Below are 288,358 nucleotides of genomic sequence, written 5' to 3' on the forward strand. Positions count from 1 at the left end.
ACATCCCATTAATTTGCTGTTTAGCGATATCATTTTCCCCACTTCAACAATCTTGCTTATTTCTTATGCATTACATCCTGCCTCTCCCCGCATCTATTACGGACCTGTCATTAATTCAAGGTGTTGTTCTTCTAACTGGTTTCTGGCATCATCGGCCCATCGCAGCCCTTTCGCTGGCAAGCTCCGAGGAAATAAGGCGGATTGCATCGGGGATGGTGCAGCAGCATAAGAAAGGAAGAAGTTGCACGTTCGCTCCATGGCTCTAGGCATGAAATATAACATCGTCTCTAAGCCACTGATCTGCCAAATGTAATTTGCCCGGGACATGGAACATAAGAAGGGTCTCCCCAGGGCTGCCAAAGCTTCTTTTTGGTTTGTAGGCAGCTATGATTCCTAATAAAGAGCCTCTTGTGGCGCAGAGTGGTAAGCGGCAGAAATGCTGTCTGAAGCTGTCTGCCCATGAGGTTGGGAGTTCGATCCCAGCAGCCGGCTCAAGGTTGACTCAGCCTTCCATCCCTCCGAGGTCGGTAAAATGAGGACCCAGCTTGCTGGGGGGTAAACGGTCATGACTGGGGAAGGCACTGGCAAACCACCCCGTATTGAGTCTGCCATGAAAACGCTAGAGGGCGTCACCCCAAGGGTCAGACATGACTCGGTGCTTGCACAGGGGACACCTTTACCTTTAAGTTTATGATTTCTAAACAACGGGGAACAGTCCAGAGGGAGAGATGGTTGCTCAGTGAAAATGCATATGCTTTGGATAGTTGGGTCTTCCATTCAGTTCCAGGCATCCCCATGTAAAGTAGAAGGATCTCCAATTAAAGGGACAGGAATGGATTTTGCTAGATAACAGGGAGGTTCTGCCAGAGTATTCAGTCCTAGGCTACTGATCCACTGCTGTTATTTGCCTCCAAGGAATTTAAGGTGGCATGCATGGCTCTCCCTATTTCATCCTCAAAGCCATCCTGTGAAAAGGGTCAGAAAGAAGAAAGGGAGGAGAGAGAGAGAGAGAAGGCTTGAATCTGCATCTTCCAATTCTAGCCTGACCATCTAAATCAGTGGGAGTCAAATTGCGGCCCTCAAGATGTCCATGGACTGCAATTCCCATGAGCCCCTGCCAGCAAATGCTGGCAGGGTCTCCTGGGAATTGTAGTCCATGGACATCTGGAAGGCCGCAGTTTGACTACCCCTTATCTAAATACTGAACCATGCTGGCTGTTTGTATTCAGCATGACTTGGTCAATGCATAGAATCATAGAATCACAGAATCATAGAGTTGGAAGGGGCCACACAGGCCATCTAGTCCAACCCCCTGCTCAACACAGGATCAGCCCAAAGCAACCTAAAGCATCCAAGAAAAGTGTGTATCCAACCTTTGCTTGAAGACTGCCAGTGACTGCATGTTACCAATGCAATTAATTGTACTCTATGGAGCTTGCCATTTTGTTTGTTCCATCTCTCAGGCCTTCCAAGCTGAGCCATTCGCGGGCTGGAGTGTTTCATCAGCATCGGAGAAGCCATCGATTGTTCTCTCGGACCAAACAATGGCTGCTTCTCTTGATTTCTCATCAGTCGCCTAAAATGAGTTTCTCCTACTTCCCACCCTTGTGATCGCTCTAATCTTTTAAAAGGCAGTCAGTTCCACGGACTATCTCTTAGAGAGTTTCTCGTTTTAATCAGTAGAGATTGATGGCAAAGGGCCCCATTTTGCAACACCATCCCCTGTAAAATGCCTTTTTAAAAAAAATGGCATTCTCCATTAAGAAATCCTCAATTCATGGAAAGTTAGCAGTCTTTATAGGGGAAGTTTCTATCAAGACAAGATCTGACATCTTAATCTTTTGAAAACTATGTGAATACGTTTTTTTTAAATGTACCATACGTGCTCTCTTTGATCCTTAGCAGGTTACAATGAAAAATAGATTTCTCCATTCTCTGCTTTGCTTAAATGAAAGCATTCCACTGCAGGAAAGGTCCCTAAAACTTGTCCTGTCAAATGAATAGTATTCTCTTGGAAATGGGAGAGAAGAGCCCTGAACTGATGACTGGTTGTATAGAGAGGGGTCCACAGGAGAGGGTGGGACCAGAACCAATGGGATGAAATTGATTCAAAAGAATTTTCGGCTAAACATCCAGAAGTTCCTGACAATTACAGCGGTTCTTCAGTGGAACAGGCTTCCTTGGGAGGTGATGGGTTCTCCTTCTTTGGAAGTTTTTATGCAGAGGATAGATAGCTATGATGGTTCTGTTAACTTAGGCAGATTGTGAGTGGGCAGAAGGGATTGTGTCCATGCTTGGCTCTTGTGGCTCTTTCTTGCGTTCCCAGGGGAATGCCAATCACAGCTTTGGGGTTGGGAGGCAAATTTCCTCCAGGCCAGACTGGCATGGGATTCTGGTTTTTTTGGTGGGTGCGTAGGGGCATGGAATCATCTGGGCATGGAATTGGGGTCCCTGTGGGTGGACAGTTAGTTGTGAATTTCCTGCATTATGCAGGAAGTTAGGCTAGATGATCCTGGAGGTCCCTTCCAAAGCTATGGCTCTATGATCCCACCCTGTACTTCTACTCAATGGCCGAGTGATTTGCATGATGCAAATACATGGATGATGTGATAGAATGTAACCTGCCTCCTTGAGATCTGCTTTCCTAACATTGCTGATCACAATATTGCAGGGAGGGAGGGTACAGGTGCACCTTTCCTCCACATGTTCACACCATGCAGACCATTCAACAATCAAAGGTGGTGGTTGGGTGAGCATCCTCATGCCAGCTGTCATACCCCACACAGGCCCACAATCACCAATAAGTTTCAAGGATAGAATGGGAATTCAGACCTGGGTCTCCCAGCCTCCAATATAACAGCCCAGCTATAAGAGAAGGAAGCAGAAATGCAGAATAAGAAGGTAAGAACCTACAAGAAAGCCAGATGAATCACACCAGTGGTCCATCTAGTCCAGCATGTTGTTTCACACACTGGCCAACTAGTTCCCCTGGAGGATTTGTAATAAACGGTTAGATTTAGATCCCCGGATTACTTGGTTGAGGGGTTGGAATCCATGCCTTACAAGGAGAGGCTGAGGGAGTTGGGCATGTCTAGCTTGGAGAAGGAGAGGGTAATAGGATAGCTGGGTTTACTATGTGAAAGGTAGACATGTTGAAGAGGGAGCCAACTTGTTTACTGTGGCTTTAGAGATCAGGCCTAGGAGCAATGGGCTCAAATTACAGGAAAGGATGTTCTACTTCAATCTTAGAAAGCAGTTTATGATGGAAAGGGCTGTTTGTAGATGGAATACAGTGCCTCTGAGGGTGGTGGAGTCACCTTCACTGGAAAAATTTAGGAGGAAATTGATTGAGCACCTGTCAGGAGTACGTGGTTTTTAAGTCCCTGAGAAGGTGGAGGGCTGGACTGGATGTTTGTGGCTGTTTGTGGTCTCTTCCAGCTCTGTGTGGTTCTGAATGTCATCTTGTCATGAGTTTTGCCTCTGTCTAAATATGAATACTAAAGTGCATCTAGTCAAGATTATAGTCTTCCCAGTTGCAATGTATGGCTGCGAAAGTTGGACCATAAGGAAGGCTGAGCGTCAAAGAGGCTTTTGAACTCTAGTGCTGGAGAAGACTCTTGTGCTGGAGAAGACCCTTGGACTGCAAGGCGAACAAACTGGTCAGTCCTAGAGGAGATCAGCCCTGACTGCTTCTTAGAAGGCCAGATTCTGAAGATGAACTCAAATACTTTGGTCACCTCATGAAAAGGAAGAAGAGCCCAATGCTGGGAGCGATTGAGGGAGTGATTGAGGGCAAAAGAAGAAGGGGACGACAGAGAATGAGGTGGCTGGATGGAGTCACTGAAGCAGTCGGTGCAAACTTAAATGGACTCCGGGGAATGGTAGAGGACAGGAAGGTCTGGAGGATCATTGTCCATGGGGTCGCGATGGGTCGGACACGACTTTGCACCTAACAACAACAAATATGAATGTGGATCAAGGAGGAAGAGGCAGATAAGTAGGACTGCCTCAACCTTAAGATTTAGTTCTCGCTGAAATGCTGCCTATATTTCCACTCTGAATTGGCTCCTGTCGTTGTGATAGAAAAGGGAGAATATTGGCATTCATGCAGCAGTCTCAAGTTAAAGGTAGCCCATAAATGCCAGTGTAATCAAGGGTGAATCATAAGAACACTTTTACGACCCCCTTTACGAGCCTGAGTCTCCCTCCCCCTTCCCATTCTTGGCATCCCAGCCCACCAGTTCCCCTGCATGTAACCAACGTGTCACAGCTTACCACCCCCTGAAGCAAGAGCTGCAGAGATCCCTTGTTAATAAACATTGCTTTCCTGACAAAAAGATGTAACATAATCGGAAGGAATGTGAAGAATTACAGCTCCCGGCCACTATGTTGCTTGGCATGATTTAGCCTCTTGACAAAAGGTGGAGATCGCAGGCCAATTGTCTCCTCTAAAAGCTGATTCATAGAATCATAGAATCATAGAGTTGGAAGGGGTCATACAGGCCATCTAGTCCAACCCCCTGCTCAACGCAGGATCAGCCCAAAGCATCCTAAAGCATCCAAGAAAAGTGTGTATCCAACCTTTGCTTGAAGACTGCCAGTGAGGGGGAGCTCACCACCTCCTTAGGCAGCCTATTCCACTGCTGAACTACTCTGACTGCGATTCCCCCCCTGATATCTAGCCTATATTGTTGTACTTGAAGTTTAAACCCATTACTGCGTGTCCTCTCCTCTGCAGCCAACAGAAACAGCATCCTGCCCTCCTCCAAGTGACAACCTTTCAAATACTTAAAGAGGGCTATCATGTCCCCTCTCAACCTCCTTTTCTCCAGGCTGAACATTCCCAAGTCCCTCAACCTATCTTCGTAGGGCTTGGTCCCTTGGCCCCAGATCATCTTCGTCGCTCTCCTCTGTACCCTTTCAATTTTATGTTCTACCTTCTCCACAGTCCTGTGTGCCTGAGAATCTGTCCCGGCTACCTTCATGGCAGGATCTGGTCGTGATGCATAGTATGGTGGATGCCATGCCCTCCCCCCCCACACACTTTGTATCTGTGCTTCTTTACATATGTGAATGAGCTTCTGCAAATAAATCACCTCACCTCCCAGAATCCAACCTTAGGCCGAGGCATTAAATCCGTGAGTTCAGTAAAGACACGGACGCTTCAGTTCCAAAACAACCAACACTTTACTGGAACCAGAAAAGACTGAACAAAGACAACTTCTAGACAGGGAACTTTATACATACTTGAGACTGCCACCAAGACATGTGATTGGTCCTTAATAGCGGCCCGTGATAGGTTCATAAGTCTGTTTGCTCATTGGTTTTAGAACTTAGGAACCGGCAAATCCCTAACAAGAGTTCAGTCTTTGCTCTGAGCTCAAGGCTTCAGAATGTTCACAGACACAACACTAGGAATCATCTACTCTGATCGAACCAGATCTCCAGGGAACCAGGTAGACATCTTTGCCTGTCTTGTGGGTATTATGGGTTCAGCTGGGCATCTTCTACTTGCAAGACGTGTCCCTGGCTCTAACCCAGCCTTACTTGGGAGGGGGAGCAATGGAAACCCACTAGCTTGTGAGCAAGTCTATTAAAGAAGGAGGGGAAATGCCACGGAGCCCTTCCAGAGCTGGGGTTCTGTGGACCACTGTCTGGAAATCCCTGCTCTAGCCCTTCAAAGGTAGAACCTCCCTTTGCCTCCGTTGCAGTACCTTTGGGCAGTGTCAGTTCTCACGTGCAGCATAAAGAGCAAAATGAGGGCGGAAAGTGAAATTTTTGTCCTTCATTTAATGTGATTGTGTTCTAAGTACTGTGAAATAAAATCTATACAGTAGGCAGTCGATGCTAGTGATAAACCCATCAACTTGTAAGACACAGAAGCTACAAAACTGCCCATGAACATTAATTATATTGCTGATTAATATATTTTTAAAAGCAAGAACATACACACACTCACCCCATTCAATGCCCAGAGTGTTCAAAGTGAGTCAGAAGGTCTGAAGCATGTAAGGAAATGCCCTGACCTGCATAGTGCCAGGTTAGCATGATATATCATCAGATCTTAGAAGCTAAACAGGATCAGCCTTGTTGTTGTTGTTGTTGTTGGTGGTGGTGTTCAATTTATTAACCAACACTCCTGAACCAGCTCGTGGCAGGTTACAGAACATCCAATTAAAAATCCATTAAACCCCCATTAAAATGGACACAAAATACATTAAAACAGACAACATGGCAGAACCCTCCCATCCCCTCCCCACCTTTAGAGGGAAGAGGGAGGAGGGACCAGATTGCTGCTTGACACTGGGGGGGGGGGGAGTATCGATCTTCCTCACTGCCCCAGCCTCAACCACAGACCTGGCAGAAGAGCTCCGTTTTTCAGGCCCTGCGGAATGCCAAAATGTCCCGCAGGGCTCGCAGTTCACCTGGGAGCTTATTCCACCAGATCAGTTAGGGCAGGACTGAGAAAGCCCTGGCCCTGGTTGAGGTTAGGCATGCTTCCCTGGGGCCGGGAACGACCAATAAATTGTCACCCACATAGTGTAGGGCCCTGAACGGGAGGTAGCACTTGAATGGGAGACCACTAAGAAAGTTCTGGGTTGCAGGCAATGGCCAATCATCCCTGAGCATCTCTTGCCTTCAAAACTTTACGGAGTCACTATAACTGAGACTTCCACCTCCCAAATAAGGGAACAAATAATACTTATATCGCCTTAAAACAAGTCTCATGAAACAGGTCTCAAAGCAGACTCTAGAAACAAATCTATAATACCAGTCCCTTAATTAAAAAAAGAAAAAGAAATGTGGTTTGTGCCAGGAGATAGTAAGTTGGTTGGCCAAGGTGAAGGGAATTCCAACTGTCCCATGTCACCACTGGGAAAGCCCTGTCTCTGGCAGCCATTGGCTTCATTCTGAAGGTGGGGGGCACAAAGATTCATGTAGACCATTCAGACCATGAATCTCAAGGTGGCATACTGGATTTCCAGTCCAAAGATTGACAGGTTAATAGCTGCTGAGCTTCAGCAATATTACTCTTGCATCATGAACCTTCCCACTGTATCCCGAAAGCCAGACAAATACTGTTTGAGCTTTTATTTTGGCTACCCAGTGGGCCAAAGAAACGTTATGCCTCCATGTCTGCATGAAGGAGGAGGTGGTCAGAATGCTGTCTCCATGCCCCATTTCCACAGGGGCTTTTAAGTGCATCAGCTGTGCTCCAGCCATCTGTATTAGATGTTGGGTAAAATCATGTCTTCTCAAGAGTCTTCACAAGAGTCTTCTCCAGCCCCAGAGTTCAAAAACGTGCTGGTGCTGGAGAAGACTCTTGCAAGTCCCTTGGACTGCAAGGTGAACAAACCAGTCCGTCCTAGAGGAGATCAGCCCTGACTGCTCATTAGAAGGCCAGATCCTGAAGATGAAACTCAAATACTTTGGCCACCTCATGAGAAGGAAGGACTCCCTGGAGAAGAGCCTATTGCTGGGAGCGACTGAGGGCAAAAGAAGAAGGGGACGACAGAGAATGAGGTGGCTGGATGGAGTCACTGAAGCAGTAGGAGCAAACTTGAATGGACTCTGGGGAATGGTAGACGACAGGAAGGATCATTGTCCATGGGGTCACGATGGGTCGGACACGACTTCGCATCTAACAACAACAAGAAGCATGTCTAAAAGCCTCCAATGTAATTCCTTTTTCTTCTTCCCCCCACCTCCCTCTAGTATCCCAAACCACCAACCGTATTTCTAAAGTACTATATTGCAAGATAATTTAATATTTGAGAATCCGAGTCCGAATTTCCTCTGTGCAAATTTGTCCCTTTCCGCCTGTACATTTAGTACTTGGCTCTGTTCTCCTGTGGGTCATTTTTATTTCTCACTCTGAACTTTGACTCTTTCATATTATGCCCTTTTCCTCGCTTGAAAAGGCTTGATCTTTTCAATAATGTAAGCAATGGATTTACAAGAGGAGTCATTAATCTTTCCCTTCTCTTCTTAGAGCCATGCTTTTCCCCGAAGGACTTCCCCCCTAGAACATTTGCCAGATGTTTGGAAGCAGTGTCTGGATGGCTCAGGCAGAGTCACCTGAAACTCAACCCCTCCAGGAAGGAGGTCCCGTGGCTGGGTAGAAGGGGGCAGGATCAAGAAGCGCACCTCCCCTCCCTGGATGGGGGGCAGCTTGTAGCTGTGCCTGCAGCCAGGAACTTGGGGGTGATCTTTGATGCCTCCTTGTCTATGGAGGCTCAGATCATGAAGGTAGCCTGTATGGCATTTTACCATCTGTGCCAAGCTAGGCTATTAGCGCCCTACATATCCCCAGAACACTAGGCCACAGGGATCCATGCAATGGTCACTTCCAGATTAGACTTCTGTAACTTGCTCTATGCAAGCCTTCCCTTTTCTCTGACCCGGAAATTACAGTTGGTGCAGAATGCGGCTGCTACGGTCCTCATATGATCATCTTGTAGGGTCTATGTCCAGCCTCTGCTGAGGTAACTGCACTGTTTACCAGTTAGCTTCTGGATCAGGTTAAAGGTTTTGGTTCTTACCTTCAAGGCCATCCATAGCCTGGGCCCTGCATATCTGAGGGACCGCTTGTCTCCTTATGCCCCCCACAGGGCTCTTCGGTCTGTGGGTATGAATCTGTTGGTTATCCCCAGGCCCCAGGAGGCACACCTGACCTTGACCAGGGCTAGGGCTTGTTCAGTCCTGGCCCTGACCTGGTGGAATGAGCTCCCGGAAGAGCTGCAGCCCCTATCTCAGTTCTGCCCGGCCTGTAAGATGGAGCTCTTCCACCAGGCTTTTGGCTGAGGCTGGGCCAGGAAGATGGGGTCCCTCCCTATATATCAGCTCCAGTAGAGCCCTGTCAACTGGTCAGTGGCACCTCTCCCAAGGATGATGCTGGATATTGGGGACCGGTGTGCCCTGGCCTTACAAGCTGCGGCTGGGGTAGGTGGAGGGATATAGATTATTTAATTTGCCATTGAGGACTTTTGTTGTTTTTATAGGGTTTTATTCTTTTATTGTAAACCGCCACGAGTCGGACTGGTTTCGGGAGTGGCGGTGAATAAATCGAATAAACAAGTAAGTAAATAAGTAAATATCCAGACACGTAATAGTAAGAAATATGGATATTTCATTTCCTGGGTTTTCAATCATGAACCTTCATCCCCTTGGAGGTGCAGCAACAGGTCTAGAGGATCCCTGGTGGTTTGTGCTGAAGCAGTTTGCCTCTTTGCAATCCTCGCTTTAGGAAGTGCGAAACAGGAAGTGCTATTTCAAGTATGCTTGAGTCTCTCTCTGGACGACGGGGGCCCTTTCCTATCACAAACAAAAACAGCCTTATTTAAACATCAGAATGAGACCAAAATCAATGCGGGGCTAAGAGCTGAAAAGCCCAGGGAGATTAGCTTTTGTTGGAGAGAACTCTGTGTCTGTTTCCCTGAAATAAAAAATCTCTTCTTCGGCCACGGGCATCTGAGAGCTTCTATTAGAGATCTATATCGGTTTATCAGAAAGCTCCCTTAAAGTCAGCCTCGCTTTGTTGTAGAGGAGAGCTGAGAGACAAAGTGAAAAGAAGATGATGCCTGGATATTAACAGCCAACTGCAGTAAACAAATACTGTTCAGATTTCACGTGGGATTGTTCTCAGAGCTGCTAAGAATGGAGTGGAGGTTAAAGGTAAAGGTAAAGGTATCCCCTGTGCAAGGACCAGGTCCTGTCTGACCCTTGGGGTGACGCCCTCTAGCGTTTTCTTGGCAGACTCAATACGGGGTGGTTTGCCATTCCCTTCCCCAGTCATTACGGTTTTACCCCCCAGCAAGCTGGGTACTCATTTTACCGACCTCGGAAGGATGGAAGGCTGAGTCAACCTTGAGCCGGCTGCGGGGATTGAACTCCCAGCCTCATGGGCAGACAGCTTCAGACAGCATTTCTACTGCCTTAACAACTTGCGCCACAAGAGGCTCTTGGAATGGAGGTTAGGGGAATAAAATTCCCCATCTTGTAGAAGCTTAGGGAATCTTTAGAGGGGGCCCTACGTGTTATGCCATTACATAAATGGGCCTGTTATGTTGAAGTGACATAGGTATGGCAGGGGTGTCAGAGGATGATGCTCTGGTCTCTGTGCAAAACTTTATGGTATAATCTGCTTCTGCCATAGAGTTTTTGCCCTAAAACCAGAGAGTTGCTCCTGATGTGCCTACGTCACTTCCGGGTCATGTAGACAAACCAGTTTACTTTCTCATGTTCCTTTCTTTTGGGAGGTGGGGGTAATTCCCAGGCTGGCAGCAGAGAGGTGGGGTCTGGCAATGGGAGACACCCCCCAGCTCCCCCCCCCCGTCTGTGTTAGAGATGCCTTTTACCCTCTTGGGGCGGGAGATTTTTCACCCGCAGCTTTCATTGGCTGCTACCATTCCTGCAGCCAGTAGGAGAAAAAAGAAAAAAAATGCTGTTGACAGAACAGCCAATAGCATTCTATTTTAGGGATCTCTGGAAACTCTGTTTAATCACAAAGTTTCTATGGTTTTACTATAAAGTTCCCAGTGATTCCTAGAGTGGCATAATACCACTTCCAGGCTTTCCCCAGAAGTGATGTAACACCATTTGCCAACTGTGCCTCCCATGTCTCCACCCCCCAGACTCCTGCTGGTTTCTAGCTGCTGGATGGCAACACTGTCCCATGTCCTAAACCCTATATTTAGGGTGTGTTGACAGCAGTATACTGGGCCATTTGCTTGTCATCTGGGTAGCATGGCCACCTCTGGGTGGAGCCAGAAGTGGGTGGGATTTGGGGCAGGGAAAGACTTCAGTGTGATATAATGCTATGGCATCCCCTCCAAAGCGTCCATTGTCTCCAGGGGAACTGATCTCTGTAGTCTGGAGAGGAGTTATAATCCCAGGGGTTCCTCAGGGCCCACCTGGAGACTGACATCCCTACATTCATAGAGTCCATCCATCCTGGGAGCTTTGCGGGTAGATTTGAGGCAGGGAGGGACCTTAATATTGTATAATGCTATGAAGTCCACCTTCCAAAGCAGCCATTTTTGGTTGCACTGTGATGGCTCCAAGCCGGTCTCCAGGGGCTATGAGGGTTGCCAGCACTGCCTCAGCAAATGCTGTGAGATTTCGAAGGGAAGAGGGTGAATGTGGCGTTAATTCCAGGTGATGCTCTAGGAATTTCCCCCAACCTCGGCAGTAGAGACAGCCAAAGAGTAACCACCAAAGTAACTGTTCCCATCAGGTGAACAGATATCTGTAATCTGGAGATGAGCTGTAAGTATTGGGGGATCTGCAGGTCCCACATAGAGACTGGCATCCCTAATGCTGAAGCTTCTCCAAAACAGCGAGGACTCTCCTGAGTTTTTTCCAGAGTAAACTCTGCTTGTGCTTTCTGGGGGAAAAAGGTGACATTCAAATGTATGTTTCTGCAGTGCCAAGTAGGGGGTAGCAGCAACCAATTTTTAAACAGAGAGATGTGTACATTTCTGAGGCTGATCTAGCAAAGAATTTTCCCCTGCCTTTGAGAGAGAGAGAGAGAGAGAGAGAGTCACTGCTTCTCCTGCAGTTGGTCCTTTGTTTCAGGCACAGTCCAGCCTCAGGCTTTGTTTGTTTGCTTGCTTCTTTGTTTTTCCTGTTTCCCTTTCACAGAGAAGCCTCTTATGCAAACCAGTCACCAAGCAGAAGAGCTGTTCTATTGCATCCTTCGAAAGACCCAGGAAGCAAGCTCAGGTTCCCAGGTCCCCCCTGTCTACTGGCGGGGGTTGAGGGGTGGGGTTGCCAGATCCAGGTTGGGAATCTCTGCTAGATTGGGGTTTGGAACCTGGGAAGGACAGGGAGGTCAGTGGGGTACAATACATGTAGTTTACCTTCCAAAGTATCCGTTTTCTCCAGGGGAACTGAAATCTGTAGCCAGGAGATAAGCTATAATTCCGGGGGATTCCCCAGATCCCACCTGGATGCGGAGATTTCTAAAGCTAGCTAAAATTTCTCGCTTTCTGTGCAGAGACCAGTCAAGGTGGCTTCTCAAGATCAGAAGATGAATTAGCGATCCTTCAATGTGGCTATGATGTTCTCTGTGCCTTGCACAGCTGGACTTTTGCACAGACTAAAACAAACCGCACTTCAGGTCCTCAAATTACGAGGAGCCGGGAGAGACAACCTTCCCTGAATTTAACTTCTTCTTTTTTGGAGTAATGCTATGGGCCCTCTTAAACTTGACACAATTTAGGGCTTTAGTGTGCTTGTGTCAAAACTGTATGTGATGCTTTCGCCGGGGGTTGCCCGTATCGCTTGACCTGCCTGGCCATGGACTGCTTGGATGTCATAGCCATCTTTTACACTTTTGCCTTGTATTGTTTGTATCTCTTGACCCACCTTGCTGTGGGCCGCTTCCTGTCCGATCTGCAATTTCACTTAGTCTTTGATCCTGTATGAGCATTGGGTCCATTGTTGATTGCTTAGCATAGGTGTATCTGGGAGCTCAGTAGGATTGGTCCTGGGTTGTTATGCAGAGGCAGGCAGTGGTGAACTTATCTGGATGTCTCTGACCTTGAAAAACCTACTGGGGTCACCCTAAGTAGGCTACCTCTTGAAAGCACTTTCCATCCCCATCACCATGGGTGGACCAGTGGGACTTCTGTGCCTCCAGCACGGTGCCAGCCTTAATACCTACATCAACCTCTCTTTGAGAATCTCATACGTCTAAATTTTACAGTGGATTTTAATTACCTTTCCAGTTGCCACTATTACAGGTCTGAATCCCACCACGTTGCTTCTCTCCTTACCTTTTGTTATATAGCTAAGCTATCTGAATTTGCAAAGGCTTGCGTACCCTGCCTAAGCATGCTTTTCTTAACAGGGCTACAGTGGCATTTACTCCTGTGTAAGTGTCCATAGAACTGCCACCTAAACATTATTTACAGTGGTTGATTTCCCCCTTGCCCTGCTGCTACTTATGTATTCTTTACAGGTTCTTGTTTGCTGTTGTTAAATTTTTATTTGACGCCACTGTTTCCCTTGCAGATGTTGAGGCTAGTTTGTGCCCACCTTGGGCAATGTTCCTGAAAAGGCAGGGTATGAATAATGTAAACCAAGGCGCATGCCTCCCCAACCAGTACCAGAGGGCATCCTGTGTTCCTCTGTACTTTCAGATCGGCCATAATGTGGCATTATTTTGGAAGCAGATAAGCACAAAGGAAGCAGGAGGATGTTGTTGGTATGGGCGGAATGAGGGCCAAGGCCCACTTCATTATTTTACCTACTGTCATTTTTCATCTGGACAGGAGAAAATAACTCTCTTCTGTTTTATCTGCAGCAGGTTTAAAAAACAAAACAAAACAAACCCTGCAGTCCAGAATTCAGATATTTTATCACTGCTGTTCTAGTCCAGTAAGTGCAAGGAAGTTCAGGGCAACCTTTGTGGAGTAAGTTTCTGTAGAGAAGGAATGACACACAGTGTGGTGGCCTAGGGATGGCAGTCCCCAGGTGGGACCTGGGGATCTCCTGGAATTACTTCTCATCTCCAGACTGCAGAGAATCAGTTCCCCTGCAGACAAGGGATGCTTTGGAGGGGGGACTCTAAGGCTAGGGATGCACCTGGAGATTCCCTGGAATTACAGCTCAACTCCAGACTAAAGAGGTCAGACCCCCTGGAGAAAATGGCTGCTTTGGAGGGTGGATTGCATCTTAGAACAGTAAATTCCCTCCCCATCCCACATTCTGCCCACTTCTGGCCCCGCCCCCAATATCTACAGGTATTTCCCAACCCTGAGCTCACAACCCCATCTATGGCATTGTACCCCGCTGAGATCCCTGCCCTCCTCAGGCTTCATCCCCCAATCCCCAGGAGTTTTCCCACCTGGATCTGACTGTTCTATCCCCAACCGCCTCTTGGTAGCTAAGGGGGAACCTGGAAACCCCATAATGGCCCCTCTGTGCTGGGCCTGTACAGAGGACCAAGATTCATTATTTTACTGGCTCACCAGGAAACGTACTGTCTGGTGAGGTAAATACTTAGAATCATAGAATCATAGAATCATAGAGTTGGAAGGGGCCATACAGGCCATCTAGTCCAACCCCCTGCTCAGCGCAGGATCAGCCCAAAGCATCCTAAAGCATCCAAGAAAAGTGTGTATCCAACCTTTGCTTGAAGACTGCCAGTGAGGGGGAGCTCACCACCTCCTTAGGCAGCCGATTCCACTGCTGAACTACTCTGACTGTGAAAAATGTTTTCCTGATATCTAGCCTATATCGTTGTACTTGCAGTTTAAACTTGTATATTTATTTATTATTATATTTATATTCCACCCTCCCTGAAGGCTCAGGGCGGTTGCAAATCCCTAACAAGGCAAAAAAAAGAAAGAAAGAAAGAAAGAAAGAAAGAAAGAAAGAAAGAAAGAAAGAAAGAAAGAAAGAAAGAAAGAAAGAAAGAAAGAAAGAAAGAAAGAAAGAAAGAAAGAAAGAAAGAAAGAGCCCCTTTTAGACACATTCTGTCTTGGCAGAGGCCCCTCCTCCTGCTCCATGGCCCAGATTCAAATCTGGCTCTTGCGATATATCTAAATGGAGTCGCCAACAGGATTTCTCCTATGTGGGATGCTCGCAAACTTGTGTGAACAGTGATATGACTTAGGCCTTATTTCCTTGGCAACAGAAGATGCATTTTGCCATCCTCTGCATTTCCTCATCGATTGCTAAATTAGGGAAACGGTGCCTGCTTCTTCCTTTCTAAAACGTCGGCCGTGCAATCCCTTCTTTTAAAAACAAGAGCTCGTTTTATCGCTTCTGCTAGGGCTAATCCTTCGGTTCTCCAGACCCCAACCTCCGATTGGCATCATGCCGCTTACAAATTGGGAACAAGCAAGTGTCTCAGAGATTGACAGCTGCTGCTGAGTTCAAGGAAGGAGCTACAAGGTTTCTGCTGGTCCGCCAACAGCACAAATCTCATTATCAGCATGTGTCTTGTATTCACTTACGTTGGGCTTCAGTGGGACGGGCCTGAATCAAAAAGAGGTTAGCTTAAAGACATTGTCTTATTGGTGGGGTAGGATTATTTGGCTGTTTGCCACCAGTTCAGGTTCAAAGCCTAGAAATCATTACAGGAAGCCCTATGGATTTCAGGGGACATAGGCTTTAAATTCTCTCTTAATGGACCTCCTAAAGGCTGGTTCACATAGGCTTGGTCATCACCTGGTGCCTCCAGAATCCATTGGTGATCTGCAAACATGAATGAGCAACAGTGGTAGCTGACTTTCAGGGACCACACGTGACTCAGATGTAGAGAAGTTGGATTGTTTTGGTACCCCACTGTTTTCCACCTGACGAATCTCAAAGCGGCTTACGAACGCCTTCCTTTCCTCGACTCACAACAGACACCCTGTGAAGAAGGTGGGGCTGGGAGAAGCACTCTGAGACTCCTTCAGGTAGTGAAAAGCAGGGTATAAAAAACCCAGCTCTTCTTTGCCGGGTTCGATTCCCCGCTCCCCCACATGCAAGCAGCTGGGTGACTTTGGGCTCGCCACGGCGCTGGTAAAACTGTTCTGACCGAGCAGTGTTATCAGGGCTCTCTCAGCCTCACCCACCCCACAGGGTGTCTGTTGTGGGGAGAGGAAAGGGAAGGTGACTGTAAGCCGCTTTGAGCCTCCTTCGGGTAGGGAAAAGCGGCATATAAGAACCAACTCTTCTTCTTCTTCTTCTTCTTCTTCTTCTTCTTCTTCTTCTTCTTCTTCTTCTTCTTCTTAACAGCCAACAAAATTTGTGGCAGAGTATGACCTTTCGGGAGTCACTGCTTACTTCTTCGGATGCAGCTGTTGCTTGGAGTTGAATTATATAGCTGGATATTTAGGCCATTAAAGGTGATCTATATCTATAGCTGGCTGCATGCAACAGCTCTCAGAGTGGTGTAATTATGGAAGAAGGTGAGGTGAGTATTAGTGGAGCCATGTGAGAAGTTGCCTAGCAACCAACCTAGAATCCCCCTGATGCTTATATAAGAAGACTGGAAGGACTGCCCACACGCAGCTCCTCCCATTCTCCCTCTTTTCTTAAGCCTCCTGGATTCTGTAAGCATACAGGTGGATCTAAAGGTCAGATGAGTTATTTCTCTAAGGCCACCATCTGTTCTCCTGGCACAGTTCTGTAGAAAAAAAGTATTTAAAAAACCCAAACAACTAAATAAGGAAGAAGGAGAAGGAGAAGGAGAAGGAGAAGGAGAAGGAGAAGGAGGAGGAGGAGGAGGAGGAGGAGGAGGAGGAGGAGGAGGAGGAGGAGGTTCTTATATGCTGCTTTTCTCTACCCAAAAGAGTCTCACAGCGGCTTACAATCGCTTCCCTGCTCCCCACAACAGACATCCTGTGAGGTGGGTGAGGCTGAGAGAGCCCTGATATTACTGAAGTAGAAGAAGAGTTGGTTCTTCTATGCCGCTTTTCTCTACCTGAAAGAGTGTCAAAGTGGCTTCCAATTGCCTTCCCTTTCCTCTCCCCACAACAGACACCCTGTGAAGTGGGTGAGGCTGAGAGAGCCCTGATATCACTGCTCGGTCAGAACAGTTCTATCAGTGCCGTGGCAAGTCCAAGGTCACCCTGCTGGTTCCATGTGGGGGAGCCTGGAATCAAACCCAGCTCGCCAGATTAGAAGTCTGCACTTCTGACCACTACACCAAGCTGGCTTGGTGCAAACACACAGCTACAGCATCGCACCAAAGCATGATGTCACTTCTGGCTCAAAACCAGAAGAGATTGTCATCACTTTGGTGCAATGCTCTAGGCTTCACCCAAAGCTCTATGGCTTAACCACCCCTATGTGACACTATTACTTTTTGTTCTGTGGTGTAGCCCTCTGGCACGATGCTGAATCTCTTGTCCCATCCCCCTGATCTCTCCTGCTGGGCTACCAGCTAGTCTCCCTGTCACGCTGAGGACATTTGTCTTGAAGAAGTTGCCCAGTCCTCATGATGAACTAATGCCCGCAGAGCCTTGAATACTTTATGCATCACTACTACTTAAGGCCGAAATCCAGTAATGTTGGTATGGATCGTTACCTTATTTATGAGGATCCACTATAAACTGCACAGGGCTGGGCCCTCTTGATTTTGAGGTAGGAGGTACTGTAAGGATGGAATTACATTCTTTGCATTAGAGATTCAAAATATTATGTGCATTCAGTGAAGACATAAAATTGCCTTATGCTATCAACAGTGATGGACCCTCCGTCAGAGACAGTAAATTTCTGAATACTTGTGCCCGGAGCTGCTATACATTCTCATTGGCCCTCCAGTCGTTTTCTTATGTTTTTATTGTCTTTGGTCTTTCAGGATCAGTACTTTCTGCTGTGATGGGCAGCTCTCCTTCGGGGTCTAAGGTCTTTAACATCACCACTTACTGTCATGACCCTTTTCACATGTTCTCATGTTCATGCCAGGTATTTACTGGTTACCTGTTTGTTTTCATGCAATGTTCCCATGTTCTTTTGACCTGTTTTCTTCTTGCTGTGTGATGCAACTTTCATGATTTGGCCATATACCATGGTTCTCATGATGTTGACGAGGATGATCTGGGGCCAAGGGACCAAGCCCTATGAAGATAGATTGAGGGACTTGGGAATGTTCAGCCTGGAGAAAAGGAGGTTGAGAGGGGACATGATTGCCCTCTTTAAGTATTTGAAAGGTTGTCATTTGGAGGAGGGCAGGATGCTGTTTCTGTTGGCTGCAGAGGAGAGGACACGCAGTAATGGGTTTAAACCACAAGTACAACGATATAGGCTAGATATCAGGAAAAGATTTTTCACAGTCAGAGTAGTTCAGCAGTGGAATAGGCTGCCTAAGGAGGTGGTGAGCTCCCCCTCACTGGCAGTCTTCAAGCAAAGGTTGGATACACACTTTTCTTGGATGCTTTAGGATGCTTTGGGCTGATCCTGCGACGAACAAGGGGTAGGACTAGATGGCCTGTGTGGCCCCTTCCAACTCTATGATTCTATGATTCTATGATTAAGCCTGTTATGAGATATGTTCTTGCCTTGTTTAATTATGCAGTAGTTGTTACAGACTCCTGAGAATGCTTTATTGTTTTGACCTTCCGATTCTGATGTAGCTTTTTAAGAATACTTGTAGTACCTGGGGGCGATTACGCACCTTTTGCTGATCCAGGAACATTTTTGTTCCGAGCAATTTAGATAGCACACCAAGGTTTGAATTGGGAGACATAAAGGTGTGCTAGTTTGCTTGCTAGCTAGTTTTAGCAAGGGAAAGCCTTGCTTTCTGTTCATTTACCTTTTTCAATAAAGATTTTATTTTTTCTACACTGCGTCTGCTGATCGGGGCCTTGACAGGAATCTGAAACCTACCTGATCTTTTTAACTGGTGGTTCCAGGGATTGAATCTGGGACCTTTGTGTAATGCAAATGTTCTACTACTGAGCTTCCCTCCCGCCCCTAAGTAAAGCTTTGAAAGAAGCTTATGCCACTGTAGTACAAAGGGTGGTGTGGATAACTACTCCAAACAAACTTGGTAATATAGAAGTATATCAGGGGAAACCACTTCCAGCGCCTTCGGTATTTATTTTCTGTCCCCTCCAAAGACAGAGTCCATTATTGGCTTTGTACCACTATTCATTTCTCTTTTCAACCTGGTTAATTGGATTGGACTGCAAAGCAGAAAACACAGATGACACCTGCGATTTGAGGGGCTCCTCTCTGGAATGAAGAGGCTCAGGTATTGTATCTCCTGGGATTTGAAAGATAGGAGTCGTGATGATGTATAAGCCCTGCATTGTGATGAACGGTTATAGAGGGACAGTTAATCCACCAAGCTAAAGTAGCCCCTGTTACAAAGCAGCTCACCTCGTGCTGAAAGAAAGAAAGAAAGAAAGAAAGAAAGAAAGAAAGAAAGAAAGAAAGAAAGAAAGAAAGAAAGAAAGAAAGAAAGAAAGAAAGAAAGAAAGAAAGAAAGAAAGAAAGAAAGAAAGAAAGAAAGAAAGAAAGAAAAGTTCAAAACCTTCCCTGGCCATGAACCTTACAGGCAATTTCTGCTCTAATTCCTGTTTGGAGCCTGTCTAAAATTTCTGGAGGCAAAAGGACTTTCTTTTATAGAAGCACAACTTCCATAGACTTTCCATACTGCTGCAGCCTGCTCCCTCCCCAAATCTAGCATCAGCAAGGTGAGACTTCAATGTGGTATTAGGTTTTTAATTAATTAATTTTTTTTGGCAATTTGATCTTATGCACAATTCTGTGCAACACTTACCAGGAAGTAAGTATGAACCTGTATCCTCGATTCTACCGATTAAATCCAGCATAAATCCCTGTGAAAAGTTTAAGTGAAATCAGCAGAGCAGTCATATCGGAAAGAAGAGCAACATTAGCAATTTCTCCCGAGGTTCTGGAAAGCAAATTTCTCACTCACCTCCTAAGCTCCACAGTGTTATTGCTTCATACAACCCCCCCTCTTCTTCACTGCCTGGATTCCAAAGGCCAGGCACAATCTCTTGTACCCACAAGGGTTTTTCGCTTCTCTCTGTGCCTGTGTAAACCAAATGTTGGAGAATCCCTCTGGAGTAGCAGTCGAGGCAGACAGAAAAATTGCAGCCCTCACATGTGTACATAGGAGAGCATGAAACACATGCATGGTTTTGAAGGGCAGTCCACCCTTGAATGTGTGACCCATGATTCACTCCATAGTAGAGTGACTCTGGGGGCACAATCATCAGCCTCCTACTGAGCTTTACTTGTTGTTGTTGTTAGTTGCGAGGAAGTCGTGACTGACCCATCGCGACCCCATGGATAATGATCCTCCGGGCCTTCCTGTCCTCTACCATTCCCCGGAGTCCATTTAAGCTCACACCTACTGCTTCAGTGACTCCATCCAGCCACCTCATTCTCTGTCATCCCCTTCTTCTTTTGCCCTCGATCGCTCCCAGCATTAGGCTCTTCTCCAGGGAGTCCTTCCTTCTCATGAGGTGGCCAAAGTATTTGAGTTTCATCTTCAGGACCTGGCCTTCTAAGGAGCAGGCAGGGCTGATCTCCTCTAGGACTGACCAGTTTGTTCGCCTTGCAGTCCAAGGGACTCACAAGAGTCTTCTCCAGCACCAGAGTTCAAAAGCTTCAATTCTTTGACACTTGGCCTTCCTTATGGTCCAGCTTTCACCCATAGGTCAATTACAAAAAATAGCATGCATTTTTAAAAATCATAACTGCAAAGAATAGCAATGGGTAATTACATTCTTTAGATTCTCTGTGGCAACCGTCTCGATCATTTGAATAAACAAAGTAATATGACATTTAGGTTTGATCTGAGAAGCTGGGGGGGGGGGGAAGGGAACATACCACATGTTCTTAGTTTGATTTAAAATTGTGTCCCTGCCTCTGGTAAAAGAGCCCAGCCCTCTGTTTTCAGAGAAACTCAAAAAGTTACCATTCGGCATAAATTTTAATCAGCCCGTTCTCAAGAGCAAAAACGATACTCTAATTAATGGGCGAAATAATTATGCCCTGTGTGTTATCTGGCTGACAGCCCCTTTGTTAACTGTCTGAACGCTGTTTCCCCTTCTCTATAGAGAAGCCGAGCTATCGCTTTTTGCGGATAATCAGCATTTGCTATTAATGCCTGACAGGTAGCAGCATGGCGCTCTTTACACACTGGAGCAGGCTTGTGTGTGACGTGGTGCATTGCAGCAAATGGGATAAAAAACTCAGTCAAGCAAAACACATTTGCAGCTAGAGTAAGGTAACCGGCGTGGAGGCAAGGACCCTGTCGCATCGTAATTGTTACACACAGATGGTTAGACAGTCGAAGGGGATGTTGCTGAGGATTTAAGCATGCTTCGTGAACAAAGGCTCACAAAAACTTGTTCTCTGTTTTAGGAATACTCTTTTGTACATTCTGCTGCTTACTACTAGACGTTTGAAGAATGAGCCTAACCACCTAAAATTTGGGGCACTGATTGGTCCAGATATAGGACCGATATACTCAGTACGAATTCCACGTGTTGAGACACAGGGATCCCTGACCTGGCTCATAATTGTACATTCCAGCAGAGACTTGCCTTTCAAAAGCTCTCTGTTTCGCCATTTGGCATCCAAAAGGGATGTCATGTTCCATGACAAATCTCCCCAAAAACGCAAACTCAGACTTCTGGCTGGAAGCTCAGTAGTTTATTTAGAAGAGTACAAATGACACTACAAGACTTCTGTGCTAGCAAAGCCCAAGGCAAAAGGAAGCGTAACACAATCATAGAGGCAAATTCCCGCCCTCTTCTGTACACAATTCAGTTTCACACAAAACATTCCTTATCATCAAAGGATCGTACAGTTTACAATTGACACCTCCAGATGAGAAGAAAACATCTGTAATGACTAGCGATAGGGAACATGGAAACAGAAGACCCTGGAAACAGAAGGGCAAGGGAACTTCAGGGCAAGTCTCTGAGGGAGACTTTGGTCAAGCAAATCATGGCAGGAGCCAGTGGCTACCTGATAAGGGACTTCAGACTTCCCTCCCAGGGCATTTTTGGCACCACCAACAGCACTCTGGAGGGCCTGATTTGCCCCTCCCTCTGGCTTCATGTGCCCTGAGGTAGTCACTTGGTGCCAGAGGGAGGAGCACCCTTTCCAGTGGGAAAAGGGCAAGAGGAGAGAAGGCCAAAGGCTTTCATTTACCCCATTGGCCATCCACAATGGAAATGGAAAGTTTTTAAATGATGAATCCCCACTTGAGTATCATAGAATCATAGAATCATAGAATCATAGAATCATAGAATCATAGAATCATAGAATCATAGAATCATAGAATCATAGAATTGGAAGGGGCCACACAGGCCATCTAGTCCAACCCCCTGCTCAACGCAGGATCAGCCCAAAGCATCCTAAAGCATCCAAGACAAGTGTGTATCCAACCTTTGCTTGAAGACTGCCAATGAATATATTCACATGAGTCAGGTTGGTGAACTGTGTGGTGACATGTAGATTCCATAGCATGTATTTCAGCCCTCACAAATATATGATCCTCAGAACCCAGAAATATCTGGTGGAGCTCCAATGGAAAGCACCTGTACCTGCAGATGTCCTTACATGCTGCTGTAGTCATCGGAGCTGTGGTTCTTTACCAGACTACCTCTCAACCTCCTGTTTTCCAGGCTGAACATTCCCAAGGCCCTGAGGACCAGAAGCATCCTTGCATAGTTCACTTGCAGGATGAGTCCTCAGAGAGAGGGAGAGAGAGGCTCTTTCTTACCTAATAGAATTTGGAAGTACATTTTATTGCGTGTAAGTATATTTTCTGCAGATAAGGTTCTCTGTCTTCTATATTATATCATGCAATTTTATTTTGTAAAAGACTAATTATGTTTATCTACATTGTGTGTGTTGATAGTTAGAGACCGTGAAGGCACTTTAAAGAGCTCAAGAAGTTAACCGAGACTGGGGCTTTGGCTTGTCCTCTGTAAATTGTAAATGGCAAGCTCTTTATTTGTATACTACTTTATACACACTAGGTATATGTAATCCTCCTATCCGTTTATTAGTATTACCTAACAGTCCTAGCCACTGAGGAAAAATCCTGGAAAATGTAATAAATCCAGAGATCTTTCGGGTTGGACTCCAAAGTAGAGAAAAAGTTTTAGAGTTTTTTGTTAAAATTAACTCGGCCTCCTCTCACAAACATTCAACACTGGCCAGTTCCTTAGTGCTAGATTTGCAAAACTAACCATTCTTCCACTTCTAATGAGTTAAGGCCATTGGAAACATTCGAGAACAGTCAGGAGCATTCAAGAGCACCAGCCAGCCCCTTCTACAAATACAGAAGAGCCACCTATCTAATAAAGATCCCCTTCTGTTAAAAGCTCGGGCTTATTTCTCCTGTCTTCCCTGCAAAACACTCAGCTTGGCATCAGGAATCAGGGAGGATCCATTGGTTTCCTCCCACAATAGGCCTAAGGGGGAGCCTGTTTCCGCACTATCAATATTGTTTGTATTTGCATTTCGAAAGGGTCGACTTTTTCGTCTGTTTCCGCACTGAAATCCACTTCTTCAGGCACAGACCCAAATTGTCCCCTCACTTGCTCCACAGTGAAAGAATCCCCAGAAAACCCGATCCCATCTTTTCAAATGAGGTCTGATTTGGAGCTGTTCAGTGCAGAAATGTGCGCACTCAGTTTTTTTTTTTTTTTTTTTTTGCTATGCCTGCCATTTTGAGTCACTTGGGCTCACCCCTTTCCTCATCATTGTCCTGTTTATTAGATAGTTAGCTTCATCAGAGGCCTTTAAATGTCACTATGAACTAGCTCTGCTATGTAACAGCTACTGGAAATGCAAGCAACATTGCACAGAGTGGGAAAAGGATGCTCGGCTTGACACGCAGCGTTTGGTAGCTCATCCTTTAAACATTCTTGCAAATGGCATTATAAAAGAAGCTGAAAAGGGAAGGGGAGTTTTTTAAAGGTTACTTTATGTCTTTCAGAGCAATCAAAATGCCCCTCGTTAAGTTAGACTGTCAGAATGCTTTCCTGATCCAGCAGTGCTAGAAATATATTCCTTTATTTTATACGCAAGATATGTTTCTCGGAATTGATTCCTTTTCAGACTCTTGAAAACTTGAACACACTTTCTCACCTGCTTCTTGAATAGGGATGCCAGTCCCCAACAGGGACCTAGGGATCCCCACTTTTACAGCTCATCTCGAGGCAACAGAGATCAGTTCCCCTGGAGAATATGGCTGCTTTGGAAGATGGACTCCATTGAGTTAGACTCCATTGAGGTCCCTCCCTGCCCCAAATCCTGCCCATCACTTGGAAATTAATTTCAAACAATCAAGCCAACAATAACAACAACTTCTGGTTTAAAACAGGGATCTTCAATCTTTGGTCCTCCAGATGTTCATGGACTACAATTCCCACGAGCCCCTGCTGGCAGGGGCTCGTGGGAATTGTAGTCCATGAACATCTGGAGGACCACAGGTTGAGAATCCCTGGTTTAAAATATTCAGCAGGCTGGTGTCTTAAACCTTCTGCCATTTGAATCAAGTCAGACAGTGGTCTGGATCTCCCGCAGTCAGTGGTAGATGATAAACATGTGGAGCCCAATAGAAGCTGTAAGGCCCCTTCCAACTCTGTGATTCTAAACCCGCAAGACTCCCTGGCACCCCATGCCTAGTCTACACATTCAGTGACAGTGAGGTCTGGTGCAGGGAGCCATTTGAAGGAGAAAGAATCTCGGATGAGAATTGGCATATTTTGCTTTTGGTTCTTCCTGTTTTTCTATTATTTGCTACTGTTACTAAGTTCTGCATGGGGTGACCCAAGCCAGCAACCATTACCATAGACAATGAACTGGAGAATACAGAGGCCATGCTTTCACGTTGCTGGGCCAGAACCACCTGCCACAAAAGTGGACTACAGCAGGAAGTTAAAAAAGCAAGCATTAATAAGTACCAATGAATAAAGGTAAAGGTATCCCCTGTGCAAGCACCGAGTCATGCCTGACCCTTGGGGTAACGCCCTCTAGCATTTTCTTGGCAGACTCAATACGGGGTGGTTTGCCAGTGCCTTCCCCAGTCATTACCGTTTACCCCCCAGCAAGCTGGGTACTCATTTTACTGACCTCGGAAGGATGGAAGGCCGGTCAACCTTGAGCCGGCTGCTGGGGTTGAACTCCCAACCTCATGAACAGAGCTTCAGAGTGCATGTCTGCTGCCTTACCACTCTGCACCACAAGAGGCTCTAGTACCAATGAATATGCAGAGACAAAAAAATGGATCTGCTCCTGTAAAGGTTGTGAATACATGTTCATGCACACATGTTCACACTGCTGCTCATATCGCCAGACTTTGAAGGCAACAGGACTTCACACAGTTAAATGTGGAAAATCAATCCTGTTGCCCGAGTGCCACCCTTAAAAACTTCAAAGTAGGCACATAGACTGTTTCTGATAGACATCATTAGGGAGAAATGCAAAGGCCAGATCTTGTACTTCAAGGGTTCAAGGACATCTGTTTGTGTTTCAAATGCAATATTTTATGTGTGGGAAGTATGTCTGATAGAGTCCCCGGTTTCTCTTTGTGCACAATTTGTCTACACTGCTCCATGCCTTTGATTTCTCTGTTAGTGCCTCAGGGAACAGTTCATAACTTTGTCTAATAGGTGAGTTTGGAATGTTTTCCCATTTAATCATAGAGACCTTCTCCGATTGAAGAGCGAACTCATCTTCCCACTTATCTCTTTCTAGGCCACCTTTTCTCTGAAGGTTTATGCTTTCAGCTCCTTTGCTCTCCTCGAAAACCTCTTTGTTTTAATGAGGAACTCACTTATTGTTGCTTGTCACTTTGGCCTATAATCATGCATCACAGCAAATACACAAAACACATTGTTTTCTTTATTTAGGACATCTGTATTCCTAATATTGAATAGTGGGTTCAATAAGGCATGGGGCCACTCGTGGAGTGGAACATCAGCTATTTATTCAAGATCACACCAGAGAAATAACTCAATAGCCTACCATCTGAACTTATATACAGCCAAAACTTGTGATTGACTCTACGCAAGTTCCCAGGATTAAACTAATTGGACCATTCAAATGACCCGGTAGCTTGGCAGATTGGGAGAGACTTTAGAAGGCCTTAGAAAGAGGGTAAAAGAGTCCAATCATTATTTTAAAGTTCACATTGTAAGTTGTGGTGTCTATGTCTGAGTTGGTATATCTGTGCCTTGCTTTTCCTTCCCCATCCCTCATTGTTGGATTTTACCCTACTTCTGTTTTAAGTTCTACTTCTATGTGTTAATAGGTGATTGGAGGTCTAGGAGTTGTGAGGTTTTTCCTTCTAGACTTGATTGCTGGCTGTCCTGTTAGAAGAAGGAAACGAGTTTTAGATACTCCGCTTTTCACTGTGTGAAGAAGTCTCAAAGTGGTTTACAATCGCCTTCCCTTCCTCACCCCACAACAGACATCCTGTGAGGTAGGTAGGACTAAGAAAGCCCTGATATTATGGAAGAACAGTTGTTTCTTATATGCCACTTTTCTCTACCTGAAGGAGTCTCAAAGCAGCTTACATTCGCCTTCCCTTTCCCATCCCCACAACAGACACCCTGTGAGGGAGATGAGGCTGACAGAGCCCTGAGATTACTGCTTGGTCAGAACAGCTCTATCAGTGCTGTGACTGGCCCACTGTCATTCAGATGGCTGCATGGGGAGGAGCAGGGAATCAAACCCAGTTTGCCAGATTAGAAACTGTTGCTCTTAACCACTACACCTATTTGGCTTTCCAAAAAGTGGCAGTAAGTAGGCTGGAGACACCACTGTTTTCTTGTTACTTGTCAGGCCCTGCTGGAATTAAAATTAACTAATCAATCATGCAGACGTGTGCATAGCTTCTATAAAAAGAGTTTACTAAAAGAATTAGAAAGTGTACACAGAGAAGAAGAAGAAGAAGAAGAAGAAGAAGAAGAAGAAGAAGAAGAAGAGTTGGTTCTTATATGCCGCTTTTCTCTACCCGAAGGAGTCTCAAAGCAGCTAAGTCACCTTCCCCTTCCTCTCCCCACAACAGACACCCTGTGAGGTGGGTGAGGTTGAGGGAGCCCTGATAGTACTGAAGAAGAAGAAGAGTTGGTTCTTCTGTGCTGCTTTTCCCTACCTGAAGGAGGCTCAAAGTGGCTTACATTTGCCTTCCCTTTCCTCTCCCCACAACAGACACCCTGTGGGGTAGGTGAGGCTGAGAGAGCCCTGATATTACTGCTCGGTCAGAACAGCTTTATCAGTACTGTGGCGAGCCCAAGGTCACCCAGCTGGTTGCATGTGGGGGAGCGCAGAATCGAACTCGGCTCACCAGATTAGAAATCCACACTCCTAACCACTACACCAAACTGGAATATAAAATAACAAGTGCAACAGCAGCCTATCTGCTTCTAACCTATTCCACCTTTGCTTCTTTGAACTCCGAAGAAGACACAGGAAACGACACCTTTTCATGTAGGAATGTAGTTTCCTCCTTCCTTGCACTATTTAATTACTTGACCCAACCTTCATGACCCTGGAGGGAAACTGATTCCACCTGCTGTGTCAATGCAGAGTTGTCCGCAAGGCAGAAGGAAAGGAAACTCCACCACCGCAGCTACAGCACAGTCCTCAAAAGTTCCATTGTTGGCAAGCTGAGGAGATCCGCACCTCAGCTCATTCCTTCGTTACCACAAATGTCAAAGGCGATTTGTTCCTCTACCAAAGATGCTTGTGGTCAAGTTCACTGCATCCCAGTTGAGAGGTGTCTAGTTTCGCTGAGCTTATCATAAATCGTAAACTCTGGGTTGTTCCCCCACATCCCCCCACACCACAAGGCCAGGGTGATGCCTTCAGCAGACTTGCTGGCTGCTACCTCTCCCTACCCGATGGAAGGAAAACATACATATGTCTAAGGAAGACATAGATATGTCTACAAACAGAGGAGGGCAACCAAGAGGTTGGAATCGCTTCCCTATGAGGTAAGGCTGAAGAGTCTGGGACTTTTCAGATTAGAAAAGAGATGACTAAGAGAGGGGAGAACATGATGAAGGCTTATAAAACATCTGCATTGGCCCCCTCATGTGACAAGTTCCCCTTGGAAACAAGAATACTGATTGGCAACAGGATTTTAAAGAAACGTTTAACTGGTTTTAATGTTAATTAACTACATTAACTGTTTTATAGTTTCAACTTTATGTAATTTATCATTATGTTGTTAACTACCCGGATCCAGCTTCCGCGAGGGATGGAATACATACATATTTAATAAATAAATACAATTGTGCATAGAGTGGAAAAAGGTGACTCAAAATATGAGCAGTAGATTCAGGATGGACAAAAGAAAACACTTCTTTACACAGAGAGTGATTAAAATGTAAGCCGCTTTGAGACTCCTTCGGTTAGAGAAAATTGAGGTATATAAAAAACAACGCTTCTTCATTTCCCCTCCATGGCTGTCAAATCCTCCCCAGGCTTCGGCCTAGTCCCTGTGGGTTCTGGGGCAGAGCCTTTGCCAGTCTTGGAAACTTATCCACTCAAGAGGCACACCCTTGCCCAAATAAATGGATCCAGTTTCTTCCCAGCTGGTGCCCTTCCAGTCATACCTGGGCGGGGTTACCAGCTCATGGTTCTCAACTGAGCTCTTCCATGCAACCTTTAAAGGCACCATCTTGGATTCCAGCACCATGTCCTCTTTCAATACCCCAGCACCACACAAATACTCAGAAAGTGGGGGAATTCCTCCTCTCCATTTTCTCTTCATGCCAAAACCCTTATGAGGCATGTTAGGCTGAGAGAGGGACTGGCCCAAGGCTGCCCAATGAGCTTCCACTGACTCCCACACTGTCTCCTGGATCGGTTTAGATCACCAGAACCCAATGTCCTGTTTTCCAAACTCTGATTCCAACAATAGCAGCTAATCCCCACCACCACGGAGGTGGAAATATCCTTTCCCAGCCTGGATTTGGGGATAGCTAGCCTGAACCCGAGAACAACTCAAGAGATGAGGGAATAGAATCATAGAATCATAGAGTTGGAAGGGGCCATACAGGCCATCTAGTCCAGCCCCCTGCTCAACGCAGGATCAGCCCAAAGCATCCTAAAGCATCCAAGAAAAGTGTGTATCCAACCTTTGCTTGAAGACTGCCAGTGAGGGGGAGCTCACCACCTCCTTAGGCAGCCTATTCCACTGCTGAACTACTCTGTAGCCAATGGAAACAGCCTCCTGCCCTCCTCCAAGTGAATGGCTCTGAATATCTTGGCTTGCTGTTTCCATAGAAGGGAATCTAATCATTACCATCCCAATAGCCTGATGGAGTCTACCGAGATGCAGATCATGTTTGTTCGGAATACATTATGTAGACATTAGCGTCTGTCTGTGGCAGGACTGATTCGGAACACTTCTGCGGTTCAACATGACTGATCGGCAGATATGTGTTTTCAGCTTTAGGTTCTCTCCATAATATTTGCATTTCTCATAATACCACCGCACCCAATCGAGAGCAATTGCGCCATTGATTTTAATGGAATTTAGCTTAGTGCACACTGCAGAAAGCGGGCTTCACAGGAGAGAGTAATGTGGTTGCTGATGCATAAAATAACCCAGCCCAATGTTCTTAGTAATATTCATTTCCTCCGAAACCTTGCTACTTTCCTCGGTATTATTCCTAGATATTCTTCATGACATTAAGGGAGATACATCTTAGTTTAAGTAATTTGTTTTCACAATAATGGCATGGGAGAGGAAATAAGGCGTGCATCTCTTTCACAGATGCCACCAGGTGCCTACAGCTGCGGCTGTCTTTGAATGCGGGGAATGTCGGCGAACTGGTGGATGGATTTGGGATACACTCTTCATTTATTCAACCCATAAACTCAGCAAGATATTTACTGACCATTAGCTACACAGCTATTTCGGTGAATCAGGATCATCACACACAGAACTGGAAGAGACTCCTTTGGGCAGGGTACAGAGGAGAGCGACAAGGATGATCTGGGGACAAGCCCTATGAAGATAGGTTGAGGGACTTGGGAATGTTCAGCCTGGAGAAAAGGAGGTTGAGAGGGGACATGATAGTCCTCTTTAAGTATTTGAAAGGTTGTCACTTGGAGGAGGGCAGGATGCTGTTTCCGTTGGCTGCAGAGGAAAGAACGCGCAGTACTTGGTTTAAACTACCAGTACAACAATATAGGCTAGATATCAGGAAAAAAAATTGCACGGTCAGAGTAGTTCAGCAGTGGAATAGGCTGACTAAGGAGGTGGTGAGCTCCCCCTCACTGGCAGTCTTCAAGCAAAGGTTGGATACACACTTTTCTTGGATGTTTTAGGATGCTTTGGGCTGATCCTGTGTTGAGCAGGGGGTAGGACTAGATGGCCTGCGTGACCCCTTCCAACTCTATGATTCTATGAGACCCCCAAAGGGCCATCCATTCCAGCCCTCGAGCTTCTGGGGAACTTAAAAATCATACGCTCATGACAGGGGCTCATCCCATCTCCTCCTTAGAACTTCCAGTGAAGGAGATATCATCACCCTCCAAGGCAGCCTCTTCCATCTATGAACAGCCTTCATCATCAGAAAATGCTTATTAATATTTAAGTGGAACCTCCTTTCCTGTAATTTGAACCCATTGCTCAGGGTCCTCGTCTCTAGAAACACGGTAAACAGGTTGGCCCCCTCATCAACATGTCTACCTTTTATGTAGTTCAACACAGCTTTCATCATGAAGTCTGAGACTGCTCCATCACCGATTCTGTCTACCTGTGCATTCTGATCGGATTCATTCCGTGTTCCAGCATCCAGAATATTTCACTCTCCCAGGCCTATTTTCTTAGCGTATGGAAACATTTCCCCTCTTGGCTTCTCCGGAAATGCTGTCTGTCACAAGTCGATGCCTAAGTTTTATTTTACTGATACTATGGAAATTTTTTATAACTGTTGCATTTTTCAAAAGCCAATTTGTACTCGCTGCCAGAGCAATATTGGCCTTTTGCTCACATTTCGGAGGGTTTCCCCCCCTCTTTGTGATGCACTTTTCATTGGCATCTGTTCCACTTGAATGGACTGTATCTGATTCCAGGGTAGCGGCTCTAAGCAAGGTCAGTCCAATGACACGGAGGCGTTATCTAAGACTGGAATCTGCCCTGTTCAGTGGTTGAATGTCAGCCTGCTCAAAGTTCTCCCATGACGGCCTGCTCAGAATTCCCCCATCCAACGTTTCACTGCTGAAAGTAAGGGCTCTCCAGCACATTTGTAACACCTCTCCTATTCACAATAAAGCTCACCTCCTGAGCTCTTCCGCCCATGTTAGATACTGATAGCTTTTCTTTGCACCTTGCTTCCCTTTACTGTTTAAAAGTCTGTTCAGGACTGTCTGCAGAAACAAGGCTTTTTATAGAATGACTATAACAAGGCTCATGTTATGTGTATTATTTATTTCATTTATACGCCACCCTTCCTTATGGCTCAGGGTGGCTTACTGCACACGAAGAGATCAAATGCATTTGGACCCTACTGGGTCTTCCTCAGTGGTCAATAATATTGGTGCACTTTAATAAATAATTGTTAAAATTTTATATTAGTTTATAGTTCAACTTTTGAGTTCCTGACTTTATTAACATTGGGTTTTTGTTCCCTTTTTGGTTTTGCACTGCTCAGGGTGGCTTACAACATTAGAACACACAACAAACAGCATACATGCTACAAAACCTAGTAAAATTCAATTACATTTATTCAAAATAAGTGATGTATGTTCTGTTGAAGGCATCTCCTATGTCTAAGAGGTGGGGCACTGCAATGTAGATGTTAATAGGCATGTTGTTGTTTTTTTGGGGGGGAGGGGGGAGGTTTACAGATGTTCCAGTAATCCTTGGCCTCAAACATCGGTTGTGTTGTTGTTAAGTTTAAAGGTAAAGGTAAAGGTATCCCCTGTGCAAGCACCGGGTCATGTCTGACCCTTGGGGTGACGCCCTCTAGCGTTTTCATGGCAGACTCAATACGGGGTGGTTTGCCAGTGCCTTCCCCAGATTGTTAAGTTTAAGGAAGTTTAAATAAATGCCTAATCACAGGGTGGACGTTGTCATGCTGACTATAAAATATTTGCAATTTAGAAGCAGCCAACAATATTTGCTTTTTGTCTGGACGGTTAGGGAGGGTTTCGCCCCCTGGCTTTGTCAAGGGACATATGGTTGTTAGATGGACTCAGGACTCTGAGCCATCTGTAACTTTGTCCCTTGACAAAGCCAGTGGGCGAAACGAGTTGGGACTGCTTTGTGTATTAAAGAATAAAGAAATAACAGAAGATTCAAGACCCTACAGGAGTCTATTTTGGATATTGTGCTTGCCACTTGGTATCCCAGTGCCTCTATACTTGATTTGTCTTTGATCCTTCACTGGGCCCTACCCCTCTTAATTTATCATTTTTGTAGTCAAACTGCGGCCCTCCAGATGTCCATGGACTACAATTCCCAAGAGCAAATGCTGACAGGGGGCTCATGGGAATTGTAGTCCATGGACATCTGGAGGGCCCCTGATGTAAGGCAAATGTTCTGCCATGGAGCCATCCCCACACCCCCAGGAATTTCAGGTTTCTGTACGTCTCTAGTGAGGAGGACCCATAGGAAATATTAACGAGGATCAATAGTCACCCTATGCTGTGCTTGGCCCCTGCTTCTCACCAGCTGCAGAGGCCTTGAAAGATATTCAGGATGGCTGATGAATTTCTGCACTGGAGGCTAAGTCAATAAGATATGGCTCTAGAATTGGCACAGAATTTCATCTCCGGCAAGAGCTTGCATGATATCACAGAACACACGCTTATCTCTTCTCTCTCCTCTCCCCCTCCTCATCCGTAAGGAAATGTTCGGTTCTTGTTACCAAGTGAAATACATTCTGTGCTGTTCAATCCTCTCCGGTCTTCCCAGCTCAAAATTTAGTGCCCACCCAGGAAACGGATGTTTCCTGCAGCCCCTCCGTCCCTTTTGTTCTCGAGCACCCTGCCTCCCACTTGTCACAAACAACTAGACAAGGGTGCTGCTTGCTAATCCATTTGGGACCGGGCTGACTTGCGTTATCATGGCTTTCTGATTTGCTTTTTTGGGGAGATTCATCATGCCTATTGTCTGAAGACAAGTGAGAAAATACTATTATGGAGGGAAGCGAACAGCTGCTGTCTTGGGCGGTTTATTGCAGCTGGCTATTCCATTGCTCTAGGGTTCTGTGTGTGTGTGTGTGTGTGTATGTTAAGGAAAATGGTTTCTTAAGTCCTGAGCGTAATTAGTTGTTTGCGGGGTAATTTATTCAGTGAAAAAGGAGGTAATCCAATTTACAAGGACAAATGAAACATTTCGATCAGGAAGAAGGCTCCAAATTTCACACACATCCCTCCCCATTGAAACTTTGGAGCTCTGCCGATAGTAAAGTCAATAAGGCTGAGCTTGATAGGTCAAAGGTCTGAGTCTGTCTAAAGCAGCCACATGACAGGCACGTTGACGGGCACCACACTGTACTCACCAAAAGAGATGGGCATGAACGAGGAAAATGTGGTTCATGGCATGCCTGGTTCGTAAACACTGCATTGTTACAGACATTTTGGTGCCAAGTGAACTGGTTTGATTCATGAGGTCCATGAGGTGGTATCATGGCCCCCTGGCATGCTACAGACCCAAAGTTCATAGGAAATCTCTGGATGGCTTTCCTCTACCAACTCTCCAAGTTTAGTGAGGATTGGATTTATGGGATTCAATTCACAGCCCTCCAACCCATGAAAGTGCCCCAAAGAAAGTGCTTTCTGGGGAAGACAGCACAGGTTCAGGACATTTAGGATTGTATGGAATGGACACTGTGTAAGCTAGAAATGTCAGACTTGCCAGGGACCTCCTTCTGATGGTCCTCTCTACAGAAATCCTCTTGCAAATGAAGCAAGTGACAGCTTCCTGGGTTCTCCTTATAGCCCTTTTCAATATCAGTGTTGGCACGGGGGAAATGGCCTCTTAAGTAACATTAAAAAAAACCCTACCCCATAAAACACTAAATAGCAATAAGAAGGGGAAGAAATGGAGATAGTGACAGATTTTATTTTCCTGGGCTCCAAGATCACTGCAGATGGGGACTGCAGCAAAGAAATTAAAAGACGCTTGCTCCTGGGGAGGAAAGCTATGGCAAATCTAGACAGCATCCTAAAAAGCAGAGACATCACCCTGCCAACAAAAGTGCGTTTAGTCAAGGCTATGGTCTTCCCAGTTGCAATGTATGGCTGCGAAAGTTGGACCATAAGGAAGGCCGAGCGTCAAAGAATTGAGGCTTTTGAACTCTGGTGCTGGAGAAGACTCTTGCGAGTCCCTTGGACTGCAAGGCGAACAAACCAGTCAGTCCTAGAGGAGATCAGCCCTGACTGCTCTTTAGAAGGCCAGATCCTGAAGATGAAACTCAAATATTTTGGCCACCTCATGAGAAGGAAGGACTCCCTGGAGAAGAGCCTAATGCTGGGAGAGATCGAGGGCAAAAGAAGAAGGGGACGACAGAGAATGAGATGGATGGATGGAGTCACTGAAGCAGTAGGTGCAAACTTAAATGGACTCCGGGGAATGGTAGAGGACAGGAAGGCCTGGAGGATCATTGTCCATGGGGTCGCGATGGGTCGGACACGACTTCGCACATAACAACAATAACAACAAGCAATAAGATGGCTAAAAACTGTCCCTCTACCCATAACCAGTTCCTGAGGGAGGTTGCAAGATGGTACAGCAGAGCCTGAGGGCAAGCCCTAGACAGTCCTGGCCTCAACCCAAGACCTGGTGGAAGAGCTCTATTTTGCAGGCCCTGCAGAACTTTGACAGCTCCGCCAGGGCCCTCAGCTCTCCCAGGAGCTCATTCCACCAGGTCGGGGCTTGCACCAAAAAGGCCTTGACCTGGGTCAAGATCAGGTATATTTCTCTGGGGCTAGGGACCTCTAACAGATTAGCTCCCACAGAGTGAAGTACCCTGTGGGGGGCATAAACAGATAAGGCAGGGCCCAAGCCATGAATGGCCTTAAGGTCAAAACCAAGACCTTGGACCTGATATGGGCTACCGCCAGCAACCAATGCATTCTGCACCAGCTGGAGTCTCCAGGTCAAGGACAAGGGTAGGCCAATGTAGAGTGAGTTACAGATGGCTCAGAGCTCTGAGTCCACCTAACAACCAAAACCCACTAGGGGAGAAGTGTTCATAATCAGAAATAAATGAATGTGCTCTGCTTTTAATGAGTTCCCCACCTCTCTGTCTAACTGCCAACACCAAACAGATGAGAAAGTACAGAGTTGAGCTGAGAATATACATAGTATTCTGATCCCATAGGGCAGAATGGGAACTCTATTATTGGCAGCCAGAAGTGAAGCACTGGAAGACCGCCAAGGCTGGAGAATTCCACCTCTCCCTATTGCTTTGAAGTTTGGTAAACATCTTTATTGAAGGGAAACCGTCTGTCTGGAAATGTATCCATTCACAACCTGCCACAAACCACTTCAAAATTTGTGGAACATTCATGTTGGTTGACCTGCCATGAACAACCGTTCGCAAATCACAAACTGCCCATAATTGGTCATGAACTTTTGTTCCTGAGCTAGTTCATGCCCATCCCTATGGACCCCAAAAGGCATTCTCAGTAAATGTTCTTCAGTCCTACTATAGTTGCCAACTATGACTTTGGAAATTTCTGGAGGTTTGAGGCTGGCAGCTGGGGAGGGAGGAAGATAGGGGAGCGGAGATGGGATGCCATAGAATATACCCTTCAAAGCTGCCATTTCCTTCAGAGGCACAGATCATTGTGATCTGCAGAGCAGTTGTAATCCCAGGAGACCTCTAAATCCTGCTTGATGGGTGACTGCTCTAGTCCTAGCTGCAGAGCCCTCTTCTGTTGTGGATCAGGTCATCATCTCTGGCCTCCTGCTTGGTCTTTCATTCTGGGTATATCTTTATGTTGAGCAGAAGTCACAACCATCTTCAAAGTGGAATACACCTAACTGGTCATTGTCATGGATGGAACACAGGTAGGCATGCCAGATCCAAGTTAAATAATTCCTGGAGACTTAGGGGAGGAGCCTGGGGAGCATGGTTTTTGGAAAGTGGAGGGAGCTCTGGGAATGTGATGCCATACAGCTCATTCACCAAAGCAGCCATTTTTTCCAAGGGAACTGTAGACTGGAAATCAGTTGCAGTTTAGGAGAACTCCAGATCCACCTGGAAATTGGCCTGCAGGGCTTATTAAAATGGTTGTTTTGTTTTGTCTGGATTAGTCTGGGAGGTTGCTTAGGAAATCAACATGCAGTTAACACATACCTGGGGGCAGGCAAGTGAAGTTTTTAGTCCTGGACATGCACCAAACATGATGAATGTTGAAGACTGCATGGGTACAAAATCAGCACAAACCCTCAAAATTCAGGTGGTTTACATCAGGGGTAGTCAACCTGTGGTCTTCCAGATGTCCATGGACTACAATTCCCATGACCGCCTGCCAGTGAATGCTGGCAGGGGCTCATAGGAATTGTAGTCCATGAACATCTGGAGGACCACAAGTTGACTACCCCTGGTTTACATGATTCCTTCTAGCTAGGTTTGCCAACCTCCAAGTAAGACCTGGAGACCTCCTGGAATTACCACTGATCTCGACTACAGAGACCAGCTCTCCTGGAGAAAATGACTGCTTTGGAGGATGGACTCTATGGTGTGGTACCTTACTGACATCCCTCCCCTCCTCAATGTGTGCCCCCAAAGCTCCAGGAGTTTCCCAACTCAAACCTGGCAGTCCTACTGCTTGCTACCCAAACACCAAGAAATGATGATTGCTCATTTCAACCATGTGTTTTGGGGAGGAGGGGTGAAGACAATGTGTGCTTTGCTTACTGAGTTCTAAGATAAAGCCAGCGAATTTATCGGAGATAAATTCCATGCGTGTGAACTAGTGGGGTATTCGGCCCGACTATAATCTGAATAGTGGTAAATTGAATTTTTCAACACATTTGTTCTGAATAGAGGCATCCCTAGGTTTGATTCCTTCTGACTTTTGGCATAGCGGTCATTTCACCTGCTGGTAATTAATAGTCATGATATCACCAACATTTTAGAGCCTCTTGTGGGGCAGAGTGGTAAGGCAGCAGTCTGGAAGCTCTGACCATGAGGCTGGGAGTTCAATCCCAGCAGCCGGCTCAAGGCTGACTCAGCCTTCCATCCTTCCAAGGTCGGTAAAATGAGTACCCAGCTTGCTGGGGGGTAAACAGTAATGACTGGGGAAGGCACTGGCAAACCACCCCGTATTGAGTCTGCCATGAAAACGCTAGAGGGTGTCACCCCAAGGGTCAGACATGACCCAGTGCTTGCACAGGGGATACCTTTACACCAACATTTTATCTAAATCTGGAAATTCCTTTCCCAAGGCAAAACATTGAAGAAACTTAAGGAAAAGGCAAAAGTAGCTTGATGAGACAACAAACATTTTGTCTTAGGTTGTTGTAGGGATGACAAGACTTCAGGTGGAGCTTGAGAATCCCTGTAATTATAGCTCATCTCCAGACTAGGTAGATCAGTTCTCCTGGAGAACATGGATATGTTGGCCCACATAATTTCATTATCTATAAGGTAGACTCAATGGCAGGCTTTCTCAACCTGGTTTCGTGAAACTCGAGTTTCGTGACAGCCCAGCAGGGTTTTGTAGATTGGGTGCGAGTTAATTATTTATATATTTTCTAATTTTTAAAACGAATCAAATTAATTAAAGATAAAGGGTGGTGAGCCTCAGGGGAGGACAGTATACAAATATAAATCAATAAAATAAAATAATATCGGGTGATATGACCATATATCCCTTGGACTGCAAGGCGAACAAACCGGTCAGCCCAAGAGGCGATCTGCCCGGACCCCTCTTCAGAAGGCCAGATCCTGAAGGTGAAAGTCAAATACTTTGGCCCCCTCATGAGAAGGAAGGACCCCCTGGAGAAGAGCCTAATGCTGGGAGCGATTGAGGGCAAAAGAAGAAGGGGACGTCAGAGAATGAGGTGGCTGGATGGAGTCGCTGAAGCAGCTGGTATGAGCTTAAATGGACTCTGGGGAATGGTAGAGGGCAGGAAGGCCTGGAGGATCATTGTCCATAGGGTCGCGATTGTTCAAACACGACTTCGCACCTAACAACAACATAACCATATATTTCTGTGATGTGACTTCTGGTGACATGACTTCCGGGGGCATGGCAGGAAGTTGTGGCCTGCTGACATCACTTTCGGGGTTTCTTGAAGTGTGAAGAATGTTTCAGGGGTTTCTCAGCAGTAAAAAGGTTGAGAAAGGCTACCTTTTTAAAGTCCCTGCCCTCCCCAGACTCAAGATATAGTCAGTTGGATGACCTTGGGCGAGGCACAGTTCTTTTAGCCTTGTTATGGGGAGCTGAAGGGAAAGGTGTTTGTAAGTCACTTCAGGATTCCATTGGATAGTATAATGCAGGGTATTTAAAAAAAACAGCACTTCCTCTCCCATCCTTATTATGATAGCAATGATTTACTAGCAGTATGCCAAACTTCATTTCCACTTATGCTTTCAATTAGCATCATGCTAGAGGGGAAAAATGTACAAGGGGGGTTTTTAATTAACCAAATCTTCGAATTTCAAAGATTTCAGGTGCATGCAAAACACCGTTCTTAGGGAAAGCTAATTTGCTTACCTTTTCTTGTCAAAGATTTAAATTGGGCCCAAGTGCCTTAATTAAAATCGAAGGGGAAAAATTAATAATCAATCCTATACACAACCCAGTAACATTTATCTTGATTGAGTGACTGAAAGTGTAGCTGTTGTTCAGATGTTGGCTAATTGGGGAATAAAAACAGCTTGCCTTTGGATTATTGAGCAGTGAGAATGCAGCTTCTTGGCCACGGAAAGCATTTATTTCCTGAGAACATGAAAATCCTTGCTCAGTCTTTGGAAAGAAATTACTGTAGCTGTAGAGATGAGACCTTTCTGAAAAGCAGATATAAAGGTTACCATGAATGTCATGTGTGACCTTCAAAGAGTGGTCTAAATTAGCGATCCCCAACCTGTGGGCCGTAGACCACATGTGGTCCGTTCACTAATTGGAGGTGGGCCCCGAAGGACGCCTTCTCCCTCCCCTCCAGCCCTTTACAACACACTTCGGGTGTCATTGTCTTCCATCACTCCCAGATGGGACTATCTCGTTGCAGAGAAACAAGCTCAGGGTTCCCATTGACTTGTCATTGTCATGAGTTAAAATTTCCATAAAAATAAAATGTTCCTTATGTTCATTGTTGTGGTGTGTCTGCATCTTATTTGAAGGGATGTTTAAACATTACCATAGCGACCAGAGAGCGTTAGGGCAGTGGTTGAGAGTAGAAGAGTAAACTACCCCCCCACCGGGCCTCAGTAAAATTGTCAAGAGTTGAGTGGTCCCTGGTGATAAAAAGGTTGGGGACCACTGGTCTAAATCCATCCTATTTGTTATCTTTTTAAGGGTCTAGCCTTATTTACTGTGTTGATATTTTGTTTTTGTTTTATTTATTGTATTAGATTAGATTTTTATACTGCCCTTCCTCCAAACTAGGCCTCAGAAGGTTAACAACATAGCAATGGAATCAAAAAATAATTTCAATAAACCCAACACTTTAGGCATTAAAACCAGCAGCATTGAAGGTAAGGTCCATCAACATTACATTAATGGAATTCCTGGTGAAATAACTGTGTCTTACATGCCCTGCAGAATGTGGACTAGTTCCACAGGATACAAATCTTCTCAGACAAAACATTCCATGAGGCTGGGGCAACAACTGAAAAGGCCTTTATCTTGGTTGATCTCAAATGGGGGGAATTGAAAGCCAGGCACCCCCAAAAGCCCACACATGGCAGAACGAAAACAATGGTTTTCATTATCTAAATCAGGGTAGTCAACCTGTGGTCCTCCAGATGTCCATGGTCTACAATTCCTATTTGCATTTGCTGGCAGGGGCTCATGGGAATTGTAGTTCATAAACATCTGGAGGACCCCAGGTTGACTACCCCCGATCTAAACGCAGAATGTCACGGATAAGGCCAGGAATACAGGGGAACAGCTGCTGATTTTGACTGAAAAGATCATGGAGGATGTTTCTGCAGGCCAAAAGTTGGGTTTACAAACAATGAGACAAAACCCTGTGTAAGGCAATTAAAGAATATTCAAAAACAACCCTAGATGACTGACATTGTAACCCAGACTGGAAATATGAAGCTCTTTGTCGGAGTGAAAACTCTTCTTCAAATGTTCCCTGTGACCAGTGACTGAACCTTATTAACTTTTGATGTATCTAGTGAATCAAAATGATTTACTGAAGTGATGAAAGTCTTGTAGGTTGAAGTGTTTTCTTCCATATGCCCTTAGAAACTTCAAGCGACTTTCACGAAACAAAGAATTCAGCTGTTGTTTAATCATATTCTTTCATTACTTTACTCGGGGTTTTTTTTTCTCGTTTGTGACTTGACATCTTGTAAACCCATCTCTTGTTCAGAAAAACAGGGTTAGCTTAGTCTTGCAGCTAAACCATCCAAATAGAGTCCAGAGACCAAGAATGGAAGAGCATTGTAGAGGGATAAGAAACAAACGAGTAATATGATGATATAGTTTTTAATAGACTGAAAACCACCTAACCTCCATCAGTGGATAATGCAAGTTTGGCCCACAGGAAAGCAGTGCCTGAAAATGGCAAGAATGTCCAACTGAATACAGTTCAAATACTGGGTGTACTTATTGAGGTCCAAATGTCAGTATGTCTCTAATTCTCCCAGTTTATATTATGACAGAGGAGAGCGACGAAGATGATCTGGGGCCAAGGGACCAAGCCCTATGAAGATAGGTTGAGGGACTTGGGAATGTTCAGCCTGGAGAAAAGGAGGTTGAGAGGGGACATGATAGCCCTTTTTAAATATTTGAAAGGGTGTCACTTGGAGGAGGGCAGGATGCTGTTTCCGTTGGCTGCAGAGGAAAGGATGCGTGATAATGGGTTTAAACTACAAGTACAGCGATATAGGCTAGATATCAGGAATTTTTTTTTCACAGAGTAGTTCAGCAGTGGAATAGGCTGCCTAAGGAGGTGGTGAGCTCCCCCTCACTGGCAGTCTTCAAGCAAAGGTTGGAGACACACTTTTCTTGGTTGCTTTAGGATGCTTAGGGCTGATCCTGCGTTGAGCAGGGGGTTGGACTAGATGGCCCCTTGGTATGGCCCCTTCCTACTCTATGATTCTATGATTAAAACCAGAGAGAAGAAGTTGACACAGCATTTGTACATTTCAAAAAGACATGGTAGATGATTTTGTATGTTCTGTGAAGCTATAAGAGAGACAGGGTGATATAGTGGTTAAGAGTGGTAGCTTCTAATCTGGTGAGCTGGGTTTGATTTCCCGCTCCTCCACCTGCAGCCAGCTGAGTGACCTTGGGCTCATCACAGCCCTGTCAGAGCTCTCTCAGCTTCACCTGCCTCACAGGGTGTCTGTAGTGGGGAGAGGAAGGGAAGGCGATTGTAAGCTACTTTGAGACTCCTTTGGACAGTGGAAAGCAGGGTCCTTTGGGCTCCCCTCCCGCTCGGTGGAACATCTTACCACTGAAAATAACAGCAAAGTGGAAATGGTGTAGTCATCAAAAATTTTGTACAATGTTTTATCATGTTTTTATTGTAATTGTTTCAGTATGTAAACTCCTGTTGTAAACTGTACCAAACCTGCTTGTGAGGAGGGGGTGGTCTAGAAATTAAATTATAATTAAATAATTCATTTCTGGAATGTAGATAGGCATACCTATGTTCATCTACGTTCATTCTGGCCTTGCTTACAGAGGTAAAGTTTTACAGTTTTCTAAACATTTTTCTTTTCAACTTAATTTGTTTGTACCGTCTGAATCAATTAAAAATAGATATTTGGACCAGGAACAACCATAATCTGAAAAATGAATTTTTGATGGACCTAATTTATTCCAATAATGAAGTATGACTTTATCTAGTTAATGCATTGGTCCTACTTCTTGTAAATGTGAGTAAGATAGATTAATAATTAGGGAAATTACATATTTTAAAGTTTATAAATGACTTATACCATCATTAATTTCAGTAATCCTTTTCTTCTTCTCCTCATTTCTTCTTTTTCAGGTTTTAACACTTAGGAAAGAAATGTTGTTATTTGAATAATTTTCTTTTATGAAGTGTATTTTAACAATTTGTACCTTCGAGGAAGGCCTTGTGGCTGAAGCTCATTTGGTTTTTATGGATTTTTTTTTACTATTGGTTATGCATTAAAGTGTTGTTGATTTGACATATATAACCCTTGCCATTTATCCTGCTACTAGGCCTTTTGTCAACTTAATGGCTATCTTGATATTAAGTGGGACAGGTAGGTGTTGTTGAAAGATTTTGGCAACCTATAAAGATGGGAAAGTGAGTTGATTTGGATAGCTTCTTTGATGATGCCTCTCGCTCGTGACCCATTTACTTTTGGTAACAAAACAATGTACTCAAGTAATCACTCTCCCTTAATTATCTGTGTAAAATCAATGGATGGTACTTTCTTAGTCTTTTAGCTTCCTGCAAAACAGTTCATTCTGCAAGTAAGAAGCTGAAGTTCATTACAATTTGTCAGTAAGAAAATTAAGTTAACTGATGTCAAAATTTTAATTTGTTTCAATAAAAACATAACAGAGAAGCAAAGATGTATTGTTAATAATTGCTATTTGTGTAGTATATTCCCAATCCACCCAAAACATTGAGTGAACTTGGTCTTCCTTGATGATTTCCCATCTAAATACTGACCAAGCTGGACCCAGCATAGCTTCCAAGATGTGGCTGCCAGGTTAAGGTTACCAGTTCCTTCCTGGCAGCCAGTGGCTGATGGAGAGTGGGCTTAATGAGAGCAGGCTGTTTCAGCTGACATTTCAGCGACATGTTTTCCAATGTGACCTGGAAGTGAGGTAGGCACACTGGGGATGCCAGGGTGATGCTCTGGTTTGGGGCAAAAACTCTATGGTATAATTAATTTCTACCATAGAGCTTTTGCCCCAAACCAGAGCATTGCCCCAATGTTCCCACGTAACTTCTGGGCCACAGTAAATTCATATGGGCATCTTGCTAAAACATCAGGTGTTCCTCCATTTTTCACAGTAAGTCTCCTCTGCTGGCCAGCTTATCAGTGGCAGAGAAGTGGGACCTGGGAGTGAGGACCCCTGCCCCCATCAGGGGTGTCTGGCATTCCTAAGCCTGGTCTACCAAGGCCACAGTGACTGGAAACCTAAGACATTAAACTGTATGGCTATATCTGATTCAGGTCTGCCCAGAGTCATTCAGAAAAAGTGTCAGGATTCCAATACTTTTGTGAATGTGTATAAAACAGAGCACATGAAAGGACCCCTTGAAGCTTTTTGTGTTGTTCATATTTTGGACTTTGTTGAACAATCACTCATTTCAATTTTAGGATTGAACCTGGAACTTTCAGGTGAAGGGAAGACTCTGAGACAAACTATTTAGAGTTATGCATATATTTACCTTGTCTTTAATGCTTTGGTACTGATGCTGCCTTCCTGAAATAGCCAAATTACATAGACTGTTTATGCACTGGAGGTTTCATGCCAGGCTGCAGGCTGGAGTTTTAGTTGTGGCAGGTTGTCCCCGCATCTTTCTGCACCTACATGGGGGAGCATTTGGCCTGGTGAGCTTCATCTGCCCCCGATCTGTGCTCCTGCACGGGAGCTGAGGCAGTGAAGTTCCCAGTGCATAAACGGTCATAGTGAACAAAATCATATTAAGATGCTGAATTTGGTGGGATGTCATCCTCGGAGGCGGAAAATGAAATAGTGTGGGGCAATGCAACCAATAAAATGTGGTTCTATAGTGCCATGGGGGTCAAATCAGGGCAACAGAGAATGTTGAGATGCGGACAATATGATATGAGGCAAGAGCCAAAAATCACAGGGAAAGAAAGGTATTTCTCTGCAGTACTTGAAAAACGGTGACTCATTTCAGCTTAGTTCTATTTGTGTTCCACATACATCACAGATTTTGATTAAAAAGAACCAAATATGGTTCTGGAGGTAAAACTTAAGGATGAAGGTACAGTTTCTGAGAAGTGTTTTGATTGAGGTTTTGGGTTTTTTTTTCTGGATCAATTGAACCTACTCACACATCTCCACCTTATACATACTTACAGTGAACTTCACTTGTCTGACAGTTGTCCCAGTTTTGAAATATTCATTTGCAAGCTGGTTTGAGTTATCTTGGTGCAAATGTGGATGTCCTCTATACCAGTGGTCCCCAACCCCCGGTCTGGAGACTGGTATCGGTCCGTAAGCCAGTTGGTACCGGGCCGCGGCTTGTCCTCCTCCCTAGCTGCTGCCTTAGGGGCTGCCCTGCCACTCTGCTGCCGGCTCAACTTTGGTGCTCTCCAGCAGCTTCCATGGCTGGGGCTCCCCCTTGGCATGGCACTGTGCAGTTGCTGCTGGCAGTGCCCTCCAGCAGGCAGCAGGAAGTCAGGGGCGCTGGCAGGAAAGCAAGTGGAGCAGGGGCTCAGGAGGCGGTGACATCCCTCGGCAAAAGGCTACCCCCCCGGGGTAGTTATGCGTTGACAGGTCCCCAGTGATAAATAGGTTGGGGACCACTGCTCTACACATTTGGCTACCTCAGTACTACACTGATACCCTCTCTTGTATGGACAAATTAAACACCAACAAATTCCAGTAAAGATCTTTTCCAGGTGAGGACCGATCAGGAGGGAAACAGGACCCTTGTAGGCCCTTCAGAGGGTGGTGACCCTCCTGAGGAGTGGTTAAGAGTGGTTAAGAGTGGTGGCTTCTAATCTGGAGAACTGGGTTTGATTCCCTACTCTTCCACATGCAGCCTGCTGGGTGACCTTGGGCCACAGTGCTCTGAGAGCTTCCACAGCCTCACCTACCTCACGGAGTGTCTGTTGTGGGGAGAGGAAGGGAAGGCGATTGTAAGCTGCTTTGAGGCTTCTTCAGGTAGTAAAAAGTGGGGTCCAAAAATCAGCTTTTCTTCTTTTCTCTATCACTTTAAATACTGTATCTTCCATCAGCCCTCAGGGCCCTTATTAAATTTAAACCTCTTTGGTTCAGTTGAATTAATCAAAGCCAATTCATTCAAAAGCTATAGTTTATTTTTTTTTAATTGACCATAAAGAGGCAAATATTATGTGCTGTACTGTCAAAATGTCAGATTACAAAAGGCAGCATTTTAGGGATATAACAACAACAAACAATACATATATCAAGTGGACAAGATAAAGAATGCCATGTTTTTGGTGTTTTTAAAGCAATCTTCTCAAGCAGCAGAGCCCCTTTGAAATTATAGATCTATTCCAGTGTTCTTTGAAAATGGTATTTGTACAATGGCCTTGAAATTTGTTGAATCAAACCGGGGGAGAATGAGAGAATTGAGAAATAGTGTCTATAGAAATGGCAAAGGGGAGTACGCTCTTTTGTAGCAGTTCTCATTCATTACGAAGGGTCTGGGAGTCTGGCGGATTGTGTCCAGACCAGAAGGCAGGAGGTGGAGGATGCTGCACTTTGCCTGATCAGGGAATCAAGATTGTTTTGCATGCATGTTCCCATCTATGTACCAGTTTGCAAGCCAGCCCACTTTGGCATGGCCAAGGAGCGAGTTGAGGGCTTGTATGAACTTTTCTGTTGTGGGGAGAGGAAGGGAAGGTGATTGTAAGCCACTTGGGGACTCCTTCGTGTAGTGAAAAGTGGAGTATAAAAAACAACTCTTCTTCTTCTACATGCCCCATGGCTAAGCTCACCTGCATGATCATCCACATCCCTTCACATCCCACCAATGGGACCAATGGGGATGGGCTATGATGGCAAACCTTTGCCACTTGCTCCCTATACATTTCTACAAATGCTTCCCCAGTTGATGAATTTGTTACAACCCACTTCCCTCACCCCTGTGACGTCTGAGCTTCTGTGCTGACTCAGCAGTGTCCTGCCAGGGCATCAAGCTCAGGTGCATCACACTGATGTGGACATTCGTCAACTTCCCCCAACTTCTGCCAGCAGCATACGTCTCAAATTGACTGGCTGCTCTGAATCTCCCAAGGGCAGGGGAGGGGTGAATGACAGCCGTTAGTGCTGAGTCCAGATAGTAGTTGGCATTCAGTGTAAGATTTCCATGGGTGGAAGAATTTTGAGATAAAGAGGGCGGCTTCCCTACTGTCAAAATCCCCAGGTTTTCAGCCGTTTTCTTCTTTTCCATTGTGTCATTTCTGTTGTCTGCTTAGGTGTTGCTTTGACCTGTCTTGCCCTGATGTAACACAGATGATGTGGTTTGACACCCCAAGGTCATTTCCTGCTGCAATGTTTGATGACTCCCTATGCTCCCTCCACATTCCTCCCCCTCCCTTTTGTTAGTACCCCATAATTTCCCAGACCTGTTGACCAAATGGCCAAATGGTTATCTCTCTTTTGACTCCTTTGAACTGTGCCAGGTTCGAATGGGAGGGGGGACACAAACCCCTACAGTGCTTGCTCTATGCTTCGTATCTCAGTCCTGACTATGCCTTTGTTGTATGTTTTCTTAAATAAAGAATTTTTTCAGTGAGATTACTTATTTAGAAATCAAAGTTTCTCTCACCTTCCTCCCCCTCCATCTACAGCCCCAAATGTAGAGGAAGAAAAGGTTTTTATACCCTGCCTTCCCCTACCTTAAGGAGTCTCAGAGTGGCTTACAAGCACATTCCCTTCCTCTCCCCACAACAGACACCTTGTGAGGGAGGCACCTCCAGTGCTGCGTCCATTGGACAGGGAGCCCTAGAAATAGCTTGGGAGTTGGAGATCTACCGTGGAAAGAGTGAAAATTGCTCCCCTTTGTACGTGTAGAAATTTCAGGTATGCTCCAGTTAAAAATGTGTGAGTTTGGCCATGGAGAAACTGGCCAAGTCAAAGGGGGCCTTCAGAATTCCTTAGAGACAAGGCTGCCAGCAGACTGAAAATTGGAATTAGATCAGGCTATCCTGTCCCACTGAGCCAATGTGCCGTGGTGGTTGGAATGCTGTACTTTGGTTGTTGTGAGGATAAAAATGGAGAAGAAGAAGCCATTTTGGTCCCCATGGGGGTGGAGTGGGGAGAAAACAGGGCTATAAATAAAGTAAATAAATAAATGATCAACTCAGGCCAATTTGTTTATCTACAAAGGTCACAGTTAGATAGTAGCAGAAAAAAGGACAGGTTTGTTGTAAAGCTCCTGGCATTCCCTGCATCTGATTTATCCCACATTTTAGCGTTCTACAGCCTTGCTTGGTCTTACTTCCTTTTTCATTCCTGAATATTTTACTGAGTCTCCCCACTCCTCACGTTCTGTTGTGCTTGTATGCATTGATAAAACAGTTTGCAAGAACATATGATTGCACAAATGGCCAGATCAAAATGCTTTCCCTACGGTGTTCATCAGTGGGGAGGAAATCCTCATGCTATCATATACAGGATCTCAGAATGTGCATTCCCCCATAGTTTTATCAATACGCATCCGCATATCAGTAATTTGAGGGAGGAAGAGAAGCTGCAAATGAGCAGGAGAAATGGAAAGCTGCAGCCCATTGGCCATGCACAAGTTTTGGAACTAGTTTTCAGAAATCTAGTGACGCCAGAATGAAAGAGGAATGGGATGCAAGGCAGACGGAACTTATCAGCCAGTAAAGGAACACAAGGCGTAAAATGTCCTCATCGGTAAAAGGTGATCACTCCGATCCCTTACCAACCGATTTACCAACTTCCGGTGTGTTTACTGAATAGTAATGGGACAAAATTGTTTCTGGGATGTCCCATGTGTGGAGCCAAAAGGCAACGCTCAATGTAGTCAAGCTACATGAAACTAATTATCTAGTTCAGGGGTAGTCAACCTGTGGTCCTCCAGATGTCCATGGACTACAATTCCCATGAGCCCCTGCCAGCAAATGCTGGCAGGGGCTCATGGGAATTGTAGTCCATGGACATCTGGAGGACCACAGGTTGACAACCCCTGATCTAGTTAAATAAACATGCAAGGATGCTCACTGGGCCACAGTTCAGCTTTTTAACAATGTCCACTAAGGATTATAAACCCATCAATGATTTCCCAGCGTCAGCTTGAATATTGGGAGGCAGGCTGGCCCCGGGAAGGCAGGTGAGGATATGTGCAGGACCTTTCAAAGACATTCAATTTAAGTAATGAAGCTAAGAATCTTTGGTTTCTCATTAAAGACAGCAATGGGATGAATAAAGCATCTTAAAGAGGCATCAGGGAAAGAGACAAGTTCCAGTCGATACAAATAAGGGAAAGCCGAGAAATCAGATGAGCCATTTGTAGGTTTGCCAGGATTCGGCTGGAATAGTAAGAGGCGACTTGTTCAATATTTAAAACTGTATTACGGGAAGGGTTTGATAGAGTTATATAAACGGGGAGTAGATAACAGATTCAACTCGATAAAGGAAGAAGCCCGGGCTGGAGCGGGGAGGTAATTTTAAGACCTTCTCTCCCTGATAGGATCGCTAGAACGGGGAAGCTTTTAAAAGTCCGCAGTATTACCTGATAAGAAGGACCGTTTCGGTTTAATGTGCAAAACGGCTATTGTAGAACGATTTCTTCTTTTCTTAAAGACGGGAAACCAAAAAAAAGCAACACGCAAAATGTGCTGCAGCTTCAGACTTCTATTAAATAGAGACCCTCAATGATGGTGGCTTTTCATCCTATTGCCTTCATTATATTCACAATCAGGATGTTCAGTTCTTTTTCTGCCGGAAGCCAGCTTACATTTTCTCGCGGAAAAGCTTGCAGAATTCTTCTTCTTCTTTTTTTTTTTTAAAGAAAACCCTAACTGAAAGGGATTCTCTTCCTTAGGTTAATCAAAGAACTTTGCCATTATAGGGTCAAAGCACAGGAAGCTGGCGATGCTATAGCTTTTAAGGTACTCTCTTTTATCTTTATCAAAAGGCAGACGGCAAATGACTAATAACTAGAGTCCATGAGAATAATAAATGCTTAGGTGCTTTTTGTTGTTGTTGTTGTTGTTGCAAGAGGCAAGCAATGAGCAAGGAGTTAATGGGCCACCACGAAACGCAGCCCAAAGAGATTGGCCTTTTAATGCCAATATAAACGTTGCCCACCGAAGTTAACTAGCGTTATTGTATATAATGAGACGAGAGAAGTATTCCTTACGTTGCTAAGGGCATACTCATGTTTAAATCTGCCATCTAAAAGCTGGGACTCTCTTTGCTTTCTGCTTAGATATATGCGCAAAAAGAGTCATTTTAAGGTGCTCCAGTTTAAATACATGTGCAGACCGGGCATGGGGCTGTCGACATTCTGCACATCCCAATTTGGGTTTAATGGGATATCCAACCTGACAAGGTAAATTCCCCTAAACCCTTAGGGGTTTATTTGGATCCATGGTTTCTTTGTGCCAGAACTCATCCCTGGCTATTTAGAGGCCTCTGTTCAAATACCACAAGTATATTTGTTTTATTGCATGGAGGTAGGGCTGGCCTGCTGAGCCTGGCAACCAATAGGGAGGTGGGGGCTATAGCAGGGAGGTGTGGCTAGAGCAAACTGATGACATCATTTCCAGGTCCAACCCAGGAGCGACAATGGATAGCTCAAGGGATCACTAGAAATCCTTTGGCCTTACCATAGAGTTCCTGGTTATTCCTAGAGCTACTGGAAGTGACATCATGATGCCAGTGAAGGTTTTTTTTTAACGGAAAGATTTTAATTTTTTCAATCTAAATTTTGAATTCATCCCTTTCTACCACTCCAAGCAGTAGTGGGCAATAGGAACTGGGGCAGGGACTCCCTCACGCCAACTAGGGCCTTGAAAACCCTATATGAAGCATATACCTTGCATTGAGGCCTCTGTCCAGCTCTGGAGATGGCTGTGTATGTTGGGGGTGGAGGGGATGCTGGAGGCAGCTTCTAGAACCAGCTGAAGATTTCAGTGCATTCTCCTGAAAATCAACCGTGGCCTCATCCTCATGAAAAAGAATACAGTGGCATCTAGATCACTGTTCGGAGAACAGAGTATTGAGAGCTGAATTGATGAACAAGTTCAGGAAACTAGAGTTTTGAGCCTCATGATGGGACTCGAAATCCATTTTCTTAACTAAAAAGTCCTCAATTACTCCCTTTTTGGGGGGTGATGCTCTAGAGCCTCTTAAACTTGACATTGTTTGGAGACTCAGCACCTGCTATTCTGGTCCAGGGTGTTCAGGATGGATGCCGGCCTTAGGGGGCCTTGTTTGCAGCTGGTATTTCAAATGGACAATTCTGCCCCGCATAATTTTCATAACTGTTTCATGCATTTTGAGGTCACGAGGGCCAGCTCTTTGGGGAAGCTCCTTGCCTCGACCTAGAAAATTGTACAAAGGAACAGAATATTTATGGGCATGTTCTAGCATTCCTGGCTGTTTGATGTGCAATGCTAGGCACAGGTTTGCATAGGACCGTTTGTGTCTTCTAAGGCATGCACCTGCTTATGGCTGGATGTGGTCTCTCCCTCCCTATGCAAAACCTGGATTTGGCATACCCAGTTATCAGTCCCACTGATTCCACCCAATTATTATATTTTCTGGATCCTGAATTGGGCTGTCACTTACGAATAAACTGTTTGCAAAATATGCTGTTAGGGACTCTCCCCCTTGCATACGTGGACGTGTGCTTGAAGGTTCACCCGGTGGAAGAGTTGTGCATGACAATATGTGAAACATGCATGTGTGCCCTCTGCTATCATTAGGAATGCACTATTCTGAAAACGAAATTCAACTGGAAGAGTAATGGCCAACATGCAGGTAGTTCCCACGGCTGATGCTAATGTTTTCGGCACTAGGGTTTCCCTTTCTGGGTTTAAATGTCCAATCCCACGTTGGGATTAGATACGCAAATCTGTGTTATGCTTGGTTAACGGTCGCGGCGCTTGGTTCTCGGGGATGGAACGCTGCGGATGCCTCTCCCTCTACCAGTGACCGAGCCAGCTCTCGGCAAAGTTTAATGGTTGCTGGGAGAAGCTCCTCCGACTGGCCTTTCCTGAAGCGAAAGAGGTCCTTTCGGTGGCAGATATGGATGGCGAAAGCCTGTCTTTATCGGGGTGGCCTTGAGCTGCAGACACAATCGCAGCGCTCGTGGTGCTCCAACTGAATATCTATCAGCGCCATGTTGTTCTTGGTTCTGCCCCTTCTTCTGATATGACCAGCTTCAGGGATGAACCTCAGCACCTAGGAACAGAAAAGAAGGGTGAGTCCCAAAGCTGTCAGAAAGGAGGGCCTTCCATACAGGTTACCTGCCTCAAGTTCAATGCTCTGGGGAAGTGGTCCCCTTCCCCACACTGCTCCCCCACAGTGTAATTGTACATTTGGGTACCAGGGATTTCTCCAGTTTCTGTCCAGTCTTGCTCAAATTTACTTTGCACAGAAATTTTGGGAAAGATTGCAATAACGGCTGGATGGCTGCTGGTGGTGTAAACTCAGATATTCTGGTCCACATGGCAGCCATTTTGTCTGATCCTGCCCCCCACAACAGCCATTTCTTCCCGCTGCCACAGGAGAGCAGGAGGGGGGGGGAGAGAAGCTTGCCGGGCTGCAAGCTAATTGGCCGCTTCGGTGGCCGATTTGCTGGTGGCCTGGAAGGGCGGGGAGAGGGAGCCACGGCTGGCGGCGCAAATGCGCACACATGGACTGCCGTGCGTGCGTGTTTGCGTCCAGTGGGACCGCAAACGCACACCAGTTCTGCACATGCACACATGCGTAGCACTGCCGTGTGTGCACATTTGTGCCCCCGCCGTGTTTGCGCCCCCACATGCCCCCCCATGCGTGTTTGCGCTGAGGCTGCCACGCGTGCGCGGGGCCCTGGACCGCCCTCTCCCCTTACTCAGCAGCGGCGGGCCGCAGCAGCCGGAAGGTTGCCGACCGCTGATATAGAGGATGGAGCAGAGTTGTTCTCTCTTGCCCTGGAGGGATGGACCAGAACCAATGGAATGAAATTAATGCAAAAGAAATTCCGTCTAAACATCTGGAAGAAGTTCTCGACAGAGCAGTTTCTCAGTAGAACAGGCTTCCTCGGGAGGTTCTCCATCTTTGGAAATTTTTAAACAGAGGTTGGATAGCCATCTGATGGAGAGGCTGATTCTGTGAAGGCTCAAGGGGGTGGCAGGTTACACTGTCAGCAATAGGGTGTCCTGCATGGTGCAGGGGGTTGGACTAGATGACCCAGGAGGTCCCTTTTAATTCTCTGATTCACCTCCATGCCAAGAAAAGCTTCAACTCCCCATTTCCGCATCAAGTTCTATTAAAATAACGGGGCATTTTCCTACCAGGTCTGTTCAGGCTAGGCCCACCAAGCTCCCCATGCAGGCAGTGGATCCTTCATCCCCACCTCCCATTGCCTACTGTTGCTACAAGCGGTGGTATGAGGGGGGGGGAAGGCAGTGTTGATTTTGGTATGACACCCCTCACTTCCTATTTGAGCTCCAGAAGTGACACAGGGGAACTTTAGGCATCGCTGGAAACTCTATGGTTTTATCATAGACGGTTTTCACATGCTTTGGATAATAAATGCATTTTTAATAATGAAAGTGACGTAGGGCCACTCTAGGAATCACCAGAAACTCTGTAACGGCTGCCTTCATACACATCGAAATTAGTGCGCTTTCAATGTACTTAAGCAATGATTGCTTAAGTACATTGAAGTGCATTATTGATTTCCAGCTTTTTGCCAGAAATCTCATAGCACCACAGCCCCCTTCCCCTATACTCCCACTTACAATCCACCCAGTGGTTGCCTGTTGGCATTGCCTGTCAACCTATGTCTGGCCTTAAGCCGAGTCAGGGCTGGCATCAAACACTCCACGCAAGTAGAAAGCTAGCCCCTCAGGAAGGAGGCCCATCCTACACTTTATGGTGCACGGAGGCCTGCCATTTCTGGGCCGTACAGTCCTTTGTGCCACGTGCCCTTGCTAAAGGGTTGAACCCGTTTTCCATTGAGAATGACAGAAGACTCTTTTTCATCTCCACCTGTGCCTTCTGCTGACAGCAGTTTTAAAAAATGGCTCGATAAATGTGGAACGAAGCCAATGGCGAACGGTTAGCCTTAGACACAGAAGAAAAAAAATTAAAGACTCTTGCTCAGGAAGAGTACAGCGGGCCAATATCAATCTCGGTTTTGATGTCCCTTATACAGCTTTATCTTCACAGCACCTATTAATGCTAATGTCTGAATTTCTCCTCATTGTGTGGCTAATTCATCCCTAAAGGATACATTTACATTTAAATTTACAAAAGCCAGGTCATTCCTAGCTAAAGCTGGAACATTGTCCTTAATTAATTCCGGTACACGAGATAAAAAGGATGGAAAAGAATTAATCGCAACGAGGTAGGCTTGGTGAGTGAATTTTTGTCATTCCCGTGGAACACAAATCTTTGCAACTGGTGACTGCCCAAGAGCATAAAAATCTGTTATCCCAGTCGTGACAGCGGTTGGGAAGACCTTTAACATTCACCATAAATCATCATAAATTACATTAACATTTGGATGATATAGGAGCCTTTTCCCTTCCCTACAAACCAAGGTAGAACATTTTTATTTGCCCACCTCCACGTCGTTATTTTATAATGCCGCTAGAAATTTCACTCCCCGCACCTGTTAAATCAACCTGAATAGCATTAAGCCCTCTAATCTGTAAATGCATCACTTATGAACAGGCCTTCAAAAGCTTCAAATCTCACTGATTGGCCGGGAAGGCCCAAAGAATCCTGCTCCCTGTTTTTCTCTGCAGGCAGACGAGTGGTGAGATTTCTACCATTCTTATGAAAAGATTTGCATGTACAGATACCAGGGCAACACAGGAGGGAGAAAGAATCGAAGGAAACCTTCCCAGTTCTGAAAACCCAATCTGAATTGCCCCCTCTCATATATACACAACACTGCTTTTGCCTTTAAAGAAAAAAGAACACCAGATACTGTGATCATGCATCTAGGATCACAGAATCATACAACTGGAAGGACCCATGTGGGTCATCTAGTCCAACTCCTTGCTGGATGCAGGATCAGCCTAAAACCTCCTTGATAAGGATCTGTCCAGCTGCTGCCTGAAGACTGCTAGTGAGGGGAAACTCACCACCTCCTTAGACAGCCAATTCCCACTGCTGAGTTACTCTATGAATTACCCTTCTCCTGAAATCTAGCTGGTACCATTCTACATGTAGTTTAAACCCATTACTGCAGGTCCTATCCTCTGCAGCCAACAGGAACTGCTCCCTGCCCTCCTCCAAGTGACAACCTGTCAGATACTTCAAGAGAGCAATCATTTTCCCCTGTCAACCACTTCTTATCCAGGCTGAACATTCCCAGGTTCCATCAGCCTTCCCTCAAAGACCATGGTCCCCAGATCAACCTCATTGCTCTCCTCTGAATGCTCTCAATTTTGTCCACCTCCTTTGTGAAGTGAGGCCTCTAGGACTACACACTGGACTGCAAGTGCGGTCTGACCAATGTGGTATACAGTGGGACTATGAAATCTTGTGTTTTCAATGCCATGCCTCTGTAGATACAGCCTAAGACTGTACCTTCTTTACTGCCACATCACACTGTCTGCTCATATTTAGCTTACAGTCCACAAGTACCCCCAAGATCTTGATCACAGACACTTGTGTCTTGTAGCATTCATTCATCCACCCACCCACCCACCCACCCACCCACCCACCCATCCATCCATCCATCCATCCATCCATCCATCCATCCATCCATCCATCCATCCATCCATCCATCCATCCAATTTATATGCCGTCTCTCACTGTGGCATCTCAGGGCAGTGATTTCCATCCATTTGGCCTGCTTCTCATTCTTGTGACCCAGATGGAGAACTCTGCCCTTATCCTTATTGTATCACACCTTGTACTTATTTGCTATGGGAAAGGTAAAGGTATCTCCTGTGCAAGCACTGAGTCATGCCTGAACCTTGGGGTGACATCCTCTAGCGTTTTCTTGGCAGATTCAGTACACGGTGGTTTGCCCTTCCTTTCCCCCGCCAGCAAACTGGGTATTCATTTTACTGACCTTGGAAGGATGGAAGGCTGAGTCAAACTTGAGCCGGCTGTTGGGATCGAACTCCCAGCCTCATGGACAGAGCTTTCAGACTGCATGTCGGCTGTCTTACCACCCTGCGCCACAAGAGGCTCTATTTGCTATGGTACAGCAACCTTGTTAAAGGTAAGCTCAGGTATGGGGGATGGAGACCTCCTGGAAATTGCATGTCACCCGCTTTGTGTTCGGCAACGGAAGAAAAGCGAGAATGGAAATGCCACCCATAAAAGAGTACCTCATGATACTTTTTCACTAGTTTTCCTGGCGTGCATGTGCAGGATTTCCAGTGCGTAAAACCACAGCCACAGTTTCCACCACAGCGCTGGACAAGAAGGCACCGGGGAAAGAACACAGCGTTGGTCACCCTCAGCTCCTCCCGGATGTTGACTGAATAGTTCCTTGGGGTGCAGCTGTAACGTTTCACGTCATCATTTAACCTGTCCAGGTCAACTAGAAGGTGGAAAGAGAGAGAGAGAGAGAGAGAGAGAGAGAGAGAGAGAGAGAGAGAGATTATTTGTAAAGGAAAATTATGCCGAATAGTCTATGCCAAAGAGGAATTCTCAATATGAAGGCTTCATAGGGGTACACAAATGTATGTGCTATGTGCACACTGGTGTTGACATCAGCATTTCCCACTGCAAAGTCAGGAAGAGTCAGGAAGATCTGCATGTAGTGGTGCCAACAGCCTGGAGAAAAAAAATGTCCAATTCCTTTAATAGAGGTTTAATCGGATGCTGTTTACCAGGTGATGTTATTTACCTCCATGCCATGAAATGTTTCAAATGCCTATTTCAATACAGTTTAAAGCAGGCTTTTTCAACCCTTTGGCTGTCAAGGAACCCCTGAAATGTTTGACAGGCTTCCCGGAACCCTGGAAGTGATGCCATTTCCCTTCAGAGAACTGGGTGCAGAAGTAAGAAGCAAGGCCCAGCCAATCAACTGATCGATCATGTGCCTCCAGTGGCCTCCAGTGACGTCTAGTGATGTCAGTGACCATCCAAATTACTGGGAAAGGCTGTGTGACCCCCGGGGAGCTCTCTCTCTGGTTGGGATTCCCTGGGTTAAATGGAAGCTTCCCCCCCCCAAGGTTGTTGGAAACCCTACAGATCCAGAAGTACATATATCTTTAAACCCACTTGCACAAGACTCTGGGAATATTGACCTAAGCAGGGTTCCTACAGGAATATGAACGTTGTTGCAAGAGGCAATGGGAAGATGCTGGAATATTATGCTTCAAATGCCTTACTGTCACCTGGAATGGGATGGGTCTGCTTGGCAGCTGCACACCAAATCACCAAAACCGCCTGCAGAGTCAACCGATCACCCAAAGGCCTACACTGGCTTTAAAGTCACCTCTAAAATGCTCTCATCTGAATAAACTCAGGGAAACTGCTCCAAAAGAACCAGGAGGCTGCTGAAAAAACCCGAGCTGTAGCAGCAGACAGCAACTCAGGATAAGAAGGACCAGCGATCAGATCGTGCTGAGAGGAACAGAAGGGTCGGGCATGGCCTGCTGGTAGGAAGAGAGGTGTTCCTTCAGCTGTGTAGGCCTCAGGTCATGAACCTGACCCAGAAACAAATTGGAATTCGCTGCAGTATTTTCAAAACAGATGTTTTGGGGGGCAAAGTGGGCTGTTCCATTTCACGGCATAGCTGCAGCATTCCAGACCAGCTGAGGTTTCGGAGTCCCCTTCAAGCATGGCCCTACAGAGAGCGTGTTATCGTAGTGTAGGCATGGATCCAGTTGGCAAGGTTGGCTGCCACCAGTACAGATGCCAACTTCTGCAGTGTAAAACCAAAATTAAGGCGGGGACTGAAAAAAACGAAGACTAAGGCTGTTGATGCAAAATCAGGCAAAATATATGTTTTACTGCTAGCTAAATGTCCAAAAATCCCCATCATGGGAATCTGTCTTGCGGTAGTACAGGTCCTTTATTCTTTATGAAGAATGATTGCAAGACGAATGGATTCCCCAGATGAAGCCTCCTGACAAAATGTGTAGGGAATTTTTGGAGATTGAACTAAGCAATATGTGTGTGTGTTTGTGTGTGTTTTACCTGATTTTGCATCAACAGCCTTGGCCTTGACCTTATTTTTTCATCTCTTGAGATTGGTGTGCCTCTTTATTTTCTTAAAACGGAAATCAAAATAAACAAGCCCCCCCCCCATCACACACACACACACAGGTACACACTCTTCTGGCTTGCATATTAGCTTGTTTCTCAGACAAAAGAGCTCCAGAAGGGCATCCCTCCATGATGCCTATTATTTTACCAACCAGTTCAGAAAAATGGAGACTTCCCCTCTTAACAACTACAAAGTTACTCTTAAAAAGAATGGGGGCAGTTTCTAGTAAACTCGGGAGAGAAAAGGGTTGGGGGATGTTACACAGATTCTCCACTCATCAGCACATGACATATATAACATGGACAGCATGTTTAACCAAGCAAAAGTGCAACATTTCCCCATAAATGTTTACCTATTTCCCCACGAGAGCTAGAATCTCTGCAAAGAAGTAGGTATAGCTCCAGATCTAACCACAAAATCAATGAGTTACTAGTGCACTCAAGTCTGAGTAGGAAACGTCACCCTGGTGTACATAGCAAGGGCTGGAGAGAATAAAAATATTATCGATTTCTTTGTGCTCACAGATGGAATTTTGTTCGCTGTTATTTTTCTTCAAATCCACGGCCTCTTAGACATCACCCTTCAAACTAATTCCACTTACAAAGAAGAGGAGTTTCCCAAAGTGTCTCAAAACACTCATGGTTTTGCACAACTCTGGCTTTGAAAAGAACTGCAGTTTCCCTGGCTGGGGTCCCACAACTCCTCCTCTCGTTTGTGGCTGACATTGTTGTGTTCTGGCCATAATTGTGGCCAATCGGCATGCACTGTATAACCAGCCCGCATCGGTGGCTGGTAACATCTTTGGTGGGGATGTTACCCACTAAAGAGAATCTAATTTATTTCTGCATGGCTTTCCCTGTATCTATAGAACATGGGAGTGTAAAATATATTTGAAAGCGTAATAAAATTCACTCATTGTTAAACAAAAATTGAAAACAACACTGAAAAATTATAGTCGAACAGCCTGAAAATAAACTAATATCCCCAAGCCTGCTGACATATTTGGGTCAAAGCTTTTATGAAACCTAGGGAGGTCTACCCCTGACCTCACCAGGAAGGTCACTCTGTTAATAGCAATAGGCAGCTCCTGGCACATGGGCCAAACAGTGGTCTGCTAAACCATAAGGTTCACACTCAGGGCCAGTTCTCAGCCCAAGCAATCCTTGAAGCCTTGGCATTGCCAAGGGGGCTGATGGCATAAAAGGAACTTGTGGGTATGCCTTATGCATGACACTCCCGGACCCACACAGCCACCATCTGGATCCCAATATGAGTGCTGACAATTCTGGGGCTCAATTTGGCCCAGTACCCTCATCCAGGTACAGTCTTTTGTTTTGTTTCCTGGCATACCAAGATCTTCATAGGTGGATGTTAGATCGATGGAGGACAGGCTGATCAGTGGCTACTAGCCATGGTGCCTTAAAGGAAACTCCACATTCAGAGGTGGTCAAAATTTACCAAAACCAATGCCTGGGGCCAATATCAAGGGAAGGCCTTGGCCTCTCTGCTCTGTTGCTGAACCTCCAGAGGAATGTTCTCATGAAGGCCTCGGCCTCTATGCCCTGTTTTTGGCTGTCTAGAGGAAGTGGTTGGTCACTGTGTGAGACAGGATGCTGGACTAGATGGACCACTGGTCTGATCCAGCAGGGCTTTTCTTATGTCTTTCTGATACTGCAGATTTCCTTTGGCACTTGGGTCCAAAAAGTTGTCAACCCCTGAGTTACAGTGACGTTTTGCAGCACACGACCCTGTCTAGTGTGCTAGTTAATGGCTAATAGAGGAACAGGTGGTCTCTAAAGTACATCGGCTCCAGGTCATGAATTTCTTTAAAGGTAAGTACCAACCCCTTTTTACTGTGCCTATAAACTAATAATTGAACAGGGCAGCTGGTATTAAACTGGTTTGCATGTCTGTGCCTCTTAATGACCCATAAACAGGACAAATGGTGACTTTCTGTATCAATGTGCATTTCCAAGCGGTCTTCAAGGGCAGCCCCACGCTAGGGGTATGCTAGAGATTACAAAAAGTAAGCATCAATGGAATGGAAAATTGCCTCCTTTCCAAGAAGACGTAAATACTCTGCCACAAATGCAGCGGAGAAAGGCACCTCCACTGGCGACATGACTATCAGTTTATCAAGGACAATTCCTTAGGTCTTAGGCCAGTTCAGATATGGCTAGATCCACTCCATTTATTACCCTGTCCAAAACCTGGATCGTTTCTGCACTGGAGGTTCCTCGCTGGGCTGCAGGCTAGAGTTTGAGCTGGGGCAGGTTGCCCCACCTCTTCCTACTCCCGCACGGGGGAACATTTGGCCTGGTGCACCTCATCCGCCCCAGATTTGTGCTCCCACATGGGAGCTGAGGCAGCACAGTTCCCAGTGCGGAAATGGTCCTGGGATTCCTTTCTATCACTGCCTCTGTCTTCTCTTGATTCACCTCAGCCTGTTTAACCTCATCCACTTGGTATTTTAACTTTGTCCACCTTTATTTCTCTTCCAGGAAAATCTTGTATATCAGGCCAGGGACAGCATTATGAGATCATCCCAGGGATCAGGAATACTTCAGTTAATCACAGTAGATGACTGAGCAATAATTTGCATCCCCTCCCAGCCCTGGTTGGCTACTAACTTTTAAGAGCAGCCATATTTTTTAAGTGAACAAGAGCTCTGGAGCCAAAAAACATTAGCTCTACCTACTGTCTTCGCCTCACGTAAAGGCATTTTCCTCCTTATTTTCTCACTGGCGAAACACAACAGAGACTCTTGTTCTTGTTGGTTGCTCAGTTCCTGTTATCTGGTGTGGTCATTGTAGGAAAGCAAACCACTGAAGTGTGAAACAGGGAACAATCTAATGAGAGATCCCCCACTGTAAGCAGAGAGGCAGGAGTTACAAAGAGCTACGCTTTGGGAAGAAGGAGGAACCTAATGAGAAGATGAGGAGTTCTTCTGAGAGGGAGGGGAGACAGAAAGATCCATAAGGGCCAGAGGCCAGAGGCCGCTCCCTGCCACCAAGTTTTGCTGTACCAGCAGAACCCTGGCACATTCTGGCTGAAAAAGCTCATACACATTTGTAACAATTCAACCAAACCTCAGTGGTAGCTTCTCTGCAGAGCCTTAATTTCCAGATCCAGAATCTCCAAATTCTGGATTAAAACAATGCTTGATTAAAATGGCTTGATTAAAAGCTACAAATCCCAGTGATTTTCATCTTTGCTGTTCAAAGGGTTGCTGGCTTTGGATTGGGAAACACCTGGAGACTTGGGGGTGGAGCTGGGAGTGGGTGGGAGCTGGAGTGGGGAGGGAGCTCAGAGGAGTATAATGCTATGGAGACCCCCCTTCCAAGCAGCCTGGAGATTACCTGTAATTTGGGGGGGGGGATCCCCAGGTTCAACCTGGGACAGGCATCCCTAACAATACAGATTATTTCTTCATGGGAAAGGCAGAAGTGTGTGTTTGTGTGTGTCTGTGTGTGGAGTGTCCATGTGTGCCTGTGACTGAAATACAAATGAAAAGTTCAAATGGGTAGCCATGTTGGTCTGAAGTACCACAATAAAACCAGAGTCCAGTGGCACCTTTAAGACCAACAAAGATTTATTCAAGGCGTGAGCTTTCGAGTGCAAGCACTCTTCCTCAGACTATGAACTCCTTACGCAGGCAGTTTGGTTTCTCCTTGTATTTTTGTAAACTACACTGAATTCCAGGGGATTTATTGCCTGTTTTGACTAAGAATTATCATTGGCTGTATTTGGTTGTGTGACACAGTCTACTGATGTAACATAATTGATTTTTGCTATAGATTCCCTGTCATGTAAGGAGTTCATAGTCTGACGTTCATAGTCTAAGGCAGGGGTAGTCAAACTACAGCCCTCCAGATGTCCATGGACTACAATTCCCATGAGCCCCCTGCCAGCATTCGCTGGCAGGGGGCTCTTGGGAATTGTAGTCCATGGACATCTGGAGGGCCACAGTTTGACTACCCCTGGTCTAAGGAGTTCATAGTTTGAGTGCTTGCACTCGAAAGCTCACGCCCTGAATAAATCTTGGTTGGATTTAAAGGTGCCACTGGACTCTGATTTTATTGTACAAATGCAAGGGAAAGATTCTGTGACACCAAGGCAGGCTTCTTCAGAAGAAAGACGGAGTGAGCTGGGATTCTCTTTGGGACTGTCAATGTCGGCAAGCCATCGGACAGCCAGTCATCTAAGCTGGCATGGCAATTACTGCAAAAGAAAGAAGGGTCAAGGGGCTCAAGCAGAATGAATTTACGGCTGTCATAAATGGGTGCAGATCTCCTGAAATCAATGGGACCAAGCGACGTATCTGCCTTCATACATCTCCCCTGTCGGTTTTGAAAGGATTTATGCTACAGTGGCCTAAGATCGTGAGAAGAGCCCTGACATTCTGCATTGCTGTTTGCAATTAGCAGGCCTACGGCTGCCTGGTGCGGACAGAGACCATTCCGGAGGCGTCCAGAGGGGAGACAGGGAGGGATAATGCCACATTCACTTCCTGATATGGAACAGACTGTGGGGTGCTGTCCAGTCCATGGAACTCTCTGCCTATCATCCAGTTAGTGCAGTGTAGTGGTTAGAGTTCAAGGTGTAAACTGCACAGAGCTTTTATTCCAACCCCAGATCGATTCAGTCCCTGCCCTCTACACAGAATGAGATTTCCGGTTGGATTTGGGGCGATTTAAATTTTCCTTCTGCAGCAAGAAGGATTGATCCGGAGTGACCCTACCTTTATTGTGCGATATCCCAGAGTGCTTTTAATCCTCAATATCCATTTGGGAAAGAAAGCTCCATGGTAGAGAACCTCTGATAGGCTACAGCTGGTCATGTGACAAACTTGCCTTAAAGGAGAAGCCCCTAATTTCTCTCAACTTCTGTCGGTCCTGGATTTTTCCTCCCTCCTCTGCCTTTTTCAATCCTCTCCCCCTCCCCTCCAACAAAAGAAAGAGGCTCCCTGCCTGGCTCCTCCCCCCCCCCTTCCAGAAAAGAAAGAAAGAGGCTTCAAGAAAAGAAAGAGCCCCCCCCCACCTTCTGAGCCTCCCGAACCATGTGCAGAAGACTTTCCTGTTTCAATGGGGAGGAGGGGGGGGGAGAGGAAGACCCGAGTTCAAAACGATCTGAATTCAACAGGATTGACAATGGAATAAACAAAGTAAGTGCAGACTCTGCCCAAGGTTCAAATCCCCATTTGTCTCATGGAAGCTCACTGAGTAACCCTGGGTCAGTGACTGTCAAATTGGGAGCTGGTTTTGTATCCCGCTTTTTACTACCTGAAGGAGTCACCAAGCAGCTTAAAATCTCCTTCCCTTCCTCTCCCCACAACAGACACCCTGTGACGGAGGTGGGGCTGAGAGAGCTCTGAGAGAACTATAACTGGCCCAAGTTCACCCAGCGGGCTGCACGTGGAAGAGTAGGGAATCACACCTGGATCTCCAGATTAGAGGCCACTGCTGTCATGGTTAAGAGTGGTGCCTTCTAATCTGGTGTGCTGGGTTTGATTCCCCACTCCCCCAAATGCAGCCGGCTGGGTGACCTTGGGCTCATCACAGCCCTAATAGTGCTGTTGTGGCTGAACAGTATCATCAGGGCTGTCTCAGCCCCACCTATCTCACGGGGTGTCTGTTATGGGGAGAAGAAGGGAAGGCGATTGTAAGCCGCTTTGAGACTCTGGGCAGTGAAAAGTGGGGTATAAAAGCCAACTCTTCTACTACTACCACTACAGAATGATGTAAGCTGCTTTGGGAACCCATGCATTCAGTAAAAAGCCTCCAAGAATGGATCCAAGATAAGAACATTTCACTGAGGAGCAATCATTTGGGCAACGGAAAGAGAAGGCCATCCGTTTTTCCTCTTCTGAGCATGCCTACTCTGTGGATTGTTGACCCTCCCTGCTGCTCAACCTTCTCCTGTTTTTAACCATTCATTTTAATTATTTCTTGCCTGAGAGGCACTGCCACTGTACAATATAGTACAGTGCTATAAATGTCTATGAAACACCATTAAACTTAACTCAAAATACATTAACATTCAGCAAGAACGCTGTACAGCGCTTTGATTTCTGTAGCAATAATGAAGCCATAATTCTCCTCGTGAGAAGCGTTCGGAGAATCAGGACTCCGAGCTTACTCTCACGAGGAATCATCTTGTTTCTCTTACCAAGGGTATACTTGTCAGACACTATAGTTCTCTGTTGTGGTTGAAGGCCTTAGGGAATAGCTACACTACAAGAGTCAGTCCTAGAGGAGATCAGCCCTGACTGCTCCTTAGAAGGCCAGATCCTGAAGATGAAACTCAAATACTTTGGCCACCTCATGAGAAGGAAGGACTCCCTGGAGAAGAGCCTAATGCTGGGAGCGATCGAGGGTAAAAGAAGAAGGGGACGACAGAGAATGAGGTGGCTGGATGGAGTCACTGAAGCAGTAGGTGCAAACTTAAATGGACTCCGGGGAATGGTAGAGGACAGGAAGGCCTGGAGGATCATTGTCCATGGGGTCGCGATGGGTCGGACATGACTTCGCCCCTAACAACAACAAAAACACTACAAGAGTAAGCGGTTTAACAGTTAGCTCCACTTCTTAGGGCGTCCCAGTTCTACTGGAGGCGGGATAAGGCTCTCTGTTGCACAATCCTTATTTCTCTCGACAAACTGTACTTCCCAGATAACCTTGAACAAGAAGAAGGGTTAGTTTTTATAGTCTGCTCTTCACTACTTGAAGTAGTCTCAAAGCGGCTTACAATGGCCTTCCATTTCCTCTCCCCACAACAGGCACCCCATGAGGTAGGTGGGACTGAGAGAGCTCTGATCAGAACAGATCTATTAGGGCTGTGACAAGCCCAAGGTCATTCAGCTGGCTGGTTTTAGGTACCCTACTTATTACTATCCAAAGGAGTCCCAAAGTGGCTTACCATCACCTTGTGTTCCCCTCCCCACAACAGGCACCTTATGAGGCAGGTGGGGCTGAGAGAGTTCTGAGAGAACTGTGAGTGGTCCAGGGGTGCCCAGCAGGCTTCACGTGGAGAAGCAATGGGGAATCACACCCAAGTTCTCTAGATTAGAGGCTACCTCCCTTAACCACTACACCAAGTCGGCTGAGGGAAGCCAAGTTAGTTATGCCAGCACAGAGCCCTCTAGCCTTGTAATATAGAGATGCCTCATGCTTTACACATGTTGTCTCTGTCCATTGACACTTCCGGTTGTCCATATTTTATTTCTCTTCTCACGGCATTCTGAAATTTTATGACATTTATTGCTCCTCTCGGAACCTCCTGATGTTGCTGCTACTTGGAAAGAGTAGCCATTTAGCCATAGGTAGGACACCTGGAGCTCTCCTGCTCTAACTATCGATCTCTAGATCAGGGGTAGTCAACCTGTGGTCCTCCAGATGTTCATGGACTACAATTCCCATGAGCCCCTGCCAGCAGGGGCTCATGGGAATTGTAGTCCACGAACATCTGGAGGACCACAGGTTGACTACCCCTGATCTAGATGATCAAGGTCAACCCCCCTAGAGAAAATGGCTTCTTTGGAGGGTGGATCCCATGGAATGGTACCCTGCTGAGGTGTCTCCCTACCCAGACTTCTCCTTAGAATTCTCTAAGGGCTAATTCTCTTAGGGCTAATCCTGCGTTGAGCAGGGGGTTGGACTAGATGGCCTGTATGGCCCCTTCCAACTCTATGATTCTATGATTCTAAGTATTTCCCAGCCGAGGGGCGGCAACCCAAGCCATGGGTGAGCTTAACCTTTGGGACAAAACCAACCTCCATCAGCCTAGTTTTCTCAGAAGAACACCGCCTCAGAGGAGAGCAGTGGAGTCAACAACAGCCAAGGAAACCGGGGAGCCGGGGTTAATTGCTATGCTTGTATTCTGGGTAAGCTGTCCTGAAACCCAATTGCAGAATAGAGCTGTCAGATACTTCCAAAAAATTAAAAAGCAGAAATTACACTATCAAATCTAGCTCTCTGTCTTTTTCGGGCCACTGAGCAGGAGCTTTCTATGCCCGAATTGTCTTGACCGCTAAGCAAATTGAAAATAAGCGCTCTATCAGCGCTATGTTAATGCCAGACACCCCAACCGCACCCCCAGTGATTTCCCACTCCTACCTTTTGACTTCTTTTCATAGAAATTTCTCCCTCGGTACTGGGCAGTGTCGGTGTACAGGGTCTCGAGGTCTTCTTGCCACGTGTCTGGATTGAAGTGCCTGAGAAGCTCTTCCACAGTGTCAAAGCCGGCGATGGTCTGATCCAGAGCTTCGGCAGTAAGCGTTGGGTCGGTCACGGATGGAGAGTGAAAGGAGACCCCCTAAGACAGACACAGATTACAACGCATTGTGAAAAATGCATGTAGGAAATGAGCAACTTTTCAGACCAGCCTTTATCAACCTTCTGACTGTGGAGTAACTCTTCTTCTTCTTCTTCTTCCTCTTCTTCTTCCTCTTCTTCTTCTTCTTCTTCTTCTTCTTCTTCTTCTTCTATGTATTTTTAAGTTAACCCCCCCCCAAACCTGTGTAACCCCTCCAGGGTTCTGGTGTAACTCTGGGGTTATGTGTAGCCCTAGTTGGGACTGTTCTAGAGAAACATTCTCCATAGCTCACTCACAACATGTTTTTGTGCAAGGGCAGTATATTATAAGCTTAAAAACAAGGGGTCTGAGATCTTAATTTCAACAAATTTAATATTATTATTATTATTGTTATTGTTATTGTTATTATTATTATTATTATTATTATTATTATTATTATTATTATTATTATTATTATTAAAAACAACAACAACAACAACTAGAGCCTTGGGGTAACACCCTCTAGCGTTTTCATGGCAGACTCAATACGGGGTGGTTTGCCAGTGCCTTCCCCAGTCATTACCGTTCACCCCCCAGCAAGCTGGGTCCTCGTTTTACCGACCTCGGAAGGATGGAAGGCTGAGTCAACCTTGAGCCGGCTGCTGGGATTGAACTCCCAGCCTCATGGGCAGACAGCTTCAGACAGCATATCTGCTGCATTACCACTCTGCGCCACAAGAGGCTCTTTTGTAATTTCTAGCAGAGAATAATTTCTGTGTGGGGCAAAAATATCCCCAACACAGTTCTGAACAAGGCCTTTTTGACTGGTTTTGTGTGTGTGTGTATGACAATAAACCCTTGGCCTGACCTACGTAGCCCAGGCTAGCCAAATCTCTTTAGATCTTGGAAGCTAAGCCCTGGTAACTATTTGGATGGGATGCCACCAGGAAATACCAGGGTAGTGATGTGAAGGCAGGAAATGGCAAACCAGTTCTGAACTTTCTTTGTCTTGACAACCCTTCAAGGTTTCCATAAGTCAGCTGTGACATGACAGCAAGAAAAACAAAAAAAGCAGATCACAGATCTTTGGGGCAACATGTCTGAGGACAGAACAGCTGTCCTGAAGAAGAAGATGAAGAAGAGCGGAGTCCCAAAGGAGCTTACACCACCTTCCTTTCCTCTCTCTGCAACAGACTCCCTGTGAGGTAGGTGGGGTTGAGAGAGCTCTCACGTTACTACTCTGTGAGAACAGCACTATCAGGGCTGTGACGAGCCCAAGGTCACCGAGCTGGCTGCATGTGGAGGAGCAGGGAAACAACCTCGGCCTGCCAGATTAGAAGCCACTACACCCAGCTGGCCTAACTACTTCACTAAGTAAACTGTGCCTCAAAAGGAAAAATGGTATAATGAGACAACACTCAAATGTCCCATGCTATCCATTTCACTGTCAGTATTCAACAATATTCAAGAGTTTCTTTTACTTGACAGGAAACATTGAAGGCCAAGGGACTAGCAATGCTCTTCTTCTTCAGAGAGAGATAACAGAGAAAAGAATTCAAAATGAGGTTACACTTAAAACAACAACATCAACGACGACGACAACACAATTTTTTAGATTTTTTAAAGTCGACGGTTCTTTCAGGCTTATTCATATATGCAAGTGGCTTTGTGTAAAAAAGAAACATTAGAAACTTAAACAAGACATAATTGAGGCTATTTCAGTCATTGAACGAAATTACGGAACGCGAAGTACACTGTTCCTATATACGAGATGGTCATTGCATGGTGGAAGCCCATTTACGCAGTTGCTGGATGCAGTGTTTAGGCCATCATGTTTGGGTGGCACTGACCAGGCATTTCCCAGAATCACTGCCTTGGGCGTAACAGGAACTAGACTCGATTTTGCCAACCCCTGGGAGGAGGGGGAGTCAACAAATAAGATAATACACAAGGGATACCAACCAGGGCTCCTGTCCCCGGCCTTTCCCCTATATCTTGCCTTAATGGACTCAGCCACAAACTGTTCCCAGCATTTCCATGAAAGCAGGCAACCAGCCTTGTCCATTGACTGGGGGTGGTGGTGGGGGGAGAGTGTTCTTGAGTGGTTACCATTCCTGGGAAAGGAGGCGGAGCCTGGATGCCTACTCCTGCCTCAAACTGCCTCCTTTCACTCCCCTCTTCAGTCCTCCTCAGGTGTGGCAAGGAGGTATGGCCAGCTGACATCAGGTCTGGTTCTGGAGCTCCTCAAAGCCTGAAAATTATTCCAGGGGTTCCTCCACAGCCAAAAGGTTGAAAATGGCTCCTTTGGAGCGTAGAATCTATGGCGTTATAACCTGCTTATGTCCTTCCCCTTCCCAAATTCTTCCTCCTAAATCTCCAGGAATTTCCCAACCTGAAGATTGGAACTTTAGCACTTAGATAGGTTCTTCAAGCATGTTGCCCAGCAGGGACACTATCAAACTTCTCATTTTTATAGGTTCAGCTCAAGAAACCCCTCATTTTGATTTTGCTTCTCCTTTTGCCTAAGCTTTCACACCTCTTTCTGTTTCCTTGTGCTGAATTTCTCCCAATAAAATAAATGCACTTTGAATGTTATTTCTGCCCCAGTTGCATATATCTGGACTAATAATGTTGTGCAAGGCGTAAATGGCATTAAAAAGTAACAACATAATAAATGCCAATAAACAAAGTAATAAATGTCAGTAAACCAGAAGAATGAGCCAATTGTGGCGCAGAGTAGTAAGGCAGCGACATGCTATCTGAAGCTCTGCCCATGAGGCTGGGAGTTTGATCCCAGCAGCCGGCTCAAGGTTGACTCAGCCTTCCATCCTTCCGAGGTCGGTAAAATGAGGACCCAGTTTGCTTGCTGGGGGGTAAACGGTAATGACTGGGGAAGGCACTGGCAAACCACCCCGTATTGAGTCTGCCATGAAAACGCTGGAGGGCGTCACCCCAAGGGTCAGACATGACTCAGTGCTTGCACAGGGGATACCTTTACCTTTAAACCAGAAGAATGAAAGCCTTCACAATGACAACACACAAAACATGCCCAAACTTTTCTAATGCCCAGCCAGGCTGGCTTCCAGAGTGCCATATACCCATAGCCTGGGTACATGCCTTCAGCCGAGGGGGCTCTCAAGGAGGCCAGCTGTTATATTTTATAGCTGTCACTCTTTATTATTGTAAGGAATGCAAATGACTAGGCCTGGCTCTTTGTGTCTGGGGGTTAAAACGTTTGAAGAATGGTTTCACTTTGTAATTCTAATAAAACAGCCTTTCCTAGGTAATGCCTTTTGGCTCACAAATCTCATGGAAGTATGGCCGGGTGCTGAGGGTATATCTTGGAATAGTCTACGGTAGCGATCCCAAACCTGTGGGCGGCGAACCACATGTGGTCCGTCGACTAATTGGAGGTGGGCCCCGAAGGATGCCTTCTCCCCCCCCCCCCGGCCCTTTACTTCATCCCCCCCGGCCCTTTACAACACACTTCGGGTGTCCTTGTCTCCCATCACTCCCAGATGGGACCATCTCGTTGCAGAGAAACAAGCTCAGGGTTCCCATTGATTTGTCATTGTCATGAGTTAAAATTTCCATGAAAATAAAATGTTCCTTATGTTCATTGTTGTGGCATGTCTGTCTCTTATTTTGAAGGGGTGTTTAAACATTACCATAGCGATCAGAGAGCGTTAGGGCAGTGGTTGAGAGTAGAGGAGTAAACTATCCCCCCCACCGGGCCTCAGTAAAATTGTCAAGCATTGAGTGGTCCCCGGTGATAAAAAGGTTGGGGGCCACTGGTCTACGGGGCATCTTCAGCAATGTGGATACCCTGTGTCTGCTTTGGGGCCTTCACGGGTGTGCATCCCAGAGTAATGACACAGAAAAGCCAGTCCAAACTCCCCCAGCCCACCCACCATTCCTCAAACAAATCAGGGCATTACTGTGAAAGTCTTGGGAGTGGATTTTAGAGACACATGTTGCTCCCTGATGGTATTCTCGGTATTTCTCTCATTGGGGAATTGAGGTGAACTCCAGATTGCTTTCCCACTTCAAACAGCCAATGCATGACTTACCGAGACAGAGCTTGTGACTGATTCCCAGTTGGTTTCAGATGCAGCAGGCTGCAGATCATCCTGGAGATTAAAAAAAGAAACACAAAGAGAAAGAGATTTGCAAATCACTCATATGGAAGAAGAAGAAGAAGAAGAAGAAGAAGAAGAAGAAGAAGAAGAAGAAGAAGAAGAAGAAGAAGAAGAAGAAGAAGAAGAAGAAGAAGAAGAAGAAGAAGGTTATGTGGCCATTGGGAATTTTAGTCCACAACATTTTTTTTGTTCCATTTCTGAAATTTGAGCATGGACTTTCAGTCTTTTGAACATAGGCAACATGTGAATGCTGGCAGGGGGCTCCTGGGAATTGTAGTCCATGGACATCTGGAGGGCCGCAGTTTGACTACCCCTGGTCTAGCAGAACCAGTGCCACTGGGGCAGCGCCAAGCCCCAAAGGACCAAGTTAACACCCAAAGTTCTCCGAAGTAGAAACAAAAGGGGAGGGGGCATTTCTGCAGCGACACCTGCATGCATGCGTGCAATCAATGCATTAGTGCCAAGCTGCCACTCTATCAGCACCCAGCAGCAGGACCTAGCGCCCTGTTGCGGCAAATGCCAGCTTAAACCCAGGGCCGCAGCACAGAATCACAATCCCAGCAGGACCAGTGCAAGACTGGAGAAATGCCCTCTATCCCCTCATTTTTTCAGGAAGAGATCTGAGGCTGTGCCAAGGATGGCCTGCACGGCAGCCCCCGAACAGGAAGAGCTGCGTTTGGTGCCCTGTTCCTCTAACAGGCTCCTGTGTTTACCTCATCATGTTACGGCTAGCTAAAGAAAAGCCTTGCCAGCTAATTGCCCGACTATAAAGATGTTGTTAAAAATAAATGTGAGGAAGACACAGGCAGCCTGAGGCGATGTGGTGCCCGAGGCAGAAATCTCACATCCTGATGGTACCCGTGTAACAACCACCCAAATAATTGGCAATTTGCTGCCTTGAACCGTACTCCTGCCAGAAGTGAGCTGCCTGGCAGCAGACAACCCAGGTGTTCAGTCTTGTATTTCTCTGCAAATTATCTTCACATCAGCCTCCTCCCCCAACCGAGAAAGATACACGATTGCCCCCCCCCCCCACCAGCGGTTCCCATCCAGGCACAAATGAGGCCAAGACCCACTTACCTTTTAAAAAAGAAGGTAGCACCCTCACATGCCCTCCAGCCATTAATCAACAGATGCATTCCTTACTGCTTACTTACTGATTCCCTTTGCATAAGAATGTACAGAGTTCTGTGGGACCAGGCCAGTGGCCCGTCTAGTCCAGCATCCTGCCTCACATGATGGCCAACCAGTTCCTCAGGACGGCCAACCACAGGGCATACAGGCAGAGTCCTTTCCCTGATGTTGCCTCCTGGCTCTGGGATCCAGAGGATTAGTGCCTCTGGATGTGGAGGTTCCCCTCAGTCACCATGGCTAGTAGCCACTGAGAGATCCTCCATGAGCCAGTTTGGTGTAGTGGTTAGGAGTGCGGACTTCTAATCTGGCAAGCTGGGTTCGATTCTGCACTCCCCCACATGCAGCCAGCTGGGTGACCTTGGGCTCACCACGGCACTGATAAAACTGTTCTGACCAAGCAGGAATATCTGGGCTCTCTCAGCCTCACCCACCTCACAGAGTGTCTGTTGTGGGGAGAGGAAAGGGAGGGCAATTGTAAACCGCTTTGAGCCTCCTTCGGGTAGGGAAAAGCGGCATATAAGAACCAACTCTTCTTCTTCTTCATGAATCTGTCTAATCCTTGCTTAAAGCTATGCATTCCTGTGGCCATCAGCACATCTTCGGGCAGTGAATTCCACAATTTAATCACTCTCTGAGTAAAGCAGTGTTTCCTTTGGTCTGTCCAGGACCAATTGCCCGTCAGCTTCATCGGATGCCTTCGAGTTCTGCCACATATTTTCTCTCTCAGCACCATGCATAAATGTATAAACCTCTATCCGAGTGGTTCTCAGCCTGGGGGTTGGGACCCCTTTGAGTGTCGAACGATCTTTTCACAGGGGTCGCGGCAGGGCAAGCAGTTTGGCGGGGGGGGGGGGAACATCCACACAACAGCCTTGCGGGGTACATCGAGATAGAGCCTTTATCTGTCTGGAGCAGTGGAAAAGATCAAGATCGGCATGGTGGGACATGAGGTAGGACTGAACCGAGAAACCCCGGAAAAAACAACAACAACTATTTATATTCAATCATGAACTATGGATCTTCACGCCATTGGTCAGTTTCGGTTTAATTCCTGTGAAAGAACCCTTGCATCATTTTATGGTTGGGGGTCACCGCAACATGAGGAACTGTATTAAAGGGTTGCGACATTAAGAAGGTTGAGAACCACTGCTTTATCCCCATGTTTCTTTTCTAAACTGAAAAGTCCCAAGCTCTTCAGTCTCTCCTCCTAGGGAAAGTGGTCCCCCTCCTCATCATCTTGGAGGCCCTCTTCTGCACTTTTCCAAATGAGTGCCCCATGGACCTAGATAGGGGCATTATAACATCTGCCATTTCATTCTCAAAACCCATTCCTACAAATTCCCTACCACAGAGTTTGCCTTTTTCACTGCTGCAGCACACGGGGCTGGCACTTTCATTGACCTAGCCAGGACGTCCCCGAGATATTTCCCGCTCTCAGTCTCAGCAAGTTCAGATCCTATTAGCCTATCCTTGAAGATGGGGGGTTGTTTATTTTCGTCCCCATGTGCATCGCCCTGCAGTTTAGATAACATCTGGGACATTTGTTCAGAAAGTTCCATCATGTTCAAAAAGCAGCTTCAAGATTACGATGGGATACAAATTACAGAGTGTACTCTTCGCCTCTGATTACAAACAATCTACGGCAGCTACCAATCCACTTTTGGGCTGAATCCAAAGTGCTGGTTACGGCCTTCCAAGGCCTAGATGGGGTGGGACTCAGGCCTACTGGTGCAAGACTAGGCTCTATCAGTGGCTACTGGCTGCTTGTCACGATAGAAATCCGTTCTCTCCAGTGTCAGAGGCAGTATGCCTCTTGGGATCAGTTACAGGGGAGCACAGGCATGGTGGGGAAGGGCACACAAGATAGGGACTCTTTTGTGGTAGCACCTGGAGGTCTCCCACTATAAAAATTGATCTCCAGGTGATCAAGATCAGTTCTCCTGGAGAAAAGGGCTGCTGAGGAGACTGAACCCTAGAGCAGGGGTAGTCAACCTGTGGTCCTCCAGATGTTCATGGACTACAATTCCCATGAGCATTTGCTGGCAGGGGCTCATGGAAATTGTAGTCCATGAACATCTGGAGGACCACAGGTTGACTACCCATGTCCTAGAGGGGAGGGCTGCTGCTTCTCACTTCCTTCTGTTGCCACCACCACCATGCAACGCACTGGGCTTTTCTGGCTCTAGCATTGCATGCACTCATGCGCTATGCTGGGGCAGTCTGCATACGCTGGGGGATTCCCTCCCCTGTGCTTAAGTGGGAATTGGTGGGGCATGCCACCCGGCAGCAGCCTAGTGTGGTCTAGGCTGCTACAAGAAGGATCATTTGCACTTTTAAGGTAAGCTGGTTGTATTGCCCTGAATGGCACCGTGGCCATCCTCTACCAACACATAAGCAGATACAAAGCCACCTCCTACTGAATAGGAGATACCAGGAATTGAACTTGTGACCTTCTGCGTGCCAAGCAGATGCTCTGCCACTGAACTACAACCCCTCCCTTTCAAGCAACAGCAGCTCTTGGAGTCCTCCTTCCTGCAGGGCTCCTTCTTACCCACCATTGAGGCCTCTGCCTTCTTAGCTGGATACGTCCAAACCTCCCCATCTCTGACCCTCCGATTCCCAGCCCAAGCAGGTGCCCTGCCCCTTGCAGCTCTTAGCCAGCGATGCTCATCCAAGCAAGCATCTTCTATTTATTAATGCCCAGAAAAGGGATATCTTTTGCAATCTGCTATTAAAAAAAAAAAAACAGCCTAGAGAAAAGGTCATCTCCTCCCTTGCCACAACTGGAACAATCTGCAATTACTCGCTAGGAGGGTGAAAAGGGAATTCAACGAATGAAGGCTGATACAGCACCAGCCACTCCGTCTCCTCTTCTTTCCCAGCCGGGCTTTACTATTTTTAAACCCCTGGCAATTTAGCCAGACCGAAAACGCAGACCGAGGATAAGTTGAGCTGCAAGGAGAAAGGCAACACCTGTTCCGGATCCCAAAGGGATGGAAATCAGACCCAGCTTCTACCAGCTCTTCGGTTCCGGAAGCTCACTCCTTCCGTCAACCTGTGGTCCTCCAGATGCCCATGGACTACAATTCCCATGAGCCCCTGCCAGCGTTTGCTGGCAGGGGCTCATGGGAATTGTAGTCCATGGACATCTGGAGGACCACAGGTTGACTACCCCTGGTCTATGCAAAAGCCCCAAATGCTCCATCTGCTGTTCATTGCAGGGTGACTGTGTTTCCCTAGCTCCTAATGCAGCTTCAGTCACTCAGAGCTTCCGAAGGGCTTTCCGCCTGAGCCCACTTTTCATCTTCCGTTGCCAGCTGCAGATCCGGCTTGCAGAGGCTTAACAAACAACAGCGACGTCCCTTCTGTCCCAGCTTTCCTAAGGCCCAAATCAGCCGCTTTTATTGTCATGCTGCTGGCGGAATCCAAATGGGATTTGCATGCTTTGCAGAGTTTGCGCGTGAGCTTCCGAAGAACGGGAAAAGTGGGCTTTTTAGTGAGCAGCGTTCCCCTCTCCCCATTTTAAGAAAGAGCGGGTTTAGCCTAGGCAATCTCTAACAGAAACCTTGCTGGATAAAAGATGCACCACTCCTTACCCACTTTTAAAAAACCTGTGGTGGGAGCAAGGAAACATGGCTCTCACAGTCCCAATGTTGGGCATCCCTGGCCTAAAAAGGTAAAGGTACCCCCTGTGCAAGCACCAGGTCATGTCTGACCCTTGGGGTGACGCCCTCCAGCGGTTTCATGGCAGACTCAATAGGGGGTGGTTTGCCAGTGCCTTCCCCAGTCCTTACCGTTTACCCCCCAGCAAGCTGGGTACTCATTTTACCGACCTCGGAAGGATGGAAGGCTGAGTCAGCCTTGAGCCGGCTGCTGGGATTGAACTCCCAGCCTCATGGGCAGAGCTTTCAGACTGCATGTCTGCCGCCTTACCACTCTGCACCACAAGAGGCCCTGGCCTACAGTATCCCAAACTTATATGTCCTAATATTAATTGATCTGATGATATTATCCGTTCAGTCGTGTCCGACCCTGAGCAATTCTATAGGAAAGTCCTTGCCATGCGCCCCTGTCTCTGACTGCTTCTTTTAGTTGGTTCATGGTCACTCCAGTATCGGCTTTGATCGTGTTGAGCCAGTGGATCCTTTGGCGACCACATTTCCTTTTGCCACTGACTATGCTGACCATTAATGATTTTTCTAACGGGTCTGATTGCATGATGTGTCCAAAGTAAGCTTTAGCCATAATATCTTCCCTTCTAATGACATAGTTGGTTTGCTCCTCTTGTTGGTACCTTTGGCTGTCCATGGTATTCGCAGCATTCGTCTCCAATACCATAATTCGAAAGAGAGCCAGTTTGGTGTAGTGGTTAGGAGTGCGGACTTCTAATCTGGCATGCCGGGTTCGATTCTGCGCTCCCCCACATGCAGCCAGCTGGGTGACCTTGGGCTCACCAGGGAACTGATAAAACTGTTCTGACCGGGCAGTGATATCAGGGCTCTCTCAGCCTCACCCACCCCACAGGGTGTCTGTTGTGGGGAGAGGAATGGGAAGGTGACTATAAGCCGCTTTGAGCCTCCTTCGGGTAGGGAAAAGCGGCATATAAGAACCAACTCTTCTTCTTCTTCTTCTTCTTCTTCTTCTTCTTCTTCTTCTTCTTCTTCTTCTTCTTCTTCTTCTTCTTCTTCTTCTTCTATTCTCCTCCTGTCTTCCTTCTTCAAGGTCCAGCTTTTGCGTCCATAGATTGTTATGGGGAAGACAATGGCGTTGACTAGCCGGCACTTTGTGTTTATTGATCTGGCACATTTGTATTCCACTCTTCTCTCCAGTGGGAACCCAAAGCAGCAAACAATCTGCCAAGGAGGAGAGGGAAGCAGGAACAGACTCATGAAATGGATGATCTATTTAAATAAACTGATGAAACCCAGGTATGCTTACCCAGGATCTTCATCTGAGGAGGTGCCAGGTACAAAATAAGCTACCTTGGACTGCTACCTCTGATCAGAGCCCCAAACCTTCACACGCTGTTAGCTGCTGAAGAGCCCAGCTGCCACTATGCATCACTAGCTCTACGTTCATTATTGGGAATGACTCTGTTAATAATGGGGCAAAAAATGATGTACTGGGTACCTCCTGATAAGTTCTGACACAGTCTCTTTTTATAAAAGGAAAGTGAGAATGATATCCCAAAGGGCTCAAAAGAACATGAAAGTTTTCAGCTGTAATTGCAGGCAAGGTCAGTCCGTGTTCATTTGTCGATGGACAGAGAAGCAACTGAGCTGTCTAATTTGATCACTACTAGACGGGGAAAGGTGTCCAGTACGTAAGCTATTAATAAAAGTATGTGTGTCAAAACGGATTTAAAAAACAGGATAACAGTTAGTGGATGAAATTTCCCCAACGCCTGATATTTTGTTTAGAAAGTGAGTGAAGGGGAAAGAATCAGGAGATAGAAGGCAAGATGGAACTGGCACAGAAGTGTTCCAATCAGCAAAGTCAAACCAATCTTGCAGCAGTAGGAGACCACAGGATAGGGGTGAGAGTCAGCAAGAGATAGAAACTTGGAATAAAAGTTGTTGTTTTTTCTTTCTTTCTGAAATAAGTGGAAACAATACGGCAAAAATAAAAATGGACAGGAATAATAATGAATGCACCAAAATATATTTAAATGAAAATGGTTCATATTCACGACAAATACCTCACAAAATAACCCATGCGCCTATAGAGCAGGAGTCTCCAACCTTTTTAAGCCTCTGAACACATTTGGAAAGTGACACATATGGTGGGCACAGTCCCCAAATGGCTGCCCCCAAAATGCCAGCTGAAGGAGGCACAGGCAGCATGGAACAGATGCTGCGGCTCACCATGAGCCACACAGTCAAAATCCATGTGCTGTGGCAGCCACTGCTACCAAAGCAACATTAAAAAAAAAAATCTGCATAGCTGATCAAATCTCTATAGCCGATCAAATGGCACTGTCCATTTTCTAAAACTATTTGGCAGGAGCCATGAAAAATGTCAATGTGGGAGACCCCGGCCTTATAGAATTCAGCGGCATCACTGAGAAGCAACACCATGTGGTCCCTATGGCATGGACTGAAAGTGGAGCAGGGGGAGGCATGGTTGAATGCCCTTTTCCCTGGGCCTTGCTTTGCAAAGGGGCATCAGTGGCCAGGCCTTCCTCTGATGACGCCTTGCCGGGAGATGCGTATGCACGCCCACCGTCTGAAGCACCCCTCCTGTCCCTGCTTGAGAAACCCAGAACAGGGGAGCCTGGATGGTATTCTCTGTCCAATAAACCAATGCCCTTGAGAGGTCTTTGGAGAAGTTCTGTCATGCTGACTGACAGATCCCGGACCCAGCCTCCCTGGCAAGACGAGAGCGTGCTCAGGGTGAAATTGCAAACCAAAGCTGATGCTTCAGCAACCTCTCCCGCGTCCTGCGGAGCCAAAAGAAAAAGGCCCTCTGGAATTAACGGGAGGTTAATGACTGTGCCTGAGCGAGGTAGGCTGGCCGGTCCCAAATCCTCCCTCCCTCGGGTGGAAGTGACATTGAAGGATGACATTTTGAAGCAGTCCTGTAAATAAGGGCTGTGCGGGATTTCTTTCTTTTCTTTTTAAAGAACAAGGCAGGGAATATTTCTAAAGCAATAAAACACAACTTCCCACCAGTCACAAGAGAGGGAGAGAGAGAGATTTGAAGAGGAGGTTTAAATGCATTGGTGCATGACAAGCTAGGCTTTTCCAACTGTTCATTCATCTCCGGGATAGAAAACCTATTGTTAATATTATCAAAAGAGACATCTTAGGCTTATACTAGCCCAGCCGAAATCTTGGCTTTCCCCTCTTTGTAGAGCTGACCTCTGACTACTGGAGAAGATGGTGCTTCCTGCCCTTGATGGGCTAAGCTTGTCTCTGTCAAGCTCTGCTAGGAGATTTTAGAAAGGCCCTGGACCCACCTCTTTGGCTGGAGGCATTAGCAGACAGGAGGCTTTAACAAACAGGATCTCTTATCTGGTAAATCAAGTTTGGGGGCTGGCCTTTTCCTGAACGCAGTGGTCCTCAAGAAAAGCTGGTTTTTATACCCCTTTTTTCACTGCCCGAAGGAGTCTCAAAGAGGCTTACGACAGCCTTCCGTTCCCCACAACAGACACCCTGTGAGGTAGGTGGAGCTGAGAGAGCTCTGACAGAACTACTCTGTGACTAACAGGACTGTGAGGTCACCCAGCTGGTTGCATGGGGAGGAGTGGGGAATCAAACCTGGCTCTCCAGATTAGAGGCCGCAGCTCTTAACCACTGTACTGAGCTGGCCTTGGTGTCCTATACCAGGGGTAGTTAACTTGTGGTCCTCCAGATGTTCATGGACTACAATTCCCATGAGCTCCTGCCAGCAAATGCTCATAGGAATTGTAGTCTATGAACATCTAGAGGACCACAGGTTGACTACCCCTGCCCTATACGACAATAACCTCAAGACTAGATGGAAACCAAGCCCATGATTAGATGATGGATGATGAGCATACCTAATAAAGAGGACCATGGTTTTCTGCAGGTGCTGAAGCTGTCTCCCCAGCCTACCCCAAAATCAGAGCTGTTGGTTACAACTGAACACATGAAGCTGCCTTCTACTGAATCAGGCCCCTGGTCTATCAAGGTATTGCCTGCTCAGACTGGAGGTGGCTCTCCAGCTTTTGTAGTAGAGGTCTTTCACATCACCTACTCCCTGATCTTTCTAACTGGAGATGCTGGGGATTCACGGTCTGGGACCTGCGTATCTGAGAGACTGCCTACCTATATAGGTCCCCAAGAGAACGCTTCAGTCAGCTACAGCTAAGCGACTGGTGATTCCCAGCCCCAAAGAAGTGAAGCTGGCCTTGACCAGGACCAGGGCCTTCTTGGTCCTGGCCCCTGCCTGGTGGAATGAGTTCCCAGAGAATATCAGGGCCCTGACGGAACTAGCAGAGTTCTGCTGGGCCTGTAAGATGGCCCCGGATCATTCTTATCGCTCTCCTCTGCACCCTCTCAATTTTGTCCACGTCCTTTTTGAAGCGGGGCCACTTTTTGCCACTGGTGTTGAACACTATCAGGAGCAAACTGTGGGATCTGATCCAAATCAAAATCCAGAATTGGGACCGAACCTGCCCCTTCCCCTGCCAAAATGTTTTTGCCACTTCTACTATAATTTGAAAGAACCGTCTCTGTGCAGTTCATTCTATTCTGTCCAGCTTTGATAAACAAGGAACTCCTCCTCCTCCTCCTCCTTCTGCCATGATGTGAAAAGTCTGAGCCATGAAATCCCTAGGCCGGGTGTCTAAAAGCCACCGTGGCCCCCACAGACAAATAGGTAAAGGTAAAGGTATCCCCGGTGCAAGCACCGGGTCATGTCTGACCCTTAGGGTGACGCCCTCCAGCGTTTTCATGGCAGACTCAATACGGGGTGGTTTGCCAGTGCCTTCCCCAGTCATTGCCGTTTACCCCCCCAGGAAGCTGGGTACTCATTTTACCGACCTCGGAAGGATGGAAGGCTGAGTCAACCTTGAGCCGGCTGCTGGGATTGAACTCCCAGCCTCATGGGCAGAGCTTTCAGACTGCATTTCTGCTGCCTTACCACTGTGCGCCACAAGAGGCTCTCCACAGACAAATACAATGGCCATAAACAATTTTGGTTTTTTTAAATGGAAACTATATATAACATGTGAAATGTACTAGAACAGTTGGATGGCGCCACATTATAGCTTCTAATTTATATTTGGCTACCATCCGTAAAATGCACAGGCACTTTACAAACTGCCACCCGGCTCCTGGGCTGGCAAACAGCCCCGAGATTTCTCTTTTCCACCCTGGGAATGAGCCCCTGTTTGAGTCTACGGCCCTCTGGCATTTCTCTTTAACCTTAGCCCAGACAAGATACTCGACTGCTTGTCTTATGCGTTCTGGATGGGGTTGCCATGTAAGCAGCTACGGCTAAAGAAAAAAAAAACACCTGCATATTTGCTGGCTTATGAGTATCAAAGGATCCTCTGTGTACATAAGCAAATTTTATATTTTTAATCTCTTTCTGACTACACCTGGCTCATTTACCCGAACCAGCACTGAGCTGGCACTGCAAGCTTGGAGAACTGCAGCTAAAGCACAGAAACAGATGTTTTTTTTTTAACATTAAAAAAACAAAAATTGTTTGCATATTTATGAAGGAGATAAATCGCCAACAAAGGGAATGGAATTATCCGCTGCTGTTCTTGACCCAGATGCTTCCTGTCTCGAATGTACAAACAAAGGAAAGGGATTTTGTGATGGTGTGATTTTCGTTCTGATTTCTTCGGATTTTGGGGTCCCTCTCAATTAAGGACACTGCCCCATCATTCACATGCGCACAACTCCATTCCAGGAGAAGTCCAGTCTAGAGGTGACCACTGCATGGGTCACTGTGGCAAGGTGTTCTGGGACCAGGTAGGGTGCTTGTAGTTGGACTTAGGGAAGATGGAAGAATGTCAGCCATGCTACGTTTGTGACTTGCGCCTCCATGGATAAGGGAATGTCAAAGGTAAGTGCGCTTCCTTGCCTGGTCCCTTCTTAAAGGTAAAGGTATCCCCTGTGCAAGCACTGAGTCATGTCTGACCCTTGGGTGACGCCCTCTAGCGTTTTCATGGCAGACTCAATACGGGGTGGTTTGCCAGTGCCTTCCCCAGTCATTACCGTTCACCCCCCAGCAAGCTGGGTACTAATTTTAGCGACCTCGGAAGGATGGAAGGCTGAGTCAACCTTGAGCCAGTTGCTGGGATCGAACTCCCAGCCTCATGGGCAAAGCTTCAGACTGCATGTCTGCTGCCTTACCACTCTGCGCCACAAGAGTCTCTAGCCCCTTCTTACCCATCCACAATACCTCCAACTCTGAAGTGCTGAATTTCAGGCAACTCTGCTTGAGTTACCCCGTCACTGCTTCCAGATATTGGGCAAAGTTGTCTAGGGGTGGATTTGGGTGGCCATCCATCAGGAGGTAGAGCTGGGTTTCATCTGGATATGGATAATACCCAAGCCCAAATCCATGGACCAATCGGGCCAGGGGGCACATAAAGGTGAATAAAGTTGAACAGAGAATCTCACCTTGTGGCACTATACATGGAAGATGGCAATGGCATGATTGTGGCTCTCCAATAGCTACCTTCTTTCTATGACCCTAAAGAAAGGAAATCAGCACTGAAGGGCTGTTCCTAGTACCCTACTGTCGGCAAGACGGCCAGCTAGAAGCTCATGATCGACTATATTGAACGCTGCCATAAGATCAAGTAAAACAAGCAGTGCTGACCTCCCCCCTGATCCAGCTGTCTCCGGAGGACTCAGCACTGATAGAGCAATTCTGACTGAGCAGGAATCTCAGGGCTCCCTCAGCCTTACCTCCCTCACAGGGTGTCTGTTGTGAGGAGAGGAAAGGGAAGGCAATTATAAGTTGCTTTGAGACTCCTTCGGGTAGAGAAAAGCAGCATATAAGAACCAACTCTTCTTCCTCTTCTCAGTAGACCTTATAGAGGCAGGAAAATATATCATTATCCCAAATGACTGACATGAAGAAGAAAGCAGAGGTGAAATAAAATTTCAGAAACTGAAACAAAACAAAACAAAAAATCACATTCACTATCCAGTGTTCCCTGATTGGCTAGGTAAGTGGAATTTGAACAAAGGTTACTTAGTACTTCTATGTGTCAGCTACTCCAGGGTCAACCTGTGGTCCTCCAGATGTCCATGTACTACAATTCCCACAAGCCAATGACAGCATTTGCTGTCTGGAGGACCACAGGCTGACTACCCCTGAGCTCAACCAGTGGAACACTGAGCGGCTATCAGCTTTCAACACACACTGTTGAGTATCGAGTTCTACTACAAGATGGTTTCTAGGTATCTCTGATAGTGACTGCTGTGACATACTAGCTATTAGAGACTGTTAAACACTGACTGATACCATGCCAGCGAATTTCAAGTGTCTATTTTTGCTGCATGTTAGATCCAAGAAACTGTCAGATGCTTACAATTACTGGATGTTGATGTTAAATGGCCAAAATATCCACGGAATATTCAGAGAACACTTGCATTCATATTCACACTTTTTGAGGATAATTTACAAAGCCATCCTATATAGGATTGGATCCTCTACATTTTTGCACTGCAAAAATGTGCAGGTTTTGAAATTAGGGACACTTTAAAGGTCAACAAGATTTCAAGAGTAAAGCTTCTGAGAGTCAACACAAGAGGTTCAGCCATACTGGACTTAATACTGACCAACAGGCAAGAGTTGGTGGATGAGGTGAAGGAGGTGGGGACCCTAGGGGGAAGTGACCATGTCCTCATAGAATTCCTTTTGAGATGGGGAGCCAAGGAAGCTTGTAGCCAGACGCGGATGTTGGATTTTCGTAGGGCAAACTTTAATAAACTCAGAGACATGATGAGTGTCATACCATGGACGAGAATGCTGGAAGGGAAGGGAGCATGTGAAGGGTGGGTGCTACTCAAACAAGAGCTATTGCATGCTCAATCAATGACTATTCCAGAAATACGAAAACACTGCAGGAGCTCTAAGAAGCCTATTTGGATGAACAGAGAACTTCAAGAGGAACTAAGAAAGAAAAGGAAAATGTTCAGGAAATGGAGGGAAGGACAGAGCTCTAAAGAAGAGTACCTACAGGTTACTAGGCACTGTAGATCAATCATCAGAAAGGCCAAATCTGAGAGTGAGCTAAGATTGGCCAGGGAAGCCCACTGTAACAAGAAAAGATTTTTCAGTTACGTGAGGAGCAAACGTAAAGTAAAGGAGGCAATAGGCCCGCTGTTGGGTGCGGATGGACAAACTCTAACGAAAGATGCAGAGAAAGCAGAAAGGCTTAGTGCCTATTTTACATCTGTTTTTTCCCACAGGTCAAAGTGTTTAGGCACATCTAGAGATGGCTGTAGCCAAAGGATAGTGTCTGGGTGGCAGGTTAACATGGATAGAGAGGTTGTCGAGAGGCATTTAGCTGCACTGGATGAGTTCAAATCCCCTGGTCCAGATGAAATGCACCCGAGAGTACTCAAAGAACTTTCCAGAGAACTTGCACAGCCCTTGTCCATCATCTTCGGAACCTCTTTAAGGACTGGAGATGTCCCGGAGGACTGGAAAAGAGCAAACGTTATTCCGATCTTCAAAAAAGGGAGGAAGGATGACCCGGGAAACTACAGACCAGTGAGTCTGACCTCCGTTGTGGGGAAGATAATGGAACAGATATTAAAGGGAGTGATCTGCAAACATCTGGTGGATAATTTGGTGATCCAAGGAAGTCAGCATGGATTTGTCTCCAACAGGTCCTGCCAGACCAACCTAGTTTCCTTTTTTGACCAAGTAACAGGTTTGCTGGATCGAGGAAATTCGGTTGATGTCATTTACTTGGATTTTAGTAAAGCTTTTGACAAGGTTCCCCATGATGTTCTTATGGATAAGTTGAAGGACTGCAATCTGGATTTTCAGATAGTTAGGTGGATAGGGAATTGGTTAGAGAACCGCACTCAAAGAGTTGTTGTCAATGGTGTTTCATCAGACTGGAGAGAGGTGAGTAGCGGGGTACCTCAGGGCTCGGTGCTCGGCCCGGTACTTTTTAACATATTTATTAATGATCTAGATGAGGGGGTGGAGGGACTACTCATCAAGTTTGCAGATGACACCAAATTGGGAGGACTGGCAAATACTCCAGAAGATAGAGACAGAGTTCAACGAGATCTGAACACAATGGAAAAATGGGCAAATGAGAACAAGATGCAATTTAATAAAGATAAGTGTAAAGTTCTGCATCTGGGTCAGAAAAATGAAAAGCATGCCTACTGGATGGGGGATACGCTTCTAGGTAGCACTGTGTGTGAACGAGACCTTGGGGTACTTGTGGATTGTAAACTAAACATGAGCAGGCAGTGTGATGCAGCGGTAAAAAGGGCAAATGCCATTTTGGGCTGTATCAACAGAGGCATCACATCAAAATCACAAGATGTCATAGTCCCATTGTATACGGCACTGGTCAGACCACACCTGGAGTACTGTGTGCAGTTCTGGAGGCCTCACTTCAAGAAGGACATCGATAAAATTGAAAGGGTACAGAGGAGAGCAACGAAGATGATCTGGGGCCAAGGGACCAAGCCCTATGAAGATAGGTTGAGGGACTTGGGAATGTTCAGCCTGGAGAAAAGGAGGTTGAGAGGGGACATGATAGCCCTCTTTAAGTATTTGAAAGGTTGTCACTTGGAGGAGGGCAGGATGCTGTTTCTGCTGGCTGCAGAGGAAAGGACACGCAGTAATGGGTTTAAACTTCAAGTACAACGATATAGGCTAGATATCAGGAAAAAGTTTTTCACAGTCAGAGTAGTTCAGCAGTGGAATAGGCTTCCTAAGGAGGTGGTGAGCGCCCCCTCACTGGAAGTCTTCAAGCAAAGGTTGGATACACACTTTTCTTGGATGCTTTAGGATGCTTAGGGCTGATCCTGCGTTGAGCAGGGGGTTGGACTAGATGGCCTGTATGGCCCCTTCCAACTCTATGATTCTATGATTCTATGATTCAATGCTACTTTTCTACTAGGCACTACATAGCTAAGCACTACAGTGGTTGCTGGCAGGGGCTCATGGGAATTGTAGCCCATGAACATCTGGAAAGCCACAGGTTGACTACCCCTGTTCATTCATCAATGATCTGGAACTCCAAATAAACCAATATTGTGTAGACTAGCTTTCTCCTGGCTTGCATTTAGTCATTCTATTAGGAAGCTTTTTTTGGTGTTTTTTTGGTGGGCATTTTTTTTTTTTTTGCATATTGTTTTCAGGACCTGGCTGGCTGAATCTCTTTGACTACAATTAGTATCAAACAACAAGGAAAAGCAGTGCAGAAAAATATACTAAAACAGATCAAGAAGAACGGCTGGTTTTTATACCCCACTTTTAAGAACCCGAAGGAGTCTCAGTGTGGCTTACGATCAATTCCCTTCCCTTCTTCTCCCCACAAAAGCACTCCTGTGAGGTAGGTGAGCTGAGTGACAGAAATGCTCTGCAAGAACAGCTCTAAGAGAACTGTGACTAGCCCAAAGTCACCCAGCTGGCTGCATGTGGAGGAGTAGGGAACCAAGTCCAGTTCTCCAGATTAGAGTCCACCGTTCCTAACCACTACACCAAACTGGCTCCCAAAGATTCTCCTGATGACGGAACTGAAGAATTTAATATCAGGAGACCCATGGACTCAGGTGAAAGACTGTGGCTCAGTGGAAGAGCCTTTGCTTTGCATACAGAAAATCCCAGGTTCAGTCCCCAACATCTCCAGGCAGTAGGCGATATCAAAGACCTTGGCTTGAAACCCTGGAGAACCACTGCCATTCTCAGTAGACAACCGTGACCTTGATGGTTTGATTCAATATATGGCAGGCTAAAATGTATTAAAGGGCAAACATCTTTACACTTGAGGAGATTGTGGTATAAGGTAAAGGTAAAGGTACCCCCTGTGCAAGCACCGAGTCATGCCTGACCCTTGGGGTCTCTGACCCTCTAGCGTTTTCTTGGCGGACTCAATACGGGGTGGTTTGCCAGTGCCTTCCCCAGTCATTACCGTTTACCTCCCAGCGAGCTGGGTACTCATTTTACCGACCTCGGAAGGATGGAAGGCTGAGTCAACCTTGAGCCGGCTGCTGGGATTGAACTCCCAGCCTCATGGGCAGAGCTTTCAGACTGCATGTCTGCTGCCTTACCACTCTGTGCCACAAGAGGCTCTGTGCCACAAGATTGTGGTATACTGAACCTCAAAGCACGTGACTCATAATTAATGGAATAATCAATTAGTTGGCAAACGAAATGTAATTTGAGTTTTCTAAGAATAGAAGATGAGTGGCCACTCTAGTCTGGTATCTGTTTTCACACAGGGGCCAACCAGTTGCTCTGGTGGGCCAACAAAGGCTAAAAATTCCCCCTGATGTTGCCTCCTAGTGCTGGCATTCAAAGGTATGCTCCTCCTGATTCCCTGGCTAGTAACCATTGAGAAGTCCATACATCTATGCTGGGGGGCTCCAAACCTGCCACTTGTCAACCATTTCAAGGGTATTTGAAAGACAAAGAGAGAGAAAGGTCTGTTAGGGAAGGACTGGGCGAGCCTGCATAGATCTTCAAAATGACAGGAGGCAGCATGAGTAATGTGGAGGCATTAAAGAAAGAGGAAATGCAGGCTTGCTATGTAGAAAAATTTTCCTGACAGTGAGATTTTTCTCTGTGATGATCTCCCTGAAGGAGGGATAGAAGATTCATTGGCCGGGGCTTTTAAAATGAGACCGGACTGAAAGAAAAATACAACAGCAGAGATTTCCAGCCTGAGATATAGTTTAACAAAATGCCCTAATAGCTTCCCCCCCCCCTTCCAAATCTTTTAGTCCCAGCATTTGCCTTCCCCTCTAACAATGCTGCAGTGGAATAATAAAAGCACACGCACAAAGAAAATAAATGCTCTATACACTTGTGGAACTTATAAAACATAGTTATTAGTTGACCTAAGCCTGCAAATATCTCCCAATGGTTCTTGGAGCTCACCACTAGAAATCTTAATGGGTGCTTTATTTTGTAAATAACGATGTACTCAAAGGAAAGAATCTTCCCACTGCACAGTGATGTTTGTGATCATGACTTAGTGCGTTTTTAAAAATGCATCCATGGCAAATATTTCAATTTGGAAGACTTGTACTGTAGCCATGAGGGGCCGTGGGTCTGTAACTTCCCCTATTGGTAATGGCAGAGGGAAAGGTTCAGAATACCACATAAAATGAAATAAACATCAGTGCGGTAGGGTAAAAGAAATACTCGGCACCGAAACATTCACAAGATTTAAAGTGTCTCTAAAAAGTGTCGAGGTTCCTTCTGAAATAAAATACGTATCCGTATCCAAACAGGAAAAAAAGCTGACATTTTCTTTGGAAGAGGCTGTCACAGGCCCAGCCAGCCAACACCAGAGGAGGCCAAGGGAAAGGAAAACGGTTCTTTCCAGGAGAAAGTGGCCCTTGACCAAAGGAGCTGTCCTGGAGGCCTCTAGCCCTGGTGGTCTCCAGTCAGAAGGCACACTGTCAGAGAGTCTTTACAGTTGCAATGGGGACAAAGCCCTAAGAGGAAAGGCTGAGGGACCAGGGAATGTTCAGCCTGCAGAAGAGGAAGTTGAGAGTGGACATGATTACTGTCTTTAAGTATCTGAAAGTTTGTCATGTGGAGGAAGGTAGGGAAAGGCAGCAGAAGACAGGACCCACAGTAATGGTTTTAAACCAAGTGTAGTATTGAACTGGCTAGATATCAGGGAGGAGGAGGGATGTTCACAGACAGAGTGGTTCAGCAGTGGAATCCATTGCCAAAGGAGGTGGTGAGCTCCCCCTCACTGGCAGTCTTCAAGCAGCGGCTGGACAAATACTTATCCTGGATGCTTTAGGCTGGTCCTGCATTGAGCAGAGAGCAGGACTACATGGCCTGTATGGCCCCTTCCATCTCTATGATTCCTCTGGGGTTGTGGTGGGGGCAGGGATTATTGTTATTTATTATCATATGGCAGAGTTACACACAGGAACTGTATAATATAAAAAAAGGTAAAGGTATCCCCTGTGCAAGCACCGGGTCATGTCTGACCCTTGGGGTGACGCCCTCTAGCGTTTTCATGGCAGAATCAATATGGGGTGGTTTGCCAGTGCCTTTCCCAGTCATTACCGTTTACCCCCCAGCAAGCAAGCTGGGTACTCATTTTACCGACCTCGGAAGGATGGAAGGCTGAGTCAACCTTGAGCCGGCTGCTGGGATTGAACTCCCAGCCTTATGGGCAGAACTTTCAGACTGCATGTCTGCTGCCTTACCACTCTGCGCCACAAGAGGCTCTGTATAATATAAAACAGGTAGCCAAGTAGGTAGAATGGTTACGTGGGCAGGGAGAGAAGATGGAATGTATCCGTGGGGAACTTTGAGAAGCCAGAGGTGGGTGAGGGAAAGGAGAGCAGGAGGAAGGAAGCTCTGCTGTGGAAACTAATCGAACTATTCTGGGTAGGGAAATACCCGGAGATTTTGGGGGTGGAGCCTAAAGAGGATGGGGTTTATGGAGCAGAAGGACCTCAGTGGGTTGGAACGCCCTAGAGTCCACCTTCTAAAACAACCAGTTTCTTCAGATGAATGGTGTTCTTCACTTGGAGGTCAGATGTAATCCCAGAAAATCTCCAGTCACCACTTGTAGGTTGGCAACCTTACTCCTGGGAGGGGAGACCCGTGTCAGGGAAAGTGCAAAATACAGCAAAACTGGTTTTGCACTATTGGGTCTGAGGGTCCTTCCAAGCAGTCTCATGGGGGGCATGACTATATGACCCCCCCCTTCATCACTCACAAGGGCACTGTCAGAATTTAGAGAAAAGGGGACACAGAGCTGCAAATAATTTGCAGTCATCACTGGTCACTAAGTGGCAAGCTGGCAAACTAGTTTGGAATATTCCGAATAGTCAGTCTCAATGACATAGAATTCCGTATTTTGTGCCAGCTTCTTGATACTAGTAATTAAAGACTCCCACGCTATGTAGTATTTCTATGGTCACTGCACTCATTAACTCCAGTGAGGGCAAGTGAAGGCAATCCTAGCAGCCCTCACTTGGCATTAGTGCTGGTATCCTAAGACAACAGGCTGACTTGAGGCCAAAGTTTACTACGTCAGCTCAAAAAACATTTCAATACCTGGAGACTAAAGTGAAAAGGACATTGAATTGTTGGGATCATTACACACCTCGATCCTAATCCTCTGTCCATTTATACTAAAAATGCCGAAGATTCTGTGAGGTAGAAGGAGCCATACTGTTTCAGATGGCCCCATCTGAATGCTCCAACGTATGGGGGGGGGGGGACATCCTGAAGATTAAAAATAGCACATCAGGGAGGCAGATCTTAGCCTGTTCTTTCACGTGATGTGCTAGGTTTCCATTTACAGGGAATTGTTAATGTAGGGGAACTATCAAGTATGCAGACTGTTTGCAGGCTGCGGATAGGAGTGGTGCGGTCAACTCTATCACCTTAGTACATTCTCCCGCATAACTTCTTATTCGGCTGCATGTCTAGACCAGGCCTCACAAAGATTTTGATTTTGTGATAATGGGTTAGCAGTGCATGAGAACTAACTGCTAAGAGAAGGGGGGGGTGATTTACCCAAATTCCTTCATCCATCACAGACTTGTGATTTCCCTCTCATGTAGGGTCCCTGTCTTTCAAATGGGGGGGGGGGATTTAATGGGATAGGAGCAGAAGTTTCACTTCATAAATGAAAATCCTTTCGATTCATAGAGATTTACCAAGGGGACCAAGCCAAAGTGATCATTCTCTTCTACAATGTCCCTCTTCTGTGTATTCTCCCTAATCAGAGAATAGCTCTCAGAGTTCTAAATGAAGATATTTGAACACACACAACGACCAGTGATCCGAGCCAGTAACAACTATATTATTCAAACTGAGATGAGATATCGGATGGATTCTGGCAATAGACTAAAACAGCAGTCCCCACATTTTTTGGGGTTTTTTTTAGCCTCTTGGCACCTTTCAACTTCTGACACAGGGCTATGGGCAGAAATTCAAAATGTCTGCCGTACGAGGCAAAGGCAATCATAAAATGCCCGCCTTAGATGAAGTCAGCCACAAAATGGCTGCCTTAGATGAGGTCACTCACAAAATGTCAGGGGATGGGGTTTTATGTAACTCTAAGAATTTCAGCCCTTCAACATTTCAGGCAGAAGTACTGTTTACCAGAACACCCTTTTATCTGCACAGCCAATCAGAATTCCTGCTGGGTGAAAGCCCCTCCTAACCCTGCCTGCTTTCTTTAGGAACTTGATGGTCACCAGGAAAGGTGTTGGCCGATGCCATGATAAGTTACAAACACTTCCTGGAGAAAGAGGAACTCGTCTAGGGGTCACCAATGTGCTGCCCATTGGTGACCCCTAGACGAACTCCTCTTTCTCCAAGAAGTGTTTGTAACTTATCTTTTTTTTAATCCACTTATGCTGTTTCCAAAAGTATTTACCTGGCTTTTGATGTTATCTGTAGCGGATGAAGCGGGCTTTGTACTTTCTGATGGAGGTTCAGAGAATTATTATTTTTTTTTTGTCGGTAAGGTAGCAAACACCACTGCAATGGTTCTAATGCAATTTCACGGAAAATTCATTGACATTGATTTAACACAGTAATTTTGGCATCAAAAGCAAGATGTACCTTCAGTACGTCTGATAAAACCTGCACTGCTTGCTAAATCCATAAAAGCACAATGATTAGAAAGAGACCCAGGGCATCATTCACAGACATCGCTTTGCTCGGTGTCAAAAACTTAAATTATACTACAGTACAGAGAAGCAAATTCTGAATTATGCAAATACGATTTGATTATCTGATCCAATAAAATCGAATTTGCTTTATTACACAGAATCCATTCAGCATCTGCAGAACTGGTAACAGCTTCTTTGAGACATGCCCATTGAATTCTGTATTAGGTTAGGCACTCTGGTATGGTTGTGATAATAGAGGAATTGGAATGGATACGGAGATATACGAGCCTGCTAACCCTGCAGCTGAGAACTCCAGGATGGAGATAAACAAAAAAACAAAATGGGGCTCATTTCCTTCCAACGGTGTACTTTATTATTATGGTAAAGAGTACATAAACTCAGCCCTAGTTTAAGGATTCGCAGAGATGATAGCACAAGAGACAATTTAAGGATTCACAGAGCACAGCTGGCAATGCCACAATATCTAAGGGGCCTTCACGCTTATGTGGCTTGTGATCTGCACGGATGCTTAATGAAGGAGGTGCATGCTCAGTTACTAAAAGAGCATGTGTATCGGTTATTTTTATTCCTGTGGTTTGTAAACCACAGGAGTATGAAGACCCTGTAACAATCACAATGTGAAGGCCTCCTAACCATACAACACTGTGGGGCCCCTGAGAACATGGGAGGAGTGGGAGTATCTGCGGGGCAGAGATTAGTCTAAGAATGTTGAGCAGTGCCATGACATCATGGTGCTGCATAACACTCTAGGAACTGCTCCAATCTCTATTGAGAAACCATAGAGACTAGGGAATTCCTAGAGTATAGTGATGTAACAAGAGTAACGAGTATAGTGGTGTTACAAGATGTTGTTCCCTGCCTACATTTGCTCCTGCCATTCAAGAGAGAGGGCCAGAGCAGTGAGGGTGGGAGTTAAATACACCAGACAGCCTATTAAGCACAGACACTGTGGTGCCTCTGGTAAAATGGTACCGCCCCAGGTAAAATGGAAATTTTACTCTGAAGAGGGAGAATCCAGAAATAAACTACGCAACTGACACTTTGCTGGCCTAAGGAAAGTTTGGCACCTTCCTCTAGCCTAAGGAACCTTCTTCCAACTCAAGTTTCGTTATTGGAGAAAAAGCCTCAGCATCACCCTCTCTGTGACCCCAGAAGTAACATAACATTTGTGGTGAATCCTAGAGCATTACACTAAGGTGGTGGCCTCATCTCCACTGTGAACCTGGAAGTGACATAACTTTTGAGGTGAATCCTAGAGCATCGAGTTGATGTAGTGACATCACTTCTGGGTTAATTCCAGAAGTGATATTGTGGTATTGGCACACCACCAGTTCTCTACCATTTTGCTCCCACTGGTAACAGGGGTGGCAGGAGCCAGAGCAGGTGGTCCAACGTGGGAGTTGTGGCTACCCTAATATCTGGGCTCACAACAGACTCATTCCATTTTTCAAAATGTTTTCCAAGGTGAGGTTAGACCAAGCCACCCAAAATGTCTGCATATTCATATTGTCTTACATAAAACACCACAGTAAGAAAATAATAACACCATTGTTGTATGTCAGACCTAAAGTAATTCTTGCGTGAGTTGAAAGTGACATGAAAGTTCTCTCTGACCATTTCTGCACCAGAAGCTTTGCGCCAGGCTGCAGTATGAGCTGAGGCAGGTTGCCCCATCTCTTCCTGCTCCCACACGGGGGAGCATTTGGCCCATTGTACCCTGTCCGCCCCCAATTTGTGCTCCCACATGGGAACCAGGACAGCAAAGTTCCCAGAGTAGAAACAGTTTCACAGAACCTCGGGAAGGGGGGAGGAAAGGGGAAAAAACATTCTGGGGACAGGAGTCAAGTTTTCAGTCTATTAGAAATTCATGATATATAACAGAATATGCTTCAGAAACACACAGTGCCTGAAGAAATGCAGATTTTAACTTCAGGAGCTTACAGTTTGCAGCAGATCACATGTCCAATGTCCAGAGAAATTACACAATATGCTAACCGATGATACTGAATATGAAATGAAAAGCAAAGCACTATTTTTCAGTATGTTCACCAGAAAGTATAAAACAGGTAGCCTTCTGCCACAGGATGCTTAGGTATTCCACAGCAAAGAGAGGGAGCATTTAGGACTCTTACTACGTAAGAACGGATAGGTAAAGGTAAAGGTAAAGGTAAAGGTATCCCCTGTGCAAGCACCGAGTCATGTCTGACCCTTGGGGTGACGCCCTCCAGCGTTTTCTTGGCAGACTCAATACGGGGTGGTTTGCCAGTGCCTTCCCCAGTCATGACCGTTTACCCCCCAGCAAGCTGGGTCCTCATTTTACTGACCTCGGAAGGATGGAAGGCTGAGTCAACCTTGAGCCGGCTGCTGGGATCGAACTCCCAGCCTCATGGGCAAAGCTTTCAGACGGCTGCCTTACCACTCTGCGCCACAAGAGGCTCTTAAGAACGGATAAGGCTCTCCTAAAGATTACCCAGAATGAAAAAGACCTTTCCATTCGCATGCCTGAAATGATAGATGCTCAATGACAATGCTTACCATTTTGTACCAATGAAAGCCTACTGCGATGGAACAATACGTATTTTCTTTCTTTCTTTTACCCTTGCCCCCGGGGGTCCTATAGCTGCATGTGCTTTCTCATAAAACTGGATAACTGCAAGAGGAATACTCTGGTGTGTCAAACAATGTTGCATTGCTTCATTTTTACACATGGTGATACCCCAGGGAGAATATAATAAATTGTTTTGCTAAATTCCATTCATATTAAAGACTGACAGTGTAGGAATTTACTCAGAAGAACAGGGTGTGCAGAGTCCAGCCAATAGCTGATGAAGCTCAATACCTTGTCTTCAAGTGACTGGATCCAGACTCTTTTGGATTGATTTTTTAAAATAAAGAATTCCGTGAGATTTTTTAAAAAGATTCTGCTCCTTGGTTGCTTTCCTTAGATCAGCCTTTCTCAAACTTTTGACTGTTGAGAAACCCCTGAAACATTCTCCAGGTTTTGAGAACCCCCAGAAGTGGAGCAATCATACAGAATATGGTTGGGAAGCAGAGCTGTGGACATGCCCACCTGGGGCCCCTCCCCTTCCCCTTCCAGGCCCATCACTGGCAATTTTGTTAAACACCAGATAAGTGTTTAACGCATTTTTAAAATATATATAAAATATTAACTTCCACCCATTTGGGAAACCCTTCCAGGGCCATCAAGAAACCCCAGGGTATCACAAAATGCTGATTGGATGGTTAAATATATTTATAAAAAGATTTAAAGATGAGGAAAATATTCTGAGCACCCAAGAACCTTCCATATTCATGTGTTCCAGCAACCAGCCTTGTCATCCATCCATCCATCCATCCATCCATCCATCCATCCATCCATCCATCCATCCATCCATCCATCCATCCATCCATCCATCCATCCATCCATTTATTTTTGGATTTGTATTTCTCCCTTCCCAGGGTGGCTCACATCATAGGAATACAATTTTTAAACATTAAACCCAGTTTGCATTAAACATCAAGGAGCTCACTGCCATCTCTCTGGTGGGAGGGAGAGGGAGTGAAGTGTGATGGTCTTGTTAACTAAGTGGTGTGTGGATGTGGTCTGTATAGGGAGGCCAGTTGTTGATGATATTCTGTGGGTCTCAACCCTGGTGCAACTGGCTACATGCAAAGGAATTGGGAATCAAACCTATTTCTCCAGATCAGAGTCCACTGCTGTTAACCACTACACCACATTGCCTATCAGGAGTGGTGAGCATGCAAAGGTGCAGTGAGCATGCAAGGCCTTGGTGCTGGAGAAGAAACAAGATGCCTAAATCAACAACTGGCAAGAGCATATTCTGTCCGGCTGCAGCTTTTGTTGTATATGACCCATGCATGTCTGAGCTATAAGCCCCCACCCCAAGACTTTTTTTTCCTCTTTGACTTCCCACGAGAATTAAAAAGTTTCAAAAGAGCATTTGATTCCATTGTTATTGTTCTGGTTCTTCGACAGAGCCCTCAGATTGTCCTTTCTGTCTAGACTGTCTAGATAATGTTTCTGAAACACCGTTACTAAAACAAACAGAAACTTATTGTAATTTATGGTTTCCCCCTGAGTTCTTATTTAGCAAGTGGGTGGTCATTTCACTTTGAGATACAGATTCTCTGAAAAGAAATACTGATGGAAAAGAAGAAGAGTTGGTTCTTATATGCCGCTTTTCTCTGCCCGAAGGAGGCTCAAAGCGGCTTATAGTCGCCTTCCCGTTCCTCTCCCCACAACAGACACCCTGTGGGGTAGGGGAGGCTGAGAGAGCCCTGATATCACTGCCTAGTCAGAACAGTTTTATCAGTGCCGTGGTGAGCTCAAGGTCACTCAGCTGGCTGCATGTGGGGGAATGCAGAATCGAACCTGGCATGCTAGATTAGAAGTCCGCACTCCTAACCACTACACCAAACTGGCTTGTCAGCTTCTTTGCTTTTGTCCAAAGCGCCCAATCCCCTTCCTCTCTGCAACTTTGGTCTTAATCCAGCGAGAGGCCCTGTCACTTACCACACGGGAATAGTAAATTTTGAAGCCAGGTTTAGCCACAAAGAAGTCATCGGACTTGAAAGTGATTTTCAGCTGATTTGTTTTGGATGTGATTCTTGGAGGAACTTCCTTGTGCCCACACCACCGTCCTCGGATAATAGTGCTGATTTCAGAGATGTCTTCCACTTCCACAAAGTCGTATCTGCAGCCAGGGTGACAGAACAAGAAGTGGGCATCAAAATTTTTCTCTGCAATCAGCTCCCTGTTTGGAACGGGGATCAGTAAACAAAACTATTTAGAAGAGACTTTTTCCACCACCAAGCCTCAGTTAAGAGACTCTGGGTCCCACAAGTGAATCCCACAACATCACAGGGCCCTCCACATGGTGCCTGAATTTCTTTTTGAACCCACGCTCATGTTCCCAACCTTCCAATGGCTGTTGGAGCAGTTCTAGCAAGTGACCAAGAAGAGGGAAGAATCTGCCTTCCTCTCCTCTAAGGTTGCCAGGTCAACTTGTGGGAGACTCACCAGCTGGAGGTAAGGTGGGGGCGCTGCCAGAAAAGTACTTACTTTGCCAGTAGGGCTGTCAGCTCTGGGTTGGGAAATACCTGGAGATTCTTGGAGTCGAGCCTGGGAAGGATGAGGTTTGGGGTAGGGGAAGGACCTTAGCTGGGCACAAATGCCCACCCTCTAAAACAGCCATTTTCTTCAGGGGAACTGATATCTATTTTGTTCATTTTTGTATTGTTGAACCTGGCCTTCCCCAAAGGCTCTATTGCAAGAGTGGCCAAGTGTTGGTTCTCCAGATGTCTATGGACTCCAGTTCCCATGATGTATGGCGCTGGTGGGGACTCATGGGAATTGTAGTCCATGGACATCTGGAGAACCACACTTTGGCCACCCCTGCTTTATTGTCCATAGACCCGTCGTGATAGTGGGAGATCTCCAGGCCCCCCAGGAGGCTTCCAATATTACTTGCCAGGGACGTGCTGATGCCATTTCCAACGCAACTGGGGGTGACATCATTGCATTGCCGTTGACACTATAGCTTTTGGCCTATGGTTTAATCATAGAGTTGGTTTAATCATAGAGATTAAACCATCATCTTTGGTTTAATCATAGAGTTTTGACGAAATGCAAGGACACTGCTGGTGATGCTAGCATGATGCATTTGACGAAATGCAAAGACATTGCTGGTGATGCTAGCCACCTCTACCTCCATTTTCTCCAGATGAGTGGCAAGAAGCGCCCACTGGGGACAGGAGATACCTCACCCCCAGTGGGAATATGAATACAGTTCCAGCAAAGAGAGAGACTTCCTTCCTCCTGGCCACTGCTCACAGTCACAGGCGTGGCGGAATTTTTTCCTGCAGATGACCTTTGAATGCCAGCCAAAATTACTCTCAAAATTACTCTTGCAATTCTCTCTTAATGTTCAAGCCGAGAATTATGGGGCAGAAAACTTTGCCTTCTGAGCCTCTGGAATATGAATTGGTGGCACTGATAATATGAGACCGGGCTTTGGACTGTACTTTTAACTGGCAGGGTCAGCCTCGGGGCAGGTCCAGCCTCAGGACAGCCTGCTGTTGGTGCTGTATTACGCAAGGGTGGGCTGGGGATTACCTGGGACAGAGGCACTTGACTTTCCCCCTAAGACACGGCCGCGTTAAGCATGAAAACGTAACTGTGGAAACTGCCTGGGTCAAATTGCCTCGAGGGGCTTTGTGGCCTCACGGCAAAGCATCATGTGTCAAAATTCACTGCGGGAACTAGAACAACACATCCAGTCAGCTTAATTCAAGAAGTACAGAGGTTTAAAAATAGGGTTTAAAAATAGGGTTCCCAGCTCTGAGGCAGGAATAGCTCAAGATTTGGGGGATGGAGCCTGGAGAGGACAGGAGTTCAGTTGGGTATAATGTCATATAGTCTACCTTCCAAAACAGGCATCTTCTCTAGGTCAGGGATTCCTAATCAGGGGGTCCACAGGAGCTAAAGAAGGGGGGTCCGTGGCCTTTCCCTTCCTGCCTGAATGGACTTGGCCACTAGCTGCCTTCACCCAGCTGTCTCTACCCAGAGGGCTTGGTGGGTTGGCCATGGGTGTAAAAATCAATGGGAAGGGCATGGATCTGGCTGCAGAGGAAAGGACATGCAGTAATGGGTTTAAACTACAAGTACAACGATATAGGCTAGATATCAGGAAAAGAAATTCACAGAGTAGTTCAGCAGTGGAATAGGCTGCCTAAGGAGGTGGTGAGCTCCCCCTCACTGGCAATCTTCAAGCAAAGGTTGGATACACACTTTTCTTGGATGCTTTAGGATGCTTAGGGCTGATCCTGCGTTGAGCAGGGGGTTGGACTAGACGGCCTGTATGGCCCCTTCCAACTCTATGATTCTATGATTCTATGAATGGGGAGGGGGCTGTCTGTCTTCTCAGCTCCTGCCCTTCTTTCTGGCCTACATGCAGCAAAACCACTGTAGTAATAGCAAAGATGGGGGAGGAAGTGAAAGAAGGGCAAAGGGTGCAGATGGTTATGCCACTTCTGGGGGGTGCAGCAGGGATGTGTGGTCAGATGACATCACTTCCTGGGGTTTCCGAAGCCTAAAAATGTAATTCAGGGGTTTCTCCGTGGGCAAAAGGCTGAAAAAGGCTGCTCTAGGAGAACTGATCTGGACAGTAGCTGTAATTCGAGGTGCTATCCAGCCGCCAGGACAAATTGGAAATTCTGTTTACAAACTCTAGTTAAAAGCTAACTCCAGTTACCTTCAACCGTGGCTACAGTGAGTGCTGGTGTAATGCTATACCATAGAAAACGCTGACCAGGAATGGGAGGAATTTGTCTTGTAGAGAGAATTGGACAGCATGCCCATAGTTGAGAGCCTGAAAGGCCAAGTCAGTATATTGTTATGGAAATCTGGTTTGACATCGCCAACTAAGCCAAGTCACTTTGACCCCTCGGAAGAATAACAGAGCCGAGCAGCGTATTCAAATCTGATATTTCAAACTCTTAAAATGATAGTGCTGTAGCCACAGAGATCTTTCTTCGGAAACATGTCACATGAAATTCATGCATGCCTGCATCTCTCCTTGGCAACAAACCCTTTTCTTTTCATTAAAAAAAAAACACACACACAACCCCAATAGAACTTTGCAGTTTATGTATTATGGGCTAAAATTCATCCGTATGCTTAGAATGCTCTGTGGAAGCAACAGAGCCATAAAGCAGCCAGTGCAGTGAAGGATACGGCTCCTTTGTGTGTCCAAATGAGTCCAAATAACATATTTATGCAAATAATCACTAAAAAGAACAAACTCTGCATACAGACAATGACTTAGTCATTTCCCCTTATCTGATCCTTCAGCCTTCCTCTTCCTTGGTTGACAAGACTGCCATATAAACAAGAGCACATACTGGATCATGTGCCCAACTGCTTGCAAATCAGGTCAAACTCCAGAGAGTACATGTTTCTGGGGGTACAGTCAACCTCTGTCTTGCCAAAGTCTATATGAAGCACACTCTATCCCATCTTCTCCACATGGAGCAAAAAGGAACCGACATGGTTCTCTTGTCCTCCATCTTATCCTCACGACAACTTGTGAGGAAAATTAAGCTGAGAGAGGCTGACTGGCCCAAGACGATCTAAATCAACTTTATGAAAGAACAGGAATTTGGAACTGGATCTCTCCAGTCCTATTCTGAGATGCTAGTTACCTTGGAAAACTGGCTCTCCTAGACTGTTTCTGCATAAGTATATTACCCCTGATTTTCTTGGGAGACAGCTCACAAGCATTGGAATTGGTTTGGGTGACTTCTTGGAGCCAGCTTGGTGTTGTGGCTAAGAGTGGTGGCTTCTGATCTGGAGAGCCAGGTTTGATTCCCCACTCCTTCACATGCAGCCAGCTAGGTGATCCTGGGCTAGTCACAGAGCTATTCTCACAGAGCAGTTCTCTCAAAGCTCCCTCAGCCCCAACTTCCTGACAGGGTGTCTGCTGTGGGGAGAGGAAGGGAAGGTGATTATAAGCTGCTTTGAGATTCCTTCGGGTAGAGATTCCTTCGGGTAGAGACTCCTTCGGGTACAGCATATAAGAACCAACTCTTTTTCTTCTTCCACACATCTGCCCTCTCTGTGCACTTTTACAACACTGAAGTCAGTTTTGCACCTGGATTAATTGATGAGGATTTTCAAGGGAAGGTGCTGCCATCATTAGTGGCGTCATTGATAACTTTTTAAAAATGGTCATAAAAGACCGATATAATGTAGTGATGGAATGATAATCCTAGCAGGTTCTCTGATTTACCAGCTTCAGTTTAAAAAGTAAGTCTCCCTCCTGGAGCTGTGCCTTTCCCTCTGTATCTCTGGGAGGGAAAGGGCAAGAGACCTGCTTATAAAAACAACTGGGAATGCCCTGAACCTGCTTGATCTATCATTACAACACTCCAGTGTCATACTGATATTGTAGGGTCTTAAAACAAGCCAACCAACCGGAAATCCCTTGTCTTGGGAGGGAAGAGGGAGTAATTTAATCCAGTTATTGAGAAGTGAGCTCGAGGAGAGTGGGATAATGAAAACTGATAGAGACATGACACACTAGAAAAAAGGTGACACAAAATAAGCTTCCAGAAGAAGAAAAAAGTCAGGGTAAAGTGGTCTTAAATGAGCTGGAAAACCCCAGGCACACCTGCATGCACAGGCACACACATGCATGCATGAGTGCTCACACGCATACGCGCACACCCACACACACAAAGTTAAAACTAAAAGCACAAAACTGCCTGCAGAAATTCAGAAATCAAAGCAACATGAGAAAAAAGCTCTGTGCTGAAAAAGCCTCTAGTCTAAACTCTTTTTCAAGCATGGTCTTCCTCATGAGTTTCTGGTTTTAAAAGTCCCATTATTTATCTTCGTTACCCTTTTCACGACCAAAGCCATAATCTGTGATTTGAGGTTCTGAGATGGTGGCAGCAGCTCCTTCCTCCCTTTGCTGCCCTGCTTTGGCCAGCTTACGGCCCAAGTTTGCCATCATCTGCTCTTTCCTGGACCGATCCGGTACCCAAATTGCCCTTCCCAGAACTAGAGCAAGTGCTCAGCCACCAGAGGAGCCTTGCGACCCTCCTCTTCTTCTCTTCCTCCTCCTCATATTCAGAGGGGAAGGAGCAGCTAAGGGACGTGCTTTCCCTGAATTTGAAAGCCTAGCCTAAGTTCGTTTTCATTCGTGAACTGAGCCCTCAAGTCTTCATTGGTGTTCCACCTCCTGTTTTCGTGTGCTGACTTTTCTAACAAACAAAGCAATCCCAAGCAGCAGCAACAAAAGCGGGTGGAACAGAAAGGCCTAACAGCCAAAAGAAACAAAAATGGATGCATTTGTACATCCCTAGGCCTCTAGATCCAGACGACAACATTTGCCAGGTTCGTAAATAGGCTCCTATAATAGAGTCCTGACAAGTAGCCCGAGGAATGGCTGAGGAATAAGAATGAAAAATGATTTGCCCTCGTTATTCCTTATGGATGCTGAGAGGAACAAGGCCACCAACCGGCTTCCTCATTATTCTGTGTTGCTTTTGCCATCTGAAGCTCCCTCGCAGCCATTTCCTGTTTTAAGCATTGCAACCCACCTGCTGAGAAAATCATACAGACCCTTATGTTTTTATATATTTAGCTTTGGGCAGTCACATAAAGGGGAGGGGGCTCTCCTGTGAGTTCTCTCCAGGTGCAGCACTTCACATGTGGTTTCCAAAACCAGGAAGCAGTCGGATTTCTTTGCCCCATCTGAATGGGCTACTCTTGGGGTGTAGCACCTACCATATTACTGAATTACTTGGCTGGTGGACAGGGTGCTGTATTTCCTCTCTATCTGGAGAATCTGTGAAGATGTGAGCACCAGAAGTGAGCGCTATAAATTCAGGTACAGGTTTCCCACATTTCCTCCCCCAGGGAACCACAGTAAAAACACTATCCCCCCTCCCACACACACACACACACACACACTTTATAAGAAAGCCCCCTCTTCTCTTTGGTCTCCTGCTCATCACAGTAATCTTTAAATCTGGTCATTAACAAAAGTTTCCCTGGCAGTTTGCTAAATCTTTTATTGCTCCTCTCCCCTTCTAGCCTCAGTCTCTTTGGTTGACTTGTAACCCATTGGCAAGGGATCGGTTTATATTTGCTGTGCTCCCTAAATAACGATAATCCCTCTTGAAGGAAGGATCCAAACACACATGTCCTCTTCCTCGTGTCATTGCTCTACACAGCCTTCATTAGCCCATCTGTGCCATGCCCTGATTTGCTCAGACTCTGCAGCCTACCCAGCTCAGTAGCTGAGACGTGTGGTGTGCCCCTAAGCAGAGAGGTCCCTGTTGAATCTGTGAGTTCAAGGGAAACCAGGGCAGAGTCTGCACTTACTTTGTTTATTCCATTGTCAATCCTGTTGAATTCAGATCGCTTTGAACTCGAGTCTTCCTCTTCCCCTCCCCCCCCCATTGAAACAGGAAAGTCTTCTGCACGTGGTTAGGGAGGCTCAGAAGGGGGGGGGGAAATGGAGACTCTTTCTTTGTTTTCTTGAAGGGGGGGATCCAAGAAGTCAGAGGAGGGAGGAAAAATCCTTTCTTTTCTTGAAGGTAGGTGGTGGGGGGGGAACGAAGAAGGCACACAAAAAAATCCAGGACCAACAGAAGTTGACAGAACTTAGGGGCTTCTCCTTTAAGGCTTCTCCTTGTCACATGACCACCTGTAGCCAATCACGGGTCCTCTACCACAGAGGAGAGCCCAGATTCAAAACAATGCGATTTTCTGAATATATTCAGGCTTAAAAGCACAGGACGATATCGCACAATAAAGAAGAAGAAGAAGAAGAAGAAGAGTTGGTTCTTATATGCCGCTTTTCCCTACCCGAAGGAGGCTCAAAGCGGCTTACAGTCACCTTCCCATTCCTCTCCCCACAACAGACACCCTGTGGGGTGGGTGAGGCTCAGAGAGCCCTGATATTACTGCTCGGTCAGAACAGTTTTATCAGTGCCGTGGCGAGCCCAAGGTCACCCAGCTGGTTGCATGTGGGGGAGCGCAGAATCGAACCTGGCATGCCAGATTACAAGTCCGCACTCCTAACCACTACACCAAACTGGCTCTCGGGTCACTCCGGATCAATCCTTCTTGCTGCAGAAGGAAATTTTAAATTGCCCCAAATCCAAACGGAAATCGCATTCTGTGTAGAGGGCAGGGACTGAATCGACCTGGGGTTGGAATAAAAGCCCCGTGCAGTTTACACCCAGGACACCGGGCGTACAAACAGCTCTTTTAATTAAGATCTTAGCATGGCACAGCTGCAAATAAAATGAACAACACCCACCCACCCCAACCCCAGCATATATACACGAACCACAGAATAGAGCTTCCTGCCAGTGTGCACTATTTGTCAATTTCACTTTAAACTGATTGGATAGTGCAGTCCGGATCTAGCCACGTGTTGGTCAATTAAGTGCTGGCTAGGATCCTGCCTTGGACCTCAAGCTCAGTCCTGGGCAGGGCAGCAGACGCAACCGTCCCCTTCCAACTTCATCAAGGAACACCAGCATCACGGCACAGGGGCAGGCAATATCAAACCTGCTCTGAACGTCTCTTGCCTTGAGAACACTACGGAGTTGCAGTAAGTCAGATGCAACCTGACAGATAGCTGAAAGAAACCATTTTAAAACCAGCCACTGGATGCTGAAAAGCAATTTTTCTAATTCTTGCAGAAAATTTGCAGGCCGGGACTAGCCTAAGGTCACCCGTCCTGCTGCATGTGGGCTAGCGGGAAATCAAACCCGGCTCTCCAGATTAGAAGCCACTGCTCTTAACCACTACACCACGGCGGCTATCTTAAAACCGCAGGAAGAATTAGGAGCAAAAGGGAGCCCTTCCACCAGGCATTTGGTTGAGGCCGACCGAAACTAAACAGCATTTATTGGGCCCCCGAGACTCCCTCCCTTGAACCCATACGACTGAACTGAACTGATCAACCATGGGTCTGTTAGACTGTCTACTCTGTTAGAATGTTATCTTGTTTATTGTTATTATTATTACTGTTGCTTTTCATTCATGCAGGGGGTTGGACTAGATCACCCTTGAGGTCCCTTCCAACTCTATGATTCTATGATTCATTTTAAGCACTGAGTTTGATGTACTGTTCTTGTTTACGTTTCATGTGAACTGCCCTGAGCCTTAGGGGAGGACAGTATATAAATGTAATGAATGAATGAATGAATGAATGGATGGATGGATGGATGGATGGATGGATGGATGGATGGATGGATGGATTAAAAAAACCAGGCTAGCTTTCATCTTTTCTTGGCATTTTTATTTAATGCTGTAAAGCATGGCTACACTTTTTTCTGGAATCCCCAATTTTTAGGGCCACAAAAGAGCACATTGAGAATTCTTCTCTTTTTGACTTTGTGTTCCACTCCTCAGTAGGGTTGCCTACACCCAGACATGGCCATCAGCTAATAGCATGACATCACTTCTGGAAAAACTCAGAAGTGTGACATAATGCCCCTCCAGCAATTGGCTGAAATTCTATTGTAAAATCAGTTTCCCCCAGAAGAGACATCAATCTTCTCTAGGAATTGGCAAAACCTCTATGGTTTTCTATAGTGTTTTTGCCAGTTCCTAGAGAGACATGACATCACTTCTGGGTTTTCCCAAAAGGATTGTACTGCTTTATTAAAGAAAACTTCAGTTTAGGAGAAAAATTAACACACAAATTCTATTCTCCTCCCAAAATCTAAGCATGGGAAGTTATGGAGGCTATTTTAACATTCACACAGTGTCTACTAGTCTGACATTATGTACTGGCTTTCTTCTAGGCCCATGTAGCTATATTTTCTCTCATTCTTTTAAGCCCAGATGTCTTCTTCTTTGGGTCTGTAGTATGTCCCTGAAGGACAGTAACTGCTATATAAATGCTCTCACTGGATCTACTTCCATGCCAGGCTTCATCTTCATACACTGGAGATGTCTGCATAAGTAGTGTATATATTTAACAGTTCAATCAGTGTAGCATGTACAGAACATATGTTAGGAGCCTATTGGGCATTGTAAGAGCATAGGATGGTGGCTGAGATTCTGTCCCCACCCTATGTATACAGAATTATCATCTCTCCCATAAGAAATTCTGGATGCTTCCCAAGTATATCCAATGACTTGTTGGGAATGTTAATGTGGGAACTGAGCCTAAATTTAAAACTTAGCACGTAGAGCAGTTATTTTAATGACCAGATTTTTATTGGACAAAGTAGTTCATTACTGAATTTCTTCTCTGTAGTCATTCATAAAAGTTCAACCCGCTTTATCTGAGGTGCATTCCTAAATCTGCTTCTCAAATACCTGGAGCTCCTTCCTGCTCGTGCGTGTTATGTGCCCTTAATTTGCATCCAATCCATGGGGACCCTATTAATGACCACCAAAAATGTCCTATTATTAATAGGCTTTCTCAATCCTTGTAAACAGAAAGCCATGGCTTCAATATCATTCAATGACCTGTACTACGGGCTAATACTCTTGACACTGAGAATCCATGATAAGAAACCCTGAGATGTAATTTAAGTTTTGTTTTAGTTGTTGTTGTTATTATTATTAGAGCCTCTTGTGGCGCAGAGTGGTAAGGCAGCAGACATGCAGTCTGAAAGCTCTACCCATGAGGCTGGGAGTTCGATCCCAGCAGCCGGCTCAAGGTTGACTCAGCCTTCCATCCTTCCGAGGTCGGTCAAATGAGGACCCAGCTTGCTGGAGGGTAAACGGTAATGACTGGGGAAGGCACTGGCAAACCACCCCATATTGAGTCTGCCATGAAAACGCTGGAGGGCGTCACCCCAAGGGTCAGACATGACTCGGTGCTTGCACAGGGGATACCTTTACCTTTACCTTTATTATTATTAGATTTATAAACCACCCCTCCTTAATAGGCTTGGGCCAGTACACAACATTTAAAAATTCTCCATAAATATAAATTCTGATAAAACAGTAAAACAATAAAAATCATAAAGCTGTAACCTTGAACGCCCCACTTCTCATCTCTTAGCCTTGCTCTTATTCTTATGTCTTTAGGCTGTCTATACCAGTACACTCTGGAGGGGGTGTATTCTGAGCGGAGAGGTCCATTGATTTTATTTTTGCCCTGGCCTCAATTGTCTGCTTGGTGGAATGGTGCCGTTTACAGGCCCTGCAGAACTTTGATCATTCCGTCAGAGCCCAGATCTCCACTGGCAGCCTATCCCACCAGGCTGGGGCCAGGGCAGAAAAGATCCTGGCTAAGGCCGGGTGTACTTCTTTTGGGCCAGGGGTGTCACTTTTAAAAATCAGCCACAGAAAGAAGGCAGGGGATCAGTGCCACGGCACTGTGGCAAGAAGTGTAATCCTGTTCCACATGTAGCTGGACCCTGAGATGCAGATATGGGAATACTTTTTATCTTTTAACCTAAGCAAGTCAAAAAAAGAGCCGAAAGTCTAATCTTTTTCAGTCTTCTATTTTGAGTATACCTTTAAATGTGTAGTCTTTATCTAACCTTTAAAGCCACCTATCTTCATTTAGGCTTATTCTTTCTGTTATGCACTATATAAATTATGTATAATATATATGTATGTTTGCTGAATTCATTCAGACAGTCTCTGTGTGGTTAACTGGGGAGGTCTTCCTTGTGGCCTCTGGAAGCCACACTCCCAACAATCTCAGATCCTGTCCGGCAACTGAAAAAGAAGTTGGTTTTTATACCCCCACTTTTCACTGCCCGAAGGAGTCTCAAAGCAACCATAACCTTTCCTTCCTCTCTCCACAACAGATACCCCATGAGGTAGGTGAGGCTGAGAGAGCTCTGAGAGAAACTGCTCTGAGAGAACAGGGCTTGGACTAGCCCAAGATCACCTGTCCTGCTGCATGCGGATGACTGGGAAATCAAACCCAGCTCTCCAGATTAAAGGTAAAGGTATCCCCTGTGCATGCACCGAGTCATGTCTGACCCTTGGGGTGACGCCCTCCAGCGTTTTCATGGCAGACTCAATACGGGGTGGTTTGCCAGTGCCTTCCCCAGTCATGACCGTTTACCCCCCAGCAAGCAAGCTGGGTCCTCATTTTACCGACCTCGGAAGGATGGAAGGCTGAGTCAACCTCGAGCTGGCTGCTGGGATCGAACTCCCAGCCTCATGGGCAAAGCTTTCAGACGGCTGCCTTACCACTCTGCGCCACAAGAGGCTCTCCAGATTAGAAGCCACTTAAACACGACATCATGCTGGCTGTCTTAAAACCACAGGAAGAACCTTCTGCTTGGGGGAAGGACGCTGGTCGGGACAGAGTTAAACTTTTGTACCAGTCATGTTGCGAAGTAGAATCCCCACAGCCTTCCTCTAATGTTCCAACCGAGAATTCGAGAATTCGTCTGGGCTGTTTGCCTTTACTGCAATGATAAGATTCGCATCTTGCAAAGTATCCCCCCTCCCCCCCCCCCCCCGTCACCGGCTCACCTGCAGATCTCATTCTCTGGCTCTTCCAGTCCAAACTGGCTATCAAACACCAGGTGTATCCTCGTATTCTCAGGTGAAAGGAGCCTCCACGTCAGCAACAAGTTCCTTGGGTAGCTGTTCGGGAAACGAGGGCTGTGGAGATGGCCATTTCCCCGGACGTTGATGGTCTCCTCCTTCCGGTACAAGGCTGTGAGGTGATTGCTCTCTGTTAGTAATCACACAACTGGTAAAAATTAGTATGTGGTTCAGAACAGGAAGGCACACAAACAAAGAAACATTCCAAATAAGTTAACAATAATAGCTTGGTCCTGAAATTCTCCATAGAGTTTTCTGGTGCTGGAGAAGACTCTTGCGAGTCCCTTGGACTGCCAGGCGAACAACCCGGTCAGTCCTAGAGGAGATCAGCCCTGACTGCTCCTTAGAAGGCCAGATCCTGAAGATGAAACTCAAATACTTTGGCCACCTCATGAGAAGGAAGGACTCCCTGGAGAAGAGCCTAATGTTGGGAGCGATCGAGGGCAAAAGAAAAAAGGGATGACAGAGAATGAGGTGGCTGGAGCACTGAAAACTTAAATGGACTTCGAGAAATGGTAGAGGACAGGAAGGCCTGGAGGATCATTGTCCGTGGGGTCGCGATGGGTCGGACACGACTTCGCACCTGAAAACAACAACATCAACTGAAATGCTCAGACTTTCCAAAGTTGTTCTCCTTGGTTTAACACAAGGTTATGTTGGAGGGGACAAAAGAACGTAAATATGCTTAAGGTTTAATCTGAGCTGCTAAAATGTTAATAGAAGGAAACGGTAAACATAATGAGCATTTAAATATTAGACCAAATCAATAAAGAAGAAGAAGAAGAAGAGTTATATGCCGCTTTTCCCTACCCAAAAGAGGCTCAAAGCGGCTTACAGTCGCCTTCCCATTCCTCTCCCCACAACAGACACCCTGTGGGGTGGGTGAGGCTGAGAGAGCGCTGATATCACTGCCTGGTCAGAGCAGTTTTATCAGTGCCGTGGCGAGCCCAAGGTCACCCAGCTGGCTGCATGTGGGAGAGGGCAGAATGGAACCTGGCATGCCAGATTAGAAGTCGGCACTCCTAACCACTACACCAAACTGGCTCTCTAAAGTACGGCAACAGTATACTTTTAAGGTTATCCAAAGCAATGTGTTGTGTAAAATATATTTTATTTCTGTCAATATAATTTACATTTAAATTTTAATGCATTTCACTGGTACACTGTGAGTTCAGGTTTCTTGAGAAACTGTTACACTCCCTCCCTTGTCATTGTTCCCTACAAATATACATGGGGAAATTTGCTTATACCCTTGTTCCAAATTCGAAAACTGTTTACCTTTGTGAGGATTTTGAGATCAACTTGAATGGGTAGCCTTTTGAAAGACCGGGGCTCATAATGAGTAATTTGTTGTCAAAAGCAAGATACGAGACATTGTGAACCCATAATGTATCCCCAGTTGTGTAATTTGGTTGTAAAACACTTCTCTGCAGGGAGGGTAACATTGCAAGAGGAAGAAGAATAAGAGGTGTTTTTTTGTTTGATTTTTCTCTATCAGAAGGAGTCTCAAAGCAGTTGGGCATATTCCCGATTCCGCACAACGTCAATACCGGCCCAGGGCTATCCCAGGCCTGGCCCAGCTCAGGCCTTCATTTGCCCCATGGCAAGGAGACACAGATGAATCCATGTTCCCTTTTTTGCCCCGGATACCAACAGGGCCTATGTCAAGCCTGGGGCTTGCAGCTGCAAGGGTCGGCCCGTCCTGGCCCAGCTCTTCCCCACTTGCACCTGAGTACGGCACCCTGGAAGGGGCAAAAAATGCCCCAGGCAGCTCTGCTGTGCTGCACAGCACAACATTGCTGCCTGCAGAATATTTTTAAACATTTTTAACAACTCAGTATTGTGTTCTCAACTACTTTTTAAAAAGGCCCACGCCATTCTCCAGCATGGTGCATGGGTGCAGCGGGCCAAATGATCCCCTGTATGGGAGTAGGAAGAGGAGGAGCAACCTTCCCTGGGCCAGAAGCCAGGCAGCAGCCCAACATGCCACCTCCAGTGCAGAAAAGGACAGATGAACACTTTTAATACTGCACGGAAGGGTAATTTTCTCTCTGTCAATCTCCCTGTTTTGTTCCTCTGTCCACTGCAGAATAATTGCATTGTGGAGGGCACCCCTGCCCTCTGACTGGCTGCTCCCATCACAATTGTACTCTGCTAGGGCCCCGCAAATCCTTAAACCACTCCTGATCCAAGGCTGTCAGTTTAGACCAGCACTCTGAGTCTAGCTGTGGCTAAGCAGATCCTTGCAAACTCATGAGCTGAGCAAGATGAAGTTATCCATCACCCGTTGTTTGCCTTCAGCAGCAGTCCTAAACACAAGGACCTGCTATTCTATCGCAGCAAAACAACCAAGGACAAAGCACGTTTCTTCGTCACTAAGGTGTCCCAGGACTATTTGTTGTTGTTCCTAAAAAGATGCCCAAGTCATGAATCATTACCTCTCTGGCCAAAGTCCACTGAACTGTGATTTAGTTGACATCTGTCTCCTAAGTACTTTCCCACCATTGTTCTCAGAGCAATTAGGAAAAACTAAGAAACCAAATTACTTTGTAATTGTCTTCTGATCACCAGAAGAATTTCCACTAATCTGGGGATATTCCCTCCTGTCATTCTATATTTTTTCTTACAAGGACTGAGAACCAATCTACATGTTACAATCAATGTAGACACTGTAGATACTCTTGTCTGAGTGAGTTATTCAAACAGGGGGTTGGACTAGATGGCCTGTATGGCTCCTTCCAGCTCTAGGATCCAACCAAATCAATCAATCAATCAATCAATCAATCAATCAATCTTTCATACCATTTTGCTCCCCAATGGCAACCCCAAGCATCTTAGAAAGGCAACTCAACACAGTTCTCCCCACCTCCATTTTATTCCATGGGGCAGATGGGGTGGATATCAAATGACAGGCCCAAAATCATCTAGTGAAATTTTGGAGGGGATTTGAACCTGGGTCTCCCAGATTTTAGGGCAACTTTCTGACCATCCTGTCACACTAAGGTGTAACTCTGGATAGGATTGCACTGTTGATTTAAAATGGCTAGATTATACCGAAAGTCGCTTTGCACAGAATGCCGTTTTTACATCTCAATTTCTTGACCAGTGGTTTGGATGCTAATGTTTTGTACAGGAGACCGGGTAGGAGTAGATGGAAGCTAGATCTGATATCAGACCATGACCATTTCTGCATGGAGGTGGCCAAGGTGTGCTGTCTCCTGGTTACAGATATGCAACCAGTTATTGTGCGGTTTCTGTCATCCTGATAAGAGTCTCCTCTCACTCTATCCCCCAGTGTTGTTCCAGGTTTCTGCTTCCCGAAAAGGACAATCCGCTTCCCTCCCCCATTTTGGCTTGTCAATCACTGTGATGTGGCGTCAGCAACCAAGCACCTTTCAGAGCCATATTCTCGCTGAATATGGCATTTAAATGTTTTAAACAAAAACAAATCAAGATGAAGAAGAAAAAGAAGAGTTGGTTCTTATATGCTGCTTTTCTCTATCTGAAGGAGGCTCAAAGCGGCTTCCCTTTCCTCTCCCCACAACAAACACCCTGTGAGGTAGATGAGGCTGAGAGAGCCCTGATATTACTGAAGAAGAAGAAGAAGAGTTGGTTCTTATATGCCGTTTTTCTCTACCCCAAGGAATCTCAAAGCGGCTTACAGTCTCCTTCCCTTTCCTCTCCCCACAACAGGCACCCTGGGAGGTGGGTGAGGCTGAGAGAGCCCTGATATCACTGCTCGGTCAGAACAGTTTTATCAGTCCTGTAGCGAGCCCAAGCTGCATGTGGGGGAGCGCAGAAACGAACCTGGCTCGCCAAATTAGAATTCCACACTCCTAACCACTACACCAAGCTGGCTCCATGTAGCAGAGCCGCCGCAACGTATAATGATTCAACGCGCGGAGAAGCGGAGGAGAAAGCAGCCCCTTTACCTTGGCCTGGCAGCAGGGCTCCTAACAGAGCAGCGCAGTGGGGCAAAGGAAAAAGCGGATGAAAGATAGTAGGGAATGGCTCGGGCTTCGCTGGGGCGAGTAGCGCAGAAGGGCATAGGGAAAAGCAGCGAGGTGACCCGCCTCTCTGCCTCGGCTCCCTCCCACACGGTCAGGTTATAGTCCCTTTAAAAAAAAGAAGAAAGAAAGAACGTGTCCTTCCGGCTCCACTGAGTCAGGCAATGCCTACATGAAGCGGACTGGGTGTACTTTCATCACAATGGAACCCTGTCGCAATGCAGTGCCAGCCTTTTATTTTAATATATATATTTTAAAAGGGAGGTGGCAGGAGGACGGAAGTGATTCTCGGGGAGAAAAAATGGTGAGACCTTATTGCAGGAGATATGTTACCTGCTTTTCAGCAGCGGTCCCCAACCTTTTGATGGTAGGGGACCGCCTCCGGGGGTGGGGAAGAGCTGGTGGCCCGGGTGCCGCGCCTGCGCGTTAGTGCCCCCTGGTGGTGAAAACACGCATGCGTGGAGCTGCTGCGCATGCACGTTTTCACCACCAGGGGCGCTAACGTGCATGTGCAGCAGCTCCGTGCATGTGCGTTTGTGTCCGCCGGTGGCCGCACCTGCCTCTTCCCCCCCCTCCGTCGCAGCAAGAAGCTAGCTAGGCCACGAGCGAAGCGGCCAATTTGGCGGCCGCTTCTCTCGTGGCCTGGTGAGTTTCTCGCTGTGGAGGGGGGGGAGAGGCAGGCCTTCGTGGTCTGGTACCGGGCTGCAGACCGGGGATTGACGACCCCCCTTTTCAGGATTGTTGCAAGGATCCTAGGGGAGAGAAAGGTGGTAAACTACTCCTTCAGAAAGCACGGGGAGATGAATGTAAAGAAACCAATACATTTGCAATTTTTCTCCCCTAGGAAACCAATATATTTGCAATTTTATATGGCCTCTGAATCACTTCACTTTTAGATAGCACAATAAAATTACTTACAAAACTTCAAAAGAAACAATCAGCTCAGAGACTGATAATTAGCAAAATAAAGATGATGGAGGACGTTCTTTAGCAAGAAATCTAAACAATGCTCTCCGCAAAGCATACCTACGTATTAACATCCCCATAAAGTTCCAGTTTTGACGTTTTAATTTAATTTAAGGCTTTGTTAAAAGTTATCTTTCTTGACAATCGTGATTAATCTTACCCACGGCAGACTTCTGAGACAGGGTTTGTCATGTGAAATGTCTCTATTTCTCAAACAATAATTTCATCACCCTTAGATAAGAGAATGGTTTTCCTTCCTGTAGGGTAGTTTCTCTTTCAAATGGGCAGGTTTGAAAATAATAATAGCCCTGACAAGTGTGCAGAATTAGAACTGAATCAAGGAAAGAGTGTTGCACAAGGAGAAATCAAGCTGCCAAAAAAAAAACAACAACATCAAAACATCGAGCTTTGTAAGAAAACAACAAATAACTTGGAATGTTGGAAGCTGACAGCATTAAATGCACTTTTGTTAAGAAAAATACACAGTCCCTTCTGAACATGTACTTCCCACTGATATTTTTTAAATCCTTGGGGCTAATTTATATTACATTCTGATTTTGATTGATCAGATTTGTCATTAGGTCTGTAATCATAAATATAGGTTGTTAAGAAAAATTAACCATAGTAGTAGTAAAGAGTTAAAAGGATACTGCAAACACATTAAATCAGTGGTTCTCAACCTGGGGGTTGGGACCCCTTTGGGGGTCAAATGACCCTTTCACAGAAGTTGCGGCAGGGCAAGCAGCTTGGCTGGGGGGGGGGCGCCATCCACACAACAGCCTTGTGGGGTAGATCGAGATAGAGCGTTCGTCTGTCCGGGGTAGCAGAAAAGAGCGAGATTGGCATGGTGGGTCAAGAGTCAGAACTGAACTGAGAAACCCTGGGGGGGAAAAACAATTCATATACAATTATGAACTATGGATCTTCATGCCATTGGTCAGTTTCCATTTAATTTCTGTGAAAGAACACTTGTATAATTTAATGGTTGGGGTCACCACAATATAAGGAACTGTATTAAAGGGTCGCGGCATTAGGAAGGTTGAGAACCACTGCATTAAATAGAGGTAACACGGCAAAGGCAATTAACAGATGGGCAGTCCCAGTTCTAAGATGCACACTGGGTGTTATCAAAAGGAAACAAGCAGAATTAGAAGCAACTCACAAGATAAAGGCACCCTAGAAGAGATGTTGATCATCCTTACCTACCAAGAAAATTAGTTGGAAGAGGTCTGCAAGTAAAAAACAAAAAAACGTTTGAGGAAGAAAAATGAGTACTGAATGCCTACACCAAGAAAAGATAAGCTTCTAGTTGAAGTATACAATGCAGACTTGTTTAAAGTTACAGAAATGAAAGACCATGACAAAAAGATTGCAAGCAAAACTCAATTTGACAACTGGAAACAAAAACACTTGCATGGGAAGTATTTGAAAGACACAGAGAACAAAGTTGATAGTGAAAATACCTGAAAATGGCTCCAAAGTGGGCGTTTGAACAAAGAAATGGAAGGTCTCATACTAGTTGTGCAAGAGCAGGTAATCAAAATGAATAGTATGAAAGTCAAGATTCAGAAGACCAGTTATTAACAACTATATGTCAACTTTTGCAAGAGAAAGGATGAAACAGTTGGTCACATGGTCAGTACCTGCAGTAAAATTGCTGAAACTGCCCATAACAAATTAATTTCAAGGTAGAACTGCAGCTATGTTGCACTGGAATCTATGTAAGAAGAATGGCTTACCATCAGCCAGAAATTCACGGCAGCCGAAATCAGACAAGATCCGGGAGAATGATGAAACAAAGGTTCTTTGGGATTTCCAATCACAAGCAAACACTTGGACTATATCAATTCCGATATCACATAATGGTTAATTCATAATCACCCAACATACCTCTGTTGGGTGATAAACATAGTTTAATATTATGTATTTTATTTACGGGAAAACCACTGAGGAAGTTTCCTGTATTGAAAACGAAAGCTGTACCTAGGAACTCATTCTGGCGGCTCCTTCTTATCAAAGAAATACACAGAAAAATTGAGGTTTTTCATACAGACTTTATCATTCAGCCTTGTGAGTCTTATTTTTTCAGCTTCTTCGTTCATATCCGGCCAGTCAGATTAGGACATCCCACGGCTGGCTGGGACCTATAGGGCTGTCCAAAGCCCCACAGTGCCTTACTGCCGCTCCCGCCACCATTTTAAAACTCTTAAAGCTCTAGCTTCTTTCTTTCTAAGGCTGCTTTAAGCCTTCCCTGTGATTCAGGTTGAAATATTTCCTTCGTCCATCTATTCTTCCGGTAGTTTACACTTGAGATCTAGCCTGCTGTGAAGGAAGTCGAAACTGCCAGAGGCAATGTGGTTTTAATTGAGCTTTACAATGCTGTGGAAAGAAAGATGGTGTGATTTAATCCTCCCAGCTAATAACGGGAAACACGCGAGCATTCCTACACCACAGAGCAGATAAGCTCAGAGCCAACCTTTTCATTGCGTGGCTAAGATTTCGCCCCATGTTCTTTGGTTTGGTTACACATCGACTTTGGGTCAGTGCTGAAAAATATAATGCCCTGACAAGATCTCGAAATAACTAAGACTTGCTTTTGAATAATGCATACGTGCAAGGGGTGTAGGGAAAGAAAGACAATCTATTAAAGGGTCCAGGCAGAAGAGCCATTGTGTTTTCATTATTTTGCCTTTTCTTCTCATGTCCCCCACTGGAACACGTACAAAATGACCAAGGGTGGATTAGGAAGAAAATAGTTTTACTGTAGTGATAGGAGAAGCAAGCTACGGGAGAAAAGATATTTATGGCCAAAACGAAATGGCAAGATGCTGATCTGTTGATATTGGCCTTAAGACTGCTGGTTCAGAAAACCCGAATTCCCTGGAAATGCTAGAACTATTAATCCCTTGTAAAGGGCAAGGAAGGACATGCAGGGGATCCTGGTTCGGTCTCTGGCATCCCTGGTAGGACTTCTGTCCAGAAACAATGACCACCAGTCACAATACATTTTGCATGAGGTTTCAGAGAATGAAAAAAATCTTTATTCAAAAGCTAAACTCTCATTGGAGGCCTGACTTGCAGATAATTAACTATACCTTTTTCATGTCCTGAATGCCCCACCATTCCGCATCAATGGATGACCCTGATGTCTAAAATTACTTCTCCCTGCCTATTTTCTCCATGACAGATGTAATTTTATAAACTTCTACCATGTCTCCACCCACCCATCTTTTTCCCAGGTTAAATATTCCTCAGTTTTTTAACCAGTCCTCGCAAGACAGCTGGTATAGGCCCTCTATTCATTTGTTTTCCTCTGTTCTACACCTTTTCAAGCTCTACGATAACCTTTTTCAGGTGAGGTGACAACAACTGTACACAATACTCCAAATATGGCTATCAATGCAGATGCTCCTTTATCGAAGGGAAGTAAAGTATGCCCTGGGTCCCATCACTTTCTCTTAATCTAAACCAGCTTGGTGTAGTGGTTAGGGACATGGACTTCTTATCTGGCGAGCCGGGTTTGATTCCCACCTGCAGCCGCCTGGGTGATCTTGTGCTCACCACAGCACTGATAAAGCTGTTCTGACTGAGCAGTGATATCAGGGCTCTCTCAGCCTCACCCACCTCACAGGGTGTCTGTTGCGGGGAGAGCAAGGGAAGGCTATTTTAAGCCACTTTAAGAATCTTTTGGGTACAGAAAAGCAGCATATAAGAACCAACTCTTCTTCTTCAGTAATATCAGGGCTCTCAGCCTCACCTCCCTCACAGGGTGTCTGTTGTGGGGAGAGAAAGGGAAGGCGAATGTAAGCCACTTTGAGACTCTTGAATAGGGCAGCATATAAATTAAATAAATAAAAGGTTGGGCGTGAGGTTATGCGTAACCCTTCCACCATGCAGGCAGAAGCTCTGTTTCACAAGATGCCCTTAAAAAGAAACCGACAGTTCAAAAATATTTTCTTGCACAAACACACAGCTTGCCTCCGGCCGTTCAGTGAGCATCGTTGCACTGTGGTGTCAGTTGCGCCTACACTCAAAGCAACATTAAAAAAAAAAGTAGTGACAGTCTGACTCTCACAGGTATGTGGAACACATACCTGCTCTGGGGCTCCTTAGTCCCAACCCCCTCCCTTTCTCACACAGACACCCACACATTCACATGCACACATACAGACTCCTTTCCCCACCCCTCTCCCTCCTTCCCTTTCTTGACCTTCTTCCCCCCAACTCCCCACTCCCTTCTGCCTCTTTACTGTTTGCAGAAGGGGGGCCGCCCTTAGGGCTTCTGCTGCCACTACTGTGCTCTCCACTGGTGCCACCACTGCCAGGGCCTCCAGTGGCGGCACAGATGCCAGCTGGGCCTCCAATGGCAACATGGCTGCCGCCTCAGCCCCCTCCACCAGTGCAGCTGCTTTCGCCGCCTAGGCTGCCTTTGCCTTCTCGCTTTCTTCACCAGCCGCCTCCCTGCTTTTTCTGCCGTGCTCCCTGGACTGGAACAACGGATGTCACGTCCATACCTATTTTCTTCCCAGGGGGTGCGCCAGAAGATGTGTTCCACATCAAAAATCGGCTTAGCCAATTGGATCTCCATTGACCATCACAAGACCTCCGGGGCAACAACTCCCTTTCCAAAAACACTTGGCGGGCTCCAGGAATGATGTCAGTGGACTCCACAACAGGGACCCCTGCACTAATTATTAGCAGTTTTAAAATCCCTCATTTTAGCTGAGGCGTATAAAACCCTACGCAATTATCAGCTGATCTTAATGGCACCATCCTGTGCAGAATAACTCAAGTCTAGGAACGTGTATTTCAAAGGGCTTAGGCTGGAAGGTCCCTGAAGGATAGCTCTGTTAGAGCTCTACGGGCAGTACAAAGACAGACAAAAAGCTGGGACTGCGAAAAGATTAAGTTTGAGAAAAGAGAACAGAGGTCTGGATCTCACCGAAAAAATTCCACAAACTGAAAAAGAGGGAAATTGCATCCAAGCCTCTCCTTTCACTTCACTTCACCTCCCCTGTCCCCTGTCTTCCAGTTGCAGCATTTTGGAAGTCCTTTGGGGGAGCATGGAGACACAAAGTCCCTTCCCACTGTCAGGAAGCCCTTACATGGAGATCTATCTGCTGCAGCATCCAAGTCAGTACAGGCAAATCCTCTGGCTTTGAGAGAAAGAACGGAATGGCAGGGACTACCTTCCATTTCAGCACATTCACGTCCACTCAGTCTCAACTGGATCGTGCTGAATCTTACTCAATAAGCCTCAAGCCTGGGATAAAGGATAAGAATGCGAGACAGAAAACAGATGAAGTGATAGGTTTCCACTGGCACAATTCGGGCCGCTGAACCAGCACGGAAAGTTCTGTCCGATTCCAAATACTCCATTAGGCAGACAAAAAAGTAGACAGAAATAGAGTTAAAAGGCATGCCAGATCCAAGAATTGGCTTCTGGATAGTACATACGGTCAGCTCGTTCTTCGCCTGACCATGGCTCGTATCTAACACCACAGTTTCCAAGTCTCCAGGGCCCTTCCCTCTTTGGAATGCTGGAGGGTCACAGACTGGATTTTCGGATGGTTTCGGGTGGTTAGAAAGCTGCACCCAAATGGTATTTCATCAGATTGGAGGAAGGTGAGCAATGGGGTGCCACAGGACTCAGTACTGGGTCTGCTATTTTCCAACATTTTTATCAATGTTCTGGACAGAGGGATTCCTCATCAAATTGCATATGACACCCAATTGGGAGGACTAGCGAACATAACAGAAGACAGGAAGAGAGATCTGAATGTGCTGGAAAAGTGGGCAAATAAAAACAAGATGGAATTCATAGAATCATAGAATAATAGAGTTGGAAGGTACCTCCATGGGTCATCTAGTCCAACCCCCTGCACTATGCAGGACACCCACAACCCTATCGCTCGTCCACTGTAACCTGCCACCCCCTTGAACCTTCACAGAATCAGCCTCTCTGTCAGAAGGCTATTTCCAAAGATGGAGAACCCACCACCTCCCAAGGAAACCTGTTCCACTGAGAAACTGCTCTAACTTTCACGAACTTCTTCCGGATGTTTAGATGGAATTTTGAATTGGCCTGATCCTGCGTTGAGCAGGGGGTTGGCCTGTATGGCCCCTTCCAACTCTATGATTCTGTGATTCTGATTCTGAATTAATTTCATCCCATTTGTTCTGGTCTGTCCCTCTGGGGCAAGAGAGAACAATTCTGCTCCATCCTCCATATGGCACCCTTTTAAATACTTGAAGATGATTATCAGATCCCCTCTCAGTCCTCTCCAGGCAATAATTCAATAAGGGGAAGTGCAGAGTTCTACACCTGGGTGAGAAAACTGAGAATCATTCCTACTGGATGGGAGATACACTTCTGGGGAGCAGCGTGCGTGAATGAGATCTTGGGGGTACTTGTGGACTGCAAGCTAAATATGAGCAGGCAGTGTGACGCGGCAGTAAAGAAGGAGAACGCAGTCTTGGGCTGTATCAAGAGAGGCATCCCATAAAAATCGCAAGATGTTATAGTCTTGCTGTAAACTGAATAGGTCAGACTTCACCTAGAGTCCTGTGTGCTGTTTTGGAGGCCTCACTTTTAAAAGGATGTGGACAAAATTGGGAGGGTGCAGAGGATGACCTGGGGTGTGGGGATGAAGCCCTGTGAGGAAAGGCTGAGGGACATGGGAATGTTCAGCCAGGAGAAGAGGTTGAGAGGGACATAAAACCAACCCTTCTTCTAGTTTTGCTCCAAAGGAGGGCTGGCTCAATGGTAGAAGTAAAGATGCTGGGCATCCCCCAGAATTAAAGCTCATCACCAGGTGACAGGGAGCAGTTCCCCTGGAGAGAATGGCTGCTTTGGAAGGTGGCCTCCATAGCATTGCAGGGTTCCTCCCTGCCCCAAATCCTGCCCACTCCTGGCTCCACCCCCAAAATCTCCAGGTATTTCCCAATTCAGAGCTGGCAATCCTCGGGAGAAGATCTGCTTTGCAATGCCAAAGTTCTCAGGTTCAATCCCTGGAATCTCCACTTGATAGAACCAGGAGGTATGTGACATGAGAAAACACAAAAGACTTCTACCCGAGACCCTGGGGAGTGGCTACCAGTCAGAGGGGACAAAATCCTTACTTGTTGTTCTGAATCAGTACAAGGTAGCTTCGTGTGTTCATAGAGGAACCCTACCCAGAGCCCACACCCAGAGAACTCCTTTCAGACAGAAGCTCTGTTCTCCCAGATGTTGTTCTTCCAGGAGTTCTTCCTTTACCTGTTTGCCAGCCTCCCCATTGTTGTTTTGTTTGTAACACAAACTCCCCGACAGACATCGGCCTTTGTTTTGTTCCGGTGTTAGCTTTTCACACATCAAAGTTTTCTGTTTGTTCGCAGGAGCCCCCTACCCCCTGGCCCGAACATCCTCTCGTTTCCCTTGCTTTGACAGCTAGCGAGACCTAACCAGTCAAGTCCGCAGAGGTCCGAGAGAAGAGCACAAAAGCATTTTTGAACGCGTGCCACGGAACAGTTCATCTACGGGTCAAGAAGACATGCCAAATAAACTGAAATCTGTACAGCTAGTTCTGTTGCCCATTCTTCCAAACACCGCCCCCCTCCCGTTTCCCCCTAGTAAGCAGGATTTTCATTTGTCCCGTCTAAATCAGAAGGAATGCTGACAGATTGCGGGGGGGGGAGCTCTGTGGTCGACGCGGCCCACCCGTGGATGCAGCATGTTGGGAATGGGAAGTAATCGGAGCCTTCCAAATGATTTCCCTTGGTGAACTTCACATGCACACATTTGTGTGTGCGCGAGACAGAGAGAGAAAGCAAAGATCTAAACAATGCAATGAATCACAGCCAGATTTCTGCATTACATCACTGGCGCTCGTTACAAGGGAAAGGATATCCTACGGTGCCTGTGATTCAAATCCCTTGTGCCTTTCCTTTCAAAGGTAGCTTGTCCACACTTTGAATGCCACGGGAAATGCAAAAGGCAGACCTGCAGTGGCCGGGACGGACGTTTATTTAATTGATAATTAACTGGAGGTCTTTTCACGTGGTCGAGCATCATGAGTTGTGTGCGGATCGCCCTTTTCTGCTCTGTTGTTGTGAGACTCTTTGTTGCCGCTTGCATTTCTCAAGAGCCAGCTTGGTGTGGTGGTTAAGAGTGGTGGCCTCTAATCTGGAGAGCCGGGCTTGATTCCCCACTCCTCTTCCACATGCAGCCAGCTTGGGTGACCTTGGGCTAGTCGCAGTCCTGTTAGAACTGTTCTCATGGAGCAGTTTCTCCCAGGGTTCTCAGCCTCACCTCCCTCAGGTTGTCCGTGAGGGAGGTGAGGAGAGAGGAAGGGAAGGCGATGGTCAGCCATTTTGAGATACATGAAGCATATTGGACGACTTTGAGCCAGTCCTAGTTCTCTCAGAACTCTCTTAGTCCCACCTACCTCACAGGGTGTCTGTTGAGAGGAGAGGAAGGTGATTATTTGGGCTGATCCTGCATTGAGCAGGGGGTTGGACTAGATGGCCTGTATGGCCCCTTCCAACTCTGATTCTATGATTCTATGATTATAAGCTACTTTGAGATACTTTCATGTAGGGTACAAAAAAACCCAGCCCTCCACTCAGCTCTCTTTTCTATTATATTCCTTCCTTCCTTCCTTCCTTCCTTCCTTCCTTCCTTCCTTCCTTCCTTCCTTCCTTCCTTCCTTCCTTCCTTCCTTCCTTCCTTCCTTCCTTCCTTCCTTCCTTCCTTTGTGTATGTGTATATGATTTTATTTGTAGGCTGCCGATCCTGCTGTCTCACAGTGGTTAACAACAATACAACATACAAAAAATCCATACAAAAAGCCATATAATTTCCCAGACCCCTAACCCTCCAACCCTACCCGCCACACATCCCCCCCATCTGCCAAGCTCCCAGGGTGATGTTACAACTTGGAGACACCAGAGAAGGGGCAGGATCTGTCAGCCTGTCCTCAACCAAGAGCCTGTTGGAAGAGCTCCGTCTTACAGCCCCTGCGGAATTGAGTCAGCTCCGACAGGGCCCTTAGCTCTTCCGAAAGCTCTTCCGATACCTGTGGAGTGGGAGGAGGGTTACTATTGCTGGCATGGGTGGGTGAATTGGTTATCTTAAGGGATTTTAAAGGGATTTTATTGCGGGTTTTATCTGGATTGTTACCCGTCATGAGCCACTGTGTGGAAGTGGCAGGCTATAAATGAAATGAATGAATGAATGAATGAATGAATGAATGAATGAATGAATGAATGAATGCATTAAATAAATTCCACCAGACGGGTCAGGGCTGAAAAGGGAACATGCCTGCAACATTATGGTGATTAGGAGGCTCAGGGAACGGGGACATCCTGTTGCTGCTTGGCAAGGTGACACTTCCCTGAACATGTCCAAAGCGCACACTCCGCACATGCATAGAAGGCAGAATTGCGGAAGCAAGCAGCAACCTCAATCCATCGGCATGTATGAATATTGTGGACACAAGGACAGCTTTCTCTGAAAATTTGGAAATGTCTTTTTCAGGATCCCTGCATGCAGGGGGACAGTCCTCCATGGGTACATTAGTGGGTGCATATTCTCTCTGCAGGTCTTCACGACGTGCTCTTGGAATGTGTGCAGAGCCCTTGCGAGTCTCTATAGGAGAAAAGCTGTTCAGCCTGTGCAAACAACATTTAAATGGCTGCTGGCCATTTCACCTCCCCCACCCCCCACAGCCATGATTTAACCCACTGTTAATTACAGCGGCTTTGTATTGCTAATCCCAACCAAGAGCCAGGCTTAGCCTGAAAGCGATGTTTATTTTACCCAAGTTCTCCTCATCATTTGCCATTAACCTCCTGGAACCTTTTAGGATGGCTTGCAGGGGACCAAAAAAAGAGGGGGGGGGGAGGAATCAAAAGAAATCAACAACAATGCTCTTCACTGTAGGGCAGACAATATAGCTTTTATCCATTGGGAGATCAACCCTGTTATTATGCACATTTAGAAAAAGCTTTCCCTTGCACAGAACCACAACATTGGGGGGGGGGGGAGGGGGAGGCAATTTTTGCAAACCTGAAAAATCCCGTAAGGCTGTGTGGCTGTTTTGAATTTCAGGATTGAATTAAAGACTACAGTTCCCCTGTTTCTTAATAACATGATTAGTATTCATGCATTTCCACCGGGTGTAGTTTTGAAGGGTCAGGGATCGCTGATGTATATCCTTCAACCGGAGGGGAAAGAAAACAGCGCTTTACTTATTTTTTATTGAGGTTTTGAACTGTACTGCCTGCTGCTTCCAGAACAAACTTTAATCAGGGCCATTTGCTTGGCTCCTGGATGGAATTTGGGCTCTTTAATAGCCTTTGCAGAGGAACTTTTTTAAATGAATTATTTTTTTTTTTTACCCCTAGGTGTTATTCTTTTGCTGGCCTTGCTGAAAATTACACATCCCTTTCAACATTCCAACATTCCACAGATAAAAATTAGGATGTGCTTGTGACACCCCCAGTTTTTCAACACAGATCTCTGCCTGAGTGTTCCCCCCATTAGGCCCTGCCAAAGGCTATAGCAGGGGTAGTCAAACTGCGGCCCTCCAGATGTCCATGAACTGCAATTCCCAGAAGCCCCTGCCAGCATTCACTGGCAGGGGCTTCTGGGAATTGTAGTCCATGGACATCTGGACGGCCGCGGTTTGACTACCCCTGGGCTATAGTGTGCCTGATGCATTCATTTTGCCCATCACGGTATTACATCTCCTCTACTGATTTAAAAGCCAAACGCTGGCTCCTGGGGTGGAAGAAATGCTAGACCAATAAAATTAGCCTGCGATATGTCGACCCCAGCTTGAAAACATAGCACTGTCACTATAATGCGTGGGAAAGGAGGCCGTGTGCTGCATGTTGCCAAAATGTTCATGTTCATGCTTTTCTATGTGCTGTAGAGAGACAACGTGCCAGCTCCCAATGTGCTAATCAGAAATCTGAGGTGGTTTTAGAGAACTGAACCTGAAGAAGAAAGCGGGGGAATGGCTGAGTGGTAGGGAACCTGCTTTACATACAGAAGGTCCCAGGTTCAATCCCTGGCATCTCCATCTGAAAGGATCAGGTCAAGATTTCCTAGCGGAGGGAGTGTGCAGCACTGCAAAGGCCCCTCAATGGTACCACAGATGCCTCAAATGTACCAGTAAACATGTCTGGCAGGTAACCACATCATTTCCAATGACCGTGAAAACACAGTGCTTATTTATAAAATGCCGATGGACTGATGTGCTTACTCCTTATTGTGGGAGAAGACAATGGCAACAGGGCTATGGGAGGAGAAAGAGAAAAAACAGGGCTCCCATCAGGCTGTGAGAGAAGGAAACTGCATGAGATGCTGCTGACTGCATTGAACTGCATTGTACATAGAAAGAAACCTGCCAAACAGGCTCAGCTGCTCAGGAAAGACTGAATTCCATCATGAGCTCTTGAAATGAGTGTGGGTGATCTTGGGGGACTTGTGGACTGTAAGGTAAATATGAGCAGACAGTGTGATGGGGTGGTAAAGAAGACAAATGCAGACTTGGGCTGTGTCAACAGAGGCATCCCATCAAAATGGCAAGATGACCTAATCCTTCTGTATACCGCATTGGTCAGACACCAGCTGGAGTGCTGTGTGCAGTCCTGGAGGCCTCACTCCAAAAAGGAGGTGGACAAAATTGAAAGGGTGCAGAGGAGAGCAATGAGAAGGATTTGGGGCCTGGCAACCAAACCCTATGAGGAAAAGTTGAGGGACGTGGGAATGTTCAGCCTGAAGAAGAGGAGATCGAGAGGGGACATGATAGCCCTCTTTAAGTATTTGAAAGGTGGTCACATGGAGGAGGGCAGGGAGCAGTTCTGTTGGCAATAGAGCATAGGACCCACCGCAATGGGCTTAAACTACATGTAGAATGGCTCTGGGAGGGGGGAATTTCACAGTCAGGGTAGTTCAGCAGTGGAACCAGCTGCCTAAGGTGGTGGTGAATTTCCCCTCACAGACAGTCTTCAAGCAGCGGTTGAGCAGATCTTTATCCTGGATGCTTTAGGCTGATCCTGCGTTGGGCAGGGGATAGGGCCAGATGGCCTGTGTGGCCTCTTTAAAGTCTATGATTCCATGAACTATTGATGGCTCTCTATCTGCAACCCGCAAATGTACAGGTGCTCAAGCATACGGAGAATATAGCTGGCTGGAACTGTGTCTTTGTAAGAGAGCATTTAATGGTGGTTTTCTGAAGCTTGGTTTGTTGTCTTTGCTACGGATGTTTTTTGAGCTTGACTGTACCTTTTGAATGTTGACATTTTGTTAACCACATTGAGTGCCTGAAGTAAGGCGGGATATAAATATTTTATAAGTAAACAATGTGCAGGATTTTTTTTTTTTAGCAATTTGGGCCTTTCAGTCCTTTGAGCCCTATATCTTCATTCTGAGCTGATACCACCTAGATACAGGCTTGAATGCCTCAGTGAGAGCTAGACTGGAGAATAAATCATACAGCCTTCTTTAACTGGTGAGGTACTAAAACTCCCCCCCCCCAAGTCTTTTCAGACAGTACAACACAAATGTATTGGGGGGGGGAGCGAACTGTTGTGACCCAGAGATGTCAGATTCTTTGAAGCCCGCTAGGGGGTTTCTGAGAGTCTCTTGAGGTGCAGAGTGGTAAGGCAGCCGAAATGCTGTCTGAAGCTGTGACCACGAGGCTGGGCGTTCAATCCCAGCAGCCGGCTCAAGGTTGACTCAGCCTTCCATCCTTACGAGGTTGGTAAAATGAGTATCCACCTTGCTGGGGGGGGGGTAAATGGTAATGACTGGGGAAGGCACTGGCAAACCACCCTGTATTGAGTCTGCCATGAAAAGGCTGGAGGGCGTCACCCCAAGGGTCAGACATGACCCGGTGCTTGCACAGGGGATACCTTTACCTTTAGGGAGTTTCTGAGACACTGCCTGCATTCCCAGGGGAGAGAGCCATAAAATGCACCAAGAGGACAGAAAGCAAAGATGCAGTTGCATGAAAAAGTCACTGTTTGCTCTTCCTGGCAGGAAGGCCATGATGGATAACATGACCTGGATATTAAGATTTGTGGAATGTATGTGCTTGGTTGATTGGGAGATTGGAGTTCATCTTTCCACCTGGGGGTGAGTTCCCTGAATCTGGATTGGAAGGGCAGGCTAGAAAAATAAAGATGATGATGACGGCAAGAAAAATTAATCGATTGGAAACATGTTAAGGTTGTTCAAATCTTAGGAATTGGATTCTCGCATACAGAGCAGGTGGGGGTTGAGATCTGCATTTGCTCCAGGGACATTCAGGGAGGGACAGCGTTCCAATGGGGTTGGGGGGGGGAGGGGAAGGATGGTTCATGTCAGCTCCATCCTTCTTGCCTCGCCATTGCAAGGGAGTAAGCTGGCTTTTGGGACCTGAAGCCACCAGGTTTTTTTTGCCTGGCAATGTCAGAGGTAAAGATCTACCAGAACGAACAAAGAAAACCCCACACCTCTTTAGACACATTTCGAACGACGATGTATAATTAACGTATAACATTCATCACAACATTGGGGATTGCAAAAGGTCATTGGTGAGGATCTGGTCAGCACTGGGGTTTTTTTTAGAGGGGGACAATAGTATTTGTTTGAGTTCTTTTTAGGAGTAATGGAGACAAAGAGCTAGGAGTGGCAACTCCAACTCCATGGAGATAAGCATGCAAATCCTGGGGATGGTAAAAGGGCGGGAGGACATCCCCCCAAATTGCCATTTTTCTTCAGGGGAACTGATCTCTGTAGTCTGCAGATCCCTTGTAATTTTAGGAAAACTTCAGCCTTAACCTGGAGGTTGGCAACAGGCCTGGTTAGTTATCAAAGGGATTAATCTGGAGGACCATCATTGATGGTCCACACAATCATGTGGGGTTGAGAGGGCTAGGAAGAGGACTTCAGTCAGAAAAATAATTGGCTGCCATCCTGTGGGACTTGACTTAATTGTTTATTTTATTCAAAGCAGAGCTTTCTCACAACTCCTCTTCCTAAAGCACTCGATAAAAAAACATGCAAAGTCTTGCAGAACCACAAAACCCAGTTTTGTAATGTTCCCAGGGGATAATTCGCACCTGGGCCTGCCATCTCGCTTTAACAGAAAGATGGACAAAGACGTAAGTCATGTTGACACGAGAGGTACTGTTTATCCCAGCTTAGTTTCCCCGTATCTCAGGGTCATTCTTGGAAAACAGCTGTTTGGCTTCCTATCAAGAGATTAGTGGTACAAGTGTGAGTGTGGGACAGAGAAGGTAGGGAAGAAAAGGGGTTTCAGATGAAAACAGCAACTGCTGAGGGAATTAATTGTGTAGCTTGATGTCTCTGAGCATCCCAAGGAGGAATGGATATGAACGGCACTAGATCTAGAGCAGATCTTAAGGATTATTAGGAACGTCCAGAATTTATTTCCCTGATAATAAAAGCTTTTAAAATGTTTACTTTAACTGATGTGCCAGTCTGTTGTAGCAGTTAAGAGCTGCAGCCTGTAATCTGGAGAAACAGGTTTGATTCCCCACTTTTCCCACAAGAAGCCAGCTCAGTGACCTTGAGCTCATCGCAGTTCTCTCAGAACTCTCTCAGCCCCCCCCCCCCCCACACACACAGGGTTGTGGGGGAGAGGGAAAGAAGATTATAGGCCGTTTCGAGATTCCATCAGAGAATAAAAAGCAGTGTATAAAACCCAACGCTTTGTCTTGTTAGTACAAAAAACATCCAGTCACCAGCAATGGGGATCAATCTCACAACCTTCCCTTTGGTGAAGGTATTTCTCAGGTAACTTAAAATGTTCCTCACTGAGACTGTGCAGAGGCAAATTAATATTATTCAAGTGTGGACATCTGAACGGGATCGGCCGCTGTGATCCTTGACCCCCTTTGTGTACTGGTCAAACCCACAGCCTGAATATCTGAATAAGGGGCCCTCACTGTGCTTCCTGCAGGTGCCAACACATTATTATTATTATTATTATTATTATTATTATTATTATTATTATTATTATTATTATTATTATTATTATTGTTATTATTATTATTATTATTATTATTATTATTAATATTTATTAACCACCACTTCCGAGTGGCTTGTGGCAGTTTACAAAAAGTCTGGCTAAAAACCCATTAAAATCCCCATTAAAATGGACTATTACAACATGCATCTTGGCACAACATCTTAGCACCTGCTAAGTGTTTTCAGAGAATGAATAGGGCCAGGTGGGCTTTTGTCCAGCAGGGACTCGATCTCTGACCGGCTATGAAGAATTTTGGAAAGTATCTTCAGCAACAGCTTCGACCACAGCACAAGGATCTTCACATAGATATGCCGGAGGCGATTTTAAAACAATATCCCAATTTAAAAAGGCATCCTCATAAATGGCTTTTCCTGATGAGGCACTATTAGAGTGATGCATAATTTCAGTCTCTCACCTTGTGTTGTTGCCTCCACCTCTGGGGACAGCCAGGTTGTCACTATATGTCAGAATTCCAAAGGAGCTGGTAGGCTCAAAAAAGATGGGAAAGGAAGTTCAGCTTAACTATCAGAAAGCAATTTCTGAGTGTGAGGGCTGTTCGAAGATGGAATATACTGCCTTGTGGGGGGGTGTGTGTGTGTGGAGTGTTCACCTTTGTTGGAAATTTTTAGGGGGAGATTGGATGAGTACCTGCCAGGAGTGTGCAGTCCCCAAGAAGGTGTGTGTGTGGGGGGGCTGGACTGGGTGGCCCTTTGTGGTCCCTTCCAGCTCTGTGTGATTCTGAAACCCCAGCTGTAGCTCCTACCATTCTATTGTGCTATGATAAAAGAGCTCTGGTGGGTGGGGAGGAGCCCCATCAGTTCAGGAGTCCGAATGCCACAGTGGCATTCAACAAGGGTTAATACCAACTAGCAGTGTAAACTTATGATTTATAGGCTCACACCACCAAGAGGAACTCCACCAAGTGAATGTGTGTCCTGCACTGGTCATTCGTACAAGTTACCTTACTTCTTCCTGCCCGATGTGGGACCTGGGTTCAATTTCTTACCCAGCCTTAACCTAGCTCACTAGGTTGTTGCTAAGGATAAAATGGAGGAGGGATGAATCATTTAAGCTGCCATGAACTCTTAGAAGGAAAGCCAGGATTGAACTGTGATTGATAATATACCTGTTCCTAACTTTCTCACCGGTTGCTACATCGTGCACAAGAGCCAGCTTGATTTGATTCCCTGCTTCTCCTCCACATGCAGCCAGTTGGGTGACCTTGGGCTCACCAAAGCACTGATAAAGCTGTTCTGACTGAGCAGTAATCTCAGGGCTCTCTCAGCCTCACCCACCTCACAGGATGTCTGTTGTGGGGAGAGGAAAGGGAAGGCGAATGTAAGCCACTTTGAGACTCCTTTGGGTAGAGAAAAATGGCATATAAGAACCAACTCTTCTTCTTCTTCTTCTTCTTCTTCTTCTTCTTCTTCTTCTTCTTCTTCTTCTTCTTCTTCTTCTTCTTCTTCTTCTTCTTCTTCTTCTTCTTCTTCTTCTTCTTCTTCTTCTTCTTCTTCTTCTTCTTCTTCTTCAGTAATATCAGGGCTCTTTCAGCCTCACCCACCTCACAGGTTGTCTGTTGTGGGGAGAGGGAAAGGAAGGCGATTGTAAGCCACTTTGAGACTCCTTCGGTAGAGAAAAGCGTCACATAACAACCATGTCCTCTTCCTCCTCTTCTTTTTTGCAAACTTATCAGCTACCAAACGTATAACCCCCTCAAAATCTGCTGCCCCTCCAAATGTTTTTCTAAGCATTCCCACAAGGAACCCATCTCTTGAGTGCTTAGACAATCAGGCAATACAAATGCTGCTGTTTATTATCTTCCATGCATTTTTGTCCATGTAAACATGACTATCACAATACGCGGTTGTGTGCAGCTGTGGAGGTAGCTGTAGGTGTGGATGCTCCAAAGCAGGGGGTAGTCAAACTGTGGCCCTCCAGATGTCCATGGACTACAATTCCCAGGAGCCCTTGCCAGCATTCGCCGGCGAATGCTGACAAGGGCTCCTGGGAATTGTAGTCCATGGACATCTGGAGGGCCGCAGTTTGACTACCCCTGCTCCAAAGGAATGGAGACATGTGGCCGAAGACCCTGAAATGCTACTGTCCCTCTGAGCAGAGAATACTGAGCTAGGTGAACCAATAGTTTGCCTAGATAGAAGGCAGCCTCACACATTGAACAATTCCCCATGCTCTCCCGAAAGGGGACTCTGGGCTAGGGCGTCTAAGAGATTTTATGAGATTTTCTTTGGTTTGTTTGTTTTTTTACTGGTGAACGCTTAACATGTGTTGCTTCCCACTGCATTTATCCGTTGCCTCCAGCCTTTCAACAACAAAGCTTTCAAATAATATCTTAAATAAGTAAGTAAGAGAAATAAAGGTTATGCTGACATGGCCATATAACCATGCCATGCGTTAATCATTCCATTTTGCCACCAGGCACTTTGTCCTTGTCCGTAAAACGAATCTGTTCCAACACAAACCTCAAAAATGCAGGGCCAGATGCTACCAATTAGAGAAGAAAACCTATCGCATTCTTGCCTAAAATAAAATATTTTCATTCACGTCCCTTATAGTATGGGAAAGAGCAACAAAGAGCGCTATCTTTCTTCATGAACAAGGGGGAAAGCTGAATCTCTTTTCTCTACTGAGGGGGGGGAGATGTTAAAACACGTGTTCTACACTAAGAAGAAAAACAAATGAGTCCACTAGATAGAAAACAGTCAAAGCAGGACTTATGAGACATTTGATGTGTTATTCCCTTTCTGTCAACGCTTACTTTGTTGACCAGAATTTTGGAAAGAAGAATGACCTTCCAGTCTGGAAATCGGGATAAGGTTTCTTTTATCTGTTAAGGCTACGAATTGTTGGAATAACTCTCCCGAAACATTTGCACAAGAACGAAATCTTGCTCAGAAGATGTTTATGAATGCCACCAGCCCAGTAAGGATTGTATTATTCCTCCCTTCATAGATGGCTAGACACCTGGAAACCAGCATGGGTCTTAGAGGGACGGGGAAATTGAGAGCATTGTCAGCGTGATGGTGGTACGCCACTCCCAGGGAAATCCTGGAAATGATGCCAGTCCACTCTAGGAATTGCTGGATCTCTATGATTAGTTCCTGGCCATTCCTAGAGTGGACTGATATCACTTCTGGTTTTCCCACACAGAAATGACTTAACATGGTTGTGGGGATATCGATGTTTAATTCCCCGCCCTCCCACTAGCCACTGCAGCAGTGGCAGGAAACAGAGGCTGGGAAAGGAGATTCCCACCCCCCCACTCCCACTGGGAACCTGGCAACCCTATCCCCTCAACCACTGGGAGAAAAATGTCAAAACGATGATGAATCATATTTAGCAGCATCACCCAATAGTCACCCTTTCTAAATCAATCTTTTAATCTTTTTTTTAACTATCTGGTCACAACTAGAAACAGCTCAGCTGGTTCCTAAGAATCAAATTCCTTAAACTGAGCAGTGAGGCCAAAGCCAGCTGCTTTACCATGCTACATGGAATCCTATTGGTTAATTTTTTTTTGACAGTGGCTGTGGGTTGGGGGGCGGGGCAACAGCCGAAGGGATTCTGGAGTTCTGGCCTCACTGGTGGACCTCAGGATGGCACCCGGGTTTTGGCCACTGTGTGCCACAGAGGGTTGAACTGAATGGACCATTGGCTTGACCCAACATGGATTCACTAAATCTAAATTTTCGCAGATGTAGTCAGTCTACTTCAGAAATTAAAGGTAAAGGTAAAGGTATCCCCTGTGCAAGCACCGGGTCATGTCTGACCCTTGGGGTGACGCCCTCGAGCATTTTCATAGCAGATTCAATACAGGGTGGTTTGCCAGTGCCTTCCCCAGTCATTACCGTTTACGCCCCAGCAAGCTGGGTACTCATTTCACCGACCTCAGAAGGATGGAAGGCTGAGTCAACCTTGAGCCGGCTGCTGGGATTGAACTCCCAGCCTCATGGGCAGAGCTTTCAGACTTCATGTCTGCTGCGTTACCACTCTGCGCCACAAGAGGCTCTTATTTCAGAAATTAGGGAACGGCAATTACCTAGATAAAAAGGAAAACAACCAAAACTTATTTAGGAACCAATACCCCGAGAGCCCACAAGTTTTGGTGAATGAAACAGAGTGACAGCAGATATTGCTTTAGATCCACTTGGGTGATGCATTCTATTTGTGCAGTCTATCCTGCAATTATAAAAGGAACTGCGGCGATGACCTTGAATATCTTCTGGCATCGACTATAATTAAAATAAAAACTGACGTGTGTGCTGAACAACAATTCCACGGAGCTAGGCTCAAGTCAGCGATAAGTGGTGTTTGTTTATGTGTGTCTCTCCCAGTTTGCCGCCTATTGATTTATTTGATTTAAAGTAACTCCCCAGGGCATTTTCTCAGTCCTCTTCCCTTGAAGGTGTGTACTGCCCTCCTACCATCACTTGAGATTTCTGATTAAAACAGGCCTCCTATATCACCACAATCTCATTTCCTCATATTCTGGGCGCCTCACCTTTTACAAAATGTACAAAGAACTCCCAGGAAGTTAAAAAAAACAACAACCAGACAAACAATGGAATCTTGTGCAGAGGATCCATGTTGTTTTCTTTCTGCATCAAGGGGAGAGGATATGAAGGTCACCCCATCTTGTTTGGGAAACTCATGGAAATCTTGGGGCTGGAGCTCAGGGAGGGTGGTGTTTGGCAGAGTATAGGACCTGAGAGCCTACCTTCCAAATCAACCACCTCCCCACCACCACCCAGGGAACTATTATCTGTGGTCTAGAGATCAGCTGTAATTCCAGAGCTTTCCAGGCCAGACTTAGAGGTTGGCAACTCTACACATGATTGTGGAACTGGCATCAATCCCTCCATGTATATTGTTGTCACCTTCCAGGTAGGGCCTGGGAATCCCCTGCTAATATCAGGATGCCAGCCTCCAGGGGATCTCCTGGGATAAACAGGTCATCTCCAGGCAACAGAGCTCAGTTCCCCTGGAGAAAATGGCTGCCTAGAAGGTGAACTGGATGGCATTTTACCCCATCGAGGTCCCTCCCCAAATCCCACCTTCTGCAGGCTCCACCCCCAAAGTCTCCAGGTTTTCCCCAACTTGGAGATGGATACCTTATGCTATTACAATAGACAAAAATGGCTGCTTTGGAAGGTGGGCCTTTTCCAGGCTCCTCCACATGCAGCCAGCTGGTGACACTGGCCTAGTCACAGTCCTGTTAGTGTTGTTCCTTCTTCTTCTTCTTATCTCCACATGCACAGTGGAGAATGATTGCACAAGAGCATACGCAAGCAGAGCACTAGAGTGACCATCAAGGACATGGAAGGGAAGGGCCTGCCAAGGCTATTCCAGGTCCTTGTCTAAATGCAGCAGAAGAAAAAGAGTTGGGTTTCACTACCTAAAGGAATCTCAAAGCAACTTACAATCACCTTCCCTTCCTCTCCTCACCTCTTCTCGGGTGAGGCTGCGAGAGCTCTGATAGCATTGCTATGCAGGAACAGCACTAACAGGACTGTGACTAGGCCAGTCACCCAGCTGGCTGCATGTGGAGGAGCAGGGAGTCAAACCTGGCTTTCCAGATTAGAAGCCGCCGCTCTTAACCACTACACCAAGGTGGCTCTTGTGATAAATAGACAGCTATTACCTCATTCTGGGTAATACAATTCTAGTTCAGGGCCCTTCTTGATGCTCTAGTTTTCTATATGCAGGGTGTTTAAAAAATAAATCACAATCACTTTCAATTTAATTTGTTTTAAACAGCTGCATTTAAAAATTAAATCCCATCAAAATATATCTGGAGACGCTTTGTCTTGAAACACGTTTCAAAAATAAATCTACAGAGGTGATGTCTAAACGGAGTCATTCTTTTTGGTGAGATTTTATGAGCCAATTTTTTTTTTAATGTGATTTGAAAAAGTTTCACTTATCACATTACAACACCATATAATGACTCCAGGAGACCGTTTTTCATATGCACCAATTTCACTGTGCGCACATTCAAGAGCATGCTCCCCTGCCTGCATCCTGAAATATTACAGCCTATATTCTCCTGCCTCAGGATTTTACTACCCTGTTTCCGCTGTTGGTGTACAGATGCTTGGGCATGAGGATGTGCGGAAGGGCAGAGTCCCAGAAGGAACCAGACCTGAGCAGAGCGTGAATGAGCAGATTGGGGGGTCTCTTTGGATGCTGGGACAGAGCCCCAAACCCATTCTGAATAACAGCCCTCAAGCATGTGATGTAACCCTAGTGCCTGCGTGAACACACAAAGAATGCCTTCCCCTCCTCCCTGCAAAATCGCAGCCGTCTTTCAGGAATTCGGGATTCAAAGGCAGGCATTGCAAGCCATTCGTTGCGTCTGGTGTGTCCAATATATTTGGGAGAGTCTCTCAAAAAACTGGCTCAATGCACCTATTGCACACACACACAGAAAGCGCCACTGTTGTGTGCCTGGCTCAGCTTTAAAAGTGCTTCAGACACAAGCACTGGGGGAGCAATTAAGGGCCTCCTACATCGTAACAGCAATGCTGGAACCAGCTGTCAAGTCAAGAGGCTTCTCCTGAGCTTGGAATCTAGTGGCCGAGTCTCTAATTCTTCAAATATTTTGCAAGCCTATAAACCTATTCCAAACATTCCCAGAGTCTAACAAATAAATATTTAACCGAGTCCCGTTTCTCCCTGCTGTTTCTCCCTCCCGGCTACCTCTTACTTGCAGTGGTGGCTGTATTGGAATGCTGCTATTTATCTCCAAAGCCACTGGAATGCCAAGGATGCCTCTGGTCCTCTTTACTCGGACAGGCACAACCAATGGGTGCAGAATGCGGCTTGGCCCAGGACTTGAAGGTATATTTTAGATGCAAAGAAGTAGTCGTTTGCCCCTCAGCCTTCTGAGCACCACCGTCGCTTTAGTTAACAGGGAGGTTGGTGCAGTTAACTGGCCTCCATGGGCCATTTAGAGAGCCTCTTGTGGCGCAGAGTGGTAAGTGGCAGAAATCCTGTCTGAAGCTGTCTGTCCATGAGGCTGGGAGTTCAATCCCAGCAGCCAGCTCAAGGTTGACTCAGCCTTCCATTCTTCTGAGGTTGGTAAAATGAGGACCCAGCTTGCTGGGGGGTGAACGGTAATGACTGGGGAAGGCACTGGCAAACCACCCCATATTGAGTCTGCCATGAAAACGCTGGAGGGCGTCACCCCAAGGGTCAGACATGACTCGGTGCTTGCACAGGGGATACCTTTACCTTTACCTTATGGGCCATTTGGAACATGCCATCCATTTGCATGAAGCTTCCCCACTGTGGATTTGACTGCTTTACAGGGTGGGGGGCTGCTTTACAAGGTGGATCCTGTTGCATTATGCCCCACTGAGGTTGCTCCCCTCACAAAATCTCACAAAATTTCACCCTTCCCAGGCTCTACCCTAAACCTTTAGCATTTCCCAACTTAGAGCTCACAAATATCCTCCACCAATACAATGCATTCACTCAAGGACCTGCCAGGGCACAGGGGGAAGTTGTTGGTAGAGTTTAGATTTGCAAAGAGGGGCAAAGTACTAGGCTGCATAAAGGAATAAGATATAATTGTCTAATGTTCTTTTTTTTTAAAGGAGGAAAGCAGGAAGGAAGTGTGTTCAAAAGAGCAGGAAGTCCCCAATGAGCCAATCAGGACACTGGAGGGGAGAATAATCTAACTATGCTAAATACACGTCTCCTCTGTTGCCCCCTGTAGGCTATTCCTCATATTCTGTTCAATCATGCACACTATAGATTCTGCACACTCCAACCGTTAGGAGTCGGAGATGTTCCTTATAAGGAGAGTTAGGAGGAATGACTACATGGAAATATAGTTGAGGCGAGAGGGCAGACAGGCCTGCCGACACCACTGGGTTTCTCACTAAATCATAAGCCCTTCACCTGCCACATATTGTAGCTTGCCCTGAACTCAATACGCCCTCCCGTTATTGCCGTCCTAGGAGGTCACGGCTGATGCTGCTTGAATCGTTTCCTGATTTAAGAAAAATATAACTGCAGAGGTAAGCAGGGAGTGTGGGTGGCTGCTAAATGAACGGGAGCAGCAGTGGGGCTGGAGATGTGTGGTTTAACGGGTCAGATCCAGACAGCTCTTTCACTAAATCCCTCCCAATTCTTCTCCCTTCTACAGTACTCATTCCACAGGACACTTTTCTATGCAGAATCCATGAATCCCAGCGTAGCCCTTAAGAGGCCGAGGGGAACCACTGGACCCCATTTAACTAGTAGGAAAATTACTGGCTCCTACGCAATTTCCCCAATTTAAATCATTTGCTTCCCAAGCTGATTCTGTTTCCTTGTGCTGGAAAATACACAAGTATGTTTTGCCCTGTGGAGCAACCATGAGATCTAGGCAATATCCAGGTGGAATTTTTGCTTTGTGTTCCCCCTGAAAATGATGGCTTTTAAAAATCCGGGCCGCTGCACAACACCACTGTGGGATTTGCCCACCTTCTGGGGTTTCTCTGGCTCCCATACAGGTTTCTCCAAACTTTCTGGGAACATCCTGTTGGAAGTAGATTTGGGAAGAGTGTGGTTGGGGGCAGGCAGAAACAAAAAAACGAAACAAGCAGAGACTCGGAGATGAATTGGGGATCATCCAGTGTCAATGAAACCTTGAAATGTTGGGGCAAATCCTGAGAAGCAATCCTAGCTGGAGTAGTGCTTCCTTGTGTTCATCACCTTCGGTAAAGCATGAGAAAAGAACAGAGACAATATTACAGGCTTTTTCAACCAGGGTTTTGTGGATCTCTGGGGTTTTTTGACAGCCCTGGAAGGGTTTCCCAATAGGATGTGAGTTAATGGTTTTTTTTTTTTTGTAAAAGTCTTAAACATTTATCAGGAGATATGATCATATACGGTCATGTTGACCCCCCTCCCAAATTGGCCAACGATGGGCCTGAACGGGGGTGGGAAGGGGATGGGCCTCAGGTGAGCTTTTCCACAGCTCTGCTTCCCAACCATATTCTGCACCATCGCAAAAGCCTGAAGGAAGTTTCAGGGGGTTCTCTATGGTCAAAAAATTGAGAAAGGCTGCTCTATTATACTCCAAAGCCAGCTTTAAGCTACATAAGGAAAGAAAGATGCGAAGAGGGTAGTGAAAGAAGGAAGGCATCAATTTTTGGCTACCTTTTCTACAGTACGATTTTTAACTCTCCCTTGAAGATTCCATCATTTGTCATCATTTGCTGTTTTTTATAACATTTGGTGTTTAATAATCATCAGAATATGAAGGTAAGTGCTTATGAAAGCTGTTCAATTTTTTTTTCTTTCCATTTTTGGTTTGGTTTGGTATATCAGACTGAACCTGACAGTAATTGGTTCTCTCTCCTCCTTTATTCTGCCTATTTCCAAACTCACTTTGTTCGCAGAAAAAGCTCTCGCATGTGAAATTGCACGTTCTGAAGCAAAATACGTCCCGGCTTTGACTCATATTACAGAGATCTTTGGTCTCTTGAGCTGCTGATTTGCTCACTTTCATATATTCTTTGGGATACGTCGTACGGAAAACTTTTTTTTGACACCAAGATTGATCAGGAAAGACAGTGCCTTCATGCTTGGATGGGAGGAGGTGGTTTCCTAATCTGGGTATGGCAGACCTGCGCAAATAACACGTGAAACCCAATGCAACCCACAAACCACAGATTGCAGTCCCTCGTAAGCATGGTAAATCTTCTCTTTCAATTCATACATGGACTTCCCAGCAGAACTCAAAAGGGAACCTTGAAGACCTGCTCCTGAGGCAATATGAGAAACTAGAAGCAAATAGTCTATTTTCTGATAAAAACTTTAGTAGTTCATCTCCATCTTGGTCTTCTGCCACCATCAACCGGCTAATGGTCCCTGGCCCTAAAGAAGCCCACCTGACCTAGACTAGGGCCGGAACATTCTCTGTCCTGGCCCCCACCTGGCGGAAAGAGCTCCCAGAGGAAATCAGGGCCCTGACGGAGCTAAAAGAGTTCCACAGGGCCTGCAAAAGGGAGCTCTTCCACCAGGCATTTGGTTGAGACCAGGCATAACCAACAACATCTGAAGGACCCCTGCTCCCTCCCTCCCAGAAATCCATCAATGCGTTCTGCTCCTGGACCTGTTTGCAGTGTTACCATTGTTACAATTATTATTCATGTTATGGTTATTTATATGTAATAGATTGTTTCTTGCATTGTTTCTATGGTTTATGTAAACCGCCCTGAGCCTCCGGGAAGGGCGGTATATAAATATAATCAATCAATCAATCAATCAATCAAACAGCAAACGCCATGTAGTGATTACAGTTCATTCGGAAATGTGATATACTTTGATCCAAGATGGTTATTATCAAGAAGGAGGCCATCGATATATACTATGGGCTGTCATTTTCCCGTGTCAATATGCACGCGGGGGTACCTTGACGATGACATAGCACAAGAGCTACTTGCCATGGGTTTCTTGTGTTTCCATGTGCACAAGGGGTCTTTCACATGGATGCGTTATGTGGAATCCAACTCACAGGGTGAGACTCAGATGAGGACTTGCTAGGAGTATCCAAGGGGGGTTAATCCTGATTTAATAATTTAAAAACATAACAACTTACATTTGAGTATGCTGTAATTCGATTACGTTTTATATGCAATGTGGCTTATCTCATTGCTTTGTTGTAAACCACCATGAGCTCCTGGGAAGGGCGGTCTCAAAAAATCAAAACTAAATAAAATAAAAAAGGATAGCCAAGCTATAAGCAAAGGGAGTTAGAATCATAGAATCATAGAGTTGGAAGGGGCCATACAGGCCATCTAGTCCAACCCCCTGCTCAACGCAGGATCAGCCCTAAGCATCCTAAAGCATCCAAGAAAAGTGTGTATCCAACCTTTGCTTGAAGACTGCCAGTGAGGGGGAGCTCACCACCTCCTTAGGCAGCCGATTCCACTGCTGAACTACTCTGACTGTGAAAAATCTAGCCTATATCGTTGTTAGTGCACAAGCCTGAGGATCCCCCTAAAATATTCTGTCAGTCAAGACCAACACAGAAATTCAGAAAGACCTCCACAAAATTATACAGATCATACCGACAAAAAGAAGCTAGAATATTTAAGACAATTCCTTGTAACTAGTCTCTGTGCTGCACACATTGGATAATGCTCTGCCAATGCACTTTAGGAGCAGATTTTCCTATTCTGCACAGGAAAACCCTGCTGTAAAAGTACCTTGCAAGTGCATTGTCCACCCTGCGACAACCAATCTCCAACAGAGTGAGATCAGCTCCCCTGGAGAATAGGACTGCTTTGGAAGGTGGACTGCATGGCTTTAAACCCGGCTGAGGTCCCTGCCCTCCTCAAACCATGACCCCCTCCCCCAGCTCCACCCCACAAATGTCCAGGAATTTCCCAAACCATTGTTTGCGACCCTAATTATAATATCCCCACTTAAGTCTCCATAATGAAATGGGTTTTGTGAGCTCAGGCATACAGAAACGCATATTTCAGAGACATACAAGATGGACGAGGCAACGCTCCTGAATCGGTTTAAGGAAATGTTAATTACAAATGCGCTTTTCTCATGCCTGGGACTTACACTTCATACCTCTTTAGATCCTCAGCCTGAAGACATGAGAGAAGTCCCTCTGCTGCCACACGGGGAATGTATGCGCCACATACAATGACGGTAGGAGCCAACAATTATGTCAGACTAATGGCACTGCTAAGCTTCCAAGGGGCGCCCAGAGACTCCCACTCACTTCAAGATAAATGCAGATAGACTCCCCCCCCCCATCGCAAGACCTCCCCTCTCAAAAGCTCATTTCATTGAACTGAATTATCTACCCTCATTATGCGGTAAACAACTGTCTAAGTTTACAAAGCGGAGGCAGGTAATTGCCGATTGAGAAATGATTTCTTGTTTGTAGGAACAGGCAGGACAATGGGCAGGCCAGTCGCAAACAAAACAAAACAAAAGGCAGGCATTAAATCATTTTACTGGCACTTCACCCACGAGAACGTCGCCAAAAGAGACAGAGAGAGACAGAGAGAGACATTTCTGCAAACAGGAACTCTGTCGGGGGAGGGCATGACCTTGCTTGGAGAATGGTTCTGAGAAGGTGCTAAAGCTTGTCTGGAGCAATTCAGCCATGTCATGCTGAGGGAGACAAGAGGAGCAGAAATCTTGAACAAGGGGAGGGCGGTCTAAGGGCAGAACGTTCCCAGCTGCTGCTTACTTTCAAAGGCAGGCCCGAGCAGGGCTCTTGTGGTTCTCTTGAAAGGCAAAGAGTCCCAGATTTGTTTCGAGCCACACACCAAAGTTCCTGTTTACCCGCTACCAAAATGTGAGTCACGAGGCTTCTCCTTTGATTTCCTAACATAAAGAGCTCTCTGATAAACAGCATCCCCTCAGCCCGTTCTTCATTTAAAAGACAAAGTTAGCAGACCCAACTGAAATATTTGCATAGGGTTGTCAAACTCTTGGAAGGCGATGGAGCTCTCCCGGCATGACAACTCATCTCAAAACTCCCTTCCTTCCTTCCTTCCTTCCTTCCTTCCTTCCTTCCTTCCTTCCTTCCTTCCTTCCTTCCTTCCTTCCTTCCTTCCTTCCTTCCTTCCTTCCTTCCTTCCTTCCTCCCATCCTCCCTCCCTCCCTCCCTCCCTCCCTCCCTTCCTTCCTTCCTTCCTTCCTTCCTTCCTTCCTTACTCCCGTCCTTACTCCCTTCCTTCCTCCCGTCCTCCCTCCCTCCCTCCCTTCCTCCCTCCCTTCCTTCCTCCCTTCCTTCCGTCCTTCCTTCCTTCCTTCCGTCCTTCCTTCCTTCCTTACTCCCTTCCTCCCTCCCGTCCTCCCTCCCTCCCTCCCTTCCTTCGCTTTTTTCATGCCCCACTTTTCACTACCCAAAGGAGTCTCAATGCAGCTTACAAACACCTTTTCTTTCTTCTTCCTATAACAGACACCCTGTGAGGTAGGTGGGGCTCTACGAGAACAGCTCTAGGAGAACTGTGATTTTAGCCCTAGATGACCCAGATTACAGTCCAATGCTCTTTAACCACTACACCAAGAAGAATACTGCTGTTATTGCAACAGCATTGGCATAAGAGTCTTGGCTGAATCGAGAAGTGATAGCATATTGCTCTTGGGTTCAGTTGAATTCGGGAGTGCCACATTGTCACTTCTGAGATCGACCTGGAAATGAGGTCATGTTGACAAGCCAACAGCACACCCCACGTGCCCAGCCACCTCTCCCGTCAATAGGCTGAAAACCCTATTAAACGAGCACCCTTACTCTCAACCTCAATGTCTCCCCTCACATATCGGCTTCTTTTGTGAGAAATGAAAAGTTTCTGCAATAAAGGATGCTCTCAGAACTCAAGGGAATGTGCACTTTCATGCTAAATGCACAGAAATGTACAATGGACAGATTTCTAAAGGTAAGCTTCAACTTTGCTTATATTACACAGGACCCTGCCAGTAGCCAGTGCTGTGAAAATGCCAGAATCCCACAGACCACAAAAGGTAGTAAAAGATGACATGTAGTAGTACACCATTAAGTTTCATGAGAAACTTCAGCATGTTCCTAGCCTCCAGGGCAGCAGCGGTATGTTTGAAACTATGCAAGCAATGCTAGCTGAATATTCATTTTCTTGTCAGAAATTCTGAGAGGGGGAGAATGGGAAGAGCCAACAGAAGGAGTGCAGCTGATTCAGCTCTCCCCTCTACTCCTTTTCCATTGTGTGTGAATTCAACAAGGCCACCAGACCAGTCAGATGAGCAAAAAGTCTGTAGTCCTGACCTTATATCTATGCTAGAATAGGGTCTAGAACAGTCATTCTCAACCAGGGTTACTAGTAACCCCAGGTTAACTCCAGAGCCTCAGAGTAGTTACTGAATTTGGGGGGGGGGGGATTTAATTTACTCCATATCCAACTGCAGTAACCCCCTGTTGCTCTGGAATAACCCTGGGGTTAATAGGACCCCTGTTTGCAAATGACTGCACTAGACCTTATTCTAGCATTCTAACCTCAATTTTCCTCAAAGAGTCTGGACAAAGACTTTTCTTTAAGCATGAGACATGTATTGGCCTGCTGGAACATTGCCAGCTAGGGGAAGCAAGATTCCATGCTCTTTGAAATGTATCAGATTTTAGGTGCTAATAGTGAAACACCATCCCACATTTCCAGGTTTTTTGAGAAATTGGAGAGGCGTGATCTTGGCACATTTTGGGCAGGGGTGCTTTTGAATTTCTTCTGATTGTAATTTGATACCGAACGCCTCTTTTCGTTCCTGCGTTTCACCTAAGTGGAACAAAACACAATTAAAATCATTTCTTCCCGCTATGCATCCACTTGTTTTGAACAGAGGAAATATGCCTCTTTACGTTTCCCCCCCTTAATGTTTCTTGTAATGATTTCTGTGTACGTCGAAGTAGAATGTCTCAGAGAGCAGGAAGGGAACTGGAACCCTTGACGAAAGGATGAAGGAAGGAATGAAACATAACACATCCATCCATGGCAAGTGCCAGAGGTTGGTTTGATGAATTTATAAGAAAAGCCAGCATGTCAAAAAGCACACAACTTGTGGCTGGTTCTGCCCTGAAATAGCCACATAAAAATTTGATCTAAGAATTGGCCTTGAGTCTCAGAAATGTATGGATGCCTCCTTCCATCCATCTGGATCGGAGCCCTTTTAATTAAAAAAGTGATGAGCAGTCAGTCTTCTATGTTGCAGGTGCACTCTGAGAATGTCATTTTCCTTCACCCTGTCAGGCACATCATGCAGCCATATAAATATTCACATTTAATGCCACCAGCTTTTCAATGAGGTCTGATTTCCCCATTGATTTTGAACGGCGTCTCAAAACTGTTAACTGAGAAGGTTATAGACTAGTGTCGAAGAGTTCAAAAAAAAAAATGGTCACTTTAAGGGGGGATGCAATCCCACCAAAAAGAGCCCTGATGGATCAGAAAGGCAACGGCTGGGGACAGGGTTGCCAACGATGCCTGGGGAAATTCCTGGAGGTTTAGGGGTGAAGAAACCAGAGTTTCAGAAGGAACCTCGGTGGGGCAAGTGAAGTTCTAGAGTTTGCCCTCTAAAGTTGCTGTTTCATTAGAACTGATCTCCATTTCTCAAAACCTGAAGAATGTTTCAGGGGCTTCTCAATGGCAAAAAGGTTGAGAAAGGCTGTCATAAACAACCTGTCTCAGGTTCTCAGCACACAAAGGCTGTCGAGTGCACTATACTTTGCAGTTCTAACAGGGCTCCTGAAAGCGTGTCAAGCAACTTGTCTTGGGTAACAACTCGGGAGCAATACGCAGCGTATGCTTCGCAGATGTTCCCCCAGAAAAGAAAACAAGGGATTTTGTTTCGGATTTCGCCAAGGAGTGTGAGTGTGTAGGAGATCTGGAGGCTGGGTAGAAAGGTGTGCCTGCTGCAGGGATGCCGTAATGGTCTCAAAGCTGCTGGCAGAAAGATGTCAGGGAGAAGATGTCACATGCTTCCATGGGAGGCTGAATATGTGTGCAGGCAAATACATGAATTTCACATAGAAAAATAGCTGTCTGATTACAGGAGCTCCCAAGAGCCTCTTCATTGCATATATGATTCTAGATCTGAGCCCAGCAGAAATTAAAGATCAACAAGATTTGGGGTGCATAAGCTTTGGAGAGTCAAAGCTCTCTACCAGGAAGAGCAAGAGTCAATGGCCATCACAGTTCTTTAGAGAACATTAGCACTATTCACCCACTTTTTTTCTCTTTATTTAAAGCCAGAAGTATGCTTTGGCCCCATGGATCTACGACCTTTAAAAGAAAACTTTTAAAAGTTAAACAAGAGAAGGTAAAGGTAAAGGTATCCCCTGTGCAAGCACCGAGTCATGTCTGACCCTTGGGGTGACGCCCTCTAGCGTTTTCATGGCAGACTCAATACGGGGTGGTTTGCCAGTGCCTTCCCCAGTCATGACCGTTTACCCCCCAGCAAGCTGGGTACTCATTTTACCGACCTCGGAAGGATGGAAGGCTGAGTCAACCTTGAGCCGGCTGCTGGGATCGAACTCCCAACCTCATGGGCAAAGCTTTCAGGCGGCTGCCTTACCACTCTGCACCACAAGAGGCTCTTTAAACAAGAGAACACACATCTAAACTAGGAATGAAGTGTAATTACCATCTTCAGTCATAAACAGAGTTACATTTTAAAAGTTGTACTATAAGAAGGGAAAGATCTGATTTTTTAGACCCCGCTTTTTACTACCCGAAGGCGTCTCAAAGCGACTTTCGATTGCCTTTCCTTCCTCGCACCGCAACAGACACCTTGTGAGGTGGGTGGGGCTGCGAGAGCTCTGAGAGACCTGTGACTGGCCCAAGTCCACTCCGCCGGCTGCATGAGGACGGATGGGGAATCAAATCCGGTTCTTCCAATAAGAGGCTGCCATTTTCAGCCACTACACCAAGCTGGCACTCCACTTAACAATGAATTTAACAATCGCTTACCACGCTAGGGCTGGAAACAACACAAACTTCAATTCGGAAAACTGGCCTTCACCAAAATCACGCATCCGCTTCTGCAGCTAAGTAGCCTGTTCAAGCAGTGCCTTAGTTGGGCAACAGGGATATCATGGAGGGGGTGTCTCACATTCGGAGGCAACAGTTCCTCTTCTTGTTCCTCTGCACAGAATGGTGTGTGTTAGAGGTCAGAAGGCATGTCCAGATTGCAGAGTACCAGACCACAGCTGAGACAAGCCAACTGGTGGAACAGGGTTCTAAACTCTTCTACTTAGTAGATTACCAAAGTGTTGTCCTTGGACCTTTGGGAACAGGTTGGCTAATCCAACATGGCAATGACAAGCTGGAACCCCACAGCACATAATCAGACACTGAACATGACCCAAACTGGGCATACATGTCTTGGCCTGTGGAGATGATCTGATCACAAAAGGTATCCAAAGACCCAATCGACATCCATCTCAAATTGGCCCTGCAGATGGGATGGCTTGGGGTCTATTGAGAAATAGAAGAGGAAGAGTTGGTTATATGCCATTCTCTACCCAAAGGAGTCTCAAAGCGGCTTACATTTATCTTCCCTTTCCTCTCCCCAGAACAGACACCCTGTGAGGGGGGTGAGGCTGAGAGAGCCCTGAAATTACTGCTCGGTCAGAACAGCTTTATCAGTGCTGTAGCGAGCCCAAGGTCACCTAGCTGGCTGCATGTGGGGAAGTGCAGAATCGAACCTGGCATGCCAGATTAGAACTGGTTCTCTCAAATAGCCCACTGAATCTGAAACCCTAGTTCTGGCTGAGCCGATGGCCACCCCCAATTATACCACATAAGAAATCTCTTGGGGGGGGGGGGTGGTAATTCATTATGTCTCTCCGAATAGGTGAAACAGCTTTGGCTTCTTGGTCTCATATTGTTACAGTGGCAGCCAATACAAAACTGTTACCATCCAAGGACAGTCAATGATGTCAGGAGCCCCAGGCGCATAGGAAGAGCACATGCCCCTGATCGTGCATGGCGAAGAGCGATCTATAAGGCAGTCATCTTGGACACAAGCCTTAAGACAGGACAGAAGCGGAGAAAAACTGCAGAGGGGGAAGCAGAAAAGTTGGACTGAGAAGCTCATTGTAGGGATTTGCACATTATCAGAGAAATCGAGAACATGTCTCTGCAATAACACACTGACCAAATAGTCTGCGGAAAGAAAGCATGGATTTATCTGTCAGCCGGTTGGGCTATTTCACTGCAATGTTTTCTGTAATCCTTGGTGCAGTGGGGGTTTTGCTTTCGAGAAGTAGGCTTAACAGCTCCTGAGAGCATGGTGCGGAGTGAACAAATGACCCCCGGTTCAGAACGCCAACCTCCATTGCCACAAATGATTGGCTTTCCCCCCAAAATGACATTCTCTCCAATTCCCTCCATACCCCTTTCGCTAAAGTCCAGGGCAAGCCATCGATCCCAGACGACGACCTTTCCGGCTGATGACAGGAAGGCGCTGTGGCTGAAAGAGATTGGTCAGAAAGCAGCCTCTTGCCACTGGCCCTCTAATATAGTGGCCTGCAGCTCTAGAGCAAAGCTTGGCTCAGTTTATAAGCAGATATGGCTCTTCAGAGGGGTAGCTGTGATGCGGGGGAAACCAGTGGGTGAAAGGAATGGCAGGCAAAGCATTTTATGGGACTGAAGAAGTTCTTTCTTCTTTCCTTGACCTGGATGGCGCAGGCCAGGGGTAGTCAACCTGTGTTCCTCCAGGGGCTGGCAGGGGCACATGGGAATTGTAATCCATGAACATCTGGAGGACCACAGGTTGACTACCCCTGGCGCAGGCTACCTCGATCTTGCCCCATCTCAGAAGCGAAGTAGAGTATTTGGATGGGAGGCCACCAAGAAATGTCTTTATGCACAAGCAGCCAATGGAAAACTACCTTTGAACATCTCTTGCATTGAAAACCCTGCAGGGTCACCATAGGACTGTGGAACGTGAGAAAGAAGGCAGCATGCTTTAGCCTGGCCTTGTCAGTTCTCAGAAGTTCACCAGAGTCAATACTTAGGAGACCACCAAGACAGACTCTACAGAGGTAGGCAATGGCAAACTATCTCTCCTTCTCACTTGCGTTGAAAGCTCCTTGCTGGGGTTCTTGTAAATCAACTACAACTTGATAGCACTTTATGCACTCATGTGCATGCACGCATACACAGAGAGCTTCTTGGGGATGATATACAGTAAGAGAAGCAATAGACATGAACCACTGCCAGCAATCCAACTGCAACGGATGCACAAGAGGGCTATCATGCCAGGCTCTCCAGATGTCCATGGACTACAATTCCCATGAACCCCTGCCAGCAAGTGTTTGATCACCCCTGCCATAGCCTCTACCTTCCAAGGTAGCCATTTCCCCGTGGGGGAACTGATCTCTGACTTCTGGAAACCAGCTATAATTCCAGGAGAGCTTCCGCTGCTTGGAGGCTGGCAACTTGATGCTTAACCTTGTCCCGGGAAGAACCATGGGCTCATTCAGTTTGCTTCATGTGACTGACATGGGCCACAGAGATGACACTGGGCAGAGGGAATGAACGTGGGGAATGAACCAGGAATTGAACATTCAGCAGCAGGGGCAAAGGGGCTAGCTTTCAGCAGCACTTCCCCCCCCCCACACACACACACACATACTGTGGCTGTGTGCATGTCTGTACTGGAGAAACAACTGGCCAAGATCTGCAGCTGAAGGTTCGCAATCCCTTCCCATCATTAAATGTGCAGCAAGGTCAAAGAGCTATCAGGGACTCTTTGCCTGAAGCTGTTTCAAAGGCCTTTGGCCTGCCTGCTTCACGTGTGCTCCCTCCCTGCCTTTGACCTGACAGCCTCTGCTAAAGGTCTGGCAATCTCTACAACCAACCCCAGCCTTGTCTGGCGTGACACATCTCTCCTGGAGCAGTCGAGGCTGAATGCAGACACAGAGGCAGCCTGCGTCTACGCGAGGTGAGCAGAGAGGGATTAGCTTGCAATCGGCTTTGCCCGCACAACGGCTGATAGGAATATCTGCTTCACCATCTCCCTTGCTCGTCAGCTGCGCTTCCGTCCAACAGAGAAGATCCCTGTTACTGTGGCCTGTCATTTCAGTCGCCAGCCGCAGCGCGTCGGCGGAACCTTAGTTCAAAACACGGCAGTCTCTCGAGTGGGCAGAAGCAGAACCAACGAAAGTTCTGGCCTTTCCTCCTAGCTCATAGAATATGTATGTTTTCATTTCAGCTTTGGTTCTCTAGGGAAATAGAAAGTTCCGGAGTGCTTATTCTGCCTCCCTTGCTTCGGGTCTTAACCCATCAACACATGCATACATATCCCCCTCTCCCTCTTCCCTGCGGATTTCATGCCGGCTTTTATTTTGCTGAAGGGCTCAGCTCGATGGGCCTGGGAGGGTCTGGCAGCAAAGCGATCCAGAGTTGCATTTGCAAAGAACATGGGCTACTATTTGCTCTGTTCAACCTTTTTTTTTTTTTTTTTTACGTCTCCTTGACCACTTTAAAGTAAGCAGGACATATCCATTAGAAAAAAACACCTATATGTGTGGTCAAAGAGAATAAATGGGTTGTTTCCCCTCTTTCTCTTTTTGCCACCATTCGGTATTGCTGTGGGAGTATAGCAAGCAACCTGTTGTTGTTTGGCCAAATAAGGACAAGTGTGATTGTGCGTTTAATACAAAGCAGCCGGGGTGCACGGAAGGAGGGGAAATAGAACCAGTGGTGCATTTTAAGCTTGCTTCTCAGACATGAACCCAAGTTATGTTTCAGCTTCTAGCTAGAAACTGAGCCGCTGTTATTTTGTCTTGAAATGAAAACACTACGGGGGGGGGGGGGGGAAGAGCCCCATAGAACCCCCAGTGCCATTCCATTTGGTCCTCCAAGGCATTTTGGCATCCAGTGAAAACCCTGGGTCTCTATCCTACTGCAGATGGGATCAGCCCAAAATCAAGCAGGTTGGAGAGCCGAGTCAGATCGCTCCTTTCCGGTGACCGAATTTGAAAAACTTAACCCCGCTACTGGCAACGAGGCGGTTCAAAGCTCAAGATGGACCGTGGCTTTTAACATCATATTCATTACAGAAAGAAATGAATGGAAAGGCTGCATGAATTAATAATGACACAAGATGCGCCTCTAGTCTAATGAAAAAGCTTCTTTGCTTTGTCTGGAACCTCATAAGAGAACAGACATCCCGGCACAGCAGATTCTCTTGACCAGCTCCTGTGTAATGTGTGCAGCAGACTGAGATTTATCAATAGCAGTTTTCAAGCAGCAGCTGGACAGTTACTTATCAGGGATGCTTTAGGCTGATCCTGCACTGAGCAGAGGGGTTGGACTAGATCAGGGGTAGTCAAACTGCGGCCCTCCAGATGTCCATGGACTACAATTCCCAGGAGCCCCTGCCAGCGAACGCTGGCAGGGGCTCCTGGGAATTGTAGTCCATAGACATTTGGAGGGCCGCAGTTTGACTACCCCTGGACTAGATGATCTATATGGCCCCTTCCAGCTCTATGATTCTATTCTGTGTTCGGGAGGAAGATTTTGTCTCCGCAACAAAAATATGATCCTTTACATTCTCCCATGGAAGTGAATGGGTGTTGTTCATTCTCCCATGGAAGTGAATGGGTGTTGTTCATGGGATGGTGTGCCCCCTGCAACCCTGACACTTGGAGGTACAAAAGGGGTTCTGAGGAAGAAGTTTACGGTGCGTCTCTCTGTGTGGAGTGATACCTTGAGCTCCTGTGAGTTCTTGCATTATTCAAGGTCTCTTTCCATACATATCCCACCTGTCATAGTGGCAGCCAAATGCTAGCATTGCATGTTTCGCTAATCTAAATAAATGTCTGAACACCGGAAATAAAATGTTGGCATTGTTCAATGTATCATAAATGCTTGAGGTTCCAAGCTCATCGGAAAAATCTTCAGCTGTCGATTCTTCTGCCTCAAAAAGGCAATCACTTTTTTAAAGGAGCTCTTTTGTCTTGTAAGGAGCACGTAGCCTAACAAAAGCGCCGAAAATAAAGAATATAACTTTGCACAAGGCCCTTGATGAAACATTCAGTAAAAAAAACCCAAGATCAATAAAACCTTTGAAGTGGTGCCCTGAACTGCAATTGGTCTCATTTGCTCATCTTACTTGGGGAAAAAATTGATTCTGAGGCCACGTTTGTGAAAAGGAAATGGGGAGAAATTGCCATATTAGCAGTGGAGACCACCAGATATTTAATTGGGGCTTATCTGAATCCATAAAGATATGCTTTTGAAATACATCTCCTTAACAACAATTATGATGATGATGATAACGATGTTAGCCATTCAGTGAAGCCTGACTCTAGGTGACCCTATGGCTCAATTGTCACCACAATTTCTGACCTCGCACCGCTTCTTTGAGTTGTCTAATTTTCTGGCCAGTGTCAATTTTGATCATGTCCAACCATTGTGCCTTTTGTCAGCCTGGTTCCCCCCCCCCCCCCCCACTGACCAATCCTAGCAAAATTGCTTTCTCCATTGAGTTGGATCGCATGATACAAGCAAAGTAAGTGTGCCGGAGTGTCGTGATTCTGCCTACCAGTGCTAGATCAGGCTTTATGCACTGCAGTATTTCCTTGCTTGTGACCTTTGCTGTCCATGGTGCCCGCATGGTGCCTTCTCCAACACCAGAGTTCAAATGAACCAATTCTCCTCTTGTCCGATTTTTTCATCAACCAACTTTCACAGCCTTAATTGGCTATTGGAAATATGATAGATCTAACTAATCTACAATGATTTAAGTACATTTTGTTTAATGTACACTTCTTAAGTACCAAGAGGTATAACCCGGTACATCTGTATAATATACAGGTTCATTGGCTTACAAACATTGGAAACATGTATGGATCAGACTGTTCCCTGCTAGAAGGATGCCTGTTAAAAATGGCACCTCGTGTACCAAATTCTGGGAACATACAAGAGGAAAGCAGAGTTGGCATCTGTGTGATCAGGAATACTACTTTTTGAAAACTTTTTTTTCCCCACAGGGCTGAATCTTACGTGCCTATGGTTTTCATGTATAAAGGTATTGTGCCTGCACTGGAACAAACACAAGCAGGAGGGGACCCCAACATCTCCTCTATTCATATTAGTTCTGCACACACTTGTATGCTTTGAGTACAGTTGCTTTGCCTGTTTTTAGGAATTTGGAGTCTGTTTCAAATCAATTCCTTGGTGATCAAAAAAGAATTTGGGGAGAGGAGGGGAAGGGAGGTTCTTCAGACCTTTGACATTTCGCTTTGCAGATAGATGCCCAGAGGCAGGCGCTGTCTACCCAAACCGTCTAATCGTCCTGCAAAAGTGCCCCCAGCTGTTTGGTAACATTAAAAAACCCTGCATGGGATAAATTTACAGAAAGGCACATATGTAGTATAACAGAAATATACAAAGAGAATTCCTGCTTTTGAAATAAGGGGGATAACAAGAATCAATGGCGATGAGAATGAATTTCAGAAAAAGAAATCCCACTCCCCATCACAAGCGATCTAAAAGAGTACGGACCAGCGAAGGAAGAGCAAAGTATACCCAGAATTTCCAGGCATGTATTCTTTCAAGCAAAGTCATTAGAAGATCCCCATCACTTTCAATTTTAAAAAGTGTCTTGGATGGTCCCTGCCCATTTGTATAACTTTGTTGTTGGTCCTTAGGTCTTTTCAAGAATGCTCCCCATATATATATATATATATATATATATATATATATATATATATATATATATATATATATATATATATATATATATATATATATATATATATATATATATATATATATATATATATATATATATATATATATATATATATATATATATATATATATGCGCTGGTGTGATTAATCTGGGGCAGACTTAATTGCAGGCAGGGAAGAAGAAGAAACAGATGGGCAGACAGTAAAAACGAAGGCAAAGATATTTGCTGTTGAAGATTTATGCCAACCGCCGTCAGTCTCCAAACCCGCTATTGACAGACGCTTCATTGGTATTCTACGTGCCGTGGCATTTTATGCAGCCATATGTCAACACATCAGTGATCATGGCACTGACAAGCAGAGCGGTGGATTTTAGCTTCTGTCAGCTTCTTCATTAACACTCTTAAGTATTATGGTGCTAGATTTGTTCTGCCACGGTTATGTCATAAGTCTTTATCCCGACAGAGCGTCTGGTTTTTAAGAAGGCCTTGAGCTCTAGCTTAAACTTGGACATTGATCCTAGAAGCTCCAGAAACGTTGTGGGATGTCTTGCGTGGACAATACAGTAGCATCCATAACCCAGAACCCCAGAAGTGGTGTGATCCTGCAGAATATGGTTGGGTAGCATAGGGCTGTACCTGCCCACCTGGAGCCCCTCCCCTCCCCACCCCCTCCGGGCCCATCCTTGGCCATGGCCGGGGGTTCGATATAACCACTTATGGTCATATCACTTGATAAATGTTTAATTTAAAATATCTTAGAGATTAATTAATCGCCACCCATTCGTGAAGCCATCCAGAAGAAGAAGAAGAAGAAGAGTTGGTTCTTATATGCCACTTTTCCCTACCTGAAGGAGGCTCAAAGCGGCTTACAGTCGCCTTCCCATTCCTGTCCCACAACAGACACCCTGTGGGGTGGGTGAGGCTGAGAAAGCCCTGATATTCTTGCTCAGTCAGAACAGCTTTATCAGTGCCGTGGCGAGCCCAAGGTCACCCAGCTGGCTGCATGTGGAGGAGCGTAGAATCGAACCTGGCATGCCAGATTAGAAGTCCACACTCCTAACCACTACACCAAACTGGCTCATCAAGAAACCCTGGTCCATGATGAGGCTGTATTGAGTAGTGGTTAGAGTGCTGGGTTGGCACGGAGAGACTTCCACTCCGCTCCTCCCTGCCATTAAGTTGAACCCATAACCTGCCTTATAACGAGTCAGACCATTGGTTGATCAAGGCCAATATAACTGGGCCCACCCGTAATCCCCTCTGCCGCTTTTCTGGCTGCACCCTTCCCTCATCCACTTCCTTGAGAATGCTCCACTCCTGTCCTCCTAGCAGTCCGGTGCTGACAGATGATGGACGCAGCAACCACGTTCCCAGTTGACCACATCATTAAGTGCCACTGAGCAAACCACATGCTGGCGGATGGGGGATAAATTAATTCAGAAGAAATTCCGTCTAAAAATCTGGAAAAAGTTCTTGACAGTTAGAGTGGTTTCTCAGTGTAACAGGCTTCCTCGGGAGGTGGTGGGCTCTCCATCTTTGGAGATTTTTAAACAGAGGCTGGAGAGCCATCTGACGGAGAGGCTGATTCTGTGAAGGTTCAAGGAGGTGGCAGGTGAAAGTGGATGAGCGAGAGGGTTGGGAGTGTCCTGCATTGTACGGCGGGTTGAAGTAGATGACCCCGGAGGTCCTTCCGATTCTATGATTCTAAAGGAGGACAGGAGGATGCACCAGCAGGTGGGGTACATGTAGGTGGGGGAGGGAATGGGTTTATGAGCAGGGGTCTTGAGTGTAGGGGTAGGAGGGGAGGGAACCTCAAGGACTCCCTTCCCATGGCCCTCCAGAACTTGGAACCAGCCTTCACCAACACTGTCTGTACTGACCAGCAATGGCTCTCCAGGATCCACCTCACCTGCCACTCTGTCCACTGGAGATGCCGGAAGAAGAAGAAGAGTTGGGTTTTGTAGCCTGCTTTTCACTGCCCAAAGGAGTCTCAAAGCAGTTTACAATCTCCTTCCCTATCTCTCCCCACAACAGACACCCTGTGAGGGAGGTGAGGCTGAGAGAGCTCTGACAGGACTGCTCTGTGAGAACAGCACCATCAGGGTCGTGACAAGCCCAAGGTCACCCAGCTGGCTGCATGTGGAGCAGCAGGGAATCAAACTTGGCTTGCCAACTTAGAAGTCGGTGCTCTTAACCACAACACCACGCAGCCATGCAAAGCAACAGCCCTTTGAATCACTTTCTCTCAGCTTCATCTACCTCACGACAGATTTTCTGAGGGGAAACTGGGGAAGAGAATGCTACTGTGAGCTCTTTCCTATGAGGGGGGGAAATATGACAGATGTGGGGTCAGGATTAGAATGACTCGGGTTGAAATTCCCTCCATGGAGGCACGGATGTCATTGGGTGATCCTCTGGGGCCATGTGTCCATCTCTTGGCCTAAGCTCCCTCGCAGGATGGTCGTGAAGGGTAAAAGTGAATGCCACCCAGGTTAGCCGTGCTGAGCTCCTCAGAGAAAGGTCGATATATTATTTCTTAATTGAATTTCTGAGGTCATTAGTATACAGTGTGAAATGCTTTCTGGAGAGCTGAGCAAATTGATTAATGAACTTACTGAGCCATGGATAATTATTTTTAAAATGTCATGGGGAACTGGGTAGGTAGCAGGGAAACAAAAAGAGTAAATACAATATCAGCCTATTTTTTTTTAAATAAATAAATAGGGGGAGGCCATGAATTGCCTTTCACAAAGGCTGTGTTCGCACTTATAATTTAAAATCTTTAAAATTATATTAAGATTCCGCTCAGCGTAAACCACCTTGTTAACGATTACACTATTCTGTAATTTGCATTTAGCAATTTTGTGATAGATCTACTTTTCTTCAGGTGCCTGCCTGCATGGGAATGCTAACTGCTGTGGCGCTTGAGACTAATACTTCTCTCCTTTTTTTCCCCAAAAAAAGGAATTTTATTTACCTCAAAGAACTGAAAGTGAAGTTTCCATTTTTTTTATTGGTCACATATCAAAGTCCTGGGTTCAGTTCCTAACATTTCCCGTTAAAGGATCAATCTCAGGTAACAGATGTTCTGCCTTGGCTCAGATCCTCTCTTTGCCCAATTTCATAGACAGCTAGTGTTAGATTCAACAACACTGAAGACAATGAATTGTTTTTTATACCCTGCTTTTCATTACTAAAAGGAGTCTCAAAGCAGCTTCCAATCCCCTTCCCTTCCTCTCCCTACAACATCCCTCTGGGATAGGTGGGACTGAGAGAGCTCTGACAGAACTGCTTTGTGAGAACAGTTCTAACAGGACTGTGACTAGCCCAAGGTCACCCAGCTGGCAGCATGTGGAAGATTGGGGATTCAAACCCAGCTCTCGAGATTAGGAGTGGGGATTCAAACACGGCTCTCTTAACCACCACACCAAGCTGGCTTGTTCAGTTGACTAATTGTTTGACTCAAATATGTGTGCTAGAAAATACTTAAATTTCTGTCACCGTGGCCTCTCTGTCTGACTCAGCCAGACAGAGTCAGTGAAACCCTACTAAAAATTCTACATACCCCACCATGCCTCATAGAAGAGAAAAAGCATTAGAGGCAATTTTAATAATTAATATTTTAATATTTAATATTGTGTTTTACTGCTTCATTCAGAGTTTGTTTTGTTTGTGAAATCTATATATATTTTAGATTGCTGTAATCAGCCCTACGTTTTCAAAAAATAGGGCAGAATATAAATTCCAAAAGAAATAAATACCTATAGAAATAATATCACCTTGCCCTGATGCCCGAGATTTTGGGAAAGACACCTGGTGCAGGAGGAAAGTCCTACCCATGAGTGGAACAAAGACACCGGATTCTACTTTCTATCAAGCAGTCACTCCTGAAATGACCTGATTCTAGTTTATAATGATGAAGGACTTTGCACAGAAGGACTTGTTCTGTATATATGCAATTCTCCTCCATTCCCCTTCCCCCAGAAGATATCTGAGTCCTTCGGACTTCTCCAGTCATTGTGGTTATGTCACCACAAAGGTCAACCCGGGACTTTTAAAAACTACGGCCGCCATCATAAGAAAAAACGTAAAACGTTACAAGCCAATATACAGTATGAAACATCACCCTAGAGCAGGGGTAGTCAAACTGCGGCCCTCCAGATGTCCATGGACTACAATTCCCAGGAACCCCTGCCAGCATTCGCTGGCAGGGGCTCCTGGGAATTGTAGTCCATGGACATCTGGAGGGCCGCAGTTTGACTACCCCTGCCCTAGAGCATTCACGTGGTTAACCGTCCTCTCCTTCAATCAATAACTACCTTACATCCCATAACAAGACGTGGATCCATTTAGAGAGAAAACAGAAGGAATTTCAGAAGGAAAAACAAAAGGAATTTCCATTGTTAGTATTTTATCTTTGCTACTTCGTAAGCAAGATCTGAAATAGTTCAACCGTTTCTTGAATGGTTATGTTAGTTCCTTGGTCAACAAGCAGATTTGGGTTATAGATAGGTTTAAGCCGTATAAGGTCTGGGGTGATTTAGGTGGGTAGCCATATTGGTCTGAAGCAGCAGAAAGATATTTGAGTCAAGTGGCACCTTCTAAGACCAACCACGTTTGATTCAAGGTATACGCTTTCGTGTGCATGCACATTTCTTGAGATATGTGGCGAATAGCTGAAGGATCTGACAAAGTGGGCATGCACATGGAAGCTGATACCCTGAATCAGACTTGGTTGCTCTTACAGGTGCCCCTGGACTCAAAGTTAGGTCTGGGGTAGAATCATAGAATCATAGAGTTGGAAGGGACCACATAGGTCATCTAGTCCAACCCCCTGCACTATGCAGGACACTCATAGAATCATAGAATCATGGAGTTGGAAGGGGTGATAGTTTGTACATAATGTGAACTGGCAGAAAGGGAGAGAAGAATTTCAATACCTGTGTGCTGGAAGTATCTTTTAATGCTTTTTTTCCCGTCCCATCAACCATTTTGCTCTCAGAAATTAGTCCCTCAGCTGGAAACAATGCCAACTTTCCAAAAGTTGCCCGGGTAGATTTCAATAACGCCATTTCAGTCCCATGCCTCCCATGTGAGAAACGCATCTGGATCCTTCTTTTCCCTCCCAGCTTCTCTTTCATGATAACAGACTTTTGTGCCATTCATGTTACCAAGTTTCCCCCCTTCTTCTTCTGTGAGTTGTGCACGAATGGCATCAAAGAAACAAAAGGATCATCAAAGACGGCAAAGAAAGGGAAGCAAACTGAATCCAATGCCCATGGACCCCCTGAGAAATCAAAGAAAACTTAAAATGGCTGTATCGACTCGTCCTCTGAGGACGTCTCTGCCACTCTCTGAATGCAGTGGCTGAAAGCAAGGCCTAACCCTTACCTCGACGGGGAATGCTTGTAGCAAAGATTGAATCAGACCCAAAATGCTGTTGCTCGTGAAATCTTTTTGGGACAAAGCTAGACACACCTGAGCATCTTCAGATCGGCTCACATCCTGTTTGCTCATCGCAAGAATGGAGCCAATCATTCAACAAGCAAATTGGAAGATTCCGGATGAATTTGGATGCATCTATTTTGGCACGATTGATACTGTTTCTTCGCTGCCACCTGTGCAGTCGGATATTGTTGATCCTAAAAGTCTTCTGATTTACATGGAATCAGATTCGGGAGGCGTAGGGATGCCAGCCCCCAGGTGGGACTCGGAGATTCCCAGAATTACAGCTCATCTCCAGACTACAGAAATCCGTTCCCGTGGGAAAGATGGATGCTTTGGAGGGTGAGCTCTCTGGCACTGTGCCCCGCTGAGGTCCCTTTCCTCTCAAAGCTCCATCTCCAAATCTCCAGGAGATCCCAACCTGGATCTCACAAGCCTACCCCACTATCCCCCAATAGAGGCCAAGGCAATCATGGATCTCTTAACACAGTGATCCACATGCCTACATGCCTTTTTGTAAAGAAAAGTTTCTCTCCACTCCCCAGGCCAATCTAAGCCCTGGGTCCAATCAGGTGAATTGCTTTGGCCCATCATACAAGCTTCCTTGGAGGGGAGGGAAATTTTACGCTATACCTGTCGATCATGTTGCCCTTTTTGTATAAGTGATGTGTGTGTGATGTGCTCACTACTCCTTGTATTTTGGGAGAGACACCTTGCTGGGATGATGCTAAACTCCAGTCAGTTGGATCCTGCCTAGACAGGGCCTCTAAACAAATTCAGCATAATATTTGGAGGAGGGCAGGATGCTGTTTCCGTTGGCTGCAGAGGAGAGGACACGCAGTAATGGGTTTAAACTACAAGTACAACGATATAGGCTAGATATCAGGAAAAAGATTTTCATAGTCGGAGTAGTTCAGCAGTGGAATAGGCTCCCTAAGGAGGTGGTGAGCTCCCCCTCACTGGCAGTCTTCAAGCAAAGGTTGGATGCACACTTTTCTCGGATGGTTTAGGATGCTTAGGGCTAATCCTGCGTTGAGCAGGGGGTGGACTAGATGGCCTGTATGGCCCCTTCCAACTCTATTATTCTATGATTCTATGGTTGCTGGTGGGGGGAGTTCAGGAGAAGCATTATTTTCAATGTTGTTTTGGGTTCTGTAGGGTTTGGTATTTGGTTTGCTTTGATCACCCCTCTTTCCTTTTTTTCTACTTCTGAGATTGTTTCTTGTTTATCATGATGGGTGTCCTCCCCCCCTCCACTGAAAAAAATCCCACCTTGGTTTGTTGGTTTTGCTGTTTGCCTTCAGTTACTGTTTTACCCTTTTCAACTTTTTTCAGATTAATGCAGGGGTAGTCAAACTGCGGCAGGGGCTCCTGGGAATTGTAGTCCACGGACATCTGGAGGGCCACTGACTACCCCTGATCTGGGGTAATGTCACATTTTTTATTCCTTATGCTTGGATAAGCAGGCTCTCTTTCTTTCATAATGGGATCGGCGTGGCGGGTGGATGCCTTGCTGGATAGACACTCTGGAAGGACCACTTTTACTTTATAACATAAGATAGCCAAGAATGGCTGTATTGGATGCTGTGACACAGTTGACTAATGTAACAGGATTAACTTTTGCTTATATATTCCTACTGTCATGATGGTCAGTTCATAGACTGAGGAAGAGTGCTTGCAGTTGAAAGCTCACGCCTTGAATAAATCTTTGTTGGGATTTTGTTTTTGTTTTTTGTTTTGTGTGCAATCTAAGCAGTCAGTAGAACTTACATTATTGGAGTGAACTGAGTGATGTCTATTCAGATATTATTTACAAACCCTAAATGGAGAAACATACTTCTTTCCTTCAAAGGCTGGGTTTTTCTTTTCTGCCCTTGGTACTGACGTTGCATTTTCATCCCTTGCCAAATGTCAGGAAGTTTATTTCCCCCCTTTCGTTCGGAGGCATCAAAAACTCGATGGCCTTTTCTGATGACTGTTTATGACAGCCAATGCCCAGCAAACAGATGTCGGACTGGGGGATGGAGGGGGAAGTTCACTGGAGCAGCTCTGCTTGCGGTTTGGGCAGAAAAATTCAGTCACATGAAAATATGACATGGGGCCTCGAGCACGCATGGATTCGGCAAATGTTCTAGTCGATGAGAAACACGTGCATGGTTTTAGCACCCCCCAAGAAGAGTGGTTCAGATGGGAGGAAAAATACTGACGGCTATGTGGGCTGATATTAGTCTTAATTTTTAAAAATAATCCCATTAGCCAAACAGCTGCTGTTACGACAGGTGAAGTGTGTTTTTTAAACTATCATCATCATCATCATCATCATAATTATCATTATTATTATTACACTTGTTACCCACCACTCCCAAGCAGACTCGTGGCAGGTTACAGGTGTCCAGTGAAAACTCCCATTAAAAAAACCATTAAGAAGAAGAAGAAGAAGAAGAAGGAGAAGGAGAAGAAGGAGAAGAAGAAGGAGAAGAAGAAGAAGAAGAAGGAGAAGGAGAAGGAGAAGGAGAAGGAGAAGGAGAAGGAGAAGGAGAAGGAGAAGGAGAAGGAGAAGGAGAAGGAGAAGGAGAAGGAGAAGGAGAAGAAGAGTTGGTTCTTATATGCCGCTTTTCCCTACCCGAAGGAGGCTCACAGTCGCCTTCCCATTCCTCTCCCCACAACAGACACCCTGTGAGGTGGGTGAGGCTGAGAGAGCCCTGATATCACTGCCCAGTCAGAACAGTTTTATCAGTGTCGTGGCGAGCCCAGGGTCACCCAGCTGGTTGCATGTGGGGGAGTGCAGAATCGAACCTGGTTAGAAGTGGTTAGAAATCCGCACTCCTAACCACTAGAAGAACTCGTTCTGAATAAAGCTTTTTGCCATCACCAGCTTGGACATTTCTTTCTGTTTATTCATCTTCGGCTGACGGGTCATCTCTGCTAGCCCCAGAAATGGGCCAGATCTCGCCCCATTTGTCAAGAGTGGTGCTGGCACTAAGGAAAATGCACCACTGGCAGCAGGTGGAAGGTTTGGTGTTCTCCCTCTACATTTCACATCAAGAATCATTTCCCATATGACAATCTTTATGCCTGCTATAACTTTGCATTGAGTTGTTGAAAGAGCTTTTTGCAAGGCTGATTTTGTCAGCCACCTTGAGTATATTGATGTTACGGCGGGAAATATATGAAATAAAATACATCCATAATATGGTGATGCTTTAGTTTTGTTGTTGTTGTTGTTGCTTTAATAGCAAAATTGTCAGTTTGTGTAGGCAGGGAGGGTACTGAATTTCACACTTCCCCTTGAAAATCCCTGTTGGACTCCCATCCAGGGTAGAATCTGCACCCACATTTTTTCCACTGTAGATCCTGCTGAATTCTGATTGATCTTAAACAGTTCTATTGGGCCTGCAAAAGGGAGCTCTTCCGCCAGTCTTTTTTTTTTTTTTTTTGAGGTCGACTTGAATTCAATCACTTCCCATTGGTACCTGAGCCTCCCTTCCATGAGAACCACCACTGGCATGTCCATCCTACGGGGCCATCAGTATGTTACAGTTAAAATTGGATGTTCTCACCATGTTTGTTCCATTATGCTACTCTTCTCCTGTTATAATTCTTTCAGTACTGTTCAAGTTATCATGTTATCTGTACTGTTTTTATTCCAGTTCCATGTAAAATGTTGAGACTCAGGGGAGGGCAATAGCTAGCTAGCTAGCTAGACGGACGGATGGATCTGCAGCAGGATCTGAACCCGGATCTGCAGCCTTCCTTTTTTTTTACTTCAAACAGGTCTACACTTTCATTGTCCCAATTTTTTGTTTCCTTCCTGCTTTATTGTGTGTGTGTGTGTGGGGGGGGGAGTCGGAGGTCGGGTGAAGCTCCAGCTGGCACTGAAGGAGCACAAGGCTGGAGAGTGCTTTATTTCCTGCCTTTTGTCTCCCAACTCTACAGCCAGAGCAAGCCAGAAGAGGGATAAGTGGAGCACGGGGCTGCATGTTTATCTTTCTTTTTCTACACAAGCTAGGGCGGGGGAGGTGGGGTGAGGCAGATGCCTCACGGGGAGGGGGGGGAGTAAATCCAAAAGGTAAATCTCTGCTCACAGAAGTGTGAGCTTTTGGAACATAGTTATTTTAAATCGGATCACAAAATGAGGTCAAAAATAAATCCGGTGAGGGAATGGCCACTGGGAACAATTGTGCAAAAGATGGTTGGGAAGCACAGCTGTGTACATCCCCATCCATGGCCCCCTCCCTTCCCACCCCCTCCAGACCCATCATTGTGCATTTTTGGGGGGTGCAGGTCGACATATGACCATATTTGGTCATATTACAACAAATGTTTAACAATTTTTTAAAAAATATATTAAAAAATAATTAAGTCCCACCCATTCCGGAAACCCTTCCAGGACCGCCAAGAAACCCCAGGGTTTCATGAAACCCTGGCTGAGGACGCCTGCTTTAGGCTGTCTAGTCTCTATGGCAGCTTTTTTCAACCATTTGACTGAAGAGAAGCTCCTGAAATATTTTTCAGGCCCATGAGGAGCCCCGGAATCGGGCCAGAAGTGTTGTCACCCGGCCATGCCTCCCTGTTGTGTCCGAGGAAGACCGAGAGGGGAAGAGAGAAGCGATTTGAGGCAGAAGTAGACAACCAGGCTCCACCCCCTTTCCCAAGGTTGGTAAATGTGAGAGCGCCACCCCCAGGTAATAGAAAGCAGCCAATTGCCTGCTTTCATGGCAGGCCTGGGCACAGCTTGTGGACTGGCTGGGTCTCATGGGAATTGTAGTCCATGGATATCTGGACGACCACAGGTTGACTACCCCTGTTCTACGGCATTGGGTCCCCAATCTTTTCTTGAATTCTGATACAGGATGATGGGTTCAGCTTCCAATAGGCCGCTGAAGGCTGAAGAATCAAACACAAAAAGATCAGTTGTGTGTGTGTGCGTGCGTGTGAGGTTATGCATAACTCTGATATTAACTCCCAACAATGGAAGCAAAAGCTCTGTTTAATAAGAGGCCTTTTTAAACTGGCAGATTGCTTTAAAGTGTTTTCTTGCATCCATATAACTAGCCGTGAAGATCCTTGGACAGTACGGCAGATGCTGCTACGGCAGCTTTTCAAAAAGTCTGCACAGCCCATCAGATCTCCAGGGGCTCAGAAGTCCTGCTGGGGAAAGCCCCATCTGATCTTGTCTGCTTTCTGAAAGCACTTGGCAAGCAACTGACACTCTAATTTTCCTCCCCCTACGGAGCAGAGTAGTTCACATCCTGAGCAGAATAGAACTGCTGCAATCTTAAAACGAGCAGCGGACAGGGCCAGATCATTCAGGCTCCTGACTGCCGCTGAACAGGCCTTCCTGCTGTAATGAGTCACTGAGTACATGTGCAGCTGAAGAAGAAGAAGAAGAAGAGCCATTTTCTCTACCCGAAGGAGTCTCCAAGTGGCTTATCATCGCCTTCCCTTTCCTCTCCCCACAACAGACACCCTGTGAGGGAGGTGAGGCTGAGAGAGCCCTGATATCACAGCTTTATCAGTGCCGTGGCGAGCCCAGGGTCACCCAGCTGGCTGCATGTGGGGGAGTGCAGAATCAAACCCAGCTCGCCAGATTAGAAGTCCGCACTCCTAACCACTACACCAAGCTGGCTCTCTCTTAGAGGGAATACTGTTGACAGGTGGCAGCAAAGCTGCTGGCAGGTACCAATGTGGCCATGGATGCCACACTGGGCATCCGTGCTCTATGGTCTATTCTCCTCCTTGCCATCTGGGTCCCCAGCCGTCCTGCTTTGAACAGTTCTTGCTAGAGCTCTATGGTAAAGACCACAGAGATTAGGAGAAACTCTCACAGCGTCAAGGACGCTGTGACCTTGCACCCCCCCCCCCCCCAATCTTTCCCAGTTGCTCAATTGACTGACCACGGGCAATGGAGAGAAGGGACAGGAGTTTGCCACCTTCAGGTAGTGAAAAGCAGGGTAGCAGGGTATGTATTTATTTCCCCATTTGTGTGCTGTCCTTCCCCAGGGGGTTCAGGGCAGCTCACAACAGTCACGCATGTCGCATAAAACCATATAAAATCAATGCAACTATAAAAATGCTAAAATTATTCTTTAAATTAAGATTAATATTTAATATAGAACATAAAATATGTTTAAAACAGCCTTTCTTCTTAATCCTCACAACAGCCCTGTGAGGTAGACCAAAAGCAACTGTGATTGGGCAAAGTGAGCGGCAGATCAAGGATAAAGGCTACACAAAATAAAGGCCTTTTCGGTCCTGGCCCTTACCTGGTGGAATGAGCTCCCGGAAGAGCTGTGTGCTCTGCGGGATTTACAAGCTTTCCGCAGGGCCTGCAAAACGGAGCTCTTCCGCCAGGTTTATGGTTGAGGCCGGCGCCTCGACGGTAGATCGGACCCCTCGCTAAGGTTATCTGGCGGCAGCTGTTTTTTCCTCCCCAAGATATTATTGGTTTGTAGCATCGCTGCCGCTTGGCTTGGGTTAGGTTGAGGGGATTTTGTATTTTAGATGAATGTTATTGTATTAGGGGTTTTAATGGGGGTTTTATTGTCTGTGACCCGCCACGAGCCTGAGGGAAGTGGCGGGATATAAATCTAATAAATATATATAAACAAACAAAGAAGCCTACTGCATGCATAGACACCCACCTATTTAGAAGAAAGCCATGCAAACCCTGGATTAATTAATCCAGAATCTCCGGGAACCTGAGCTCTTCTTTTGCACACCTCCTTCTGTTCAAACTCACTTTGACAGATTATGCAAAGTGCACGCATAAATACATGCGGAAGGAGAGACCTAAGGAAAGATCTCTATCACAAAACGGATTCACATGAAAGAAAAGGGAGCCTTCAAAAACAAATAAGGCTATAAATCTTACATGAAAAGTGCTCCTCCTAGCATGAACTCCCCAGAAAGACTGACACAGATAGAAAAACGAGATATTGGAGATGAAGGCAGGAACTTAATTCTCTGGAAGAGATCAAATTTTCTCCGCTCTCGGTAACCCTGGGAGACGGTGCCCTAATATGATCAACGTAAAAGGCTTTTAATCATACAATTTGGCAGCTGGGAACATGCTGTGAATAATACAGGATTTTTTTGTCATTTCAGGTGGGGAGGGAATTCGTAAGGAGCATGGGGTGCAAGAGTTTTCTGCGGGGGTGTCAGCTGTCTTGGCAGGGAATGTCTCCTCTGTTAGGGACCCCTGCAATTTTAAGGCAGAGAGAGAAACACGACTGGTAAAACAGACCTCTGAGAGCACAAGGCAACGCCTCCACTTGAGATAGATGCACCGATGGGGAGAAACAGATTCCCTTTTTAATAGGGCAGGCACAGGGATCCTAGACCTCTCCTGGCCACCGGCAGGGAAAGCAAGGGAGGGTGGCCAGATCCAGACTGCAGAACACCTGGAGATTTGGGACTGGAGCCTGGGGGAGACAGAATCTTTAGTGAGGTAGAATTTATTTCATTCATTTTTTCAAATTTATAATTCATTTCATATTCTGTGAATCCCACAATTATTGCTGGTCAGGACAGCTTTATCAATGCTGTGGCAAGCCCAGGTTCACCCAGGGCTGTCAAGAAAGCCTACCAGAGTTTTGGGCCAACATTAGAGCAATGATATTACCTCTAATGCAATGATGTTACCTCTGGGTCATGCCAGAAGTGATGTCACGGTGTTGGTAAACATCCCCATTTTCCTTGGCATCCCCCCCCCCATCTGAACAGCTGTGGGAAGAGCATGCAGAGGGCAGAAGGCCTCTGACTAAAGCGGGAACCAGATCACCTTATCTTAAACACAATCTGCACACCTGCCTGAATCCACGTGGACAGCATTTGGAAGGCAGGCCCCTTAATACCTAATTTCTGTGACAGCTGAATGCACCCTCTTTATTCAGTACAGCACACTAGAACAAGAAGAAGAGTTGTTTTTTCTACCCTGTTTCTCACTGCCAGGAGGCATAAAGTGGCTTGTATCTTTCCCTTCCTCTCCCCACATCAGACACCTTTTGAGATAGGGGGGCTGAGAGAGCTCGGAGAGAACCGATGTGTGAGAACAGCCCTAGGAGAACTGTGACTGGCTCAAGGCCAACCTCACCCAGATGATTGCATGTGGTGGAGTGGGGAATCAAACCCGATTGTCCAGATTAGAGGCTACCGCTCTGTCTGAGCCTGTATGTGTGCTTTCTGGGGTTTCGTGGCCGATAGAAGGCTGGACTACACGGACGGCAGGCCGGCTACAGCAGGAAACTCTTGGGGTTCTTCTTTTGCTGGGTCGGCATCGTTTAGATTCTAGATCAGAGGTAGTCAAACTGCGGCCCTCCAGATGTCCATGGACTACAATTCCCAGGAGCCCCTGCCAGCATTCGCTGGCAGGGGCTCCTGGGAATTGTAGTCCATGGACATCTGGAGGGCCGCAGTTTGACTACCCCTGTTCTAGATGGAACAGAGAGGCAGCTCTATACTCATTTCAACAGCACCGTCTTAATCACAAAACCCCGCCGTGCATCACTCAAGCGCTCTGCGGCAGGACGCCGCCAGAGTCAACGTTAAATCAGCGGTTTAGTCATGCATTCTCTGTATACCGGCTTCTAATTATATTCCCTGATGAAGAACCACCCTGTGTCCTTCACCGTAGCTACCTACTGGGGACTGAAAGACTTAACTTCCACAGATTTCTCTAATGCAGAAACTCATTTTTGCAACAGTGAAGAATGAATAAAAGAGAGAACAGGGTCTCCTGACAGGGCTATGCATGAAACAGTGGGTTGGATCCAGCAGGAACTTTAACTCCCAGCAGATTCATTGGAACTTTCCTGCCTCTCCCTTCCGGACGGTGGTGAAGAGTATTGTCAAAGTCACGGTTGACTTACAGGGAGATTGTAGGGTTTTCAAGACTAAGAGATATTCAGAGATTATCTGATGAGATTGGGCTAGCCTGGGCTATCTGGATGCACTCCATTAAACTTCCTGAAACGCAGTCCCTGGAGGAGGAGGAACCCTCAGAAATAGCTTGAGGCAAGCTGGAAGGGGCGACGGAGGAGTGATGGAAAAAATGTCCCCCTTCCTGGTGGGTAATTAATGCTGGATCCAATCCAGCATGTGTTGTGTGTTTGTTTGCATCAGGACTTCTTGGGAGTTTGTAAGCTGCGTGGTCCACTAAGGACAGCTTTCCCAGCCATCGGTATTTGCCATGATGACGGCCTCCAGCATACACGGCTTGGGAAAGGAAGCGAAACACATTCATGGAGCCACAATGATTAAATGAAACTTCCATGATCAGAAGCAGTTTACCTTTAAGTGCCAGTTGCCTAGGAGGCAGCACTAGAGGAAGATGGTTGTTGTCAGGCCCAGCCGGTGCATTTTCTAGTGGCCTCCAGTTGACACTGGTGGAGAACAAGATGGTGGCTGTTGTGGTTGCAGAACTGCTCATGACTGAGCTTGAGTTCCGAGGCAGGATCGTATTTCTGGGAATTCAATTGGCCAGTGAGTCTGCCAGATCCAGTCAGTTCAAGGTGGAACTGATCGAAAGTGTGTCTGGGCAGGCAGATCTTATGTTCTGTTGTTTTAATCAGTTGGGCTTTTCATCCGGTTTCCCCAGTTCAGTTTCGGTCCCTTGTAGCATCATGCTGGGGTCACAATAAAGAGCTGAAATGAACTCCCGGTGTCCTGGGCCCATTCCGCACACAGAGGATAAAAGAAGCCCGTGACTCACCAAGGGCGCCCATTGACGGGCGGAGGAGCAGGCGCCAAAGAAGAGGCGCGAAGGAGCACGGGCCGGAGCGTCAGGAACGGCCCGACGCGGGACGTCAGGGCGGGGCAGTGACGTGGGGGGCTATAAATAGCGCCACGTGCACTGGCCCCGGCCTGTTTGCCGCCCAGAAGCTGCCGCAGCAGGAGGCTTCCCCACCCACCCTCCCTAAGTTGCATTGTTAGTGTTTCTGTGTGTGTTGTTGGATGGAAAATAGAAATAAAAATAATTTCTTGTCACAGCTGGCGGGAGGACATAGGGGGAGCCCGAGTTTTTGGGGGAGGACGGCTTGCGGCCTGACTCCCAGGTTGGGACCTCCTAAGAGGTGGCTGGGTGTGAACGAATCTGACCCTCTGTGGAAGAGGCTCCGGGGTTCACACGGCCGAGTGGCCTGAGGTTGGACCAATGGAGGTGTGCGCCCCCTGCGGTACCTCAGGCGGGCACTTCCCAAATTAGGTCTCTAGTGGCCGGAAGGACCTCGACTCCCGGCTGGGAGTAGGTGAAGGTGTCCTGGTTTGGCCACTAGAAGGGCAGGTGCAGCGGCTGTGGTCGGCTGACCACAGGCAGGCTCTCCCCTATGTCCAACCAACACTTCCTGTTAAATAAAAGCTGTGGCCGGTTATGCCAATTTGAAAGCATGTAGCGTGTCTTCATTGGGCCGGGAATGCCATCCTGCCTGTCAAAAGAAGCCCGTGACTCACCAAGGGCGCCCATTGACGGGCGGAGGAGCAGGCGCCAAAGAAGAGGCGCGAAGGAGCACGGGCCGGAGCGTCAGGAACGGCCCGACGCGGGACGTCAGGGCGGGGCAGTGACGTGGGGGGCTATAAATAGCGCCACGTGCACTGGCCCCGGCCTGTTTGCCGCCCAGAAGCTGCCGCAGCAGGAGGCTTCCCCACCCACCCTCCCTAAGTTGCATTGTTAGTGTTTCTGTGTGTGTTGTTGGATGGAAAATAGAAATAAAAATAATTTCTTGTCACAGCTGGCGGGAGGACATAGGGGGAGCCCGAGTTTTTGGGGGAGGACGGCTTGCGGCCTGACTCCCAGGTTGGGACCTCCTAAGAGGTGGCTGGGTGTGAACGAATCTGACCCTCTGTGGAAGAGGCTCCGGGGTTCACACGGCCGAGTGGCCTGAGGTTGGACCAATGGAGGTGTGCGCCCCCTGCGGTACCTCAGGCGGGCACTTCCCAAATTAGGTCTCTAGTGGCCGGAAGGACCTCGACTCCCGGCTGGGAGTAGGTGAAGGTGTCCTGGTTTGGCCACTAGAAGGGCAGGTGCAGCGGCTGTGGTCGGCTGACCACAGGCAGGCTCTCCCCTATGTCCAACCAACACTTCCTGTTAAATAAAAGCTGTGGCCGGTTATGCCAATTTGAAAGCATGTAGCGTGTCTTCATTGGGCCGGGAATGCCATCCTGCCTGTCAAAAGAAGCCCGTGACTCACCAAGGGCGCCCATTGACGGGCGGAGGAGCAGGCGCCAAAGAAGAGGCGCGAAGGAGCACGGGCCGGAGCGTCAGGAACGGCCCGACGCGGGACGTCAGGGCGGGGCAGTGACGTGGGGGGCTATAAATAGCGCCACGTGCACTGGCCCCGGCCTGTTTGCCGCCCAGAAGCTGCCGCAGCAGGAGGCTTTCGGCTGTGCGCAGCGGACCCGAGGCCCGAGTCTGGGAACGAGGTCGCGAGTCGGCTCCCCCCCCCTGCGACACCAGAGTGACGCTCGGACGGACCCAGCGGCGTTTGGCTGCGGGTGGGGTGAGGGAGCGGGTGAGGCTTTGCCTTGGGGGGCGGGCGGCAGCTTCAAAAAAAAAAAAAAAAAAGAGAAAGAAGGGAGACAAGGAAAGAACATCCCGAAGCAAGGGATGGCCCCGAAGAAAAGGAGCCGGGTCGAGGGCGGCGTGGGGGCCGCAGTCGGGGAAGAGAAGGCGGGCGGGCAGCACGCGGCCGCGGGGGACCGGGGGCAGAGCGGGCGCACACGGAGAGCCAGCGCCTTGAGAGCCCGGGAGGCCTGGGCGGCGGCGGTGCCAGCCAGGCGGCGGGAGGAGCCGCAACGGGAGACACGGGAGGGCGGCAGCCGGAGCGCACTCCCAGGGAGAGGACGCCCCGTGGGGAGAGATGCAAGGGCCCCTCGGGGGCGGGGGGCAGGGGCTTCGCGCAGGGGGGATAGTAATTCCCCATCTCCCCGGAGGGTCGATCGGCGCAGGGCAAGGGTGTCCAGTGGCTCTTTGGAGTCTTTACCCAGCGGGGAGGGCTGCTCAGCGGGCCCTGACGGCGGCGAGGCAAGACGCCATGGGGAGAAGAGGGGCCGGGCGCCCCCTGGAGGAAGCCGTGAGCGGCGCAGCCCTCCTTCTCCAAGTAGAAGGGGCCGGGAAGGGCGGCTGCTCAGGCAGCCCCGTGTGAGTCCGGCTGGGCATGCTAGCTCCAGCAGCCTGGAGGCGGATCAAGGCAGGAGAGGCAGGTGGACCGAGTCACCAGCAAGGGACCCGGCGGCCTTTTGGCAGGGATACGCCCAGGCCATGGCCCAGTCAGGAGGTGCCCAGGTCGGGAGGGCGAGGCCCACCAGCAGCTCCTCCGGAGGGAATAGTGGAGAAGCTGGCCCAGAGCGCAGCCCGGTGTCTTCCACCTCGCGAGCCAGGTCGAGGCGCCATCGAAGGCATGCCAGGCGGGCCCGCAGGGGCAGGTACTCCAGGCACAGCTCCACGACATCAAGTGAGTCTTCCACTAGTGGGGAGGGGCAGGAGGCACATAGGGACGGCTGGCACTGGATGGAAGGTGCCTTCATGCCAGGCCTTCCAATGTGGCTACACAGGAAAAGGGCTGCTGCAAAACGCATAGTGGAAGCAAAAGGGGAGGAGGGCATGGCAACGGAACCTCCCCGGCAATACACGGATGCTGAGGCACCCTCGGGGATTCATCTCCCTCGCAAACTGCGGCAGCGCGCCCTGGAAGGTTATTTTGTGGACGTTTTTGCCTTCATCAGGCAGCCAGCAAAAAAGGGGGACACGGGCAGGCACCGGGATGCCAAGAGGAAGGACACCCCGAGATGGGAACGGTCTTTCTCCAATTGGCTACGGGGCTTTTCGGAGTACTCGGCTCTTATCAGTGCTGCGTACCCGGAACGCGGTTGGCACCTGGACAGGTACCTGGCGCATGTCCTGGAGGCCCGCGAGCTCGGGGGAGAGGAGGCAGCTTTGGAATACGATAGGTGCTTCAGAGAAATGGCTTCCCATAATCCCCGGGCTCGGTGGGACCTGAAGCATCAGGACACATGGTTGGTCCAGGTGGGTCCGCACGTGCGTTCCCAGAGGGTGAAGGAGAGGAGAGCGGGGCCTGCCAGGCGTGATCCAGGGCTAGTGTGCTGGGACTATAATCGCACAGTCTGCACCCGGAAGCCCTGCCGCTACTTGCACGCGTGCGAGCGGTGTGGTGGGAGCCACACCGCATTGAGTTGCACTAAGGAAGGGGGCAGCCAGCAGCCCTTTCGTGGGGCCCGATCCTTTCCGAGGAAGGAGGGAGGATCGGGAGCCCCTGGACCTTCGGCAGCCGCCAAGGCTAATTGAGGGCGGCGGGGGCGGGGCGCTCACACGGGCCCCCACGCCGGTGCAGCTGGAGGCTTTGCGGCCCTGGCTGCTGAGGTATCCGGACAGGAAAGCGGCGGCTTACCTGCTGTCCGGTTTTGAGGTAGGTTTCCGCATTCCTTTCACAGGGGAGAGAGTGGCCACGGGTAGTGGCAACCTCAAGTCAGCGGATCAGATGCCGGAGGTGGTGAGAGAGAAATTGGAAAAGGAATGCAGGGCGGGCAGGATTGCGGGACCGTTCTCTGCACCTCCTTTAAATAACCTCAGGGTTTCCCCCATCGGGGTGGTACCTAAAAAGGCTAAGGGTCAGTACCGCCTGATTCATCACCTGTCCTATCCAAGGGGGGACTCGGTTAACGACCATATTGATCCGGCCCTCTGCTCGATGAAATATGCGTCTTTCGACCATGCCGTGGCGATAATCAGAGCCTGCGGGAAGGGGGCGTTGATGGCAAAATGCGATGTGCAGTCGGCATTTCGCCTGTTACCAGTCCACCCAGAGGATTTTTGCCTACTGGGGATCAAGTTTCAAGGGGCCTGGTATGTGGATAAGGCCATGCCCATGGGTTGCGCAATAGCATGCGCAGCCTTTGAGACCTTCAGCACGTTCCTGGAATGGGCTGTTAAGCAGCGGGGGGAATTCATCGAGGGGACCCACTACCTTGATGACTTTCTCTTTGCGGGGCCCCGGGGGACCGGGGATTGTCTGGAGACGCTACGGGCCTTTCAGACATTGGCGGGGGAACTGGGGGTCCCCCTGGCGGCGGAAAAAACAGAGGGACCAGCTACGCAGTTGACCTTTCTGGGTATACTGCTGGACTCAGAGCGTGGTACCTCCAGGTTACCCCAAGACAAATTGGCCACCCTGTCCCGTCTGCTGGGGGACATGGCGCTTAAAAGGAAGTGCCAACTTAGGGAAATGCAGGTGCTGTTGGGGCACCTGAATTTTGCCTGTAAAGTGGTGGCCCCAGGCAGGGCCTTCTGTGCTCGGATGGCCCGGTCCATGACAGGCATTCAAGCTCGGCATCATCACATCAGGGTCACAGCAGCCATGAAGGCCGACATAGCAGTGTGGCAGAAATTCCTGGCGGATTTCAATGGGGTGGCCATATGGCAATCCCCTTGGGACCTGCAGGATGCCCTGCAGGTTCACTCGGATGCCGCTGGCAGTATGGGTATTGGAGTACTGTTCGAGACACGCTGGTGTGCAGGTAAGTGGCCAGAGACATGGGGGGAAGAGGTCCGGCGGGATCTTACATTTCTGGAACTCTTCCCCATATTGGTAGCCGTGGTCTTGTGGCAAGACCGCTTTACCAATCGCAGGGTCACTTTTTGGTGCGACAATCTGGCGGTGGTATGTATAGTCAATAAGCAGACATCAAGGTCTGCTAGGGTCATGCGGCTCGTGCGCAGGTTCGTGCTCACGTGCCTGCGGGCAAATATTACATTTACAGCCAGGCACGTGGCGGGAGTCCGTAATGAAGCGGCGGATGCTTTATCTCGTTGGCAGATCACCCGGTTTCGACAAATCGTCCCAGGGGCGCAGCCGGAAGCGGAGGTGATCCCACCGGGGCTGTGGAACCTTGGAGCCGAGTGATAATGACCGGGGTCCTCGGCTCCCTCGCCTCAGCTACAAGACGAGCATATAAAGGGGCTGCTGATGCCTTTGTGCGGTTCGCCACACAGATGGGCTTCCGGTCACCATGGCCAATGGAAGAGCAGCTGGTGCTGCAGTACCTTGCTTGGCAACGGAGCAGGGGCATGGCCCCCAGGACCTTGCGTGTCCACATGGCCGGACTCTCTTTCTTTAGTAGGGTTCATGGCAGCTGGGACCCGGGGTCATCCTTCATGGCGCGGAGAGCCATACAGGGTTGGCACAGGGCTCATCCACCCAGAGAGGACGTGAGACGCCCCATATCCAGAAGGCTGTTAAGACGCCTGCTGGGGGAACTAGGGAAGTTCTGTTTTTCCCCCTACGAAGTTGCCCTGTTGCGGGCTGCATTTACCCTGGCCTTCCACGGGGCATTAAGGGGGGGAGAATTTTTGGCTCCCTCCCGGGCTGCACCGGGGGACATGGCGCTAACATGGAGGGATGTGGCCATCATGCCGGAAGCCGTCCGGATCCACATCCGACGGTCTAAGACGGACCAGATGGGAAAGGGGGCCTGGGTTACACTGGCAAGGGTGGCTAGGAGCGACTTGTGCCCTGTGCAAAGCATGGAGGCGTACATGGCCATACGGCCGAGGGTTCAAGGGGCGCTTTTTATACATCAGGATGGTTCCTGCCTATCCAGGTACCAATTTGTAGCCATCCTCAGGTCCTGCATTCAGAGGGTGGGGCCTGACGCCTAGTTACTACGGCTCACATTCTTTCCGGATTGGAGCCGCATCTCAGGCCCACCTGGACGGGGCTTCCCCACGGGACATCATGGGGATGGGTCGTTGGAAGTCGAGTGCTTATAAGCTGTATGTTCGTCCTTTAGCTCGTAGCTGACCTGTGTGTTATTCCAGGAAAACGGTCATCGCCATTGCAAGTCCTCTTCGTGGGTCACAGCTATGTCTATCGGGCTGGATTGTACGCAGAGTGTTCCGGTTGGGGTCGGCAACTGGGACTGGATGACCGTGTCCACCTTCGCTGGTCAGGCTGCAGGGGGATGAAGTGGACGTCCCTTCTGGAAATGGTGGCGACCCAGGTGTACCAGGCTGGTGCACCTGCCGCGTTAGTAATTCATCTCAGGGGAAACGATATCCCCAAGTTAAAAGGGTTGCAGTTGATTAATGTCATGACGGCTGATTTAACCGTGTTACGGCAACGTTTGCCCAGAACGAAAATTTTTTGGTCAACTATCATAGAGCGCAGGAGGTGGCGCCATGCGGCACACTCGAAAGGGGTGAACCTGGCAGTCCGAAAGGTTAATAAGATGGTTTCTAAGTTCATGCAAGGTTGGGGGGGGGAGGTGATTCAACACCCAGATATCGACCGCGAGTTGGAGGCATTATATCGCCCGGATGGGGTACATCTTTCGGACTGGGGCACTGACCTGTGGCTGCAGGATGTGCGGGCAGCTCTTTGCAATTGGGTGGAATCGGAGGAGTGTTGGGCGGGAGCGAGGCCTTGAAAAGACCTTGCTCTTGTGGCGGGAGGACATAGGGGGAGCCCGAGTTTTTGGGGGAGGACGGCTTGCGGCCCGACTCCCAGGTTGGGACCTCCTAAGAGGTGGCTGGGTGTGAACGAATCTGACCCTCTGTGGAAGAGGCTCCGGGGTTCACACGGCCGAGTGGCCTGAGGTTGGACCAATGGAGGTGTGCGCCCCCTGCGGTACCTCAGGCGGGCACTTCCCAAATTAGGTCTCTAGTGGCCGGAAGGACCTCGACTCCCGGCTGGGAGTAGGTGAAGGTGTCCTGGTTTGGCCACTAGAAGGGCAGGTGCAGCGGCTGTGGTCGGCTGACCACAGGCAGGCTCTCCCCTATGTCCAACCAACACTTCCTGTTAAATAAAAGCTGTGGCCGGTTATGCCAATTTGAAAGCATGTAGCGTGTCTTCATTGGGCCGGGAATGCCATCCTGCCTGTCAAAAGAAGCCCGTGACTCACCAAGGGCGCCCATTGACGGGCGGAGGAGCAGGCGCCAAAGAAGAGGCGCGAAGGAGCACGGGCCGGAGCGTCAGGAACGGCCCGACGCGGGACGTCAGGGCGGGGCAGTGACGTGGGGGGCTATAAATAGCGCCACGTGCACTGGCCCCGGCCTGTTTGCCGCCCAGAAGCTGCCGCAGCAGGAGGCTTCCCCACCCACCCTCCCTAAGTTGCATTGTTAGTGTTTCTGTGTGTGTTGTTGGATGGAAAATAGAAATAAAAATAATTTCTTGTCACAGCTGGCGGGAGGACATAGGGGGAGCCCGAGTTTTTGGGGGAGGACGGCTTGCGGCCTGACTCCCAGGTTGGGACCTCCTAAGAGGTGGCTGGGTGTGAACGAATCTGACCCTCTGTGGAAGAGGCTCCGGGGTTCACACGGCCGAGTGGCCTGAGGTTGGACCAATGGAGGTGTGCGCCCCCTGCGGTACCTCAGGCGGGCACTTCCCAAATTAGGTCTCTAGTGGCCGGAAGGACCTCGACTCCCGGCTGGGAGTAGGTGAAGGTGTCCTGGTTTGGCCACTAGAAGGGCAGGTGCAGCGGCTGTGGTCGGCTGACCACAGGCAGGCTCTCCCCTATGTCCAACCAACACTTCCTGTTAAATAAAAGCTGTGGCCGGTTATGCCAATTTGAAAGCATGTAGCGTGTCTTCATTGGGCCGGGAATGCCATCCTGCCTGTCAAAAGAAGCCCGTGACTCACCAAGGGCGCCCATTGACGGGCGGAGGAGCAGGCGCCAAAGAAGAGGCGCGAAGGAGCACGGGCCGGAGCGTCAGGAACGGCCCGACGCGGGACGTCAGGGCGGGGCAGTGACGTGGGGGGCTATAAATAGCGCCACGTGCACTGGCCCCGGCCTGTTTGCCGCCCAGAAGCTGCCGCAGCAGGAGGCTTCCCCACCCACCCTCCCTAAGTTGCATTGTTAGTGTTTCTGTGTGTGTTGTTGGATGGAAAATAGAAATAAAAATAATTTCTTGTCACAGCTGGCGGGAGGACATAGGGGGAGCCCGAGTTTTTGGGGGAGGACGGCTTGCGGCCTGACTCCCAGGTTGGGACCTCCTAAGAGGTGGCTGGGTGTGAACGAATCTGACCCTCTGTGGAAGAGGCTCCGGGGTTCACACGGCCGAGTGGCCTGAGGTTGGACCAATGGAGGTGTGCGCCCCCTGCGGTACCTCAGGCGGGCACTTCCCAAATTAGGTCTCTAGTGGCCGGAAGGACCTCGACTCCCGGCTGGGAGTAGGTGAAGGTGTCCTGGTTTGGCCACTAGAAGGGCAGGTGCAGCGGCTGTGGTCGGCTGACCACAGGCAGGCTCTCCCCTATGTCCAACCAACACTTCCTGTTAAATAAAAGCTGTGGCCGGTTATGCCAATTTGAAAGCATGTAGCGTGTCTTCATTGGGCCGGGAATGCCATCCTGCCTGTCAATGCACTTTCAAGGTGCTTGGGAAGCTGGATTTTCCTGTGCAGAACAGGAAAATCTACTTCTAAAGTGCACTGAAAGTGCATTATCTATTGTGTGCAGAATAAGCCCTGGTCTCTGAACCCCTGGATCTAATAGCACCCATTGGTTTGATCCAACAAAACTGTTGTTACATTCTTTAATATATAATTCAGAAAGGGAACCTTCTCCCCCCCCCCCAACGTTCTTCTAGAAGGTTTTTGCTGAGCTCACTTGTTTTGTCCACAGAAATTTTTCCATTCCTAGCCTGTTCTTGGAAGCCCCTTTTATGACCAAATGATGCCATTTCGTTCTGCCTTGAAATCTGCCAGATATGTCTTCCCCCCCCCCACCCCCCGGCCAAACTTCAAGCGATGCTTTTTGCTAAAATTGTTCTGGAATGCCTCCCCCACCCCATTCGCTGAATAGCTAGTTTTAATTTTTATGTCACTTGGGGTCCCTTTTCCAGGAGAAAAGGTTAGAAGTACTTTAAATAAAATAGATTTTGATGTATGTGCAAGGGTACAATGCTAGTTTCCGCAGCAATATTATACAACTACAAGAAGTAGTAATGCAATGTGATCGTTAACACTACCCGTTCTTTGATAAGACTACTAATCAATTGGATAGAAATAACAATACCTGTCCAAATTCTGTAGATCAGAAGCCAGCCAAGGTTAGAGGAGTGTAATTTTTAGTAGTACACTGTAAAAAATATGAAAGCTTTAGAGAGGGACTGAAATCTGCGGCCCTGATTCATGAGTCTACTAATTTACCCTGGTCTAAGCAGAATGTAAGAGCCTCTTGTGGCACAGAGTGGTAAGGCAGCTGTCTGAAAGCTTTGCCCATGAGGCTGGGAGTTCAATCCCAGCAGCCGGCTCAAGGTTGACTCAGTCTTCCATCCTTCCGAAGTCGGTAAAATGAGTACCCAGCTTGCTGGAGGGTAAACGGTAATGACTGGGGAAGGCACTGGCAAACCACCCTGTATTGAGTCTGCCATGAAAACGCTAGAGGGTGTCACCCCAAGGGTCACACATGACCCAGTGCTTGCACAGGGGATACCTTTACCTTTACCTTTAAGCAGAATGTAACCTTTTGTTCCCATTTGGGCTGCCATTTTGTTCCACTGTGGATGGGGATCCCCTGCCCCCAACTCCTACACTCCTGCAGCCGGAGGGAGAAAAAATGTTGTTGTTGTTTTTTGTTAAATTTGTACGCCGCTGTTTCCTAATGGCTCAGGAGGACTCCCAAGGCCCTGGCTCCCACTTGGTGGAATGAGCTCCCTGGAGAGATCAGGGCCCTCTGGGAACTCTCAGAGTTCCACAGGTTGTGCAAGATGGAGCTCATCCGCCAAGTGTATGGTTGAGGCCAGCAGAAAAACTGACTGAACATCCACCCAGGCCTCCTTCCGTCCTCCCATCCTCCCTCCCATCCTCCCTTCCTCACCCCCACGGGACTTGCACTTTTGGATAGAAATTACATTTTCATCACTGTTGTTTAATGCTTTAAATTGTATCGATCGTTATAATTAATTATACGTATTTTATAAACTGATTATAAACCGCCCCAAGTTTTTGAGGGTGAGGTACAAAAATACCAAAATAAATGACATAAAATAATAAAGATTTTTTTAAAAATGCTGTTTGGCAATAGTGTGACCATTTCTGATGGAAATCAAGAAGTGATGCCATGCTTCTATAGGAACTGCTAGGAATTCTGTGGCTTTATCACAGAGTTTCTGGCAATTCCTAGAGAAGACTCCCTAGAGAATTCTTGGTTCTCCAGGAAGTGATATCACACCATCACCTGACAACCTCCCCCATTTTCCTGCCTTCCCCGGACTCCTGCCAATTGCCAAGCTTTTCCATAGTTCCCGCCCACAAATATGGCATTATTGGATGGTGCCATGATAATAATTTGTCGTGCCCCTCAGGATATCCTCATCACGCTGGCAAGGGAAAGAAAACAGTGCTGGAGCCAAGGCCAGCCGGAAGCAGTGCAAGAGGAGAAGTCATTGAGCTCACACAAAGTGGCATGGCTGAACAGGGGTCTGGCTAAAAGGTCGGGGCTTGGGACTGTGGGCATCAATGGCCCACCCTGTCAGTTAAATGGCCAGTCTGCCCCTGAACACCATTTCTCAAGATGGAATGGGATTATGTGGGTATCCTTATCAAGCCAAGAAAAACTGCCTGGCCACCTTTAATTGCTGCTTCAAGAGCCCAGTGAAACGGGAACGCCGGCTTCAATGCTAAATGGCAGCTTATCATGTTTGGGCAAATCATTAGAAGCACTCTTTTCTTCATACAAAAGGGGAGAGCATAATTATTGCAGAAAGGCTCATTAACACCGTTCTGCTCAAGGTGCGAGGAAAGCCCACACAATTAAACAGGAACAAAGGAACGCTTTGAGATGGCTTGTCAATAAACTGAAAGGACGTTTTGGAAATCCAGGCCCACCTTTGTCCCTTCAGTCACGTCTGACAACTCAGCTAAACGCAACACATATTTGGGTTGTCCTGGCTTAATTGACCCCAACTGAGCCGGACTGACACACAAGCTAAATAAGATACAGCTCAGGGCTGCAGTGCTTCAGAAGCTAAATGCACACCCACTCAAATTTCTACTTTTCAGTGTTAGAATAATACACATACAACTGGCATCTTTGAATACCAACATTTTGGTGGTCCCTGGCCTGATAGGAGTATGTCTGGCCTTGAAAAGAGACAGGGCCAGAGACATCTTGGTTCCAACCTGATAGAATCAGTTGCCAGGTGAGAGCCAGGCCCAGACAGAACTACAGTACTCAAGTTTCACAGGGCCTACAAAACGACCCTATTACACCAGATTTATGGTTTCTTTGTCTGTCTGTCTGTTTGTTTATGTATTTGATTTATATCCCACTCTCCATGAAGGCCACAACAATGGTTAAAGAGAAAGCTGAGGTAAAGGATGAGCAGTAAATTAGCATGCAGTATTATGTTGATTTCCTGCTCACATTTTGTTATCTATAAAGTATGGACTGGTAAACTCCTTTTTCATTGTATCTGAGGAACTGTGCCTGCACGCAAAAGCCTATACCTTCAATAAAATTTTGCTTGTCTTCAAGGTGCCCTTGGACTCAAACTTGAATGCAATATTGTCACTGCCACAGAAATAACTGGACAATGCAACATCAGTAAGTCTCAAACCAAGATTAAGCACAATGCTCATTACTCATTTTAGTATGACAAGGATAAACTATGTATGCAAATGATGAACCAGCTTTTGGAAAGCAGGCTAGAAATATAATTTAAAGACAAAGTACTCAAAAGCTGAACAAATGGAGATGGGGTAATTAAGACACTCCTCCTTGTCTGGGATGGAGCCTTCTTCCCACTATTCTGGCACATGGGACATAGCAGAAGGTCCACCACAGGTACTTCTAATATGTCACAAGTAGGGAGGGTAGATGGACCACTTTGATCTAGGGAGGCTAGACCTCCCACTCCCCCATGGGCTCTGCCTGGTCTCATACAGCTGAGCAACAGAAACAAATTATGTGGGAAATGAATGAGTGATGGGCAGCAGGCTGGTATGATGATGTCATGGTATGAGTAGGAAATGATGTCATTATGTTGGGCATTGCTCTAGCATTCACCCAAAACTCTATGGTTAAACAATAAAAATATGGGCAAATGCTACCATGTTGCTCCTACAAGATGACATCACTTCTGGGCCACGCAGGAAGTAACATCATCACATCAACAGCAGTGTGAGCAGCCCTGCCCCTGTAAATCTCTCACTGGTTGTCAGCCTCAACCATAACTACAAGAGATGTAGAATTAACCTAGCTGGGGCAGGTCCTAAGTTGTTAGACCTCAGTGAGGCATTCACCTCTTCAGTCATGTTGCCACCACAGCATAAATGACTCCTTTTATTACTTCCTACCGCCAAAGTCTTGCAGAAGTGTACCAGTTTAGTCATACTAAAGTTTCTTTTCCTTCCCAATTCTTTAAAGACTGTTCTTTCAAATTATAAACTCTAGCCTTTTCCTGGCTGTATTCCGTATCTCTAATCATGAGCCAAGATTGGGGTTTTTATAATGTGGTGAAGAATGACCACAACAATGCTACATTCATACAAAACAAAAACATGATTTATTTGCAATTATTATGACTGGTTACATAAAGACAAAACAGGCTTTAAAGCTGAGCCAAAATCAACTATAAATTACGAGTGATAAACTCAGTGTACTCTTCCTGGTTCTAAAATATATTTCCTCTATAAAAGTAAATTAAGGCTGCATAATCTTAAAGTTCCCAGATTTTAGTTTCCGTATGTTTGTTATATTGCTGACACCACATTTCAGCCAGGTGGGAAAATGGTCTCTAACAGACAGGAGCCAAAAGTTACAGAATTCATCTCTCTTTCTCTCAGACATTCTCTAGGGATTTCTCATATTCCCAGCTCTATAACAAAGGGCAGAGTTTTCCCTCCTTTAAGGGTTGTAAGACCCTTCTGTGGAAGACTGAAAGCTTTTGGGTAAATGAATTCTAAACCAGTGGACCCCAACCCGCAGCATCGGGCCACGGCTCCCCCCCGCCCCCCCCCCGCAGTAAAAAACTTCCCAGGCCGCAAGCTTGCGGCCCGGGAAGCTTCTTACTGCGGGAGGGGGGGAGAGGGAATCAGGGTCGTGCCCGCGCATGTGCGCGTGCGTGGCCCGGCCGCACATGTGCAATGTGCAGGCGCGCATGCGCGGCATGCGCGGGCGGACAGTTGCCCTGCCAGTCCCCAGCCTCAAAAAGGTTGGCGACCACTGTTCTAAACCTTTTGTCCAGCTGCATTGGCTGTTACAATAGTTCTTGAGCATGATCAGAGCACAAATTAAACACTCTTCCTAAATAGAATCAAGTGGGTAGTCACAATCTGAAGTAGCAAAGCAAAAATTGAGTCCAATAGCACCTTTAAGATCAACAAAGATTTATTCAAGGTGTGAGCTTTCGAGTACATGCACTCTTCCTCAGACAAAATGGAACAAAATTTATAAGAGTACAGATACAAGGCAAAAATAAATTAGTGGTAACCTGTCATACTATCCAAATCATGGAGTCTGGTAATTCTTTGCTAAGATAGTTAATCAGTCCTTCTGAGTTCAGTTGTAGTTCACAAAAACATTGGAGGAATAAAAATGTCAAGGTTAGGAATTAATGGCAGCTACTTTCTCAGTTGTAAAAAGAAATAATTAAAAGAGACTAGTTGCTTGCCCCATCGTCTCCACCCAATCATGGAAGCATCCCCACAAGTGACCAGCTATGTTAGTTTATCTTGTCCTGAGACCAGAGAGTTAGATTCCAAATTACATTACATACTACTTACATTGCATTAGTGTCACATTGTCCCAAATAAAATAAAAAGATGAGGGGATTGTAAGGAATGTGGATATAAAAGTGGAATGAGATTAGCATACGTAGTGAGATTAAAAACCTATTAAAAACCCTGGACTCAACAAGGATATAGGTTTCTTATCTCACTACGTATGCTAATCTCATTCCACTCTTATGCCCACATTCCTTACAATCCCCACTTCATTTTGTTTTATTTGGGACAATGTGTCTCTAATGTGATGTAAAGTGTAGATTTTTATTGTATTCTTATTGTCTTTTAAACTGTTGTGAGCTGCCGCAAGCCAGCAGGCATACAAATGTAACTATTAATAAATAATTTAAAAAATAAGAAGAGCATTTGTACTCTTAAATGCTCATGATTCAAACTCCTGTGCTACCTTGTCTGAGAAAGACCTGCGCATTTCTTTGCAACAGAATAAGCCCTGTTTAAAAATGCACAAGTTGTTTCAGTGGCCACGTTCCACATTAAGAGCAAATGCTCCTTTCAAGTTCTAAAATCACAGCATTTCTTATTTAAAAAATGGGGAGGGTGTGTGTGTGAATCGTATGCCAATAGATTTTCCGTTCTATATAGATCTCCATAGGAGCCACTTAAATGCAACAGAGCCATTCAGGGGCCTGCTTGTCTTTGCGCGATCATTACAAAGTATATTTGGGCCATTTGAAATGCAGATTGGCATCTGCTTTATTAGTTTGCTGCCTCAGTTTCATCAGCTATTTTGGCCTGAAGCTAGAAGTGACCGGACTTACCCCCGTCTCAATGCAGTCTGCTAAATGCCGCAGATCTATCAAAGGAACCAAGGAATGTGCGCGCAACAAACCATGCGCATCTACAAATCACTCGCAAGAAGAAACAGATTAAGAAGAGAAACGCTGCTCTTTTCTAATAAAACATCACTGTCTTCATGCATCTCGTTAATGTTTGACCTGGCCTGCTTCCCACAAGCTAGCTAAAGCGAGGGCAAATTAGATTATATCTTTGTTCAGAATAATGATCTCTAAATGTTATAGGGGGAAAGGGAAGGATGTTATTTCCCATGTACCATATACGGACATCAAACGTTAATGTCCATTTTGTCTAAATTCAACAATAATAAACCAATATGAAAACAAATAATGCTGACTTCCCTCCCCCAAAGCCCCCCCAGGCCATTTTGATTATGCAAAACAGTAAACAGGAGGGGGGAACAGGGTCTCTCCTCCCCCTGATCAGAATCGGGCCCATCTGTGCTTTTTGCACACAATCTCCATGAAGAACTCATTAAAAAAGGAACATACAATTGGAGTTCACCTATTCCAGCATTTTATTTCCAGCAGCTAGATTCCAGTCCAGCAGCATCTTAGCAAAAAGATTTTGGGGAGGAGGGTGCAAAAGCCAGCTTGGTGTAATGGTTAGGGGTATGGACTTCTAACCTGGTGAGCTGGGTTTCATCCCGCGCTCCCCCACATGCAGCCAGCTGGGTGACCTTGGGCTCCCCACAGCACTGATAAAACTGTTCTGACCGAGCAGGAATATCAGGGCTCTCTCACAGGGTGTCTGTTGTGGGGAGAGGAAAGGGAAGGCGACTGTAAGCCACTTTGAGACTCCTTCAGGTAGAGAAAAGCAGCATATAAGAACCAACTCTTCTTCTTCTTCAGTACTATCAGGGCTCCCTCAGCCTCACCTCCCTCACAGAGTGTCTGTTGCGGGGAGAGGAAGGGGAAGGCGAATGTAAGCTGCTTTGAGACTCCTCAAAGCATATGAGGAGGAATGGGAAGGCGAATGTAAGTCGCTTTGAGACTCCTTTGGGGAGAGAAAAGCGGCATATAAGAACCAACTCTTCTTCTTCTTCAGTAATATCAGGGCTCTCTCAGCCTCACCCACCTCACAGGGTGTCTGTTGCGGGGAGAGGAATGGGAAGGCGAATGTAAGCCGCTTTGATACTCCTTTGGGTAGAGAAAAGGTGCATATAAGAACCAACTCTTCTTCTTCTGTTGAGAGCTAAAGCTCCCTTTGCCAGATCTGGTTGGTTTCATAAGGGTGTCCCTGGACTGGAACTTAGCAGTTCGATTGAAAACAGTTACCCTCTGAAACTGATTTCCTTCCAACAGTGCCTTCTTTGAAGCTTATGAGGGGCAACCGGGAAACTCCCGTTCTCCCCAGTATATCTCACTCAGAAGTATACTGCCTCTGCATCGAGAGGGAGGTCATTGTGAGAAATCATGAACAGACCAGCCTTCCAGGACCTTATCCAACCATTTTCAAAACCATGGCTCCCCTAACGTCAACCACGACAGGAGTTATCTAACAGGCCTCTTGTTTGTTGACCCAGCCCTGGCCAATTCTCTCACCTCATCACACCCTCAGTGCAGCGTGTGTCTTGCTTGCTTTGGAGGCAAAGAAGGGTTTTGCAAAACGTAAGCCTGAAATATTTCTGCCCGTTTGCCGCGGTTGCCAAAGATAATGATTGCATTTCCCTACAAGCGGCTTTTCTCACTCGGCCTGGTTTCTTTTGCGTAAGCTATCCGGTATCGCCCAGGGACGCAAGCAGGACCGAGCGGTATGCCGCTTTCAGATGCTGAAACAGCTCAGAGAAAACTGCCAGGGCTTGCGCCGCGTTCCCTGCATTCCCCGTCTTGCTGGATCCGTTTTCAGAAAGACCAAGATCGCTTCCATGTGTTGGGCGACAGCCTCCCCGCCAGCCATCCGCATTGTGCCTTTCGGGCACACACTCTAGCAGCTTGGAGAGGAAGGCGAGGTGGGGAGGTCGAAACGCTGCAGAGCCGTGAGGTCTGCGCAATTAGCGAGCCCGTGGCTAAGCAAACTTGACGGGAATGTTTTGGCAGCTCCTCGCTTTGGAAAGAACGTCCCCTTGGAGCCAGATGGAAAGCGTACAAAGAACCTGCTCAAATGAGACCAAACCAAAGAGGAATAACATATGGCAACCTACTGGTCCAAAGAAGTCCACCAAGGGACCGTTTGGTACGGGTGGGTTCCGCTGTCCGCCATCTCGTTATCCTGCTGGCTGGTAGCGATGCCCAGAGCGAAATGTTCAGCACATTGTAGTGTTGAGCTGTGCCCCAGCTTCTTGTAGGTTTGTTTGAATGTGGGAGGACTGATGACTGCGCATGCACGATTTGCGCACGCACAGCCAATGGCAACTCCAATTGTTAAAAGTCCACAAGGTGCTGTCCACAAGCTTGGTCCACCGTGGTCAGTGTTGTCTACTCAGACTGCCAGCGGCTCTCCAAGGTTTCATCACCTCCTCCCTCATCCCAATCTGGAAATTTTTTAATTTGGAAATTTTTAAACAGAGGCTAGGTAGCCATCTGACGGAGAGGCTGATTCTGTGAAGGCTCAAGGGGGTGGCAGGTTACAGTGGATAAGCAATTGGGATGTGAGTGTCCTGCATAGTGCAGGGGGTTGGACTAGATGACCCTGGAGGTAACTTCCAACTCTATTATTCCATGATTCTATGGAGGTACCAGGAATTGAACTTGGGACCTTCTGTTCTACCACTGGGCTAAGGCCCTTCCCCAGACTGCATTGCAGTGTGAAGGCTTCGTTGTGGAAAAAAAGGTATTTTATGAGCCAAGACTTACCATATGTAGCTCTGTAGTATCACTTGGTATCTGCCAGGGACCGCTGAACTCTCTGGCTGTACATCAATGCACACACTGCACATCCTCACAATGTCTCATGCGATCTGTGGCTCCTTCCCTCCCTCTGCATGTTTAACCATTGATCGGCAAGAAAAGCCAGAAGTGAGGAGCAATGAGGAGCTGTCCAAATGTGGTGGCTGGTGCAAGCAGATGTATAGGAGATGCTCCTTTAGTTATGTGACTCTCAGACCCTGAAGGGGGGTGCTGAATCAAGATTATTTTCTCCCAGAAAACTCTTTTGGAAAACATTCCAGTTTAAAGAAATATGTTAAGGATGGTTAGCAAGATTTAAACAACATTAGCAAAAGAAGGCAAGCACATAATGTATAGGCTTGAACCATGTACATGTACAATGTTGGCCATGATTAGAATCCTAGAATCACAGAGTTGGAAGGGACCTCCAGGGTCATCTAGGCCAACTCCCTGCACAATGCAGGAACTCACAACTACCTGCTTACCCACAGTGACCCCAATTTCATGCTCAAGTGATTCTCCCACAAACAAAAATACCTCCAGAATCCAGCCTGGCCTGGAGGAAATTCACCTACCATCCCACAATGGTGATCAGCAATTCCCTGGGTATGCAAGGAAGGGCCACAAGAGACAAACACTGGGACATCCCTTCCTGCCCACCCTCTCCCAATAGCAATGAGCCTAAGGCACAAAAATCTATGTGAAAATGACCTGTGTCCTCACAACAACCCTGTGAGCTAGGTTAGACTGAAAGAGGGGCTGGCCCTAGGTCCTGCACTGAGCACTCAGGGCATTTGAATCTGGGTCTTCCAGATTCCAGCAAGAAACCCTAATCAATATACCATAATGGCCACTGGGCACATGGTCTACTGCACAACTCCTGAGTTTATGTGCTGGCCACCCATTTGAGTCAATCCACACCTTCTGCTGAACTTGTGGAGGTTTTAGTGGGAAGAATGGTTATGATCCTCCTCCTCCTCCTCCCATGTATTCACAAATTAATATGGTCCATGAGTGAAGAAAAACAGATAACAGAAACCTGGGAGTAATGAATGATGTTATTAAAAGCAAGATGAAAACCTCCTTACAGATTCCTTTCATTTGAAACATCTATGGGGAATTGAAAGGCTGTTCGGTCAAAGATAAAGCACCTGACTTCTGCTACATTTCCTGGAAATATTGATCACTTTGCCCTTGCTGGCTAATATTTCTGCTGACGCTTTCATGCATTTTCATACACCACCTGGCACGCTTGTTAGAAACCCGTCTTTTGTGATCCCCGCCAATGTTTATGACAGAGGCAGGTTAGTTATGTTCCGTTTTCCCAAACCCAGATAACAAATGAGATGAGGTAATGTGGTCTGAGGGGAGCCTACGGAGCTGGGAGCCAGGAATTCCTACGTTCTCCTTAGAGACGGTGCTTGACTGTCTGCATAAGATGGATGAAGTCTACAAGGTGAACTTTCGCCCCCCAAGCATGTCCCAAATTCCCAACTCGCACATTTTTTCTCCCATTCTCCCTCTCCGAGAAGCTTAAGGCAGCACACTGGGTTCTCTTCTCAGCCATTGTATCCTAAGAATCGTGCGAGGTAAATTAAGCCGGGAGAGGCTGATTATGCAGTGAGAAGGCCAGTAAGGAGATGACACTGAGGAGAAAAAAACGGACCACAATACTGCACCATTAGAATGTCTTCATGTTCTTTGAGATTAGTAAACAGGATCCTAGGAAACTCAGGCTTTAGGAAAAGTAGGTCTTAGCCACAATCCACAGCCTTCTACGTTTTTGTTCGACATTTATTGAAACATCTGTTTTCTTGTTTCAAGGACAGGATAATTTGCCCCTGGACTGGAGTTCCTTTTGTGAGCGATTATAAAAGGAATGCTTGTCACTCGAAGAAACTGTTTCCTGAAATCGTTTATAGAACTGGGGGACGCTCTGGCAAGTCTTCTACCTGTTTACTAACATTAAAGGACATGAAGAAATTCTAACAGTGTAACATTGGGCTCCAGTTTTGTTTTGTTTTCTTCTCATCAGTAAAGCTTTTGTACTGGATGTCTTTGTTGGTGTACATCCCTTCAAATGAAGTATGGGATCTCCCAGAATTACCACCTATCTCCGGATAACAGAGATGTGTCCCCTTGGAGAAAATGGCTGCCTTGGAAGATGGCTTCATACCCCGATGAGGTCCCTCTCCTCTCCTAACCATACCCTCCTGAAACCCCATAACCTAGAGTGGGCAGACCTATATCTACCTCATACAGGTACGGCAAGGAGAATGGAAAGAACTCCAGAGGCAGGACCCTTGGGCAAAGGTCTCCTAGTCAAGAGCTGGGAAGAAGATTAGCTTGCAGAGGCAAAACTAATGAGGGAGGGAAATGACCTTCTCTACATTCAGAACCTCCTCTCGACCGTTTACGCACTGGAGGTTTCATGCCGGGCTGCAGGCTGGAGTTTTAGTCGTGGCAGGTTGCCCCAGTTCTTCCTGCACCCACATGGGGAGCATTTTGGCCTGGTGCATCTCATCCACCCCTGATTTGTGCTCCTGCATGGGAGCTGGGGGAGTGAAGTTCCCAGTGCATAAACGGTCCTTCCCCCCCCCCCCCCACTTGTTTCTATTGTATTGTTTTCGTATGGCGAGCTGTTTTGGATCCCCATTGGGGTGAAAAGCAGGAAATATGAAAGGGAATCAGGAAGAACAATCAACCCCCTGAAAGGAAGGGCAGGACTGACATGAGAGAGAACAATGATTCGTTCTGATCTTTGTACCGTGGAGTGACTTTCTACAAGGGGCATCAGAACACGAAACAGGAGGATTTTCTTTCAGCAACTACACAGGACAGGAAGCAAAAAAAGACATGTTCAACTGTTCTAGTGTTCTACTGTTCTATTATATTGTCTATTGTTAAAGGTAAAGGTATCCCCTGTGCAAGCACCGAGTCATGTCTGACCCTTGGGGTGACACCCTCTAGCGTTTTCATGGCAGACTCAATACAGGTTGGTTTGCCAGTGCCTTCCCCAGTCATTACCGTTTACCCCCCAGCAAGTTGGGTACTCATTTTACCGACCTCAGAAGTGCCTTCCCCAGTCATTACCATTTACCCCCCAGCAAGCTGGGTACTAATTTTACCGACCTCGGAAGGATGGAAGGCTGAGTCAACCTTGAGCCGGCTGCTGGGATTGAACTTCCAGCCTCATGGGCAGAGCTTTCAGACTGCATGTCTGCTGCCTTAGCACTCTGCACCACAAGAGGCTCTTGTCTATTGTTACCGCTGTATTATTATTGTTACAACTACTGAGTTATCTGTATTGTTCCCTGTTTTATGTAAACCACCCTGAGCCTTAGGGGAGGGCAGCACATGAACAACCAAATACACACACACGCATACATACGTAAACAGACAGACAGAAAAACATAAATATTTTCTTTCCATGCACAAATCCAATAGCAGTTCCTCAAAAATGCTTCCACAAAACAGATCTCTCTGTCGCAAGACTGATAGCTACATTGCATTTCTATCCTAGGTTTGGGGCAGCCTTTCTCAACCAGGGTTTCGTGAATACCTGGGGTTTCTTGATGGCACTAGAAGGATTTCCCAAATGGGTGGGAGTTAATTATTTTTATATATATTTTTAAAATTTGTTATACATATTGGCCAGTAATGGGCCTGGAAGGGGTGGGAAGGGAAGGGATCCTGGGTGGGCATGTACCCAGCAAGGCTTCCCAATCATATACTGCATGATCGCGCCATTTCTGGGGTTTCTTGAAGCCTGAAGGATGTTTCAGGGGTTTCTCTACGGTAAAAAAAAGTTTTAAAAAGCTGGTTTAGGGAGTGACTACACAGCCCAGGCAAAATCAACAGGCCTACCATGAGGGTAGTCAACCGATATTGCTTTAAACAGAAAGAGGAAAATAACCCTGTTCTCTCCCCACCCCTCTGGTCTTTTCTTCCCTTTCTTTTTAAAATTTATGTACTACTGTGTTCCTGCACAAGGCAGATAAAGTATCATCGGCGGAGAAGCTTTGTGACGCTGTGATGCCACCAAGAGCTCACAGGGCATATATTCTCAAATTGACTCCACTTTTCATTCATTCTTCTAACATTTCTCCAAGATACGGAGCAGCGCGCTGAAAATACGGAGCTGACACAAGGACTGAAGGTGTCCCTTGTAGATAATTACTGAATGCGGTTTTGGCTACTTGAATTATTTAGAATACTAATGCCTACATTGGTACAAACTTTGAAAAAAGAAGATAAATCCATTTGCATGCACACTAGTCGAGCAATTTAAATACTATGAACATAATATTTAAACTCAGCTCCAAGAGTTATTGGAGCTGGGAAATTGGGGAAGGATTGGGCAATTAGGCATCAGAAGAAGAGTTGGGTTTTTTTGTACCCAGATTTTTACCAAGCCCCAAAGAAGTCCTTGACCAGAGCCCGGGCCTTTGGTGTAGTGGTTTGGTGTAGTGGTTAGGAGTGCGGACTTCTAAACTGGCAAGCCAGGTTCGATACTGCATTCCCCCACATGCAGCCAGCTGGGTGACCTTGGGCTCACCAGGGCACTGATAAAACTGTTCTGACTGAGCAGTGATATCAGGGCTCTCTCAGCCTCACCCAACTCATGGGGTGCCTGTTGTGGGGAGAGGAAAGGGAAGGTAAGCCGCTTTGAGACTCCTTTGGGTAGAGAAAAGTGTCATATAAGAACCAACTCTTCTTCTTCTTCTTCTCCTCCTCCTCCTCCTCCTCCCTGGCTCATGCCTGATGAAACATGCTCCCAGGAGAGACCAGGGCCCTGTTGGAACTCTCAGATTTCTGCAGGATCTGCAAGACGGAGCTCTTCCACTATCATCATCATCATCAACATCATCATCATCATTATTAATGTGATTTATATTCTGCCCCTCATTCAAAGTCTTGGGGTGGCTAACAGCATAATTAAAATAGGTATATTAATACCATTTTAAAACCGTAGAATATATATTATACATAATTGACAAAACTAGGATTAATAATGCTCCCTCATGATGGATCATCCAGTACTTGTCAGGGCAGTTCCCGTTGAACAGTGAAAAAGGGGAGTGTGCATATAATTGTGTATTTATCCCTGAACCAAAAGCCCGGCGGGAGAGCTCCATTTTACAAGCACATGGTTGAGGCCAGCGGATAAACTTGCTGAACATCGACCCAGGCTTCCGTCTTCTTCCCCTCCTCCTTTTTGCCTTGCCCCCATGGGGCCAGCAGCTTCAGACAGTACTTAGTAACTAGTATTTTAATCATTGTTTTAAACATTTTAACCTTTATTGACGCGATGTATATTTAGGAGTCGTTGTGAACTGCCCCAAGGTGACCATATACATAAATAAACTTTAGGATCAGCTGGCTTTGCTGTTGAGCTGTGGACACAACTTAATACCAATTTCCTGGATTCTCCTTCAGCTTCCAGGCATCCATCTTCTGAACACCCTCCCTGTTCCAGGGGTATTTCAGTCCCTGACAGCAACTATTTAGTTATCTGCTTTCTGGTCCGTCATCATGAAGGCCTGCAGCTTCTTCAGTGTGCTGTCCCAGGTTCTGATGCTAGGCTTAATCCTGCACTCTTGATTAAAGCAAGACACATTGCTAAATCTACATACATTCGCCCATCACCACCCTCCATAGAACGTGTGTTGTTTTGCCCTCAAGTGTGATTAGTAGAGTACTCGCAGCGATGTGAGCACCAGTCTTAGAAGCAAGCGTGCAGCTCAATTAAACGCGGAAATGCCAGAAACAGAAAGAGTCCAGAGGAAACGGTGGGCAAGACGGTCAAACCCACCCACCCGCAACAACTTGGTTATATTGGCTGACCTCTGCCCTGGCTTCTGTTAAGTTTACTGTCCTTGTATTACGAGCCCTGATTCACTTTATTGGATGTCACTTTTCTCGCCAAAGGGATCCAAAGTGGCTCACAGGGGGAGAAAAAAAGCATACTGAAATACAATTATGAAATGAGTAATGCAATAAAACAAACAAAACAGCCCCCCAGGGCTGGTGCGGAATGACCCAACTGCTTGAACATTGGGCTGAGAGCCTCTACCGTGCCCAGCATTTCATAGATTCATAGAATCATGGAAAGGACCTCCAGGGTCATCTAGGACAACCCCCTGCAGAATGCCGGAAATTCACAACTACCTGCCCACCACAATGATCCCAATTCCATGCCCAGATGATGCCCCCCCCCCCAAAAAAAAACCCAAACAGAATGCCTGTCCAGTCTGGCCTGGTAGAAATTTACCTTCTGATCCCAAAGTAGCAATTGACTTTTTCATGGGCATGCAAGAAAAGGCCACAAGGATGCAACCCCTTCTGCCCACCCACTTACAACCTGCCTAAATTCACAGAATCAGCATTTCTGTCAGGTCGCCATCTAGCTTGTGCTTAAAAACTTCCAAAGGAGAACCCACCACCTCCTGAGGAAGCCTGTTTAAAGTGCTTGCAAGGAGAGATTAACTCAGATGCTGCTAGTTTATTGCCAGTAAGATTCCCCCCCCTCCACTTCCATTCCCTCTGGATATGCAAAATGATTTTTCCTGCAAATGCTGGTAGGGGCTCTTGGGAATTGTAGTCCATGGATATCTGGAGGGCCGAAGTTTGACTAGCCCTGCATGGCATTAGGCAGCTGTTGGCTACCATCCCCTGCAATCTGTGGCACATTCTACTTGCTTAGGTGGGGACTGGGGAGGGGAAGCATTTATAATTTGTAATTTCAAAATAAGTTAGCAAAGGTGAATGAGGGCTGAGTTTTGCAGCTGGCTGATTGAAAGGACCTTCAGGGGAACTCCAAGGGCATGTTGTTGGTTGGGGGGTGGGGGGGTGGGGCAGACATTTCCTTTCAATTCTAGCATCACCTGAACTGGGGACTCCCTGTTCCTCTCGCCCTGCTTATCTTGTCTGTTTGCAAAACAAACAGATATTACAAAGCTCAGCATAAATCTCCAATAAGTGTTCATCACAAGGAAACTGACTGCAACTGACACAGGGTTTTTAGACTGCGTTGTCAGGAGTAACTCGGTCCGATATATCAAACAATGATATTTCTTGCAGACAGTCTAGGGTCCGCGGAAAACTCCCAGCAGGAGCCATTGATAACTGATACTAGGCACTAATAATTTGCCAGAGTGAGACAGGAAGTAATTAATCAGACCCATTTGCATAGCCTCTTCCTTAAAAAAAAAAAAGTACTAGCACAGTGGACACTTGTGAATAGCTAGGAAGGCATCTTTTATTCCAATTATTTATTATTTACTTATTTACTTATTATTCAAATTATAGCTCGCCTTATTCCGAAGCTCAAGGCAAGTTATGGAAAAGTCATACCCCCCCAATATAAAAGCCCTCCCTTAAAACCAACACCCCAATAAAACATCAAGAAATCCCCTTCTCCCCTCTACAGACAACCACTTGGGAAGGGCTACTTGATGATCTAGCATAGCCTGACGGGGGCCCAGTGATCTCAAGAACCCTGTCTCAACCAAAAACCTGGCGAAAGAGCTCTGTTTTACAGACCCTGCAGAACGCTGATAGTCCCATCAGGGCCCTCAGCTCTCCCTGGAACTAATTCCACCAGATTGGGTCAAGGCCAAGCGTATTACTCTAGGTCCAGGGACCTCTAACAGATTGGTACCCATGAAGTGAAAGAGCCATGCAGGGGGGCATAAGGACACAAGCAGTCCCTCAGATAAGTAGGGCTCAAGCCGTGGATAGCCTTGAAGGTTAAAACCAAGACTTTGAACTTGATCCAGACCAGAACTGGCAACCTATGCAGCTGCCTCAGCACTGGCTAGATATGGGCCCTCCAAGATGTAGCAGTGAGGACCCTAGCACCAGCATTCTGCATCAGAGTTTCCGGGCCAAGGACAAGGGTAGACCTGCACAGAGCAAGCTATAGAAGTCCAGTCTGGAGGTGACCGTCACATGGATCACTGTGGCCAGACAGTCTGAGGGAAGGTAGGGCACTAGTAACCACGCTTGGCAAAGGCAGAAAAATACCATGCACACTATCTCTATGACCTGGGCCTCCATCGACAGGGAGGCATCTAAAATCACCCCCCTATTCCTGACTGTGAGCAAGATGTCAAGCCCTGGAGAAGGTGGGGAGGTGCACTTCCTGTCCTGGCCCTTTCTTCCTCAGGCAAAGGACCTCCGTCTTGGAGGGATTGAATTTCAGACGGCTCTGCTCTAACCACCCAGCAACGGCTTCCAAACATCTGGCAAATGTGTCCGGGGAGGGGGGGAGTCTGGGTCCATGTGGAGATAGAGCGGGGTCTCATCTGCACATTGATAATTACGTATTATAACTATAGTATATAATTACTTATTATAACTATAACTTATAATTATGGAAACATACATAATCATTTTATAAAAGCAATAAGCAACGAACCTTGCATAGCCAGGCTAAGCTTGGAGCCACTAATTTAAAAAGCCTCTTCTAATTCCCTCCATTGCAAGGAGATGCCTAAAGGGCCACAGAGTTTTTAAATATATGGGGAAAGAAATCTATAGTGTGCACATTATGCAGGGGAAGGTTCCCTCCTGCAGGTATATAGTCTAGACCAGGGGTAGTCAAACTGCGGCCCTCCAGATGTCCATGGACCACAATTCCCAGGAGCCCCTGCCAGCGAATGCTGGCAGGGGCTCCTGGGAATTGTGGTCCATGGACATCTGGAGGGCCGCAGTTTGACTACCCCTGGTCTAGAGACTCTAGGTGACAGAATGCAAACATGGAGGCAGCCCATTGGCCCATTCAGCCCAGTATTGTCTACTCTGCCTGGCAACAGTTCTTGGGGCCACCATACAGAAATAGGCCTTTTCTAACACTAGCTAGTTGAGACGTTTTAAACAGATGATGCCATTAATTCACCCTGAGACCTATGTATACATTGCTATATACCAGGGGTGGCTGAACTGTGGCTCTCCAGATGTCCATGGACTACAATTCCCATGAGCCCCTACCTCTATGCTGGAAGGGGCTCATGGGAAATATAGTCCACGGACATCTGGAGAGACATAGTTTGGCCACCCCCGATATATGCTCTACCATTGAATGGTATGCTTGTGAAATGTGCAATGTATGTGCGGGTGTGAAAGTCAGACAACAAAGAAAGCTGACAGGAAGAAAGTTGATTCATTTGAACTGTGGTGTTTTATGGATACCGTGGATTGCATCCCATGGATTGCATTCAAAATGGCTAACATTGTGCCATAAGGAGAGCATGGGGAGGGGGACCAGGAAGGAATAGCAAGCCGGAAGCCCCCAAATCCCTCTGAACTCCTGACTCATTTTGCTGTTTATAGAATCAGGGGACATTAATGCCTTGTCCCCATCTGGGGACTCAAATGGGCTTAGAGGAGGAGGAGGAGGAGGAGAAGAAGAAGAAGAAGAAGAAGAAGAAGAAGAAGAAGAAGAAGAAGAAGAAGAAGAAGAAGAAGAAGAGTTGGATCTTATATGCCACTTTTCTCTACCCAAAGGAGTCTCAAAACCGCTTAAATTCGCCTTCCCTTTTGTCTCCCCACAACAGACACCCTGTGAGGGAGGTGAGCCTGAGAGAGCAAATATAACACCAGTACACAATACAATGCTCCAATATCCTAGGCTAGGCCAAGTTTCAGTAGTTTGACTCACTCAGGGTAGGGTGACAAGAGCCTTTTGACTCATGCCCTTTGATTTGTGCTGAAGGAGAGAGCTAGGATAAATAAGTCTAACAGAGCAGAAGCTCTGTCTAGCAAGGCCTCCACTAGGAGAAAGACGTTCACACTCTTCCTTCCCAGTAGTCAATTTTTTTAAACCCCTAACCTTCTTAAAAGGGGTGCATGCCTGGAGTGAATAACTCGTCTGAACTAGTAATGGGAAGTTTCCCATTCAACGGCAGAGCCTTTTGACACATTTGACGTGAATCGCAGAGCACAGAGCCACCCTCAGCTGACAGGTGGGGAGAATCAGAAAAGGAAGCTACAGATTTTCCTAAACAGCCTCAGAACACTTCCTAAGCTAACATAAACAAACCCCACAATAGAGACTTCCGAGGGACTTATTAATACCTTCTCTTAGCCTTCACATTCTTAAACTGCAAATCGAGGAACCACACTACAGGAAATTAAAACAAATATCGCATATCATGGGGAGGCTGCATTGTTTCCTTCACGAAAGTATCGGAATGTAAGGGCGGGGGATAATAACAGGATCTCACCAGTCCCCTGCTGCTAGTTTTCATACCTTCAGCATTTTCTTTCTGTAACGAGAGAGCTGTTTTTCGTACTCTTTTTTTTACGACCCACAGGAGTCTCAAAGCGGCTTACAAGCACCATCCCTTCCTCTCCCCACAACCCTGTGTGGCAGGTGGGGAACTGTGGGAGAAGTACTGTGGGAGACTGGTCCAAGGTCACCCAGCTGGCTGCATGTGGGGACTCCAACCTGGTTCTCCGAATTAGCAGCCACCATTCTTAAGTGGCTGAATTAGTGTGCCTCTTCCCGAAACACAAAACCAGAAAGCCCACTGTCAAAATTTGACTGCCACCAGAAATAAGCTTATAGACCTCATAACTCAGAAAGAGGTTGAAAATGCATACAAAATGCATTCAAGGCAGTTGCCTTGAATGAACTTAGCAATTGGAGCTTCATACACACTTTTGATGGTCACACCATTCTTTGCGCCTGCTTAACTTCTAGCTCTCTTACCCAAGCGTAATGAGACTTTCAGTAGACTTTGGTGATGGTTGTCGTGGGCAACAACTTCCTTTTTTTTTTTTTCCAAACCTCAGAGTCCAACAGGTCCCTCCAGTATAAGGGACGGAGGGATGACATTATGCAAATAATTACTTCACCAGGGTTAGGGATGCCTCTAAGTGGGAATCCAGCTCAGAGATGAGTTCCCCAGGAGAAAATGGGTGCTTTGGAGAATGGACATCAGTGTGGTATAATGGATAAGAGTCAACATGGTGCAGTGCTTAAGAGCAGCAGTTCCTCACAGAGCAGTTCCTCTCAGGGCTCTCTCAGCCTCCCCTCCCTCACAGGGTGTCTGTTGTGGGGAGAGGAAAGGGAAGGCGAATGTAAACCGATTTGACACTCATGCAGGTAGAGAAAAGTGGCATATAAGAACCAACCCTTCTTCTTCTTCAGTAATATCAGGACTCTCTCAGCCTCACCTTCCTCACAGGGTGTCTGTTGTGGGGAGAAGAAAGGGAAGGCAACTGTAAGCCGCTTTGAGCCTCCTTCGGGTAGAGAAAAGCGGCATATAAGAACCAACTCTTCTTCTTCTTCAGTAATATCAGGGCTCTCTCAGCCTCATCTCTCTCACAGGGTGTCTGTTGTGGGGAGAGGAAAGGGAAGGCAAATGTAAGCTGCTTTGAGACTCCTTCGGGTAGAGAAAAGTGGCATATAAGAACCAACTCTTCTTCTTCAGTAATACCATGGCTCTCTCAGCTTCCTCTCCCTCACAGGTGTCTGTTGTGAGAAGAAAGGGAAGGTGATTGTAAGCTGCTTTGAGACTCCTTTGGGTAGAGAAAAAAGGCATATAAGAACCAACTCTTCTTCTTTTTCTTCTTCAGTAATATCAGGGCTCTCTCAGCCTCACCTCCCTCACAGGGTGTCCGTTGTGGGGAGAGGAAAGGGAAGGTGATTGTAAGCCACTTTGACACTCCTTCAGGCAGTGAAATGCGGGGGATAAGAACCAATTCCTTTTTCTTCTTCTTTGCTGCTTTATGTGTACCACTTGAGAGCAACCGCTTTATTCACTGTAGCTTTCAGACTCGACAAATTATCTTGGCCTTTCTGGAGCTTTCCTGCCGACTTTCCAGATGGGAAGCTGCCACTAGAATTTGGATACCCCTGAGGGGCAAAAGGCCAGGAGAGTGTCTCCCTGGTTTTTCAATCTGGGCTGCTTTGGGCTGAGATCAGCTCAGCTCTGTGAGGGAAAGTACGTGTCTCCTCACATCCACAGTTTTGAAGTATTGTTCGATGTGCTGCAGCGGTGCGAAAAAGATTCAGAAAAACTGAATTTTCAAGAAAAACATATGTCCAGAAAAATCCATGATATCCGCTGTCTGTTGCATTTTAACTGGGAGCTTGAGGCTATTTTCAGTCGATTAATCACATGCTTGATAAAGTCAACTGTATTTAAATAATTCTGTTTGGAACAAAATTTTTTTTTAATGCAGATGCCTTTCTGAGGCTATTAAAAAGTATGTAAAATAGATGCTGATCTCATCAACCGAGCCTGTTTCCTTTATTCCAAAGCCAAGATGGCTTCCAAACTGAACAAATATGCTCTTCGATCCCAGGCCAGTGAAGGCTTGACTCCATCTATAAGTCCTCGACTGATCTTATTACGCTATCTAAACTTTGTATAACAAAACACAAGTTTTGATGGATTCTCAGAACATTTCCGCATGGAGGGTAAAAATCCAAGTAGCTTCCTGCTTGCAAATGCGGGATGGTAAACCTCGCGTTTGCAGCTCTCCTCACAGGAGACCCCTCCATGTTTTCCCTCTGTCCCATCGTGGCTTTTTGCCTCCTGACAAGGCTGCAAGGAAAAGCAAAATAAACTTCTCCCTCTGCTCCTTGGCTTCTCAATCACAGCAAGCCACCACAGCACAGCAGTTCTCTCTTTCATCCCCCCCCCCAATCCCCAAAATAATTTATTTTAAAAGAAGGCACTTCCACGTTGCTATGCACCATTGCCACAACACAGATGCATTTATAATAAAAATCAACACTGCCATGTTGCTATGGAGAAACACCAGAATGATAGAGCGTCCCCCCCCCCCCTTTTGGGGATTTGTATTTTTTTTTCTTTTTTGGAGTTTATTTCTGTCTGGATGGATGGGTGGATTTCTGAGATGCTGAACATGGTCCCTGGAGCCCAAAAAGTCATTTTGTGTTAATGTTTGGCTTAAAAACAGTGCTCAGACACCTGTATGATTGGGAGAAGGCTGCCTGATCACCCACCCACCCTTATTTCCCAGCTCTTTCCTTGCCTCCAGAAAACAGGAAAGGGTCTGTGTTTTGCCTGGCTGATTCTTAGGGCTGATGCTTTGGGCTGATTCTAACGTTGAGCAAGGAGTTGGACTAGATGGCCTGTATGGCCCCTTCCAACTCAATAATTCTATGATTCTATGATCCCCAAAAGTCCATGAGCACTTCAAAGAAGATTTTATTTTACCATTGAAAATGTAGGTTTGCAGTCATGGTGCAACATGGACCGCGCTATTAAATTACTTGGAGCAGGAAATAGAGAGGGGAGGGCAGTTGCAAGGGAGGGATGACATGGCAGGAACTTATGGTTCCCTCCATATGGGCTTGCCCCAGATTGCTCACTGGTTGCTCACCCATGGGACACACGATTTAGGGTTGTAAATCCAGTTATGGTGATTACCCTAATTGCAATTTAAAAATGGGCAAAACTCAACCCAGCTCCTTGACAGCCTCGGGATGCAGGCGACATCACATGGAGGGTGCTCTAAGGCCATCCAGGGGCAGATTCCTCATGCAGAAATGGTCTCAATGTTCACCTACCACACTAAATCACAACAATTTTTTTCTGAGACTACTGTTTTCTCAGATTTTAAAAAAATTGTGTGAATATGTGGCAAAATTATTTCCATGCTAATATCAGACAGCTAGTACAGTGAAATGCACACCCTAAGTGTGCTAAGTGGTTACTTGTATTTATCCATAAGACTTAAGCGCAAAAGTCATAAACACACATTGCTGTCAGACTTTGGCTTACTAGCAAAACAACTGAATCGGGGCATTTTGCCACGTGCTCAAAGAGAAGACATCATTTTTGCCTGGATAAAGGAAACCAGCAGGTCTGCATAACATCACAACATTTTTTTCAGATATCCTTAGTTTCCAATTCTAAATTTACACCATCTGTGTGACTCTAAGCTCTAATTTTTCTGTTGCCAAGGTATTAAACCACCAATTCAAAGCTTGGAGTTGTTCATTCAGAAGTTCTGGGAGGAAAAAAATTATTTTTTTTTCTGAAGTCCCCTGGTAATTTTGTAATATATGTGTATATGTATGTATGTATGTGTCTATGTATGTATGTATGTATGTATGAATGTAGTGGAAATTTTGTTCAGCTAAATTTTTGGAACACAGAAATGAAGACCAGCAGAACAATAATCCTGAGAGATCTAGGCAGCTAGATGTGCCTTCTGTGGCTTAAGACACTGGTCCCAAACCCCCGGGCCATGGCCTGGTGCCGGGCTGCGAAGGCCTCGGTGCCGGGCCGCGGCTCCCTCTTCCCGCCCCCCCCCCACAGCGAGAAACTCGCCAGGCCACGAGCAAATCGGCCGCCGAAGCAGCCGATTAGCTTGCGGCCCGGCAAGCTTCTTGAGAGGGAGCGGCGGCTGCCGGCATGCCGGCAGCGCAAATGCGCATGCGCGGACTTGCCGCGTGTGCGCGTTTGCATCCAGCGGGGGATGCATCCGGTGCGCGTATGCATCCGGCATGCGCAACGCTGCCGCGTGTGCGCATTTGTGTCCCCACCGGACGCAAACGCGCACATGCGGTAAGTCCGCACATGCGCGTTTGCGCTGGGGCTGCCGCGTGTGTGCGGGGCCCCAGGTCGCCCTCTCCCCGCACTCCGGCGCAGCGGTCCGCAGCCTGACAAAGGTTGTGGACCGCTAGTTTAAGACATCAAGTTATAATCCCTAAACTGTATACTTGAAGCCAAGTCCAAGAGCAGTGCATTGCGGACCTCATATAGAATCACAGAACCCTAGAGTTGGAAGGTGCCATAAAGGCCATCTAGTCCACCCTCTGCTCAGTACAAGATCGGCCTAAAGCATCCATAATAATTATCTGTCTAGCCCAGTGGTTATCAACCTGGGGGTCGGAACCCCTTTCACAGTCATTGGTGACTTTGGCTGTCCATGGAACTCACAGAAGCCTTCTCCAAAACCAGAGTTCTCTTGTCCGATTTTTTCATCATGCTTTAGGATGCTCTGAGCTGATCCTGCATTGAGCAGGGGGTTGGACTAGATGGCCTGTGTGGCCCCTTCCAACTCTATGATTCTGTGATTCTATGATCATCCAACTTTCACAGCCATAAGTGGCTATTGGAAATATGATAATCTAATTAATCTACATTTGGTAGTCAGGCTTACATCCTTGCTTTTCCATGTTCAACACAAGCTAGTCGTTGCTGGGCGACCCAGAGCAATTAGATGTTTTATTTCCATACTGTAATCACCACTCCCATCAATGTGTGATCCAAGAAAAATGAGTTCTTGAATGCATTCGCTCTCACCATGTCTGTATTTTGCAGTGGTCATTATTTTTGTCTTTGTAGTGTTTAAGAGAAGGCCAAATGTCTTACTTACTTCATATATCCTTTATAATCAGCTGTTCTAGGCCTTCCTTAGTTTCTGACAGGAGGATAGTGTCATCAGCATACCAAAGGTTATTTATGCTCCTTCCTCCAATCTTAATTCCAGTGTTTGATTCTTTGAGTTCAATCTCTCCCATAATGATCTCAACATACAAGTTAAACAGGAACTGGCATATAGGACATTATTAAGGGGAGGGCAACTGACATCATACACATTCCCAGTTAGAAAACAACATGGTATAAACACAGTGTCATGTTGATACTAATAAACTAACACTCTATATGACTATATAGAATCATAGTTGGAAGGGACCTCTAGGGTCATCTAGTCCAACCCCCTGTGCAATGCAACAACTCACAACCACCTGCCTGCCCACAGTGACCCCAATTTCATGCTGAAATGATCCCCACTCCCAAAAATATCTCCAGAATCCAGCCTGGCCTGGAGGAAATTCACCCACCATCCCACAGTGGCGATCAGCAATTCCCTGGATATGCAAGGAAGGGCCACAAGAGACAAACACTGGCACATCCCTTCCTGCCCACCCACTCACAAGCTGCCTAAATTCATTAAATTATATAAATAATCCAACAGGGTGGAGCACATATTTTTAAATGAGTGGTACTACATAGCTTCAGGTTAAAGTTAAATTACATATTTTAAAATTTTACAGCCTGTCATCCCTAATTTTCTACTATTTAGCTGAAAATGTGGATTTTCCCCTTTAATTACGATCACCCTGCTGAATAGCTGGATGATGGCTTCTCAGATTATTTGATCTCACACTTCAGTGGTTTCTGCAATATTTAGATTTCATTACTACTCACTGTAAATAAGATATTTTCCTTTGACATGTTAGATAAGTAAAATTGATGGGTTTGTAATCATGCATCAATAATACATGCAGATATTTTCAGGGTTTCAAGAAGGACACCTATCAGAGCATATACATGAACATCTTACTTAATCTTTGAAACTGAGAGAAACTAGAAATAGAAACAAGAAAAATAAGAACTGGTTTTCTTATACCCTACTTTTCTCTAAGGAGTCCCAAAGCGGCTTACAAAGAACTTTCCCTTCCTTTCCGCACAACAGGCACCCTGTTAGGTAGGTGGGTCAGAGAGAGCTCTAAGAGAACTGCTCTGTGAGAACAGTGCTGTGACTAGCCCAAGGCTTCCCAGCTGGCTGCATGTGGAGAAGCGGGCAATCAAACCTAGTTCTCCAGATTAGAGTCTGTCACTTAAGCACTACACCACAGTGGCTCTCAGGTCCTACCACCAACCAGGAATTAAAATGGGCAGTAAAAAAAAACCCAGCATACTATTTCAAAACATTCACAGTTGAGGATCTGATGCAGGAGTAGTCAAACTGCGGCCCTCCAGATGTCCATGGACTACAATTCCCAGAAGCCCCTGCCAGCATTCGCTGGGAATTGTAGTCCATGGACATCTGGAGGGCCACAGTTTGACTACCCCTGAATTCTGATGAGTTAAGGGATCCATGTTGGGGCAGCAGTGAGACACGGAACCAGTGGTGAGATAACATCCACCATCACCACCCCCACTCCCACTCCTTTTCTGCTGGTGGGGAAGAAGCCCCACTCACATTCAAATATGTAGCCCATGCCCACATTAAATGAGAAGAGACCAATGTGAAAATCTAGCTGATAGTACTTGGAGAGCTCTCATTCACTGGCATACTTTGGAAAAGAAGGGAGAAGCTTGTGAACAGCTGATAGGTATATACAGGCTCAGGAAGGGGACAGACAAAGGAACCTGAGACGACCCCTAGCACCCATTTTTCACTCTTGGTTCTGTGTCGGGGGTGGGGAAGGGGAGGGAAGTGATCTCAGAAGAAAAGGAAGAGAAGAGGCATTCCAGGAGAAGCTAAACCAGTTTGGTGGAGTGGTTAGGAGTGCGGATGTCTAATCTGCCATGCTAGGTTCGATTCTGCGCTCCCCCACATGCAGCCAGCTGGGTGACCTTGGGCTTGCCACAGCACTGATAAAACTTTTCTGACCGGGCAGTGATATCAGGGCTCTCTCAGCCTCACCCACCCCACAGGGTGTCTGTTGTGGGGAGAGGAATGGGAAGGTGATTGTAAGCCATTTTGAGCCTCCTTCGGGTAAAGAAAAGCAGCATATAAGAACCAACTCTTCTTCTTCTTCTTCTTCTTCTTAACTCTACTGTCAGGGAGCCCCAGCTGGGGAGTCTCAAGATGACATTGATTCCCCCCCCCGAAAAAAAATTGTGTTTCCTCCCCCCATTACAACCTTTCTTGGTGCTGGCCAGAAATGCACAAGGATGGAATTAAGATGAATTATTGCATTGCTGGAACTTCGGATGTGATTTCTGGTACCCATTCTGAAATCCACTGTACGTTCAATGAATTAATTTATGAGTCACATTCACATGAATAAGTCTTATGTACTTCCATATCACCTGCTTTTGTGTGATATTTTATCTTTCGGTGCCATATTCTTGATGGTTTTATCCTTTTGCACCAAGCAGTCATATCTTTTATGAGCGGCGCATGCATTCAAGGGGCAAAGTAACTAACTTTATGCAGCCCCTGGATTACATAACCCATGATGCAGTGTAACAGAATGAGACATGCCTGTGTAAAAATGCCTGGGACCTTCAGTTAAAGTGACAAATGAATGAATAGCAGCCCAATGAAAGAAGCTGAAATTTCAGTAGACAAAAGGGAAAATCTTCATGAAGTTACATTTGTAGATGGATGGTACTAGATATGGAGATTAGACAAACTAGCAAATTCTGGACAAAGATATTGATTTCTAAATATACATGAACGACAGATGGACCTACTGAAGCAATCTTGACCTTCAAACCAGATAGAAACTTGTTAAAACTATTTTACTTACTTTTTTCCTTATATGATTTTTATACGGTTGATTTGATTGCTTCCTAAGAGCTGTTTTAACTATTGTGGTTTCATGGAGGACATTTGAGACTACCTGCATAGAATCATAGAGTTGGAAGGGACCTCCAAGGTCATTTAGTCCAACCCCCTTTAGAATGCAGGACATTCACAACAACCTGCCCACCCACAGTGACCCCAATTCCATGCCCAGATGATACCCCCCAAAAAAGAACCAGAATCCCTGGCCAGTCTGGCCTAGAGGAAATCCACCAAAATGCTGATTGGGATTTCTCTGGGCATGCAAGAAGGAGCCACAAAAGCCACCCCACTCACAATCCAAGTTCACAGGATCAGCATTTCTATCAGATAGCTATCCAGCACCTGTTAAAAAACTTTGAAAGATGGAGAACCCACCAGTTCCACTGAGGAACTTCTCTGACTTGTCAGGAACGTCTGGGTGTTGTATGCTTTGAGTACAAGCAACATGCATGAAGCTACCTTTTACAGAATTGGACCATTGGTTGCCTAATCTGTCTAGCAGCTCTCCAGGATCTCACACAAGAGGCCCTTCACATCATCTACTATTTGATTTTTTTTGCCGAAGATACTCAGTATTGAATCTGGGACCTTCTGTATGCCAAGCGGATGTTCTACCATGGAGCCATAGCTCCTCCTGTACAAACATGGCTCCAGAAGACCGTTCCCATTGGCCAACACATTGTGGTTTGCATAGATGGGCTGGAAGTCACCAGTGATACAAGCCTAATGAAGCCGTCAAGCAAAATGGGAGGGATAAGTGTGGAATTGAGAGGATGAGCTTTATTAGATAATGAAATGAGTTTGCAAAGGAGATACAAAGGCCCTATTAACATGCACACTGCTGTTATTGCTATTGGTTTTTTCCCCTCTGTCTCTGCTCTAAAATCAATTCAGGGAGAAGCCTCATAAACACCAGAACAATTTGTCAAATTCTCTTGGTTCAGATTAGATCAAATGAGGAGTTTTCTATTCCACTGAGAGAGTTAATACCATCCAAAGCTAAGGAAAAGTAGCCAGTGTGTTTGCTGATGCATATCCCATTATCTTCGACACATTCTAGACAATTGCCCTTGTGTTTTTTTTCCTTTTTGGCTTAATTCAAATCCAGTAGACAGAGACTTGGAGGGGGGCATTAATTAAATTATTGGCCAGCTTTCCTTCTGAATAGGAATTTTCCTAGGAGACATAAGTAGTACTGAATCAAACCAACATTGAGCGTTTGGCTGACTGTCATATTTTGGCTAAAGGTCTTTCAAGCACGTATCTGAAAGGCATCCAAGTCCCAAGAAAATTCTACAGCATTAGAGGTAAGACTCCAAAGAAGGAGAGACAGGGAACGGTGCAGTGTATACTGGTGTGTCGTAATTTCATCCGTGCTTCGGAATTATTGAATGTGTGAAATAATGTCCAAAAGGACTCCGATGCTCTCTGAAGATTCTTGGATGTCGATGGGGTTATGCTGTGGTCTATCAGCCTTGTAGCCCAGCCCTTCCAAACCTGGGAGCCACGTATCTGCAGTATGATCTCTATCAATACACACTCACAAGGCACATCCAATAGTCAAACCATTGGATGAGAACTGCTTTTGCTCAGTAGGTGGACCAGGCTCTGCTGCCCGGTGCAGAAAGTGACAGCGCAGTGGCAGCACAACCTCAATTCCAGCTGTGTAACCGAAAAGGATGTTACATGTTACTACTGTGCATTAGCAGTCTTCGCCAATAAAATGATGCTCTAGCAATCCTCTTTCACCATAGAGTTTTGGGGTATTGCTAGAGCTTCGCTGCAACAGGTGACATGACTTCCAGTTAGGCAACCAGAAGTGGTGTCTTGACATTGAATTACACCCTGTGCCCCCTTGTCCTGTCCCCAATAGCTCCCTGGGATTGCTCCCTAGACCTTTGCTGGCAACCCTTCTTCTTTGGCTAACTTCGTAGGGGTTCTGATGCCAAAGAACAGCCTTCTAGGGGAAATAAGGAAGGCCCTGCCCCTGTAATGATTTTGGAGGCTCTGTTACAGAGTCTAGTGGCACCTTTGACACCAACAAAGTTTGATTCAAAATATGAGTTTTATGTGTACGCGTGCTTCTTTACGTACAGTGGCCTGGAATGAAAGTAATTAGTTCATACTTATAGACAGAATATGAGCCAATTCCAGAGCCAAACAAACTGGATCTACTTCCAAGGGACTGAATTCCAGAGAAAATATAGTGGGATCAACTGATATGTCAAAATAGGCACGTGATGAGCAATATAATATACTAGAGGCAAAGCCCGTTGTATCCAGGAATACAATGGTTGTTAGCCTGCACACCTGCACTATGGCTTCCTGGGGGCTAGCTACATGGCAAAAGCTCCTGCCAACCCTTCAACTCTTGAGGCACTGCCTCAAAAACTCAAGGAAGATTCCTGACTCAGTAGTCACCAACCTCCAGCTGCAACCTGGAAATCTCCTGGAATTGGACTATAGAGTTCAGTTCCCCAGGGAAATACAATGAATACACTGAATGCTCCCATTTACCCACTACTTCTCCAGATTTTATTCTGGAGAGGGAAGGAAGGGAGACCCCTGAGATTTTACTTGCTTGTTCTGGTCTCAACCAGACGCATGGCAGAATAGTGCCCTGCCAAGACACAGTGCGCTCAGTATGACAACAGTGAACCAAGGATGGGTGTTTCTTGGGAGAAGGCATAAGACATCATTGTCTTTTCATGGCTAGTTCCAGACCTACTCCATTCACGGAACATTCAGGGTATCTGCCATTACCTTTTTCATTCATTAGTATTACTTTTGTTAGTTATTTGTGCAGAAGAGCTGTTGATGTCACTGAAACATCCATCTTCCTAAAAAGGATAGTCAGCCAGCCAAAGATACTTGGAATGTCAGCAAGAGTTCAACAGTTAATGCCTCAGTGGTGGTGTTATTCATCCCCTCCTCGTGGCAGCCAGAAGCCGCACATCTGGTTATACAATTTCGTAAACATTTCCAGGTGCAAATGTTTCAATCTATGTCTGTGGTGCTGTGGAATGTCAAACAGAATTAGAGTGTCCTCTCATTTCATACCAAGATACATTTTTGCACTTAACCCACATGCCTGAAGTCCTCAGATCTGAACATGTGTGCTGTAATCTATGACATCTGTGATGCACTTATGTTTATGCACAGACTCCGGAGCAGGGCTTGCAAAATTGAGTCTTGCAGTCAGCATATTTCTGAAGCCTCTTCCAGGCCTGGTGGCGCAGAGAATTCTGGGGCATAGCTCCTTTCCAAAACATGGGGGGGGGGAGGATGTGACACAAGAAACCCCAAAACCATTTTAGAAACAGTTCATGCTGTGACTCCTTCTCATACCGAACTGTGGCTTTCCAGAAAATGGTGACCACATTCGGATGGGGAGGAGGTGCCATTTGGATTCTGTATTTTGTGCCAACATCTCAAGAAGAAGCACAATCACAATGATTCTCTTGATGCCAACATAATCTCTGGGGAGGTCGGGGCCCTTCAGGACTTGGGGCCATTCTGCAGGGCCTGTAAAACAGGGCAGATCCCCCAGGCTTATGGTTGAGGTCAGAAATGACTCCAAAGTTCTGGCCTCCATGTACCATATTTGACATCTTATCCCTCCACCTGAGAGCCAGCTTGGTGTAGTGGTTAGGAGTGTGGACTTCTAATCTGGCAAGCCGGGTTCGATTCTGCACTCCCCCACATGCAACCAGCTGGGTGACCTTGGGCTCGCCATGGCTCTGATAAAACTGTTCTGACTGAGCAGTGATATCAGGGCTCTCTCAGCCTCACCCACCCCACAGGGTGTCTGTTGTGGGGAGAGGAATGGGAAGGCGACTGTAAGCCGCTTTGAGCCTCCTTCGGGTAGGGAAAAGCGGCATATAAGAACCAACTCTTCTTCTTCTTCTTCTTCACCTCTCCCCCACAGGGAAATCAGAGGTGGTTTCAAAGTAATCTGATTGCAAAATGTTTTAATATGTCATAGAATCACAGAGTTGGAAGGGACCTCCAGGGTCATCTAGTTCAGCCCTCTGCACAATGCAGGCATCTCTGTGTGGCAATCTATATGCTCAACATGAAAAGGACTTTGATATAATTTTAAAAAGTGTTTTCCTACATTTGAAACATTTCCTATATTTGAAAGCTTTCAGTTACTGTTATTTTGGTTTCTTTAAATATATGTTGTTACCGGGTATGAGCTTTTAGGGAATGGTGGCTTAATTTTTTAATATATTACTATTAAAGGTAAAGGTATCCCCTGTGCAAGCCCCGGGTCATGTCTGACCCTTGGGGTGACGCCCTCTAGCGTTTTCATGGCAGACTCAATACGGGGTGGTTTGTCAGTGCCTTCCCCAGTCATTACCGTTTACCCCCCAGCAAGCTGGGTACTCATTTTACCGACCTCGGAAGGATGGAAGGCTGAGTCAAACTTGAGCCGGCTGCTGGAATCGAACTCCCAGCCTCATGGGCAAAGCTTCAGACAGCATGCCTGCTGCCTTACCACTCTGCGCCACAAGAGGCTCTTATATTACTATTACTATTGCTATTGCTATTGCTATTGCTATTAAAACCACATCTCTAACACAAACTTCAAGGAAGAGCAAAAGGTCATCTTTTTGCTTGTATTCAGGCCATGGTTAATGTATTTATTACACCATTTTAAAATTTATATTTGAATTCAGTTCCACTTAATTGGCCATGTGGACCTTTCTTCTGTCCTGTTTGACGTTTGTTATTACATTTTACAGCTATATTAAAAGGCTGGATGATACGTTGGCTGTGATGCTTTATTGCAGGGAGTACCATGCCTTATAAATACACAGTGTGTGTTTTAAGTATACAAGTCATCTCCTCTGTTTATTACAACGTAATGACTCTCAAGAGTTTAATGTGTCAGAGAGTACAGTGTGCACGAGAGAAGAGATGGGAAAACGCCTACTTCCCAGTTCTGCTAAGGAGCCAATTCTGTGCTGTTTGCCAGTTTGGTGTTGTGGTTAAGAGTGCGGACTTCTAATCTGGCATGCTAGGTTCGATCTTGTGCTCCCCCACATGCAGCCAGCTGGGTGACCTTGGGCTCGCCACGGCACTGATAAAACTATTCTGACCGGGCAGTGATATCAGGGCTCTCTCAGCCTCACCCACCTCACAGGGTGTCTGTTGCGGGGAGAGGAATGAGAAGGCAACTGTAAGCCGCTTTGAGACTCCTTCGTGTAGGGAAAAGCAGCATGAAACAGGTAAATCACATCCGTGCAAAGGGTAAAAATTTCAGGACACTGCTGAGAAGGGGGTGAACACTGTAAGCCCATCTGCAGGCATCTGGAAATGTAGAATGGTTGGTAGACTGTTGGTACAACCTGAAGAGCACTTTCCTGGGGTAAGTAGTCCCTATTAAAAGGATGGGATTGCTCTCTTAGGTACTGGCAGATTATGCTCTGGCACACAATGCTTGCCCCTGTGACTTTGTTCCACTTTAGGTTTTGGTGTTGTTGACTACAGTGGAAAGTTGAATGGATTCGTCCTGCTATGCTTGTCCCAAGAGCCAACCCACAGAAAACATGTTATCTATACGCGTACCTGTATATTTTTATTAAGAGCCTCTTGAGGCGCAGAGCGGTAAGGCAGCAGACATGCAGTCTGAAGCTCTGCCCATGAGGCTGGGAGTTCTATCCCAGCAGCCAGCTCAAGGTCGAATCAGCCTTCCATCCTTCCGAGGTCGGTAAAATGAGTACCCAGCTTGCTGGGGGGTAAAACGGTAATGACTGGGGAAGGCACTGGCAAACCACCCCGTACTGAGTCTGCCATGAAAACGCTAGGGGGCATCACCCCAAGGGTCAGAAATGACACGGTGCTTGCACAGGGGATACCTTTATCTTTACCTATATTTTTATTGCATTTATTATTTTTGTTTGCATATGGGGCATTACAGGGAAAAGTGTGATGGGATTAGGAGATGGGCGTTTGGTCTTTGTGTTTCTTTGCATATATTATTTTTTTATTTGCATGTGGAAGCGTGGCAGGGGGCGTGGCCAGTTGGCACCACTTCCGTGGTACTGCGAAGCCTAAAAAATATTTCAGGGGTACCTCTACAGTCAAAAGGTTGAAAAAGGCTGCTATAGATTCTCACTTCACAAAGAAGGTGAGGGATATAGTTCTAACCCCTTCTCCACTCTGCATACAGTAAGGTAGCCCAGCAAAGAGAAACGGTTTGTTCTTTCTGATAATCCAATTTACTACATGGGAGGCCCAGGCAAGTGTGAATTTCCCAGGAGAGACGGGTTAACAAGACAGAGATCCAGTTCTAACAATGGCTCTGCCCGGTGTATTGTAATTACCTATTCCCTGTAAATATGTCTTAAAAAAAAAACCAAAAAACCCCTGGCATCCATCCAGTCTAGTGTCCAAATTACATGCTAATTAATACCATCCTGAATACCTGGACTTCTGCATCTCAAAGCTGTAAAGTAAATTAGCATTTTATTTACTGGTTATTAGCACGAGGTGAAAGGCAGCTCAAAAGCACACAACTTTTAATAAGGTCACAATTATAGTAAATTACTTTTAAGCTTAATTGGGTACAATCAGCCCCCGATAAACATTCTGGCCTTGCAAAGACAACGGAAGGCACAAGAGAAAAAAATGCACAAGGTGAGGAGGTATCTCCATTCCTGACAATGCCTTTAACATTCAGTGACAGCAGGAGTTTCCCTGGCTTGCAACAGCTACATTCTGGAGAGATAATTACCAAGAGGAGCATCAAGTGGTGAATTGTGACCTACTCGTTCCGCAAACAAAATATATTGTAAGGGCAAAAGCAGAACGTTCATGCGTTTGAGCCTAACACCCTGGCCTGGCATCGTGCTTGGCGACCGAGGGGCACACTTTCAAAACCCATTAACAACCCTGCACATTGTACAACATGATCCTGTTCATGTTTACTCAGCAGTCCGTTCCACCAAGCCCATCTAAATAAAAAGCATCGCTCCAGCACATCTCGTGGCAGCAAATTCTTTTTTTTAAAGCACTAAAGGAAGAAGCGTTTCCTCTAAGTCTATGACCAGTCCTTAGAATTGGAGTATTAAGAAAATGACTCCACCCATTCACTTCACACTGTTTGCATTAACTAATTTCCATCACAAACCCGGTTGCCTACTATGTTGAGTCAACTTCCACCTTGGGATTTGAAGAAGAAGAAGAAGAAGAAGAAGAAGAAGAAGAAGAAGAAGAAGAAGAAGAAGAAGAAGAAGAAGAAGAAGAGCTCTTTTTAGGTTGCAGGTCATCCCAAAGTTCCTTGTCTTATAATATGCACAAGATTTCTAGAACATTGGACCATGAGAAGCTTGTGTGTTCATTTCTTTCCTTAAACACATTGATTCAAGCACTCACAAAGGAACAGATTACATGATTTCTTTTTCTTTCCCTAGACCAACATCGAAATTTCTACCATAAAAGGTAAAGGTAAAGGTATCGTCTGTGCAAGCACCGAGTCATGTCTGATCCTTGGGGTGACGCCCTCTAGTGTTTTCATGGCAGATTCAATACAGGGTGGTTTGCCAGTGCCTTCCCCAGTCATTACCGTTTTACCCCCCAGCAAGCAGGGTACTCATTTTACCGACCTCGGAAGGATGGAAGTCTGAGTCAACCTTGAGCCGGCTGCTGGGATTGAACTCCCAGACTCATGGCCAGAGCTTTCAGACAGCTGCCTTACTACTCTGCGCCACAAGAGGCTCTATTTTCTAGCATACATGACAACAAAAGTATTTCATCAGTTCCAATATCAGCCCCCCCCACCCCAAATCCTTTGGGCTCCCCTTTTCACATTTTTCAGTCTGTGTCCTCCTTGAAATATGCCAGGACTGCCCCCCCAGGGAGCCAAAGGGCCCCCATGGAGAATGACTGAACTAGAGACTCCCAACTGTGTTAGTCTTTCCTCATAGAAAAGGCACTCCTGGATTATTTGGTTGTCTCTCTTTTCACTCTTTCTTACCCCTTTGATGGAATAAACAAAGCATCATGACCAGGAACACCTCCTGCTCAGTAAGTCTGAAAGCACAGGTACTCTGGATGTGCAGACCAAGTCAGGTCAGCATTTTGCAAGAAGATATTTAGTGCCTTCCCAGCAGAGCCCTAGTGGATATTTCAAAGGTCCGTGGTGAGCTCTCCTTTGCAGGCTCTATTGGTGTGGCCACATTGTCAGCAGGGACTCTAGCAGTGTTGTGCCCTCCCTGGCCACTCCAGTGTGGTGTGGTTAAGAGCGGTGGCCTCTGATCTGGAGAACCAAGTTTAATTCCCCTCTCTTCCACATATAGTCAGCTGGCTGACCTTGACCTAGTCACAGTTTGCCCACACAGTTTGCCCCTGTAACACATAGCCCTCCCTGGTCCCGCCATTCCTCCTTCAACTCTCTGAGGAAGGATTGCTAGCTTTGGATGGAGAAACATATGTAGAAGAAGAGTTGGTTCTTATATGTTATTTTTCTCTACACGAAGGAGTCTCAAAACAGCTTACAATCACCTTCTCTTTCCCCTCCCCACAACAGACATCCTGTGAGGTGGGTAAGGCTGAGAGAGTCCTGAGATTCCTGAAGAAGAAGAAGAGTTGGTTCTTATATGCCCCTTTTCTCTACCCAAAGGAATCTCGAAGCGGTTTACAATCTCCTTCCCTTTCCTCTCCCCATAACAGACACCTTGTGAGGGAGGTGAGGCTGAGAGAGCCCTGATATTCCTGCTTGGTCAGAGCAGTTTTCTCAGTGCTGTGGCGATCCCAAGGTCACCCAGCTGGTTGCATGTGGGGGAACGCAGAATAAAACCCAGCTTGCCAGATTATTAATCCACACTCCTAACCTCTACACCAAACTGGCACCAAGCTGGCTCATGCAGATGTTGTGAGTGGAGCCTGAGGAAGGTGGAGTGTAGGAAGGGAAGGGGTTTCAATGGAAGTATAATCCCACAGAATCCACCTTCCATAATTGACATTTCCTCCAGGGGAACTGATTTCTGTCATCTGGAGATCAGCTGAAATAGTAATGATCGTCAACCACTATGTGGAGATTGGCAACCCTACCATGAGGACTCCAAGTCAAAGTCACTGGGCGGGTCAGAGGACATCTGACAGGAACCACAAAACCACCCCCACAGCAGACCAACTTTTAATAACCCCACTCCTCTCTAACAACCCTAATGACCTCTTTCCCCCTTCTGTTTCCCATCATGCCTCATTTCCTGTGAGCAGTAAGCTCCTCCATATATCCTCTCCAATGTACCGAATTTTCCTGAGCACCTGGAACCCTCGGTTCTTCAGGGAAGAGATGTGATGTTAAACAACCAGGATGCTGGTTGCCTAAGAAGTTTAGCTAAGACATTGAAAACAGCAAGAGAAAGAACTTGGCAAGTTTTGCGTCCCTTGCTGGAGAAAACAAAGAGAACACAAGTATGTGGGGTTGCGTTGTCCTAGTACAACGAATGCTATTAGAATAACACCAAATCACAGCTGCTGGAACTTAAAAAAAAATCCTATTAAAGGAAGTTGTGTTTTCCAAACCACAGAAATCTGTATTTGATTTTAATCGTACTACTAAAAATGAAGTACAGAAAAGAGTGTTGGTTCAACAACCATTCTCCCATCTTTCCAGAATTTAAAACAGCACCTCCACATTATTTTTTTACCCTTTCTTCTCCACTGTGAAATCCAATAAGCACGCTGACTAGATAAGACTGGAGACAAGTCTGAGGTCCCTGACATCTTCTTTATTATTTTAAGAAAATGGATAGAAATATAAAAGGAATACAAAAAGAGAAAAGGGGTTATATAACAAACATTGCAGGGTATCTAGAATGAACAAAAGGAGAGAGATTTCTCTCCAACATCCTCGTCCCCATAATCTTTACAACAGTCCTCACTTCAAACATTTTAATCTCTAAACACTATAGCTAGTCTATCTTATCACTACACTGTTAATTTTCACCATTGATACGTAATCTATTTTGCACATTTCATCCTTTCGACGCTTTCACTATAACCCTGAATATGTCAGAATCTAAAAAGAAATCTATAGACCCCCCCCACAAACTAAAAAATGAACAAAAGAAACATACTAATATTATTCAAATTTGAATTCTTTATACATTCGTAGCCAAAGGATGTCCCCAATCTCCTTTTGCATTATAATACATTTTTATATATTTATGTACTTTTCAAATTGCTTCTCATTCTAAATTTGTCGCCTGCTTTCATAACAAGTTGTCCCTGACTTCTTGCTGCACCATGGGTAGGAAGCAGTTTTGAATTCTGTTGCTAAACCATTTATATTGCAGGCTACAACAATGTGAATGTGCACAATCATTACAATTAGGGAGAAAAAAAAATACCCACAATGAGACAGACTTCCTTATTGATCCAAGGCTCTAGCTCTCTGAAGTTACAGCGTAAGCCTCTGAGGAGAAAAAATATTAGTTCAATAGTTTCTATATGAGTCCTGAAGGACAGACTACAAGGAGAGTAGTAGGATATCTTTTGCTCGTGTGCAGACTTCCAGGTTTCACAAAATAATGCCCCGTGAGCAAATTCATGGAACTCAAAGAACAGAGTTCTATATGAACAAGTGAGGACAATATAGAAAAGCATGTGTCACCGGTGACCAAGATCAAGATGACTCCTACTTCTACCATGGTATTCCCCACTACTATGTAGGAGCATGAAAACTGGACAATGAAGAAAACTGATGGGAAGGAAGGAGATTCATTTGAAAGGCAAGGAAGTGGGTTCTAGACATCACAATGACTGAAGTGAGTCTGTTGTGCTTTGGTCACCTTCTGAGAAGACAGGACTCACTGGGGAAAGGCAATAATACTAAGAAAAGTTGAAGGCAGCAAGAAAAGAGGAAGACCCAATATGTCATGGATTGACTCAGTCAAGGAAGCCATGGCCCTTAGTTTGCAAAGGCTGTTAAGGACAGGACAGTGGGGTGTAAAGCATCCCTGTATCCTACAGTCATCTGAATCTCACAAATCCTAACACAAATCATGAAAATTCCGGTTTCAGCAACTAAATATGGACCATGGATGCTGTAGGACTTCCAGATTAACTTTACCCAAACTCCTAGTGCCAGGAGAAAACTCGGATGCTCTCCAAATATATCTGCAAGTCACTCTTATATGGTTGCAGCAGATCCCAACTGGTGGCAAGCTACTTATAATACTTCAGAATGTCTCCTTTCAAAAGAACCTTCCTTGACCTGCAATGCAACTCTGAATGTTTGTGGGAAAACATAAACAGCACTTCCTGTCATGATCAGGCCTCTACCAGGTGACATGGAAATACCTTGAGTCAGCTGCAGCTCACTGGAAACAGTTCCCTGGGGCACGGCTTATGGCCCCGGCGTAATGCTAGTTAAATCATGAACTCAATTTGGACCACTCAACACGCAATGAGATTACACTGATGTTCTTTACTATATGGGAAATCGTTCTGCCTCAGCCATTCAAATGTCTGAACATTCTGTGACATCACAGCAGCCCTGGAGCGGGGGGAGAGGGCCAATCAACACCCAAGGAGATTATACCGGTTCTTTATTCCATGGGAAATCATTCTCCCTCAGCCATTCAAATGTCTGAACATTCTGTGACATCACAGCAGCCCTGGAGCGGGAGGGAGAGGGCCAATCAACACACGAGGAGATTATATCGATGTTCTTTATTCCACGGGAAATCATTCTCCCTCAGCCATTCAAATGTCTGAACATTCTGTGACATCATAGCAGCCCTGGAGGGGGAGGGCAAATACACAACCAATTTATATAGAAACAAAATTCAATCCTACTTAACAACATTTGGAGAATTTCTTGGTACCTTCAGAATGGCAAATACCTTTTCAAAGATGTGACCAGTTCCATAAGCAAGTCACTAACACTAATGAGGAATGTTGGTACTTATTATTTCAGAGGGAGGGACTGAGGTCAGGTTCGTTGTATTTTAAGCTTTTCAACAAGTCTTTTTGAACATCTTTCTCACAGCTTCACCCAGCCTTAGCTGCAGGGTATCTGGGGATGTCAGGAAGTGTGTTCAAAAGGCCAAGCTTGCCCTCCCGCACCCTTCCAAGTGTGATGTGTGCCAAAACACAAATGTAGGAAGCTGGCTTTTAAAAAGAGAAACAAAGACCAACACTGAGGCATGAAACCAGGAATTACTCATGTACCATAGGAAGCTTGATGTCACTGAGAATTTATTACTTACCAGAACCACAGAGCTGCGCCACATTCCAATTTGTTTTCTTTAAAAAAGCTTCCTCAGTTGGATTGCTACTCTTATATGGCTCACATGGAGAACCTATAGCCATTGCAACATATCTTGAGCCTCATTTGCTCTACACTCTGTCCACACAGATAATTTTCTGTCTATCAAAGTGTTGGCTGACCTCTATAAGAATTCTAAAATCAGAATGAAGATACCTTTTTCTGTGGTATCTTGGTTTTTATGAGTGGTGATGCTTACCCTGACAGGTATGGGACACCAAGGTGTCCTACTCCTGCCCTTCCATTGATCCCTCAAAGGTAGCAACCTCACAGGGCATGTAAGGAGAAAGAAGAGTGAATGGTTTGCAACTTCCACAGAGCTCAACTCCCCTGGAAAAAAATGAGTACATTGGAGAGTATTCATAGCATTATGCTAATTCCATAGCATTATGCTCCTAAACTCCATGTTCCCTAGCTCAACCCTCAAATCTCCAGATATTTCCATATCCAGAGTTGGCAGCCCCCCCGCCTCCCCAATTCCATATATCTTTTGAGGGAATCTGGTTATTTTTCTCGTACAAGCTTTGTAGGTTTAATAGACTGAATCCGAGTGGATGTTGTTCAAAGTTAATACGGTTCAAAACAATTTTTGTTTCTTGCCCTGGGTCATCTTCCTGGAAGAAAGACAGGTTTACATTCATAAACACTGTTTCTGAAGTATAAATGTTGGAACCACTGCATTATTGGGAAAATGCCGGTCCCACTAATATTTCTTTTTATTTATTCCTTTTAAAATTTATATCACGAGAGACCTGTTTCTGTGCAATGAGAAAGGACTACATGGAATAAAAACAAGAGTCCAGCAAATTTAAGGTAGCCATCCGAAAAAGAGTTTTCTCTCTTGTGTTTCTGCATCGTTTTACCTGTTCTGCTTTTGTCTTGTTAATTGGCCAGCACTGGAGGTATCTCATTTTGACTCTTCTCTGGATTGGGCATGATAAAATCATTCAGTGATGGAAGGATGTAGCAGTGAAGTCCTCCCACATTCAACGGGGCACTGCATGAGTCACTGGTCTCAGGCATGCCCAGCAGGAAGCATGTCCCAATCACTGATAGGCTATTCGTGGGCCACTGGTCTCACTGACAGGTAGAAATAAAACTGGCTTCCATTGAACTGCAGCAAATTCCACTGAGGTTGCTGTCTTAGTTTGTGACAAAACAAAAATGGCGTCTTGTGGCTTTCTGTGGCACATAAGCTTTGACAGACGCCCGAAGAGCCTGTTTGGTGTAGTGGTTAGGAGTGCGGACTTCTAATCTGGCATGCCAGGTTCGATTCTGCGCTCCCCCACATGCAGCCAGCTGGGTGACCTCGGGCTTGCCACGGCACTGATAAAACTGTTCTGACAGGGCTGTGATATCAGGGCTCTCTCAGCCTCACCTCCCTCACAGGGAGTCTGTTGTGGGGAGAGGAAAGGGAAGGCGACTGTAAATCGCATTGAGACTCCTTCGGGTAGAGAAAAGAGGCAGATAAGAACCAACTCTTCTTCTTCTTCATTAATATCAGGGCTCTCTCAGCCTCACCCACCTCACAGGGTGTCTGTTGCGGGGAGAGGAAAGGGAAGGCGACTGTAAGCCGCTTTGAGACTCCTTCGGGTAGAGAAAAGCGGCATATAAGAACCAACTCTTCTTCTTTTTCGTTAGCAGATGCATACGTGGTGGGGAAGAATGAGTTAAAGGGCTGTCAAGTATGATGTGAAATTCCTTTGCAAAACTCAGGAGCAGACAAGGTAAGAACAGTGACCATTCACAGCCCCCATTTTAATTCAGAAAAACAGACCTCGGGCGTGAGATGGTTTAGAAACATTGCAACAGCACACTTTAAAGGTCTGACATGAGGTAGATTTAGATTATCAAAATTGCACAGATTATTGGAGTAGCGGAAAGGATAATTCCTGGTGTCTGCCTGCTATCTTCAGTCCCCATCATGCAGTTCTTTCAGAAGAATGAAATTGTCTGAACTAGAGGCGGGGCGGAATTCTTTTTAAAAAGAAAGGAAGCATAACGTGAAATGTCTATGCAAAATTCAGCAGCAGACGAGGTAAATTCAGTAACCGTTCTCAGACCCCATTTTGATTCAGAAACACAGACCTTGGCCGTGAGGTGATTTGGAAACACGGCAATAGCACAATTTAAAGGTCTGACATGAGTAGATTTAGATTATCAAAATTGCAGATTATTGGAGTCGCGGAAAGGATATCTCCTTCATCTCCTCACGCTGATAATTCCCGGTGTCTGCCTGGTATCTTCAGCCCCCATCATGCAATTCTTTCAGAAGAATGAAATTCTCTGAACTAGAGAAAAAAAATATTCTTGAAAAAAAGGAAAGAAAGCGTTTTAGGGAGTTCTCAGAGGTTGGTGCCGATAATACCATTCAGTAGTTTAAAAGCTGCTCGAACTCCCCAGACTGTGGCTGAGTTTATAATTGAAATATCTGCCTTGCCATGATATACATCTATCTGATAAAACAGGCCTGCCACAGCTGGGCCTTTTGTTGAACTCCATTGTATTGATTACGGCTAAGTCAGAGTTGTAATTTCCCCGAGTTTCTTCAGTTCTCCGAGACAACAATATAGCTAATGAGACAGCGCAGTGGCCAAACAGAACCACTGTAAATGAAGAGTTATACTTTCAGATCTCGGCTTAGCCCAGAAATGGGGAGCACGCGCCCAGCTCTCAGCCTTTGTCTCCCGCTGGTATTAGGTGATGGGGGAGCCGTGGAGATGAATCGCATTTTTGTTGGAAGTTGCAGAAGAGAGTAGAGCCCAAAAACCTTTTTCCATCCATTAAAAAAGGGTCCCACTTGGCAGTCTTTCGCAGAGTACTCAAAAGCAAAGCAGAGGATGCTTCTCATTGTGAAGGGAGGGAGGGTGCGGGAAAGAGGGGACCAAATAGGATTGCTAGCTCTGGGTTGGGAATATCTTGGAGAGGTGTGGGGTGGAGCCTGAGGCCCATCTCAGGTCTTTGGAAAGGGAAAGGACTTCAACGTGGCCTAATAACACACAGCAGACTCTCTCGGGAGTTTCTTGATGGCCCTAGTAGGGTTTCCCATTTATTGGGTCGTATGACCACGCATGTTGACCTAATGGCCAATGATGGACCTAGAGGGGGTGGGAAGAGGAGGGGCCCTGGGTGGGCATGTACACAGCTAAGCTTCCCAACCAGATTCTGCATGATTTTGCCAGGGATTTCTCAAAGGTAAAAAAGTTGAGAAAGACTGCCACAGTCTACATTCCAAAACAGCCGTTTTATCCAGGGGAACTAATCTCTGTCATCTGGAAATGACTTGTAATTCCAGGAGATCTCTAGATCCCACCAGAAGGGTGGCAACGTTCAGACCGGGGCACCTTAACCGGGGCTCCTTCTGTTGCCAAGTGGTACAGATGAGCAAACCTATTCTTCTTTTTCTCATTCACTGGGGACCGGTCAACGCTTGACAATTTTAATAAGGTCTGGGGGGTGGGGTAGTCTTTTGCCGAGGGATGTTGCCACTGCCTGAGCCCCTGTTCCACTTGCTTTCCCGCCAGCGCGCCTGACTTTCCTGCCATGCTGAGGGGGAGCCCCAGCCGTGGCGGCCACTGGAGAGCACCAAAGGTGAGCCGGCGGCAGAGTGACAGGGCAGCCCCCAAGGCAGCAGCTGGGAAGGAGGATGAGGAGGAGCTATGGCCCGGTACTGACTGATCCATGGACCAGTATCGGTCTCCGGCCCGGGGGTTGGGTTGGGGACCATTGCCCTGTGACACCAGCCAACTCATTGGTATGTGGTGTCCTGATGAGCAGTGGTCCCCAACCTTTTTATCACCGGGGACCACTCAACGCCGGGGACCACTCACCGGGGACCACTCAACGCCTTTTACTGAGGCCCAGTGGGGGGGGGGTAGTTTAATCCTCTACTTTCAACCACTGCCCTAGCGCTCTCTGATCGTTATGGTAATGTTTAGACATCCCTTCAAAATAAGATACAGACACACCACAACAATGAAGTGTGTTGTAAAGGGCTGGGGGGGATGAAGTAAAGGGCCGGGGGGGGGGGAAGGCGTCCTTCGGGGCCCACCTCCAATTAGTCAAAGGACCACATGTGGTCCACGGCCCACAGGTTGAGGATCGCTACTGATGAGGATCCCTGGTTGCATGGGATCCCATCACGAATGAGGAAGAATTCTTAAAGAAGGGGAGAAGCAGGTGCTGAAGGAGCAGATCAGGCTGTGAACAGACAAAATAAAATAAGGCAAAGAACTGACGGGTCTGCATCCGACCCCATAAAATAACCTGTTTTCCCCCCAGAGGAGAAAAATTTATCTATTGGTTAGAGCTGCTTCAGCTTTGAGTCTCCCCCCACCCACGAAGAAAGCACATGGCCCATTTTAATATTTAATATTCTCATTTTAATAGGTATACATTATATCTTAATAAATTATAGAACTGTTTTTTAACTTTGAGAGTTTTATAGGGATTTGTTATTGTATAAAAGTGTAATCTGTCCCGAGTTGCCAAACACAGGAGGGAATATAAATTCCACAATAATAAATAAAAATAAAGGCTATTTTTCCATTGACTGAAATAACTTTTTTTGGTTGGGGGGGTGGGGGAGGGGGGCACCAGGCTGCCGACCTCTAATCCTTGCATTCTGCAGCAGTCAAAAGACCTGAATCCCCTAGAGATGTCTTTGCAAATCAGCAAGCTAAGGTTGCTGGAATCTGGACATGAGCCCAGAGTATTTTACTGAATTAGGTTTTGTCCTTGCATTGTAATTAAAGTAGCAATGTTGGAACATGTTCCGGACAGACCTTTTAAAACTCATCTACTTGGTGTCAGCAATTCCCAGCTAGTAGGTTAGGACACCACCAAACGTCACAGAAGCTGTATGAGCTGGAGCCAGGTTGGCAGTGTTTTGGAGGAATAAAGGAAGAATGTGGCACACAACATTAAGGACAAAAAAGGGTCCCTGGAAAATAGTGTTTTCTGAGGACACCAGGCTCCAGCCTCAAATCCTTGGATATTGCGCTACTGTTGCACTATAGCAATTGTTCCCAACTAGATCCTGTATAGGCAAGACAACCCAGGTCCAAATGACCACTATAGGGCCATGATAGCACAATCCCCAGGGATGTGTGAATACACTCCTACAGGATAAGAGTGGACAGCCAGACAGAAATGGTGCACATCACATAGAGAGGGGGTCATTGCTCAGTGGGAGAGCATCTCCTCGGCATGCCAAAGGTCTCAGGTTCAATACCCTGTATCTCCCATTAAAAGGATCAAGGGATGGGTTATATGAAAAATCTCTACCTAAGCTGCTGGAAAGCTGCTCCCTGTCTGAGTAGACCAGCCTTTGTCAAACCTTTGGCCATGGAGGAGCCCCTGAAATAATTTCTCAGGCTTTGAGGAGCCCCAGAAGTGATGTCAGCTGGCCACGCCTCCCTACACGCCTCCCGGAAGCGACGTCATCAAAAGTGACATCACCATCTGCATTAACAGGCCAGTTTGAAAAGGACCAAGGAGGGGAGAGCCAGGAGGTGGTTTAAGGCAGGAGTAGGCGTGCATGTGCTGCCCTCTCCCAGGTGCAGAAACCACAAGAGAACTGACCCTTGCTCAGGAGGGGGAGCTACAGAAATGGCGGTTCCTGTGGACCCTGGGGGTCCACAGAGCCCAAGCTGGGAATCCGTGGAGTACAGAGTACTGACTTTGATTGACCAGCAGTCTGATTAAGTACAAGGCAACATCACATACTTCTACGCCCAGCCCACTGTTGTCCACATTGGCATGTATAAACATGCGCGTGTAAACAGGGAGGTCTACAGTCTAGACCAGGGATTCCCAAAAGAGCTCCCAAGGGCTCCCAGGCGTTTCCCCTGCATCTTGCCTTAATGAACTCGGTCACAAGCTACTCTTGGCATAACCACCAAAGCAGGGGACTGGACACTTCCATTGACCTGGGGGAGGCATTCTCGGGTGGTTACCCCCCCCCCCCGGGAAAGGGGGCAGAGCCTGAACGCCTTCTCCCACCTCAAACTTGCCTCTTTTTGTTCCACCCAGACCTTGGGTGTGGCAGGGAGGCATGGCCATCTGACCACTTCCAGCCCAGTTCCAGAGCTCCTCCAAGTCTCAAAACATATTTCAGGGGTTTCTCCATGGCGGAAGAAGGCTGGTCTAGACTAAGTAATAACTAGCATAGTGTGGGTTACAATGGCTGGGATTCAGCTATCAGGAGCCAGGTGCAGAATCCGGGTGGGGATATAGTTCCTCTTGACTCAGGATGCACACATTCAAGCAAGTTCCCAGGGAGGGAGGGCTGGGCCACCCAGCTGTCGAGGGTTGGAGTGAATAAATATAGAGACATGAAATGGAGTTATACCAAGTTGGGCAATTGGCTCCCATTGCTCAGTATTGTCTACGCTGGCTGGTGGCAGCGGTCCAGGGTCTAAGAGAAAGGCCCTTTCCCAGCACCTGCGGCCTGAATGCAAAGCTTGTTTTCAAGCGCTGAGCCGCAGACTGTTCCTTCAGTAAAAAAATATTGATTTCTAAACAAGAAACCAGAGGGATGCGTGCCAAACATGACCCCACCCCACTGCATAACAAAGCAGGAGGAGATTAAGCCAGTACAGCCTGGTCCCAGCATTGCCCCCCTGACTAAGTTCAAGCTTAGAACCTACACAGGTCTATAAAGTGAAATTCGAAAACTACTAGGTCTATTATTTTGTCCCGTGGGCCTGACCTGAATGACCCAGGGTAGTCTGATCCTATCAGATCTTCGGAGCCAAGCAGGGTCAGCCCCAGTTGGTGTTTGGAGGGGAGACCACCCACAAGGTCAGACATGTGCAAGCCCCTCTAAGTGACTCTTGTCTTGGAAACTCTGCAGGGTCACCATTGTCTGTGACTTGATGGCACCGTCCACCAGCACAGTGGCCATGGAGTCCCATCTGGCCAGGATCTGGCAGTCTAGCAGCTCAGGGGTTCACATTACAGTCAGCGAATACCAACATGCTGGTGACCCCTCACCCTAGAGAGGCCCACCTGATCTCGGCCAGAGACAGAGCTTTTCCTGCCATGGCTCCAGCCTTGTGGAACAAGTTGCCAGCTGAGTTCCAGGCCTTGATGGAGCTATCAGAGTTCTGCAGGGCCTACAAAATAGCACTCATCCACCAGGACTAGGGTTGAGACCACGGGGGGCTAAAATCCAGTGGAGCCTCCCCGTTCCCTCTCCCTCCTGCCCCCGTTTTGTGAGTTCTCTATCAGGACCCACTGACAAATGAACACCTTGAAGAAAGATAGGTAGGGGTGTGAAACGGAGGTTAGTTTCCACTGGTATGGTTATTATTGTGGTTTCATGCTGGGTTTGTTGCTGTTGATGACAGTGACGTTTTACTGTTGGTTGTTTTTTTGCTGTGAACTGCCCTGAGGCCTGTCCATGGGGGAAGAGCAGTATACAAATGCAATCAATAATAATAATAAATAATAAACAGTAAACACCAGACAGAGTTTGCAGGATGCAAACATCACTGCGCCATGACCAGGGGTGGGAACAAGGAGCATGTAAACCTGTCCAGTCGTCAGACGTCCATCCAAATCATGCCTCCCATTGGCAAAACGGAAGGGGGGGGCATCGCTGTGGAACCAGTACAGCAGGGGTAGTCAAACTGCGGCCCTCCAGATGTCCATGGACTACAATTCCCATGAGCCCCTGCCAGCATTCGCTGGCAGGGGCTCCTGGGAATTGTAGTCCATGGACATCTGGAGGGCCGCAGTTTGACTACCCCTGCAGTACAGGCTGCAAAGGCCACAAGGCTGAGTTATTAGTATCGCATGCTAGAATCGCATGGTGGAATGAGCTCCCAGGAGAGAACAGAGCCCTGTCGGAACTCTCAGAGTTCCGCAGCTCTTCCGCAACGCATATTGCTGAGGCCAATGGAAAAACTCAATGAACATCTGCCCAGGCCTCCCTTCCCTCTTCTTCCCTCCTTCTCTTCTTCTTGCCCCACGGGTCCAGCAGCTATAATTAGATAGAAGAATTTTAATTACTCTTTGTAATCTTTTAATTTTTATTGATCGTTGAAATGATGTCTATTTTTGAGCGCTGTGAACCGCCCCAAGGTGACCGTTCACAAGGATGCAGTATAAAAAAATCTCAAAATAAATAAATCAAAAAAATAAATATGTACGTACTTACGTTGTCATCCCCCCCCTCCCACTCCCCACCCGGAAATATCTCTGGGATGCCTAATTTGGCTGAAGCAAGAATGGAGAGAAACTCCATTCGGTTGCACCCCAAGGAGTCTGCTAAAACAGAAGCTGGCTGGCCAAGGAAAAACTGTTCTGCCTGAGAAATAACACGCCTATTTCAACCCTTTAGACTTCTTGGAGATCTGCTTGCTGCTTTCCCTACAGGGGCTTTCGTGCACAAACATTTGCTATAGAAAAGTATTGAATTTCAGCTGTGTGGCTGTACATCCTTGCATATCTAAAATTTAGGGGGGGGGGGAGGGCACGATGCATTCACCATTGCATGTTTTCCCTCCTGCATGCCTTCTTTCACTCCGCTCTCTGTACAAAACAAACCCCAAACCAGAAATATCTCAAACCTTTTGGTTCTGCCTGAATCAGTGTGACTCTTAGACCCCCCCCCCCATGGCTACTGCTGCAAGAAGTTCAAGGCAGTGTGCAGACAAACAGCAGGCCTCAGGGAAGGGAGAGGATTCACAGGACTGAAAGACTGGGCTTGTCGCCATTTGTGGAGATCACCCATGCAAGGTAGACCAGTAGAGGGACAGTGCCTATACATGACTGTGGGTTGGCATTTTGTCCTTCAGCCACCATAAAATAGACTCTCCTCCAATAGAAGCTCAAGCTATTGTGAAGCTTCCTCCACCCCTTTGCTAAATGCTTTACAAGACGATACACACAAGAAGATACACTCAATTCAGACAGTCTGACATACAGACTAGGACTAAATGTGGGAATATGCAAGATCTTCTGTAACATGCATGATTCAGAACCATGTGATGAGGGTCCTGCAGGGGGCATCAGAGGGGCTTTTGTGTGCATACACACTTCTGGTTAGATGAGGAACTTCCTAATATTTTTATCAAATACTCTCCTCTAGGGTCCTGGTTGTCTCATTGGAGACATCCTCCCGGCTTGCCTCCAGGACAGAACAGACAGAATGAATGCAGAACAACAGTTAGACAGTTAGTTAGGCCTCTATGCAAAGTCTGTTTCTGTTCTTAACAAAACTATTTTATTCTTTTAAGCAGCTTGGTGCTCGACATGTCGGTGCCTATTTAAACTCTGCTGACACTCAGAACTCTGCCAAGAAACTATGTCAAAGCGACTAAAGAGTCAGTCAGGAGATTCTCAAGACTGTCAATCTATGGTATCTAAGACAGGACATCTTGGGGAAGAAGAAGAAGAAGAAGAAGAAGAAGAAGAAGAAGAAGAAGAAGAAGAAGAAGAAGAAGAAGAAGAAGAATTGGTTCTTCTATGCCGCTTTTCTCTACCCGAAGGATGCTCAAAGAGGCTTACAATCGCCTTCCCTTTCCTCTCCCCACAACAGACACCCTGTGAGGTGGGTGAGGCTGAGAGAGCCCTAATATCACTGCTCAGTCAGAACAATTTTATCAGTGCCGTGAGGAGCCCAAGGTCACCCAGCTGGCTGCATGTGGCCGAGTGCAGAATTGAACCCGGCATGCCAGATTAGAAGTCCGCACTCCCAACCACTACACCAAACTGGCTCTCCAAACTGGAAGAAGTGATGTTCCAAGAAGGAGAGGACCCTTCTCTCCATCACCCATGACAACACCGGCAAGAGGACCTTCATTCATCCACACTGGATTTAGGGAGGTCACCGTACCCCTCCCTGCCCCAAAGGAGCCCCAGAAGAGCTGCTGCTTTCTCTTCTTTCAGGGGCTTAGAGATGTTGGCCTGCTCCGTTTTTGAGAAGTCTGAGTGAGAACTGCAGTTCACTGACTCTTGCATTCAGCAGTAAGTAGCAAACGCTCCCTTGCATGCTGGCATCTACACTGGGGATTTTCTAAGTGATGCTAACTTAGAGTGAGGGATCCAGTTCCAAAAAGTGCGAGAAACAGAGATCTAAGAAGAAAGTGGTGGCTAATGACCTGGGCAGAACATGTTTCCTCTCACTGTTAACCTGACCCTCCTGCCTGCCAGCCCTCTCCCTAACAATATACAGGCGGGTGTTTGGGGTCAGAAGAGGTCCTCGGCACACCTCCCATTTGAGATACCAGGAGTGGTCAGGATCTAGTAGTTCCATCAACTGCACTCTGAAGCTTGCAGCCAGCCCTTTATTCCTTTTCACTGAGAAAGGGTGAAACCTATGAGATTGCAGGAAATAAAGGACAAATTAAATACCTCCTCTGGTGCATTCGGGACTGGCTGCTTCGAAACGAAGCCGCAATTTCCAGGAGCCAGGAGTACAGTCTGGGAAGATGAAGAACAAGCCCTGCCCACCTTGAAAACTATGCTTTCCCGAGAGCTCACAGGATGGCTTCAAGGCATCCATTAACTCCTCCCACTCTCTCGCTTGCAAATCGCCTTCTATTTTGTGCACAGCAACCTAGGAGAATGAAGCCGTCTGACGAACGCACACCTACAGTAACCACCAGAGCTGCCCAGCTCCAGGAAAGTTCCAACAGCTAGACTTTCTAATGCTCTAGTGCAGGGGTAGTCAAACTGCGGTCCTCCAGATGTCCATGGACTACAATTCCCAGGAGCCCCCTGCCAGCGAACGCTGGCAGGGGGCTCCTGGGAATTGTAGTCCATGGACATCTGGAGGGCCGCAGTTTGACTACCCCTGCTCTAGTGGCAATGTAAGAAAGCTGAGAAAGATCTGAGGATCGGAAACCGTCAACAATCTCTGCACATCTGGGTGAAGCTCCCATGCCACTGGCCATCTGTTCTGAATGACCCTGCCTCTCGAAAGTCCCAGACAAAATACCCCCCCCAGCCTTGCTTTTGTGGTCTTGAAGCTGGAGATGCCTGAGACTGACCCCGGGGACAGCATGCCTACAAAGTATTCATGTCCACTGATCGAAGAGTCATTGGCCACTCTCCTATTGAGGCACATCTAAATCAGAGGGTGCAACTCCCAGCCCCTGTCTTGTTGGAATGAGCCCTCTATGGCAGGGGTAGTCAAACTGCGGCCCTCCAGATGTCCATGGACTACAATTCCCAGGAGCCCCTGGCAGGGGCTCATGGGAATTGTAGTCCATGGACATCTGGAGGGCCGCAGTTTGACTACCCCTGCTCTATGGTCTCTTTCAGATATCTTTCCACTGAATTTCCACCCTTCGGTATATTTTGCGGGGGTCACACCTTCACAACTTCCCCGTCATAACATGGAAAGCACAACAGTATCGGTAAAATGTAATTCAGGATTTGCAACGATTCGTTGCATCATATTCTGTATATATTGCTTTCCAGTGCGTGTACATTACATGTATATATACGGCACAAAGTGGTGAATGCTCCACGCATCGGATGATCCCGAGTTATCATCTAAGTCCTGGTTTCATGCATATGAGTGGGTGGCTGTGTTGGTCTGTAGCAGCACCACAAAACTTGAGCCCAATAGCACCTTTAATCAATCTTGAATCAATCTTTGTTGGTCTTAAAGGTGCTACTGGACTCCAATGTTGTTGTGTAAGTTTCATGAAGTTTGCTACAGAGAAGATCTTCCATGTTGGAAAGGGATGGTGGGCTTCATGGCCCCACATGCGATGTGGGGAGGGATCAAAGCCACACCAGCCAGCCATTCCCCAAAGAATGGGCACGTTGCAGCTCTTGGCTCCCCTCAATGTGTCCACAATGCACTTTTAACTCCAAGCAAGCCCTACTGGATTCAATGGAGTAACCATGCACAAGTTTGCATCCCAGAGTGATAAACAGTATTTGGGGTGCTCTAGTCCCTCCCAAAGTTCTGCATTTCTAAGATAGAAAGAAAAAGAGCTGGATTTTATACCCTACTTTTCAGTACCCCAAGTGGCTAACAAGCCTCTTTCCCTCCCTCTCCCAACAACAGACACCCTGTGAGGCAGGTGGGGCTGAGAGAGCTCTAAGAGAACTGCTCCATGACAACAGCTCTAAGAGAGCTGTGACTGGCCCAAGGTCACCCAGCTGGCTTCATGCAGAGAAGGAGTGGAGAATCAAACCCAAATCTCCAGATTGGAGGCTGCCACTCTTAACCACCACTGGCATTTCCTGTAGGAAGAAACCCAACATCCGCCTCTCTACCTATGGTGCCCATCCAAGAACAGGCTTAACTGTGGCTTGATAAGTCCTAGATGTCACTTTCATGTACCAAATGCTTAGTATGAAAAGCATCCCTTTGACCACCTCATGAGAAGGAAGGTCTCCCTGGAGAAGAGCCTAGTGCTGGGAGCGATCGAGGGCAAAAGAAGAAGGGGGCGACAGAGAATGAGGTGGCTGGATGGAGTCCCTGAAGCAGTAGGTGCAAACTTAAATGGACTCCGGGGAATGGTAAAGGACAGGAAGGCCTGGAGGATCATTGTCCATGGGGTCGCGATGGGTCGGACACGACTTTGCACTTAACAACAACAACAAAAGCATCCCTTAAAAAGTCAGTGTGTTTGTGTGTGTGGGGGGGGGGGGTACACGGTCAACCCCCCCCCCCCCACAAACACACACAAACTTTGTCACCTTTTCTGTCTTCCTTCAAAGCGCACCTCTCAAGACACCTTCCAGGGGGCGCCTCTTCACCAGCGTCCGCCCGGTCTCCAGAGCCCGGGTCCTCAAGCACTAACCGGGGCCAGAAGCGGATTCACTCACCGTCTCTCCGCAGGTTCGAGGCTCGCAGCGCCCGGATAGATCCGTTCTGGGCGCCGGCGCCCTGCCGGGGGCAAAAGTTGGCCCAGGCCACGATGTAAAGGAGCAAAGGCGCCGGCAGTCTCATCGGAGCCCCTTGGCGCTCGGCGCGGCGTCTCCGGGAACACGAAGCGAAGGCGACCGCCCTCTCGCAAAGGACAGCTCTTCTTTCCCGGCGCACTTTCCCCACTGCCCGCAGAGCGCTTCCCTCTCCGCGCTCGATCCGCGATAACTTTTGGGGTTTAATTGGCTGGCTGCAGGCAGGCAGGCAGGGAGGGAGGGGGGGGGGCAGTATTCTTAGGCAAGTTGGAGCAAGAAGAACTGGAGACAGGTTGCGCCCCCCACGTGCCTCGGCGCTCGCTCTCGCTCCCGGCAGCTCCAACCCCGGAGAGGAAAGTCCTTCTCCCAGCGGGGAGCCGGATCCCAACCTCCTGCGGGGGGCTGGCTTCCCCGCCTTGCGCGCACACACACACACGCACACACCCCGCCTCGACTCTTGGCCAGCGGCGCCGCGCACACTTTCGCCCAGACTTTGGGCCGGGAGCCCGCCTGGGCCGGGGAGCGCTCCGGAGACCCGCTCGCTCGCTCGCTCCGCCCGGCCACGACCGCGGAGGGCAGGAAAACAAGCCGGCGACGGCTCCGCGCGGAGGAAAGGCGGTGGCGGCGGCGGCGACAGAGGCGCCTTCTGGCCACGGGGGCACGGGAGGAGCGGCGGCGGCGGCGGGGCGAGGGGTGGGGAGAGGAGAGGAGAGGGAGCAGCGCAGCCTAGTACCCCCGGGTAGGAAATTGGGGGCTGGCGTGGTCCCCTCCCCAGGGGTGGATCCTCGCAGAAGCGACTTTGGCGCTTTCTGCTGCCACACACGTGTCTCAAAGTGACAATCGGTTGTGGAAAGGTTGGTTGGTTGGTTGGTTGTATGCGAGTGTCCCTCGCACACACGCACGCACAAAGAACAGGGTCCGGGTTCGAGTCCTCGAAGCACTGCATAAAAACCATGAATCCACTGCATTACACCAAGGGTTTTCATGCAGTGATTGCTGGTGAAGAATAGTGGGGGTATTCCAGTGGCTGCTGGTAGGCTTGGCCTTGGTAAGTCCCTTGAAGGCCAAAAGGGATTTGGAAAGGGCCATGCCCCTGCTTTTTCCTGATTGAAACCAAGGCTTGAAGGCTGGCAATACTGTTATGATTCCCTAGCAATGACCATTGACAGCATTCGTTTACTAAAGCTGCTGGTATTCCTTTTATCGTTGGAGGAGTTAAGCCCCCCATTTTTCAAATTTTTCAGCAAACAAACTTGTCTTAAGTTTGTAGAAAAAGTTGTCCATGGCCTCAGTCTCTAGATTTAAGTAATCATGGATGGGGCCCTGTTGATGGTGCCAGCATGGAGCTTCCCCCCTCCCCAGATCTACCTACTGATGATGGTGAAGTGGGATAATGATTAGGATATTTCCCCTTTTCGCTGCCATATACTTACTAGAGAATGCTCAATCCTCTTGAAGCTATTTGGGGTCTTCTTTCTTTTTTGCCTGGGAAATCTCCAAAGGATGTATAACCAACCCCACACACACACACACCTTGTCTGTTGGTGGCCAGCTTTGCTGCTCTCCGACTGGCACAAGTCACCCTGTTTGCTTATTGCTTTATCCCCTGCAGCTTCTACAAACCACCAACCAATATTAAAACCAAGCACTGCCATAAAACAACCCAGTACAGTATGCCAAAACATCAATTTGGAAGGGGCACACAGGAAGAAAGGGAGACTTGGAGGGTATAAAGGACAGGAGGATGAAAGCAGAGAGCGATGCACAAGATGCCAACACAGCTAAAATGGCAACAAGGGTACTCAAAGTGAGTAAGCCACACTGAACTATATTTCAAACAAAGTGGCTGAAATTGGCATTAAAAAGAGGATGTTTGGTTAAAGGACCTCTTTTCTCCACTGTAGTTTTTTTCACAGGAGACCATTCTGCACACACAGGATAATGCACTTTCAATGTGCTTTGGCAGTTGGATTTTCCTGTGCAGAACAGGAAAATCTACTTCTAAAGTGCACTGAAAGTGCATTATCTATTGTGTGCAGAATAGGCCCAGATCTCAGCCTAGGAGTATAGTAGTAATAAGAACCTCAGAAGAATTCTGCTGAATCAGACCAGTGGTCCATCTGCTCCAGCATCCTATTTCGCATAGTAGCCAACCAGTTCCTTCAGAGGGCCAGCAACAGTGTAGAGGCCAAGGCCTTCCTAAGAACCTCAGAAGAGTCCTGCTGAATCAGAAGAGTGGTCCATTTAGGCCAGCATCCTATCTCACACAGTGCATCAAAGAACAAGGAGGGCCAAAATGTTGCATGGAACAGACACCTGACTGGAATTAACTAGGACCTGGAAGGTTGGAGGTCTGTGCCATTTAGATAACAGGTTACAAAATTATATATACACAAGGGGCCAAGCCTGTTGCATTCAGGAATACAATGGGAGCTAGATGGGAGGAGGGAGAGTGGAGTGAAAGAACTCTGCGGACGGCCTCCCCCTCCCCCCAGGACCTGGAAAGGCTGCAGGCAACTGTTAGGGAACTCACGGGCGAGCAGGGGCAGCTCTCACACAGCAGGGGGTTGCAGCCTCCAAGCCTCAGAGGGAAGTGGAAGGAGGAGGGGGCTGGTCAGGTGGGGGACAGAAGGCGATTGGCTGACCGCTGGACAGACAGGCAAGCCAGTTGGAGGAAGAGGAGGCACTCAGAGCAGGACAGTTGCCCTGAGTGGGTGTTAAGCACTGAGTGGCACTTAAGCCATGAGACACGCTCCTCGTCCAAGGCCTTAGAAGAAATATTAAGTGGAGCAGATTTCTTGTGCACAGCTTTTTAAAAAAAAATTAAGGTTAACAAGACACACAAAGCCCATTGGCCATTATTGGAAAATTATGCACTGTACAATCTTTGGCCTTAGATGTAATGTGTTTCAACCTTCACTGGGTCTTCCTCAGAGGTCTTATTTTGACACACATAAATTGATAAAATACAAATTACACAAGGCAGCCAGTAAAATAAATAAATTATACAAACCTGTACAAGATAAGAGAATGGAATAAAGAAAGCCAGCTTGGTGTAGTGGTTAGGAGTGCAGACGTCTAATCTGGCGAGCCAGGTTTGATTCCCTGCTCCTCCACATGCAGCCAGCTGGGTGACCTTGGGCTCGCCACGGCACTGATAAAACTGTTCTGACCGGGCAGTGATATCAGGGCTCTCTCAGCCTCACCCACCCCACAGGGTGTCTGTTGTGGGGAAAGGGAAGGCAAATGTACGTAAGCTGCTTTGGGTAGAGAAAAGCTGCATATAAGAACCAACTCTTCTTCTAATTGTTATAAATCCAAACAACTCAAAATAATAACAAAAGACATGATAAAATCATCAGGCTTGGTTGTTTTTTAGGGTGACAAAATCAATCAAAAAGGACAGGATAGAAAAGGTCCATTTATCAGCTAACACTCCCCTGTAAGCAATGTAAATAATTATGGAAAAACTAGAATAATTTGTTCATGAATTAAAGAGAGAAGGGGAAAGAAGTGAAGAGAAAATTACCTTCTTTCAGGCCGCCAAGAGATCGTGATGTGCGCCCATGAAATCAGTGCATGCACAAAACCTGGTGAGGCGGTTAATTGTTGAGGGAAGAGAATTTAATGTTATGGGAGGAGGATGCAACGACTAGACGCAGGTTGGAACTAGGTTTCTTGGTGGGGCATTTTGCTTTAAGCAGGGCTGCGGAGGGAGGGCATACTCTTCATGGTTTTTCAGGCCACATATGAATATTGTTTAGCCACATTCATGGTTCTGATCAGTCCCTGCGTGGGGACGACTAGTCTCTCCTGAGGGCCAGAATGACTGTAAGGCTAGTGCTTTGGATTCAAATAGCCATTCTTCCACGTAGCTCTCTAGGCCAGGGGTAGTCAAACTGCGGCCCTCCAGATGTCCATGAACTACAATTCCCAGAAGCCCCTGCCAGCATTCGCTGGCAGGGGCTTCTGGGAATTGTAGTCCATGGACATCTGGAGGGCTGCAGTTTGACTACCCCTGCTCTAGGCAATCATAGCGAGGCATTCTCTTAGCCTACCCTAACCCACAGGTGGTTGTGAGGTTAAAACAGGAAGGGGGCACGAGTGCCTGCCACCTTGACCTTCTCGACCAAAGGGATGGGGACACAAACAAGGCCCATGGACCCCATCGTGATTGAAGAAAAGTGTGGTGATACTATTACAAGGGGATTCTTCCAGATACTAATGGTGATACTATTACGAGGGGATCCATCCTGCTTTAGGATGCTTTGGGCTGATCCTGCGTTGAGCAGGGGGTTGGACTAGATGGCCTGTTTGTCCCCTTCCAACTCTATGATTCTATATATACAAACCTTTGCCACAGCTGTTTTGAATCCAGGAGCTGACCTTTGTTCTCTGCTAGAAATCATACATCCCCTCCCCAATTCCATTGCCTCCTTCACTGTAATTTGCCTCCTTCCCTGAGCCTTCAGGGAGGGTGGTATATAAATCTAAATAAATAAATAAAATAAATAAATAATTTGAAATGGACCTTCTAGCCTCTAGGCCAGGGATTCCCTGGGGTTCATGGGAGCTCTGAAGTGGCATGGCGTGTGTGTGTGTGTGTGTGTGTGTGTGTGTGTCGGGGGGGGGGATCTGGGCTTTCTTCTCAACTACTTTTTCCAGCTTACATGAGGCAGAGCCGCCATAGCTGTAGAAAAGACAAGGGGAGGGAGGAAGTCTAAGGGTACGGGTTGTGATGTCACTTCCAGGGGGCATGGCCAGCTGACATCACTTCCGGGGGCTCCCTGAAGTATGAAAATTTATTTCAGGGGCTCCTCGATGTTCAAAAGGTTGAAAAAAGTTGCTCTAGACTCTATGGGTTTGGGCTTCATAACAAAACAGCACTCAGGATTTCCTTTAGTCACTCGCCTTCTGAGTTCTATGTAATGAGGAAGGAGGAGGGGCTAAAATACCCAAGGCCAAACAAAAACTGACAGCACTCATGGCTTCATCCTATGGCCACTGGGGTGATTTTGGAAGCATTTGCGGTTCTTTAAAAAGTACCACCAGGCCTTGATCCAGATCAAAGTGTGTGGAGTGATAGGCCCAGGCACTCTTGCCCCCCCCCCCACACACACAATTTCAGGCGCATAAGCAGGTCTCCCATGGCTGTTTCTACACATGAAAAGGCACCAGGAGAGGGCAAGAACCCCTGGGGCCACCATACTGTGCACCCAAGTTCAGATCAGGCCTTGAAGTAATTTTTGAAGAAGCACAAATGTTTCTAAAATGGCGTCGGGGACCAGCAGATGGAGCTGTGGTTGCCATCCCTTGTAGTTCGGTTCTAAATCATGCAAGTCAAAAAGGTTTTTTTTTTCTTCTCCCAACTGTCATGGAAGTGTTGTTTCCTCTCCCCCCCCCATTTGTTTACTCAAGTTTTTTAAAAAATTACAGATCACCCACAGTGCAAAATAAAGTTTATTTTCATTATTAAAAGGACATGTTTGCGATCGAGATGAAGTCTGACAACTGACTCTCTAACTCTGTCGTTCTCAACCTTCCTGTAATACAGTTCCTCATGTTGTGCTGACCCCCAACCACCAAATTATGCAAGGGTTCTTTCACAGAATTTAAACTGAAACTGACCAATGGCGTGAGGATCCATTGTTCATGATTGTATATAAATTGGTTTTTTTCCTGGGGTTTCTCAGTTTAGTTCTGCCTCTTGTCCCACCATGCCCATCTTACTCTTTTCTGCCGTTCCAGACAGACAAACGTTCTATCTCGATCTATCTACCCCGCAAGGCTGTTGTGTGGACAGCGCCCCCCCCCAGCTAAGCTGCTTGCCCTGACATGACCCCTGTGAAAGGGTCATTCGACCCCCAAAGGGGTCCCGACCCCCAGGTTGAGAACCACTGCTCTAAAGGATTGGCACAGTGGCTAAGAGCAAGCAGGAACACCCCTTACTCCCCACTTGCAGGGTCAGTTGAATGTGAATGCAAAAGGTTCAATTGTTTGCCCTTTTATTCAAATGTGAGCCACATCTTGCTTTTCCGGACAACTTTCGGTGCACAGCAGCTCCCAGAAGAACAATAAAACTGATGCATGAACGTTGAACAACGCAGCGCAAGATAAATACACGTCAGTACACAAACTTTTCAGGGAATGAAAATTATTAGCTGAGTGAATTCAAGAAAAGATTAACAAGTGAATATGAAAACAGCAGTAAACTCAATTTATCACCGCACTGCAGGAGCCAAGCGAGAGTCAACCCGAACCATGTAGGACTAGCAAGGAATTTCCTGGGATCTGAAATGCAGCAATGCTGACATTTAGAAGAGTTTACAAAAGAGGACATTACATAGATGGGATGCCGCCACCACCAAGACCCTGCAGCTTATCAGAAGCCCCCATACCTTAGCAGGTAGGGAGAGCCCAAGAAGAGCCTTCAAGGAAGATCGAAAACATCCCACAACTTTTTCTCAAGCCACCTTACTTTAGCAGATGGGGAGAACCCAGAAAAAGCAAATTGCTACAAGACAATGGATGTGCATCACTATAAAAGTCCTAAAAAGTTCTGCATAAATGCAAAGCGTGATTGCAGAAATGATCCACAGGCTTGCGTAAGAGAAGCAAAACGTCACCTCATATGGGGTCTGTTCAAGCTGAGAATGCATAATCTCCCTTAAAAAAAAAAAGTGACATAAACAGCTGTGGGAAGAACAAGAAACTAAAATAGACGTCTCAATTATGTTTACAGTCGAAAACGTGTTAGAGCAGCAGGGTTGGTTATCACAATGCTCTTTTCGTCCTCCTGAAACTATTTTCTCAAATACACTCTTCTGTTTTTAGCACGGATTGAACCAAATACGCACCACCCGCAAAGCCCTATCTAAAAGCTGGGAAGACATCGCCAGGCATATGATGTTGAGGGTACAGGGAAAAAATCAACTTCCTATGGTGAGAAAAATAGTCTTGCGGCAACTCAGTCCAGCCAACGAACCTCTCTCTGGCCATTTTGGGCTGCAACCTCCTGCCCTTGGATGCTATCGCCACAGTAATCATTACCCCCTCTGAATTATCTCCTGGGGATAAGGCAGCCAAAGAAGTGGATGATTCTTCTAGCACAGTGAAGACACAGAATCCAGCAATAATAATAATAATAATAATAATAATAATAATAATAATAATAATAATAAGAGTTTGTTTTTATCATCTCTTTTCACTCCCTGAAGGAGTCTCAAAGTGGCTTCTTCTCACAATAGACACCTTGTGAAGCTGAGAGAACTCTGAGAGAACGTACTTTGTGAGAACAGCTCTAACAGGACTATGACTAGCCCTAGGTTAGCTCTAACAGGACTGTGACTAGCCTAAAGTTACCCAGCTGACTGCATGTGAAAAAGCAGGGAATCAAGCCCAGCTCTCCAGATTACAGGCTGCAGCTCTTAACCAAGCTGGACCAGCTACTAAAAAAACTAACCGGCCTATCCTCATTTTCGAGTGTAGACCATTTTTGAGAGCGACAGCCCACAGAAGGAGCCGAGGCATCCATAAGGAGCCAAAGCTGTCTCTTCTCTTGTTTGTTAAACCCTCTCTCTCCTGTGCTTGTCTGTCTTTTTTTTTTTAAAGTCTCCTCTTCCTTATTCGTTTTTAAAATATGCCTTCAGATGTTCAGACGCACAGGGTGGCGAAGAAGCCTGTGCAGCTTAAATAAATGAATAAGCTTCCGGAGGTGGGGCACCTCTCTTGAGAGATTAGGTTATCCTGTCAGTTTGCGAGAGAGAGCCATGGATCTGACTGTCTTCTTGGAGTCAGACATTCAACGGCTTGCCCTGCGGCCCGTCTCTCGGTGCCTCGTCTCGGGGCTGTGATTGCTTCCCATATTGCCGTGTGCAATTTGCAAAATCGTGCGGACGCAAGTCACTTGAATTTTTTAAAACATGCCTCCTTTTACAGTTCCAGCGTCCACCCTTTTCTGTTCTTGATTCCATTAGTTCACATTTCTCCCGGTTTCCTTTCTGTATGCTTGCTATCTCCATTTTTCGCCTGCCGTGGGAGACGAGACTATTGCCTCTGCTGCAGTAATCTTCCTTAATTGATTTGGGAGGTATGCCAGTCGCTTCTGGTATTTGGGGGCCGGTCTCTTTATATGACTGGCTTCCGTCCAGCGGCTGTCATCCTGCGACTTCGCTTTATCCCTTTGCTCTTCTGCTGCTCGGATATTTGGCTCCCGGAGTCCTTGCATCCTGTTCTTTCATCCCTTAGGCTTGGGCTTTAATTAACTGGGGGGGGGGGAGGAGAGGGAGAGGCAAGAACTTTATAATATGCTGGTGCCAGTCGGTTTGATGAGTTCTCTTCTCAAAAATAGTTGCCCTGCTGGAGTACGTGACTTGCAAAATGTGGTATGCAAGTATGGAAGATTTCGGGAACATGCTTCTTCCAGAGAACAATTTTTAAAACTTGAACTCGGGGGGGGGGGTGTCAGAGAATTATGGGAGAAAATGGCCAGGAGTCTTTTCTCTTGCACATACAATTTTGATACGTGTGGATGACAGATGGGAGAGGGAGTCCCCAACCTTGAGAGCCTGCAGTTGGGTTGCCAGCTCTCAGTTGGGAAATGCCTGGAAATTTTGGAGTGAAACCAGAGAACGGCAGAGTGTAGGGAGGGAAGGGACCTTAGTGGGGTACAATGCTATTTTTTCTAGGGGAAGAGAGCACTCCTGTCTTGAAATCAGCTGCAATGCCAGGAAACCTCCTGCCACCACCTGGAGGTTGGCAACCCTAGCCTGCAGGCCCTTCAGGACTTCTGGGAATGGTGAGTGGATGCCACCATCAAGTCTGAAACACAACCTGTCACACAGCGGGTGGGGGTCAGCCGGGAGGTCCCAAACCAAACACCCTCGTACATGGGTGCAAGTATTTTCAAATAGTTTCTGGAGTTTTCTGAAGCACCTCCTGTTCTAGTGAGGTGGAAGAAAAACTAAGATTGTCCCTCCATTTTTGGAGAAGAAGTGTTTTGAGGAAGAGAAGCTGAGCATCCGGGAACATACTGGCGGTGCCATGGTATCCACTGGAAGTATACTGGGGATCCCTGGAAGAGGGCTTGAATCCAGCGTTCATTTCTGCCTGCGGAAGTGGGCAATTGTTGCCAATTGTTGTCTCTTGCTGCAGATGTGCCCTTGGTGCAGTTCTGGAGGCCTCACTTCAAAAAGGATTTGGACAAAATGGAGTGTGCAAAAGAGAGCCAAGAGGATGGTCTGGGGTCTGGGGACCAAGTCCTGTGAAGAAAGGCTGAGGGACATGGGAATGATCAACCTGGAGAATAGAAGCAGTAATTGGCCCTCATCAGCAATAGTTGACCCTCAACCTTGAAAGCATGCTTAATCCATTATAGAGATTTTGGTCACACAGATTAATTTTGGAACCCACTGAGGTTGCATGTGGAAGAAGACTGGGGAATCAAACCCAGTTCTCCAGATTAGAGGCTGCTGCTGGTAAGCCTGTATCATGTCTTACTATAAATCCCAGGGTACTATTGGGGGCACATGATCCAGCATCCTGGATGAATTGAAGTGTAACCCTTTTGAGGGGGAGTGGGGTATGGCGTTTCACATCACTACCCTTAAAGCTTGACAAATGTGGAATTACTTCAAATCTAGTTGGGGCATTAGTGCCATTAGCTTTATTCTGAATGTTTCAATCTTTTAAATTGTTGTATGTCATTTTAATGCAATCACTCACCCTGAACAATGCCGAAGAACAGGATGCAAATAAACATTTATTACAATTATTATTAGAATTATAGGAAATATACATTCTTGGTGTAGTGGCTAGGAGCACGAACTTCTAATCGGGCAAGCCAGGTTTGGTTCCCTGCTCCTCCTCCACATACAGCCAGCTGGGTGACCTTGGGCTCGCCACAGCACTGATAAAGCTGTTCAGACCGAGCAGTGATCTCAGGGCTCTCTCAGCCTCACCTCCCTCACAGAGTGTCTGTTATGAGGAGAGAAAAGGAAAGAAGATTGTAAGCCACTTTGAGATTCCCTCTGGTAGAGAAAAAGCGGCATACAAAAACCAACTTCTTCTACTACTTCTTCTAAAGCCAGTTTTGTGTAGTGGTTAGGAGTGCGGACTTCTAATCTGGCAATCTTCCCACACGTGCAGCCAGCTGGGTGACCTTGGGCTCGCTAAAGCACTGGTAAAGCTGTTCTGACCAAGCGGTGATATCAGGGCTCTCTCAGCCTCACCCACCTCACAGGGTGTCTGTTGTGGGGAGAGGAATGGGAATGTGACTGTAAGCCGATTTGAGCCTCCTTCGGGTAGAGAAAAGTGGCATATAAGAACCAACTCTTCTTCTAAATAGTTTTGAAAATGATAAGCATTTATCCTACAGCTAGTAACTTGACAATTCAAGATAAAAGTGAATGATAATGTCTATGAACATATAGACACTGGAAGACCATTTATGCACTGGGGGTTTCATGCCAGGCTGCAGGCTGGAGTGTTAGTCGTGGCAGGTTGCCTCTTCCTGCACTCACAGCGGAGAGCATTTAGTCTGGTGCACCTCATCCACCCCCGATTTGTGCTCCTGCACGGGAGCTGGGGTAGTGAAGTTCCCAGTGCATAAACGGTCGAAGAGACACAATCTTCAGTGCCCTTCAGGAAGAGCACTTGGAACAAAGGGGAATGTTAACAAACAGCATCCATTAACACAGGGAGAAAGAGAACATTCCCAAAGTTAACTTAGAGAAATGGAGGGCCGCTTCTTCCACATCTGCTCCTGCCGCCCTGGACTCCTTTCTCTGGCTTGAGCCTGCAAAGAAATTTGCTACTTCCCTCAGTTAAGTTTTGGGCTTCCCTCTCTCCTGCTGCAGGCCAGGCTGACTGAGTCAGGGGGGAAGAGTAATGGATGTGGACAAAGCATTCATTACAAGAGACATTTATTTATTTACTAGCTTCAAAGCCCGTTCCTAAGAATGGGCCTTGAAAGAGCCGCCTCCCCTGGCTCCTAGCCAGGCAGCTTAAGGTGGTCTTGGGCAGCAGCTTGCAGCCAGATCAAGTGGGGTGGGCGGGGGCTGGGCAGCTCATTGGCAGGGCAGGGACGGAGCTCCTTAGCAGGCAGTCAGCAAGCTGGGAGGCCCTTCTTAGCAGGCCCAGCCTAGCAGGCCAAGAGGCCCTCGTTAGCAAGCCCTCCACCACGATCTTTTGCCCAGGGCCTCTCCCCTTACCTGCTGCTGGCTCCAGGCACTGAGGCATCTGAGAGCAAAGAGGCTAGAGTCCAGGGGCAGAGGACGGGAGCTGTGGGGGCAGGGCCAATCAGGGCAAAGATGGCTGCACCCTGATTGGCCCTATTCCAACTTGGACAGCCGGACACATCCCACCCCTAGGCTGTTTCACAAATACATAGAGGAACAACAATGTATATGGATTAGATTTTTATACTGCCCTCCCATATGGCAAAACAGAGCTTGATAAACTAACCAATAGACACTGAGAACTAAAGAGCTTTATGGACTCCCAAGGATCCATTAAGGGCCAATCGGGGCCCTCTCAAAGTGTATATAAATGGGGAATTTGTCCTTTGATTCTTGTTGGGCATTGTTGGAGTTGGTTGTTGTTACTACTAATAAAGTGAGCTGTTTTGGAAGAATTCCAATTCACCATTGTCCCTTTACCATCTGATCCCTTTTCATAAAAGTACCACCGAGATTGCTGTTCTTGAGGGACAGCATTTAACTCAGATTGTTCCTGCTATTATTTACCACATTTCTTATCACTGTTTTCTTCTGCTCCCATTACACAGTAAAGACATAATGTCAACACTCCAGGGAGATCCCCCCCCCAGAAAAAAAAATCAAAAGATGCGCGTTTTGTTATTCCACATTCCAAATTTGTTCAGGGAGCGCTGGCCTTTGGTTGCTGGGGCAGCAAGGCCATAATTATTCCTGAAATGAGACAAATTGTCTATGAACCAAATCGATACCTCTATAATCGGGACTGAAGATCTTCAAGTGCAGAACTTGAGTGGAGTAATAAACATGCTGATGTGGAATAGTGCTTCATAAATACCCATGGAAGCTGGTGGGGGGAGAGCTGTGGCTCAGTGGTAGACCAGATGCTTTGTATATAGGAGGCCCTGGGTTAAGTTCCCTGGCATGGCCATGATTTTGACTTGTGACACTGGAGAGCCCCTGCCCCAGCCTTTCTCAACTTTTTTACTTTTGAGAAACTCCCTCAGGGTTTGAGGAACCCCAGAAGTGGTATGATCTTGCAGAATATGGTTGGGAAGCATAGCTGTGCTCATGCCCAGCCAAAGCCCCTCCCCTTCCCCCTGCAAGTCCTCGTGGGTTCTTCTCTATGCAACTAGGCTTGGCCCAGCATCCAACATGGCACAGAGGGCAAACTGAGAACCAGGATGGGAGAAATAAACGAAGGTTGATAGGTGGGTGAGAAGGAGAGAGTCAAGAAAGACAAAGAGGTTATGGGGGGCTTTTAGGGAAGGGGGAATGAGATGCCCCATGCCCCCCCCATTGGAACCTTGTGTGTCTGTACCCTTGTGGATACAAACACAATTTGAGTGTAAAATCCTCCTCTAGGAAGTCCTTTCCCCAAATCCGACCGAGCAAACAAATCTGAAAAACAGAATTCCACTGTATTCTTTCTCCCAGCCATTAATCTTCATTTAAATCCAAAAGGAAAACCAAGAAGCATCAATCTCATTTTATTTCGCATAGACTCTCTGACAAGCAGTACCTCCAAAGCATTACAATTACTCAATAGAACTCTACCATTCAGAGACCAAAACAGAGAGGCGAAGGGAAAGAGGCGAGTTTAAACATGACTGAATCCATCCTTGGACAAATCCAGCCTGTATTTGGGAGACCCATCGATGTATGATTATCATACAGACAAACTTGACATTACATCACAACATCAACAGAAGAGCAGTAGAAAGAGATGAAAACAGAGACAGGATCAAGAGTTAAAATGTGCCTGTGAAAACAGGACAGAAAGGAGAGCCTTGATAGAAATTCATGCATATCTGAAGGACTGGATTTTGTCAGACACTTCTAAGGCCCATGTTCAACAAATGCTGGATAACCATAGAGGAGAAACTGCTGGTCAGGAAACTGAAGTGGTTTCTCTTCCCTCCATATATACAAGGGTTTGGATTATTGCCTGTTTTGTAACCACATTCTGGTGTCACAAACTAACCATAGTTAATATAATCCATGATTTCCTGGTATCAAGAGAGAGTCAGTCTCCATGGTGCTTACAGTGTCCGGGTGTTATCCAGGAGACCCAAGTTCAAACCTGCACTCTGTCATGGGCTCTCTCAGCCCAACCTCCCATACAGAGTTGCGGTCCAGAGGATCAAGTGGATGAAAGAAAGAACAGCACTGTAAGCCATTTTGGGTGCTGACTGAGGAGAAAAAGAAGGCTAATATTGGCTCAAATGCATAGACCAGTAAGCTCCGAATACAATTGGGTACCATCCTGAGTAGACCTACTTAGTAGAGTTATCAGCATCCAAATGGAAACTAGAGATACCCTGAAATTACAGTCGATCTTCAGAGCAGGGGTAGTCAACCTGTGGTCCTCCAGATGTCCATGGACTACAATTCTCATGAGCCCCTGCCAGTGTTTGCTGGCAGGGGCTCATGGGAATTGTAGTCCATGGACATCTGGAGGACCACAGGTTGACTACCCCTGCTCCAGAGGACCAGGATCAGTCCCACTAGAGAACATGGCTGCTTTGGAGCAGTCATTAACTTTCAACCCAGCTCACCTCACAGAGTTGTTGTCGGAATAAAAGGGAGCACGTGACCTCACGGGCTGCCTTGATTTCTTTGGAGGAAGGGCGAGATAAAAAGTGATTGCATATATAATAGATATTTTCAAAAATAAGACCAGCGGATCCTGCAATCGGGCAATTAGGGCTTCTGAAAGATGCCAACAGGGGAAATACAGAACCTTACAGAGCCGTCCTAAACAGATCCACTGAAGCCAGCATCCTTAGATGAGCATAGCTCTGCTTACGGTGGCACTATGCATTTATATTCAGTCTGTTAGCAATGACAAAGTTGTTTGTAGTGCAATAGAAGGGGGGGCAGGGAGGGATTACCATCAACCCCTTTGTAGTTGACTTCATTAAATTTACAGAGTGGCTACAGGTGTTAAGTCCATTGACTTCCAAGTCCAATTAGCTTGGTGGTGGAGGAAAGTGCTGTCAAGCCTTTGCTGACTTCTGGTGACCCCCACAGCGTTTTCAAGGCAAGAGAAGTTCAGAAGTGGTTTGCCATGGCCTGCCTCTGTGTAGCCATGCTGGACTTTCTCGGCGGTCTCCCATTCAAGTATTAACCAGGGCTGACCCTGCTTAGCTTCCCAGATCTAATGAGATCAGTCTAGCTTGAGTCATCTAGGGCAGGGGTAGTCAACCTGTGGTCCTCCAGATGTCCATGGACTACAATTCCCATGAGCCCCTGCCTGCTCCTGGGAATTGTAGTCCATGGACATCTGGAGGACCACAGGTTGACTACCCCTGATCTAGGGATCAACCCAATTAACTTAGAAGGGTGTGTTTCTGTTTAAGAAGTGCAATGCAAGATTCCTTAATATCCTTAAGGCCAGCCCTGTGAGGAAAGGACTTGGGAGTGTTCAGCCTGGAGGTTGAGAGGGGACATGATTGTTGCTCTCCTGAGGGATTTGAAAGGTGGTCACTTGGAGGAGGGCAGGGAAAGGTTCCTGTTGGAAGCAGAAAAGGGCTTAAATTAGGTGTAGAATGGTACCAGCTAGATATTGGAGGTTGCGGATTTCACGGTCCGAGTGGAGTCAGCTGCCTAAGGAGGTGGTGAGCTTCCCTTCACTGGCAATGGCTGGGCAGATTCTTACCATGGATGCTTTATAGACTAACCCTACATTGAGCAGTGGGTTGGACTAGATGGCCTTTATGGCCCCTTTTCATGAAAAAATAATCTGTATAAATGAAAACCAGAAGGTAATCATTCAGAAATCCGCCCCATCTGCTCGGATGCTGATCCGACGGATGGCCTCCTGTTTCCCATTAACTGAGAAAGATGCTCAAGCGCGGCGTGAACGTTTTCTTACAACAAGGATGTCTGGATATCCTCCCCAGAAGACGAATCCGCTCACCAAACAGCACATTTCCCAGAGACATTTATGAGATCAAAGCAGTATTTATGCACAATGCATCTGTCATGCTACCCTGGAATTCCCAAATCCCTGGAGATGAAAGCATTCTTGGGACAGACATGCCAGGAGGGGACACAGTTTATGAACAAATTAACAGGAGAGTTGAGAGAAAAAAGATGAAACTCTGTTGCTCAGTTTAAAAATATAACCGGCCGATGCTACAGTGTCTTTCAAGCCATGTCATTGAAGGTAAATCAACCTGGTGGAACCTTTTTGCTAGATTTGTAGATATTTAGTGTTCTTATTTTCAGCACATGCTGGATTGGGGCCACTCGCTCTGACCCGTTAATACTCATCATTTTTGGATATTTTTGGAGTTATTGCAGCCTTTTCTCCCAAAGATGCTACCTGGGTTGTCCACAATTGTGTTTACCTACTGAAATACTTGAATGATTAAGCCTCTAATGAGTTCCTTGTTGCACAAATGGGAACAAGGTGCAGTTTCCTGCGTATATCTGGAACTTCCTGGAAGGATGGCCCCTTACTGCATATCCTGGCATCTCAAAATCTTTCGTACCCTAGTCCAAAGGGTAGTCAACTTGTGGTCCTCCAGATGTTCATGGACTACAATTCCCACGAGCCCTTGCCAGCAAACGATGGCAGGGGCTCATGGGAATTGCAGTCCATGAACATCTGGAGGACCACAGGTTGATTACCCCTGCCCTAGTCTAATGAAACATTTCCTGGTTCTATGGAAGTTGGGGCAGGTGGCTGGGAAGAAGGGTTTCAGACTAGCAGGGTGTAGTAGAACCAAGCAACCAATTGCTGCAGTGCCACCCTCTGGCCATGGTCTGCAATGGCTCTGTCTTCGGAGCAATAGAGGTCAAGCCAGCAATCCGTTCCGTTTACCAGCAGCAGAAAGACACTGCTCTGGTTACTTTCCCCATCATGCGCAAATCAGCACTCGACTGAGCTTTCATACCAATGAAGCCCAGTTTAGGTGCCGGAGGGAGCCGAAGGGGGCTACATCAGTCGGCCTCCCCCTCTGACGTCCGTGCGTGACATAGAGCTGATGCATTTTGGATGGAATAGATGCCTGCATGTGCAATGGCGCAAAACACAGGCTTGGAGCCAAATGAAACATTACTCCTTGCACAGATTTGCAGTAGGTGGCCATACTGTGGCTCTCCAGATGTCGACAGACTACAATTACCATGACCCCCTGCCAGCTGCTGGTAGGGGCTCATGGCGATTGCAGTCCATGAACATCTGGAGAGCCACAGTTTGCCGCCCTCCCCCTGCCATAGGGACTTGCAACTGGGCAGCACCTGCAAATCCCAGAGGCAGCTCGCCTGGAAAAAAGGCACGGGCAAATTGGATTCTGATCAGGGGAGGACTCCTGCCTTTCTCCTGCACTGTTCTTGGTGACCAACATGGCCCAGAGACTGCATTATTTGCCCTGCTGAGAACCTGCGCATTCAGTGTGAGTAAACTCTTGAAAGAAGTCAGGTCTATCATGGCTCCTAAATGCCCGAAGGAAGGGAGGGTGCCAGCAGGTGCATCCCCACCCAGCCCCCTTCATGCCTCAATTCGTGCCCAACCAAATACCTGAAAAGGGCTGCTGCTGCTGCAGCAAAATAAATAAACGGCTCACGCATTTGCAAGAGTGGTGAACAGATCCCCCCCCCCCGACACCTTTCATTTACAGCTGTGGGCTTCCGATCCGTGCTGAACCCCATCCATTCCCATTTAATTAGGAGAATTTCTAAAATGAATCCCAGCATTGAATAATCTGCAATTAGCTGCAGCTTCGGTTTATTTGCATCTCCCTGTCCCTTGTATCTTTCTGATGCTCCTGTGAGCGGTGTGTGTGTGTGTGTGTGTGTGTGTGGTGGGGGGGGGGAGAGAACACGGCATAACCCTTTGAACAATTTGATGGCACTTTGCATAGATTTGCAGCAAGATTTGCATTGTGTGAGGCTTCTGCCGTCCTGCTCCCTGCTGAAACATTCATACCAATGTGACTATACATCACATCCAGATAACATTTTGGCAGGGGATTATTCATCTGCTGCACAGCTTTGCAATGGGGAGATGCACGAGTACAAAGAACTCTGGTAAGGGGCATTTGCAGATCCTTTCTGCAAAACACAGCAGTCAAATGTAGCATTCATTTATTTAATAGAGGCAAAGCCCGTTGTTCCCAGGAATACCTGGGACCTGGGGAACTGCTGGAATTGCAGATCATTTCCAGGCAACAGAGATCAGTCCCCCTTGAGAAAAACCCTGGCTTTGGATCCCATGGAGGGGCAGGTATGCCAGGCTCCAGGTGGGAAACCAAGAGAAATACTGGGTGGCAGTAATCAATCAGTAAACCTTATAAAATCCAAACTGAAAGCTCACCCACTACGTGATTGGCTGTCCCTGGGGATGTGCCACCAATAGAGGCAGAGCACTCTGCCAATGAGGGCCAATTCAACATTATAATGTATAGTGATGGTGATTTATTTGACTCTTCCCCCCTCACCACTCATGCAAGGGGGTCTCACAACAGTTTAAATTACATCATAATGGAAGGAGCCATTCCTTATTGCTCCCTCAGTGGTATTTCAAGCTCAGATTGGCTCTCCTTTACAAATGGGCTCTCCTGCAGCTGCTATGTGTAGGGAGGCTAGCCTCCAGGTGGCATCTGGGAATTACAGCTCATCCCCGGACAACAGAGCTCAGTTCTCCTGGATAAAATGGTCACTTAGAAGGTGAACTGCATGGCACTGTACCCCACTGACTTCCTCCCCCTCCCCAAACTCCACCCCTTGCAGGCTCCACCCAGCTCGGTACAGTAATTAATTGGTTAAGCCTCTAATCTGAAGAACTGGGCTTGGTTTCTCACTCCCCCCAGCTAGGAGCCAGCTAGGTCACCTTGGGCTATTCACAGTCCTGTTAAAGCTGTTCTCACAGCGCAGTATCATTAGGACTTTCTCAGTCCAACCTACCTCACAGGATGCTTGTTGTGGGGAGAGGAAAAGGAAGGCGATTGTCCACTGCTTTAAGACTCCTTCAGTAAACCAAAGGAATGAAGGCTGATCAATAAATATTGGGAAAGTAGGTTTAATACCCAGGACCCTGTTTTGATTGCTCAAGTTTCTGAAATAAACTTCTGTGAGTTACACTTCATTTGGAATCATCTATTGATCAGACTTCAGATTTCCTTTGGTTTATTGTTGTCTTCTTGCGAGGAATCGACAGTTTGTTATTGAGACTCCTTCAGGCAGTGAAAAGTGGGGTATAAAAAACAGTTCTTCTTCTTCCTCTTCTTTATCTCCAGGTTTTTCCCAACCCAGAGCTGGCAACCCTAGCTTTGTGGCTGTGGTTAACCTGGGCTGATTCTGCACTTACTTTGTTTACTCCGTTGTGGATCCTGCTGAATTCAGATCGATTTGAACTTTGGTCTTCCTCTATCCCTCCCCCCCCCCATTGAAACAGAAAAGTGTTCTGCACATGATTAAGAAAGCTCAGAAGGGGAGGGGGGAGCCAAGCACAGCAGAAGCCTCTTTCTTTCTTTTCTTGAAGGGGGAGGGGAAGGAAATTGGAGACACCAGAGGAGGTGGAATAAATCTAAGAGGAAAATCTTTGCTGAGAGAAGTTAGGGCTTCTGGAGCTTCTGCTGAAAGAAGTTAGGTCTTCCACTTTAAGGGAAACCTTGCAACCTGGAAACAAGGAAGCCTTTGAACTGATGCCCTGGCCAATCAGGGCTTTTCTACAGTGTAGGGGGCTCGGCAGTAAGTTATTTTGGGGAAAGCAGACAGCTGCACGCTTATTCATACCAATTTATTCACCCAAAATCAAAATGGAAATTGCACTCAGTGTAGACACCAGGGACTGAAACGACCTGGGACTGGAATAAAAGCTCCATGCAGATTCAGCCATGGATTTAATTCTTAAAAAAAAAAAGAGTATCTAGTTTGGCCCAAAGTTACCCAATAGATTTTGTGGCCAATAGTGATAGAGATTTGGACTAGTGCCAGGGAGACCCAGTTTCAGTCCTGAAACCATTACACCAAAGATAAACGTGTTGAGAAAGGTCCAACCCATATTTTGAATGTCACAGGAAATGCAGCTCGGGATGCTTCCAAGAGAGAGCTCTGCATGTGAGTCCCCCAGGGCAGTCTCTGGACTGTGACTCTCCCTGTGATTGTAGAACATGTTTGCATTAGTCACACTTCCCTGGCTGTGATGAATGGCAGTTTCCCTTGCTTCACTGGACTTTCCCTCTGCCCTCCTATCCGGAGTGGGAAGGGGTGGAGCACAGCAAAGGATGCTGACAGCACAGCCGCAAGAACTATTGTGCTGGTCCTATTTCTCCAGGACGAGGCATTTGTTCATTCCCCAAGAGGCAGGAGAGACTGGTGAACCTATGCTCTGAAGGGTGTGCTAAGCATTTCTCAGAAATGCCCATTCTCTTAAGCAACACCATGATAATACTGTGGGAGCTGAAGGTAGATCATGGACTCTATAGGCTGTGGGAGCTGAAGGTAGATCGTGGACGATATAGGCTAGATATCAGGGGGGAAAAATTCACAGTCAGAGTAGTTCAGCAGTGGAATAGGCTGCCTAAGGAGGTAGTGACCTCCCCCTCAGTGGCCATCTTCAAGCAAAGGTTGGATGCACACTTTTCTTGGATGCTTTAGGATGCTTAGGGCTGATCCTGCGTTGAGCAGGGGGTTGGACTAGATGGCCTGAATGGCCCCTTCCAACTCTATGATTCTATGATTCTATGACTCAGGAATATTGCAGCTCTGGAAACATCTTCCCCATTAAAGCCAATGTGGAAGACAGAATTGGTGAAAGAAAGTGCCTTCAAGATGGGGTTGCCAGCTCTGGGATGGGAAATACCTGGAGACATCGGGAGGGCGGACCTGGTAGTGGGTCGAATTTGGGGCAGGGAGGGACCTCAGTGGAGCATAATGCTAGGGAGTCCACCCTCCAAAGCAGCCATTTTCTCCGGGGGAACTGATGTCTTTAGTCTGGAGATGAGCTATAATTACAGGAGATCCCTTAGTCCCACCTGGGGGCTGGGATAATAGAACCCTAGATTTGGAAGGGGGCATTCAGGCCATCTAAGCCAACCCCCTGCTCAACGCAGGATCGGCCTAAACCATCCATGATAAGGATCTGACCAGCCGCTGCTTGAAGGCTGTCTGCCAGTGTGAGTCAACCAGAGCAACCAACCTGCCCTACTACAAGTTGCAGGATTTTCAAAGCAAGAGACTAAAACAGGTGGTTTGCCATGGCCTGTCTCTGTGGAGATCCTTTGGATCTCCAGGGTGGTCTCCTGCCCAAAGATTAACCCGGGGATAACTCTGTTCAGCTTCCAAGTTCTGACAAGATCAGGCTAGCCTGGGCCTTCCTGGTAAAAGAAGAGTGTGGTGAACAAGAGGCCGTCCTGACCCTTGAGAGGAAAATAGACACTCAGGCGAACCTATGGAAATGCTGCAACCAGCCTCCATTCACTTTCCAGAAGGAGGATGGAATATTGGAAGGGGAGCACAGGAGGGGAGTGTTCAGTTCAGGTCTACCTCAGGGAGAGGGCCAGGAGAGTTTAGGGTCTGCCTCTGTAAAAGAACAGGCAGTTTGAAGGGCATCTCTGTCCAGTACTGTGACAGTGTGGTTTAGCTCTGCCTCTGGGAGAGAACAGAGTACCCGGCTTTTGGGCCTGTCTCTGGTGATGAGCAGACCTTGTACCGTTTGGAAAAGGAGAGGTTGCTGTGGGGTGGGATCCTATGTTTGTGTGAGAGGATCCGAACTAGGGGCCAGTCCGTAAAAGCTTGTTTGTCCCTAAAGGCATTAAAGTAAATTCATAAGTAGCTTATGTGCCTCAGCCAGGTTTCTCCTCTGAAAATCTGGACCACCTTTGCTGTGGATCTGAAACCAGTCTATAAACCAGGGGTAGTCAAACTGCGGCCCTCCAGATGTCCATGGACTACAATTCCCAGGAGCCCCTGCCAGCATTCGCTGGCAGGGGCTCCTGGGAATTGTAGTCCATGGACATCTGGAGGGCCGCAGTTTGACTACCCCTGATATAAACAAAGAATTCTTCTGTGTTGTTTATAGAAAAAGCCTGCCTCAGTGATCTCTGTATTCGATCTGTGTTCCACAAAACTTACTTCACCGAAGCAAACCCATTCCTATACATTTACTGCCTTAAGGTCACCTGGTCACTGAGCTTTAAAACAAACGGTCTCCCAAAATTGTAGGAAGCAGAAGGAGTCCCCTCAGGAGACAGAAAAGACCTGTCACACAAAGTCAAAATTAGCCTTCATTATTATGCTGGGAAAAATAATGTAAAGGATGGTAGAATCATTTCGCTGTACCACTGAGGCCAGGCAATCAAGCGAAAGATGTCACATAGTGCTCAATTTCCCTACATTTTGAAAGGAGCCAATAATGGTAATATCCAAGCAGCAATTTGTTGATTTTTTTTCCTCTCCAGGATGCAGGGTGTTAAAGCCATTTCCGTACCATTAAAAGGCTGCATACAGAAAGCGACACAAGAAGCTTGGAGAGTCAAATCAGACAAGATCATTTCCCACCTCCCAAAAAAGGTAATCAGGGAACTGGGCAACGAAATGGATGGGGCTGTCCAAGTATTAAATAGGCTGGCCGGGCAGTTCCCCCTGCAATTAATGACAACAGCATCATAATGTGAAGCCATGACGCATCTTTCGTCCCAATAAACATGCAGAAATTGGAAGATTCTGGTCAGCTTGCCAGTACTTGAAGGCTGGCTAGACTTGATGCGGGAAATCTGTCACCAGAATTTCCTGCAGAGTAATTTTGTAGAATTTTTTTTAGTTCATGCAAACTTGTTTCTCCCAAGCTTGCCTCCCTACCAAGCATGCATATAGGTATGTGCAGATAAATACATATAGATGCCCCTAATGAGCTAATAGGAAATTTGGCTACTGATTTTAGCTGGGGCGGGGGAGGTGAGATAGAGAAGATTTGACTTCTCAGTAAAAAAAGACAAATGTTGGAAATGAAACACAATTGATTCAATAAATGCCCTCCTACCTGCCCCAGCCTGTTTAGAAGGAGGATGAGGAAAATAATTTGCTTTTCTCTACCCAAAGGAGTTTCAAAGCAGCTTACAGTCTCCTTCCCTTTCCTCTCCCCACAACAGACACCCTGTGAGGGAGGTGAGGCTGAGAGAGCCCTGATATTACTGAAGAAGAAGCGTTTATTCTTATATGCCGCTTTCCTCTACCCAAAGGAGTCTCAAAGCAGCTTACAATCGCCTTCCCTTCCTCTCCCCACAACAGACACCCTGTGAAGTAGGTGGGGCTGAGACAGCCCTGACAGGGCTACTCAGTGAGAACATTCAGAAGCAGATTGCCTCCAAACCCAGGCATAGATAGGATATGCAAGTACAGGGGATATGCCTTCACACACACACACAAAGAAAAAAAATCTGGTTTTCTCTTCCTCCTTTCCCTCTCATGCCAGTACCAATGATAGGTTTTCTTTTTCTTTTCTTTTTTACAGGGACTTCCAGCAGACTGGTAGAAGGCACTTGTCATCCTAATGTTCATTTTGATGCTTTATCAATAAATTAAGGCATTTGTGAGTGGATGCAGCTGAAAAATTTCCTTTCCTCCCTCCCTCCCTCCCTCCACCCCCCTCCAACCTGGACTGCCTTTTGCAGTCTGTGTAGCCTGGAACCAGCCGATAGTAAAACCACCTAATTTGTATTTAACACCGAGGCTTTGGAGAGAGAGAGAAGAAAATGGATGGGGAGCAATTCAGCAAATTCATTTAAAAGAATAGATTTTGTGCCAGTTTCTTTGCATGCCTCAGTAAGAACTCCATATAGTTACGGAATCAATAATGATAGTGTTTTGACAGCTCTCATAAGTTCTAGGGCATCAAACTTCAGAAGACTAGCTACCACTTTGGGAGTCAGCTCCTGTGCCCATCCCCCTCGGAACGTCAGCTTTAGGGGCCCCAGGAACACAGAGTACAAAAATAAAGCAGCAGAACTGTTGTTCTAGAGTTAAAATGTTCTGAAGGTGTGGCATTCCTGGGACAGGGCTCAGAAAACAGACCTTTGCAGCCCAGTTGGAAGATATGGAACAGACAAGAGAAGAAGGGATGAGTGTGTAAGCAAAGGCTATCAACTCAGATTAGGATTATTATAATGATGGCCTCAAATTTTGACAAGATGAAGAATTAGATGTGCCTTGGTAGGGCTGTCAAACCTCAACCATGGGGCACTGGGGGCCGGGGGAGGGACTTACCAGGTTCTGTTGCCCATCCTTTGTCACTTCTACGGTAACTCTGGGAAGCAGCAGAAGTTTTACCATAGATTTTCTGGTGATTCCTAGAGCTACTTTTCCTCATTTTCATTTTTTTGCACCAGCAGTGACATAATACCAAACACAATTTGGCAGCCAACTCCCAGTGGTCCTGTTCACACCCTATGGCACAGAAACTTTTATAGACAGGCCAGGAGAGGTGGAGGGCTGTCTCACAGAATCGTAGATTCATAGAGTTGGAAGGGTCCTCATGGGTCATCTAGTCTAACCATCTGAACTATGCAGGACACTCACAACCCTATCGTTCATCCACTGTAACCTGCCATCCCCTTGATCCTTCACAGAATCAGCCTCTCTGTCAGATGGCTATCTAGCCTCTGTTTAAAAATTTCCAAAGATGGAGAACCCACCACCTCCCGAGGAAGCCTGTTCCACTGAGAAACTGCTCTGTCAGGAACTTCTTCCTGATGTTTAGTTGGAATTTCTTTTGAATTAATTTCATCCCATTGTTTCTGGTCCATCCCTCCGGGGCAAAAGAGAACAACTCTGCTCCATCTTCTACATGGCAGCCTTTTAAATACTTGAATAGGATGTATAAGTGTATGCATTTGTACACCAAGCATGACAATAGTGTGTTATCTGTTCTCAACCGCATTGAGGAGTGGGAATGAGGACACAAATGAAGGAACTCTTAGGTGGGGCAGGCTGTTAGCAATTTCTAATTGAGTTCCGTGGGTGTGAGGGGAAGGTGAGACTGGGAACTATTGAAATTAGTATCGGTGTTCTCATAGGACCTATTGTTTCAAAGATATGTATTCCTGTACTGGGAGGGGAGAAAAAGTCCATTAGTGCATCATCCCTTGTGATCTCACTAATGTAATCTAAAGAGTCCAGGTAAATCTCAGAGGTTGGCAACTATGTCTGTGGTTTGGAAGTATTTTTGTATTTTATATGCATTTGCCATCTACTCCATCTATTCCTGCCAGATATTGTGCTATACATCAATATTTGGGATGTAAGGTAAATGTGTAATATGTTTATGCTACCTGTAAACTACTCCTCGGGTGGGGTTTGGCAACTAACAAAATCATGTATTTCCCAGAGTCATGGATGTTTGATCAGCCAGTGTTGTGTGTGTGTGTATGTGTGTGTGTGTGAGAGAGAGAGAGAGAGAAGCCTACATGCAAGCAGGCGGTGTATAGATTCATAGAATCATAGAGTTGGAAGGGGCCATACAGGCCATCTAGTCCAACCCCCTGCTCAACGCAGGATCAGCCCTAAGCATCCTAAAGCATCCAAGAAAAGTGTGTATCCAACCTTTGCTTGAAGACTGCCAGTGAGGGGGAGTTCCCACCTCCTTAGGCAGCCTATTCCACTGCTGAACTACTCTGACTGTGAAATTTTTTTTCCTGATATCTAGCCTATATCATTGTACTTGAAGTTTAAACCCATTACTGCATGTCCTCTCCTCTGCAATACACAACCACTGGGAAAAAGCACAAGTCGAATAACCTTGACAGGTGGAATGGACTTCAACACCATGAACTATCCCCACCAGAAAGCATTGCTCTCAATCTTTTGTATCATTGGTATTCATGCAGGCATTCTAAATAATGAATTTGCATGTCTGAACCTTCCTTTTAGGGTGTTAGGGCAGGTCTACAGTGCTCCCTTACCACCCATGGTTCTAGGATGGAGATATCACATGATCCAAAATCATTTCCCCATTTGTGTTGCTCAGATCTTGAAAACAAATTTCTCCAGGAGATTAATCTCATTTAATAAAGACATTCGATGGAAACATCTCAGGCTCGGGACATAAAAATGTCAATGCTGGAATGGTTAATGGCCCAATCTGGGATACATTGTGACAGCAAATGAATGGAGCTATTTGGACAGCAAGTTCATAGCAAATCACTTTTTCCAACTGGTGTTACAGAGGGTGTTTTCATCTACTGAAATCTGAGCAATGCTTCTGTTTAATGTCTTCTTTCCCCAGCGCTCAGAGAGCATCTGAGGCTACCTATCTGCTGCTGAGCAAAGGAGGCTGTCCTTTGCTCATGCTGCCTAGGAAAAGGATGACTCCGAGAGAAGTATGTGCACATGTACCACAAAGAAGTCCCACTTCCTTTCAGGGAAACCTTGACCATTTCCACACTGGGAACTTTGCTGTCTTGGCTCCTTTGCAGGTACACAAATGCGGGGTGGACGAGGTACACCGGGCCAAATGCTCCTTGGATCAGGAGCAGAAAGAGGCAGGGCAACCTGCCCCAGTTCAAACTCCAGCCTGCAACCCAGCATGAAGCCTCCTGTGCGGAAATGGTCCTTTTCTCTAGTGACTTCTCCAAACATGCTGGTAACTCTCGAGACATTTTCTGCAAAACATCAGCATACTCGAAGGTAGCCAGTTTTTAGTATTCGGCTTTTCCATCACTGCTAAACAACTATGCTAATTCAGATATTTTCATGCATTAAATTGTGCCTTCTGCCTAAGCATCAAGTATTTGCTTTGGGCCAAATATCGTTAAAGTATCTGAAAATTCTGCACCATGTTGGATATTATGAGTACTTTGTGACACATGTGCCATATACTGACTTTCTATAGCCCCTTGCTTTTCAGCTTTCTTTTGCAAATCAGAAGTGAACCTAAACTGAAATTCCCAGTCTAAATCTTGCGCCTGCTAACCAGAATTTCTTCGCCTGAGGCAGCCATGTACAGTACAGGGGATAACGCTGACCAACCTTATTGAGTTGCTATAAAGCTTATCTCTGAAGCACTCTGAACAGTCTAGATGAGCTACATCAATGGGCAGCATTATTACTCGCTGATAATTTGATGCTCTAATTCAACGTGATGAAAACCCTGTCCCAGAATATCAAAATTATTGGCCCACTGGCCATCAGACTTGTGTTATTAGTGCCGTGATGCCTGACCTTTGGGCCCCAATTGAATTGATTTATAAGCTCTCCTTGTCCATGTGACGTTTTTATTTGTCAAGCCCATCGTTGGCTGGGATTGTTCCCTATCACTTACTGTAGCATCATTCAACACAGAACTGGTTTGGTGGTAAACTGATTATTGCCTTGGATGAGATGACCAGCCTGGCTCTCCCCTGCCCGGGAAACCACAAGTCATCTTTCTCTGTCACCGAGACACCTGTAATGGAATGAGAACTGTGCGCTCGATGTGATTAGCATCCACAAACAGTGCCAATGTCATTGATACTTTTTTGCCCATGGAAGAGTGCTAAGCAGAATTAGGCTGATGTTATTTCTGTTGCCTTAGCCACCAAAGAAAGCAAATCGGCTTTTTAAAATTCAAGAACTCTAGGGGCATGGATTCTGATGACCATCTGCAATGGAACGCAAAACTTTATGAGAGGGGATTTGGGGGAGAGGCTGTGCTTCAGTGGTAGAGTCATTGCTTTGTAAGCAAAGGGTCTCACATCTCCAGTTGAAATGATTGGGTAGAAGGTAAAATGAAAGACCCTGAAGAGTCATTGCTGGTCAGAGGAGACCAGGCTTTCTCTATCAGGGTTTTGTGAAACTCTTGTATTATTTTGTGGTTTAAAATGTAAGGCTTGTGACTGGCTCTGGCAAATGGGAGACATCACCATTGTTTGGAGCTAGACTTGCTGCCAACTGTATCTACTTTGGTATAAGTTTCCGTGTGCATGTAGACTTCCTCAGACACAATGAAATGGGAATCACCAGTCCATACATACAGGCAGAGAATGAGCAGTAAATGAGCATATATCATGATGAAGATTTTTTTAACAGATTCAAGTACCAACCTTAGTTCATAGATGTTCAGGGGTTACATAAATGAGCAATTAGAAAATACCCGCAGAGATGACATGGCTCAGTGGTACTGTATCTACTTCACATGCAAAGGGGCTTCAGTGTGATCCCTAATATTGCCTACCAAAGAACGATCTCAGGCAGTAGTGAAGGAAGGAAGGAATCATAGAATCATAGAATCACAGAATCATAGAGTTGGAAGGGGCCATACAGGCCATCTAGTCCAACCCCCTGCTCAACGCAGGATCAGCCCTAACTATCCTAAAGCATCCAAGAAAAGTGTGTATCCAACCTTTGTTTGAAGACTGCCAGTGAGGGGGAGCTCACCACCTCCTTAGGCAGCCTATTCCACTGCTGAACTACTCTGACTGTGAATTTTTTCCCCCTGATATCTAGCCTATATCGTTGTACTTGAAGTTTAAACCCATTACTGCGTGTCCTTTCCTCTGCAGCCAACAGAAACAGCATCCTGCCCTCCTCCAAGTGACACCCTTTCAAATGCTTAAAGAGGGCTATCATGTCCCCTCTCAACCTCCTTTTCTCCAGCCTGAACATTCCCACGTCCCTCAACCTGTCTTCATAGGGCTTGGTCCCTTGGCCCCAGATCATCTTCGTTGCTCTCCTCTGTACCCTTTCAATTTTATCTACATCCTTCTTGAAGTGAGGCCTCCAGAACTGCACACAGTACTCCAGGTGTGGTCTGACCAGTGCCATATACAATGGGACTATGACATCTTGTAGAAGGAAGGAAGGAAGGAAGGAAGGAAGGAAGGAAGGAAGGAAGGAAGGAAGGAAGGAAGGAAGAAAGAAAGAAAGAAAGAAAGAAAGAAAGAAAGAAAGAAAGAAAGAGAACATCTGCAATACCTCAGATACAAAAGTATGAGAAAGTATAAGCATGGGGAAACAGCTGAGGTTTAGAATGCCAGAATCCAGACATAACACCAGGTTAATCCAAGAACAAATTGTATGGAAGAATGAAAACAACAAAGGAGATGGTAGTATCCGGATATGGTTGAGTTGACCTCTGGTTGAAGTCCGTTTGTTAAAGCTGTGACCCTACCCTTGTGTGGTTATGAAACACTGAAACCTTGTCTGATTTTGTGCCTTAGATCTAACATTCTTTTCTGAACTCATCAAATTCATAGGCATATGAACGCATCTGCTAGAATGGAGATAATAGATTGGATTCAGCCATCTTTCCCACTTCTACAAAAGGCAGAATAATTTTTTTTCCATAGAATCATAGAGTTGGAAGGGGCCATACAGGCCATCTAGTCCAACCCCCTGCTCAACGCAGGATTAGCCCTAAGCATCCTAAAGCATCCTATTCTTTGGCCACAAAACCAAAACAGAACCCACCCTATTTCTGGGATTGGGAGATCTGAGTGAAAAAAAAGTCACGTGTGACAGGGACTGTAATAAAGAAGGGAACTGGGCAAAATTTAGCAAAAATAAAAAGTTGCCTGAAACCAATCCAATGTGTTGTGTTCTATGTAAAGTATCTCTTGAAGATGGTACCAAATATTTTAGCTCCAGAATATGTTTGATAAAATTCTGCATTGTGGGTTTGAATGTCTAATGCCAGTGACTATAACCCCCTGAAGTGCATCTGCCAGTTCCAACAGGCCTAAGACAGGTATGTTGGGTCTCAATCAGGGCCAGGGCCTTTTCTGCCTTGGCCTCAGTAGTGGAATAAGCTCCTGGAATTGCTGAGGGCTCTGTTGGAAGTGACCTAGTTCTGCGGGACCTGCAAAATAGAGTTCTTTCACCAGACATTTGTTTGGGGCTAATTAAGTCCTGCATGAGAAGCAGAGACCTCACCCTGCCAACAAAAGTGCGTTTAGTCAAGGCTATGGTATTCCCAGTTGCAATGTATGTCTGTGAAAGTTGGACCATAAGGAAGGCCAAGCATCAAAGAATTGAGGCTTTTGAACTCTGGTGCTGGAGAAGACTCTTGCGAGTCCCTTGGACTGCAAAGCGAACAAATTGGTCAGTCGTAGAGGAGATCAGCCCTGACTGCTCCTTAGAAGGCCAGATCCTGAAGATGAAACTCAAATACTTTGGCTACCTCATGAGAAGGAAGGACTCCCTGGAGAAGAGCCTAATGCTGGGAGCGATCGAGGGCAAAAGAAGAAGGGGACGACAGAGAATGAGGTGACTGGATGGAGTCACTGAAGCAGTAGGTGCAAACTTAAATGGACTCCAGGGAATGGTAGAGGACAGGAAGGCCTGGAGGATCATTGTCCATGGAGTCACGATGGGTCGGACACAACTTCGCACCTAACAACAACAACAACAACAACAACAACATTAATACCATCTAGATTCTAGAATTTCACTGTGCACAAGAATCCCCCACTCTGGAAACCACTATCTGGAAAGTAGATCTGGAATTAAGAAGAAGAAGAGTTGGTTCTTATATGCCGCTTTCCCCTACCCAAAGGAGGCTCAAAGCGGCTTACAGTCGCCTTCCCATCCCTCTCCCCACAACAGACACCCTGTGGGGTGGGTGAGGCTGAGAGAGCCCTGATATTCCTGCCCGGTCAGAACAGTTTTATCAGTGCCATGGCGAGCCCAAGGTCACCCAGCTGGTTGCATGTGGGGGAGCGCAGATTCGAACCCGGCATGCCAGATTAGAAGTCTGCACTCCTAACCACTACACCACACTGGAACCACCCAATGACACCCAAGAATACTGTATGCCATCAATTGATCTTATTATTAATTGGGCTTAATGCTCAATGTTAATAGGTTTTAATATTATATTAATTATGAAATGTTTTTATTGTCTTATGTATTAATTGTTACTTTTACTGACTTATTGTAAACCACCCTGAGCCAGGTATCCTGGAGGTGGTCTTGAATAAATCCCATAAATAAAATAATTAAAAAATATTATCCAAGTATATTCTGTCTTCTCAAATATTCTCCATTCCGAACATGTTGGGTAATGCACTTTCAGTGTGCTTCTGCAGCTGAATAGTGCAAAACAAGAAAATCTATTTCTAAAGTACACAGAAAGTGCATTATCCAGTTGTCTACCTAAGAAGGATCTCAGGCAGTAGTTGCTAGAGAAGATCTCCCTTGTGTCATACTCATGAGAATGGCTGCCAATCAGAGTGGACTGCTAAGCTAGATGGGCCAATGGCATGAGTCCACAAAGGCTTTAAGCAATGAGAAAAAGCTGGAAAATACCCACTTGTCTTGTTAAAAAAGATGACCATAACCTCAACATGACCAATACACAGTTACATCAGGGTTGTACTTGGTATGTAGAAGTCACAAGAGAGCCCAACTCACCCCAACACAGTGGAGGACTTGAAGTTGGAATGGATTGAACCCATGGGGAATGATACTGTGATTCATTTCCTTTTACTGTTTATGAAATCACATTTGTGGTCACTATTCAGACTTTGGTATGTTGTTCTTGTAACTATCAAAATCACAGTAAGCTTTATTTTTGACAGGATGAAAACATCAATAAATTTGTGTCTATCCCCCCACCCCTTGTTTGTAGCAACATGCCATTCAAAATTGTACTTCCTGGGGCATAACATCCTACCAGAACTATAACATCTGTTCCATCCTTTGCTGAACCACGGTCTCCACCGGTAGGTTAATAGAGCCATTCTAGGCATAATTACACCCTTCTAAGTCCATTGACTTCAGTGGAGTTAGAAAGGTGTAACTCTGCTTAGGAGCGCACTGTGGGTATCTCACATCTCAAGCACTCTGGCATTTAATAATTTGCACATCACCCCACATTAGTGTTCACCTGTTTCATAGCTGCCACCTGCACAACAACGGTGCAACTGAACAGGTTGATAATTGATAGGCTGAGCAGTTTTCATTTTCATCAGAATTCTTCTGCAAATATAAACAGCACCTGAGCATCTGGATAGAAACGGTCCCCAAGAGAATACCTGGGCCATCTGTCTAAATGTTGGCAGACGATTCAGCCAAGCCTCATAAATGCCATGTTGAGTGTCTTCAAAAAATCTCAGTCATGACAGGAGTCAAAAGAAGGTCTTCCAAGAAGAAGGAACACTTGTATGGTTTGTTTCAATTACAAGACACCGGGATGATTCACATACAATTATTCATCTCTTGATAACAGAAACTGACAGGGATCCATGAATGTCCATTTAACCATGATGGCGGAATTGAACCTCAGTGTCTGCCTTCTTTAACCTTTTGACAGTGGAGAAATCCCTGAAATGTTTTTCAGGCTTTGGGAAACCCCCAAAGTGGTGCCATGCCCCTTCAGAGAAGTGGGCATGGAAGTAAGACTTGGGAGCCAGCCAATCAATTGATCAATCATTTACCGTTTCCATCGTGGAGGAAGATACTTGACCAATAGAGCAACAGGAAAAGTGGAATCCAGTGATGTCGGTGGCCATCCAGATGGTCTGGGAAAGGCCATGTAGCCCCTGGGCAGTTCTCACAGGACCCTGGTTGGTACCCATGGTCTAGTTTGTCTTTGAATACCAGTTGATGGTGGAGGGGAGTGAAAGGGGGAGACTTTGGCATCTTTACTTCTGCTTTTCTTGAGGATTCTAGGACATTAGGTTGGCCACTATAGAGTACAAGACGGTAGGATATGTGGATTGTCGATCTGATCTAGGAGGCTTCTTATTGTGCTCTTATGCATGAATGAACCTTCACAAAATACAACCACTCTGATAAATCTTTAACATTTCACTGTAGCTGAAAGACAATTTCCCCCACAAGCTGAATCCATTGTGCATTCAGCTGTAGGTTTGTTGTTTTTAAATTTTACATGTTATAATTTGGATTTTTTGACTATATAATACAAGTGGGACATGGCCTGGTCCTACAAATCAATGCCCCTATACCTACAGGTGTTAGATGATTACTCCCTAAAAAGGGCTTTTCTCCTGGCGTGTCTATATATTTTCCCTTCAAACCTATCAAGAGGTCATTGCCTTCAAATTCCCTGAAATGAGATAAGCTGTGAGGCCAGTGGATGCTCAGAAAATTCATGAATGAAAATGCAATTCCACTGCAGGAACTGTGTGACCACATAAGTGAGTCAATGGCATGGCTCCATATTCAGCTCCCCATCACAGGGGATGTGCCAGTCAGGAGAGCACAAAACCCCAAATGTTCATCCCAGGTCTTCAGGTTGGGTTATTCACCTGTATCCCCCACCACATAGGTTCACAAAATGGCTCCCAGGTGGTGGGAAGTGAGTTTGAAGGGGCCCAAGTTTTGATCCGTTTCTCTGTTATTTCAGAATTATAATGTCCCAAAGGTATCCATTTTCTAATCATCTTGGCTTGTCTTAGACACAATAACTTATACTTATGTAATCAGACAAGATACTGTTTCTTTATAAGCACAGTTTGATTCATATTTGATGGAAACACCAAGGATGAAAAACACTGAAGAAAGAAATTGTCTCTCTCATTAAAGTGTTTGTAGTTGGTGCAGTTAGTAATGAATTCTGCAATCTGTTCATTAAATGCTGCAAAAAAGGCCCTGGCAAAGGAGTAAAGAAAAAAAAACCTTCAAAGGAGGACTGGATGGAGAAAGTTTGGAGTCTAACTCTAATGAAAGCCATTACTGTTCGTAGATAAATACAATGAAAGAAGTTAATAGTGGCTGTATGAGAAACACGGGGAGCCATTTCTAGATATTGCAAAACAATCATACAACTGGAGACGCTCACAAATGAAGACATTGACACACAAGACGGTCTTAAACAAAGTCACATCACTGGTCTATTGTGGACACCATTGTCTACACACACATGCAACAGGACCTCAGATATCACTGCTTAGAGCAGGGATCCTCAACCTTGTTCAATCTGGAAACACTTTGGGAATTTTGAGAAACAATAATATACCAAAAATGGCTGCCATGGGAGGTGGGGCCAACAATATAATGTTGGAAGCTTCCAAGCCAAGTCATTTGGTGAATGGGCATAGATTGTAGGTTCAAAAGTGATGTTTCTTGGGTTCTTCTGAAGTCCCTTTTATATCTAGGTGGAGGAAAGCTTAGACCAGTGCTTTGCTTTGGAGAACTAATGTTCTTTTGATTGCTCTTTGCATAAGAGATACTTCCAAGCCCAGAGGTACACAAGGGGCCTTGTCTATGGTCAAACCAAAGGCATATGTCTGTGATGTGTCTGTGAAGAATTGAGCCAGTAGGAAGTGGCCTGAAACTACCTTCCCACTCCCCATTCAGTTTTCCCCCATTCCCATTTGGGATTTGATCCTCAAAAACTTAAGAAGCAGGTGGATTTCAGGAAGCTTCACAGCGGGTGATCATGGGTGCCACACTGAAGAATACTGTTTAGACTTTCTCAATGCAAAATTTTAACATTACTCGGGCGGGCAGGAGAAGTAATGTTGGTTGCTATTTTTATGTGTGTCAGACTTTACTCTTTATCTTCTTTTTTTCCTGGCCTTTTGCTCTCATAATAGGCGTGCTAAGTAATATGTAGGCATATTTAATCTGGTTTGCATTGCAATGCATTTGTATTATATCCTTAATGCTAAAACTTAATATAAAAATAACATGATAATCAGCTGAAGGTGCTAGTTATTAGCAATGGTTAGCAACTGGACACCTAGATGTATGATCAGATTCCTAGCCTAATGTCTATCACCTAATATATCATTTAAATTCCAAAAAATGACTCATATTTCTGTTTCTCCTGATCAATCCTAAATACTCAAGTGTTATGTGGTTTATAAAAATAAGGTTTAATCTAATAGTGCGGCTGTCAACGTGCGTAAGTAAATGCAGTCTGTTTGGCAGGATGAGTTATAATCCTGTAACGGTACAGTGAGGATTTCCCAAAAGGTGTTTTCTCAGTTTTAAAAACATCTCTGACATGTAAATTTTGTGTAACATGAATGTTCTTTTTGCGGTTTTAGGAAATGCACAGTAAATGGGGATGGTTCTGAAAGGGCATACTTTCAAATAAAGGTTTCCAACATGAGGAAAGGTAACTAGCTCAGCTGTGAGTTGAAAGTCTCAGGTTCAGGCCATGGCATCTCCAGTTAAAATAGCTCTGGTTTCAAGGCACTAGGAAAGACTTTTCTGTACCTAAGAACCATGAGAAACATCTTGGTGTAGTAGTTACAAGCTGTGGCTTCTAATCTGGTGAGCTGGTTTTGATACTCCAGTCTTCCAGATACAGCAAGCTAGGTGACCTTGGGCTTGTCATAGTCCTGTTAAAGAGCAGTCCTGTCAGAGCTCTCTCACCCCGCCTACTTCACTGGGTGACTGTTGTAGAGAAAGCATGAGAAGGCGATTGTAAACAAAAAGCAGGGTATAAAAAATCAACCTTCTTCTTCTTCTTCTTCTTCTTCTCCTTCTCCTTCTCCTCCTCCTCCTCCTCCTCCTCCTCCTCAGTGTAGATTGCACAGAGCAGGAATGCCAGGAACTTTGTGACATATTTTACACAGCCACTAATAAACTCTCATGTCTTGAGCACCCTGCCGAAAATCTTTGTAGCAACAGAATATGCTGTGATTATCAAGTTCAATCTCCTTCTGTCTTGTGGCCACAGCTGCACCTCCACAGCAGCTGAAATGGAAATGGATTCTTTTCCAGGATCAGGGAGAGTTGGGTCAGGCGATTAAATCACATGGGGCAGGGACCACAACTCCCATAAGGCTGCACAAAAGCATATATTATAAAACACTGCCAATCCACTGGTGAGATAAACACCAACCAATGAGCCTTTTAAAAAATGTACCCACAATGTTTATTTGTAAATATTGTTCACTCTTGGCTGGAAGAATTGGCTAGGAAGTGGTGCACAGCAACCAAAGGGCTGTGTGTGAGAAAAAGGAGATGCCCCATTGAATTACAAGAGAGCTTGCATACAGGAAATGCTGCTGGTTCCCCCTGGCTATGATTTTTTGCTGTTTTTTTTTTTTTTTTGCACTCTGCTTTTCACTGCCCAAAGGAGTCTCAAAGCAGCTTACAATTGCCTTCCCTCCTTCTCCCCACAACAGGCACTCTGTGAGTTGGTGAGGCTGAGAGAGCTTCTGACAGGACTGCTCTGTGAGAACAGCACTATCATGGCTGTGACCAGCCCAGGGTCCCCCAGCTTAGCTTCATGTGGAGGAGTGGAGAATCAAACCCAGGTTCCCAGATCAGAGGCTTCTTAACTACTATACCAAAACATGCAGGGAATTTTTAAAATATATTGAACTTGGCCTTTTTTAATCTCCTGAGACTAGAGTAGACATCATCAAGCAAGAGAGACCAACCTTTTGAGAGCCAGTTTGGTGTAGTGGTTAGGAATGTGGACTTCTAATCTGACATGCTGGGTTCGATTCTGCACTCCCCCACATGCAACCAGCTGGGTGACCTTGGGCTTCCCAATGACACTGATAAAACTGTTCTGACCGGGCAGTGATATCAGGGCTCTCTCAGCCTCACCCACCTCACAGGGTGTCTGTTGTGGGGAGAGGAAAGGGAAGGCGACTGTAAGCTGCTTTGAGACTCCTTTGGGTAGAAAAAAGAGGCATATAAGAACCAACTCTTCTTCTTCTTCATATGTTTTGATCCAGTGTTGCAATATTTCTGGCAAACCCTTCTCCCCCCTTGAGGGAGGGGCTGCGCCTCAGCAGCAGATTATTAGAACGCTAAAAGTACCGGGTTCAAACCCAGGCATTCACCTCTTTTCGAGACCCTGGAGAGCTCCTGTCAGTCTGAGTAGAGTTGCTGACCTTGGGCCAACAATGGTGATTTTTCAGTCTGAGGCAGCTTCATAAATACAGAAGGCCACTCAGAAACGTGGGTTTGTGTGTCAGATTTGTAAAATTACTTCGGTGTTTGGCAGCCAGTCCAGGACAACCCATCAGTCTATAATCCCCCACAGGGAAAAGAATTTAAAGAACTATCAGATATTTAGGATAGAATAAAAAAAAAAGATACCTGTAAAATTGTTTGTTATTGCCTGGACTGTCCATTTTTTCCCCCAATCACAAGACAACTTAATACTGTTGTGCCTAAGCTGATATAGTTGGAAATCACTGCCTCATTTCTCCAATGTCACTTGAAGAGACAACTCATGTTTCTCTGTTCCTGTGAGAAATCGCCCCACCCTTTGCATAGATTTTGTGAGCACCAAGGGGAAAGTGGAGTATGATTTGGGCCCGGAAGCTTCCCAGCCGATCCCTTTTACAATGGCATCATGGTTGAGGAAACAGTGATGTCACCGACAGATGACTTAAGCCAGGGGTAGTCAAAATGCGGCCCTCCAGATGTCCATGGACTACAATTCCCAGGAGCCCCCTGCCAGCAAATGCTGGCAGGGGCTTCTGGGAATTGTAATCCATGGACATCTGGAGGGCCGCAGTTTGACTACCCCTGACTTAAGCAGTCAAGGGAAACTTAACTATGGCAACCACAGGCTTGACTGGATATCTGAACTGTTCTCTGAGACAGTTGTCTTTTCACTTTCAGGACACTGTTTCCACATCAAATCGTCTGCCAGAAAACCCCACATATTGGCGAAGGCCTCCCTCTGTGCTGCAGAGGATTCTGGGAAGCTTTCTCAGGCGCATAATCAGGGCCGAACCAGAGGCGGCCATCTGCATTTCTTTTTTGATTTCATCTGTCATCCGTTGTGGTTTTTGTGACTGCCATTGGTGATTCTTTTTGTCTCTTTTACATCATCCATCTTCATGTCATTTATACTCTGTGGCTACCAAAACAGCACTCCAACATGGATTAATTTCAACTGAAAAATTCAGAAGAAAGAAAAAGAAACTGGTCCAAAAATGTAGTATATTCCCAGGTGTCTTTTCTCACAGGATAGAACGTAAAAAAATCAGTCACTTTTTGAAATTAAGCCTAGAACCAATTCACTTTCAGAAATAAAGGAGGCTATGAAGTAATATGGACTAGCAGCTAGAAGACCTCTTCCTTACCTTTAACTTCATTCGGTGCCCTTGGGCCAGTTACTCTCTCAGATAATCCTACATCATAGGGTTGTAGTGAGGATAATATGAAGAAAAGTGTATGCTGCTCTGAGTCCTCTGGAGAGAGGGGCAGATACAAATTCCCTAGGTTATTAAAGAAAATAAACAAAATGCTGGGTGTTGATCAGCCTCCTAGGCATCATGGTCAATTGGCATTAACAAAAATGCTTAGGGCTAATCCTGCGTAGAGCAGGGGGTTGGACTAGATGGCCTGTATGGCACCTTCCAACTCTATGATTCTATGATTCTAAATTGATTAAGGAGTTTGAACACCTTCACTATGAAGATAGGTTAAAGAGGTGAGGGCTCTTTAGCTTGAAGAAGAGATGACTGAGGGGTGCTTTAGGATGCTTTGGGCAGATCCTGCGTTGAGCAGGAGGTTGGACTAGATGGCCTGTATGGACCCTTCCAACTCTATGATTCTATGATTCTATGAAAAGGCCTGATCCATCAAGGGGAAGATTACTTGTGTTACCGTTCACTTGACCAACAGGAAACACAAATAAAATACTCATGGGGTTTGGAGGTCCAGTGATCTATCACCAGGATCAAATATTTATCAACCTGCAAAAGTCATTTGTGGTTCTTTGTCATTGAGCAACTGTGAAACACGAAGGGAAGACCGGTCCCCGTGGGTGGGGGATTTTCTCCTTCGTTGCTAGAGTTCTTAATGAGGAATCCTTAATATGATTCTGAGGAACCTCAGGTTCTTTGGAATCCACCTTGAAAAGAAGTGCTCCAGTTTGTGTTGTTGACTAATTAGTGCCCCTGTGAATGAGCAGGCTGTACACAACACTGAACCGCTTGAGGTAACAAATGTTTAAGAGAGCCAGTGTGTTCATAGTCAACAAGGTGTAAGTGATTACTACCAGCGAGTGTCTGATTAATGTCACAGTAGGGCTGTCCAATGCCTGTCATATGACAAGCTGTGGGAGAGCAGAAAGGTTTTTTCCCTTTCTGGCATCATTTATTTATGTATAATTATATTTATATCCCGCCACTCCCACATAGTGGCTCGTGGCAATAATCCTCATAAAACCCCAACAATCATAAAAGCCCGTTAAAACCATTAAATCGCACCCTTCCCCACTCACAACCTACAAAAATAGCCTCCAGGAAAGCACATTTTGGCAGCTGATTATGTGGCTAGCACAGGGTAGGGCTCAGATCTTACATGCCGAGGCCTCAACCAAAGACCTGGTGGAAGAGCTCCATCTTGCAGGCCCTGCAGAACTGGGAAAGTTCCATCAGGGCTCACAGCTCTCCTGGGAGCTCATTCCACCAGGACTGAAAAGGCCCTGGCTCTGGTTGAGGCCTGGCGAACCTTCCTCAGGCCAGGAACTTCCAACAGATTTGCACCCACAGAGCAAAGAGCCCTGTGGGGGTCATAAAGAGACAGGCAGTCTCGCAGATATGTAGGGCCCCAATTGCAAATTACCTTAAAGGTTAATACCATAACCTTGAATCTGATCCAGGCACAAACAAGAAGCCAACACAGCTGCCTCAGCACTGGCTGGATATGGGCCCTACAGGATGTTCCTGTGAGGATCCTAGCAGCCACATTTTGCAGCAGTTGATGTTTCTGGGTCAGAGACAAGGGCAGGCCTGCACAGAGCAAGTTACAGAAATCTAACCTGAAGGTGACTGCTGCGTGGATGACTGTCCAAGGACAGGTTGGATGCTGGTAGCCTTGCTTGGTGCAGGTGGAAAAACACTGTATGGTAAGGGGACAAGATTGTCCCACTTTTGGAGGGACATCTGGGGGTACATGGCAAATTGTACTTATGTTGAAATTAAATATATATATATATATATATATTACAATAATATTTTTGCATTCTATGCGTTCTATGAAATTTTTTGTTGCTCCATATAGACCAAATTTTTAATCAAGAACCCCCCCCCCCGGTCAATACTGTCCCACTTTACCAATGTTAAAATCTGGTCACCTTACTGTACGGGCTACCTTAGGAGGTTCAAATTGGAATGGGGAAACGGTTCCCTTTCTGCTTTCACCCTACAGGGTTTCTTTGTGCCTGTGCCTTTTGCTTGACCCTATATTACTGGATTTTATCATGCTTGTATCTGTAAAGAACGGTTATAATACGGACAATCTTTATGGCACGAACGCCAAGCTCTTTTTGACAAGCCCTTGAAAAGTTGCTATCTTTTAAATGTGATCCTGTGAGCTTGTTAAATTTATTCCCAGTTATTCTTCCTGCCAGGGGATGTTTGGGTCCAGATGATCTTTGAAAATTATGGATCTTTCCCCCACCCTGTGGCACCAGGAATAAAGTAAACTGGGGTTGATAAATGGATGCTACCTTTTGATGTCGGTGATGAAACGTTCCTCCTGAATGGAAAAGTGCAGATGGAGAGGAAGACATATGATTTCTATGTGGAGCTGATGCCGATGCAGTGACAGCTGATTGTAATACGTTTGGACTGGGAAGCAGCACTGCTTAAACAACGCTCGATGACAAACACATAGGATTTCACCGGAGCGGGGTGGGGGATCAACTCTTTCGACTACAGTTAATCACGTCCATTACGGCATCGCTTATACACTTGCGGTTAGGTGATTCGCCATCTCTGAGCTGCCTTTCCTTCCGCTCAGCAGCATCGAGATGGATGGTCCTGTGCCTGAGAAAGATCAGCAAGATATTAAGCAGTAAGTCAAATCTATTGCCCTGCTTTTTGCAAATATTTTTTGGCTTATCACTCTGCCGAGTAAATTAAACAGCTCTCTTCCTGATAGCTTTCCACGGCAGTATAAATCGCCACCCCCTTTTATCGTAAGCCTTGCTTTAACAACGGATTTGACTCATCCAGTTAGTCCTACCTGTCCAAGCTCACTGGCACAAAGATCTTTCATGCCAGATAAGATCGGCCTGCAACGGGTTCCAAACTATTTCGGCAGACGCGGAAGTCTTCATAATATACACATCACTAGCTGGCTGTTGGAGGAGAAGCAGTAACATCCAACATACGGAAGACAGCAGGGCCAGAGACAGGTTTTGCGGGAGGCAGGACAAAGATTCCTTTATATTTAAAAGCATTTCAAAGGCTGCCATATAGAGGATGGAGCAGAGTTATTCTCTCTTGCCCCGGAGGGACAGACCAGAACCAAACGGATGAAATTAATTCAAAAGAAATTCCGTCAAAACATCCAGAAGAAGTTCCTGACAGTTAGAGCAGTTTCTCAGTGGAACAGGCTTCCCCAGGAGGTGGTGGTTCTCCATCTTTGGAAATTTTTAAACAGAGGCTGGAGAGCCATCTGACGGAGAGGCTGATTCTGCGAAGGTTCAAGGGGGTGGCAGGTTACGATGGATGAGCGATAGGGATGTGAGTGTCCTGCATAGTGCAGGGGGTTGGACTAGATGACCCATGAGGTCCCTTCCAACTCTATGATTCTATGATTCCTTTCACTCAACCCCTTGCTGGCAATACTACCTCTGGCACCATTCCATTTTCTGCACACGGAGTCAATACCAGTAAGAATACATGGAGCCAGAGAAACCCTGGCTCGTTACACCCTACAGTCAGGATCCCCCAACTTGATGCTATGATGGCCCTGCCCACTTCACTCTCTCCGAGGCAAGATTTCCCCTCTGTTTTTCCATCCCTTTGTAACTGAGCAGCCCTAGTGGTCTGTTCTCTTTCCAGCCTCAAAAAAGTTGAGGGCCACACCCTATAGCATCTTTCCGACCAGGAAAAGGAAAATTCTCCAAGAGGCCCCAGCAACTTCATAGAGACTTCTGGGCAAACTCACATTTCCTGGTTGGAAAGCCTCTCTGGTAGGGGGTGGGTTTGCTAGGTGGTACGAGGTGGCTGGATGGAGTCACTGAAGCAGTCGGTGCAAACTTAAATGGACTCCGGGGAATGGTAGAGGACAGGAAGGCCTGGAGGATCATTGTCCATGGGGTTGCGATAGGTGGGACATGACTTCGCACCTAACAACATAACAACAACGCCTTCATAGATGCACAGCCACACCAACTTCTGGCACTATCCCTGGCATGTTGCATTGCTGGAAGAGCCAGTACTGCACAGCTGATAGCTTTGCACTTTGAGATGAGGTTCAAATCATTTTCAGATGTGCAGCTCTCTGGATCCAGTCGTTATTACCACTTAACCTAAGCTGCTTCACAGTATCGATTCAAGTGGGTGGCCATGTTGGTCTGGAGTAGCACGACAAAAATTGAGTCCAGCGGCACCATTAAGACCAACAAAGATTTATTCAAGGCGTGAGCTTTCGAGTGCAAGCACTCTTCATCAGACTAAATGATGGTTGTTCATTTACTGTAAGGAAGAGAGTCTGCACTCAAAAGCTCAAGCCTTGAATAAATCTTTGTTGGTCTTTAAGGTGCTTTAGCACTCAATTTTTGCTGTGCCTCACAGTATGGTTGCATGCTGACCTCCAGATGGGACTTGGAATTCTCTTGGAATTACAACTTATCTCCAGACCATAAGGATCAGCTCCCCTAGAGAAAATGGCTCCTTTGGAGGGTGGATTCTATGACCTCACAGCCCAGCTAATCTCTTAGAATCATAGAATAATAGAGTTGGAAGGGACCTCATGGGTCATCTAGTCCAACCCCCTGCACAATGCAGGACATTCACATCCCTATTGCTCATCTACTGTAACCTGCCCCTTGAGCCTTCATAGAATCAGCCTCTCCATCAGATGGCTATCCTGTCCCCCTAAACTCCATCCTTCATAGACCTCACTTCCAAATCATATATTTCTGAAACCAAACATAGCAACCCTACTTCATAGGGTAGTTGTGAGGATTAAAAAGGAATACATCTTTGGCCACCCCCATTCTACAAGGGAAGAATGAGACTGAAGCCATAATCAAGGTTATACTTTTTGGTTCCTCCATCCTCTGCAGGGGTGGTGGATCTGCTGGGATGGCTCATCTCAGGGTTCCTGTCCAATTTTCCCACTTCAATTGCTGTTGATTCTGTCTACTCCCTGGAACTGAGAGATGGCCTAAGCTGTTGACACAATCACCCTTAAGCACCCTCTCATGCAAGCTGTCTTCCTAGTTCACTGGGGAGCTAATAACGATGAAATGAAAAGGACAATGGGGAGAGCGCTGCTGCTGAGCCCATATTAGAGCCTGTTCAGTAGTTCAATAGCCACCATTGCACCTAAATAAAATAATTGTAGCCCCAGGGAAGTGGAGTCTGACCACATGACAGCTCACTATGATCAAGTAGCTACTTACTTTGCAGACAAAACCACCCAGATCTGATTTGGGTTAGATGTTGGCCTGGATTTATTTGTTTGTTTGGTTGATTTCTTAACCGCAGCTCCCAGCAATGCTGGCTCCCAGTGTATTACAGCAATAAAATCCCACAGTCAGCAGTAAAACAATAAAACAATCCCCACCTTAAAATCTTACCCCATCCTGAATGCTAACCCCACATTCTCTCCCCCCCCCCCACTTGACAACCTCCCCATCCCTGGTGCCTCAGAGCAGGGGTAGTCAACCTGTGGTCCTCCAGATGTTCATGGACTACAATTCCCATGAGCCCTTGCCAGCAAACGCTGGCAGGGGCTCATGGGAATTGTAGTCCATGGACATCTGGAGGACCACAGGTTGACTACCCCTGCCTCAGAGGACTTAAGGGGGGGATAGCCTGCTGTCCTGGCTAAATTGAGGAAGGGCCCATGATCTTAATGACCCTGGCCTCAACCAAATGTCTGGTGGAAGAGCTCCATCTTGCAGGCCCTGTGGAACTGTGAAAGCTTGGGCAGGACCCTTAGCTCTTCTGAGAGCTCATTCCACCAGAACAGGGCCAGAACTAATTGAGGCCAGGTACACTTCTCGTGTGCTGGGGATCACCATGTTTGGATGATCTACCTTTCCCAACTGCTCATCCAGTGTATATGGTTCTTTTGAATGTGTGGAGTCCAAGGATAAGGACAAGATCCTTAGAGAGGTGAGACCTACCACCTGTGTTCTTGACCTGCCACCTGTGTTCTTCACTCACCTGTATTCTTGGCCCTTGCCCTTCCTGGCTGATAAAAGCTGCTAGAGGGGAACTGGGCTTTGTATAAGGAGATTGGTAATGGCTTCTTTGAGAGCAGGGGTCCTTCTTGCCTTGGCCCTTGTGATGGCCTCCACCACCACAGTCACCTCTTGAACTGTCTTAGCGTGAGCAGCTTCACCTGAGGTAGGAACAGGTCTCCAGTCATTGTGTGAGACTGCAGGGCTTCTTGTCTCATTGGTGCCATGAGAAGGCTCAAGGATCGGTCTTGAGCTGGGCCCTGGATGGGGTCACTCAACTTCGTCAAAGAAGTTTACTTGAGGACTTGATTTGGAATAATGTTGCTATTGTCCAGCAAGCCTTAGCTTAATGTAGAAAAATATTCAATAGCAACAGAACGGTAGGGGGGGGGGAAATCTCTAACTAGCTTCTCGGAATAAAGCATCTGCTAACAATTCTTTTTTAGTACAATCCAGTAGGTACATCTTGCTGTATTTTTCGGGGCTGCTCATTGATGTCTGAAAATAATTGCCTGCAAAGCTTCAGCTCTGTTCGGTTATCGCCGTCTTCAAACACAAGCTCATCTGATGCAAGTTTTCAAAGCTGTGAAAAGAAAGGCGGGGAAAATGAAGTCCCGAAGATTAAAAGTTTGTTGCCTAAGCTAGACTTTATATATATATATATTTCGAAATGACAAGCTATTTCAAATGGCATTTCAAATAGATGAAGAGATAATTGAAAGATAACTGCCACAAGAATTGTGAAAGCAACGGCTGAGAATTCTGCAGCCCTACTGGCTTGTTTACCAATGATTACTCTGAGCAAGATTGTCTGAGGGATTTGTCAAAACACGCACACACACGATATGTATTCAACAATTATTCCATAGATTTAGTTGATAGTTGATAGTGAAGATTTATATTTATATATATTTAAGATTTATATATATTTATATTATATCTAGATAGCTCTAGAGAGCCTCTTGTGGCGCAGAGTGGTAAGGCAGCAGACATGCAGACTGAAAGCTCTGCCCATGAGGCTGGGAGTTCAATCCCAGCAGCCGGATCAAGGTTAACTCAGCCTTCCATCCTTCCGAGGTCGGTAAAATGAGTACCCAGCTTGCTCGGGGGTAAACGGTAATGACTGGGGAAGGCGCTGGCAAACCACCCCGTATTGAATCTGCCATGAAAACGCTAGAGGGCGTCACCCCAAGGGTCAGACATGACCCGGTGCTTGCACAGGGGATACCTTTACCTTTGCATTTAGATAGCTCTAGATATGATATTCACTTTTTAGTGATGTTATTGGCCAGCTCGAAGTCTCCCAATGCACACTCAATGCTGAACAGGAATTTGAATCCAGGTCTCAGTCTCTATCCTCATGAAATGAATTGCTTTAGGATGCTTTGGGCTGATCCTGCGTTGAGCAGGGGGTTGGACTAGATGGCCTGTATGGCCCAACTCTATGATTCTATGATTCTATGATTCTATGAAATCAACATTCTTCCAAAATGATTTTATTTTGAAAAATCCAAACATAGATGTTTCCTCATATTATAACAACAGTGCCATCCTTAGAGGCTCTTTGCTATCTAGAAAGGCTGGGGAGGATGGAAAAGCCACCAAACAGCTGATCCCTAGAGATCAGCTGTGTGGCATTTCAGTTGAAAAGGTTTGACATTCCTGAACAGGCCAAATGTGAATCAGCGATTCAGTTGATTTGAGTTGTATCGAACAGGAAACCCTGAATCCAAAAAGTACTGATTTCCCCCCATGCACATCTCTAGCTACCATTTCCCAAGGAGATAATGAGGAAATTTCAGCTGACATTCTGAGCCATCCTTGTAACAAAGAATTGATAAGCCAGGAGAGGTGAAGGTTTGAAAGATGTTTTCTTCATTTCCCAAATCCTGAATGACAGTGCTACGAACTTGCTGACTGCTCAGAGAATTTTAAATGGATAGTGAAGCCAAATTCTCTTTATCAAAGAAAAGAAAACTTTAAAAAGAGATAGAAAAACATAATTGTGAGATCAGAGGGGCAATGCTATTTTATGGTGTTTTAACTGCTTATTTTTTGCTATTTTAACATGATGCCCATCACCCCATGATGACTGTGCCGAGTGGGGCGGTGCTATAAGTATAATTATGAATAAATAAAATAAACAATGGCAGCTGGTTGAAAATCAGGAAGATGTGGGGAGAAGTAAATTAGTTGTTTTCACAGTGGAGGGAAATAGAGAGACCCCCTCAAGCATTGCAGTGCTCATTTTGTTATTATTTTGTTATTGTTGTTGTCGTTGTTAGGTGCGAAGTCGTGTCCCACCCATCGCGCCCCCATGGACAATGATCCTCCAGGCCTTCCTGTCCTCTACCATTCCCCGGAGTCCATTTAAGTTTGCACCTACTGCTTCAGTGACTCCATCCATCCACCTCATTCTCTGTCGTCCCCTTCTTCTTTTGCCCTCGATCGCTCCCAGCATTAGGCTCTTCTCCAGGGAGTCCTTCCTTCTCATGAGGTGGCCGAAATATTTGAGTTTCATCTTCAGGATCTGGCCTTCTAAAGAGCAGTCAGGGCTGATCTCCTCTAGGACTGACCAGTTTGTTCGCCTTGCAGTCTAAGGGACTCGCAAGAGTCTTCTCCAGCACCAGAGTTCAAAAGCCTCAATTCTTTGACGCTCGGCCTTCCTTATGGTCCAACTTTCGCAGCCATACATTGCAACTGGGAAGACCATAGCCTTGACTAAACGCACTTTTGTTGGCAGGGTGATGTCTCTGCTTTTTAGGATGCTGTCTAGATTTGCCATAGCTTTCCTCCCCAGGAGCAAGCGTCTTATAATTTCTTTGCTGCAGTCCCCATCTGCAGTGATCTTGGAGCCCAGGAAAATAAAATCTGTCACTATCTCCATTTCTTCCCCTTCTATTTGCCAGGAATTGAGAGGGCCGGATGCCATGATCTTTGTTTTCTTGATGTTGAGTTTCAAGCCAACTTTTGCACTCTCCTCCTTCACCCGCATCAACAGGCTCTTTAGTTCCTCTTCACTTTCTGCCATTAGAGTGGTATCATCTGCATATGAGGTTGTTGATATTTCTCCCTGCAATCTTGATCCCAATTTGTGACTCCTCTAATCCCGCATTTCTCATGATGTGCTCTGCATACAAGTTAAATAGGCAAGGCGACAGTATACAGCCTTGCCGAACTCCTTTCTCTTCTCCAGCACCAGAGTTCAAAAGCCTCAATTCTTTGACGCTCGGCCTTCCTTATGGTCCAACTTTCACAACCATACATTGCATATTTTGTTATAAACCTCCCAATAAAATCAACCCATAAAATTCCAGCATGCCTGGCAGCTAAAAACCCTCCCTCCCTTCTCCCATACAACAACATCCTGGCTCAGGGGTAGTGAGGAGCAGGCCAATGACATGGCCGGTCTAGGGAGGGACCCTTGATCTTACCTGCTCTGGCCTCAATCAAAGACCTGCCCTGTGGAACTGTGACAGCTCTGTCAGGGCCCTCAGCTCTCCCAGGAGCTCATTCTACCAGGTTGGGGCCAGGGCTGAAAAGGCCCTGGCCTGGATCGAGGTCAGGTGCGATTCCCTTGGGCCAGGGATCTCCAATAGATTTGTTCCCACTGAACGAAGAGCCCTGCAGGGGCCATAAAGAAATAGACAGTCCCTCATAGATGGGGCCTAGACTGCAGATGGCCTTTCAAGACCAAAAACCTGAACCAGGCTGCAACCCTGTTTCATGTATAATCCGGAGTGAAGTGAAGCAGTGGCTCAGCAAAGGTTACAGGTGGCACCAAATTACTTAGGAGGATAGAAAATGCGAAACTGACTGTAAAGTGCTTTATTTTAAACCAACATTTTCACAGGATCAAATTTCTCCCATACCTGAAGCCCTGGGCACATTCCAAAATGCCTGTAAAACTTTACATCAGTGACCAGGGGGATAACCCTTTCTATTCTTTGAGAAACATCAGTGGACCATTCTGAACTACCAACGCAACAAAGGAAAGGACAGGCAGGAGAGCTGCAAGTTAAGAAAAAAAAGACTCTATTGTGTAATTTGCCCTGACTATCATCTTTGCTTAGATATTTTTAAAAGAAGAAAAATGGAGATCCTGGAGCCTGATGGAGGAGAGGACAGAACGTCTTCACTTTTGTATGTAGCACAGAAGAGGAATACTTTTTAAAATCAAATGCCAGTTTGGATTGGCAGGTGGGCATGTTGGCAAGCAAGACACAACTCCAGTTGGCATTAACAAGGCCACAGCTTTATTGTAACAACCTCCAGCCAGAGGGTTGGCATGGCACGAGAGTAAGAGCCCCCTGACAGCCGTCCAGCTGCTCCTTTTTGGCCATGAGGGTGCCCTGGAGCCTGGGAGGACAGGTCCTTATCCCCATGGTCCATATCCCTAAGGGGCAGCTTGGAGGGTGGCCAGTGGGCACCCACCTCATTCAGTCACCCAGCTGCCTGGCTCAGGGTAGGCTACGCTCATGCGAGCCAGTCTCTTATGGCTCCAGTAGGCAAACCAGAGCCCTGACAAACCCCGGCCTGTACCTCGTGCCCCTTTTGAACCACTATGATGGAACAAGTAACGACCATGTAACCAGATAACAAGGGCAGGAGGGTGGGAAGCCATCCCATGGCAACTGGTGGTAGAAAGGCTGGGCCCACGCATGTCATTTGGTTTTAATGACTTTGTCTTGTTTTGTTTTGTAAGCCTCGTCAAGCAGAACTCTGAAGAGGCAGCATCTAAATCAGGGGTAGTCAAATTGCAGCCCTCCAGAGGTCCATGGACTACAATTCCCATGAACCCCTGCCAGCATTCGCATGGACTACAATTCCCATGAACCCCTGCCAGCATTCGCTGGCAGGGGCTCATGGGAATTGTAGTCCATGGACCTCTGGAGGGCTGCAATTTGACTACCCCTGATCTAAATGTTTAAAGAAAAAAAAATGAGATATTGGGGGGCAGGGCAAATATATATTTTTCCCTCTAGATGAGTTGACCTCTAGACCTGTGCCCAAGGGGTTTTCACAATGTGGGAAGTGAGCAATTATGAGCTGGAAAAGGGAGAAATGAAGATTCTACAGAGTCAGCTGATGCCCGCTTTCACTTAGCGATCTTGGTAAGCCTTGGCCCACAATGCTTTGAGGCAAGGCTCTCACCTCAGATACAAGTACAGGTGCTGCCACCTATAGTCCTGAGTCATCTGACATAGACTTCTTTTGAAATATTGGATTGTGTTTAATATTCTTTTCAACTGGAGCGGCCTCGCAGAGGCTGTTCTGAATTAAAAATGATATATATATATTTTTCTATTTGGGAAAATTAAGTGTTTTAGAAAACGGGGAAATTCCCCTAATAATACATAAACTATTCCTTCTAATGATCTGTTTAAATAATCATTACATCATTTAGACATGCCTAATTTCCAGACTGTTTTTTTCTTTTCTTTTTTTGCATTGTGTAAGTGATAAATCTTTCAAGGTTACATTTCATTTATCAAGAAATGAAATTCCCTTTAATTTATGCTCGCAAAGAGGCTAATAGCAATTTGCATGCAAAGCACAATTAGTCGCGTAGCACAAGGTTACGAGGATCGCACGCTCATGTGATATTCATTTTTATTTAATCCGCTTTCATTCCATTTTCAAATTGACCACTTTTTGGAGGGTGGTTTTCTTCTTTGTTTGCCATCCTTTAAGCTGGGATCTGAGTCTGATTTCCTTCCATTACTAAAAGCTTTAAAAATTCTGTTCTGCCCTGGAACTGGAATACGTCAGTCATTCATTCTTTTCTTGATAGCAAATCATTCAGCCAAGGGTAGGATGCCAAAATCCTGAGCCACTGGAAGGCAAATTTAATCAATGTGATAACTTGGAAGAATTTGCCCTTGAAGAGTCTACAAGTGGTCAGCTGTCCAGAATTTTTTAAAAATTAAATAAAACTACTTTGACATCACATCAACATTTCCTTCGAAACTCCCTGGAGTGGGCTGTGGGTCACTGGGAGGGCATCTCCAGTTCCTGAAGAGCTGCTGCCAATCTGGGCAATAATATTTACTTTGACAGACCAAGAATCTGATTCAATTAGCCCTGTTCACAGGTCATGGTGGACACGTGTGCAGTGGATATTTGATACTTTAAAAATACGTACATTGTTCCCATGTCACGTTCAACGCTTGTACAGTTGAATGTGTCACACAAACCCCGCATTTGTCCAGCAATGGGTTCCTGGTTTTGACTGCAAAGTGAACACATGTTGGCTCTTTATTACAGATATATGTATGCACATGTAGATATATGTATGCACTTTCTTCCTATTCCATTCTTAGGGTTGCCAGCTTTGGGTTGGGAAATACTTGGATATTTGGGGGCTGGAGCCTGTAGAAGGTGGGGCTTAGGAAGGGAGAGACCTCAGTGGGGTATAATGCCATACAGCAGGGGTAGTCAACCTGTGGTCCTCCAGATGTTAATGGACTACAATTCCCACGAGCCCCTGCCAACAAATTGTAGTCCATTGTAGTTCATTAACAGCTGGAGGACCACAGGTAGTCCATGAACATCTGGAGGACCACAGGTTGACTACCCCTGCCATACAGTTCACCTTCCAAAGCAGCCAATTTCCTGGGAAACTGACCTCAACTACCTGGAGACCAGTTGTAATTCTGAGAGATCTGGAGACTGGCACCCTAATTTTGATGCCCAGAGATAGCACCCCTAAGCCTAGTTGGGCTTCCCTCTTCAATTTGTACCCCGCTTACTTAAATCCCGCACATTGCAAAGTGCAACTCTACTGTCCAGGGTCTTCTCCTGTGTGTTAACCAAGTTGGGGGCAGAGAGGAAACTGCCCTGGAGTTTTCTGCCCCCTTGCTTTGACTTTTGGGGCTCAGTTGTGGATTTGTTCCCAAGCTTTTTAAGAGTACAATGCTGCCCATTAAAGCCATTTTTAGAGCTGCTCCTGACATTTTCTAAATTGCCTATCAATTGTGGTTGAAGTATTCAGTGAAAAGAATGTGATATTATAACAATTTCACATTGATCCCAAAACCCTTGGCAAGCAATTTTTATTTGACTTCCATTTTCCTTTCACTGTCATTGTGTTCCTACGCCTAATGCACTTTTTCTTTTATTTAATGGGTAATTTTTTGTCATGATTATGTATCAAGTTAAAAGAAGAATCCTTTCCTTGCCCCTAAATCCAGCCTTAGTTCTTCTCCCAATGTCTTATTTAAATATGTTGTTGGCAGGCAAGATTTTACCCAAGATACTTTGCACATGTTCAGTGTCTCATTCAGAATTATGATACCCTGACCATTGGGAGAATTCCATTTTTATGTGACACTTAAAACCCTAATTGCATGCATTTGGCACTCCAAGAATCTTGTGATGATTTTTTAAAGAAGATCTGGATTTTGATACCATGTGTTTTACTACTTGAAAGAGTCTCGAAGCAGCTTACAATCACCTTCCCTTCCTCTCCCCACAACAGACACCCTGTGAGGTAGGTAGACTCATAGAATCATAGAATAATAGAGTTGGAAGGGACTTCCTGGGTGATCTAGTCCAACACTCACAACCCTATTGCTCATCCACTCCCTTGAACCTTCACAGAGGCTGAGAGAGCTCTGAGATGACTGTAACGGGCTCAAGGTCACCCAACATGCTGCATCTGCCTTCTTTACCTCTAGCACCTTAGGCACCAGCAAGATTGCAGGGATATGAGAGTTTCAAAGTCAAATCTCCCTTTGTGAGCTGCCTTCTGATTAAGGGAACCTTGACTCTCGAAACTTTACCCTGAGAATCTTCTTGGTCTCTCAGGTGCCCCTAAAACTCAAATCTCACCACTTAGTGATAGAACATCTGCTTTCATGCAGAATATCTCAGGCTCAATCCCTAGCATCTCCAGTTAAAAAGGACCATAGTGTCAGAATCCAATTGTTTCTGCCATTATTTAGTGATGTTAATAAGGTATGTGGAATTTAGCCTTGTAGGAATTGCCGGCAGCCTGCCTCCTCTGCCTAGTTTATAGCCCTTCACATCCCCTCCCTGCATGCCACCCCTCCCTTTCCTTCCACCTCTAACCATCTGTCAGCGTTTGCTAGCAGGGGCTCATGGGAATTGTAGTCCATGAACATCTGGAGGACCACAAGTTGACTACCCCTGATCTGATCCATACACCCCCAATGTCATGGAGCCAAATCCCTTATTGTTTTGGCTATGTGATGGACTCCTGCTTTTCTGGATTCCCATGGGAGGGGGAGGTAGGAGGTGGGATATATGAGTAGACCTGTATTTTGGGCCCCAGTTTTGACAATGTTTTGAAAAGTGAACTTTCCTGCTCAATAAATGACATCTTGTGCTTCAAAGTCAAATGAAGATCCTCACACATATGAGAAAAGTCCACCTGAAACTCCATTGTCTACTTAGAGGAGACAATATTGACCTTAATGGACCAATGGGCTGACTCAGTATTGGACCATCTTATGTGTTCATGGATTGGGGCATTGAAATGAGAAGGGGGTCCAACACAGGGTCTCTTGGCCTTCAGCAGCACATGAGGTGATAGGCATCTTGAACTTGGCCAGCAGTGGCTGGGGTCAACTTGCTTTATTTATTTTATTTATTTATTTATTTATTTAGATTTATAGACTGTATAGAGGACAAAACACATTCACCTGGCTTTGTCAGCATGAGGATTAACTATACCCCATTACATTATCCAGCACAGCAGGGGACTAGAAAGCAGCAACACCCACAATGCCGAATGTAGCATGAAAATCTGTATACACACCCTGAAGACCTCTCCGCTCAGCAAACTTCAGCCTGCTGGTGATCCCCAGCTCTAAAGAGACACACCTGGCCACAACCAGAGCCAAGGCTTTTTCAGCCTGGTGGAATGAGCTGCTGGCATACACCCAGAGTTCTGAGGGGCCTACAAAATAGTACTCTTCTACCAGGCATTTGGTTGAGGCCAAGGGTAGCTACCATCTGTATGGGCCCCACCCAGTCCCACACCTGAGGATGGTCCAGGCTGTGTGCCCCCATCTTGAGCCAAGCCAGACTGCAGAACACAGCCACTTTAGGTCTTGGTTTGTCAGATTAATTATCCTTGGATGGAGTGACTATGGATTAAATTGCAAGTTGATTTCAGTAGGGATGTTTAGGTTTTCGATGTGCTTGTAACCGGACTGTTTTTATGCTTTGTTGTAAGCTGCCCTGAGAACTTTCAGACAGGGGAGGCCTAAAAGCCACAAAATAGACAAAAAGAGTGTGGACTTCTAATCTGGTGAGCCGGGTTCGATTCTGCGCTCCCCCACAAGCAACAAGCTGGGTGACCTTGGGCTCGCCAAGGCACTGATAAAACTGCTCTTACTAAGCAGTAATATCAGGGCTCTCTCAGCCTCACCCACCTCACAGGGTGTCTTTTGTGGGGAGAGGAAAGGGAAGGCGACTGTAAGCCGCTTTGAGCCTCCTTCGAGTAGAGAAAAGCGACATATAAGAACCAACTCTTCTTCTACTTCTTCTTAAATAAATAAATGTACTGCAGGCTCCCCAAACAAGACATTTCTGATGACTGTAAGTAGGGTTGTCAGCGAGCAACTGTGAGAGAAGACAAGGGGAGGTGGCCATTGACTAATGATGTGATGTCACTTCCAGGAAAACTCAGAAATGATACCATGCCTCTCTAGGAATTGCCAAAAAATCTATGGTTTTTAAATGTTATTTTTCTCCTGCTGCAGTTGCTGGTTGCGGTTGCGTATATTCTGCTCCTGCCAGGGGCTGGCCACTCTAGGAAAGTAAGTCAATGACACATGCCTGTAATCTTGATGAGAATAATTAGGTAAAGAATATGGGAAAATCAAAGCCTCTCCCCCACACACACACCTTTACCCAGATGCTTAGAAGTCTACAAGAAGCTTTTTTTCTGCACTCATTTATGACCACTAAGCAACCTTGGGAATTCAAGTAGAAAATCAATTTCAGGCATTTTGCAGATGAATGCGTAAAACTTTCCACTGTCCACGTTGAATAGCCCCAGTATTCTAAAAGAAAATAACTTTTGTGGAGGCCAGAGCCTTCGATGGTAGAGGAAATTATTCATGTGGTTAATGCAGGATTTCACCAGTGACCTTTTAATGTGAAAGCAAAGAGTGCACTAAGCACCTGATGGGGAACGAACAACGGGGAGCAATATGCTCCCATCACTCCATATTTAAATCTCTCCATGATCTGCTTATAGCCAATCAGGCGCATAGATAACAACTTGTACTCAAAAATGAAGCTATGCTTTTCCTGAGAAGTCCTTTCTCATGAGGACGGCATATGTTAAATTTGGATAGAGTTAACATATGAATAAGAGGGGTGGGAGAGTGAATGTGGGCTCTGGTCTTCTGCTGCTTGTAAATTTCTCAACTGGTCAGAGAGGTTGACGCATATACAGATTGCATGTGTGCAGACTCTGTAGAAAACTAGAAGGTCCTTTTGGATGCTAAACCATGTGTACTAGGAGATTCCCAACAGGAACCCACATGGTTTCCCAATACACATTGTTGCCATAATGGGAAGAACAATGCATCAGCAACAGGGGTGCCAGCCTCCAGGTGGGACCTGGGGATCCCTTGGAATTACAGCTCATCCTTAGACTACGGAGATCAGTTCCTCCGGAGAAATTAGATGCTATGGAGGGTGAAGTCCCTGTCCTCCCCTGTCTCCATCCCCAAATCTCCAGGAATTTCTCAACCTGGATCTGGCACCCCTATCCCCCAACCCACTCCAGTAGGCAGGGGGCAGCTGGAAACCATATGGCCCATGATGAATACTGGTGAGTGAATCAGGTGTCTTTAGGTTGTTTTTTTAATGTTCAGATGATGATGATCTTTAATCTTGTATTCTGCCCTTCCCTTGAAGGCTCAGGGCAGGTAACAACAATCAAACCTTCAAATGCAATTTCAATAAACAAACAAACATCATTTCCATAAATCAACTAGGTTTTTAAATTAAGTACATTAAAAGCTGTCTCTCTTGATCTTTCAAAACCTCCTGAGGGGAGGGCCTCTGTCAGTGCCGATGGTATTCAAAACAGGGAGGCCAGGATTTTGTTGGTAGTGAATTCTTCACCTCAGCCTTAAGCCTGGTAGGACAGCTCTGCCTCTGGGATTCTTTAAAGTCTGTTCACTGCAAGTAGGGTTGCCAGCGACCGACTGGGAGAAAGTACAAGGGGTGGTGGCCATTGATGAATGGTGTGATGTCTCACATGTCTAATGGAGGACCGTGATCCCACTTGGCAGAATATTCCACCAGGATGAGGCCAAGGCTGAAAAAGCCCCGGCCAAGTGTCTTTGGGTATTATTTACCCTCCCTTCCTGACTCCCTGTCTGAGTAAAGGTAAAGGTACCCCCTGTGCAAGCACCGAGTCATGTCTGACCCTTGGGGTGATGCCCTCTAGCGTTTTCATGGCAGACTCAATACGGGGTGGTTTGCCAGTGCCTTCCCCAGTCATTACCGTTTACCCCCCAGCAAGCTGGGTACTCATTTTACCGACCTCGGAAGGATGGAAGGCTGAGTCAACCTTGAGCCGGCTGCTGGGATGGAACTCCCAGCCTCATGGGCAGAGCTTTCAGACTGCATGTCTGCTGCCTTTCCACTCTGCGCCACAAGAGGCTCTTCCCTGTCTGAGTAAAGTAGCCTTTTTCAACCTTTTGACCATGGAGGAACCCCTGAAATATTCTTTTCAGACTCTGAGGAACCCTGGATGTGATACCATGCCCCTTCAGAGAAGTGGGTGCAGAAGTAAGATGCAGGAGCCAGCCAATCAATCGGTCGCTCATTCACCACACCTATTGTGGAGAACGAGACTAGGCCTGTAGAGCAGTAGGGGAAGTGGGCTCCAGGGATGTCTAAGGGCCCTGATGGAACTATCAAAGTTCCGCAGGGCCTGCAAAACAGAGCTCTTCCGCCAAGCATTTGGTTGAGGCCGGGGAGGGATGCCCGGAGTTACAATCTGGGGGTCCCACCCTATGCTAAATGCTAGGCGTCAGATCCAACACCAGGAAGATCACAGCTGTAGAGACACTATTGGAGCCATAATAGTGGCTACAGGCCAGAGCAGCGAAATTATGGGGGGGGGGTGTCTTTTGCTTTTTATTGCCATCGTGATGTTAGTTTTGATGTTACTTTAATTGTGGGGACGGAAAATATTTTAATACTGTATTGCATTTTATGGGTTTTTTACTGTTTTATTTGTGAGCCGCCTTGAGCTGACACATGTCGGGAAGGGCGGGATATAAATTTAAGAGCAAACAAAGAAAAATAATAATAAATAAAGATGTGGCCATCCAAATTTCTGGGAAAGACCACATAACCCTTGGGGAGCTCTTGCATAATCTCCAGGTTCCCCAGAACCCTGGTTGGGAATCCCTGGAGCAAAGGATTATGGGAGAATTATATTTTTAAGAAGGGGGGAAACAAACACAACATTAGCAATGTCAAAGCATCATCTAAAGAATTCTTACTTTTATCATGCTTCATCAGGATTTGAACTGGTCCCACTTACCAGAAACCGTGGCCCAATTATGAGAAAAAGAGTCTCACTGAAATCCATTGGGAATGTTAGCCATGACTTGGTTGTCCCATTGATTTCAGCACATGATGACAAATTTCTAAGTCGACTGCATTTTCTCTGCAAGGCCACGCTACAAAGGAATGAGCTGGAAAGCCTTGCCTTTTGTCGGTAGATGCACATAAGCTTCTTTAGAGAGCCCTTGCATTTATGAATGAGTAAATTTAGTCTGTTCGACCCGATAATGCTTTTAAGCTGACTTTGCATTCTTTTTTGTAACGCTCTCAGATTCTGGGTATACAATGGCAAACAGAAGTTTACAAACTGAGGCTGGGGGCAGGCTGAGGCTGGGGGCAGGCTGATGGACTGAAGAGAGGGGATGCTATTTAGATAAGCACATTTTCATTCTTCTGTAGATGTTTTCCCATGAATGATGCATAGGCTTTTTTTTGTATGAAATGGGGCATTTTCACTATCCAATATTTATAACCTCGTGAAATTTTCCTGTTGCAGATCTGCTAGCGGAGGGACCAAATGACACAGTTTGGGCCATGCTTAGAAGGATGCTCGGCAGGTTTTCCCATAGCTCAGCAAATTGCTTGGCAGGAGAGATTTGCACCAATAAGATTCCATGGATTTGGCATCTACAGCCAGGTTCCTTCTCCATCCCTTTTCCCCATACTTGCTTTCCATAATGTTGATTGCACATGGAACAGCATCAGAAAGTCATAGGCTGCCATGCTTCATGCTCTGTATTGGAACATTAAGCCTGAACTGCTCCATGCAATGTAACTATGTACCTGACGGCTGTTTTCTCCACTAAGTCAGTATACCAACAACATGCCCATTGGCTTTGGTCAACTTGGGAGTGTGTGTGTGTTCAATATGTTGTCTTCCATTGACTCTCCTTATATTATCCCTCCACACACACACCATCTGCCCAGTCATCTACATTAGCGATCCCCAACCTGTGGACCGTGGACCATATGTGGTCCTTCGACTAATTGGAGGTGGGCCCCAAAGGACGCCTTCTCTCCCCCCCCTCGGCCCTTTACTTCATCCCCTCCAGCCCTTTACAACACACTTCATTGTTGGGGCGTGTCTGTATCTTATTTTGAAGGGATGTTTAAACATTACCATAGTGATCAGAGAGCGTTAGGGCAGTGGTTGAGAGTAGAGGAGTAAACTACCCCCCCCACCGGGCCTCAGTAAAAGGCATTGAGTGGTCCCCGGCGTTGAGTGGACCCCGGTGATAAAAAGGTTGGGGACCACTGATCTACATGGACAGTATGTAGGCACTCTGGTGAGCTACCTCTACGTGATCCAGAATGGTACACCACAGCCTTGTTCAACCCTTTGGCTTTGAAGAACTCTAGCTGGCCATGCCTTCCTGCCATGGCCCAGATGCGATGTCATCCAGACACTCCCCCTGGGTGTGACTAGGCCACTCCCACTGGAGCTCTCCAAGAACCACAACTGATGTGCATGGCTAGGGTTGCCAACTTACAGGTGGTGGTTGGAGATCGCCCTGTGTTACAAATGATTAACATACTTTAAGGAGGTGACTCAGTTTTTGTTTTGATACTTTAAGCAGCCAGATCTGCATGAGCACAAAACTTGGGCCAAAAGAGCTCCTGAAGCAGGATGGAGGGCAAACGAATCACTTGGGTGCCCTTCTTGATTGTGTAAAAAAGAAAGGAAAAAGGGGAACTATTCACTGGTGAATGAAATAGCGTGTTCTTTGGGCTGCAGAGAGACCGCTGGGGTATGTCAGGATACTGGGTGATGTTTCCAGTGTTGGGGGGGGAAATCTTTTGTTATTGGGTACAATATGTGATTGAGTTGGGGAAGACTGCATTTAATCAGTTCCTTCTTCCACCAAACCTTTCCTCTTCTTCCCTGGGATTTTCCAGGTGTCTTTATGAGTGTGCTGCCCTAGCCGGGCACACGCAGGGTTAGTGCAAGGGCAAGCACGGTTACCGGGTCAAGCAAGTTCAAAGCACGTACCAGAGATTAGTCAAAAGTCCAGTCCGGGTCTCATCAGGAATTGTTAGCTGATGAAGTCCAAAGGAGAACCGAAAGAGTTGTCGTTTATCTTTACCAAGGTCAAGCCAGGAATCAGTCAAACAGAGCTTCACAGAAGCAGGAAACCAGTCAAGGCAACGGGTGGACATGTGCACAAAGTTGCAGCCACACTGGGAAGCACTTATGCTGTGCTTAAGAACAAGCTGAGCTGTCACACCAAGTGGCTGCACCTGGCACTCAGCCTTCCTCCGATGAATGAGCCCTACCTGAGCCCAACCTAGCCTGTTGCTGTAATCTAAGCCGAGCACTTTGCCTGCGTGTTGCCAACGTTGCCCTCCTGCATTCCCTCCTGCACTCTGGAGATGAGGCTGGGCTGTTCAGGGGTGTTGCTGCAGGCTGAAGTAAAGCTGGTGCAGAGGGCAGGGTGCTTGTCTGGCTGGGACCTGGCTGTGGCTCCCTATTGGGACTTGCCTCTCTAAGCAGCACCCTGCTGCTTTGCTCCAGCTCCTCCACTTCCTCCTCCGAGGGAGCTGGCAGAATGAGCTCAGGCAGTGGTGCAGAGGCACCCTCTGGAGACGGGGCCATGACAATGAGACTCCCCAAGAGTCAGATCCCATTGGCATTTAGGCTGCAAAAAAACATTGAGTAAAAAATAAGATGAGGACCCTACTTTCCAAGGGGATTTTCGTTGGAGGAGAGAATTCCTCACAATTGTGCCAGGTGTTTCCTCATTTACACAAAGCAAATAAATGCCCTGACCCGAGTAACCTAGTTGGGCCAATCTTGGAATGACCATCAAGGAAATAGGCAGAGAAAGGCAATGGCAAACTACCTCCCTGTTTTTCGTTGGCAAAGGTTGGCCATACGTTGGCTGTGACTTGCTTTCACTTTACATCACCAAGGAAATCATAGAATCGTAGAGTTGCAAGAGGCCATACAGGCCATCTAGTCCACCCCCCTGGAGGATCAGCCTAAAGCATCCTGGGCCTGTTCTGCACCCGCTAGATAATGTGCCTTCAATGAACTTTCGAAGCAGATTTTCCTGTTTTGCACAGGAAAATCCAGCTGCAAAAGCACACTCAAAGTGCATTATCCCGTGTGTGCGGAATTGGCCCAGGATAAGTACCTGCCCAGCTGCTGGTTGAAGACTATGTCCTTGATGATTTCCCCTCAGCCACACCATCACTTGAATCCACCCAAGGACAACCAAAGGAAGAGGTGGAGAAAATAATTTCCAAGGTAATTAGCTTCTCTCTGCTCAGAGAACCTTCTATGATTGTGTACTTTTTAAGATTATTAAAGATGTTCACAGAATCTGTTGAGCAAATTACTCGGCTAATTCATTTGGGCTCTCTCCCGCCTCTTCGCGCTCCATAAAGTGGGCAAAACAAATAAGGGGGGAGGAATATGATTACATTATTTATATGCTAAGTAATTGTGCCATTGGATGAATCAAGTCTCCAGATATTATTATTTGCCACCCTGCTGTTTGGGGTCAGTGAACCCTGCATGTGTGAAAAGGGAATTGGAGTCAAGTACGTTTCCTTGCATTTGTCAGCTCTGAACAAAAACACACACAGGCTGAGGAAAGCACCTCCTGAGGGGTTATTTAAGGACAGCCTCTAAATCCCAGGGTCTCTTTATTATTTATGTTTCTTTTCAAGTTTCTCCACCGTCGCGCTGCATCTTGTGACGTAGCCCGTCCAGAGGCAATACTTGGTTCCCTTCCCAAGCTTGCAACATTATTTGGTCTCTGCTGGGTCGTGCCTCTGAAAATGCACGTTTTCACTAGAGATGATGGATTTGCCAGAATGTGACAGGTTAAGCCAGGCTGCTTTGAAAAGATTTGACTTCTGAGGCAGAAGTCCAAAAAAATCTCCTAAACATGCTGCATCTCTAAAGGTTTCAACTGAATGCATTAAACGGAATTAAATTTATGCACAACAGAGTGCACATTGCAATGCATCAGACCATTTATTTGTTAGGATATTTATACCCCACTTTTCTCCCCAGTGGGGAGCCAAAGTGGTTTACAACAGTGGTCCCCAACCCCCGGTCCGGGGACCGGTACCGGTCCGTGGATCAGTCGGTACCGGGCCGCAGCTCCTCCTCGTCATCCTCCCCAGCTGCTGACTCGAGAGCTGTCCTGCCACTCTGGCGCTGGCTCACCTTTGGTGCTCTCCAGCAGCTGCCATGGCTGGGGCTCCCCCTTGACGTGGCACTGCGCAGCTGCTGCTGGCAGCGCCCCCCAGCGGGCGGCAGGAAGTCAGGGGCACCAGCAGGAAAGCAAATGGAGCAGGGGCTCAGCTGGCAGTGGCAACGTCCCTCAGCAAAAGACTACCCCCCCCCTCGGGCCTCAGTAAAATTGTCAAGCGTTGACCGGTCCCCATTGATAAAAAGGTTGGGGACCACTGGTTTACAACATTCCTCCCTCCTCCACTGTATTCCCACAACAATCCTGTGAGGTTAGGCTGAGGGGGTAGAATCTTTGGCTCAAGGTCCCTCATTGACTGGGGATTTGAGCCTGGGTTTCCCCGAATCTAGTCAAATCCTCTAATCATGATACCACACCTGTGTTTCGTAGCAATTAGCTTCAGCAAGCACTCAGATCTATGGTGGTCCATCCAGAGGGGAGGTTAAAATTAGGAACGACTAGATTTTGCCCCATTCTATTCCTTTAATATTCGATGAGTTTACTTTGCTGTGTTTACCTTCCTGACTTAACTAGCGGAATCCCTACAATTGCTGTAGTGGTTAAGAGCGGCGGCTAATTTGGTGAGCTGGGCTTGATTCCCTGCTCCTTGAGCCCAAGGTCACCGAGCTGGCTGCATGTGGAGGCTGCACGCGGAGGATGTCACAGCCCTGATAATGCTGTTCTCACAGTGCAGTCCTGCCAGAGCTCTCTCAGCCCCACCTACCTCACAGGGTGGCTGTTGTGGGGAGAGGAAGGGAAGGTGAATGTAAGCCGCTTTGAGACACCTTCAGGTAGTGAAAAGCAGGGTATAAAAAACAACTCTTCTTCTAGTTCCAGAATTGTACCATTCAAAATTTGCGAAATAATGTCTAGGTTCCTGTGACAGCTGATCTATGATAGTCTGTGCATACAGTGAAGCTATCATGTGAGAACTGCAGGAGGCTTCCAAGCAACATTGATGTGATCCTTATGTTTACAAGGTCTCTTTATCATGAGGCCCACTGGTCATAGACTAGCTAGATTTGAATCCAGGAGCACCTTAGAAACCAAGGAGATTTGGGGAGTGTAAGCTTTCATGACTCCGGGGGATGGCAGAGGACAGGAAGGCCTGGAGGATCATTGTCCATGGGGGTGCCTTCATCAGATATGCGGGGGGAAAAAAACTAGAGTCTGATTCCTTCCAACTTTCCAACCTACAACCATTTCTTTTGCTGTATTTCCCCGCAAGTGCCTGGTCTAGAGAATGAAGAATTAGCAGGAGAGCCTTAAGCAGAATGATGTTCTCTTCGCCCTTTGATTTCAAAGGCTTTCATTCCGGCTTTGGCTTGCACTGCCAATCGGTTTGCTGTAATTCATTTCTAGGATGCATTGCAAAGGGCAGGAAGGAGGATGATCCACCCACTTCTACAAGGAGATGAAAATTTCAGGAACGCATGGTGGAGTCTGACCTTGATGGTGCCAGGGCTTATGGCTGTCTGTATAAGGATGCCTCAGATACAGCTGAGACTCAACAATGGAGTATACGTTTTGTATGCCTAAAATCCCTGGCTTGTTAAGAATCATAGAATCATAGAGTTGGAAGGGACCATACAGGCCATCTAGTCCAATCCACTGCTCAATGCAGGATCAGCCTGCAGCTTCCATGAACATCCTGAAGCACGTGGTCAGCTTTGAGACTCCTTGGTCCATTTTCTGATGACATACGGCTGCCACAATCAGAACTCTGGTTAAATACGGGTATGTTGCTAGATTTAATGTCTGTCTGCCTGTCTGTTTGTCAGCCTACCTACCTATGCATGCAATATTATGGGTTTTCTTTGGATTTAGTCTTATCTGATTTTATTGGTGGAAATATTTATACCCGTTGAAAATATTTATGCTGCCTTGAGCCCATCTGGAGGAAAGGCAGCCTAAAAATGTTTAAATATACAAGTGAACTGTCATCTGAGAAGTCACCCGTTCAAATCCCATTTGCTGTAACAATTTACTAGGCAACCTTGGCAATGCATCACTCTCTCAGCCTCAGTCCATCTGTAATTTGGGGGGAAATAACATTGTTCCCTCTTTCAGAATTGGAAGATATTGAGTCTGCTCTGGTTCGGCCTCACATGGAGTCCTGGGTTCAGTTTTGGGCACCCCAGTTGAAGAGGAATGTTGACAAACTGGAACGTGTCCAGAGGAGGGCAACAAAGGTAGTGAGGGGTTTGGAGACGAAGACTTATGAGGAAAGGTTGGGGGAGCTTGGTCTGTTTATCCTGGAGAGGAGACGAATGAGAGGGGATCTGATATCTTCAAGTATTTAAAAGGCTGCCATATAGAGGATGGAGCCGAGTTTTCTCTCTTGCTCCAGAGGGATGGACCAGAACCAATAGGATGAAATTAATTCAAAAGAAATTCCATCTAAACATCCGGAAGAAGTTCCTGCCAGAGCGGTTTCTCAGTGGAACAGGCTTCCTCGGGAGGTGGTGGGTTCTCTATCTTTGGAGATTTTTAAACAGAGGCTGGATAGCCATGTGACGGAGAGGCTGATTCTGTGAAGGTTCAAGGGGGTGGCAGGTTACAGTGGATGAGCGATAGGGTTGTGAGTGTCCTGCATAGTGCAGGGGGTTGGACTAGATGACCCATGAAGTCTCTTCCAACTCTATTATTCTATGATTCTATGATTTTATGAAAGTGCATCCCTTTGGACACAGGGAGAAAGGGGCAGGATTGTACCTGCTGGCCCTGCCTCCCAACATCCAGACAAAAATTTTCAGGGCACGTGACATGGACATGCGCTTGCAGGATCAACTGTGAAATCCTATGAAGAGTTATTGCAGTCAAAGTCCCTTGGAATCAAGGGGCTTAGAGTGGGACTACACCATAAGAATGCTGGTACAGGGCCCCAATCACATGCACAGTCTACATTTGCATCATGGCGCTATACCCTCAAATGAGGAAAATGCAAAGCTTTGTCTGCAAGCACCAATGAGTGGGATAGAAAGAGTGGGTGGTGATCTTGGTCTCCTCCATGGACCTAGAATGACTCAACAGTGCTAGTTATAATATAGCTGAAGTGTTCTCAATCTCGATGCTGCTGCTTTAGTCACTGCACCATTGCAATCTTCATGTCAATATGGTTTAACTTGCAAGAATATTGTCGTAGTAGGAATTGTTGGATTGCCATGGCCATGTTTTACCAGCTTTCCTCTGTGCAAGTCTTAGAG

The 288,358-nt window shown here is 46.4% G+C and overlaps 1 protein-coding gene across 1 annotated transcript; it reads right to left on the reverse strand.

The window, feature by feature from the left end:
- Positions 1-44,590: 44,590 nt before the first annotated feature.
- On the reverse strand, positions 44,591-225,807 carry PDGFD (platelet derived growth factor D). Its single transcript, XM_077341544.1, has 7 exons — positions 225,070-225,807; positions 105,571-105,775; positions 94,102-94,282; positions 69,049-69,108; positions 64,801-64,999; positions 54,795-55,009; positions 44,591-50,697 (listed from the first exon to the last, which is right to left on the reverse strand). The coding sequence occupies exons 1-7, from the start codon at positions 225,191-225,193 to the stop codon at positions 50,563-50,565; spliced, it is 1,119 nt and encodes a 372-aa protein (XP_077197659.1). The 5' UTR covers positions 225,194-225,807; the 3' UTR covers positions 44,591-50,562.
- Positions 225,808-288,358: the final 62,551 nt, after the last annotated feature.

Source organism: Paroedura picta, chromosome 6, assembly GCF_049243985.1.
Source record: "Paroedura picta isolate Pp20150507F chromosome 6, Ppicta_v3.0, whole genome shotgun sequence".
Taxonomy (NCBI): Eukaryota; Metazoa; Chordata; class Lepidosauria; order Squamata; family Gekkonidae; genus Paroedura; species Paroedura picta.

Bases quoted from the DNA above. Each gene is read 5' to 3' on its own strand.
- PDGFD (XM_077341544.1), bottom strand. From the start codon at position 225,193: ATGAGACTGCCGGCGCCTTTGCTCCTTTACATCGTGGCCTGGGCCAAC. The intron at 65,000-69,048 runs GTAAGTCATGCA...TGTCTGTCTTAG, and splicing joins CAGTCACAAGCTCTGTCTCG to GGGGTCTCCTTTCACTCTCC. The intron at 50,698-54,794 runs GTACTCTTTTAT...TTCTGTTCCTAG, and splicing joins TAGTGAAAAAGTATCATGAG to GTGCTGAGGTTCATCCCTGA.